This window comes from Euleptes europaea, chromosome 11, assembly GCF_029931775.1.
Source record: "Euleptes europaea isolate rEulEur1 chromosome 11, rEulEur1.hap1, whole genome shotgun sequence".
Lineage (NCBI taxonomy): Eukaryota > Metazoa > Chordata > Lepidosauria > Squamata > Sphaerodactylidae > Euleptes > Euleptes europaea.
Window position 1 is genome coordinate 38,582,798 of NC_079322.1, and position 243,629 is coordinate 38,826,426.

The window sequence follows — 243,629 nt, forward strand, 5'->3', positions numbered from 1 at the left end:
TGGTCATGCTGTTAGCATCCAGAGCTGCTTGGGGCCTCATGGGTGTGGCCACAGCAGTGGGAGGGCAGTTTTTGCCACTATGGGGCCGCCTAAGGGCGGCACCACCTTTTTTCTTGGTGCAGTTTTGTGCCTCTGTCGGGGCATTCCTGAGCTGAAAGGCATCAGGGAGTGCTGTAAGTTACAATGATCCAAGGAACATGCCACTTTTTTTGTAGCACACTCTCTATGTGAATTGACTTTCAAGAGTCTTCAGACGCTACAGTGAGTCCAAAATATATTGGGTAGATTACAAACTGGCACTTGCTATGTAAAAGTGTTTTACTGTCTTTGCAATCCTATAGAGCCAGCGTGGGTAGTGATTAAGAACGGTGGTTTGGAGCAGTGGAGTCTGATCTGGAGAACCGGGTTTGATTCCCCACTCCTCCACATGAGTGGCGGAGGCTAATCTGGTGAACTGGATTTGTTTCCCCACTCCTACACATGAAGCCAGCTGGGTGACCTTGGGCAAGTCATTCTCTCTCAGCCTCACCTACCTCACAGGGTGTCTGTTGTGGGGAGGGGAAGGGAAGGTGATTGTAAGCCGGTTTGATTCTGCCTTAAGTGGCAGAGTAAGTCGGCATATAAAAACCAACTCTTCTTCTTCTTCTTCTTCTTCTTCTTCTTCTTCTTCTTCTTCTTCTTCTTCTAGTACAAAGTATCATCAAAGCAGTAAATAGTGTGGGTTCAAGCTGTTTTTTTAACAACACTTCCTTTTTATTTATTTTAGATTATTACAATGCCACCTCTCCAGGGAACCTGCTTGAGGCAGCTTACAGAATAAAACATAATAAATATAATAAAACATAAAACATTAAAAGTTCTTGATTAAAATCTAGCATTACAAACATATCAAGAACACAATAGCAGAGATCATAAAAGTAGAGATCATTGAGCAGCTCAAAAGAACCCTTCTCAGACTAAAAGCGGACTAAAAGAAGGAGGAGGAGGAGAGTTGGTTTTTATATGCCAACTTTCTCTCCCACTTAAGAAAGAATCAAACCAGCTTACAATCACCTTCCGTTTCCCTCCCCACAACTGGCACCCTGTGAGGTAGATGGAGCTGAGAGAGTGTGACTAGCCCAAGGTCACCCAGCTGGCTTCATGTGTAGGAGTGGGGAAACAAATCCAGTTCACCAGATTAGCCTCCGCCACTCTGTGGAGGAGAGAGGAATCAAACTCGGTTCTTCAGATCCGAGTCCACTGCTCCAAACTTCCACTCTTAACCACTACACCACGCTACAAGATGGCTTTCCTTTTAGATCATCTTTTTAGATTACATGCATGCCCTCTGCTTTGTGTCCCTTTGTCATCAAAATACAGCAAGTTAGGATGTCTTCAGTGATGATATCATGTATGGGAAGTTCTGACTGTTGCAAAATAGAATTAGTTTTACTGCTGATTTTTTAATTGATGTATAAAGACAGGTTTGTTTAAGGAAGGCCTCTAGCCTTGCCTGATATTAAATTGCTTTTTGCCCTTCTCCTATGGTCCAGTACGTGTTGAGTGTAATTGACTGCTGTGGTTTAATTGGTTAATAGTTTGAATTAACTAGATATACATGCACACTTAAATTGGTTAGCAGTTTTAGAAAATTCATGAAGCAATTTAAAAAACATTTTAAACTTAGCAAAATAAAACAGCATAAATAGGGGATGGGTCCTACCTCTATCCTTCTATTCTGATGAGCAGAATTTGAAGCTTTTCTCCAGCCTAAGAAACAATACTCCAACTTAAGTAGCTCTTCCATTTGAAGGCTGGAAGGAGGCTGTTTGGAGGGTGGTTGGATCCACACCAGAGTTCATGAGCTTGATTTGAGTCCAGCAGCACCTTAGACACCAATAGGATGCTCAGTGTTTATTGTTCATGCTTCATAGAGAACATAAAATTGTGAAGACAGACAAGAAGGGATGTTCTATAGTTAAAGAAATCATTGGGGGGAAGTAATGCTTTCAGTGAAAGACAAAATACATTTTTTTCAAATCTTTTGTCAAAGTTCCCATTGACTGGTTCTTGTAGGTCTCTGGCTAATAAAAAAGGCCAGTGTCATTACTTCCATCTCTCAAAACACTGGCTAACCAACGGAGTAAAGCAATCCAGTTCATTTTTTTAAATTAAACTAAGATTAATTTCCGTTTGTTTAAGCTTTATTTGTGATTTCTGCTTTATGGCAAACAATCCAGCTACCTAGTTAACCACTCAGGGTGTATAGTCTAGTTTCATATAACATCCAGTATTCAGGAAGTGAGGGCAGTCTACTTACGGTTAAATTCTAAGAACAATCTCCTGGGAGTAAGTCTCGTTGAATAGACCTGAGTGGGATCCTGAGTAGAACTGCTTCGGATTTCTCTCTTATTCAGTTTAGCTTGACATACCTCTCCATTGTCGTAATAGTTCTGTCATACGTCAATTTGAAACACTGGCAAGTAAGGATTTTTAATAATTTGTAGGCATTTTGACATGTATCCTAGTGTGTATCCTAGTGGTTATGGCCAATCTAAAATAGAAGACATAATATACTTTTAAAGTAGGCAACTGTTGTGCATCTAGTTTTATGCTAAGAATCATTACAAAGTTGCTGCTATCTTTATTAATAAGTTGTGTCTGTTGCTCCCTTATATATTTTGTGTTGAAGATGGCAGAAGTCAAAATTTACATATAAATAAAGTACTAAACACTAGTCCTGGATTGTTCTGTACTTATGAGGCAAAAATTGACTTCTGCCAGTTAGTTACACACAAAAAACTAAGAACAAAAAAGTCTTGTCTGGACAGTATTTTAAAACTTCACCTTGGCTGCTTAGTAGCCATTTAAGAATAGTAGTAATAGTAGTTTATTGTATAAGACCATAGGCCATTACAATCTAAAAACAATATAACAGCCATTTAAGAATAAGAGTGGTAGTACAAACAAAGAAGCAGATTACAATACTTTTCTAAAAAACAAAAGAGGTAAAAAAATCAATCAAGAAGATTTATGACTATCACTTGTTTACATCTCTTGTATTTTTTAATAAAACAGGCTTAAAAGATTAGTCACAAGGTGCTACAAGATTTATATAAAATATAAAACCAGATGTTGTTCTAGTATACTACTTAGACTCACGTTAAGTGAAAAAAATTAAATTTCTGTCTTGTCTTTGTTGTACACATACAACAGCAAAGCAAAGCTTCCATGAAAATTAGTACAAAGAGCAAATTCCATACCCGCATTAGTGGTTTAGAGAATTGTTGGTGTCTGAATTGGAGATACATTATGTGTGTGTGCTTGTCCTGCATCATGGATTCCCAGATCCATTTGCTCCTTGGAAATCGATGCACAAGCTGTGGACACGCTTCTTAAAGTTTCCTCAATGGGATCTCAAGAGTCCCCAATAGCTTGTTCAAGCCAAAAATGCACAACGCCTGGTGATTTTCTGCTACTACAGAATTTTTGTCCCAATAAAATCAAATGTCCTTAAATAATAATGGTGATATATTGCAGAGAGAAGCAGATAATGGTTTTAAGGGAAATTAAGAGGATATAAAAGAATGTAACAAATACTACATACAGTATCTTTTTGCAGATCGCTGAATGGCCATGCTTTGAATTTTATGTGGTGGTTTATCAAGGCAAACAGAATTCAACAGAAGTTGGAAGAGGAATGGGTGACACAAGTGTAATAAGGCCCAAATGTAAGCAAATGGAGCTACACCCATGTATATAAAACGGTTCATTTTTAAAAGAGGGTAATTTTTTTGGGGGGGTGAGGACTAAAGGGTTAATCCAAAGGCTTCACTTGGTGTAGCTGGAATCTGAAGGGCGATGGCACCACTTAGAATTTCTGTAATGGACTCCAGGGATATTTTATTTTGCAAAATGTTTAATGCGAAGTTTCATCGTGGTGTACAATCTACAACATAACAATTAAAAGAACAATAAAATGAAAAAACATGATTTACTTTGCTTCTGCATTTCCTTTGAACATTATTGATGTAACAGAACAAAAGACTAAAAACTGTAATGCCAACTGAAAACAGACTTCCACCCATTCTGAGAACCTCTGCAAAGGTAGGCCCTACTGAATTTCTTGAGAAAGGCATTCAAGAACACTGGATGGATCACTGAAAAGTTAGAATTTGAAACAGGGTTTCTTAACTGATTTTAGGATTTGAGGCTATTCATATGGGAGTAGACACTCTTTGAGAGATCAGAAGGCCAGGACATTATAGGCTTAGACTATAATTCTTAGACGCATGTAGAGGATTAAGCCTCACCTAGAGACTTAGAGAAGATGAAAGAAGAAATAGAGCTGGGTGTTGTTTGCAAATAGATTGCATGACAACCCATAATTTTGATCCTTTTGTCCCATGGCTTAAGGTAGTTAAGAAGCCTAGATGGTAGAGGTGATTTCTGTGGAATCACAGAATAATTCCCATGTACATTAACAGAACCCTCCCGAAACAACAGATGTCATATTATATGTTATTATAAAATAACAGAATCACTGCAAAGCCATGCCCGCAGTCCCCAATTCTTAATATCACCGTATGAAAAGCTGCTGAAAGAACTAAAAAAAGTAATTCTCAGTACTGGTTCTAGGCTAACCAAAGCAGGCTTCATCGTGAAAGCCCAACTGAAAAAGATCAAAATAATGACTTCCATAAAAGAACATTTGGATGTGGCCGGATCCTGTTTGACACTTTGCCCAGGGATAGTTGGAAACTGCCTATATTCACACACATAATTAATGAGCCATAAGGAGAATAAGGAGTTGAGAGAAGGGGAGATAAACTTGGTGTAGTTGGGGATTGTAGATTTAGAGCTCATTCCTGAGCCTTGCAGCGACCAGGGACAGAGAGGCTGAGGCACCGCCGCAGCGCCTCCAAAGAGGTTTCCAAGATGCTGCAAGGATTAAAAAAAACCTTTTAAAATTCAAAAATGGGGGGAGAAGCCCCATTGAAAAATTCAGACCAGACTGGGAACCACTGCCTCATGCATAAGCCAAACATTTTCTGTGCAGCTATACACATGATAGGATTTTTTTTCTTCCTTATCTCACTGGAATATGCTCACCTGCCTCAAGTGTTCCTAGTGAGCTCTATCATCCCAGAGTCTATTTCCTTCAAGAACACATGTCACTGTGTTCGTCCATGATCTTTATTCTTTGGGCTTTGGGGGTGTTTTTCTCTCCCTCTCCCAGAGAGCATTTCTGATTGCCTATGAACCTTTAAGCAACTGGTTCCCTTGACCTTTCAAGTAGAGATGCAAGATTTAATGCTTCCGCTCCCATGGCACAAGAAACAGCGCCAGATAGGGCTCTTGGTTAAAGGAGAAGTTGGTTGTGGCCTTTCTTAAGAGGTTGATTCAGAGCTGAGGTTCTTAGAGGGTGGGAATGTTAGCTCTGGGGTATTTAATAAAACATTATTAAATATTGAAACATGGTGAAAGTATTGAAACATGGTGAAAGAAAGGGAGGTGTTCTTTCTGTCAAAATTTCAGGCTGCTCTAGACTTGAATAAAAAAGGAAAAAGCAGATAATAGGTAGTCAGTAATATTCACTTGTCAGTTAATATGGGAAAGTGAATGATATGGCTGTCGGGTTCTGAGCAGATCCTTGAAGAATAGCCCTGGAACAGAATGTTGTATTTCCTCAGTCAGTAAGGTAATGTTGATGGAGCTTGAGTAAGGCACAGCCCTCTGGCTCACCAACTAATCCACAGTGCTTTTGTATTAGACCATGGGCAAGAAGTTATTTTGATGTAGACTTTTCCCATTTAGCTGCAATGTCAAAAGTTTGAAACCTACGCAAAAGCTGCTAGCCATATGCCTTCTGTTTGTTCTAGGAGATTCATATTGTCTTTCCTGCCTGACATTTTAATTCACTACAGAGTTTGTACCCTTAGTGTTAAGTGCTGGAAAGATACAAAAGAATGTAAACCAGCAAATATTGTTTTAAATCTCCTGTGATGATTGTTCTTAGGTCTGCACTGTAGCTAGACAGACAACTATTTAATAGACAACATTTGAATAATACAAATGTGCGGTTGGTAAAAATGGATTAAGGTTTCAGGGTGGTACCAATGGGTGATATTTAATATTGAATGACATGTATTAAGACAAATGCTTTTATATATAATTTATTGGGCATTGTAAATGCATTTATCGTGTGAGATACAGACCCCCTGATGCAAAATGAAGTATTCTGAAAAGGTTTGGAGTAAATAAATAATAAAACCACTTTGATACACTATCTAACAATATTAAATATTAAGACTTTCACATGATTGATTTTAATACTTAATTAACTTATTTAAAGTCCAATACAACTCTCTTTTGTGTTAAAGCTCAGACTCGATAGTACTATAAAGTCCAGGTTTTTACTAAACAGAATGAAAATTACCTGCATTTTATGATCACTAGATTTTCTAGTTACTAGTGACAAGTCATTTAGTGACATGGGCTTGTGCACTTCATTTTGGAATCCTGCTGATCAACTTCAGAGCGTTAGGCTGTGCTTTTTTTCTATTTGCATCATTCCATTTTAATGATCTATAATCTGATACAGTTTATGAAAGAAAACATGCTTGCTTTGCGCTATCTAAAATGTGTCAAATTGTGCAAATTTTTTATATCTAAAAGAAACACTTCCTCGGTGACAGATGGTTGGTAGTGAATTATGAAAGAAGCTTGGTAGGTGAATTAAGAGAGAAATGCAGTCCTTGATTACTTTTCCTGCTGTATGCTATGGTAAGTGAGATAGTGATGGCTGCCATATTCGTGTGGATGGCATTAGTGGCAGGGGATTGTTGACAAGGCTTTGCACTAGCAGATTTTAAAAAGCTATGAAATGTAGAATGGTGGGGAGCATTTGTGGAGTGCATCTTGCTGTTTGCCCAGCATACGAGTTTCTTTCATTAGAGCCAAGCACATTTAAAGAGTATTCACATGGGTGACGTTGTCTTTGCAAACATACTTTGAAGGGGGGGTTGCAGGTGCTGATTGTTCTAGATTTTTTTTCTTCAACATCCTTTTACATAGGTGATTTTCCTCTTTCTGCCATCTATTGTAGGTTTTTCTGTCCTATTCTGAGAGTGGATTTGCCACTCTCTAGATGCACATTTCCCCCATCTGAATTCTCAGAACTCTGCATGGGGCTTATTTTGGAGTTTTGACATATTTGGATGGGGAAAATGTGCATCTAGAGAGGGGCAAAACCAAGGCAAAACCTCCCATGCATAAATGGCCATTGTCATCACCCACCTGCAGGATGAGTTCAGCTGAGCAGAGCAGTTCAGTTGAGCAGAGCTGCCTCAGGGGGGACATTTACAGGAATAGAGAAGAAATTGACAGTTTGTTTTAAAAAGAAATATGTAAATGTTTGAAGAGTTTGCCTGAGAGAAATATAGTAGCTAAGTTTCAAATGTCTGACTGGGAAGTAATTCTCTGACTTGTAGTAGGGGGGCATTTTCTAGCAGGAAACCATTAAAGTGCAGGTATTTCATATGCCAGTATTGTTACTTTTTAAAATCTGACTTACTTGCTGAACTGCAGAGGAAAACATGGAACTTACTGATGCTTTTAAAAAATCCTATAATGTAACGTTCTTCTCAGGGGTTTTAATTAAACCTTCACCTGTGCTTCCCCCTACACAGTGACCTGCCTCAGGGATATGTTGACGCCCACCATCTCCCTTCCATGGGCTACCAGGAAACCCTGCACCTCACTCTTTGTCAGGAATGGGATGGATGCTGTTTCAGCCTGTTGTTATTTAGGAAAGCATAAGCCATAGGAGGCTTTTTTTGCTTCTCTTTCAGCAGGGCATGACACTTAAAATAAGAAGTATTTTTAATCATTGAAACTGTCAGAGAATACTTGCAAAGAATGGGAATGGGGGGAGAGGCTGCATGTTCAATTTTGACAAATTCAGTCTGCTTTGTGTATGTGGACTTGCAAACCACATTTGATTTCTTGTGGTCTTGATCCCACTCTAAATACACACACCAATTATTCATATTTGCATTTCTATGGAAGTTATAAACCTTTAAAAAAAACAGAATTCCTGTGAACTTTAAAGTGGTATGTGTGTGATCACTTAAATGTTCTTTTATTATTATGTAAGCCTCCATACACTGACCGTGACCTGGGTGGCCCAGGTTAGCCTGATCTAATCAGATCTCAGAAGCTAAGCAGGGCTGATCCTGGCTAGTACTTGGATGGGAGATCACCAAGGAATGCCAGGGTTGTTGTGCAGAGGAAGGCAATGGCAAACCCCCTCTGTTAGTCTCTTGCCTTGAAAATCCTGCTGCGTTGCCATAACGTGCCATCAATTCACAGTCAGCTGTGAATTGATGGCACATTAAACACACACACCATACACTGAGTGGGAATACTGAAACAGTGCTGGCATTGCATGGAGGATAGAACCCTTATCTGGAAACTGGGTTCCAGTTGTGTTATTACTTTAGCTTGGTTACTACCTCTCCTTCTCACATTGCCAGGGCAATATGAGATGTTCAAAGAGCCCATGTTGTTGCTCCTGTCCACACCGGTTTCCCATGTTACCCCCGTTGCATGGAAAGCAGTAGCACTGCTCTTCACGCAGATTGCCAAGGAAAAATAAGAATACAGTCTAAGGTGCCTTTATTTTTGCACTCATGATAAAGTGGTAAATCCTTTTAGGGCAAGAAAGATGAAACAACAAGAGAGAGATGAATAGTGGTTTCAGAAGCGCGTATCAGTAGTCTCTACATATTGTTAAAAATATTTGGTAATGATTTTGCTAAATTGCATTTATGCAACTAGAACAATATCTTGTAGAGTATTATAAACCTGCAATTCTGTAAAGAATAAATCTTTCTTTAAGAAATGTCCCATGAGCCATCGTAATGATTTAATTTTATTTGCTGTTGTTTAAAAATTAAAGGCTGAAACCATCAAAAGGATTGCTTGGTATTCAGAGTGGTTAGGTTAATAGGTATTGTTCATTGATTGTTTTTAACAGCAGAGTTCATACAGAACAGCTGATATAAAAACAGCTCTCTATTGGCTGGCCTTTGTAATCTTTGCGTTGCTACTTGGATAGAAATTTGATCTTGTCCCTTTCTTTTGCATGTATTCTATAGCAGTGCCTTTTAGAAGACTTTGGCAGTGTCTTTAACCTCTTGATTGGGATCCTAGAAGTAACGGTTACTAATGTTAACTTATAAACAGTGGCTGTAAAGTGGCTGAATATTAATGTACTCCATATAGTAAATTAAGCTACCATATAAGGAAAAGTGGCAGTCTCCTTTATATGGTGACAGGCTACTAGAAAAACATAGTTCACAGAAAAAACAACAATTATAAGTGTTTAGTATGATGATTTTGGAATACAGCAACATTTTCCTGTACAAACAGCAACATTTTGTGAAAAAATAAGGATGTCTTAGATCATCTTAGAGTGTCAGCACCATCACCAGTGGTTTGAAGCAAAAAGTAACTTAAATGTAACCATTAAAATTTATCTTTCATCCAGGAATTCTAAATATAGAGAAAAGCAATGGTTCAGTGGTAGAGCACCTGCTTTGCATGCAGAAGTTCCCACATTCAGTCCTTATCTCCAGTTAAAAGGATCAGGTAGTGTATGATGTGAAAAACCTCTGCCTGCAAAGCCTCCTGACAGTCAAATCCTCCTGAACTTGATAGACTAATGGTCTGATTCACTATTGGGCAGTTTGGGCGATCCATTAGAAAAGGCCAATCCAGGATCTCCAGACAAACAATTGTATAGAACTCGATTCTGCTTTCTTGGGGAGGGAGACAGTTCAAGCCAACTGAAGAGATGACACACAGCTGGAGAATGGAAAACCAGATGAGCAAGAAAGATTGGAGAAAGCAGCCCCTAGAATTCTGTACAACAATCTATCTCTCTAGAGTTTAGGATGTGAGTTTTATTTGTTTCTTTAATTCATTTATACCCAGACTTTCTCCCCAGTGGGGACCCACAGCAGCTTACATCATTCTTCTCCATTTTTTCCTCACAACAACCCTGTGAGGTAGGTTAGGCTGAGAGATTGTGACTGGCCCAAGGTCACCCAGCAAGCTTTCATGGCACAAGTAGATATTCGAACCAGTGTCTCCCAGATACTAGTCCAACAGTCTTAACCACCACACCACAGTGGCTCTCTACAAGAACAGTTAGATATGATTATGTCGTGCATTCCATCAGAATACTTCTGGTACCTTTGCCAGCGTTTCTAAGCATTGGCACATGGTAGTGATGGCAGCATGCTTGGAGCTCAGATATGTCTGATGTAGCCTTCATCAAGTGGCATGCTTATTTAAGCTGGGTACATGGATTACACCTTTCCCTCTCATCCAAGATATACACAGTTCTCTTGTAACTGCTTTTTTGAGTTGCAAGAGATATTAATAACTACCCTGAGTACATCTGAATAGCATAGACTTGGTCTCCAATAATCATCTGCTTCTCTGGCACCCCATTGGTCACCTTAGCATGGTTGGAGAAAAATGTTCCTAAAATTGTTAGCCACCAGAGAGAGATCCAAAACATAGCCATGTTGTCTTTCCTGCTAGACACTCTGACAGACAGGTCCATGAACATTCTGTTAGAGTCTACCAGAGCTTGCAGTGCTGTACTATAGCAGAATTTTACGTTATAGTACTCTTTGCCGGGGACGCTGCTAAGGTGCTAGAATCCTTAAAAAAAATTAAAGTTTTTTTTCAATACACAAACAATACATACAAGATAAAACATAAACAATCATATCCATAGAATTTATGTGGAGCTTTTTAAATTTACGTTTTAATAGTTCACTTCTTTTTGAGTTAGATTATCTTCTCAATATATCTTCATATCTAATAACATATTTGTTGTAAAACATGTATTACCTCAGTCTTTCTTCTTCTATTTTGATTTAATTTTATTCTTAATTTTCAACTATATAATAAAAAAAGACATTCCATTTTGCCTAAAATTGGTCTATTGTGTAGACAGGATGTTAGTTTGGCTATAGTCGCATATTCAGTTAATGTATTCATCCATTCAAATCTGGGTACTTTTCTGCTTTCCATTTTGCTGCATTTGTTACTCTTTGCCATGATGCTGCGGAGGTGCTAGAATCTTGACATGCATACTGCTGATGTATTAAACTGCAGGCACCTGACATCAGTTGTTCCTCATGGACCAGTTTTGTAACAAAGTGCAAGAAAAGTTTGTTGATGACAAGAATAAACTTCAGAAGAACAAGGCAGCAGTGAACATTGTCAAAGTTGCAGAAGAAAATATAGATAAAACTTAAATGTTAAGGGACACTCTTCACTATGCAGTAAATATAGTGGGTAAAGTTTCTATCATAAATTGCTAAACAGGAAGGGAACAACCATCGAGAAGAGGCGGTAGAAGGTCCACGGTGATATCAACTTCCGGAATACTTCCTGATTGACCCGACCTAGAGCGGCCGGCAAAACTCGCTGGTATTCCAAACTTTAAAAAGCTGTTTTAAAGTGAAATAGGGGTCTTTTTAAAGCGAAAAAATTATTAAGCTGATCATTGAAACATTTTCTATCAACAACTAATCAGAGGGTCCTGATTGAGGACATGTATTTTACCAGCCTTATTTCAATGTAAATGTCTGCATCTCGACCCCGTTCTGGCTCATTACATAGCCCTGCCTATACAAAACTGAAAGAAGCGACACAAACCTTAACCATGGAAAAGAAATTGCAAGACATGTTAGCCAAGCAAACAGAGGCAACAACTAAACAGTTTGAACAGATGTCTACACAAATGACACAGCTGACTGCTATGATGACAAATCTTGGCCAAGCATCTCAAGCTATTAACCAAAAGCTAGATGTGGTTACAGAAGACCTTAAAGTTGTAAAGACCCAAATGAATACTATGAAGACGGACATGCAAGCAATGGATTCATCAGTAAAGAAAGTGATGGAAGAACACAAGGATACAAAGAAAAAATTAGCAAGCCAAGAGAAGCAGATTGAAACAATACAAACTAATCAGACAGCTGTTAAAGATCAGATAGCAATGATGGAGATGAGAGTTAGAGAAACCAACCTTCGTCTGCGCAATTTTCCAGATATGATGGGAGACAACAAAGAAACTGTAGTCCCAAATCTGGCTTATTTATTTCAAATAGAAGAACAAGAATTGAACCAAGCCATCAACAGAGTTTACAGAATACCATTACCTGCTAGAATGAAAAGATCTAAACCAAGAGATCTCATGATTGTTTTTTATGACACTAGGATCAAGGACAGGATCATGAAGATCCACTATGACAGTCCGGTTTCAGCAGGAGATATTCCTCTAATATTATTAAAGGACATACCAAGACATTTACTCTCACAGAGGAATAATTACAAAGAATTTGTGTCTGTTTTGAAAGCTAATGGTATCAAATATCGTTGGATTATGCCACAAGGCTTGGCTTTCACCTACAAAGAAATGAAAATGACAATCTTATCTCCATCGGATGTGGGAAAATTTCTGAGGAAATACAAGACAGAGCTTAAAGGACTAACCCTGGAACAAAAGGAAGAGGAAGAAGAAGAAGAAGAAGAAGAACCACAGGGAGCAGAAGGAGGCACTGTGTTATAGACTGAATATTTTGCTTCAATAATTACTACATCATGGCAAAAGTAATTTCTTGGAATGTGAATGGTTTGAATGAAAAAACCAAACGGGCTAGAATTTTTAAATATCTACAGAAATACAAATACTCCCTAATTTGTCTGCAAGAGACTCATATAGTAACAAAACACAAAAAATACCTGGATAGGCAAATGCTTGGACAAGCATTTGTTGCATCGGCTAAAACAAAAACAAAGGGAGTTGTGATATATGCTCATTCTAGCCTTAGTCCTGAACTACTGTACAAAGACAATGAAGGCAGAATTGTAATTATCAAGACCAAAATATTGGGGCAAAAGACGATTGTAGTAGGAATATATGCACCTAACGAAGGAAAAGCTAAATTTTATGGACAACTACATGAACTGATTTCTCAGTATGCAAAGGATCAAATTCTTTTGATGGGCAATTTCAATGGTGTTACTCTCCCAATTTTGGATAAAAAATCAAAAGCAAAAGACGAAAACGAAGGATGTTTACCTAAAACTTTCTTCACCATGGCTTCAGAATTGGAAATACAAGACATCTGGAGAATAATGAATACAACGGCTAAAGAATATACTTTTTATTCAGCGAGACACGACTCACACTCCAGAATAGATATGATATGGGCTAGTAAATCTATTTTCACGCAACTACGTAAAATCCAAATTGTACCAAGAACTTTTTCTGATCATAATCCAGTTACATTTGAATGGAACAATAAACAAGCATTTAGATGGCGACTAAATGATAAACTTTTAAAGGATAACAAGATTCAAAAAGAACTACAGGACTTAATTAAAGATTTCTTTGAAATTAACCTTAATGGGGAAACTTCGCTGAATACAGTTTGGGATGCATTTAAAGCTGTTCTAAGAGGATTTATGATACAGAAACACACGGCCTGGAAGAAAACTCAACTACAGTTTACCAATAATATACTTTGGGATCTACAAAATTTGGAGCAAAAACTGGTTATGGCCTTACATGAAGAAGAGAAAAATGACATACAAATGAAGATTTCTGTATCTAAACACCAACTAAATTTGATAATAATGGAGGAAATGAACAAAAATTTAAAATCCGCTAAACAAAAATACTTTGAACATGCTAATAAACCTGGAAAAATTTTGGCGACCCAACTGAAAGACTCATTTCAAAAGAAGATTATAACAAAAATTCAATCCGTTAAAGGACCAGTTTATACAACTACAGATATACAAAAAGAATTTGTTTCATTCTATACTAAGTTATATCAGAAAGAAAATATCTCAAAAAAGAAAATAGACAAGTTTTTAAATTCAATACAGATGAATGTCCTTTCAAAGCCCCAACAAGAATGGATAGATGCACCAATTACAAAGGATGAAATACAAGAAGCAATAATGAAACAAAAAACGGACAAGACACCAGGACCAGATGGAATTACTGCACTATTTTATAAAACATTTAGTGACAATTTAGTGAACTTTTTTGTATTACTTTGTAATACAATTTTGGATAAGGGAGCATCCCCAGAGACTTGGTCACATGCATTTATATCGTTGATACCTAAGGAAGGAAGAGATCCAGAAAAAACTTCAAATTATAGACCTATCTCGCTGTTAAATGTGGATTATAAGATTTATGCTTCGGTCTTATCGAATAGGATAAAGCATTTTATTAAGGACCTTATACATGAAGACCAAGCAGGTTTTGTTCCAGGAAGGCAAATTAAAGATAATATAAGAGTTTTATTAGATTCATTGGAATATTATGACCAGAATATTCAACAAACGGCGGCCTTTGTATTTTTGGATGCAGAGAAAGCCTTTGATATGGTCTCATGGGACTTTATGAAAAAGATATTGGAAAAATTAAATTTTGGAGACCGTTTCTTGAGAGGTATATCGGCCATATATACATCCCAACAGGCAAAAATTCTGGTGAATGAATCGATGTCCGACAACTGCGCAATCAAGAAAGGAACCAGACAAGGATGTTCTCTGTCTCCATTATTATTTTTGTTGGTGTTGGAATCACTATGCTGTAAGCTAAGGAGTATGGAGGACATTCGCGGATTAAAAATTAAAAAACATGAATTCAAATTGAGAGCATTCGCGGATGATCTTCTGTTAATCTTGGAGAATCCAACACAATCAATGAAGATACTGTTGGAAACTTTGGACGATTTTGGAAATGTATCGGGATTTAAAGTTAATCAAGAAAAAACAAAGACAATATTTAAGAATTTATCAGAAACAGAACAACAGGAATTTATATCATACACAGGTTGGGAGAAGGCTAATAAGATCAAATATTTGGGAATCTGGATCTCTGCAAAGAATAAAGACTTGATAACCAATAACTATCATAAACTATGAGACAAAATAAAAACTGATATGATCATTTGGTCAAATAAAAAATTGTCACTTTTGGGACGTATATCAACAATCCAAATGAACATTTTACCAAGGATGCTTTTCTTATTCCAAAATTTGCCTATAATATCACATGTTAAATACTTTGATACCTGGAGGAAAGACGTATTAAATTTCATCTGGCAAGGGAAAAAACCGAGGATTGCTTATAAACATCTGGTGGACTCTAAAGTTAGAGGAGGTTTAGCACTACCTAACTTTCAACTTTACGCTGGAGCGGCCGCTTTAGTATGGCTAAAGGACTGAATGAACTTATCCAATTCGCGTTTGTTAGATCTTGAAGGTTTTAACAATATAAGTGGATGGCATGGCTATTTATGGTATGGTAAAATTAAGATACAAGCATCATTTCGTAACCATATAATCAGGTCCTCCTTATTTCATATATGGATGAGATATAAACATATTCTTGAACCAGTAACACCGATGTGGATATCACCTCAAGAAATGTTGACATTACGCCCACTTAGATTGGACAAATTTATCACCTACCAAGAGTTAATTAACTGGGAAGGAAAGAAAAGCTCACTAAAAGACTTTCAGTTACTTAAAGACGATTTACAATGGCTTCAATATCATCAAATTAAATCAGTATTTACACAAGATATGAAGAATGGATTCTCTAAAGAAAAATCATCTTTTCACAGGATGCTATTAGATAATAATACTCAACTGATTTCTAAAATGTATAATCTTCTTTTAACAATTTATTGTGAGCAGGAAATAATCAAACCAACAATGATTAATTGGGCTCAAACTGTGGGACATGATATTGCCCTAAACAAATGGGAAAGACTATGGGCGAAAGACCTGAAAGGAATAAATGCGCAGTCAATTCGAGAAAATATCTATAAAATGATGTATAGATGGCATTTAACGCCTAAGAAGATTGCAAAGATCTACAAAGTGACATCCCCTAAATGTTGGAAATGTAATAAAGAAGTTGGTTCTTTTTATCATATGTGGTGGACTTGTGACAAAGCTAAGGATTTTTGGGATATGATTTATAACGAATTAAGACTAATAGTACAAAAAAACATACCCAAAACACCAGAAATGATGCTATTAAGTATGATACCTGATGATTTGTTAAAACACAGGACTTTTTTGATTTACGCGACTACAGCTGCAAGACTGCTTTATGCAGCAAAATGGAAAGGGGCAGACACTCCTGGGAAAAAAGACTGGACTATGAAAATGTTTGAACTGGTGGAAATGGCAAAACTTACAGCTATTTTAAATCAAAAAGACAATGTTCAATTTATGGGGGAATGGGAGGCGTGGATGAAATATTGTGAATATGAACTAGAACTGGGGAAAATGGAAGAATACCTTTTAATCTGATCTAGATGACATTGTTAACATAAAGAAACGTAATCAATTATATTGATAGTATAATGTGATTGAAACCTAATTGAGATATAAGAATAATTAAGATCAGACCATATCACGATGGGATAGAATACTTTATTAAGAGGCGGACGGAGGTGATGGGGAAGTCAATAAATTTTCCTTTATTTTTTATTTTTATTTAGCACTTAAACAATTATAACAACATTACCTATGATTTAGTTTTTAATACTACGTATATTGTTGTTTGTTAACATGGAAAATTTATATTATAAAAACCAATAAAAAAATTTCAAAAAAAATAAATAAATTGCTAAACAGGCAACTACACGCATATTTAGAATTCAGAGGACATGCTTTATGTTAACCATTATTATTATGTTAACCATTATTATTCAATTTTATTATTCAATTTTATGAAATCTTTGCTACCTTAGTACAATGTAGAACTAGTAGTTATGATTAATCATTTGTTTTTTTTACTTTTTCTTCCAGGTAATTTTCACTGACTGAACTTTACAAGAGCCAATATGTATTATTCCACCATTGAAACAAAACATCCTTTGCAGACAGAAGAACAAGAAATTGGCATTGACCCCTTGCAGAGTTTTGTGAACAAGCCTGAAGATGGTGAGTTTCACTCGGTTACTGATGTACTTAATTTTCTTTCCCCAAAGCTGCTGAACAGGATGCGTTTTTAAGAATATTTCAGTGTAAAGCACTTTGCTAGTAATGAAAACCATGACACATCAACTTAAAATTGCATACCAAAACAGTAGCCAAATGTTTAATTCACTTTCATCCTTTTTTAAACCGTAAGGCAAACAATAATTTCACCATCACAATACTGAAATTCAATATAGCCCTTACTAAACAATGTGCAAAGATAATTTCTTAGCCAGCTTTGCACTGTTTGCTTGTTTTCCTATTATTTTATGTGGTTTTGATGATGCCTTTATAATGCACTGGGTAGCTGCTTTCTACTAAATGAAAATGCAGCATTTTATTTTGGGTGGTGTTAATAAAATTCTATCAGCCTTTTGTTTTTACTTACAGTTTTTAAATGAGTTTAGATTGGCATCTGTATCTTTAAAAGCTGTATTATTAGGTCTTTTAATATCAATCTTCAATACCCAGGCCACACCATGGTCTGTGATACTATCTAGCATGTTTGTAGATACACTACTGAGGCCATGGATATTCTGGTGAAATTTCCCAGAAGGCAGTATTTAGAATGCAACGAAGAGGAACTACCTGGAATGATGCAAGTGTATACATGTGTTAGTTGTCTTCTTCCTGTGATCATTGAGTACATAGTTAACTAGAGGAAAGTAACAAGATGCTTGAAATCTTATCCTTGTCATTTAAGACCATTTTGCAAATACTTCACAACACACTGTGACACCTTTACTACTTGTAATCTTTTGGTCCATGAATTCACGTGTCAGAAATGTGACTTAATTAATTTTGTGGTATGTTTCCAGAGTGCCTTTTTTGAATAAAAAATTCTGTATGAGTATACATGTATTGACCACACATCATACAGTAGTAACAAAACATGTTGTTTGCTGATAGAGTTGCTTGATATATCATTGATAGGTATATTTATATAACGCCAGTGATCACTGAGAAAGCAGTTTTATATTCACTGGTATCTAAACATTTGTAAAATATGCAACATTTCTAATAGTGGCCAAATCATGCTGTAATTAGCTCATTTCTTCCAAGGAAAGGTTTCTGCATAGAGGGCACAAAAAAACAATGAAATCTTGATATTACGGTATTTGAGTTATCCAAAATCAACAACCTTCAGAATTCTCTCTCTCCTTCCCGGAGTGTCTGTCACATATAAATTTTGTTCCCAACTACCCAGATATGTGACGATTCATATGTTTTACATCCCAAGAACATACCATTTGTTTTTTTTTGGGGGGGGGGTTTAAGTTGGAAGTACTACGCACCCACTATCTTTACGATATATTTGTATTTCGATATGACATCCTGTTTTCATGCCATCGTTAATCAGAAATTAAAAGCTTATTGTTCTGAACTCAAAAACTGATATCTGCACATTTCATTCCTTTGTGATAATTTTTTATCTCTCTGAGAAACATTTTTAATTAGTGCACCCTTTTTTTTGCCCAGGAGCAATTAGTTGCCTAGCCCTTTTTGTAACCTGAACCTTAACGTTGCTTCGACATATAAAGTTATTAGGATCGAATTGATGTTTAAAAGTGCCATTAATTCATTTACCCCAAATGTTCATTAACAATGTAAATGTATGCTGATGTTCTACGAGACAAGGAAGTGACTAATGACTCTTCGCACTAACAACACTTAAAATGAATAGAAACTTAAGATAGCTAATCTTGAAGTAATCAAGACCCTCATTCAGCTTGGCATCTCTGTATGCTCTAAAACAGCTGTCAACTGTTAAAAATATATACACAACACACAGATACGCACATGCAAAGATAGAGATATGTAAATACATGGTTCCCCAAAGTCATAAAGGTTACCAACCATAGTACATTTTTTACGTTCTATATGTAAATATTTTATATAAAGCATCCATTTCATCTTCATAGCTTTTTTACAGTGAAACACAGACTGCATTTTAATTTGGTACCATATGTATACAAGATTCATCATCTCTCAGCTTTATGCTATTATTTAAAATAAGATATGCTCTGAATATTGGGGGTGGGGTGCACTTAAGCATGTAATTTTCCTAGCCCAAACGCTACAACTCAGGAATTCAACATGAGGAAGCAGCAACTGCTCTGTGACAAAGAGATCATCAGATTGCTAGAACCATTTAATCTGCTGTGTGGAGACCTTCTCTGTTAGTGCTGTTAAGGGCCAATTAGTATTCATGTACCTATGCACATAACTTGCCCCCCCCCAAAAAAAAATCCCTTTGCCTTTTGGTCCACTAAACAGCATCTTTGATTTAAATATGGAACCTACATTTAAATGTCAACTCCAATAAGGATAATGTAAACATCATGCATATAGGTGATTGTTTCAGTTCCTTTCCAGCAGAGGGACCTGGCTTCTTCTAAACATAGGTAGCAGTGTGAAGGTGAACATGAGAACACTAGTAGTCAGTTATGGATGGGATTGAGCAATCATGGAGTTTGCAGCCCTTCATTTCTTCCAAAGGAGCAGATTTATAGATTAACGCAAGGCATAAATGTCTGCATAATTTGGTACTACGTGCTAGAACCCATGCAGAGAAATTCTAGCCCATCTTGCCTAATACTGGGTCTTAGTAACTGTGGTGAAAATAATGCTGATGCTAATCTTTACCATAGTACCAGTGCAATCCAGGATCAAGAGGTCTCAGGGTAGAAATTCTGAAGTGTTTTCAAGTATGACCTTTTAACGAGATTTGTGATACAATCCTAAATCGAGTTAAGCCATTTAAAGCCCATTGAAGTCAATGGATTTAGAAGGACGGAACTCTATTTAGGACTGTACGGCTAAATATAGATTATATATGTATGTATAGTTGTGTGTGTGTTATCCAGAGGGTTATTGTATGATGTATATGTGCATGAGTATAAAAATAATTGTGCCTTTGACTAGCTTGTTAAGTAGTGTTCTTCTGTTAATCATTTTCACACACACTCCATCCAAAAAGAATAAGGTATTTCATTGCTTACATATTGATTGTGATTATGTGTAATCCATGCCATTTATAAGTAATGGTTACATGGTAAAGCTTGCACCTGTGAGATCTGTACTTCAATCCCTATTTGAACTGTGAAGTTTCCTGAGTGACCTAGAGCCAATCCCTCCAATCTCACATATTTCACAGGGTTAATATATTGGGGGGGGGGGAACAATCCCACCTATATATGCCACTCTGAGCTCCCGGGAAGGATGATGGAGTATAAATGTGAGAAGCATACTGACCCCACAGTCTAAATTTCAAAACAAAAGTATTGTTGGAAAGTATTGTTCATTTAGGGTTCTTCTTCGTGTGCATGATCCTCAAACCGCTTTAGTACACCAGATATAAATCTGAAATAAATGAATGTGTTGCTCAGGTATCAGAGTCAACTATGGAGCTATATACTAAGCAAAACTATCATTCATGCTAGTGATTTGATGTTCAAGATAAGATAAGAAATATGTGTTTTAGAGTAAAAGGCTGATGTATGATAAAGATGTGAGCAGAACATTCACCACTGAAACCTATCCAGCCTGCCATATTTTATCCTCTCTAAATAGAAGCAAAGCTTTCTTCTGCTTCTTCCAACACCAGATGCTTACTTAGCAAGCTTTTAATAGTCATTTATTAATAATAGCTTCTGTGTAGTTTGCTTTTACTTAAACAGCTAAAGATCTGTAGTGACAAAGGCCACTGGTATATCACTTCTCTACTTACATCTTGTAATAATTGTGCCTGTCACTTTCTTCTTAAAATAGTGTTCTCCTGACTTGTAATCACTTTAATATTTTCTCATGCTGTATGGGAGGAGGGGTAGACAATTAACTACAATGAGCAGCATTGATTTAGGAATTAATATGATTGCTTAAATAATATATTTAAATACATTTCAGCCACTTTAATCAGATCATACCACCTATGTTGGGTCATATCTTGAGACAACTTGGACTGGAAGTTGATCCTGCATTTGAACTCAGTTGAAGTACCAAAGTACCTGTTTAGAATATTCTGCTTTTGATGAGCAATTCTAGGACCTGACAGTCAACTTCTGGTCACTTTTTAAAGCATCCACTTATAACAGTAGAATGACTGGTTAAAAGAGCTCACAGTAGACTTTAACTATTGATCTACAGTTGCATGAAAAAATACCCATTGTTATAGCTTTTTTAACTGCCTCATAACTTGTTCTTTCACCTCAACAGTCAAATGGTGGTATCACAAGCTTTGTGGTCTTTCAGTCCTTTCTTGAAACTCTCTATATATGGATATGTAAAGTTTCACACATGAAGAAGAGTACACTGAATATGTGATTTGCTGATGATAATTGTAGATTTTTATTGAGTAAAGACACTTAACCTGTAAAATTTAGCAGTGAAGATTTATAAATATAGTGTTTGCCATCACTTGTTGGTTAATATCATCTGCAATATAACTGCCTTGTATACATTCTAACAACTAGTTTTACACAGGACCTGTGACACATGGCTGGCGTCCTACCAACCCCCAATTCTGAGGCCTGAGATGAACCAATGTGGAGAACACAACAACTACTAGTTTTACTGACCAGTTGATGTCCATTTCCCCCACCCCCAAACTTTCAGGGTTTATTGAAATTCCAAATAAGTTGCATTATTTCTGTCTTTACTATCTTAGGAATGGGACTCTATTCTGGGTGTTTCATTTTTCCAGTTCAAAATAGATCCTGAAATCTAACCATTTTAAAAATGTTGGACTAAAGCTTGGCAATGCAGATGAAATTTGTGCATGTGTGTTATGGGATTTGTGTACTTGCACATTGTTTTCTTTTTTGTTTTCTTTTTTGTTGTCATAGCTCCTAGTAGTAAATTGGCAATGCACTTAAACTAAAGAGTGGTTTTGGTGATTCAACACTTAGGGGCCAGCTGATGAAAAACTAAAGCAAAAGCTCCAGATGCACGTGGATGTTTGAACCTTTCTGGATTTGCAGCTCTTAATTATCATTCAAATGTTAAGTTGCAATCCAAATGCCAAAATTTAGGCTCTGGACCAGTTGGCTTAATTTCGCCCTAAACTTCCATCCTCCTGTATTTTTCCTGCCATTGTCCTTAGTATCGCTGTTTTGATCAGAAAAAGACATGACATGGAGGAATTTTTAAATGCCATCATATGTACCTGATGATTTCTTGCCATTTTAAACAAGGTGTACATTATTATGGACAAGCTGGCCTTTTTAACAAAGAAAAATACGCTCATGTTTATACTGCTACTTCTGCAGTCAAAACAGCTGATACTTTAATGAACACCATACTGAGGGCCATGCAGGACATAAGGCAAATTAAGGAGGTTACAAACTGCACATCTTCTATTTAGATATAGGAGATCTTCCCAGCCTGAACAATTAGTTGTACTAATCAGACAAGCCAACAGTTAGAAACAGAAGGAGACCATTTGTATCAATTTGAGCGACATAGCTGTTAATGAAGTGAAATAGCCACACTGAATAGTTTTCACCTTTACTTTGGATTATATTCTTCTAATGGATTCTTTCATCACCCTAAAAAGAAATACACATGTTTAACAAAGCTCACTAACTGGTTTTTTTTTTTTTACAAATTGAGATTAAAGGAATATTGTGCTGTGAACCTTGGTTTTTTTTTTTTTTTTAAGAGGAAAATGTTTAATGGACAAACAATATTGAATCTTGGTAACCTTGAACAGCTTTGTTTAAATGTTGACTGTAGATTTTCTTTTCTGAGCCATCTTTATAAATTGTGTGTGTGAGTGTGTGTGTGTGTGTGTGTGTGTGTGTGTGTGTGTGTGTAAAGTGCCATCAAGTTGCAGCCGATTTATGGCGACCCCTTTTTGGGGTTTTCATGGCAAGAGACTAACAGAGGTGGTTTGCCACTGCCTTCCTCTTCACAGCAACCCTGGTATTCCTTGGTGGTCTCCCATCCAAATACTAACCAGGGCTGACCCTGCTTAGCTTTTGAGATCTGACGAGATCAGGCTAGCCTGGGCCATCCAGGTCAGGGCCTTTATAAACTACAGCAATATAATTCTGAAGACTGGAATACATACTGTACATTACTGATGGCAAAGAAACTCCAGGATGAAAAATACATTGTTTTTGTGTGTGTTACAACCTTTTTGATCAAATGCACAACAAATACATTGTTAGTTATTGTAACTTCCCATTTACAGTTATTGATAACAAACATCTTCATTTAATTTATACACCTGTATAATGAATTCTGATTATTTTATTCATGTTGTTACTTCTTCCTGCATTGTGAGACAAAATCCTGCTTCCATTACTGACTTGCAAAATTTCCACTGAAAGCAATAAAATAGGCATTAAAGCCAAAGCATTTTCTGTAATTGAAGCGGTACTTGAGCCAAATATGACTAATCATATTGGGTATTCCAAGATTTGGGAAATGTTTTTCAATATGGACAGAAAATTATCCAAGTGAACTGTTTGTTTTCATCTTCAGCTCCAAGATGGCAGGAGAAGTATATGTGCACACATATGCACATTTTACCAGAAGTTTAAAATAATAAACTGTACTTCAAATAAAGTTCATCCCCACTATTCATTGATATGCATTTCATTTTAACTTTGAATTGATTGTCGGATCTGTTCGTATCTCTGAAGCAGTAATCATAAAGCAGTATTGTCTGAAAATATAGTGCAAATGACACAGAAGAATGTGTAGCAGATGAGATTTAGATTTACTTTGTGATGGCCTCTAATATGTCTTATTGTTGTTGGTACAATATATAATTTTTGTTTTGAAGTGTGATCTGTTTATAAATACAAATGCCATAATTTCAATTTTCATTCTCACATACTTAAACATAAACCTTTAGATAGTGTACATGTGCCCTTTTGCCTTTGTTCTTGTAACTTCATTAGAATTTGTTATTGCTATTTAATGAATTAAAAGATAAGGGTGAGTTCTTGGATAGATGAATTACAATATCAATGACATAAAGTAAGTTTTGTACATCTGAAGCTGAGACCATTGGATGCAATTATGATGTAGTTATTTGTAAATAAATCCCTGGTCCAACAGCACCACTTGGTCCCAAGGACAGTATTTCTACTGCATAGTGACCACTTTAAATTAATCCTTGTAATGGCTTGTTCCACAGGACAAACCATTAGAGGATAGTTACTCATCTTTGGACCTTCATGGTTGGATATAGTCCACTTATTCCTCATCATTTCATAAATTCCAAAAAACTTAAACTTAAGATTGGGAAGAAGGGGCAGGGTTTCCTCTGATTTCTCCCTCCCACTATAGACCTCAAATTTATCCCATCCTGCTGTTGATGGTTCTGCGGTTATGGGAACAAGATGGGGGGGGGTGCTCATTGGACTACCACAGGAAGCAGAAATTGGCAGAAATTACACCCCCTCTTCTGAAAACTTAAATGCCCTTAAGTCTTCAGAAATGCATGCTTTGCTATTGGCCGTTAGCTTTGATCCACACTGTCAAAGGAACTCAAAAACACAATAAAATGTGGGGGGAAATGCCTCGATACAGTTGATATGATGGAAGGGAGCAATTTATAATGGCAGTAGATCGGTTTGCACTCATTTTATTTCACTTTTATCACAGTAATTCTTACATCAACATGGCAATGTAGGTCAGTATTATCATCCTCTGAGAGTTTGCTTTAAAATCATCAGGTATGTTCATGTTCATCATTGCAACATGATTTGAACTTGGATTTTCCCAGCATACAGCTTATTTTTAGCCACTTTACTACACTAACTTGCCAGCTTCTAGCCATGGTAATTAAAGGAAACTTTCACATTCATATTCAGTAAACCTGTGAATACTATTGCTAGGCAGGGCATGTCCAAGAAGCCTCGGCCTCTGTGTTGTGTTAGTCGTCCATCCAGGGCCATTTGTTGTCCACTGTGAAATTAGATGCTGGACTAGATGGACTTCTGGTCTGATCCAGCAGGGCAGTTCTTGTATTTTTACAAGTGTTGTAGCAGTTGGAAATGCCTAGTGTGGTTCTTCACTTTGTTTGTTTTTTTCCTTTTGAAGAGCAGATTCTTGTATCATATCCTGTCATAGATGCTTGAGGCCCTCTAGCTGACTGTGAAGTAGACAAAAGGGTGAGATACAAGAAAGAGGTAGGCTTCTTCATTCTAAGGGGATGCCCCAGGCATACAGAAAAATACTTTAATTTCTTCTGACCATGGAAAATGCTGGAGAATCTCTGTCTCTGAAGTGGTTCATGGGAGGTTCCATGAAAGGCAGGGAGAGAAAGGACACTGTTTTTTGCATTTATGCCTTCAAGAGCCAGTGGGGTATAGAGGTTAAAGTGTTGAACTAGAACTAAGGAAAGCTAGGCTCAAATCCCTTCTTGCCATGAAACTTACTGAGTGATAATTGTTCAGTCATTCTGTCTTCAGTCTAACCTTGTGAGGATAAAATGGAGGCAAAAGAGCCATGTGTGCTTCTTCCAAGGAAGCAGAGCATGTTAAAATATAGTAAACATAATAAGAAATCTTTTCCGTCCTATGCTGATACTGTAGGTTTGGACCTGGCATCTTCTGAACTGTCACTACAGAGCAGATGGGATAGGGGTCTGGGGGTGATAAAAAAGTAGTATCCCTTTTATTGTAACCCCCCATGCCTGCTCAGGCGTGTTTTATGGTTCTAATGTTCTTGTTGGAGACTGAATGGAGTCCACAACAAAAGCATGCCTACCTAGTGGCTGGGGGACACATAACACTTTTTAATGGGTTCCCACCTATCTAATTTTAAAACAATAGTTTGCAAAGTAGTGTGGGGCTGCTGTTTGAGAAATCATGTCTAAGTCCCTTAGAGATGTGGTCCCAAGGACTTCAGTTCCCCTTACTTCAACCCTGTTGTTGTAAAATGCTAGGTCAATTAGGAATATAATCTCCATACTCCCTGCTTTAGTGACTGAAGAGGACATTGACCTGGTATGCATGATTGAGATCTGGCTAGATGATCAGGCTAATGTTGTTCTGCCTCGGTTATCTCCACCTGGGTTTCTAGTCCTTTACCAACCTCAAACTGGAAGACGGGGAAGAAGATACAGCCATAATATTTTGGGAAACTTTCTTCTTCATTAGATTCCAGGTGCAGAATATTGTTGGCTTTAATTGTGTGTACCTAGTGTTGGGATCCAGGGATAGGTTTGGCTATCCTTTTGCTTCACTCAACAGAAGAGTATTGCGGAGGTTGTCTCTGATGTGGTTTTCAGAGTCCTCAGGATACTGGGTGACTCCATGCGAAGGCTGCCTTGTTTGGTCAGGTTCAGGACTTCATGACAACCCTGGGCCTTTTTTAGATTGTTTTGAGTTTGATGCAGGAAAAGTGACACATGCTAGAGTTAACTTTCTGTACTTGAGCAATTTTGGGGTGGTCTAGAAGGGCCAAAGAATATGTCTGTGCCATAGACCTGCACAGTGGGTTTTAAAAGAGTGCATGTTTTGTGCTGGTTGATTTAATCTAATTCTAATTGTGTTGTTTTTAAGAATTATTTTTATCATCTTTATTAATATTAATAGAAATCTTGTATTGTGGTAGCATATATAGCTGTCTCTGTAAAATAGGGATTCTGCTACTATAGTAATTGTTGAAATTAGTAGAATGGTACTGGAACAAAAACATAAAAAGTATTAAATAATAACAGTTCTCAATAATTAACAAACACATTCCAGCAAAGTAAAACAGAGCTTCAGACAGCCCAAAACAAACATTGTACAGCCTACTAGGCACACAAAATGGCCAGTAAGAACCAGTGAGGGAGTTAATGGATCACTTAGGAAAAGCCCTTGAAACAAAGTCCGCTTACAAGATCTATGGACTCTGAACAAGGAGGCAGCTTTATGGACTTTCTCAAGTATGCCATTCCATAGAGTGGGAGCCACTGAGGAAAAAGCCATTTCTCTAACTGAGGCTAATTGCACTTCCCGCATAACTGTTGGGCTGAGTAGAGTCTGTGATCAGGCAGATCTGGATGGAGCAGGAATGGTCAGTCAAGCCAAGTATAAAGAACATATATGTAGTACTGATAACCATAGGGTAAGTTGATTTTACCCCAGGAGAGTGCTTTGTGCTTTCTTATGCACAGTTGTATGGTTTAGTGGTTCCTAACCTTTTTTTGACCAGGGACCACTAGGACTTTTTTGTTCGATGCAGGGACCCCAAGGTTTAAAATAAAAATTCTGATAATTTGAAAATAAACTTTAATCATAACTGTTAGTTAAACATTAAACTTAGAATAATATTTGAATATATATTTTTATAATAGAGAACTTTTAATTGAAAATATTAATTTATTATGGGTTTATAACTTTGTTTCGCGGACCTTAATTTAGTTCTCGCGGACCCCCAGGGTTGGGAACCAGTGGTTTAAACCATAAAACCCAGGACAGTTGATCTTATTATTCATGAAAACTTTTACTGAAATACATTTTGTTAATCTTGAAAGTGCCATTGGACTCCTGTTCTGTTTTGCATCTACAGAACACAGCTACTGATCTGGAATCTTTATTTGACTTTGGAAGTTTCTTCCGATAGTAACAAAGGACTTCTAAATGAAACCATAGCAGAATTATTCAGAGGGACCCTAGAGAATCACTATTGCAATTTTGTTTTGTTCTGTTTATCACATATTATGAACTTGTTATGCAGTAGTCTGTAGCCTAATGATAGGCAGTGTTCTGACTGACAGGGAAGGCTCCATTGCACCAACACAAACTTTTACAGTGTTGAAATGAATGGCAAAAACTCCTTGGTGGATTTGTTTGATTGTGCACTATATGGAGCAGTAGGAGAAATACGGATGCAACTAGGTATGATGATAGTATGAACTATGAAAGGTAAAGCAAGGGTGCAGTTATTGGTTAGGAATGGAAAGGAAGCTGATTCAACCCTTCTGATATCCATGCCCCCCACAAATTCCCCCTCCTGCTGCTTTTCTCCCAAAGAGCTTACATTCTATTTGAAAGTCTAGCTGGAGAGAGGGATTTTTAGCAACATTCAGTAGCACCCTGTCCTTTCTCCACACGAAATGCCCTCGTTCAGTATCAGTTTGGTGACCTGCACTCTAAAGTATTGGTCTTCCATTGTCTCATGCAATTATACCTTATGTACTCTCAGTATTCATCAAGCAGATTTAAAAAAATTACAATATGTTCTAAATAAAATACAGCATTAGTATGATAGCAGAAAATATTTCATTTATACATTGTCAGTGTTAGACTTAATAGATCATTGTGTAAAGAACATGCTAATGTTTTCAATCTTAGAAGAGCTACACACTGAGCCTTAGAAATTCAGAGGTGGCTCTGTGGCTCAACACACTTAATTTTCTTCTCTCTTCCATTAAGATAACATCTGTTCTGGCCACCAGTCAGCAAATCAAATTTGATGAGAATTCATCTGAGCACAAGGTAGAAATGCCTGCTAATGGACAGATTTATGATTCTTTCCCCTTCTTAACAAAGCTCTTAAATTTTTGAATTAAAAAGTAAACAAAAATAACTGTAGTATCCCGATAACATAATTGAAAGGACAGTCTTATTGGTGTTTTTTGCCTTAATCTTTCATTTAAAAATGATGAAATATGAAATAGAAAAGTAGTAAAATAATAAAAATCTAGTTTTATCTATGGTGTGTTTGGTTTTATTCACAGTCAATTGAAATGTTGATTTCCCTCATTCAGATATGTTTAATTACATAGAACTAGTGAGTATTATATTTTATATCTTGAGATACTTCATTCCAAAAGTATAATCTTGTTTTAACTTTTCCCTAACCTTCCTCTCTAATAAAGTAAGGAAACAAACTTATTAATGATTGTAAGGTTCAGTTAGTAGTTCAGAAATGGAAAAGATTAGTCCATTCTTTGCACAGCTACGAATAGTTGAGGTAATGGTAACACTAGTTCACTTTGTACATACAAACATGTTTGTGAGTGTGTAAAATATTCTGTATATACTTGTCAGGTCTTTGCTAGAATGCTTTTATACTGTAACCTACCCCCATTAGCAACCTAATGTCAGCTCAGGTGTCTATCGCTAGCGTCCCATAAACAGACACGCTCAGGCAGGTGAACCTAAGCAATGCTAATTTTTTAGGAGCAAAAAGACAGATTTAGAGAAGTTGACTGCCTCTCCCGCAGGAGAGGTTGCTAATGGAGTCTGTGCAGGTAGGTTACAGTATAAAAGCATTCTAGGCAAGAAAGTAAAACAAAGTGAAACCACAGTGCAGTAACGGTTCCCAGAGAATCGCAGACATAACATCAGTGATAAACCGTACACAGGATTTGCAGCATGAGAACAAAACCTTGACTAGCAGCCAGAACCTGGCCTTGACAGGAAGCCAGCCTCTGGCCTGCAATTGCCAAACTCCTATTCCAAAGGTAGCAAAGACCTGACATTACTCTTGCCCCAGTCCAGTGGGGCTGCATACATTATTCTAGTTGCTGAATCAAAAACCTGTGGGCAGTAGTGAACAGATGTTCAGCATTGTCAACTTTGGCCAGTGCTGGTCACCTCTTTGCAGTGGTAGAATATGGTAGGGCTTGGTCCATCCCACAAATGATTATACTGTTGAAATGTACAACAGTGTTGAATGGGGTTCTGGGCCTTGTTATCTTTGGATCAAACCTGTGCCAGTAAATCATTTTGTGGTAGAAATTTGATTATGCAAAGTGTTTACTTGTGTTCATTTGTTCATTGAAACCTACAACTTCCAGTCTCTGACACACAGACATTTACAATTCACAGTGGGTAGCCGTGTTAGTCTGTCTGCAGTAGTAGAAAAGGGCAAGAGTCCAGTATCACCTTAAAGACTAACAAAAATCTTTTCTGGTAGGGTATGAGCTTTCGTGAGCCACAGCTCCCTTCTTCAGATACGAGTAATCTTTCCTTTGATGTTGGCCAGTTCCTTACCTAGGGATGTCCTGTCCGCATCTTTCCTGTTCATTTGTTGTTCCTGCAGTGCTGCTGCACCAGCAGCCAAACAGAAGGACACCATGAGCCGTGTGTTAATGCAGGATAAGAATAGACACAATGCCAGCATGATAAACTTCTATAATTTGTGTACATCAAAGACATTTTCATTTTCAAGTTTAATAACTTTAAGTAAAATTATAATCCAAATGTTCTGTCTTTTTGCAAATCTGCACTTAAATGTCATAATGACGCCACTTCTTAAAAAGTTGTATAGTCCTACTATGGGAATATTTTAGGGTAGAAGTTTTAATTGCCTGATGTAGCAGCAAGAGACTTCTTCAACAGCAGTCTTGAGATTTTAAATGATAGACCTTTATGCATACTGGTAAGAAACAGTTCCCTAAGCTATGCAAAATGTGGTAGTAGTCTACAGTGGTATACTCTTGATTATGATTTCAGACTGAAACTGGTGGGTCACATTTTGGAGAACTCTCCCATATGAAAAGTTCCCCATGTGGGGGAGAGAGCTCTTCTAAACCTTTTCTCACTAGTTTTCTGTGCGCCAAGAGTGTTTTGTGAAGTGGGTCCTTCAGCAATTCAACCCCGTCAACCACCACCTACAATCTGAAATGGCGCAGTCAAGAATTTGGCCTAATGTCAGCCTAGTCTGCACTTTAGCAGGATGAGGTGGTAGAGTGCCCTATATCACTTCTGATTTACGGTGCTGGAACTCAGAGCTGAACTAGATGAGACATCATTCCCAAGTCTCATTCCCAAGTCTCAATTCCCATGTTGCTGGAGTAATTTAGAAATCTACTCTTGTTGAATGATTTGCAGACTGTTGCCTAGATTGGCATTTCAAGTGTGTGGAGGGCAGAACTACCTGTGTGCTTAAACTGTAACCCAGAACAAGGTACTGGAGGTTTTTTTAAAAAAAAAATGCATTGTGTATATTGAGATGTTCACAAAGCATCACAATTAAGGATTTTTAAATTATTAAATCAGTTTTCTGAGCATATAGATGGCTTAAGGTAAAATCAACATATTAACCAACAGATTTAAGTTTGGTAGCCTTTACCTTCAGACTGAAAGAGGAAGTATACCAAAGCTAAGATGGTTAACGAACAGAACTGCAGGTTCATTTGATCTTCCATTTTAATGATTTTTTCTTCTGCATAAGTTATGCTCTAATAAAAATTAAAGAGCAAGTTGCATTTGGAAGATCAGGTCATCGTAATTCATTGACATTAGGCCACATAACTGAATAATGTCTTACTTCAGTGAAATACATCAAATGAGATCAACAATTATGACTCATAAACATGCCTCGCAGGCATAAAACAGCAGGGAATTAGCATGTGAGGCTGATAAATATGCATGTAAATAAGCTCCCAAAGGAATAACATGGGTTTGATTGATAGGTTTAGAATTGGAACATATGTAAACCCCTTTATTCCTCATTCTGGTGTAGCTAAGTAAAGATGCACTTTACTTGTTAAAAAAGTTTCAATAACTTTGTAAATCTTTACTTCACATCTGTGTGTGTATGATTGTCACTTGTAAGATAAATGGAACTGTCTGCTGGGCGGAAGGCTAGAGCATGTATAAAAGGATTGTTTCTACATGTTTAAATTATGAGTGAACATATTTTGCCCTTGTGACGATATATTTTATTGTATCTCTGTGTGTAGCACTGTGTATGAGTCCTTTAACACTTCCTTCAAAACCTTTCAATTGTTGTTGTAGTATTCGATTAATCGTGTATAAATGTTTTGTGGCAGTTTTCTGAGGATTTTAAATTGTAAATGATGTGATTTTAACTGTTATTGGAATTTATTGTGAGCCACTCTCAGCCTGACTTGGTCAGGAAAGGGCGGGATTAGGGCTGTTGATTCGGTTCGGCCCGAACTGAAAATCAGCCGAATTTCCCTTGATTCGGTGGTTTTTAGTTCGGGACGAACCGAACTAAAAAATGGCGGGCAACCGGGGGGGCCGAATTCAGCGAGTTCGGGAGTTCACGAATAAATCCGGCAAATTCGGCCGTCAGTAAGCAGCATAACCTTCAGTAAGCAGCATTCTCCTCCCCCGGCCAATCGGTGGCCAAGCTGGGTCTTCTTCTAGCCAATCAGTCAGTATTGAGTACTGGAGGAATCAGCTGATGTGCGGCCCGGCCGGTGAGAGAGAGAGAGAGAGAGAGGGAAATCTTTGTGTGTGTGTGCGGGGGTTCTTGTGCACATTCGCTCCTTTCCGTGGCTGCAGGGGGCTCATTTTTTGGGGTACAAACCCCAAACTTTCAGGGGATATTCAGACAAGCCTTCTTAAGAGACCACCCAAGTTTTGTAAACATTGGGTCAGGGGGTCCCGAGATATGGGCTCCCCCCTTTTTCTTTCCATGGCTGCAGGGGGCGCATTTTTGGGTGTGCCGACCCCAAACTTTCAGCGGAGCATCAGACAAGGCTTCTTAAGAGACCCCCAAGTTTTGTAAACATTGGGTCAGGGGGTCCCGAGATATGGGCTCCACCCCTTTTTCCTCTCCCCCTTTTCCATTTCCGTGGCTGCAGGGGGCGCTTTTTTGGGGGTGCAGCCCCCAAACTTTTATCATAGCTTCAGACAATCCTTCTTAAGAAACCACCCAGGTTTTGTAAAGATGGGTTCAGTGGGGGCAGAAATATCGGCTCCCCCCCTTTTCTCTTTCCGTGGCTGCAGGGGGCGCATTTTTGGGTGTGCCGATCCCAAACTTTCAGCGGAGCTTCAGACAAGGCTTCATAAGAGACCACCCAAGTTTTGTAAACATTGGGTCAGGGCCCCCCGAGATATGGGCTTTCCCCTTTTCCCTATTGGGATGAATGGATCACCCTCGAGAGATGCATACATATGGATCTCATATTGGATACAAATGGAATCATATTGGATTACCCAGCCTCCCAGCCGCTCCTGATGGAACAGAAGACAACCACAGTAAGACCCCTTTGGGGGCTTTAATCTGTAATTTTTCTTTTCTCTGTGTGTGTGTGTGGGGGGGGGGAAAGCAGAGTCTGTGTGTGTGTGGGGAGGGAGCAGTTTCTGTGGGTGGGGAAGCCAAAGGGGGCTTTTGCCGGTTCTGCCTGGGGTGTGTGTTCCCCCTCCAGTCTCTCTCTCCCTGGTTTGAGGGGGGGCCTTCATTTTTATGTCTTCAGGTTTTCCCTCATTCATAAGATCAGTTAGGTTATTTTGATGCTTGCTCAAAACTGGTTTTCAAATGGTGACTTAAAGAATGCATCTGCCTGGTCCCAAGTCCAATGCAAAAGGAGAAATTCCACCCCCTCCTGCTCATTATGCATAGCTAGCTGCCTCTGTCCCTTTCCATGGTTTGCAAACTCCCAGGTGTCAGGTGTTGCTTTGCACTGTTGCAAAGGTGCTTGTGTTGCTTTGCACTGTTGCATTGCGTGCTTGTGTTGCTTTGCAGTTGTATTGTGTTGCTTTGCACTGTTGCATTGCGTGCTTGTGTTGCTTTGCAGTTGTATTGTTTTGCAAAATTCTTCACACCTGCCCCGCCCTTTGCATGTTTGCAAAGGTGTTGCTTTGCAGTTGTATTGCTCTGCAAAGTTCTTAGCACCTGCCCCGCCCTTGCTCTCATCAGCTGTTTGTCGGGGCTGGGAGCTTTGTGCATGGGTGGCAAGCTCTGCCCAGAGATGCACATTAAGGGTGGGGGGGACCCCTTTCGCGGCCCATATCTCAGCCCCCCCTGACCCAATCTTTACAAAACTTGAGGGGTCTGGCAAGAAGGGTCCTTTGAAGCTCCTCTGAAAGTTTGGGACCTCTACCCCCAAAAATGCCCCCCCAGAGCCGCGGAAAGGCGCGGTTGTGTTTTTAATGGCTTTATTCGGCCGAATTTTTTTCCCGAACTTTGAATTCCCGCCGAATTGCACGGACCCAAAGCGGGGGAGTTCGGACTTCGGCATATCCTGAATCTAAACGGGCCGAAGTCAGCCGAATCCGAACTATACCGATTTTTTTTTAATTCAACAGCCCTAGGCGGGATAGAAGTTTAATTAATTAATTAAGGGCTCTAGATGGTACACAAATTAGCAGTGGCTAGCAAATTAGTGATAGGAAAATTTCATAGGTACACGCTCAGTGACACAGCCCCCAAGTCATATAACTTGAAATCATATGATAGTGATGGTGTTTTGGTAAGAGTGATAGTCAGAGTTATGAGGGCCATTGATGTTTTCTGTAAATATCTGTCTTTAAAATGTTAAGAGCTAATAGTGAAAAATGTGTCATGTAAGTGTAGTCCATCCTTTCAGAGGTAGACTTGTCCTAAGATCACTGTCTATGGAAATGATCTAACATCTTCCCCTCTGCCTTTTTTCTCCTACTATATTTCCACTTCCTTTGCACTTGTTTTTTTACATATTCAGTTGCCTTGACAGAAGAGGAAGTGCAATGTTCTTAAAAGGGATTTTTGCCTTCTAAACGTACAGTATGCCTTGAACAGTGCTAAGACATTAATAGTGCAGTCTTATGGAAGTGTTACTCCATTCTTAGGATTGCACTGATAATTTTTATTTAATAAAAAAAGCTTCATATTCTCCCTGATGAATCCTTTTTTACACTGTTTACTAAACTGCAGTATTTAAGACTCTAATAAATGCTTTATAACTTAATGTATTTAATGAAAATAAGATTAAGATGTTTTATATCACATATGTAAAGAAAGAAGCCTTATTTTTCAGTCTAAATTTTATTCACATTTTTTACGTGCATCACGTATGACCCTTTGTCACAATTGTGTGGAAATCTTTGTTTAGCTTACAAGTGTCCAAATTTGCCTCTTTCCCCCTAAAATACTTGATTTACCCATTGACTCCTTTGGCGTACCTTACGCTAAACAGATAATTTGTAATTTATATCTCTCACACAGTTCCCAGTTGGATTTCTCATGCACTGAAAAGTCAGAAGCCTGACATTACTGTTCAAAGTTAAGTGCTTGGGGTTAATGAACAGCATTAAATTTTATGAGGCCATGTCCACTAGATGTTAAAAGAAGCTTAAGGGAACTTTCTCACAGATAGAAATTAACACTGGCGTGAAAGAATGCCCGAGGGAGCACAGTTCTAAGTAAAATACAGTTTGGTGGCATATAGATTTGCTATTATTAGTATAAATATTTTTGATAGGAAATTGCTTTTCTCCCTGTAAAATAAATTGCTATTTAGATGTATAGGTACCATTTAAAATATAGACACAGTAAACCAAATAAACCCGTGTAAGTAAATATTTGCATTCTGTCAGGGCTTATGGTATTGAATAGGCATATTTTAATTTATTTATAGCAGGTTATATTTAGGCCATATATGCAAGAAGAATTGCACAGATTTCATTTGGTCCTTGTTTATGTCTTATATTTTAAATGCTTTAATGTTTTTGTGTTTGCTGCCTTGTGGACCCTTATTGGGTAAAAAAGTGGCATAAAATGTTTTAAATAAATAAAATAATTGGGGCCCATACATACAGCTGTGAACACATGAAGCTCCCTTATACTGAATCAGACCCTTGGTACATCAAAGACAGTATTGCCTATTCAGACCAGCAGCGGCTCTCCAGGGTCTCAGGCAGGGGTCTTTCACATCACCTACTTGGCTGGGGATTGAACCTGGGACCTTCTGCATGCCAGGCAGATGCTCTGCTACTGAGCTACAGCCCCTTTGCTTATCCAAAAGGCCACTTCAAGTCTGTTAAGTGATAATATCTAAACCATATTCTTAAGAGTAAATCAGTTTTGTACAATTTTTGTACAATGAGGAAAGGTTTTGTACAATGAGGAAAGGTTGAAGGAGCTGGGTATGTTTAGCCTGAAGAGGAGAAGACTGAGAGGGGATATGATAACCATCTTCCAGTACTTGAAGGGCTGTCATATAGAGGATGGTGCCAAGTTGTTTTTTATTGCCCCAGAAGGTCAGACCAGAACCAACAGGTCAAAATTAAATCAAAAGAGTTTCCGTCTAGACATTAGGAAGAATTTTCTAATAGCGGTTCCTCAGTGGAACAGGCTTCCTTGGGAGGTGGTAAGCTCTCCTTCCCTGGAGGTTTTTAAGCAGAGGCTAGATGGCCATCTGTCAGCAATGCTGATTATATTACCTTAGGCAGATGATGAGAGGGAGGGCATCTTGGCCATCTTCTGGGCATCGAGTAGAGGTCACTGAGGGTGTGGAGGGGAGGTAGTTATGAATTTCCTGCGTTGTGCAGTGGGTTGGACCAGATGATCCTGGTGGTCCCTTCCAACTCTATGATTCTATTAGAGAAAGGGAGAGGCAAACAGTTCTAAGTTCCCTGCCTCAAGGTGGCTTATAAACATAAAACAATAACCTTTTACAAATTGTGAATCAAACAATTACTACCACTAGGGGAAATTAATCACAAAACCACCTGCGCGTTTAGTTCCAAAGCTTTCTTAATGTGAGAATCAATAAACAGTTCCAGTAAAGGCAATAGTTCCATAATGATGGTGCCATCACTAAAAAAGGCAGGCTCCTGTTAGTTGATGATCTAGCTTATCTCCATGAAGTAATCTACCGCATGGGTTTATTTGATGAGTCTAAACAAACCAATGATTCACAAAGAAATGCCCTATATGTTACCCATGATTTACACTCTTTACAGTGTGACTGGTTAAAACCAGTCTCGTTAATTGTGCCCAGAAGATAAACATAAACAAGATCTTTCAAAGCTGAATAGATGTGCCCCTTGCAGCCACATTCTGGACTAGTTGGAGTTTCCAAACAGTCTTAAAGTGTATTACATGAAGTGTATTACAGTAATTTTACGTTGGGGCTAAGCAATCTGGCAGTTACTGTACTCTAATACGGGGCTCATCTGGCTGTATGGCAGCGGCCAAGTTTATTACTAAGAAAGAGGCAGCATTGATACGACAGCCAAAGCTGACGAAGGGTGCCCCTAGCTACAGACCTTAAGTTAAATTCAGACTAAATATTCCAGTGGCAGCATGGAACTCCTGTCTTCCCCCTCCCAGTGCTGCTCCTGGAGGATGAGGGACCCTGAGTGATTATATGAGAGGGATCTGCAGTTACTTTTTCCTTCACAATATGGGTGGTCTAGGTGCAAATGCAGAATCCACCACCACCTCGCATTTTCATGAGACAGAGTCAGCAGCTGACAAGGCAGTAGTGGTACCTGGAGGAGGTTTCTCTTTGTGAGGAGGAAGAAACAGCAGCCACAAAGAGGATTCAGGGGCTGCCTCAGTCTCCGTGCTTCAGCAGCCACTGCCTCAGCACTTCCTCACCTCAGCCACTAAGAGGATTTTGATACTAGACAGAGGGTGATATGTTTTTTACGACATTTACTGGTCACTGCCAGGTGTAAGGTGATGTGTTTGTTATGATATTTACTGGTCATGACATGTGGGGTGGCCATGTGGCAGTGGTTCCAATGCTATTTTGATGTTCCAGTCCACCCTGAACTTAATTGCAGTGACTCCAAATAAGTGAAACATTTTGTAATATCATGTTTTCCTTTGGCAATCTGGCTATCGGAACCCAGATTTCAGGTAGATATTTTAGAATTCCCATGTGAATATGCAATAATGTGTGTCTGTAATTAAGAGGTCAAGAGCATTATACGCAAAAAAAAAAAGTTGAAATGTTGTGTGAAATTTGCCTATTCTTGTTTCATGGTTTTAGAATTCTGGCATTTCCCGATAATTTTCCTCTTTTTTCTTGTTTCTTAGATGATTTAAAATGAATTGTGTGGAAACTGTAAAATAATAGGACAACAGATGTGCAGGGAGACAAAGAGGCTTTGCCTATGTAGAGTAGGCCATGCATCAACAGCTGGCATGTTGGGGGAGCTGCTGAGGATCATGGAACAGAAAAGATCTGCTGTTGACCTGAGACAACTCAGACTGAAGTCTGGTGTCCAGTTTAGCCACAACTAAATAAAAATATCCCCAAACCCAGCTTGAGCTGCACTCACATATGTGCCTGGTTCCTCCCTCTTGTATAGAGTGCAATGAAAGAATTGTGCTTTAGACCGGCTATCTGAAGCATAGGAATGAGGGCTCATTGCTTTAACTGGAGTTAGTTTTCCCAGAATAAGCTGGGATTCTCAGCTAGGGTTTAATTATGGCTAAGGTTCTGGATAAATGGAAGGAAAACGAATCCTGGTTAAGCACTATACCCAGATGTATATGTCGTGGGTAACAGAGTTCATCTTTGTGGAGAAATACCTTCTTACTTTGGATTTTTGGCTTGACAAAAACCCCACATTTAGATTTAAAGATTTTTGTTTCTCCTAGCAGAAGACAGGCCAGAGGAAAGAAGTCCTCTGCTCCCAAGCATCACCCAAGTATCAGCCATAAAAGCTTTGGAAATGCTAATGGCCTCCTGTCCAGAGACAATGAAATGGCCAGCTTCACCTTAGCTTGAAACTGACACCTAAAAGCTGACACTGAGGCTTGGGAGTATGAGAGGCAAAATTGCATCTTCTTGAAGACCTCGGGAAAGGATCATTTGACCCACAGGGGGTGGGTCCCTTGCCACGGAGGGAGAGGGGTTCCTTTTGGCTGATTCCATCTGTAGGAAAGAGCTCTCACACCTGAGCTTCATTTTCATGTCCACCATTGCCACATGGATATGACAAAGGACTGGCTGCTCCAACGGAGACTCTAAGGAAGTGGGAAACCTTTAGCAAACTGACAAGCAGGAAAGGGCTGGACAGAGGTGAGCCAACTGCCAGTCTGCCAAGTTATGCAGTGCTACACTGCAGCCCACCTGCTGAACAAAAGACAGGTAAAAGTGCTTGTGAGGCGGAGTTTCATGGAGGAAGGAAGGAATGGTAGGTCCACGTAGGTATTTCCTCAGCTCCACCATAGCTGGAATTCGACCTGTTTGGGGGGTGGACACTCCACTGTGAGCACTGGTGTCAGTCTACAGGTCTATTGAAAGGTCTTTTCAGACTTTCCAGTTCTAGGACTTTGAAGAAACTGCCCATGCACTTTCAAGTTTATTTTCTTGTGACCTTGAGAATTAGAAAGATTCTCTTTTTAAAGATCTGAAAGCTGTGTGCCTTGGGAAATTAAAGACATCTTTGTTAAGCGCTAACTTGCTGTGTAGTTGTCTTCTAGAGACGTTGCATGTGAAGCTACTTAGAAGAGCATTTTTTCAGATACTCCTGCTTGCTTTCATTTATCAATGTCAGATCAAAGAAAAATAATCCTCAGAAAATTATCAATCTGTAGGTAATTCTAGACCTTAGTGAATATGTCACAGTGATACCCGCTGAATGTTTACAGAAACTTGTGTAGGCTTGCCCTTGTAGTATGTGTGCTGCTGTAGCCATGCAAAGTCTAAGAAGCTTTTCCGTTTGAGATTTTTTTCCTGTCAAACAAGCTGTCATTCTACACTTCTATGTGTCAATTTCACTTTCCCACTTAGCAGTTCATCTAGCTTCAGCTGCTACAAATTTAGGCTGCTCTCCAGAGGGGCTTGTGCACCCATATTCTTTCAGTTTCCCTTGTATCAGCTGCTCTTCGGTGCTTTAACTGCCTCCACCACCACCAGAGGAGTCAAAACATGTTTATTAATTAAACTTTTGCATGTGTTTACAAAAGTTGGTTTCATTTTAGGTATGACCAAGTATTAGATGCCCTGGCCTGGATGGCCCAGGCTAGCCTGATCTCATCAGATCTCAGAAGCTAAGCAGGGTCAGCCCTGGTTAGTATTTGGATGGGAGACCACCAAGGAATACCAAGGTTGCTATGCAGAGGAAGGCACTGGCAAACCACCTCGGTTAGTCTCTTGCCATGAAAACCCCAAAAGGGGTCGCCATAAGTCGGCTGTGACTTGAAGGCACTTTACACACACACACACAAGTATTAGATGAGATATTCACAACATGTTTTAAATTGCATTTTGATTTTACTGGTATTGTGATAATAAATCTTGCACCTCAGCATACCACAAATCTTTTTTTAAAGGATCCTAACTTGTATGTAACATTTAATGATTTGTTTTAGGGATTACTTCCTTTCTTTAGAAATTTGCAAATCTCTGCGCTTGTCGTAGTCCCCTAGCACACACACCCAAACAGTTTCAAACCACAAAGGGGCAAGTCCAATGGTACTCCAAAAATCCAAGTCCAAAGGTTCAAGCCGAAGTCCAAACAGAGCAAACAGTTCACAGCAAGGTCAGGAGTAGATAGACGTGTTGCTTCCACACAGCTAGGCCCTTTCTAGCTGCTTAATCAACAACATGCCACTCAGGCAGCCTGTAATGCCATGCACCTGCCAGCCACCTCAGACCTGCTCCAGCAAACACTCATCCCCGCTGTCAGAGCTGGGTTGGTACTGAGCTGCCAATATAGCACTTCGCCTTCGATCCTGTAAGGTCCTACGTGTTCACCTCCTGCGCCGTTCCTGAGGCTCTGGTGACAAGGGGGGTGAGCAGGCAGGCAGCTGGCTTTCTGCAGCTGGCTCATAGCTGGAGGGCTGAGGAGCTGCTACACTGGTTCTTGGCTGCGGGTTTGGGTTTGGCCCCACAGGGGCTGCTTTTTTCTGTGCCACCTCAGCTGCTGGCTGTATATAGCAGCCAGGGCTGCTGGCTGACTCTTCATCAGAGGAGTCATTGGTGTCCCCTGGACCCAGCTGGGCCATGATAGCACTCTGTTTTTGTGCACTGAACCTCAGTCTAAGTTTTCTCCTCTCCGCTGGGTGACCTTGGGCTAGTCTCTTAGAATGCTCTCAGCCTCACCTACCTCACAAGGTGCCTTTTGTGGGGGGGGGGAGCGATTGCAAGCTGCTTTGAGACTCCTTATGGTAGAGAAAAGCAGAGTATAAAAACCAGCTCTTCTTCATGGTGGAAAAGCATGCCCCCTTTGGAATCCATTTGCTTTTCCTGAGCATTCCCTTGAAAATATTACAAAAAATCCTTGAATCTTTCAAGTTTTCATTTTTAAGAAAGTTCAGTGGAAGCAATCCCACTGAAGGGAAAGACATTTCTCCACAATTAGAAAAGCACAAAGAAATGCTCAATACATAAAGATAGGTCTTTAACTGGAAATTATTCAACTGAGTACAGAAGTCTCATTTCCTAGTGGTGGACAATTCATGGGATTTGTCATTTCTTCTGCCTATCCAGTCAATTCATTGATGTTTATTAGAGTACAGAAGAGTTCAGGTTCTCCCAGTACATGCACACACTCTCCACCCCTGCTCACGTTCTTTTCCCAAATTTTATTTGGCCATAATTGTAGTAATGGGCTGCCTCATGATGAAGAGGGCTGGGTTTGATGACAGATATCTCCATAAGGCTTAAGAATGGAACCACAGTGACATCTGGGATGCCATGATCCTGGGGAATATTGGTTGTTTATGCATGGACGTTTTACCTGAGGCTTGTTGCTCACTTACCTGAGGCTTGTTGCTCACCTACACTTTCCTGTTGCAAATCTATTTGTAATTGGCTATAGTGCTTACTGTGAGAGAAAGGTCTCTCTCCCCCCCCCCCACGGAAACCCAACTGCTGTGTTAAAAAGCATTTTTTTAAAAAACAGAGCTCTCTAAAAGGAACAGGAGGGGAAGGGGAAGAAATCCAAGCCTCGTTTTTAAAATCCTTTCTTCTGCTCAGAAAGAACTCCAAGGAAGCTGGAATCCCCGCCCCTTGACCCACTGCTTTGTAATTGGCTGTAGTGCTTTATGTGAGAGAAAAGTCACTCCCACAAGCTTCTGTGTCCCGCACTTTGCCTTATGCATGGGGATTTCACCTGGGCTGATCTCAGAAGAGATCAAAGGATCAGGTTAATAGAGGAATGGGGAGTCTTGGGATTCACAAGGGCTGGTCACGAGGTCATCTCTAATGGACAGAAAACTCACACATAACTCCAAGAACAACCAAGACAGACTGGGGCGAATGTGAGTGAAAATACCCATGCATAAATGACCATAATTTCTCAGGGCCGTAGTAAAGACTAGAAAGGCAGTATTTTGTGGAAATCCTAATGGCCTAGGAACTGTGGTGGCAGCTTTCTTGAGTGTAATAGAAGCAGCTGTCCTGTCCATACCACCCTGCCACATCATAGAGTGGGAAAGAGAAAGGCAATTGCAGTAGCAGGAAGCCTAGAATCATTCCCATTATTAGCCAGGTCCAAACTTGGTAGAGTCTTCAGAAGCAGCTCATAATAGGCTGAGGAAATCTGAAATGGAGAAATTAGCATCTGACCCCCCTTTTTCTCCAAAATTTGCTGCATTCAGTACATAGAATTCCCTTGATTGTGGCCTTGGCACTTTGCAATATCTAATTTCAGTGCTTTCTTCCCCTAAGACTAATTATATTTAATATTAAGATGTATTGCTGAGAGGGCATATTGAAAAATTGCCTTAAATCTTAATACTTAGCCTTTGATTACCATGTATGTTTATTTCATGAAAAATGTCAACCTTTGCATCGTCTCATAAGCCAATGACCTAGAGGTAACAATTATTAACTGCTATATACTTTTCTGATTAGCAAACCAAATAAAAAGATTTCAGTTTAAACAGCAGCAAAATCTTTACTTGCAAGATTGTTTCAAGATTGGTCTGTTATGTGATCACATAACAGGATTTTCTAAAACACCATAAATCTTGAATATATTTTTCCTTTTTTTTAACTTTGGGAAACTTCGGTAACTCCTTTCGAGTGTAATGTACTTTCAATTTTTGTAGCCTAATAATTATTTTATAAATATCAGAAGTGCAGTGCACTTAATTCTTTAGCTGAAGGCATTATATTCAGTTTCTGTACAGTGCTTCAAGCTTGCTCCATTTAATCATTTTAAAAGCTTAGCTGGTGTAAATTGAATTTAACACTGTAGTTGCAAGGGTGTTATGTAAAAAGTCCAAAAAGAGTGCTTATGGCTCGGGCTTGTATTGATCTTAAACTCTCTAGCACCCTCTGTTGTAATATTTAGGCAACATCAGGTATATTTATCTTTAAGTAGTGGATTGCTATCAAATTTATCAAAGCATGTTAAGCACTGATCCTTCAGATATGTGTTTTGTATTTTGCATAATTTATCAAAACTTAAATTGAGTTAATTATTATAAGTTTTTTTTAAAAAAAATCTTGCATTTTTATTTATTTTTTTGCCATGAAGTCTTACTCTTATATTAGGGCTTCTGTCAAATTAAGATCTTTTGGTTTGCTGTAGTTTTCTTTTTTAAAAAGAGATAAATTCTGTTTTGCGTGGAGATACTCAAAACATTGTAGATTTCATCTGTGGTGTATTGAAGTACACATTGTAAGCCTGGCAAGCGTCAGACTGTAGTGCTTCAAAATAGAAGGAACTTGAAATCGTCCATGCTAAAATTAAGAATTTATAACTGTATGGAACAGATGTTTTCATAAACATTTGCTATAATTAATTTCAACTAGGGGATTGGCGGAACAAAGCAGTTGCTCCCTCCTCTAAACTTTAATGCCTTTTCCCCACACAGCAATCTCAGAATTTTTTTAATATTGTTAATGAAATAAATTGACTTCTCTGTTTGTATTTCACAGAGAGAAAGAGAAGCTTAATTTGTATTATATTCTTGCCTTTGACACAACAGTAAAATGTAAAATTCAGTAAACGGAGAAATTAGGAATCTTCAATAAGGTTTTTTTACTTTGAAAACTCTGTTTGTCAAGGGCTTCTTAACTACAACAGTATTCCCTGCTTGGCTTGTGAATTATAGTTTCAATCCTAGTATAATGTAGAGTTAAATTTGACATACTGCAATTTGTGTGGCCTTATTGTATGTTTACATTTTGTGTATGTAGAATTGATATATATTTTCAATATTTGTGTGTGAAAAAATTATTTAGACTAAAATTTATCTGTGTTCCTATAATTTTTGCTGGTTTCTGGAGTAAAACAATAATTTATTTTTTAATAATATAGCTCTCTTTCTGTGTATAGTTAATTAAATGTATATTCTGCCTTATGCGCCTAAGGTTTGTTGCAAGAGCTAGGATTCAAGAATAGTATATTTTAGTAACCCATTGGACTTCTGCATCACCCTACACAGAGGGAAAGTACCCACTGAACAGAATTTGCTGCACCATCTTGGGTGCCAATTTATTTTCCTTGCTATTTCTGCACTTTATATAAAAATACTGCTTAATTGATAGAGCAGTTTTTAAAAAGTTTTAAAATAAGCACAGCCTAATTGTTCTACACCTGAAAGCTCCAGCGCAGCTGCAAGAAATTTTGAGCAAACCAGTATTCTTGACTGATCTGTCATCTTCAAAGTGTGCAAAGAAAAATAGGTAGCTGTCATTAAAATTACATTTCAGCTTTCAATAACCATTTAATGAGTAGTGTAATTATATAAGTATGGTACCTCAAGTACTTCACTCAATAATTAAAAATAATCTCATCTTTAAAGTGAAAGCTCTAATTATTATTTGACTTAACCAGGACCACTGTTATGATCTCCAGTGGCATCTCAGAGTGTTTTGAAGGTATAAATTAAAACTGAATAAATCATTAAATTATTAAGCTTTAAATATGCGAAAATAGAAGTATGTGATATTTAAAAGTGATGCTATCTCAATTCATAACTTTATAATGCAAGCAAATTCTTCTGCATATCCTTTCCTAAGATCACAAATTATGCACTTTTTAAATAATATATCTTCATATGTGATTATTACCAAACATCAACCGGGAAAATATAATTTAATGCAGTTCTAGTTTCATAGCAGTAATATGTCTTTTTATTTTTGGTTTGTGGAAGATGGAAGTATGAAACAGAACATGTTTATCCTTCTATGCAAAATCTGTTTTTCAGTCTGAACAACTATCTACCGCTGTATAGGGTTAAAAAATAATTCTACATTACCTTGTGTGGTGAAATGTACTGTGTGCATCGCTTTTACTCTGCAGTGATTTTTGTGATTGCAGTACCCCCAAGCAACTTCCACTGCAATTGGCAAAATCATTACAAAGTGAATATATCCACTGTCATCATATATAGTACATTTATGCATACAGTCCTGTTTCAGAGGGCTGGGATTGCATAGGAAAAAGAAGAGTCTTTTTATTGTGTTAATTACAGAGCAGCAATTTCCTACCCAGATCTACTTGGCTTCTGAGTTAGAAAACCAGAGTGTTGGTTCTCCTATGTAATAGTTGCCAATCTAATCACTACTCAGTGGGACAATACCATATATCCTTTGTATTTCATAAGCCTGGCATGAGTATTATGATACCAAATTCTATTTCTGGATCAGATTTCACCATTCATGTATGTGAGTACAGGCCATTGTACTCTTGGCACAAAATTATAATTTGTTTTCTTATTAGGTGGAGGTAGGGTTCAATACTGTAGCATTCTTTACAGTGCAGAGATGAAACAACATTTCAACCTTGTTCCTGTGGTTTGAGTAGTAAAAAAAGAATGCCCCAATTAAAAACCTTGTCTTTATGATCTTAGAGATTTTTGGCGAACTCATGTGTACAGATCTTAGTGATCCAAAACTAGGTGTAACAACTGACTTCACTGGAACACTTTGTGCTTGAGAAGATAGGCAGTGAAAGAAAAGTTCTCTGTGTGTTGTCTGTAGCTTGTTTATGCATGCAAATTACCACAATTCTACATTCTTCAAATGATGGGCATACATGTGTAAACATGCCCACAGAAGCATCATAGGGGAATAAACTACTTTGCACAATTCAGATTTAGAATTCTACTACTAGCATCAACTTTGTTTATCATAATAAGATACTATAATAAAGAACATCAAATAAGATTAAGAATAAATCTTTCCAGTTGGGCCCAATCCAGAGAACCAAAAGAACACTAAAAGGTTACCTTTGTGCATAAAATTTCCCAGTGCCTAGTGCCCAAATTTAGCAACATATAGGTTGTTAAAGTATATGGATACAATGTTTCTACACTGTTGGATGCAGTTATTCCCCTGTCCCTTCAGTAGATTTTTTCACACTGAGTAAGATGAACTTTGCAGTGAAATATACTTCCATACCCACATTACGTTCAGTGGATCAAGATAATTGTGTATGACCTGCCATGGCATAGTGTAAAGTCTAATATTTTATATCCTTCATTCTTACTAATCCCAACCAACATGTGGTCTTGTTTGTCCTCCTAGGGGTGTCAAATGAAAATGGAAGTATTCATCATGGTTCAGATTCTGATGGAACTTTTCTTTCCTATAGGTGAGTGTTTGTGGCTGGATGGCTTTTCTTACATTTACATTGTTAGAGTAGGAATATGCTGATTTTTTAAAAAAGAGTACTCTCCAGTTTAATTTCATATTGGTTGTTTTGTGAAATGTTTGCAAAAAGTGAATGAAAAGTACTCTCACAACAGCTCATGTTTTGAATCCACAGAAACAGATCCTGAAGATATACCCCAGTGTGTTACAAAATCGTACCGACCTTTTGATAAGGAAGTGTTTTGTCTGAACTTATGAGAAGTCTTAATGGCAAAAACTCCGACTCATAATGATATGAAACCAAGGCTGCCAATATCTGATTTTAACATATGCATATAGTAAACATTATTCCACCTAAATTTATTGTCGAATATAATCCAGGTCAGGAAATACAGAGCTTAATAGAGTTTTTTTAGTATTGCTTTAGTACATTTTTGAGACTTTTCATACTGGAAGACAGCTAAAAACAAAACTAACTTCTCCCTGTGTAGTCTGATAATGTACAAAATAGGTAGAAACTTACTTGTACATTCTGTCTAAAAAAATGTTGAGAGAGATATGGGAGAGTATGCATTCGGGATGGAACAACAATGACAGAAGAAAAATATAACTGATAATGCTGTTATTGCTACTTGCAGTGTTACTGGGAAATGGTTTGAAGTCTGTGATGGCATTTGCCAGTGGAAAGGTCCTATGAGGAGATTATCCTGTTGAGCAACTCTTTAGCTTTTCAATCAAATATCGATCATCCTTATTATAACGGTCCATTTCATTTGCTCATGCTTTTTCTGCTGCTTCCATCCCTGCAACTGCCATGTGGTGTAACGTTATCAGCACTTCCATCTTAATGGACCATTGGGATTGGTGGGAAAACCACTAACTATGTGGCTACAACCAATTACAAATGTTCAGTTTCTATGGGACAGGTGGATGGGTAGGCTGTCACGATGCTTCTAGAATAGATGGCAAGAGCATCTGCTTCCATGTCATGTTATGTATGAAATGTCCCCTGTAAGAGCATGTGAGTAAATAGCTAGAAATCATATTGCATAAGGGAGAGTGCCTGCCTGTAAAAAGAAAAAATTATATATGTAGGTGCATAAGTGATATATGTATTAAAGGTAAGAAATGTGACCAGGGTGTGAACAACTAAAAGAGTTTATTTTTAAAAAAACAAATTTGGGACACTTAGTTGCCTCTGAATGTGTAGGTTTTGTCACCATGGCTAGTAGCTGATGATGGGTTTATCCTTCATGAGTCTGGCTAAACCACTTTTAAAGCCATCTATGCTTGTAGCCATTACTACATCCACTGGCAGTGAACTGTGCAATATAATTGTGTGTTGAGTGAAGAAGTATGTCTTTATGTCCATGCTGACTCTGTTGCCCATCAACCATTGGTTGCCCCCAAGTGTTAGTGTTATGGCACAGGGAGAAAAACGTTTGCTCTATCCACTTTCTCCAGTCCATATGTAATTTTATAAGCCTTTATCGTCCCCCCTTATTCGTCTTTTTTTTAAGCTGAAAAGCCACAAACGCTTGAGCCTTTCCTCTTTTCCAGCTCTGCATTTTTTTAAAAAAATTTTAGAATGATGGCTACAACTGAACACAATCTTCAAAATTCCATACAATAGAATTACTATACTAACAATTCTGATTTCATTCTCATTCCTAATAATCCCCAGCATGGAATTTGCCTCTTTAGCCACTGCCACACAATTAGTTGATATCCTTATCAAGCTATCCACTGGCCTTGGCAGTTCAAACCCCATCGGTGTATATTTACGATTAGGATTTATCATTCCAGTGCATATCACCTTCCACTCATGTACCCTGAACTTAATTTGCCACTTACGCAATGTAGGGATATTCTCCTTCAGCGCTTCACGATCTGCCTTGGTTTTCCCAAGTAATTTGGTATTCCCTGCAATCCTGGCTGTACATTTCATACAATAGTTGATCACATAGCATTTGATCTATATTATTCATATCAAATTGGACTTTATTATTGAAGGAGTCATTAAATACAGACTTGACATTGTGTTCTCTGCTAATTTTCATGAAGTCAAGTGTTATAGCCCTAGGAGTTTGTGTGAGAGTATCATAGTTACAAGATTATTCCATAGTAATTGTGCTTTTAAAATTACAGGTAGAGAATAACTGTGCTAAAATAACATTAAGCCATTATTTTAAAATCAAGTCATTCCTTTAGTGCAGTGCCACAGCATTAATGTATTGTTACAATTAGAAAGAAAGTGAAAATGATGTAGCTAGGTCATACAGTATATTAAAGGGGTGGGGGGAGATCTCTGGCTTTTAATAGTTGGCAGACCTGACACTGCTATTAAGTAGTATTACAGCATTTAAGGTGTGAAATGAATATTTTATGCTCAGTAACAAGTAACTCCAAACATATAATGAGGCTAGCTGTAAATTTTCCTGCTCCAATTGAGAAGTTTGGTTGCAAAAAGGTAGACAAGATAGTTATGAAAAATAAACTAAAAGCATTATAATTTTTAATCAAAATATGCTTAGTTAATTATCCATTACAATGTTAACACAGCCATCTTGGAAAATATACATATTATCCCACCCCTCCCCCACTACAGCAGGGCTCGGGGCAGGTAACAAGGCAAATATACATTTAAAAATAGAAACAGTTAAAATAGATTAAAATCCATAAGATAATACAAATAATAAAGATGGCGCCCTGAGCTCCCAGCAGAGCTGACTTCCAAAAATAATAGACCCTCCACAGAGTAAGTGGGGAGGGGGAACGGGGGGAGCATATAGAAGGGAGGGCTTTGCCCAGTGAGTGGTAGATGTAAGAGAGCAGCTGAAAGCCCTCAACCATGTGCCTGGTGGAACACCTCTGTCTTCCAGGCCCTGTGGAACTTGACTAGATCCAACAGGGCCCTGGTCTCCTCAGACAGAGAGTTCCACCAGTCAGGGCCCATGACCAAAATGGCCCTGGCCCTGGTCCAGGACAATTGGACTGCTCTCAGACCAAGGACTTCCAGTAGATTTTGAGAACTAGAGCGAAGCATCCTTTGGAGGGGAAAGGTAGTCCCCCGAGTGTGAGGGTGTGGGAGAGGTGGTCCTGCGAGTATGAGGGTCCCAGACCATTAAGTGCATTAATGGTTAAAACCATCACCTTGAACCTGATCCAGAAGCATATCAGCAGCCAGTTCAAATGGGATGTGTGCCTATGGAATTGTGCACAAAGTTACAGATTTGATTTGGGAATATAACAGTTACTGTTGTTTTTAGCATCCCAACATTTCTAACTGAAATGGCTTCCTTACCATTGTTGGAGTAGGGCATGATCTAAATATCAGTATATGCAAGTGCTTCTCTCTGCATACGCAAGTGCTTTCCTTCCCATGGTACAAAGATAAGATGTTCATATAGGCATCTGAGATCCAATTTCAGAAGAAACTGATCACTAAGAGTTTTATTTAACCCGCAGAGCCTGGAGAAGTATCTGCAGGTACAGTATTCTACATTCAGACTTTTGTGTGTCCATTTATTTATTTTCTTAGTTACAAAAGTATGCCACCTTTCTGCCTTTATAAGGACGACCAAGGTGTCTAACAAATTAAAACTTACATAACAAAAGCACATTTTAAAACCATTAAAATCAACCCCCCGAACACTCATTAAAACTCTTTAAAAGCAGAGTTAAGATATACATGAAACGTAAAAACAGCAATTACAACATTGATTAGGGAGGAGGTATCACTGAGGGGATGCGAAACGAAACAAAAATGTCTTCACCTACGTTGCTGGCTCAGGGCTGGGGGATGGGCGTGACTCGTCTCCTGACTCAGGACTGAGGGGAGGCCGTGCTTCCTTGCCCAGCTCTGTCTGAGCTTCAGTCCCTTGCTGGCTGCCTTCTGTAGGCTCTGGGCTGGCTACACAGGGCCCCTCTTCCTCTGATGAGTCCTCACTGCCATCCAGTCCTGACTGACCCAGTCTAAACCCAAGCAGGTAGTGAACTGTCCATGACAGAACCATCATCAGTTCCTCTGTCTTCAAATCACATTCCTCCTGCTCAGAACAAAATACCAGACTAAGAGTGTGACCTGCACACTGTATAGGACCAGAGGGCACAACTGGGAGAGGTTAGCCCCCACCCCCAGCCAAGTCTCAGTGATACGTGCCAGGTCAGCACTCTCATCCCATTTAGCAGCAGTATTTTATACCTGGCAGGTTGTTTATGTGGTTATCAACATCATTTCAGATTGAAGAAGAGCCAGAAGGAGTAACAGCATGCAGTTGTCTGCTGTTTCTTCCCCATACCTAGTCTGCTCTTCTCCCATCACCATATCTTCCCCAACCCCACACACTATGAATATCTCACCCCATTATGCCCCCCAAGTAAATCTATCCCTCCCAGAAGGCAAAGGAACAAAAAGGAAAGTCACACCCACACTTAATATGCAGACCAACCTCTCACCTCTTGGAAAACATAACACAAATGCAAATCCAGACCCACCTCCCACCTGGATTTGAGTAGAACACATCCAAGATACCCAACTCTCACCTGGTAAAAAACAAAACAAAAGGTGTGTTAGAAAAAAATACAATGAGAGCTGGGAGATGCAGAAAAATGATCAAGCTCCACCCTGTCTACCACGCCAACTAACTCTGGGATATGTTTCAAGCCACAGGCACCAGGAAAGAGACAGGACACCAGTGTGCTTCCAAAACAGTGCTGCAGCTTTATGCTGCAAGGAATAGTACTCGGAAAGCAAGCTGTAAACAATTACAAAATAAGATCTTTTAAAATACGGGTCATTCGGTCCCACAGATGTGTATGACATGCTTTTTGGTGGTGTAAAATAAGATCTTAAATGAGAATTGGTCCTTAGTGTTTAAGGATGCAAATCGTAAATGGCTATCAGAAACCCAAGGAAGGGGCTCTGTGCCTGATTGCTCCCACTCAAGGGGCCCTGCTTCTATGACAACCTTACTTACCAATTCTCCTTCTGCACTCACATTCTCACTGTCTACTATACATTTTGGCTGGTTTGCCCTGATTAGGCCAGCAGTCAACAATATGGTCACTGACACCTTGTGCCTTCTCACTGCCCTGTTTCTGGACCTCTTCCTACTTTATCCCTTTTCAAGTTGCCTTGTTTGCTTTGTTCTCCTTTGCCCTGTTCATGTTCATTCCTTCTCTAACCTTTCTTTTCATCCAATAAAAGCTCTATGATGCATCGACCTTGAGCAGTGGATAGTTGTTATTAATCACTTATCACCCAATACAATAGACAAAAGAGTTAAAAAATTTTTTTTGCAACTGCTGGAATCCTTTTGGATCCCCATCAACAAGTAGATATGTAACTAGGTCATAAGAATATACATCAGAATGAACTGGCAAACATGGTGAAATATAACACCTTGTGAGATTAGCATACTCCAGAAGGATATATGCAGTCATGTCGAACTTACCTAAGAAACAGGGGTAGATTCATTCTGAATAAGGTAAATGTATGAACCTACCCCTCATAACTGCTGAGTGGGCATTTAGTCTGGCCAGAATGAATGGTCTTAAAAGCCTTTGGGAAGTCAACAGATGGGTATAGGAGGGGAAGAGATTTCAGAGGGGAAATACCAAAAAATTGGGATGAACAGGTGCAACATGCTTCAGAGGCAGTAATCAATTAATTTTACACAATTTCTCACCAAAGCAAATGCTGCATGAAGGTCCAGGTCCTGGACAGTAGCCAGGTAAACACCAAGAGCCAGTAGTTTCTCAGAGATAGTCTTAAACCATATTGACCTGTAAGAGTGTTTTGGAGCGGTGGAGTCTGATCTGGAGAACCGGGTTTGATTCCCCACTCTTCCACATGAGCGGCGGAGGCTAATCTGGTGAACTGGATTTGTTTCCCCACCCCTACACATGAAACAACTGGGAGACCTTGGGCTAGTCACTCCTCTTCGAGCTCTCTCAGCCCCACTTACTTCACAGGGTGTCTGTTGTGGGGAAGGGAGGAGAAGCTGATTGTGAGCCGGTTTGATTCTCCCTTAAGTGGTAGAGAAAGTTGGCATATAAAAACCAACTTTTCTTCTTCTTCTTCTTCTTCTTCTTAATTGAAACTTCCTATAAAAATATTCATGGGGGACTGGGACAGGCAAAAATCCACACACACACACTGTTTACAATTAAATATGTTTAAATGGTACATTTCTCACATGCTCATATCTGTAGAAACAAAAATACTTCCCTCCTGCAACCATTTTGTAGTGTTTCCTACTCCCCTTTTTCCAAATACCCCTGCAGGGTCAACAGAGTTGGCTGCTTTGAAACTTCTTTGTTTATAGTTCTTGTGGTGCTGATGTTAATGGTGTCCTCCTAAATTTGTGCAAAGATAAATAGTGCATTCAGCAGTGCATACAAAGCATTCTTCCCCTCCCCATTCACCCTCTCTCCCTCTGTCTCACTGCTCCCTCCATTTTGATCTTTCAGTCCCAACCCTGCCATCCTGTAAAACACTCCCCACTTCCTTTCCTGTGAGAGATTGGCTAAGTCACTAGGGTGGCCTGTATGGACAACATAAAATAAAATTTGAAAAATTTGCAGCAGTATCAACAATAATTCAGTACAGTTTACATCCTATTGCATGAACTCTCCTGGTTTGGTGTATGTTGTCCTGTTAATGTTCCTGAGCTATAAGTAATTCATTTTTATGAACTTTCACAAATGCCACCTTGTGTTACATGTATGTGGTATTTAGAAGTGTTCTTGCTGATATTTTAAAATTCTCACTAGGTTGCTGTGAGACTAGATTCTTGGCTTGTGATCTTATATTCTATTTGATTTACCATTGCCACTGACATTTTCTGACTCTCTACTAAGTGTTGCTGTAGGTTTGTTTGTTTGAGATTTCTGGGATCTTTGAATACAAAATAGTTGATAATTTGGGAAGAATCTGATGAAATGTATTTTGCTGCGGACACTGGAGAGGGTAATGCTTTTGGCCCACAAATTATGGACTGCAATGTAGATACACGAGAAAGTAGAAATATTGTCTTCCTCTCCTTCCCAAGGGCAGCTGACCTTCTTCTCGCCAAAGAGGTGAACCTCTTGCCAGCACATATGACTACAGACTATTACATTAATCTGTTTAGCCGCAGTACCAGCTGCTTGCATGTTTTTAATTATCTTATTAGAAGATATAACAGTGACCTATGAAATAAAAGTGAAGGTGAGCATTTTTAACTTTTTGTTTCACTGTTCTTTCTCCACTATGACCTCACTATGGTTTTTTGGGGATTGTGAATGAAGTTAGGCCTTCATTTTGCTGTAGGGCATTTAATTTTTGAGAACAAATTTAAGGCTCAGTTATAATTTATATATGATGCTTAAAAGTATATTTTTAAAGGGATAAACTTCTTTTACTGAACTGAGATTCCCAGTCGTTACTTCATATAGTATAAAGGTCCGATCCATGCTTTACTTAATTCGGTGGTTCCAAAGTATTTTTCTTCCAATCTTGACAGATTTACATGTGCCCATACTATCCATATACGTTGTATCCATATGCATTGTAGAACTAGGCAAGATACAAGTTCCTACTTTCACTAAGTTAAGTCTGATTAGTAGTTGTATGCTTTAGCCTCCGTCTTGCCATCATCAGACAAGAAGCCACTAGCCATATATATGATTTTGGATAGTGTGGTCTTCCATCTGCCATCAAGCCTGGGAGCTTTTAGGGGTGGGCACAGTGACCTCACAGTGGCTCTTGCTGTTTCACCAAGCAGCAGCAGTTATAATTTATATATGATGTTTAGAGGTATGTTTTAAAAGTGATAAACTTCTTTTACCGAACTGAGATTCCCAGCCGTTACTTTGTATAGTATAAAGGTCAGCTCCATGTTTTACTTAATTCAGTGGTTCCAAAGTATTTTTCTTCAGATGTTGACAGATTTACATCTGCCCATACTATCCTTCAGTATCTGTCTGGGATCAAGAGCATCCTTCTGGCGATCTCTATGTATTAGAATTGCAACTTACTAGAATTTCCAGGACTGTAGGCTTCTCCCAGAACTGTAGGCTTCTCTCCCATTCCTTAGTGAGACTCTCTTGTTCCCCCTGAGGTATATGAATTTCTTGGAGTTTGGCAATGTTGTCTGTTAAGATTTACAGTATTTGTTTGAGCTTATTGAGGCTCCCTGACATTCCATGATATGACTGTTAGCTTAGGGATAGTTCAAAAATATGGGCTCTGTAGCAGATGCAACTATAAACATCAGTAAGCAGAAATATACCCCACCAGCCCTATTTAGGGGCATTCCAAGCCCCACCTGCTGCCTCAGAGTTTTGGGGAGGAGTGGGGAGAGAGGATGAGAAAGGGAGGAAGGAGAAAACAGTGACTAGAAACAGAAGAAAAGCAGAGCACTCAAGAGAAAGAAGCCAAGAACATCATAGGAGTTAAGGCAAACCCACCCAGTCATGCCAGAAGCTCCAGTTCCTGTCAGCAGGCCCAACTGATGTCACGGACTAGAGAAAAAACACTAAAGAGAAGTTAGGAGATGAGTAGTACACCATGTGAGTAAGTCCAACAGCTTCCCCCACCAGCTAACTTTTGGCACTATGGCCCCTTCTGCCTTTGAGAGGGAACCAGACTGTACTGGACATGGGAGCATGATCTGTCCATCTGGGGGGCTTCCTCTTGCTTCAGAGTGCTGCAGATCAGTGTTTTGGCCAGGTTGTCTTTCTCTATCAAAGCCAGCAGGGGGCGGATCCCTGCTGCTATCACCAAAATGCACAGGTAGACAGTTTCATGCATGCAGACTTGATGAAGAATTGCCATGTTGGGCTCATTCAGCTGGATGAATAGGGGAATTAACCAGCAAAGTGGTTGCTTGATTTTGGGCTTCCCATTCTGAGATTTTTGGCCAGCTGTGTAAAAGGTTATTGCACTTCACTGTGGACCTAAGGCTGTCACTTATTACCAAGGCCAAGATGGAATTTTTTGCTACCTTTTCTGTTTGGCTTTAGAGACACAGGCATACTTGCCTTCCTGACAGCAAGCTCCTTGAGGTCAGCTTTATTGTTAAAGCTTGCTCCAGAGCTTGCTTTGGAGGCAGCAACGCAGTCTTTTAAGAGGTAGGAGAATGGGGGGCCTATGATCCTCAAATGGATAGGAAAGTCCTTTCAGATGCGTCAGAGGCTAAAAGTAAGGCTTGCGTATACAACTGAAAAGGGAAGCGGGCCCCGGTGAATTGGCGGGATTTTCAGTGTATGTTGCTCTCATCCTGTTGGGTAGCCTAATCAGTTTACTGTGCTGTATTATGCCTTTTGTTTCACTGTTATTGCCATACTGTTTATATCTTGGTACACTAACAGTAAAATTGTGATATTTCATTCATCTCATATTGATGTACAACTCTCCTTTCTCCCCCTTCATCCTAGTAGTGGCAAAAATACATCTAACACATGTAGATAGTATGTCCCAGTTCACCAGATTAGAGTCGGCCGCTCATGTGGAGGAGTAGGGAATCAAACCCGGATCTCCAGATTAGAGTCCACTGCTCCTAACCACTACACCACACTGGCTCTTTCTCTTTGGATTCAGCACAAGTTTGAAACACATGCATACAGTCTGCAGCCCTATCCCATACATATAATCTCATGAATCATGAAAGGAAATTTCTAAAATGACATAAACTGACCATATCATGGTAATGAGCTTGCAGCCTGGGACAGACCCCCCCTTGGGTTTCCAGGCATCTGTACCGTATACCCACCCACCTGCACAAGTGGTGATTGACCCCTGATAGAAATACTAAGGCCTGCTGTCGGCCCTATAGAATAAGGTTATTGCCTGCTGAGAAGAGTAGGAACATGGATTCCATATTGGAGTGAAGTAAGCACTGGAGATCTCTGAAACATCATGGAGGATGAATATCTATGTAAATGTTCCTGGGTTCAGTCACTGGCATTTTGGATTAGAATATCTCAAGTAGTAGGGTACTAGGAAAGAACCTTCATTGGTTGTTGCCCATTGTTAGAGGCATTGCTTGTTTAATGTCTACCATCTCCATATTTATTAAATTATTGCAGTATTTTTTTTTTATTAAATCGACAGGTTTTGTCTACAATTTTAAATTATCTGCAGGTGCATTGATGAATATTTCTGTTGTATGAAACACCTGTTGGAGAAAACTAGAAAAAAATATTCACAGAGAGAAAATTCAACAACTGGGTGTTTGTTTAATAACTCTATTGTGTTCTGATATAGATTATAAACAGATGTTGTTCATAGAATCAAAGAATCATAGAGTTGGAAGGTACCACCAGGGTCATCTAGTCCAACCCCCTGCACAGTGCAGGAAATTCACAACTACCTCCCTCATGTTCTATGTATGCTGCATGGCTCGGTGTCCTTTTTGGTAAAGGGCCATTGTTCTCTTATGGCAGCAGAAGTGATGGACAGAGAGAGAAAATGATGTATGGTATACAATTTATTTCCTGGCAGGCATTGCCTTTTTCCACTGCCTTCTGTGATAGACCTTAAAACCTGCATGAGTGAGTTTATCTTAGTATTGTTTGCTATGATTAGCAGCAATTCTTAAAGATTTTAGGCAGCAAAAAAACCCTGAGATACTTGAACAGGAAATGCTACAGATTAAAACTAGGACCTTCTACATTTATGACTGAGCTGTGGCTTCTCCCTAAACATCTGAAGTTGCCTTATACTGAGTCAGACCACTGACAAAGCAGGTAACTGGCAGCAGCTATCCAAAGCCTCAAGCAGAGAGATCTTACCCATCCCTCATACCAGTGGTCATTTTCACTGGAGATCTCTGGGAATGATAATAGAGAATGCAGATCTATGAGTGATAAGAAGTAGAGTATGTATAAGTTCCTGGATTCAGTCACTGGCATTTTGAGTTAGACTATCTCAAATAGCAGCGGTTGGAAAAGACCCTTCAAAGCATGAGAGCCACTGCCAGTCAGAGAAGAAGAAGAAGAGTTAGTTTTTATATGCCGGCTTTCTCTACCACTTAAGGAAGAATCAAGGTGGCTTACCATCACCTTCCCTTCCTCTCCCCACAACAGACACCCTGTGAGGTAGTTGGGGCTGAGAGAGTGTGACTAGCCCAGCTGGCCTCATGTGTAGGGAAGCAATTCTAGTTCACAAGATTAGCCTCCGCCGCTCATGTGGAGGAGTGGGGAATCAAACCCGGTTCTCCAGATCAGAGTCCACCGCTCCAAACCACCGCTGTTAACCACTACACCACTCTGGCTCTCTAAGACAATACTGAATTTAATGGACCAGTTGCCTGACTCAGAATGTTGAAAGCATATGTTATACCACTGGAATATGACCCTTCCAGGGGCAACAGCAGTGAATCACTAGGGAAGAGGTGCACCACGGGAAGCGATCCCTGCTAGTATTTATCTTGACCTTGTTACTAGGACTAGCCATTGTGGAAGGGAGTTCATCCCTCTATTCATGCAGGGAAATGAGAGCTGTTCTTGCATAGGAGTCTCTGGGAGCAACAATGGCAAAAAGGGATGGAGAAGGAAAGACAACATCTGCCCCCTGAAATCCTTATTCCCTCAACTGGAAGCATCATTATCTAAATAATGTTTCATGACATTTGTACTTAAATTTTTAAACCCTTTCATATATTGTGAAAAACTCTACCACTCCTTTAGTAGCCTTGAAAAAATATGTGCTTTTGGTTAAGATCTTTGCCACGGTCTTTGGATGTTTTAACGAAGCCTCTCATCATACGCATGCTAGAAGTTCCTCATTGGTTCGCTGTGGCAACCAAGGAGAACTAACCGAGCCCTTTGAACTGGTCAAGGGAGTTAGACAAGGTTGCCTCCTTGCTCCTCTCTTGTTTAATCAAACCTGAATGATATGGCAACCAATTTCTCAAGAGTTTTGCCACCCCCCAAAGCTTGCGAGTCATCCCACCCCAATTCTACTCTATGCTGACGATGCAGTTCTCCTGTCCTGCACAAGAATTGGTTTGAAAAGGTCTTTGCAAACTTTTTCTGAGTACTGCTCTAGGGAAGGTCTTAAAATAAACCATCATAAATCTAAGATTATGATCTTCACTAAGAGGAGAAAAATGCCTCTTTTTCGCTGGGTATTAGATGGCTTTGAGGTTGACCAAGTCAAGGAGTTTGTTTACCTTGGCATTCTGTTTTCCCATAACCTAAATTGGAATGCCCATCAAAAAGCAGTGTCCAACAAAATTAAACCTGGGGTTGGTGCTATTGTCAACTTTTTTCACACCAAAGGTGGCAAATATATTCCAGGGGCTATTCAGGTTTCTAACCTGAAAATTACCCCAATTATCCTTTTTGGTGTTGCCATCTGAATAACAGTCATCAATGAATCTATAGATCGTCCACTGCTTCAGTTCTTACGAAAACTCCTAAATGCTCCTCAATGTGTTGCTGGCGTTACTCTTCGTTCCAAGTTTGGCCAAATGTCACTTGAAGCTAGGGCGTGGTTGGCCGCCTTTAAACTACACCTTAAACTGTGCTTTAGCACTGAGGGGTTCCTAGCTTCTCTGAAGCATGACCCTTTTAAATCCTCATGGCAAAAAATTTTAGACGAGAAACTGTCGTTGTTGGGCTTCTCGCAGGATATGTTATTACATCTTGGGAAAACTGAAGCTTTTACCAAAATTAAAAAGCGCATGAAAGAGCTCAATTATAACAGCACTACTTTTCGTGCTCGTCGCGTCTGTTCACCCCAGTTCTTCGGAATACCCCCTCCACGTGGTCTGCCTGCCTATACATATTATCTGACAACTCCTCGTCTGTGTAGAGCTTTTTGCTTGGCTAGATTGAATGCTAACCCTTCTATGGTAATGCAGGGCAGAATTCTGAATATACCATAGACAGGATCTGCCCTTGCTCTTCTGGCTCTATTGACTCATTAGCCCATGCTCTTTTGGAATGCCGCTTTTACGAGGAACTTCGATCGCACTATATTTCCCCCCTTTTAATATACAAATCCAATGCCTCTGTGACTGACATAATGCCTTTTTTACTAAGCGATAGGGACCCCAAGGCTACATTGTCAGTGGCAAGATTTGTTTCAATCCTTATATCCCTCCAACACTAGATATATGCTGCTCAAGATCAATTGATCAAGGAGCTTCTAAGGGATAAAAGGAAGAAGTTCCTCATTACCAAAGTGGCTGTGAATTAAAATATTTATTAAAAGCTCTTTGTTACAGCAGGTGTAAGTAATGAAGTAAACTTGCAGCATTGAGATTCATTTAAACTCGAAGTTCAAATCATGGTACCAGGCTTCTGCTGGTGTTGAATTGCACAATGTTGGATCTTAATCACCTGATTAGAGAGAGAAACTGGCCCATACGGTTCTGAGCAACTGAAAAGCAAGAACATCTACTGAAAAACCATGAGCAAGTTGTTAGCCAAGTTTAGCAGTTTAGGGGTCTACAGATTGCTGTTCTCAACATACAGTAGGATTTTCACTGAAAGAATCCTGTAGAACCCAACAATGCTAGAATTCTTTGTTCTTTTCCAAACTTTAAGGGGAGCGGAAGCTCTGTGGTTAATACATTTCAACATATTTATAGTTCATCTAACAGAACTCTTCACATGCCTTAGTTCAAACAAATGTTAATAATTTATGTGACCTATGAAATTTATCTTTTCTCCCCCATTCCCCCCCCCACTCGCTCGCTCGCTCCCCTTCACCATCTCCACACTACTGCCTTTTCAGGATGATAAAGAAACTTTTTATTTCTAAAAGTACATACAGACGTTTTGAAGTTAGCAGCGTTTGTCGGCTCTGCCAGGTTGATGCACACTATAAATTGGTTTTAGCTGCTGTAAAGCAAGCGGTGACTTTTGCTACTGCCATTGGAGTACAAACCAAAGCTTGGCAAGGGTGACAGAACCATCTGGGTACCTTTCTGTTGCAGGGGTATGCTAGGCTCTGCCAGTCAGATTATGGGCATCAATATTTTAAAAGTCATTTAAATTCCTCTACACATACTTGTGAAAGATCGAAGAGCCAGGCAAACTTTGTTCCCTGTACTTTTTCTGCAATCAGTTGAATTTGATGAAAATTGCAAATAATTTGCATTTTGGGGAAAAAAAACACATCTGTTATGTTTATATCTTGCCCTTCCTCCATTGAGCTCAGGACAGAGTGCATGGTTCTCCTTTATTTTATCCTCTCCACAGCCCTTTGAGGTAGGTCAGGCTGAGAGAGTGCAACTGGCCCAAGGTCTCCTAGTCTGACTCTCTAGTGCATCACACTGGCTTATCTTCCAAATCACTATATTTAAACATGCAGTTTGAATCGTGTCGTGAAATAAGCAGTTGCAGCTCATCCCCCATCCAGACATTAATTGCAGCCAACAATAAACATCCAGGATTTAATCTTGAATGGAAGACTAACATGATCTGTTTCCCTGAGATGGGTGGGGTGGGGTTGGTGGAGCGAGGACTGATTGCTTCCAACTTTGCCCAACGTGTTTGTCAATGAATCATTAGCCGAGGCTGAATTGTGGTTGCAGTCTGTTTCTTCCATCACCCTTTGTCAATCAGATTTCCAATTTCTAGTGTATGTAGTGGGCATTGGGAGCACAGGGCAGATTAAGGATTCTGTTGGTGAAATTCTCAACCCACTATCTACCAGAGTCCCTGCCTGAACAGAAAACAAACAAGCAGATAACTAGAGCACAAGTAAAGGAGAATTCATCTGACTGGCGGGGGCTACTGATCATGCCTGTAACATGTGGAGGAGGTTTGTACATCTTCGCTTCATTGCATCTGCACAAGGCCTTCTAGCTGAGCTGTTCAGGGTTGTTGAGAAAGCTCTATGGCTGTGTTGGCGAACGTATGGCACGCGTGCCGCAAGCGGCATGCCGAGCCCTCTCTGTGGGCATGCGGAGCCGTCACATCTGCCTAGGGCTGTGCCGTGTTGCCGTGATGCGGTGCTCCTTCTCCCCAAGCCCATGCTCCCCAAGCCTGCGCTGGCGCCCTCCCTCTCCTTGCACCGGGGCAAGCCCCTCCCTCTCTCAGCTGAGCTGGGCCGCTGTTTGTCAGCCGCAGCTCAGCTGTTTGTCGGGCCCCGCCTGTCTTCAGTTTGGACGGGGAGGCTGTGGCCGAGCACCTTGGCATGTCCCCCCTCTCAGCTGAGCTGCGGGGCAGCCCGTCTTCAGTTTGGGGCCCTCGCCCGTCTTCAGTTTCTTCCATTCTGCTTTCCTAGGTAGGTATTACCACATTGATTGCTCTGCCTTTTTTCTTTTTATCCCTGCTTACTCTGTCAGCTTCTCATCATCCTTTACCATCCAACTGACTCTCTTCACCCCATTCCAACTGCCTTTTCAAACATCAACATTGTTTTTTTCCCCCTTACAGAATGTTAAGCGCCGTGCTGACTCACCTATATATCTAATTCTGAACTTGGTCCCAGGGTGCAGCTGTTTTAAAAAGGCCCTTTACAGAGACAACAAGTACTAACTTCTCAGCTGAACCCTCCCCTCCACACCAGGTACAATTATTTCCTAGCAAGGAAAGAAGACAGAAAAAGATTTGCCTACCAGGAACAATAGCCACCCAGTTGGGGAGGACATTTTTAATCGGGAAAATGAAGAAAGTTAATATCCTCCCAGCCCAGTGTGGTCTGTCCCTATGGCTGCATTTTAGGGTGAAAAAACCATGTGGAGATCTAGTAATGGATCTTCAACCTAATGTGTGGTTTGGCCTTTAGTCCTCTTGGTTTCAGTCTGAGAGCTAAATAGAAGAAAATACTTTTCTCCCCTTGAAATCTATGGAATTCAGAAGTACTTGAGGAGCTGGGGGTGGGGGACATGGTTCAACGGTAGAACACCTGCTTTGCAGCGAGTAGACAGTACTGACCTTGATAGACAAAGGTCCATGAAGCTTCAGGTGTCCCATGTGGCTGGTACTACAGTGGCTTTGTTCTCAGACGTGGGCCATATCTTTGACCCTCCTGTCATGCCAGGATGTATCTCTGTCTGTCTACCTAACTTCCCCCAAGCCTCATTTCTAGAAGAAATTTCCAACTCTTTCTAGAACAAATCATCTAACAGCTGCCAGTTTTCAAATTTCACTGTGCATAGCAAAACATGGTAAGCCCCTCTCTGATGGGGATATTATCAAAACAGCCATGTTGTCTGGGAGTAATTCCCTTTTTCATGATTTCCCAAACAAGGATAAAATTATTCAACGCATCTCTGAGATGCCACTTAGCAGAAATACTGTTAAAGATCGAGTCCAGCGCATGGCAGTTGGGGAGGACATTTTAATTGGGAAAATGAAGAAAGTTAATACCCTCCCAGCCCAGTGTGGTGACATCAAGAGATAAGAGCTGGTGAAACGGGTGTCTTTGCCTAAAAGAACACAAGGGATAGATATCTACAATGCTGTGATGGAGGCTTTTTTGTCACAAGACATAAGACCAGAAAAAGTGGTTTCAATTACTAGTGATGGGGCACCTTCTATGGTGGGGGCAACATCTGGTTTCATACAATTTGTTAAAGAAACAAAACATCAAGTCATTCAGTTCCATTGCATTATATATCAAGAAGCTCTTTGTGCCAGGGATAGCAGCAAAAAAATTGATGATGTCCTCAAAGATGTCACAAAAATGGAGAATTACATCATGGCTCGTGCTCTGAATTGTCGACAGTTTCAAGCACTTCTTGAGGAGGTTCAGGCACAATATAATTGTCTACTTATGTACAATAATGTCCGGTGGCTGAGCAGAGGACGAGTCCTAGAGAGATTTGTAGCCTGCTTGGATGAAATTAGGCTGTTTATGAATGAAAAAGGGCAGGAATATCCACAGCTCACTGATATGGCCTGGCTTACCAACCTCATGTTTTTTACAGATTTTACACAACACTTCAATGTACTGAACAAACAACTACAAGGCGTAGGGAAAACAGCAGAAAGGATGTTTTGTGATATCAAAACATTTGAGAGAAAACTACAGATTTTTGAAAGAGACCTTGAAAGTGGGCAGCTGAAATATTTTCCAAAACTAAAAATGCATTTAGAAAATTCTACAACATTTGCAGACAATCCTACAAGCCATCAGGAAATCTACAAGGAATTTTCTAGTATTGTAGCAGCTGCACAGGTGAATTTTAGCAACAGATTTTCACAGTTCCGTAAGATGGAGACAACCCTGTGTTTTCTTACTTCTCCAGATAAAGCCACATTTGAAGAACTTGATCTTTCCTGCCTACACTGGTTAGATTTAGAAAATCTGGAAATGGAGCTAATAGAATTTCAAGAAAGCTCTATCTGGAAAAATAAATTATATGACCTGCGTGAAACACTTGAGAAGATAGAAGGGATGACAAAGGATAGCGCAGTTAGTTCTGAAAATGAAATCCTTAAAATGTGGAATTCTCTGCCAAATAATTTTAAGTCAATGAAAGCACTTGGGATTGCTTTCCTTACTTCGTTTGGATCATCTTATGCTTGTGAGCAGCTGTTTTCAGCTTTGAATTATATTAAATCTGACACCAGAAACAGACTAACAGATGACCTGAGTGCTGCATGTGTTGCTCTCAAACTTACAAAGTATGAGCCAAGGGTGGACAAATTATCAGCATGCACACAACAGCAAAAATCACATTGTTCAAAAGCATGCCAAATGCAAACTTTTACCTTTCAATAAAAAGTTGTTTGTATCATTGAAAGCTCTGTTATTGTGTTTTTCTTTTAAGGCAAAAGATGTTAACTTATGAGTTGTTTTTTCTAAACTAAAACCTCAGTATTCAGGTTAAATTGCCGCATTGGCACTCGGCGATAAATAAGTGGGTTTTGGGTTGCAGTTTGGGCACTCGGTCTCTAAAAGGTTCGCCATCACTGCTCTATGGCAATCCTCACGACATAACCCCACAGTAGCCCATCATAAGCATGATTTATCTAGCTTTAGGTTTCAGATGAAGTTCCTGTTTTTAATTAAATTAATTTATATGTGCTTCCTTTTATTGTTGTACACTGCCTCGCGACCAGTTTAGCTGCAAAGTGGTTTATAAACTATTTAAATAAATAACTTCTTGTTGCTTGATGTATACCTATAAACATCTGTACATCAAGTTCCCACCATTATTAATCAACCACTTATTACTATTATCAAGAAAAAGTTATGAAATGCTTGCACTGGTTGCCATATTCATTTTAATTGTGCTGGATAAATTTATGCTTGCTAGTTGATTACTTTTACTAATATGAGCAACAGATATGTTCCCCCTTCACACAAAAAAAGAACCCTCTACTGAACTGTTCATAACTAGTGATTATTTGGATGTTATAAAATATTTTTTCTCTAAGATGGAAAAAAAGGATAAAAAAATTATACAGAAAGCAGAAAGACTGTGTACAGTTCTTAATTGCCTTTTCGAGACTCAGTTCCCTCATTACCTGTGATTTAAGCTAAAAATGAAGTAATTATAGATAACAGTGTTTATCTGGTTGATCTTGGCACCTGCAGTCCTAATGCTGAAGCGTTTCCTGTTTTCTGAGGCCAGGCTTTAGCGTCTGTGGTTGGCATTACTAATCTGTGCCTCTTATATTCCTGCTGAATTTTCTGTATGAGTTGCGAACATCATGCTGTGCAAAAGCATTTTTTTCTAGAAAGTGGACTATATGGATTATAGTGGAAATGATTGGAAGGTGTGCCGTTTCCCTCGTCATATTATATGCTGTACGAACACAGGATAATTTTGTAGTGTGTGCTGATTAATTTATTAGTGCCGCTTTTCTTCCCAACGGGACCCAAACTCACGCAGAGAAAAATGTGTGTGTGTGTTTGTAAAGTGCCGTCAAGTCACAACAAGCCTACAGCAACCCCAGAAAGGGGCTTTCAAGGCAAGAGAGAAGGATTTGCAATTGCCTTCCTCCACAGAGTCTTCCTTGGAGGTCTCCTTTCCAAGTACCAACCTGCATAGTTTCCAAGATCTGCCAAGATCGGGCTGTGCCATGCTGCCTTCCTTCCCCAGACTACAATATAACAACCAATGCAGACAAACAATACAGTTTAAACAGAGAAAACAACCACCTCCTGGGCTAGTTCTGCTCCAGAGGCCCCAAGCCATAAGCCAGAGACCCAAGAGCCCTTTGGTTCTTGTCCTTGGCTCACACCCAAGGTTTCATATATCTGGCCATGCCCAGTTTACGTACCTGCAAGAAGAGAACAAACATGGCTAAGATCTTACTCAGCTGCTGTTAGTAAGCTAGCAGGATCTTTCCCACTTCCTTTCCTATTGTATATGTAACATAACATAGCATGACATACAACAGGAAAGGAATGGGAAAGATCCTGCTCGCTTGCTAGCAGCAACCGAGTAAGGTCTTGGCTGAGATTTCCCCCCGCCCCCCGCACATCTCATTTTATGTTTTTTTGTTGTAATTGCCTGATCAAACGCAGAATTGTTCAAGGGCAAAGCCCAGCATCACTTAACCCAATGAGGAGTAGGCAAATATGCTGAAAATAAACAGAATCAAATTAGTGCATTCAGCTTGCTCCAGCTACCCTTAAGTGCTTCATTCATATTTCACCAAAAGTACTTTTGGGGTATCTAAAGCCTTGTATTCATGGAGGCAGTAAACCTGTGGCTGGGCTGTCTTCCTTCAGACTTTTGGATTCAATATTCATCTGCGGGCTTCTATGCAGTCCCACATTGGGGGGACTGCGCAGGTGCAGGCCAGCCACAGATAAGATTTGTCAGCTTCTAGCAAAATCTAAAAAGAGAGTGCTCCCCCTCCCCTCGGGGCATGCAGCCTTCCCGCCCAGTGGTCACATGACCCAGGGGGAGGGAGAACTCTTCCCTCCAGTTCTCTTTCTGCCGCCACGGAGAGAGAACGTTTTAGCTTCTGCTGCAGCAATGGAGTCCAAAAAGGCTCCTCTATTCAAGAAATGTGCCACTTGTGGTACAAAAATGGCCAAAACAGACACTCATAAAGAGTGCCTGTTGTGTTTGGGAGAAGGCCATATTTCTGCGTCCTGCAAGAGTTGTGCCAAACTCACCGCGAAGGGGCCGTTCGATTCGCCTTCTCTCCCATCTCTGCAACGAGTCTCTCTGCCCGGATCCGGCGGTAGGCCCTTCAACCTCATCACAAGGTCAGTCGGTTGAACCCGGGTCCTCGTCCAAAACGTCGAAAATCTCCAAACGGTCAGCGGGAGGGACTTCCAAGTGGGTAAACCTTCCTCGGTAGTCGTCCAACCCACTAAATTTATCGCGCCGCTGGCGCAAGATGGCCGCGGTCGGGGCTCCTCTCGTCGCTCTTCTCACTCTAGATCTCTACGCCGCAAGTTGCCTTCACGGTCCCCGAGGTCGAGTCGACGTTGCTCCCAATCCACCTCACCTCGCCGCCAAACTCAGACCAAGTCTCTGCATCCACTGTCTTCCCTCGCCGCCAACGTTTCTGGGCACCAGCCCATTACCATTGAGGACTCCTCATCCCCTGGCTACCCCCTTGGCTCCGACTCTGAGCAGGGCCCAGGAGGTTAAAGTCTTTATGGAGCAACACCTCATCAAGCTCTACAAGGACGTGCCTATGGTGGTCAACGAATCGGTGGCGCGGCCCAATACCGATACCGGCTATGTGTCAGGAGCGGCTCAGCCGCAACCCACTATCACTACGGAAACTCAGTCGGCCGCTGAAAAGAGCCCCGCAGTTTTGCCTCAGGGATCGCTGAACATCGAGCCCGGCCAAGCACCTCGGCCCCGATCCCGTACTCCAACACCATCCCAGTCTTGGCGGCATCGTTCGATTCCTCGTCTGAGTTGATCTCCTCATCGGAGCCGATCAGCCCGTCGGAACCGCTCAACCCGTCGGAGTCGATCCGTATCTCAACGACCTTGAGTGGCTGACCCTCGAAGCTCATCCGTTCGTTGGAGTCGATCTGATTCCCATCGACGCCGATCTGACTCCCGCCGGAGCCGGTCCACTCGTTAATGCCGGTCCGTCTCTTGTCGGAGTCGATCCTGACATCAGAGCCGATCTGCTTCACGTCGGAGCCAATCGGCCCGTCGAAGTTGTTCCGCCTCCACATGTAGGTCGACAAGTCGTGGTCGCTCTCCAGTCTCCCATCGACACCGAGATTTTCCTCGGAGCCGATCTTCCTCTCGACATCGAGACAGCCGTCGACGCCGAGGGACTCCCATCAATGCCGACATGTCTACAGGGACAATCGTGGCTCTTCCAGACACAGTTCACGACACCTCCAGTCTCACCATCCTGATGATCCTCATCACCTCCTGTCTCGCCATCCTGATGTTAGCATCCCAGATTGCCCAAGGCAAGCGTCTCATCGTGGACTTTCCGTATCCAGATCTCCTATGTCGAAAGACATTGCACATTCGGAGTATGACACTAAGGTGTCTCTGGACTCGGATGAAGAGTCACACACGTCACAACCCTCCCCGGAGGACACTGTGGGGGACTCTAAACCTATATCCCCTGCGGGAGACATCCGCATGTATGCGGAACAACTGATCCGCATGGCGAAAGCCCTTAATATTGATTTTAGGCCAGATGATGCTGGCCCCTTAGATTCCGTGATGGATAGACTCCACTGCCCGGATGCGGGTCCAGTGGCACTTCCTATGATAAAGAGTATTCTTGAAGTGGTTCATGCCAATTGGGCCAAACCTTGTTCCATTCCCTCTTCCTCCAAGAGATTGGAAAATTTATACAAGATCTGCAGGGAAGGCGGGGAGTTTTTGTACCAACACCCTCCGCCTAATTCAGTGGTGGTGGAGGCGCTCCCTGGTAAATATAGGTCGGGAGCACATTCCTCACCGCAGGATAGAGAAGGAAGAAAATTAGATACCCTTGCTAGAAAGATCTACTCTTCTAGCGCGGTGGGGTTACGCATCTCCAATTTCCTAGCGATTATGGCTAGGTATCAGTACTCCCTGTGGGATAGAGTTTCCCCACAGATCTCCATCCTTCCTGATGACCAGAGGCCCTCAGCTAGGGCCATCCAGAATGAAGGCATGTCTCTTGCTAGACAACAACTCACAGCAACGCGCCATGTGGCGGATTCATCTAGTAAGTCCATAGCCTCCGCCATCGTAATTCACCGGCATGCATGGCTCCGCCAATCCGCACTTCCCTATGACACTCAAGCACGCATAGAAGACCTTCCCTTTGAAGGCACATCCCTGTTCAGTGTCCAAACGGATAAATTCCTCGACCGTCTAAAGAAAAATAAGACTAATGCACGGTCGTTGGGAATTGCACCTCAGGCATCTGAGCCGAAACAAAGGTATTTTGGCCGCCAGACCCCTCAATCTTCCCGCCCCTACAGATTCCAGGGGGCCTTTCACCAATCTAACTTCCACCCCTCTTTCCCACATCCACAACAGGACAGGAAATTCCAGCCTAAGCCTAGAGGCCGCAAAGGGCCCAGGGTGTCCCCTGGTGGTTTCAATAAGCCTAAACAGGCATGACTAGAGGTTCCAGCATATTTCTTAGACCGGTTGTCTGCCTTTTACAATGCCTGGGTTGCTGTTACAAATGATGTTTGGGTGTTGAAAATAATAAAGGTTGGATATTTCATCGAATTCGATGCTCTACCCCCTTATCGAGCCCCAGGCCGCTCTACATCACCGGCCCCTGAGCCACTTTTACAGGCGGTTGACACCCTCCTTTCCAAAGGGGCCATTTCTGAAGTCCTTCCCGCTGACCAAGATTGCGGGTTTTACTCTCGTTTTTTTCTTGTAGACAAGAAGGGGGGGGAAGCGTCCTATACTGGACCTCCAAGAGCTGAATGAGTTTGTTAAGACCAGAAAGTTTTGCATGCTTTCACTACCAGAAGTGCTTCCCCTTCTTGACAAACATATGTGGTTCGTGGTGTTAGATCTCCGCAATGCTTATTTTCACATCGCGATCCATGCTGACTGCAGGCAGTATTTGAGGTTTGAGTGCAATGGCAGATGTTATCAGTACAATGTCTTACCCTTCGGGTTGTCTACAGCCCCTAGGACGTTCACTAAATGCCTTGTGGTTGTTGTAGCTCACCTTGCACTTCAGGGTTGTGTAATCTTCTCCTACCTCGATGACTGGCTGGTGGTAGGAACTTCACAATCAGGGCTATTTGCTCAGCTTGATGTAATCCTAGAGACCTTCAACAATTTAGGCCTCCTAGTCAACTTCTCTAAATCTAGGCTCGTCCCCTCCCAGATACAAGAATTCATTGGGGCCCGTTTGGATGCCACAACAACCAGAGCTTTTCTCCCTACACAAAGGGCCCGTGCAATTAAGTCTATGGTCCTTCGGTTCACCAGGAATAGGTTCCAGACCACCCTTAAGGTTCAGAAATTGCTGGGCCTTATTGCCTCCACCACGGCTGTGGTAGAGTTTGCGCATCTACGTATGCGCCCACTTCAGGGTTGGTTCCTCCGGACGTTTAGACTTAACATCGACTCACAACACAAACGTTTTTCCATCCCAAGATATGTTATATGCTCTCTGCAATGGTGGTCTACCGACTCCAACCTCCTTGCAGGCCTTCCCTTCCACCTTCCCTCCCCAGAGTTGCATCTTTTCACCGATGCATCCCTATCGGGATGGGGAGCTCACTGTGATCACCTCAGGACTCAGGGCATTTGGTCTACATCAGAATCCAGACTACACATAAACCTGCTTAAGCTTCGTGCTATACGCCTTGCTCTGTCTTCCTTTACAGGATATCTGGAAGGGCATCACGTTCAGATTGCTACAGACAGTTCCACCGGTCAGCATTATCTGAACAAACAAGGAGGCGTACGGTCCGTTTCGCTCTGCAGGGAATCCACCAGCATCTGGGAATGGGCCATAGCACATCAAGTGACACTTGTAGCGATACACATCGCAGGCACAAGCAACACTCTGGCAGTCGCCCTGAGTCGTCATCCCAATCAAGCACACGAGCTCACTCTGAGCACGCACTGCCTCCAACACCTATTCCATCTATGGGGTCGCCCACAGATAGATCTGTTCACCACACATCTCAACTCTGTGTGTCCACAGTTCTACTCAAGGGCGGGGGAGTCCAGGCTCCCTGGGCGATGCCTTCCAGTCGACATGGAATGGGGCTCTGTTTTATCTGTTTCCACCTTTCCCTCTACTTCAGAGAGTAGTGGCCTGTCGTGAGTCAGCCTGAGAATTACTCTTCAGAAGAAGAGGCGGCAGAACAAGCCCTCACTCCCTCTGAAGAGATAACACCAGAACAGCAAGACGGGGCCTCTGAGCCAGAAGACCGGCCGGCTGAAACAAGAGACCAGGGAAGAGAAAGCCTTTCACCTTCAGGGTCTCCTCCACCAGTGGAGAGAAGAAGAGTAAAAGGTAGAATGGCATTGCAGCAAAGGAGAAAGTTGGCCCGGCTTTTGGACAAAAGACGTAAGTTGGCGCAGGAGGAATCAAAGTCTGAAGCCGACAGTTGAGCTGAAACACCTGGAGAGTCACGAAGGCAATATAAACAAGACTGACCGTTAAGTGCCTCGTGGGAGCAAATGTTATTGCATGCTGCCTGTCTCTTATCTTGAGAATCTTCGTTTGGAGTCCGGTTTGCCGTCTGTTGAACTTGGAAGAAAGCCGTTGCCTGCAGCCAAGACCTTCAAGGCAAGGAGCTTGTGTCTGTTTGTGACCCTGTTCCTGTATTGTGAGTATACTGCTCCTGTCCTTATTAAGGAACTGCCGGGCCCTCCCGGCAAGAGTAAAATACGCGTCAGGCTCTGCTTCCTTCAGCACTGATACGTTGCTGTGTGGAAAGCAGAGACTCAGACCTGTCTGTACGCAACATGGCCAAGCTCAGTCACGACCACACCAATGCCATAGTGATCACATCCTTCTGGCCCAGGAGGTCGTGGTTTGCGGTGCTCATGTCCCTTGCCCACGGGGAATTCATCCACCTACCCAAGGACCCTACCCATTACCCCCCGGACATCCATTTGGCAGCCTGGAGGATTCGACCCTAGGGCAGTGGTCTGATAGAGTAGCCAGAGTTCTATTACACTCCCTAAAGTCTTCTACCCACAGTTTGTACAATGCAAAATGGAAACGGTTTTCTAGTTGGGCGACAGCTAAATCACTTGCTCCTGTTACATGCCCGTTGTCCTCTATTTTGGATTATTTGATGTCCCTCAAAGATGGTGGTTTATCAAATTCCTCCACTAAAGTTCATTTAGCCGCCATTTCAGCTTTTCAGTTTTTTCTCACTCGTTATCCAAAAAGTTCCTTAAAGGCCTTACCAACTTATACCCTCCGGTTTCACCTCCAGTTCCACAATGGAGCCTGTTGTTGGTACTCTCACAACTCATGAAGCCACCATTTGAGCTGCTGGCTACATGCGAGCTTTCCCTACTGTCGTTTAAATCAGCCTTCCTAGTCGCCATTACCTCGGCAAGGAGGGTTAGCTACCTTTCAGCGCTGTCACATTCCCTCCATATACTAAGTTTCATTCCAATAGGGTAGTGTTAAAGCCAAAACTTTCATTTTTACCCAAAGTTGTCTCAGCCTTTCACCTTGGCCAAGACATAGTCCTCCCGGTATTTTTCCCTAACCCGTCCTCGAGTGCAGACAGTGCCCTACACTCCCTAGATGTTCACAGAGCTCTCCTTTTCTATCTAAAGCAAACATGCAGTTTCAGAAAGAACTATAATTTATTCATCTGCTTTGGTGGTCATCATAAAGGTTGTCGAGCCTCTCCACAGACCCTCTCCAGATGGATCACATCAGCCATCAGGTTGGCTTACGAACTTGCAGGTCAAGACTGTCCTGACATGATTAGGGCGCATTCGACCAGAGCGTATGCGGCATCCATCGCATTTTCCTCTAAGGTTGATCTTCACGACATCTGTAAAGCTGCTACTTGGTCCACACCATCCATGTTCATGAAACACTACGCCGTGAATGTGGAATCCGCTAGAGAAGCAGCGGTGGGACGTGCCGTTTTGCAATCGCTGTTTCGGTGATTGTCCCACACCCACCTCCTGGTAAGCGAGCTCGCTATTCTCCCAATGTGGGACTGCATAGAAGCCACACAGATGAAAAACAGAGTTTCACTTACCTGTAACTGTTGTTCATCTGGTGGATCTTCTATGCAGTAACACATCCCTCCCTCCTTCCCCGCTGTGGGACCTCTCCGCTTCATGTGGTTGTTGGTTCCGTGGCGGCAGGTTGGAGAACTGGAGGGAAGAGTGCTCCCTCCCCCTGGGTCATGTGACCGCTGGGCGGGAAGGCTGCATGCCCCGAGGGGAGGGGGAGCACTCTCTTTTTAGATTTTGCTAGAAGCTGACAAATCTTATCCGTGGCTGGCCTGTGCCTGCGCAGTCCCCCCAATGTGTTACTGCATAGAAGATCCACCAGATGAACAACAGTTACAGGTAAGTGAAACTCTGTTTTTCCTTCATACAAAAAGGGAAGTGAATTCTAGTGTTCTACTAGTATGTTTGTGTGCAGGGAGTTACTTTGTATGGAAGGGCATATAGTTACATGACTCTCTACTTTCAGTCTGAAATTGCTGTATCCCAGACATGGCGTACCTCTTCAGGGAGAATGGAAACCTATATGATAGCTCTTTCCAACAAACTGCCTCTTTTATTCTCTGTGCTGTGTCGTGCTCAGAACGGAACTTATAGACAGCCAGAAATCTGTTTCCAGAGAGAAGAAATTGTATTAGAAAACTGCCTCCCATTTTATCCCAGGAATTGGCTTGAGAGGTAAAGAAAGGAGTCAGACAGTTTTTGTGAGAAGCCAGAAAAAGAGGAGACAGTGAATTCCAGGGGAGACAGAAGTGGTATTAGATGTTGCTCATCCAAACCAATGGCCAAAATATTGGATATTTTATAGGGTTGGCAATATCTGATTGCACACCCATACCGTCAGGACTGGAAACAGCTGCTCCATCTGCAGCCTTCTAGACTTGCCTCTCACTTGAAAGCAGTTTTTAAGTTTAAAGGGCCAAAGGGCCACCAACCAGTTGGGGGTAGGGGCCATTCTTTCCTCTTCCTCCCTCTCTCCATCCTTCTAAGGCCAGGTCTACTGCCTATTATTTTCAGCACCCCCAGCTGGTCAGTGGCTCTCTTGCTGTGTAAAAGTTAAGAAGCCATTATTTTGTATAGGCTGTAGACTTGGCCTCTGAACTCTGAAGGCTAGGTCTTCCCATAGAAAATATTGGGCCTTTAACATTTAAAGGGCCAAAGCACCATCAGCCAGCACTTGATCCTTTTAATTCTTTATGAGAAAGTCGGGAAGTGCATGAATATAGCTTTCATTAAATATTGGAAGTATTGTTGTGATAGTTTCAACAACTTTTTGGAACAACAGCAATACTCCCAGTATTTGATGAAAATGATAATCATGCCCTTTCTGACTTTCCAGTATGAAATTAAAATGATAATTTTGTGTGTACCTGCCCCTACTTAATGGTACAGCAATCATCAACCCTCTTCACATATACCTGGGCAGAAGGGATCATCCTTCCTATGCTTGTAGTAACCTCCTTGCTCTTTCTCACTTCCTGCCCATGTTCAAGGCCAGGCTAGACCAGAGATGTCCTGCCCATCCCGTACAGCTGCTTGAGATGGGCTCCTTTGGTGGTTTTTATGGCCAGTGAGACCTCTGACCATCCCTAGAAGCTGCATGTGTCATACAGGAGGAGGAACAGGACTGAGCCTGGAGGATCCAATTTGTTCATCTCCTCCAAGAAGCTCAGGCTAGTACACCTGGTTATCATCTTCTCTGTTTTCCCCACATAACAGTCCTGTAAATTTAGATTAAACTGAGCAAGGGTGACTGGCCCAAGGTTACCCAATGAATTTTATGGCAGAGTGTTGCAATTTAAACCTAGATCTTCCAGATACTAGCCTAGTATCACTACACCACAGTGGGTGTCTATCCTCAAATGTCATACAGATTGACACTATGTTAAGAATTTAGGAGACCTGAAGCTTATACTAAGTGATCATAAAAGTGAAAAGAAGTTAATTCAGTCTTGGTGTTGTTTGAGGAAATATTGCATCAGGGTTTTTTGTGTGTGGTGCTTTATCTCATGAACATATGAAGCCACCTTTCACTGAATCAGACCCTTGGTCTCTTGAGGTCAGTGATGTCTACTCCAAATGGCAGTGCCTCTCCAGGGTCTCAGGAAGAGGACTTTCACCTAATACTTTCCACTGGAAATCCTGGGGATTGAACCTGGGACCTTCTGCATGCCAAGTAGATTCTCTGTCACTGGACCACAGCCCCTCCCCTATCAACATGCAGCTCTGGTTGTTTATAGCTATTTTTCTACCGATGCTGAAGAGATGATTTATAACTTGATTTATTAACTAGTCTGCTGGTGTTGCATCATTGAAGTGATACCCAGAACATATGGAAGAACAAGCTCAAGGATTGTATATGGACTCTTGATTCTATGCCAGTAGAATTATTGTGTATTGTTACTTTGGATTTATTTCAGTCAGTGTATATATAGGTAGTTATAATGTTGGTACTTAATTAAATCTGAGTATTGTCCCTTAGCCACATGTTTTTGTATTTTGGGGTTTGACTGCAGTGTCGGTGTGGCGTAGCTAATATTTTTTCTTGAACCCCAGATATCCACATTTTGAATCAGTTGATCTTTTGAGAACTTTTCAAAGGCAGCCATACCTATAATATGTTCCAGTAATCCAGTGTGGAAGTTATGTAGGATATACTTTTTGTGAAAATTGTTTGAAGGACTGAATAGAAATCCCATATGGCATCATTAATCCCAAGTAATTTTTCCCCAAGGACAAAAGGATTCAATTTTCAGATTCAAAGTCAGAGTTACTCTGGAATATTCTCTCGACATTTGCCCCCCTACAGGGAACTGTAACTAATATCTAGAAGTCTCAGAAAATATGGGGCTTTATTGGGCCTATCTGTTCCTGTCTCCAGTTGTTGGATACGGAAGGGGAGTCAGGATTTAGCTCAAATGAAAGAACTTTCAGAAAGACATAACCTCTTAGCCATAATGAGCACACACAGGTCAAAGGAATATAGTTCAAACACATTTTCTATAATTACTATACAAATATTCTGTTTATGTCACATCTACCTACCTAATGAGAAGTGACATCTTGCCAGTGCTGTTTTTCTCCACAACGTATCGTTACTCCCACAAGCCGAGGAATCTCTCTCTTTAATCATGTAAATGCCTTTGTGAAGTTTCTTTTTCTTTAATCCTGAAATTATCTTTGACATGTCAGTGACTGAGGAAAGTCTTTGGGCTATTTCACTTTAGATTCTCAGATGGGTGGTAGTGTTCTAGAGATTCAGTTCAGTGGAAAATAGAGGAAATATCGTTTAATTCTTGTATTCAAATTCGCTAAATGGTTTGGGACAATTAATTTCCAATTGTTTCCCAGTAGAGTAGATTTACTTGTACATTAATGAAGCACAGGTGTTAGGCCCCTGGAGTTTCTGTGCCTAGGAGGCATATTTAGGTTGTTTATCTAGTCAGCCGTAGGTACTGCAAGGTACTCAAGCTTGCCTTTAACACTTTATACAGTGAGGGTTTTTTAAAATGTTTTTAAAAATTTGCGAGCACCTGTTAAAATTTCAAAACTGATCATGTAGAAAGGAGAGGCAGTAATAGTAAATAGCACTAAAAGTTAACGGAAGTCAGCTTCTATTATGCTTAACTGCCCAGCTTGATGTTATGAAGAAAAGAAGCTTCATTTAGGCAAATGTGTTATGTGAAGAAGTAATAGTCAACACCATGGTTCTTGGTTCCATGTTTTGGAATAAAGCATTCTTTTAAATAGGTACTGTTTTATCTATGGGTGAAGCCCAAATGTGCTTATATTAATATTCATTTTTCTTGTTTATTCACTGAACTGCAGTACCAACATTTTAGAGGAAATGGAATAGCCTCCACAGACATTATGAATTTCAGTAGCTGGCATAATTATAGTGATCTACATATTCATTAAATCCAGGGAAGAAATGTGTCCAAAAAGACAACCATGCGTTTAGAAATAGCACACTGCTAAATATATACATTTAAAACTTCCTTTCCTTTTGTTTACCCCAAATTACTTCATGTTATATTGCTTCTCAGTCAACTAAGTCTTTAATAATAATTTTAAAAGTTATCTTCTCTTGTTTGTTCTATGTAGTAAAGAATGGGAAGAATTATTTGTAAACAACAATTACTTGGCAACAATACGGCTGAAGGGGATTAATGGGCAGCTGAGAAGCAGCAGGTTCCGTAGCGTTTGCTGGAAGGTAAGAAGAAAACATTTATTTACAGCTTGTGGTAATATATCAACACATTACCTGATGCACTTGAAAATCACTTGATGTAAAGGACCATTGAGTTTTTCAAAGAGATTTTGTGTCAGTGTTCCTGTCTCCATTTTTATTATTCATAGGCCATTTCCTAATCTGAAGCACCATGTAGTTGAATTGCCAAGCATACTGAGGTAGTTCAAATAACTTTGACTTGGGAAGGGTCCATAGTCCGATGATTCAGTCAAATCAAGATGTTTTGGACTGAACAGTGCAACTAGCTACTAGGCATTGTTTAAAAGCCACCTACCCTCTTAAAGTAGTTTCTTTTAGTTTTGAAGAAAGCTACACAATAGCCCTGACTAGTTCCATGGTGTAGATTTTTTGAGAAATGCATCTGTTTAGAAAATTGATGGCACTTGCTTGCCTTTCTAACCAACCATTTGATTTGCAGCTATTTCTGGATGTTCTCCCTCCTGATAGAAGTCAATGGATCAGCAAAACAACAAAATTAAGAACACTATATAACAAGATTAAAGAAATAGTAAGCTGAGTTTAAAACAAATTTTTAATTCCCTTATTGCATATTTTGATGCGTCTGATGTGAGAGAGTCTAAAATGTAAGTTCTTGTTCCTATCTGCAGCATATTACAAATCCCAGGAAAGCTGGACAGCAAGACGTGATGATCAACAACCCACTTTCCCAGGATGAAGGGGTAATCAAAGCCTTTCTGTTATCTGCTGAGTATACAACAGACTTTTGGTATCTGTACTCCTTAATTAGGGTCAGAGCGCATAAACCTTTTTATGTGGCTGGTCCAAAGAAAATTAAATGAGGTGGTAGTATGGTGTTCACAGACACTGAAATTGCTATAACTTATGTTGTGCCATTGTGGATTGCAGTGAGGATGGGGGAATGGGGCAACTAGGGTGGGGCAGGGGGAGAGTTGGCAAATGACTTCTCACACCAGTCTAGTCAAGTTGTGTTCTATTTGAAATTTTTGCATGTGAAAACATCTTTATTAAGTGTTTGGTACTTAAATCCAGTATAAAAGATCCCATGACTAAACAGTGTGGTTTTCTTATCTAGGAGCAGAATCCATGTCCTACTTGTAGAATATTGATACTTGCTTTGCACAGAATTGTATGATAAAGGCTGTTGGCTAAGGTATAGCCAAAGTAAAATTAAGGAGATTCAGCAGGAGGCTAGGGAATCTACTGACCATTAGGAACATGGCAGCAAGGGACTGTTTTAAAGCTACTGTGAACCACCAGAAACTGTTTTCTTATGGCAGCTATTATGTTTTTATCACGTATGTCACAAATACGGTTTTGTTCAAAATTCTACCACCAGAGGAGCCCTTAACGCTTTTGTGTCTACTGTATTATTACAGTGTAAAGTCCTTTCTCATTTTAATTTATTCTCACTGGTGCTTCTGGGAGATGCTTATCTATTGCCATGTTAGATCTTTAACATTTTAACCATATAGAATAATCATAGAAAGTAACTTTATGAAACAAAACCATACATCAAATAGCATCATATATTTAGTCAGAAGCAGTAAGATAGCCTTTGGAGTGTGAAGGTGTAGTTTTACAGTATCCTGAACCCAGATTTTCTGAGACCCCAGTCATTGATATAGGGACTGGCTGCTCACCCAAAGCATCTGGTTGCTAGATAAACAATACTAAGCAAGGGGATGATTAATCTCTGTGGATTCTCTTTGCTATCTGCTCACTCAGTAGTTGCTTGGGACAGTGATAATTTCTATACTATTTATGCCTGTTGTCATACTGTCCAATTAAGTTCCTCCTCTTAATTCCCAATACATATACCAAGTTTTATGCAGGCATTAGATACATGTTTTCCACTTGCTTTGATGTGGTTTGGGGTTTTTTGTACACACACTATTCAGTTTCACCTTTAAGTCCACTATTCAAGTAGCCAAGTGAAAACAAAACTATTGAACTTGATACTCCGTCTCTAAACTCACAAAAGGCGTTGAAGATGCTCTTCTCCAGAAGTGGAGCATGCTGTGCATTCAGTCGCTCTCAGCTGATGATGTCTTGATGAGCAAGAGATCAGAGCTGGGACTTTGTTTCATTCTCTCAGAGAGTTGCCACCTGTTCTTATTCATTTAAAATAAATGTTAGTCATCAGCTCTTTTATTTAAACATTTCTGCAGTTTTAAAAAACAGCTGAATATACCATGATTAATTCTTCCAGTGAATATCAAGTGGAACCAATAATGTTGATATATTGCCTGTTGAACTAGCATCTCTTATTATTTTTAAAACTGCATACTCTGCTTAGGGGGCAATATTTGGATGATCAAGTTGACCACATGCTAAGAAACATTTTGGGAGGATTCTTTCTTCCTGTTACTTTCTGGTGAACTAAGCTATTTTATTTAAACTTTTCATGAATACTGATCAGGGCCTCTTGCAAATGTTTGCAGCTGTGGCATTGTAAAAATATCTCAGGAATGGCTGTTGGCCTTAATTGGACAATATAGCTATACAGCAGTTCTGTAAATGTTTTGTTTTAGAGTTAACACACAGGCTGCAATTAGATGTTGCGGGAGACGTATGCACATCTCCCATTCTCTCATCCCTGGTAATGGCTGTGCATGAAAATGTTAGATGTGACGTCACCTTCCTATCACATTTACTCCCCACCCCCAAATTATAGCCAATGAAGTAAACTGATAGCAAAGTGATTTCACATCACATGCTTTGTAGTACAAAATATTACCAGCAGGGAGAGGAGGAAGGAGGTGTGGACTGCTTTTTTGGATAGCAACAACACATCTCCTATAAAGTCTAGTTCCAGCCTTACACAGGTGGGCAACTGGTTCCACACTTGAGCACATTAGAAATATTTGGCGTTACAGCGTCAAAATTTGCCTGCATTTATGCTACAAACATTGTAACATTTATGTTACAAACGGAGAAAGCATAAAGACTGATAGAGTTCAACCTTGGAGTAATGAGCTGGAATTAACCCTCAGCAATAGATTTAAAAATTGGATTAGAAACTATACCAAAAGTACCATTCCAGTAATTTGCATTTGCACAATTGAGATTTCAGATCCCTCAAGTACAGAAAGCTTAGAATCGCAGGCCAGGAAGAACAGAGATTAGGAATATACATGGTGCAATCCAAAATGCACTCTTCTGAAAGTAAGCACCATTGAATAGACCTGAGTAGGGTTCTGAGGAGACTTGCTTAGGATTGCTCTCACAAGGTCCATGAAACAGAGGAAAACCAGGTATGTAGTTTATGATACAACATATCATGTACTTATTATCTAAAATAAATATGTTTAGTGTTTGTCTCTGTGCTAGATAAACATTTTGAAAATTAGAACCTGTCCCACCACTGTGATTCCAATGGCACGGTACTAATTTTCTCAGAGTCTGATTTCTTATTCCATTTACTATTAACTTATGAAGTTTGATCAAAAGTGCAAAAATTCACAAGCTATGATCTTCACTTAGACTGCCTAGTTCCAACTTGATAAATACAGCATGTTTAAAATTTGTACAATATGTATATAAGCCATCGCCATTCTCTTTTCAGAGTCTCTGGAACAAGTTTTTTCAGGACAAAGAACTTCGGGGAATGATTGAACAAGATGTGACCAGAACGTATGTAGTGCTGTTAAACAATTGTATTGTGCACTAGCAATTGCACTATCTAGACAGTCAACCTTTCTCTCACAGGTCACACCCCTCTGATCAGTGTCTTTACATTGTTGCCGCATGTGTCACCAAATGTGTGTGGGTGCTCTGTGCTGTCAAATTCTAACATGGCAACCCTGTGGATTAATTACCTCCAAAATGTCCTAACGCTGGCAGCCTTGCTCAGGTCTTGCAAACTGAAGGCTGTGGCTTCCTTTATTGAGTCAATGCATCTCATGTTGGGTCTTCCTCTTTTCCTGCTGCCTTCAACTTTTCCTAGCAATGTTGTCTTTTCTACTAAGTCATCTCATAATGTGTCCAAAGTATGATTAACCTCAGTTTAATCGTTTTAGCTTCTGGTCACCAAATGCCAGCTCACAAATTAGTTGACACAAGTTGGTGTTGGTTTTGTGATCTTTAGTGGCCAGATTCAGCCTATACAGTTGAACGTTTATTTACTTTAAAATTTCTAAACCACTTTTTGATGGAATCAGGTCTTTAAGGTGAATTACAGTTAATTCTTGCAGGGTGGAATATGAGCACACAGCATGCCCAGCAGGATTGTAGGTGGTTTAAGAAAAAGAGGGAAAGAATATACCACAGTCTAGATTAGTAAGGGATGTCTTAAACGTGTCTTGTTTTAAGCCTCAAAGAAATATTTAATTTAAGATATGTATTTAAGATACCTTGGAGCCATTGAATTGAGTTTGTTGTTGATTACTATTATGAGATTTTACATTACAGTTTCTGAAAGACAGTTTCCGTGTGGAGGGGGAAAAGGAATGAGAAACTGACATCTTGTGACTAAATTATGTTTATAATACAAGATTGAACAGATGATTTTCTGTAATTCTTAACACTTAATCAATAAAAAGTGATGTGTAATTAGTGAGAATTGTCATTCATCTAGAGGAATTTAGCATTCTATTTTTGTGTATAACTTTCCTACTGTCAGAGATGCATTTTTAAGATGTTCCTTGGTACTGTAGTGAGTATTCTTCCATCTTTTTAGCCCTTAGGTCATTCCTGTTAACGAACTTACCAAAGCTAGAACTCAATTCTGGAAAGTATTTTGGAAGAGTTAGAACACTGCATCAAGTAACTCCAATTAAACTCGGTTACTTGATATACAACATGTTACGACCCTGTATGTAGCATATCTTTATGTTGAAATTTGGGATGCAAATTTGATTCTCCTGGATTTTAAAATGCAGAGTTCAGTATTTCCATTTCCATTTATAGAGTAGATGGGTGGCAAAACCCAAAACAATGCATAGGAAAGATGGATATCTCCTGTTGCTTCATTTTTTATGCCAATGCCCTAAATATATTTTCAAATACATTTATGCTGTTAGATTTATAATTAAAATCTGAGTGTGCTTCCATGTAAATTCTTACAGATGGCATTTTTTTAAAAAAATGGGAACAGATCAGGATGTTTAAAATTATAAAAATATCTAAGTTCTAAAGGGGGAATTAAAGTTGGAGATACTGCTAGTTATGGAGCCATAGTAAAAAGAACATAGGCTTCAAACAGCTTTCACTTTGTCAAAGGCAATAAAGAATTTGCAAGGTATGTGATCCTCTTTAAAATAATGCTAGTTGAGGGAAACTGTTCATATGCAAGCTCTAAAATAGTTGTCTGTTTTCAGTTGACAAAGTTATCCTTCCAATTTGGTCACAAGTCACATTTATTGCCGTTTTCAGTTTCTCCCTTTCCACTGGTCACCATGGCATGCCTACAGGAAAAAAAAACAGTTAACAAATTTGCAACGCTGCATATCAGTTTGTGTGTGAGAGAGAGAGTGACAGTGTGGGAAGCTGTTTCTGTTCCTTCTGCCTCTCGGATAACCTGTTCTAAAAAGCAAATACAATTGATTTCGGTTGCACTTGTGTGTGTGTGTAAAGTGCCATCAAATTGCAGCTGACTTATGGCAACCCCAGCAAGGGACTTTCAAGGCGATTGAGAAGCAGAGGTGGTTTGCTGTTGTCTTCCTTGATAGTCTCCCTTCCAAGTTCTGACCCTGAGGTCTTCCAAGTTCTGACCTTGAGAGCTTCTGAGATCTGACAAGATCAGGCTTTACTATGCTGCCTTCCCTCCCAATCAGTCGCTTACTTCCATATAAATGTGAGTAGGATTTCTCGTAGGATCCTAGTCTTAGACAAATTCTTGGGAAGCTGGGAGAGTAACCTAACACTGCTACACGCTCCATTTGAGCTCATGCAAGTCACAAAAAGATACAACTATCTCTTGTGTTGAAAAAAATGTTTCTGTAATTGTATGTGGGAAATAAGCCTTAGAAGATACTGTTAGTACTTTATTTAAAATATAAATATAATATTTCTCAGGGTCCCAATATACAAAGGAAAAAGAGAGAATAAATTGAAAAGATCTAAAGTAGTAACTGGTCAGGCTGCTAAAAGAAACCTATTTATGTATCATCAGTCAAGAAAGTAAAATGTGAGTTTTGTGGTCTATATCAATGACATTTTTCTTCTTCAGGTTTCCTGAAATGCAATATTTCCAGCAAGAGAATGTGAGAAAGATTCTTACAGATGTTCTCTTCTGTTATGCTCGGGAAAATGAGCAGTTACTTTATAAACAGGTAATGAAACTACTGTACAGGTGGTATCCATTGCCTCAGTATTTTGGAGGGTTTTTTTCCCTACACGGCTTGACAATTGATTGAACAATAACGTAGGTTTTATTATCTCCAAAGTTGTGTGCTAAAGCTTAGGCAATCAAAGAACTGCTTGTTAGCTGTGTGGTAAAGAAAGCAAGCCATTCATGCACATATGCTTCCCACACAAGGTAAGACATTCCCTCAAATTGTTTTCTTCAGTGCCACTTGATCTTATTTTCTAACTTCTTAAAAGTTTTTAAAAAGTTTTTTATTGTAATTTAACTAATGAAAGCATTTTGTGCTCTATTTCATAAACTGCAAATATATGCACCTATTGTACAAATATTTATCTTGTGTGAAAAGTGTGTATTCCCCTAGATGTTAGAGGTACTCAAACAAAGTAAAACATATATTAATGGCACTTTATCTACATATGCAACAAGAAAAATGGTGCTAGCAGTTTAAAATATTTTTACCAGTTTATATGCCATTAGGATTTCAAGGAAGATTTTTCTCTAATTCTCTACTTACTTTCTATTGCTAGAAAAAGAGAAGTTGCTTTTCAACTCTCTCTGTGTGTGCTATACCAACAGAGTTACAAAAGAATATAGATGATATTTTTAAGAGACGGTCTTCCATTGCTGACTGTAGAAAAGCTTTCAAACTTGATGAGCTTTCTGAAAGAATTTTGTCAGTCTTTGTTGTGGGGGAGTTCACATTTGCTGAGCACTCAAGTGTGTGGCTGTCCTTGACGAGAGCCAGGGCCTTTTCAGCCCTGGCTCCGGCCTGGTAGAATGCTCTGACCAATCATATCAGGGCCCTGCGGGACTTTAAAGAGTTCCGCAGGGCCTGTAAGACAGAGCTATTCTGCCAGGCCGCAGATACAACTTCTGCTGGGCTCCCTATTACCCCCACCCTTTTCGGTACTTTATGTTAGAATCCATTTGAGGACATGGCCTGCCTGTCTATTCGGTCAAATCGGTAGAAATTGGTGCACTATCTTGAGATTTGCCTAGTTTTCGTTGAAATGTTATTATTATTTTAATTTTTTATGGTTGATGTATATTTTTAATGATGTGACCCACCCTGAGCCCGGCCTCGGCCGGGGAGGGCGGGAAAGAAATCAAATAAACAAATAAATAAATATCTGCTTCATAATAGTAAATAAATATATTTTAGTGTTGGTATAAAGATCAGCCTCACTTAGTTGGCATTGAAGAGGGAAGATTTGTTTCTAGAACATGCTATGGCAGCTATTCTACTTACTTACTAAAAACATTTATATCCTGCCCTTTCATTATAAATATGATCCTTTGGGGGAGTTACAACTAATTTTCAAAAAGAACATTAAACATAGCCCAAACTTTAAAAATGGCCACCAGCCAGAAGCCAAAAAAAGATTTTTTAAAAAAATGATAGGTAGCCTCCCATTTTTCATTTTACTAGCATGCTCTAAACATATTGCTCCGCCTGAAAATCAGACCATTGATACAATTTGACTGTATAGGTAGCAAAAATCTTCCTAAGGAGAGCCATATTTAGCATGTGATGGAATAGTAATAAATATGGGGCCATGCAAACTTCCCTAGGGAGAGTGTGTGGTGCTGCTCTACAGAAGAGTCCGCTATCTCTTGTAGCTTTCCAGAATACTTCAGTGATGGGGGCACATTGTGAAAGACCTCTGATGGTTACTCCAGTGCCTGGGCAGGTCTATATTCCTTGCATGCATCGTCAGTGATTTCAAGCAACAAGCCCATCCTAGTTTTATTCTGCTGCCTGAGCACACTGTGCTTTTGTGAGTATTTGAAAAGTGTATTAAAAGATGCTAAGTTAGATAGTATTTTACCATTTTTATGATCTGTCATATATTGTCTGCGCCCTACTTATCGGGGTCTAATCAACTTGTCCTACATGTTCCAGTGAAGATACTTGAAATGGGTTATTTCTTATAGGGAGTAAAACAAACCCCCTTCACCCGTTATTTTCAGGGGATGTAACTCAGTTGCATGTAAACAGAAAATGATTGATTTTAAAAAAGACTCACACTTTGGGTAATTTGTTTGACAAGAATTCCTCTCTTAACTGTCCCCTGCTTATGCTGAAAGTCTTAGAACTTTACAAAGGAAATAATACCTTCCTTCACAAGGATGGAGTATTTAGTTGAATCAATTTAAAAAAAAAGTTGAGTTTCCTCACAAGCTGTTAAAGCTATTATTTTGTACTAGGTGACACCCCGTTTAACATAGACCATATTGTTAATAGTTATGGGATTTTATTGAATTAATGAGACTGTTATCATGTAGTAGAATGTCTTGCTGAGTTAATTGAAACCGGAGAGATTATATAAATGGTATTAATGAACTTTGCCTGGTGCCTCTGCTTTAATAAAGACTGCTTGGTGGGCTAAATGAACATAGGCAGATAAAAGAACAGGTTCAATTTTGTGAGCCTACAGGCTGTTAACAAAGAAAACTTTTTCACCTCTGTTTTCCAATAGTGTCAATTACACACTGCAGTAATTTTAGAAAACTGTTGATCTGGGACTGAAAGGGCTGAAGAAACGCTAGATATTTCACGACCTATATTGTATTTAATAACTAACATTACTAACTGCAATAGCAAACGTTTATGAAGTGCTGCTGATGGGGCTCTTATATATTTTGCTATTATTTTGTTCATTGTCTTTATTCTCCTATCTTGTTTTTGATAAGCCAGTGCAGTATAGTGGTTAAGAGTGTTGGACTTGTATCTGGAAGACACAGGTTCAAATCCCTACTCATGCCATGGAAGCTCACTGGGTGACCTTGGGCCAGTTGCACTCTCATCCTAACCTACCTCACAGGGTTGCTGTGAGGACAAAATGGATGAGAGGAGAACGTAAGCTGCTTTGGGTTCCCACTGGGGAGGAAGGCAGGGTGTAAATTAATTAAATAAAAAAATAAAAATAAGCTAACAGAATTAATTTTATAGTATTTTAGTGTCACTAAGAAATTCCTTGTGACAAGTGGAATGTTGTTCCAATCATTCTCAGATATATTCTTCCTAGTTTATATAACTTGTAACAGTATCCTGAAAAAAAGCCTCAGCGATACAGCAGTCTTCTTTACATGGTTACATAAGAATGCCCAGTTTAGTGTAGTACTTCTCTTCACAGCCAAGATTTTCTGCAGAACTAATAATGAATTATTTCCCACTGCACAACACGATTTCCACTGAAGCAAATCACCTAGCTTGAAGTATAGCTCAAAAATGTTGCCCCTGCCCCCCTCCTAGTAGTGGTTTTGGAAAGGCTGTTTGCTAGTGGTCTTCAGAAGAGAGGGAAATAGGGCCAACACACTGCTGGTGCTGACATATTACAGAACAATGCTGGGGACATCCTGTGTAAGGCATGCAGCACAGCTATCAGCCTCTTTCTTGTACAATGGTTAATTTAATTATTTTGTTAACCGTGAATTGGTTCGTATATAAGATCAGTTCAAAAATTATGTTCTCCACATGGAAAACTATTGCATAGAACTTCCACTTGGTAATACTCCACTTAATAATAAGAGTTTGAGAGTTCCTTTCCTCATGGTTCAACCTATCTTCATGGTGAGTCTTCAGTTCCGCATGGTTCTGGCCATTATATATGAAGCAGTTCTTGGGAAATACTTTTAAAGGCTTAGAAATATTATACATCTCCAGTTGTTAAAACTTTACATATGGCATTATTAATGTAGATAAAACAATGAACAATGTCAGAACACTTTTATGCAATATTGTATTTGAATAGCAGACGGTCTGTATGTTTTGTGAACAACAAATGTGTTTGTATACTGTCCTTTTAGTAGTACCATTGTCTATGCTGCAGCTTTCTGTTTGAAAGATCTTTTATTATCCTTATACTCTAAGAAATCACGTTAAAATTAAATTCATGAGACCTGCTTGCAAATCACGTTAAGATTAAATTCAGGAGGCCTGGTTGTATCTCAGAGCAAAATTTAACTGACAGCTCCTTTTTCCAAACCAAACAATTTCTACTTTGCCTGTGCAGTTTAACAATTAATTACACCAGGGATTTATAACAAAACAGGAGAAACTGAATCATTTATTCACACTCATATAAACACAAATCCATTCAATTTTTGTTTTGCATTTGTGCCTTCACTGTCATTCCTTGGCTCCCTTGGCCCCAATATCTTCTGTTCCATGTTTAACATTATTTTTCACACCTATACTTCCAATTCAAAATTAATATTATCTAGAACATTATTCACCTACCATATATTGTGGACATTCAGTAGTTGACAGTATAGTAGCTGAATATTATAGGACATGAGAGTTCACTCAGTCAACCTCTACTGGTGGTATGCACCTACTGTTCACCACAGATATGTATGCCAGCCCCCCTATGATTCACACTCTCAAGCAATCAGGATTCGAATTCACAGACTTTTCTTTTGTATATAAGTCAAGGTGGACAGTAGCATTTATGTCAGTTAAAGATTCTCCTATTTATGAAGCCACAGTTTCCCTCGCTTCTGTCCCAGTTATTTATTGGCAATGGAGACCTGGCAGATTCTCTGCCCACTCAGAAAGAATAACCTTTGCTGAAGAATTTAGATTTCAGATATATGCATTCATTTAAAGGGCAGGCATTGCCAAGAATGACAGAGGAGTTTCTATACTTGCACTGAACCTTAGGGTAAATATGCAGCTCTGATCTTACAGACAATCCATTCTTGCCCATAATTTGCAACTGGATCGTGGCAGGATCATTCATGCTTATAATGTAGCATCACGTGTCCTCTTTATTGGTGCAAGAAATAAGTATAATTTGCCAGAATTCCCCAAATGCAGCAAAATTTCTATGATTGAACCATTTATTTCTAAAACAACTTACATAACAAAATAGCAGTGTGGGATTTTGAGTGAATAGCAAATCAAAGCTGGAAGTCTTCCAATATACCTGATAGTTTGACCTAATCAGTAGTGAACAGTAACCCAGCAGTTTCTGCCGAGTCCAAGCTTTTTTTATTAACAACACAAGGATTCTCAAGAGGATTATAGGAGTTAGATAGCCAATAGTTATTGATTTTCCTTTGGATGACTTATCCTACATACTCAGCTTATCTGTTTGTAAGCAGAGTCTTTCCAATATGACCTCAAGACATTGTTTTACAACTGAAACTGCAAGTATAGGCATGAGCAATATTCAGGGAAACTTTAAACAACTTTTTTATAGTCAAGAGGAAACATTTCATAGTGCAAACCAATGACAACATTTAAATGGCAAGAAATTGACCTACGTTGTTGCCACCCTTTCTATATTCTGGCCAGAGATCAAGGTGAGCATATGCAAGTATGAGCACCAAAAGCAAAAAGTGATCTGGATAGTAGTCATAAAAGATCAAAATGTTTTCAAAATAACTTAGTAACATTCGGTGAAAATAGAATGGAAACAGTAGGTTGCATCCCAATCCTTGCTTGCATAAATGAAAGGCACTTATGTTCGGACAAGTAGGAGTTTGTGATTTTTGTGGATTCACCATTCCAGCCGTAGCCACGTTTCACTCACCTTTCCTGAATGTTCCTTGACCCCAAGGAGGGTCTTTTTTTGGGGGTGCAGCAAAACAGTGAAAGACAACCCTGTTCCATGAGCAAAATTCTACTTGTGGCTCCTCCCAGTACGTTTGTGTGTAGCTATGATCCCTAGTGTGGTGCCCACAGGTACCATGGTGCTTACAGATGTTTGCAGGTGCCCACGTGCTTCTTCCCCAAAACACCTCTTCAAAGCAAAAGCCAATCCTGACTTTCTTCTACCTCGCTACTTCAGCAGAGCCCAGGAGGCATCACCTTTGGGCCTGCAGAGAGCACCAAATTGGAGGCAGCTGTCCTCATCATAAGAAGATGCTTGGTTTGAAACCTTCCAACATTACTAAAATTGTCCCCATGGCAGCCATTTCCTGTTTGGCCCCACCTCCATGGTAGCCATTTTGTGGTGGCAGATACCATTTGTCAGAATTCCAAAAGTGCCCATAGGCTCAACAAGGTTGAGGAAAACTGGTGTATAGAGTAGTGACAGACCTCTGGTTTAGTTATTTCAGTATTTTTGCTTTCTTTCAAGTAATATAGATGTATATACTACAATACTGTGTCACAACAACTGGTACAAAATATATGTATCTGATATATTGATATGCCACCTCTGTAAGGTTAAATCAGTAATATAGCAGCATAAAACTTAACACCACTGCCCAAGATTAGCAGTACAATCTTGTGCGGAGTTCTTCCAATCTACCTCTTGAAATCAGTACACTTGGGACCAAATTATACAATACAACGTCCCTGAGTCCACCACAAGGACATGGCACGATTTTAAAAGTTTTTTAAAAATGCACAGCAACATCTAGTTTGGCACTTAGACTGGAATAACTGCATAGAATTGCATTGCAAAAGACCAAAATTACTAAAACCAGCAATGCAGTAGAATAGCAATATAAAACAAGATAGAAGCAACATAAACAAAACCACAGAAAACTAAGGATATGCATTTGGATTTTTCCTTATTGTTCTAACATGCATCTCTTTTATTAGTAAAAATTTCTTAGCACCTTCCATAACGTAGTGCAGACTTTGTTTAGCTTCTGGCCCAGCGTATGCCAGATAATACAATCAAATGTGCTAAGAATGTAGATATCAAATTCCCACTTTTGGTCAATTGTTTTGGGGGTTAGATGTGTTGCCTTTCAGGTCTGCATTCTAGGATGTAAATGGATTTTTCCTTGTCAGCTATTCTAATTATCCTTTTTATCCTTTTTTTTAAAGCATGAAATAACTTTTTTAAACTCCTTAGTTGTCCATTACACAGGTAACTTATAGCTGCAATTTTTAAGTAAAACAATTCTTTGTATAGATCTTGATGAAGCTGCTGAGCATTGAATTGTGATCTATTGACAGCTTTCTATTTGTAAAATGAGATGAATTTCTTGTCTGTACTTTATAGGACAGTAAACACTTGGTTTTACTATAATTTACAGTAAAACCATTGGATGTTAATCATTTTTATGCTACAGTGATATTTACTGGCTCATTAGGTGCAGAGCTGGAACATTCCTGACACATGAAATAAAATGTTGGGTTTTTTCCCCCTAATTGTAGGGCATGCACGAACTCTTAGCCCCTATTGTATTCATTCTTCATTGTGACCACCAAGCTTTTCTACATGCGAATGAAGCTGCACGGCCAAGGTAAGCTGCCTTATTTCTCGGTATGTGAGTGTATTGATCCTGACATGATTTATGCTGCAACTGACTAATGTAGTTTGCAGTTTAGTGATAGTTGTCAAAAGTCATGATGTTGCAAGGATGATGTGACAGCAAGTAAACAGTTACGCATGTTAGTATTGGAATATTAGACCCTGTTCAAATGTTAGAAATAAACGAGTAGACCACGCCACATTTCCCTTAAACCTTTCAGCATCCATCCTGGTCACTTCCATCTTCACATTCAGGCATAGTAGTAATAAACACTGAGGGCCCATGTTATGTTGGCAGATACTGACTAGTATGTACAAGCATAGATCTTCATTTCTCACAAATGACGATTACATAAATATTCCAATAAATAATTAGGTGGTGAATGGCATTTAAATGTTTTCATTGTTCTGCCTTGCTACTAAAATATTTAGTTTTTCTTGCCTGTAACATCAGTTTTGTGTTGGTCAGCATATGTTGTAGCAATCTTGCTGTGGTCAATCTTGGCATCTAGTAGCATTTAAAATTCCATTGCCCTTTTTACAACATGGATTCTCTTGACAGTCCACAGTACGGAACTTTCTTTACGGGAATGGAACGTGGTTTCATTTTCTATCCAGTTCTAGTCTAGGAAGGTTATTCCACTTCTGCTTGTGGGCCACTTTTTCTGAATTAAAGCATACTGTATTGGAAGGATGCTACCCATGGTCGATGTCAGGAAGAGTACACATCTGCACTGATTTCTGCATGGTTGAGTGATTGTTAATATCAGCCTTGACAGTGCTAATAACCAATTGGTGATGGCCATAATCACCCTTCCCAACTCCCATAGGATAGATAATCCACTGCAGTGGATGGATAATCCACTGTCATAGAAAGCCATAATAGGAGGTGGCTAAGCAACCCCTTCCATAAACTGGAGGCACTTCCATGTAGGCTAGGGCCTGGAGATCTCCTGGAATTGAAGATGCTTTCCAGGCTACAGGGACCAGTTCCCCTGGAGGAAATGGCTGCTTTGGAAGGTGGACTCCATGATTATTTTATCCTGGAAGTCCCTCTCCTCCCCAAACCACGCCAGGAGCCACTCCCATATCTACAGGAATTTTCCAACCCAGAACTGGTAACCCTAACATAAACCCAAGGTGTGGCGTATTATGTACCAGGGCTTCATGCTCCCCCAACCTCTAGAAGTAGCTTTTTGGAGAGCATAGAGCAAAGTGAAGAAATCATTTTGTGTGCTGTGTTCCATATACAGCTGTTTGGGGTATCGAACAATGTAAAGAGCATATATTAAGAAGAAAGTGTCATATTGCTCAGAGTAACTGTATTGTGCAGAATATCCCTCTTCTCTACTATATCTGTAGCCAGATAAGAAAATGGATAAGAGGTATTGTCACTGATTAATTGCTGCTAAAATATGATAAAAATAGATTCTATTAAAATAAATTACTGTTTTGATATTCTGTATTTGACCAGTAACCATACTTTTTTTTGTTTTCAACAAACAGTGATAGATTGTAGAGTGATCAATTATTGTGGATCAAGGATATTCAAATAATACATTGTGGCATTCAGTAATTTGTTATTTGGAATAATTAGATGGTTACTTCATTGTAGTGCAGACAAGGCAGCTAATTTGTTTTTGATCTTTAGAGAGAGTAAGGACTTCATTTTTCTTCCGTGGAGTTACTCTTTTTAATTATAAAGCTTAGTTTTACTTACTTGTGGTTTTGATATAACTTTGCTTAAAAATGTACCAGAAGTAAACTTTCTGATATGGATTTTATATTTAACAGTGAAGAAATGAAAGTTCTCTTGAACCCCGAATACCTAGAGCATGATGCCTAGTAAGTTTCAATAATTTAGTTTTCTTCCTACAATACACATCTTTTGCCATTGTTGTTCTTGGCATAATCATGCTTAGCAAACAACTTTATTTCTCTTCAGTGCCATGTTTATCCATCTTATGAAAACAGCAGGACACTGGTTTTCAACCTATGAGCATGATGGTCAAAAGGTAAATACTGATTTAAGAGTCATTGAAGGTTTTAGTGCTTCTAAGTAATCAAATACGGTTATTAAAAGTTTATTGGATTGGAATGGATGCTGGAATTAACATTTCTAAGGAAAGTTTTAGAAGAGTATTTGAAGTGTATTTTCTTGAACTATTTCACAATTTGACGAAATTGACATGTGTGGATAGAAAAGCTTTTCCATTGTAACCATTTTATTTTATAGTGTAGCATTAGCAGTTGGCTATTTTGGGCTTTTTCGCATTCCCTTTTCTCCTCGCTTTAAGTTCCTGTTTCTTCGGTGTGTGTTTTTTAAGTTCTGCACATGTTTTGCTCCCTCTAGTGGTCTATTTGATATCAAACCCGTTTTTAAGAAGAGTAAAAAACTGCTACATAAATCAGCAGGGAAATAAGCTAGATGGGCAGTGCAATACTAAGTGGCGGTAGTCGCAGCAGGCCTGGGGACAGTGCAGCCATGCTGCCTCCTGAGCAGCTTGCTGGCCAACACCACAAGTCAAAAAAGTAATTTTCTGAAAACCCCATGAAACTGCTGCATTCTGTTCATGGAGCTGCACCACCACAATTTTGCGTCTGCAAAAAGGGGAATTCCCGGGACGAAAGGGCTCAGGGAGATGACAAAAGTTAGCCCCGCCCCAGGAATGCCCCCTTTGGCACTGGCACGAGCCCTTATACTGAACAAACACTTCTGCGGTGGCTGCACCTGTGCCTCGTGCTGCCGCACAGCTCCCCAAAACCAGTATAAATGCCCATTTGGATGACACAAGTGGAATTTACACTGCCCCAGGGATTATGCCGCCTCCAAACCCCTTTCAGCCCTCCCTTCAGGATTGCATTGTTAATCTTCTGCTATTCGAATCGACTGCTAGAGGGAGTAAAACACGTGTGGAACTTTAAAAATATCAAAGAAATAGAAATTCAAGACGAGAAAAAAGAGAATGCCGAAAAGCCCTCTGCCGCGCTAGTTCAGTGGCCATGTGATTATCTGTAGCCAAAACAATAGCGAACTAGCTTATTAGAGATCCTGTAAAAGTAGTTAAATGATAACAAAAATGGACTGTAAGATCCTGCTGCTCAGAGTAGCCACTGTGATAGAATGGTTAGCATGTCAGATTAGGACTGGGTTCAAGTCTCCACTGAGCTATGAGTTTCACTCAGTGACCTTCATCCAGTCACGCACTCTCAACCTAGCCTACTTCACAAGGCTTTTGTAGGGATAAAATTGTAGGAGGGGATGTACATCACCCTGAGCTATTTGAAGAAAAGGCAGGATAAATATGAGGTTTATTTATTTATTTATTTATTTGGAAATTGTTTATCTTGTCTCACCTTTCTCCCCATAGGGACTTGTAGGCTAGGTAAATAGAGACTCCCATCCCTTAACTGAGAAGTTGGATTTTGTAGCACCTTATAACATCTGCAAAGTGGAGGGATTGCTTCTTCTTTGTATTGAAGTATTTTTCAATGTCTGCTGAGTATTTAATTCTAAAAGAATACCTACAACCAAGATGTACCATACTCTGAAACCATCACTAAATTTGCAGACACTTCCTTAGTGTCTATAAGAAAACTCAGCTGCTAGACACATTCCAGTATTTATATTTCAGCAATTAGTAAGTAAACGTTGTTACTCCTAGTGGGTTTGAGTATTAGAATGTTATCTATTAACCTTTTTAATTATACATTTGTCATGTGTCTAGATATTTCCATTTTTTCTCCAGGAGAAAGACACAATGATGACACCTATTCCATTTGCAAGACCACAAGATTTAGGTCCATCAATTGCTATTGTAGCAAAAGTAAACCAGATTCAAGATCATTTGCTGAAGAAACATGATACTGAGCTCTACATGCATTTGAACAGGCTAGAGATTGCTCCACAGATTTATGGACTGTAAGTGTTTGGCTTAATTGAATTATTAAGTACCATAAATTTAAGCAATTAAATGAGAGGTATGATTTTGAAGATAAAGCCTTCCCATCATTGTGTGCGTACATTTGTCATATTACCGTCCCTTTAGCTCATAAACTGTTACATGCTTCTGGGAGCTGCTTCTGTTATGATGTGAGTCATGCATACCTTCCTCAGATGGAGATTTCTAAACGTGTTCTGGAACTAATGTCTCTGTCAGAGAGGACCATGAAACTCATTTTAGCAAAATTATTTGCACACCTACTTCCCTGTTTTCTTTACATAAACCTGCTCTTACAGTGGTTTTGTAACTGTGGTAATGGACATGTCATTTCCAGTATGCCTAGAGTGGAAAGTATTATTAGGAAACCATAAAAGTGATGGCTGCTTAACAACAATCTCTTACTTTTTGCACATGTTATTAACTTGGAGGTTGTGTGCGAAGCAGGAATGATCACATTCTTCCCCACAACTGGGGAGAATGCATTGGTTTTAAGTGTATTATTTTTTTAGATGTCTTTCTTCAGTTATTTCTTAGCAAATAATTGGTAGTGTGTAGAGAAGAAATTCTAACATCAGCCAGCTGTTTTCTTTTGAAGCATACAAATTCACCTTGCTCACTGCCTGTCCCCCGGCAAAGAAGTACAGATGGCTGCATTAACTATTAGGTAGTGTTCATATTCAAAATTTTGCAAATAAAGCACCCTAACAAATATAAATGAACATAGATTGCATCCCTTATGTGTGGTTAATGGCTAGTAATGTTTATCTTGTTTAGAATAAAATAATGTATTTTTCTCACAAATATCAAAGTTTTATAGTGTTATGTGAAAGTGAAATACAGTACTGCGAATACTATCAGCATTGTGCTCTGGCTTGTGAGAGCCAGTGTGGTGTAGTGTTTAAGAGCAGTGGTTAGGAGTGGTGGACTCTAATCTAGAGAACTGGGTTTGATTCCCCACTCCTCCACATGAGCGGCAGATGCTAATCTGGTGAACCAGGTTGGTTTCCCCACTCCTACACATGAAGCCAGCTAGGTGACTTTGGGCTAGTCTTAGTCTCTTAAAGCTCTCTGAGCCCCTCCTAATTCACAGGGTGTCTGTTGTGGGGAAGGGAAGGGAAGGGAAGGTGATTGTAAGCCAGCTTGATTCTTCCTTAAGTGGTAGAGAAAGTCAGCATACAAAAACAAACTCTTCTTCTTGTCTTTACAGAGACTAATTTTGGTAAGAATAAGGTAGAGAAGAGACATGGTAGAATGACAGTCTTTAGTAAACAAAATACTGGCATTGTTTCAGAAGATGCTACATGTACATTATTAGAACCAAAATCAGATTTACCAGAAGTTACACTAAAGCAAGAAGTAAATAGTACTTTAACAAGTTTTCAAACAGGCATGTACAGACTGGATGTTGTTTGTAGCAGAACTATAATGCAAAGTTTGATGTTCCCAAGATATAGTGATGACAAATTTCAAATAGGAGTTGGATCGAAAGGTTCTGTCACATTAATGTTGAGTCTTCATCCAGTGCAAAGTGGATTTCTCTGGTGCAAGAGTCATGTTCCACCAGTGGAAGTCTCCTTGTGCTGGAGGTAGGTTCCACCACTAGTGAAACAGGACCCTGAACGGATTCTTCTGATTCATATGTAGCTACTTACATAATTGATTTGCCATTGATTTGCCCCTAGATACTACAATTGATCATAACAATTATTACATGTGTGGGTTACATCTGCTCAGTTGGTCTTGTGACTAGCAAAGGGAATAGATCTGTTGCTGACACTGGTATAACAAGCCAGCTCTCTCCTTTCATGTGCTTTCTCTGCAGCCCTTCATGCTCTCACAGCCCTGTATTTACTCCCTTTGGAGCACTGCAAAAAAGTATTATACGAATGCTGTATTGCATTCCTCTCTCATTTCTTGAGGCCATCGCAGTAGCAACTGGGGAAGATAGAACTTGAGAATGCATGTTGGACAGCAGACGAATTATCATTGTCAGTTTTTGATAACGGACTGTTAAGAGAGAGATATACCCACATGTTCTTTCCTGTCTTAAAATACTTTGGTTGTGATCATAAAAATGAAAGTAGAGAGCATTTACTAGTTATACGATCATTAAGTGGCTATGAGGAGGTGACATTGCTCAATAAGAAGACGGTTGGTCATGTCTGGGATGAAGTTGGTCCATGAACCACTAGTTGTTGTCCGGTAGCATATTCAGAAAATTGATACATGAAAAATAATAGATTCTGAATACTAAACTAATCCTTCCTATTTGGAACTTAATATGCAGATTCACGCACAGTTGATTAAAATCTGTCAGTGTACTGTAACGTAAACAGAACTTCATTTGGATTTTAATTTTGTGGGATAATTTATCAATAATATAGCAAAACAATGTATCAATGATATATCACTTTGATACGACATTTTGGAGGACTTTCACTCATAGGGTCGCCATGAGTCGGAAGTGACTTGACGGCACTTAACACACACACATATAGCAAAACAGTTAAAATGTACCCATCGTAATAGGGTAATAAATAAATTGCCTAGGTTTTTTCCATTTGTAATACCTCGCTCTATGGTATGATTTGAAGAGAAAGTACAATATAAAATGTCAGCATATTGTAATTATTTTTGCCTCAAGTGCTGCAGACATCTTTTTGGAATAATGATTTCCAGTAGAGAGTAGGTTAAGGTCCTTGTGGGTTCCTTAATATTGCTAATATACAGGCTGCTTCTGTTTTATTCAACATAAGGAAAATGTTTGTGAATCAACTGGGATGTTTACTTTGAAAAGGTAAAAGATGAAGAACATATTGGGAAGGTTTCATACTTGTACATTTTATAGTAATGGAAGAGAAAGTTGTGGAATCATAGCACCAGAATCAGAAGATTGATAAAATCATAGACCAAAACACAATGATCATTTACTATCATGCGTCTTGTGAAACAATATCCAGTATCAGACTCTTGATAGTTGATACATCTTACCTATAAATGCCATTAAACGTCGCCAGTTTAAAGATCAGAAAGAGCTTTTGCTACCTCTTCATTCTCAGAATTTGAGACAAAATGCTAAGCCCAAAACTCTTGTGTTTGGATGGCATCTGGCCATCCACAGACTATACAGAGGTTTCTACATGCTCAGGGTAGTCCCCATGCAGAAAAATGTGACTTATAGTGCAATCCTATACAGATATAGAGAAGCGGCAAAGAACATTTCTAAATAAATAATGTAGAGTTACTCCAGCATAAGTCCATTGACTTAGACCAGTGGTTCCCAACCTTTTTTTGACCAGGGACCACTAGGACTTTTTTGTTCGATGCAGGGACCCCAAGGTTCAAAATAAAAATTCCGAGAATTTGAAAAGAAACTTTAATCATAACTGTTAAACATTAAACTTAGAATAATATTGGAATATATTTTTTATAATAGAGAACTTTTAATTGTAAATCAATGTGATTTTTGAGCTTGCATCCTTTTTACAAGCTGGGCAATTCTGGGGCTAATACTGTTGCTCAGAGCTACACGAATATCATCACTTGCTTCCAATCGATTTCTTGTTGTGTTCTTAATTATAAGCAAAACAGTAAACCCTTGTTCGCATAAATAAGTTGTGGAGAAGAGCATAAGATATCGCAAGGCGAATCCCCAAACTGTAGGATATGAAATTGCTTTTTTACACCAGAACTCTTCAAGAGAAACTGATTCAAACGCATCCTTACAGTGCCTATCATTTTGGAATTCAATGAGCTCTTCCTGGATTTCTTCTGCAACCTCTTCAACAGCAATACCAAAAGGATTGTGAATCAGCTTTTGGGTATCTTTTGATTCTGTCTGGTTATATTCTGGGAAGTAACGGTGGAATTCATCGACCAGCATTTGCAGATGACTTCTGATGTTGTCTTGTATATTTGCGGTGATCATGTCATCTTTACTATCATCGACCAGCGCTTTTAATGTCACAAACGCAGAATAATTGTTTTCGCCTATCCATAATTGAAGTTTGCAAATAAAGGCACGCAGTTTATCTTCAAACATAAAAATGTTTCCCACACCTGCTAAATTTATGTTTCCAGAACCTTGCAACTGTAAGTTTAGTTTATTCAAATGTGAGAAAATATCCACAAAATAAGCTAAATGCATCTGACTTTTCGAATCAGAAAACAGCTCTAGTAAATCTTTAATTTTCTTCTCAGCTAGAAACAGCTCAACCTCTTTTCTTAGTTCAGATAACCTTCCCAGCATATTGCCTTTTGATAGCCAATGAACTTCGGTGTGGAAAAGAAGTCTCATGATCGGAGTCTATTTCAGTGCACAGTTTTTTAAAAAGGCGTGTATTTAAGGCGCTGGTTTTAATAACATTGACCATTTTTATGGCCATTTCCATGGTATTAACAAGGCTTTTAGGAAGAGTCTTGGAAGCTAACGCCTGACGTTGTATGATACAATGAGTTGTTATTGCTGAAGGATTCTTCTGTTTTATTAATGTTGCTAGACCAGAGCGTGATCCTAACATGGCTGGAGCGCCATCCGTACAGAAGCTGGCGAGCTTTTCCCACATAATGCTATGTTTCTCAGAATACTCCGCTATTATATTCATGACGTCGATACCTTTTGACGTCGTTTCCAGTTTCCACGAAATCAATAATTCCTCTTTGATAGTGTTGTCGTCATCTAAAAAGCGGACAAATACGAGCAACTGACTGCAATTAGAAACGTCTGTCGATTCATCACACTGCAAAGCGAAACATGGCGAATTTTTTATTTTCGAAACAAGCTGCTCCTCAATGTCATTTGACATAATTTCAATTCAAGCTTTTACCGTGTTGTTCAATAGAGGTATTTCTTGTATTTTCTTTTTGGCTTCCATCCCTAAAACCTCTTTGACAGCTATCATCAAACAAGGTTTGACGAGTGTTTCTCCTATTGTGTGTGGTTGTGTGAGGCTCGCTTGCACCCTCCCCCGGCCTCCCTGCCCCCACATGTTCCTTACTTGTCACGTGCCGCTCCCGCGAGTCACCACCGCACACCGCCGCGCTCTGCGCTTGTGAGCCGCCGCCATGCAGCCCGCATAAATATTAATTTATTATGGGTTTGTAACTTTGTTTCGCGGACCCCTGGTTTAGTTCTTGTGGACCCCTGGTTGGGAACCAGTGCCCTAGATTAAATGTTAATTTATCTGACCCTTATATCTAATACATTATTGTACAAAGTAATTATTGCAAACCACTTTGCGCCTTGTACTGTGAGTAACATTTGTACAATTAACTTTAGGGCAGGTGTTGTGTACAGTTTTTAAAAATATTTTAAAGAAGAGCCTTTAGATGAATCTGATTGTGGTATTTTTATTATGTGGCTAAATAATGCAAAGGTTTTTTTGTTTCTTTAAAATTGTATTGATTAAAAAAACTATCAAAATATGTACAAAAGTTAAACAGGAGGAGGTATATGCAAAATTGGTGAGTTCTGCCATGGATTCATTCTTCTCATTGTCATTTGTGTGCTTCCTGCTGATCCACCCCCATTGCTCTGTCCATGACGTGAAATGTATGCCAACAGTCGTCAGAAAGAAGGCCAGGAGCCAAATCTATTTATTTATAAAATATATTTATATACTGCCTCTCAACCCAGGGTTCCCAAGATGGCCTACAGTTCCAGATGGCTTTTCTCTGCAGGATTCTTGCTTTTCCCAAGAGGGCCACAGTGGTTGAACTCTGATTCTGCTGGGAGCTGATACGATGTAAGGTGGCTTACAGGAGTTGACAGAAATGCCTATCAAGAAATGTTGCCAGTGGCAAAATTATTGTTTCCTGATTGGTGAACAGTTATCTTTGGAACCATGCAAAGGCAAAATTCCTTTGCAAGCAAGGTCCCATATAATCAACAGAGACTGCACAGCTGGGGGTGGGGTAGTGGTTTCTTGACAAGGAGGCTCATCTCAGCTAGTTAGTCTGTAGCATTGTGGTTCCAATTGATACTAAAGGTACAGCAGTTTTATTTATTTGTTTTTTTAATCCCACCCTTTCCCATCTGGAATTCGGCTCAGGGAGGCTAATAACAGTTTAAATATACAATTATAATAAATACTCTATATAAATATAGGTTAACATTTAAAATCCTACCATATATAAAAGACAGCGCCCCCACAAACAATATCAGCAATGGGGAGAGCAATCAGGGAGGAAGCGGAGAGAGAGGAAAGAATGGAACCGTGGCCTCAACCGTAGGCCCGGTGGAATATCTCGTTCTTACACACCCTGTAATAGCATCAAATCATTAAAAATCTTCTGAACAAGATCTAACGTCCAATATTTTTTTCCAAAAATGGCCAGCCAGATTATTCTTGGAAGTTTACAAGCCAGAACATGCAAGCAACAGCTTTCCTCTGGTGTTTTGTCCCAAATATTTGATATTCAGGCATACGCAGCCTCTGAATATGGATGCTTAACTGAGCTAGCATGGCTAATATTTATTTAATAAATGAATCCAAGCAACTACGGTATAGTACTTATACTGTTTATTTCTTGTGGCTATCCAAATCATGTAATGTACATTGTAGAATCTGTAAATATTCTAAATTCTGTTTCTTGAGTTTTTGTGTGTGTGGAAGGGGTGTTGTGTCAATAGAAAAGTAGTAATTAAATTGACTGCTTTAGCTTCGATATGGGTTAAGAATTTGTTCAGTAGTTTTCTGTCTTGTAAGTGTGGTTTCAAAAGAGACTGGTACATAAATGAGATAAGAGAACAGTTGAAAAATGGGACATATCCATTTGAGTTCTATTCTCTTGCCACTTAATTATATGCTGATATGTGAATGAGAAGAACTGAGTAGCTGTGCAGGTGGGATGCAAATCTGTCATGTTATTTCTGGATGCAAGTGATATGCTTCCATCCTTTAGTGCTAAATATAACATAGAAGATCAGTTCAGACAGCGCATCAAGCCATGGTTTGAGCTAACCGTAACAGAACAAAAACTATGGTTTTAGTTTCAAAACATACGACTGGAAAATTAGTTTAGAGATGCTTTTCTAACTTTCATTTTCTGTCCTCTAATATGCATCTTCATAAAGTTCATAGGTATGCTTCTATCCCCTGTGGTGCTTCATATTCTTGAGATAGTGATGGCTCTAAGATCTGAAATTGAAAGTACTGATCAGGACTTGTGCCAGATAAGTCTGTCATAGAAATATACTCAAAAGATTTTATATGGTTTCTTTTCTATAGTTTGAATTGATGCTGCAATTGCAAACAACTCTGAGGTAATCATAGCAATAGTAGTTATCAGAAGATTGGGTCCTGCCACCAAACCAACCAAGTATAATCACAGATGACTGCTACCATGAAAGCAAAAAAAAAGAAAAAAAAGAAAAAATGCTTGGTGGTGGTGGTTGTTTTAAGCAACAAAGCAGTTGTACATGAAAGGAGTTTATGTACATGAGATCTGTGGACCTATATTGAACAATAAGGCAAATAAGGCAATGATTTCCTTGAAACATGATGCTTTATTGTGTCCAGAGTGGGGACAAGCCTAAAGGGGATGGAGAGAAGAAAAATACAGACACAGGACTGAGAAAAAATTAGGCCATAACTTTAATGATTACAGGTTCCTCGGACTTGGATAAATCTGGGCTTTAACTTTAGACTGGTGTCACTGAAAAGAGTATATTTGCTATTAACTGGCATTTTTTTCATGTCTTTATGTACTATTTTATACAGGATGAATACTGTGCTCAATTATTGCGCTTGAATATTCTAAAAAAACATAGATTCTTGGATTGAATGGATTGGTTCAGATGTAACTTCCAACTGTAGTTGATGCTACATGAACAAGCCCTGTACCCCTACACTCAATCTTTCCCTTCCCTTCTTTCCTCCCCTCACGTAGCTGGATTCCATTAGTGACTTCCAGTTTAGCACAAACCACAGTTTGCTGTTACATTTGAACCAGCAAACTGTGTTTGCCCTTCCCCGCCAATTGTGACTTGGAAATCAGTTTAAAATAGTGGTTTGTGAATGTGCTTTCTAGAAGCTCAGACCATTATTTGCCAGTTTGGGTGTAATGACAAACTATTATTTCCACCACATCACAGATCTCTAATTGAGTACATTTGTGTGCATCTGAATTAGCTCGGTGTCTTTTTCATTGTTGATGAAGTTGTGTTAATGCCACAGAAGCAAGTATAAAAGAATAAGCTTAATTTCTGACTTTAATTCTTTCAAACCACAGGAAGGGTTAGGCTATTTTACTTATGTGCAAAAGAGAATTGTTCAAGAGGGCATTTTTAAAGGATTAAATCCTGAATATAATGGAACAGCTCAGGAGGTAGCTTCTATAAGAAAGTAGTATTGTAGTTTATCATAGTATTTATTGTATATATCACCTTCCTTGCTACTACAATGTCTTCTCCCTTTCTAACCCCTTTCATCATTATGCTGTGTCGTATTTCGGATGGTTTTGTTGCCTTAGACATTTTGTTGTATTGTTGTATTATTTTCCAGTTCTGTAATTCTAGTCATACTGCATTGTTTATTGGAGGTTTTTTCTGTGTGACTGAATTGATATTGTATAATCACCTTGAATCTTGGTGAGAAAGGCAAACCATAAGTTAAGTTGTTGTTAATAATAATAATTTTTGAAAGGCTTCAACAACATATCTGTATGTGGCTGTCTAGTCAGTGATCAACATTTAGTATGCTTAGTAGTTAGGAAAGTTTAAGCCAGGTACAATTTTGTTTGGGAAGAGGTGCCTGTGACCTTACCCAACCTATCTGTATATGTTAATTGTCCTATCTGGAAAAATCAGTTATAGATTCTCTTCTTTTAACTCGGTCTAAACAACCATCAATAGGAAACCTATCTATAGGAGATAATTCTGGTGAATGGGAATATATTCTGCACAGAGCAATAAGAGTCCACTGAAGTTGCAGACATGTAATTTGGCCCTGAAAATCCTTAGAGGTAGCCAGTCGATGGATGGGCTAGGCTAGCCTGATCCTGTCGGATCTCAGAAACTAAGCATAGAATCATAGAATCATAGAGTTGGATGGGACCACCAGGGTCATCTAGTCCAACCCCCTGCACAATGCAGGAATTTCACAACTACCTCCCCCACATACACCCAGCGACCCCTACCAGGTAAGCCCTGGTTAATACTTGGATGGGAGACCTCCAAGGCAGCTACACATGAGCAGGAAATGACAATTCACCTCTTTGTCTCTTGCCTTGAAAATCCTAAAGGGTCACCATAAGTTGACTGCAACTGGATGGAACTTTCCACCACCAGTCAAAGTCATGCCATGGGAAATGGGTCTTCACCCACCCTGCTCATTGTCATCAAAAATACTCCCACTCCCTGCTTTAATCCCTGATAAGGGGGAAAGGTATCTGTATTTTGTCTGGTTATTTGTGCTATTGATGCTTAAAGCAAGCAAAGGGAGGTGTTTTTATCCAGAGAACAGTGCAGAGGTTGGAAGAGTTAAACCCCTTTCCTACAGCTACAGCTCCATATCATTTCCATTCCCACCTTGCAGTTGCTTTTAAAGGCCAAACCATGGAACTGCGCTCTCACATTTAATTTGGCCCTAAGAATGAATAAAGGAAGATCTGGAGGAAATTAATAAAATAATTATAGGTATAATATAATGACATTATTGTACCCCATGCAATTGTTTCACCCCGTACATTAACATTATTGCACTCCATGAGTGAATAGATGCAAGGGAAATAAATGAATATGATTGGGAGAGTGTACTGTAGTGACTTTAATGCTCTGAAGGGAGAAAGAATCATTTCAACCTTCCAAGTGTGGTTTTAAGAGTGTAATCAAGTTCTCATTCATACACGCAAACCAGGGCTATTCTTCTCCATGTGGTCCTCCCATGTATGGGATTAAAAAGAGAAACATAAATGTGATTTAGGTTGTATGAAAGCAATTTTTCCTGGCATGTTCATGAAAATGGGTACTGCAGGTTGCGCAGCGTGCAGCTCAGTTCACACAAAGTTCTCTTCACAATCTCAAAAATTAATTGCTTCTTTGTTTCCTGCACCATCCCTTCAATTTTTGAGGGAGGGAGAGGGTGTGCCACACATGCACGTTCACACTGGAGCCAGGGGCTGGTGGCCCCAAGGGCAGAAAGCAACGCACCAGGCGGGGGGCGCAACGGCTGCCCCTACAGAAAAAAAGTGAGAGAGAGCAGTGGCCAGTAGGAGCTGAGGCCACAGGCGGGCAGCTGCACCCAGGCTGCTGCATGGCAGCGTGCCTTCTCCCCATGCCCGCACACTTCCTCTCCTTGCACCCAGGACATTGCCCCACCAGAACCCCCCAAGATCCGGCCTTGGATGATAATACTGTTTCTGCAGCTCTAATCAATTGTAACCACAACTGTTTTTAAGGAGTCACTTCCGGGAAGGAGCTTTTGCTGCTAAGCTTCAAAAAGTGTCAAGATTTTTGTAATGATGCTTTGAGTTGAGTATACTGAAGAGCTGGTTTCCACGAATCCATTGCATTGCTCTGATGCCAGGAACCTTCCATTGAGCTTCTTGCACCAAGGGAAGGCACCTTGCATTGGAAGAAAGTTAGCGGAAGAGAGTCATGGGATCTAACGCAGACAGCCTTGTGCATGGGTATTAACCATCCATGTATCAGGTTTGCCTTGAGAGCTGATTTTCTAAACTACTGCCATCCTCCTTCAACTTTTTCAGAAGACGAGAACATGGAAGCTTGTATTCAAATGACAGTTGCTTCTTAGCACTGTATAGCATTCTGAGACTGAGCTTTCTGGTAGAATCACTTGAGCACAATCTGGAATAGGGGAGCAAAAGATGCTTGAAGAGTTGACACTTGGCAGCGTTGGGCTAGAGGATGCTTTTTCCTGTGCTGTGCCCTGTGGCCTTTTTCTGAGAAGTTAAGACTGTCTTCTAACAAACTCTGCTTAAGAGAGGGGAAAATCTTATTGAGGAAATTGGACAGATTATTAGATAATAGGTATATCAATAGCTACTACCCATAGTGACAAAAAAGAACCTCCATAGATAAAGGCAACAAGCCTCTGAGTATCAGTTCTAAGAGCAGCATCAAGGGAAGACCTTGGCCTCCAAGCCTTATTTGTTGGCCCACCATGGCAACTGGTCAGCCACTAAGTGAAACAAGGTGGTGGACTAGATGGGCCACTGGTCTGGTCCAGCAGGGCTCTAAGTTTTTATGGAGTTCTAATGGATGCAATAACTGATATCTAGAAATCAGTTTCCCATTAATCTACTGCCTCTAGACAATGTAGTAAATTTATTGTTGATAAAGTATCTATGATAAGACAGTCATGCTAGGAAAAGTGGAGGGCAGCAGGAAAAGAGGAAGACCCAACAAGAGATGGATTGACTCAATAAAGGAAGCCACAGCCTTCAGTTTGCAAAATCTGAGCAAGGCTGTCAAAGACAGGACATTTTGGAGGACTTTCATTCATAGGGTCGCCATGGGTCGGAAGCGACTTGACGGCACTTAACATGCACACAAAAGTATCTATGATTGTGTATGTTAACATCTTCAAGGAAATGTTTCCTGCAAATAAGGGTTTTGGAGGCTTTTAATAGTCTCCCAGCAGAAATACTGCAAGCTTGTCATTCACCTAATTTAAGAATACAAAACAGTGAAAAGTACAGTGGAGTGATATCCTTTTAATAATATGAATGATATTAAAATGACAGTTAATAAAGAAATATTGTATAAATACACTTACTGCTATTTAAACTTGTTTTATAGAATAAATATTAAAGATAATTTTAATGTTTATTAACTGAAAAATGTATTCCAGTCCTTTTATAGATCTAAGACTGGAGATCTGTACGATTGTCGTCAGTTCATGTTTCGAATGTATTGTTGGGTTTGAATAATCACACGTCAGTGTAAACAAAGAGCATATGTAATGGAGAAAAAACCCTGCTCTGTGAAAGCAGTATCGTAAATTGTGCTACTATTTAGAATGGTTGAGTCACACAATGGTTTTCATTAATCTTGTGGGGAGGAAAATCCCTTTTCCACATCTGTCAGAATGATAGAAACTTTAATGAGAAGCCTGTTTTAGTCAAACTGAGCTAAAATATTCAAACCTTCAGTATTTTTCTGTTAGAGCAAGATTTTCATAAGATTAGTAGCACACAAAACAGAAGACATAAATAAGTCGGAATAACAGCTCCTGTATTCAGTTCAAACCTGCAAGACGGTCTGGGATGGAGGTTGCAATGAATGGATTTTATGTGTGGAATTATTCTGTTGGCAAATTTAAGGCCTGCTGTAAAGATTTGCCAAACTTCATGAATTATTTGGGTAAATTTGGGGGAAATTAAGACTCAGACTAATGAATAGCTAACACATGTTGACAGTGTTTGGTTATAGTGGCAGTATGTATGGAGAGTTTATAGTTGAAACACCAACTCATTGCCTGTTAAATCACCATAAGCCATGCTTTTGTCTTGCATGGTTGAAGTCTTCAAACCAGCAAAAAACATTTCATTGTTGAAAACAACATATGAAAAGGATCCACAGACTTGCCATCAAGTCACAGCTGACTTATAGTGACCCCATAGAATTTTCAAGACAAGAGATGTTCGGAGGTGGTTGGCCATTGCCTGCCTCTGTGTAGGCTGAGAGTGTTCTGAGAGAATTGTGACTGGCCCAAGGTCACCCAGCAGGCTTCATGTGGAGGAGTAGGGAATCGAACCTAGTTCTCCAGATTAGAGTCCACCTCTCTTAACCGCTACACCATGCTGGCTCTCACCTGCTAAATAAGTGTTTTCTTCTCATGTAGTAATTCCACTCAGGACCCCCTTGAGCCCAGTATCTAGCTAAGATTTCAAATTATAGCCTTAGAGCAGCGTTTTCTGCTCTACACTTTGAAACCATGCCAACGGCTGTTTTAGTTGGGTGGTACAAACAAATCCCCAAGGATCAGCGCTTATGTAACTGCAATACCCGTGTACAGGAGGATTTATTCCATTACTTACTCCATTGCCCACTCTATGCACAGCCCAGGACTAAGTTTCTGGATGGGCTACTAGTGGGTACAAACTTCCACTCAGAAATGGAGAAAATCATATTCTTGCTGTCTGACTCCAATGAGTATATTTCTCATAGAACATCATTGTTTGCTCTGGCAGCAAGGAAAATAAGAGCTAAGATAGTTAGCTCTAGAGCAGAATCCCACAAATGATGTTGTTTTTGGTGCTTCGTATCCATGTTAACCCTACTAGATTTTATTTTCTTGTCCATGTCTTTTTTAAATATTGTATTACTTTGTGGATGATGTTTTGTGAAGGCCTATGGCCACATACAAATAAATTTCTCACTCACTCAGGACCCCCGGCAGTTTCACTCAGTCACAACCTCACTTTGTAATTCCGGTTAGTCAAGTTCACGGGTTAGTGGGAGTCTTTGGATCCAGTCCCATGTATCAGTACAATACCTTGGCACTACAATCTCTGAGTCCAGTTCTTTTTCATATTAGTTTATGATTCACGTGTGAGGCCAACCCATGAAGGAAAATCTCTGTGTTGGATGTGCTTTTGGCCCTGCCCATATCAGAGGAGCTGCTTGTGCAGTTAACAAAGCAACAAAAGTTACAAGGACAGAAAAACATAACAGTTCATCAACAAAGATGAACAATACAGACTCTGTAACAGCCATAATCATTGGGCATTCCAACTTCATATATGATTAGTGTAGTTAAAGCTATATCTTAGAGACTTCAGTATTTTGATAAAAAAATCTGTCTGCCTAAGCTTTACATATAGAACATCCTATGAATATCTAAAAATACATTCAAATGACAATGGAATGCCATAAGACATAATGCCCATTTTTCACCATTCAGCAATGTGTGGAATCATTATGATGATCTTCCACATGTGAAAGTCTGTATGTATACTGCACTGCTAAAGGTGTGTTTTTGTGCCTATGATGAGCTTCCGAGTGGAGCTTCAGAACTGTGATACACAGCCTTGCCTGTGACATCACCAAGCAGCTGTGTTGCATTATACTTAAAATAGCATTAAACCTTTACATTTTAAATGAATATTTTTCTTTGCCGTGATCTAGACTGCATAATAAGCATCTGCGGGCTATGCAATTAATGTCACTTGTGAGGAAGGACCTTCATGATGCACTAGGGCTTCAGCACTCTTAAATTATGATTCCTTTACTGCACTCATGGGATAAATTCCATGTCCCCCAGATGCTTATTATGTATCTTCTATGTCCCTTAATTCCTATTAGCTGGATTAGCAGTTGTTGTGATGTTAAAGTTTATGGTAATTTAACTGGGATTGTTCTCGCAGATCAATAAATAAACTTTGCAAAACTTAACCGTCTGTATTATCTTTCAGTTTTGATGCCTACCATGTGCCGCTAATTTAACGGTATGTGAGAAAATATTTACTTATATGTGTTAGAGCTATACAATGTAAAAATATGCAGTTCATCAGAACAACAATTGAAATCTGCGGTGACAAAATACTTCCTGCTAGCAGTTGAAACACTGCCATATAAAGAATATCAACAATTTGTTAAAATTGCCATTATTGTACCCAGTAGTAAACATCCTTAATATATTAACTTATGTATATCCCACACATTAAAAGCAAAAACATTGTCTCTAGAAATATGAAATGCAATCCATTTATATCATTTTCTCTTTAGCAAGAAAAACTTTCAGATAGATAAGCATGAGTTAAAACAAGAGGGGTACATACATACAGTCACGTGAATGTCTAGATCTGTAGATAATATATTTGTATATATGTATATGCTCATGAATTAGTCACCTTTTGAACTTTCCTTAAATTGTCTTTTAAATGCATTTTAGTGGCAGTCATACCACTGTATAAAGAACCAAATTAATTGCCATTCATAAAATTATCATGCAGAGTTGTTTAAAAACTTCTGATTGTTACCAATTCTGATTTATGTATCTGTTACATAATGTTAGGAAAAGCCAGAAATGTGGCCCTTTCGTTTGAGTTCTTACTGGCTCATCTGTTATTTATTCGGTCTCAACTGAATGGCCTATGCAGGTTAAATATAATTTTGAACTTGGTGTGGAAAAGTTATACATTTATGTAACTGCTCACTAGATTTGAAGGAGAAAAACATAAATTTGGTTAATATCTTTAATACAAATAACATTAACAATAATCCCTGGTGGACAGTTTTATATATCCGAAGTGTGTTTGTTAGTTTGAATGTGATCCTGTGTTATCAATTTATCAAATTTTATGGCTGTTCTGCTAACTAGCAATATTATTTGAGAAAGAACATTTATATGTAATAACTGTTGAATCACAATTTGTTGTTTCATGCATAAATCCCTTATAATGATCTGTTTTGGTAATCTTCGGTATTCATATGTGAGCCTCAAAATCCAATTTGATTATTTTTCTTAGGTTATTGTTTTAGTCCTTGATTCCATCAAATTGTGGTGAGAGTACAAAAATTGGAACTGCAGAAACAGCAGAAATTTGACCAGAATAGAAATGTGGGGAAAGGAGGCTTTTGCCTGAAAATCCACATTGGTAATTTCCTTGTATATTATATCAAGGGAAATAATCACAATTTAACTATGGTTTATTTAAAAGATGTACAGTGGAAAAAAGCAGCATAGTTGTAAAGAAACAATTAAGCCTGCATGGCATGGGGAAGGCAAAATGGTATCCCATGGAAAAGTAAACTGAAGGGGGAAAAGTAGGGAGAGGTCACTATTTAATTGCCTTTGGCATTAAAGTCTTTTTATATGCAAGCTTGTAACACTTCCCATTTCCTGTATCTGGGTGTACTTACATATAATGAGGCTGCATATAATTTCTGTATGAAGCTCTATGTAATTTCAAGGAATTTGAATCAATGCTAGACCCTTCAATCTGAAAATACCAGGACTACAAAGACTATTTTTGTATGAAAAAAAGGAAACTACCCTAGAGAATGTAAAGAAAATGAACTTGTATTTTTGGTATCAAGGTGAATGAAACAGGGAAGTGGCAAATTGGTGTATATCCATTTATGCTTTGTAAAAGGCAGTTAATATGACACTTCCTTTAAATTACAAATGCTTCATTTTACGCACATCTGCAAGATGCAGTGCTTTTTCTTAATGGATCTTTTAGTAACCTTCCACTATAGTACATAAATAAACACACTCCTGCCCACTTAGTGACTTTTTCCAATGATGACTGCCGAACATCTCATCTGAGCTGCTTAGGAAGAGATTTTAATACTGTAATTTTTACAGGACGAATTTGAACTTAGGCCATGATGCTACCATGGATCTTCTACCTGAAACTCTGCCCACATTTCTGACAATCACTTTGAAAACCCATCCAATTATATTGCTTCCAGGCAGTTTCCTAGGCAACAACCATACAGTTTGAGTAACGAGGACTATACACATCACAAGAAACAAAAACAAATGGCAGTATTCCCAGTTTTCCAATACATTTTAATTGTAAATTGTTACTGAACAGTGTTTTAAAATTATGTATTTAATACCCTAAAAAATATAGCATAGGTATTTGACATTGCCATTTGGTGCAAACAAGGACGTCAGATTCGTTATCCTATCTGATTGTAATAGTTTGAATCTCTGTGTTTAGCTTAACATACAGTATACAATGACCTGTAATACATGTATCACTTCTAAATACATTAGATCTGAATGTATTTTATATCTAGCCCAGGGCCAAGAAAAGGCAAAGGGGGGTCCTTTTGCCAGCTCCAAGCCGGCAGTGCATGTCCTGGGGGGAGGAGGTAGGGGCTAGCAGCCAGGACCATCTACAGGCTCTTCTGGGGGCAGGGCGGGGCCAGCAAAGGGGCTTGGATGGCCTGCATTCAAGGGTAACGCAGGTCCACCCCTCCCCTATTTCAGCAGGCCGCATAAGTGCCTCTGCTTCACTCAGCCTCCTGCTCTCTTCACCTCCTGCAGCCTCTCCTCGCCTCTGCATAATATGTAGTTTACCACTTGAGAGGAAAACCATGCAACTGTCATCAGTTGTGTAGTTTCCCTCCCAAGTGTAAACAAAGTTCCTCATGACAACATTACAAAACATCTTGGCTTTTCGTAAAGGCCCAATGAGTTTGGATTAATTAAACATACCAATCCATATCAAATATAAAGCAAAGCCTTTATCCCAAATTCATCATCTCACTTCTCAAAACTTCAAGACCTTTTTATTCAGGCTTAGTACTATAGGAAAATTGGATTTTTTGCGGCATAGAGCATTTTGTAATCACTGTCCTGCAATTTACTCTCTTGCTACCTTGTGACATATGGAGAGCCAGTGTGCTGTAGCGGTTAGACTGTCAGACTAGGATTTGGGAGACCCAGGTTCGAATCCCCACTCTGTCATGGAGTCACCAGGGGATCTTGGGCCAGTCAGCCAAACCTACTTCACAGCATTATTGTGAGGGTAAAATGGAGGAGAGGAAAACTATGTAAGCCGCTTCAGTTTCCCATGGGGGGGGGGAAAGTAGGGTATAAATGGAAAAAATAAAATAAACATGAACAGTTGTACAAATGACAACATAAAAATTATCAGTATTAAACCAGCAGAACATGACATTCAGCAACCTAAAATGATACCCATAAAACAGTCCTCAAAATAGAAGCAGACAGTAAAAACAGTTTAAAAGCTGTAAATCCTCTCATTTAAAAGCCTAGGAAAAAAGTTTTGGCCTGGCACCTGAAAGACAATAGAGGAGAAGAAGAGTTGGTTTTTATATGCTGACTTCCTCTACCTTTTAAGGAGATTCAAACCATCTTACAATCTCCTTCCCTTCCTCTCCCCACAACAGACAGATTGTGAGGTAGGTGGGGCTAAGAGAGTTCTGAGAGATCTGTGACTAGCTCAAGATCACCCAGCTGGCTTCATATGTAGGAGTGGGGAAACCAACTGAGTTCACCAGATTAGAGTCCACCGGCTCATGTGGAGGAGTGGGGAATCAAACCTGGTTCTCCAGATTAGAGTCCACTGCTCTTAACCACCACACCACTCTGGCTCTCCAGACATCAGGCAAGCTTCAAGTTGTGACTCTGACACCAGTTTGTTATAAAAATAGTGTTGTAAAAATGAGCTGGGAGAAATGGCTTGGGGGGCCCTCCTCCAACTTTGGGAAAGGAGAAGAGAGCCTATCTGCCATTGCCTCTCCTTCTCTCCTTCACCTTTGTAACTCCATTAATTCCCTGGGGTTGAGTTCACTCCCAACTGTTCACTCCCAACTAGGGTTGTGCATATTGATACACCCAAACCGACAATAATCCTGAAATTAGCCTTTTCTGCAATATGCAGGTTTTAGGTAGACCAAATATTAAAACTTGGGAATCTGCCCAAAGCTGAATAGGGGATTCCTGAAAAAGCCGAATAATTATTCGACTTTTCGGGTTCGGCTGTTCGCCTTTGCTCAGACGCACAGCTCTGTGCTTTCTCTCATTTTTCTATCTTTGGCTGGTTTTTGTTAGGGCCCCATAGTCAGTGGGTCACTCTGGATCAAGCATAAGGGTTATTTAAAAGACAGGGTTCACCCAGTCCCATCCAGAGGGATATACCTTCCAACTAAAAGAACTAGCTTCGACTGCTGCTCACACCACCAGGCTTCTGAAGGAAACTTCTTCACCCGCCTGGATGAGCTATCACCTTCAGAGCAGCCCCCATGGTTGAGGCTTCGGCTGGCTCCAATATCACAACCTCCCCCCCCCCCCAGAAAACCTGCTTTCAAAAAGAAGGTTGCCCCAAGTAATGGCTTGGTTTCCCCACATCGTGACCATCTCTTGAAATCAGATTTTTGATTACTATAATGAAGGACTGTTCACAGGATGTCATTTACCACCAAAAGAAATGTTTTCCATGCCTTGTTTTTCTTGCCTTTAAGCCTTTTTCCTCAGTTTGGAAGCTAATTTGCATGGACATCGTGCTATGCGCCCCAAATACGAAGGGAGCCCCCAGGCACCAGACTGCCAATCGGCTCTTTCCGCCAGTCCTCGGCAACTCTGAACTTCTGAACCTGAAAACTGATGGACACCTCAGCTCAGCAATGCCTGGAGGATGGGGACAATCCCTTTGCTGGCCCATGAACCCCCTGTCCCAAAGTTCACCAAACTTAGGTGACCGTCTCTTGAGAGTCCCTTGCAGTCACGCTGCAAATTTGGTGACTACCTCCAAAAAAACCCCCACAGGAGATTCGGAAAAAATCCCCATAGACTATAATGGGCCCGGATTTTTTCTGTAAACCTGGAAATAAAGCCAAATTACCCCTTCACCAGTATGGGTATTCAGCTTATTCCAGGTTTACCAAAAAATAGAGCCCAATAAACCCGAACCCACAATTTACCAGGTTTGTTTTGGGGTTTTTTGCATAACCCTACTCTCAACAGCTAGCAGTGTGGGAGGCAATGGTCATAGTCTTCTTTTCACTACTGATGGCAGAGTGAGTTAAAAGTAGAGTGAATGAAAGTGTAGAGTGAGTTAAACAGTAGCCCTTCCCCTTCAAAAAGTTTGCATCACTGCTTTAGATCACGGACTTGTATCCTTTGTTGCATATCCATACTAAACTGACATTTGTAAGACTGATTTTAATGCATACCCTTTGCTAACATGATGTGCCCAGGGTAAGCTACGTTTTATTACACCTTGGATCCCTGTGTTCATACATTGCAGAGGTTGACAGGTTTTTTTCACTGTAAGATTAGCACAGCAACCCATCACAGGCCATTATATGGATAGGATGGTATTTATATGGATGACATTAAATGGATGGCAATGGGAAGGAAAGAAAAAATAAGAGGCCATTCATTGATATGAAAAATATAGCCCACTTGGATAAGTAAGGGGTATGTTTCTATTTTTTAATATCTGATCGCATGAATAATGCAGGGTGTTACTTATATGACTATAGAGTGGCCATTTGGATTTTGGGAACAGAAGAGAGAAAACCGCATGGATTTGGAATGATAAATAAAATTCGCATTCACTGAATTCATTCATGTGTGCTAAATTCACAAACATAGAGATTTTGTTTTTAAAGAGGGAAATGATGATCCGAGGGATAGGTAACAGAATAGCAAAAATATTTAGTCAAACTGGTTTCTGTGAGTTTTGTCATCTTTTTTTCTGCCTCCTATTTTCTCCAGTTGTAAAAATTACAGTGATTACACATCATAAAGCCTATCTGTAATAAAACGCATCAGCTGGCCAAGGTTTTCATCGCTCACTCAATAATCCATTAATACAGCAATGCTGCCCAGGCATCTTTATAATACCAACTCGGAGGTAATTTTAATCAGCTAGACCAGCTGGTATTTAACAGCAGCTGCTGGAGACGCCACAAATATACTCAATAGCTGACATCTTTATTTGCAGTTTTTCAAGGGGAGAAGAGATCCCCCTATGGTTACTTAGATTAAGGTTTTTTTTTAAGCGTTGAACATACAAATGTTACCTGACTTAGCACAAAAAGGGTTAAAGCAAAAAAAATGAGGGTGGGGATGATTTGGGGATTTTTAAAGAGCTTTATTTAAAAAACTGGCTTTGATGAAGGTGTAAACCCTTTCCTGATCTGTTAACATTAATAAAAAGACTTCAGTAGAGCATAATGTGCACAGCAGAACCTAATTTTTGTCATCTTTCTCCAACGTAGACACTTTTCTGGCTTCACAATACGAACATGTAATAAATTGTGCTCTAGCAAACAAAAAATACGCCAGTGCAATGTATGTTGCCCTTTTGACTGCCATGTCGCGCTTGTATTTTGCCCTGATGGTGCCCAAAAGCTGCTTATAACCATATGCAGCATTTTGTTTCATTTTATTTTGTACATGCCGTCTTTTGTTTAAGCCTAGGTATAAATTCCACACATTGTGCAGTCTGCAGCTATAAACCCTGATCGACATTTCACATTGGGGTATGTGTGTAGGGGGGAACAAGCAGAGGCAACATGAAGTTAACAGTCACAAACACATAAATAAAAATTTAATTATACTTGGGGGAGCTTGGCTTCCAAAGCTCACAAATCCATAATGAAGCTTGCTGGCGGTAAAGGCCTGATCTGTTTGTTAAATTCCATTTGCCCAGCTTAACTTATACCTCTTCCTTCATACAAAACTTGAGTTGTCTCAGCTGCTTGCAAAAAAAAATGACTGATTTAAATCTAGCGAAAAAGTATTTCCCAATGTTAGATACAGAGGATGCACCTCTTTTCAAGGAAAATAGTCTGATTTGCTAAGTGGGGAAAGCAAAATATGTAAGCAGACTTTGAGAAGGATCCACTTATTAATCGAGGTGCTGCATGATAGGCATTTTTCTGTGGGTACTGATGGTACTTTTTAAAAATATTGTTCTCTGAATTTCTGTCTGCACTTGTGTATGTTTTACAAATGGATGCTCATCTGTGTTATGATGAGATCATAGAAGTGTGGCAGGAAAAATTTAAATGGAGTTTCCACACTTGGAATATAGTTGTGTTAGTAATAAAGTTGGGGAGGTGCAAATCTATAACAGATCCATATATAATTAGTCCATATCTTTCAATGGACTGGGGCAGACTATTTCTCAGTTGCTTTTTCATCATCACTACCGTAGAGGGATAGAGGCATTTGTGTGAAAGCTAGAACATTTGGCACTGTTCTCATTTATGAACGCTGGTTACTCCATCACCAAAAGAACAAAGAAAATGGAGTAATGAGTGAATGTGACTGGGATGATATTTAATATTAAATCTGATGACAGAAAGGACTACTGAGATTGCAGTATAACTAGAAAAAATTACTTAGCAAGCATCTTTTTTGCTATTTGCAGGGATAAGCTGTTTAAGTTTGTATAGAGTGTTTGACAACAGACAGTTTGATATATTGCTAGGCACAGCAGTAGGTTGGACTTGAGTGGTATTAGCTCTCAGTGTTTTGATTAATGGTAATTGTTGTGATGAAAAGGCATGTTTTATGTACAACTCATAGTTCTGGAAAATAGAAGTCAACTTACAAGATCTGTAATTACAATTCTGAGTTAGCATATAAAAAGAGCATGGAGAATATACAGAAGAGGCACATTGGGGTTTTTGTATGTGGAATTGCTGGGTATTGTGTTACATTTATGCACTGCTCTTCAGGTCAGAAAACCGTGTGATACTGTCTTTTTTAGCGTCAAGATGAGAATATGTATTGTGTTTCTAAATTCCAAGGTGCAGCATAATTCTGTAGGAGCATAAAAAACCCAACTTTACCATGATTCAACAAGTAAAAAACTTGAGGTGTCTAAAATAATTAAATGGAAGGAAAAATTATTTTAAACAGAGGGAGGCTTTCTTTAAAAATACTTCCCTGTGTTCTGTTGTTAGGTTTATTTGTTGCTTTTGTAGTTTGAAAAATATTTTATTTATTTTTGTTTCTGCTTTTATTAAATAACAGAGTGTTTATTATTATGATAGAAGAAAACAGTAATTGCTTTAGATGTAAGCAATTTCAACTTTACTGGCTCTCAAACATTTGTTGTTACTACACTTTGTGTGGACCATGGCAATTGGAATCCTCTGTTAGCTTGGGTATTTAAATCCTAGCGAAAGCTTCAGCAATGTACATATATTGCATACGCCAATGGGCATATTTACCTGAAGCCCTGCTGGTCTCCTTTTCTTGAATACTTTTACATTTCAGATGTAGTCAATATTTTCTAAGGCACATTGACGGGATCAAATTTCTTTTGAACCCTTAGAATTCAGAATTTACCACAAAAAGAATATACCACTTTGTAAGTCCAATATTTGTTCTAGAATAGGAAATGGTAATGTTTTCCTGTATCTGAAATACATAGGGGTGTGAAAATGTACCTGAATTGTTCCCCAGACTATATTTTAAAAGCTGTAATATCAAAATTACTAAAGACAACTCGATATCTAATTGTGTTTCCAATGTTTGAAGTCTGCAACAAGACCTCTAAAGGGAAAAAAAGCCCATGTTGGTAACAGCAGGATATGAGTCTTATTATTAGTGTTTTCCTAAAAATATTAGCACACAATTCGTGTATAGCTTTTTTATCATCTATGGTCTATTATATATTTTTGTGGGAAGTAAAATCTGCAAGGCAGGTAGTGTTACAAAATAATTATTTCAAAGAGTAAATGGTCTCATTTCAGACTGGAGCTAGTTTGGAACACTGTGTTAGATTTCAGGTGGCATATTTCTCAACAAAATACAAATTAATAAAACCGATCTTTAATGTATACCTCAGTCCACGATCTGAAAATAAATCTTTTTTGTTCCAAGTATCATTGCAGTTTGTAGTCATGTGTCACTGTGGCATCTTTTATTGAAAGGAACTTTATTTAAGTAGCATAAACTTGTTGGATGGGCTTCAATTAAATGATGATTTGTTAATGCAAATGTGTAGCGAATGACTGGTAGTACATCTGTCTCTTCATCCATAGGCCATTACTGTGGAGCATTAGCACATGATTGTAAAAAACTGGAAATCATTATATGCAGGTAGTACATATTCAATCAATTCTGACCTTATGTCTCCGATGAAATAAAAAAATTCTAAGTAATGTAAATTATATTTAATTTGTGGGGGGGGAGGAAAGGAGAATCTTGGAATATCTGTGATTCAAGCTGTTATATGATGTGAGGTGACTGCAATTTGGATATGACTGTCATTGGTGTCTCCAATGGGAAACATTAATCCTCTGTTACTCCTCCCACATGCTCTTCCAATCCAAATAATAATGTTTTGGTTTATGTTAGCAAAAAATATTGCCCTTTTTCTTTTCACATGTTAAATATTTTAACCTGAATCAGAGAGTAGGGTGAGGGCATGATAATTGTGACCAGCATTAGTTAGTTAAGCAGGCAGTGACAATTAATACAAAAAAATCATACAATTAGCTTCAGTTCCATAAGTATCTAATGAGCCATTTGTCAGTCTTTTGGTGAAATAAACTACTCTATCTTAATTCTCCACTCTTGCAGCAAATAAATAGAAATTATGAAACACCCGGGCACCAATAAAATATAATTTATTTCATAGGGCATGACAGAACTCTTTACATCTTTAAAATGAACATGTTATTTACAAACGACTTGTGATACTAATATATAAAAAAGGATTTCAGCGCTAACTGCTTTCGTTAGGCGGTAGATATTTTTTCCTGATTTGTTTAATCATTTAAATGTGTAATTACTCCTAAAGGCATGCGAGCTAAAATGACTATTCCTGACGTGATTAACTCATAAAGTCACAATGAACCTCACAAGAGAACCCGGGAAATGCCAGGGATCAGCATTCTGCAGCTGAAGGCATTAAGAAATTTCTGGAAAGGACAAAGTAATTATTTTCATTATGGAACATTTCTCAGCTTGCTATTTCTTTCTGTCCTCTTTAGCCTTGTCAACATGAAACTCATAAACCAGCTAAGAAGGAAAGGAAATGGTTCTCTTCCTCAAGAGGCAGTTGTTAAGAAGATAAGCAAGAACCAGCTTCAAGGGTTTAGTAAGGCATAGGCATTACCCCTTATACACTTTTGCACAAAGGGAGAGTTTGGGTTTCCCATGTTGTGCCAGTGGTTCTCAATTTTCTCCCCAGGCAATACCAAAAAAAGCTACTGCCTGTGATCCTGGCAGTCCTTGAACTTTCACAAGAAGACAACCCCTGAACTTCCCTTGAGGCCCCCAGCGCTTCAGAATTGGCTCTTATCAAAGCTAATCCAAGGAAAGGCCTTTCCTTCCATTTAAAAAAAAATTGTCATTACATTAATGTAAGATGAGAGCACCATACAATTCAGGCCTGGTCAGATGCCCATGAAGTTTAGGCCTTCCTAAGAACTCTTGACTTTGACAGAACAATAAGACTTCCAGTCTGTCTCAGTCAAGCTATGCCATAAAGATTCTGCCTCTGGTCCTTGGAGTCAGCAGTCATGCCTATGATAATCTAGTAGGTGCCACCTGAAGGCATCTTTGGGCTTCATCTTTGGAGTACAAATGGTAGTGAAGTTGTTTACAGTTCATATAGCAATTGCCTGGCTAGTCTTAAACCCAATAGTAAGGAAACAATGGATGTTTCTGCATTCTGGTGGTTCAGAAGAGTACCCATGCCCAGCACATTACCAGCTTGTTACTAATTCCAAAAGAGCATGCATAGTTAAGCAATTGGAAGTGGGCCACAGCACTGCATGCTTTTGGAACAGAAACATAACCCACTGTTAAGGGTTATATCAGCTTAGTTACAATTAAATTATAGTTCTCACTTAATCAAGATTTTTAAATGGGTTTGAAGCTGTTTCAAATCTGAGTAAAAGGAGACTCTTAGCATGAGTCATAGCTACATTGACACTAATACTTTAACTGCAGTTAAGGTGGAAGAAATTTGCTGCAGGAGGATGGGAAGTGGAAGCATGATTCCATGGTTTGTTCAGATTGCCTAACTATAGCTCAGCAGCTAGTATCATTCTACCTACCCATCTACTCCAGTCATCTTCAGATGTCCTGTTTCAGGTGCCCTCGCCATCTGAGGCTAGATGGGTGGAAGCCCAAGGAAGGGCCCTCACAAATGGCACTGAAACTTTGGAACTCCCTCTACAGGGAGATTTGTCTGTCTCCCTCTATTGTAGTCTTCCACCAGCGAGTGGGTTTTTTTCCCTACCCCGAGTTACTCTTATTGCCTCTCCTCCTTGTTTGTGTTGTTATGTGTGTTTGTGTATCTATATGTTTTTATCGAGCTGATTAAATATTTTATGTATACCTTATTTTTAATGCTTTTTTATGTTTTGATGTTTGCTGCCTTGGGGACTTTGTTTGGGTGGAAAGGTGACATAGAAATCTTTTAAATAAATGAATAAAACTAATACTGTGAGAACCAGCTCTAGTTGAAGTATTAAGCTTGGTCGGGCAGCTCCAGTATGTTGCAGAGGTATAAGAAGCAATCACATCCAAATTGTGATCCAAGAACATTGTCTGCTATGGATATGTCTTGGAAGGTCTTCCAGGGTTTACTGTAAGTGCTTCTCTCAGCACTCAAGTTATCTGGCATCTCCTATTCATTGGTAACCTTCAAAGCCAAGAAAGCCAAGTATTCTTTACACTTGTACCCATGTTGGTATAATAAAATTATTCTAATTTATATTATTTTATTGTATGCTTATTTGGGAACTCCATAGTTGAAAGCTGGCATATATTCTAAGTAATATTGATAATTTTAAGCTTGAACAGTCAGATTGCTACATCCAGAACCAGAGCAGGAAGGTTAACTTCCATGTACCTGGTTTCTGCTTTTTTTCTTGTGATGGTTGAGCTCCCCCTTTATCTCAGTTTGAATGATAAAACCACACACACCCAAATTAAAATAACTTTCCCCCAAGCCCCGTCTTACATTTGTGTTCTTCAGCACTCCTTGTAATACCAGCAGGTGCATGATGTGACCTGAAGAGCCCTCCTACTTTTCTCTTTCTTCCAAACATACTTGATGACAGCAATGATGGGAAGCCTTATGATGAACACATGCAGCAATGCATGCTATCATAAGTATGTGCAACAGTGTTCTAGTATCAGGATCCATGAGCAGCAGCATCCTTCAAGGATCCTAATCTTTCTACTTGTATATCAGCAGTTATGGGAACTAAGTTCTTGGTGTTGTGGCACCAAGGGCCAGTGCAAGCGCCTGAATAAGGAGGTTTGCATGGACCAATGGAGGTCTCTATATAAGTGAGCTTAGATGGGAACGGAAGGGGAATGGCTATAGTGGCAGGTAAGCCCATTATAAATTACGGCCCAAACCTCAGGTTTTTTTTTTAGATCAGTTCATAATAGTTCTGGAGGGGAAACACTTTGGTTTGCACTATCCCTGCCTTTCTCTTTTTGTTTTAAACATTTTATTGCCCTCCTTCTGTATAAATTTGAATAAGAACTAAGATAGTGTTTTGTTTATACAGGACATACAATATATATACACAAGGAAGTGTTGCTCCATCAGAGAGAGACTCCTCACTTAGTGAAAGGGAGTTGTTGGATCCAACCCATAGTTCCCTATTTTATTTGGAATAAATATTACCAGTTCTTTTTACTGTTTAAGACAGACCATCTTCATATGACAAAGAGGATGATCCTGTGCATTTTAAATGGTACTTGCATTTCAGTAAATGTTTATAGCACTGAAAGTAATAATCCTCATTACATTTATCATACAGTATCATAAAATTATTTGCAAATGCTGTAAAATGAGCCTGTTTGCATACAGTTTCATATTTCAAAACAATGCCTGAATTATAGTTTTTCCCATTATTTTTTGCTGAAACTTTCCCAAAGTTTATCTGAAATAAGTCTGAGTCCAAAGTGATCCAAACACACTTTTGGGTAGACTGAAATAAATAAGTAAGTAAGTAAGTAAGTAAGTAAGTAAGTAAGTAAAGAATGTTGGAGAACAACGAAGTACCTGAAAACCATGTATTCTTTCTATCTATAGAAGATATTTCAACAAATGAATACATCTGAGATAGCCTACCTATGATTTCTGGGCTCAGTCTGTTCTGTACAGAAACTGACCTTGTGAATGGTGCTGCTAGTAAATACTGAATGGTTATAGAATAAATGTGCTCAGGCATAGTCAGGGTATCACAACAAAACTGGAACAGATGTAACCTTAAAGTGTGCATCATCTGTATTTCTTACAGCATTTTCTTTTTCTTATCAGTTAAACTATTCATTAACTTCTCACCATATTTTGATAAAATTTGATAGAACTTCTTAGAACAAAATAAAATTGTTTCAGGGGATATCTGGGCATGGACCATCCCTGGCAAAATATTTTTTGTCTGACACAATGAAACCATTTCTCCATGACTATAAGGCAACATAAATCTGTATTAGTCAAAGCTAACCCCTCTGCATATTACTTTTCTGTAGGATAGTAGATTATTTTCGTATTCTTCATAAAATTATCTGTCTCTGTCTTTTCTTTTGTATCTTTTGTAAGATACACTAAGGAAAATAAATCCATAAGGGCTGACATAAAAGCAGTAGGTTAAGTATTGTAATTGATTCACAGTTAGGAATTATGTATCTTATTAATTACTGCTTCATAATTAACTTTATACAATTGTCTATTTTAGGGTTGTATTTGTGTGTGTATAGAGAGAGAAAGACAGACCTTTAAAAACTTTACTAATAAAGTTTCATTCTCCAAATATCTGTCAATTTCCAAGCTTTAACAAATTCAGTTTGACTTGCTGTTTCCGACTTGAAGACCACAGAAATTGGGTACCTGAAGGGAACCCAGAGTGGTCAAGGGCTGTTCCTGTAAACCTTGAACCGACCCCATATACCAAAGGCAGAGCTCAGAGGTAAAGGGGAAAGAGCCAATGGCACATACTTTGCTCCCCTAAGATATACATGCTTGTAAGTCCCCTGTCACCAAGCATTACAGGCATACTCACTTTCATGTCGAAACACAGATCAGTCTAACACAATCTCAGCTCCACCCATATTGCAACACAAAATACAAACACAAAAAGTGCATAATAGAGATGATCCAATATGGCCCTTTTCATTTTTAAAAAAATTCCAAATGTTATCATTATAATTGCCCTGACCTGGATAGCCCAGGCTAGCCCGATCTTGCCAGATCTCAGAATCTAAGCAGGATTGGCCCTGGTTAGTATTTGGATGGGACACCATCAAGGAATTCCAAGGTTGCTATCCAAAGGCAGGCAATGGCTAAGCACCTCTGTTAGTCTCTTGCCTTGAAAACCTTACGAGGTTGTCATAAGTCTCCTGTGACTTGACTACACTTTACACATACACATTGAAATTGGTTTGGGTTTCCACAGTTACACTGACAGTTCATTGGGGAGGTGCACAATTTATATGTTGATGTAATATGTATAATTGATGCAATGAAGAACATTGAAAAATACATAAATGTTGAAGGGAACACTTCTTTATTGAGAAAGAAACTGGTGCAGAAATCAAGATTCATGGAGAAAAAATCAAAATAGGGATATTCAAACCTTGACATTTGGTCTTATTCCTAGTGTGCAGCCTAGCCAAAATGTAACATACATAACATCTTAGTTATGGATTAAGAATTTTATGAAACATGAAACTTTTATAGATACTGAGGTCCAGCATCTATTATAAGGAAAGCAAATCCCTGTCAGAGAATCTAAAATCCATCTGAACCAGAACATTTAAGGAAGCAAACCAAATTAGCTCCAGTCTACACATCATCACAGTATGCACCATTGAAAGGAATATAGCATTCAGAACAGTAGTTCTAAAACTTTTGCAACCTGGAACCCTAATTTCTGGTGAACCCCCCACACCTTCCCCTCTTCTTTCACTGGAACCCCTCCCTTCAAAAGTGTGTGGCACCTGTACATGCTTCTTGACATCCATAGTCTTCTAGTGTTCTCAAAAGAGAAGCATGCCAGCTATGCTATAACATGTTTGTGTTGTCTGTACATGGCCTACAAGGTCAGATCTCAGAGGGTAGCTGATTCTATAAGGTCACAACTCAAAATGCCCCAACCCAAGTTTTAATCAGTTCCACTTCTTGATTGGAAGGAACTTTGCACTGGAGACAGCAAGAAACTTCGTTGTTGGTTATAGCCAATACCATCCAAACAGGGATGGGGCCTGGACAAAACATATAGCTCTGCTCATAGTAATATAGGAGCATCACACCAAACCTGAACTTCTGGAATTCAATTGAAAACAATAATTGGTTACTATTGTGCATGGAAGCAGAATGGTATCTTCTATCTGTATGGTGAAATCCTTTGCATTGGAAAACAGTGTAAAAACCAATTCAGTTTTATAAATGAAGAAACTATGACGACTATATTAAGACCATACCTCCTTGGTACCACTCAGACAATTGGAGTTCCCAAATCTGAGCTATTGGGACCCCTCAGTTAATCATTGTTTTGGTGGATTCAAGCAGGGAGGATGATTAGAAGTGTTGTTGTAGTCTTTCGTTTTGGTGTATCTAGCCCCCTCAAGTATCTCTGGCTGCGTTCTGCATGTTGGTTGTGTGTGTTTGTATCTCTTATTCAGGAGTTGCAGTGTGTGTGCCGTATGCCATCAAGTCACTTCCAACTTGTGGCAACCCTATGAAATAATGACCTTCAAAACATCCTGTCATTAACAGCCTTGCTCAAGTCTTGCAAACTGAAGAACATGGCTTCCTTTGGTTCGTGTAGGTTATCTGGTCTGTGTGACCGTGGTCTTCATATTTTCTTTCCTGATGTTTCACCAGCAGCTTTGGCAGGCATCTTCAGAGGAGTAACACTGAAGGACAGTGTCTCCCAGTGTCAAAGTGTGTTGGAGAGACACTGTCCTTCAGTGTTACTCCTCTGAAGATGCCTGCCACAGCTGCTGGCGAAACATCAGGAAAGAAAATACCAAGACCACGGTCACACAGCCTGGATAACTACAAGAACCGATGAACTCTGACCATGAAAGCCTTCAACAATATTATGGCTTCCTTTATTGAGTCAATCCATCTCATGTTGGGTCTTCCTCTTTTCCTACTATCTTTAGCTTTTCCTAGCATTATTGGTATTTTCTAGTGACTCTTGTACTTTGGTCATATTGTGAGAAGACAATAGCCTCAGTTTAGCCATTTAGCTTCAAGAGAGAACTCAGGCTTGATTTGATCTGGTGTAAAGATTTGATCTAGAACCCACTTACTTGTCTTTTTGGTATTCCATGGTTTCTGTAAAACTCTCCTCTGACAACACATTTCAAATGAATCAGTTTTTTCCTTGTTAGTTTTCTTCATTATCCAACTGCACATTCATACAATGTAATGGGGAATACCATAGTATGAATTATCTTTATCTTGGTCTCCAGTGACACTTCCTGTCCTGTAACATGGTGGGGGGGGGGGAGTGCCATCAAGTCACAGTCGACTTATGGTGACCACGTAGGGTTTTCAAGGTAAGAGATGTTCAGAGGTGGTTTGATATTGCCTGCCTCTGCATGGCTGAGAGAGTTCTGAGAGAACTGTGACTGGCCCAAGCTCACCCAGCAGGCTTCATGTGGAGTTTTGTAACATACAAAACAACTTATCAAAATATTTTCCATTCCTAAATGTTGGGGTAAAAGAGCATTTGAATGTGTGCCACTCTTTTTGGGGTCAGCATTTGCAAATATTCAGAGCATTTCAGAAACTCACTTGCAAAACTTATGATAAATGCTGAAGACAACCAGAAGCTGTAAAATAATAGTGATTAGGAAAGAATATAGAAGCAAACTGGAGCTGTTAGTGATCAGAGAAGATGAATCTGGTAGTGCAGCTCCTGAAGAAAACCTACCAAGGTGCAGTGAATTCAGTTAAACATTTGGTATTAGATGAGGTACATGGCTTTTAGGTGTAGTTACCTTCAAAACACTACAGTTACCTGTTAATGGGGTTTCTTTCTTCTTTTCCCTCCCTTGAGGACAAGCTAGTTGTAAGGTAGCATTTGGGGAAGAAAGAGGCCACTGCAGCTAGAATCACTTGAAGCTAAATGGTGGGCCGTTCACCAAGATGTTTGGTCTTTCCTACCCTGAATGAAGACATAAATCAGCATTGCCTAGTTAAAGGTAGTTTTTGTAGAGCAAGGGTTCCCCAACATGTTGCCTGTGGGATCCGTGGCAACTGCTGACACCTTTTCTGACTCCCACCAAGTGCTTTTAGAAAGTGGCTGGGGTCCAGTGGAAGTTTTACCCAACAAGACTTCTAATAGGCCTTTGGAGATTTGATTGGCTATGCAGATTTTTAAAATGTTGCTTTGGCAACAGCTGCCACCACTGCACGAGGATAAGAACATAAGAACATAAGAAAGATCCTACTGGATCAGACCAAGGCCCATCAAGTCCAGCTGTCTTTCACACAGTAGCCAACTAGGTGCCTCTAGGAAACCCACAAACAAGACGACTGCAGCAGCAGCATCCTGCCAGTGTTCCACAGCACCCAATATAATAGGCATGCTCCTCTGATACTAGAGAGAATAGGTATGCAGCATGACTAGTATCCATTTTAACTAATAGCCATGAATACCCCTTTCCTCCATGAATATGTCTACTCCCCTCTTAAAGCCTTCCAAGTTAGCAGCCATCACCACATCCTGGGGCAGGGAGTTCCACAATGTAACTATGCGTTGTGTGAAAAAATACTTCCTTTTATCTGTTTTGAATCTCTCACCCTCCAGCTTCAACAGATGACCTCGCGTTCTAGTATTATGGGAGAGGGAGAAAAACTTTTCCCTGTCCACTCTCTCCAAATCATGCATAATTTTATGGACCTCTATCATATCACCCCTTAGCCGCCTTCTTTCCAAGCTAAACAGCCCTAACACAGATCTTCACTGAGTGACTGAAGGTAATTTGCAGCTAATAGTCATGTTGTGGCTGTGCTTACTATGCGGTGTCACAATTCCAAATGTGCCTGCAGACACAATGTCATAGTAGATTCCCCCCTTTAACCCTTATCAGATCTGTCTTCCTGAGAGCAACTAAAGCCTACTCTCATGATGCTTCTGAAACTTAGTGCACCAAGGGGGTAAGTCACATGAGGATTACCTCATGTGACTTACTTACATAGGTCATTCCAGCACATGCCTGCATCAAAAATGTGCTTGGAGAGAGAGAGAGATTACTGTGCTTTGTACGGGAAAATCAGGTAAAAAACATTTGCCAATTGTGTCAGTCAGAATTACATTGATGATAGCTAAGGGTCCCAGGAGCTTGTAAGTATACATTTCACGTGTAGTGTAACAAATACCACAGAGTTATATAAAATCGTAACAGAACATTTCAGAATGTCTAAATAATGGAAGGTACATATTGTCTGAATAACCATTCAGAATATTCAATTCAAGTCACTTGACACAAATTTTCCTGGTCAAATTGTTTTTTGAAAGAAGTCTGCCATGACAAGCAGTTTAGTAAGTACCTTTGCAAAAAGAGCCTGACTTGATGGGTCGTCGCATAAGCTACTTGACATTTGTCCCCAGTCAGACCGGATGCCACATGAAAAATTTACTCTGGAAAGGGCTCCCAGGAATAAACAGTTCTCTAGTGCTGCTCACAAGGGAATCAGCAAGGTGAGCGGAACTTCAACTTGTCACGGATGCACTGTTCTGACAAACATAAGTAGATGCTAATGGCTGGATCGTGACAGAATAAAGTCCCACAACCATATGGCTAATTGCCACAACAATATCTTCAGTGTTATTAATCAAGTTTTCATAGTGTGCCATGATAATTGGAATAATTAGAAGCAGCATAGGCATTGCTCGCCTCTCTCCCTCTCTCAAACACACACATACACTGTCACACACACACAACAGACAGTGATGTGGGAGAACCACTGCCCTGCTGCATTATTTAGTGCATGTTTTCTAGCAAATATGGTAGTTAATTAATGAATTACCTCTTTATCATCAGAGCCTTTGATTGCCAGCAGAGCTTCTGTAGGAATGTATAGGCATCTGAATAACACCATCCTTTTTTCTTCCTGAAAATGCTAAATTCGAAACTGTGCCCCACTAATGTCTGCTAGTTACAGGCAATATACTTCAGAAAAGTTGGAAGTGTTTACAGTGTGTACATGAGTTTCCAAAACATAATTTTTATGTAAAATAAAATAACTTCATAGTATAATCCTTCTTTCCCTTATTTTACAAATGCAGTATAAACAACTGCACCGGCATAAAGTTCTGTTGCTAAATTAGCAAACGGCAATACTGTAATTGAATTCAAATGGTAATCTGTAGAAAATGTTTTAAGTCTTTAATTTCCTCCTGAAAGCATTGAAAATCCTTATACCAAATCTATTTTTAGAGTTCCCAATACAACATATCAAAAAGGGTCTGGACTGGGATATTTCAAAAACCCCAAAATTATGCTCCACCTCTGAACTAAGAATGTAAATAAAGAAAGAATAGCACTTTTGCTTAGCTGAGCAGCTAAATCATCCACTGTGCATTTTCAACTGGACTAGTTGTTTACTGGGCTCTTTGGAACTGTGCAAACATTGAGAAACACCAGTATTTCCTGGGTACGTGCATAAACAATTAGTCAACTGGTCGGTATAACTGGAAGATTGATGATAATGACTCTCTTTGTGAATGTATGGAGGCATTTAGCCAAACTAATGGATTGAAATGGACTGCTGTCTATGGCCTTTGAAGGGCAGCTTAATTTAGTTTTAGAGCTTACAATAGACATAAGATGAAATATTATGATGATATAAATCTTTCCTATTTCTGCTTTTTTGAAAAGTTGGCTCTTCTTGGGTTGAGAACTTGTAGCAAAAAAATATTTCGCAATGTTCTACACTTCATTACAAATTGGCCCCAGCAACTAAAGTCGTAACCTGGTGTGATTGAAGTTCATCGGTTGTTCATTTATTGAGGCCTATTGAAAACTGGAATTAGTGCTTTGATAAAATAGTTCTGCTAGACTGAAAATACATCACCTCTGAGAGGATTCTGTTGGGCTTTGAGGTTCTAAAGAATCATTTTAATTAGATTTTTCCTGCTGATAGCACTTCCTGGTTCACATTTTCTGAGGTTCAACTGGTATTCAGGAATTTTGTCACACAGTTTTAGCACACTCAATACAGCCATTAGGGACTTCACAGGCAGTTCTATGTTGGTTTCTTCTGTTGTGTAAGATTAATTACAGGGCAGGCCATGGCAAAATGCTGGCCTTTCTAGAATGTGCTGTCCTATGGAGGGGAAAGGAGCTTGGTGGAGGAGCAAAGGAAAGGACTAACCTTGCCTCTCTGCTTACTTCTTTCTATGGTTTCTGTTGATGTTAAGCTAAAAGAGGACTTTTTCAGGCTTTACATGTACATTGAGGGGAGGAAAGTTGAGCATCATAAGTCAACCTGAAAGAGCAAAAACCTAAATATAAGTCCGAGGTATTGAATTTTCTTAATTTATTAATTTAAATTGAAATGTATTTTAAGTGCCAGGTGCCCAAGTGCTTTTATTCAAGCTGTAAGTTTAAGGGTAACCACAGGCTGACATTCCATCCAAAACAGATTATATCTGTCTAATGGAGCATTATCTGACAAGCCAGTTTTTACACTTCACAAACATAAAATCACAACCTTGTTAGTGGCAGTAATAATGTTTCATCAGCTATAGGTTCTGTAACATAAGTGGCCTCTGAACAGTTGCAGGAATGACAATAATGTCAAAGTGGAAATGTGCCCTTCTTAATTTCTTCTCAGTTGTAGCATCAGAGAAGAGCTTGGGGGGGGGGGAGTGGCAGGGCCTGCAATGAATGTTGTACTGAAGTATATCATCCAAATGTATTCACTTACTCTGTAAAATGTTCTATGCTTTCCTTGGGAACTTTAATTCATGTTTTCTAGCAATTTCTGAAATTATGTTAAATTCTTATACTATAAATTCAAGAGCCCTAAAATGTAAATAATAATAATAATAATTTTGGAGTTTGGGAAGCTAATTCTTAAAATATAATTATGCAAAATATATAAATTTGCAAAATGCAGAGATACGTCATCTTACCACTTCTGTCCACTTAACATTTAGGCTCTGTGTACACCCAGTTTGTTATGATCATTCAGTCCAAAATTTCTTCTGTAAAAGGATGAGGGCAATGGTGTAGGTAGGCATCTAGGAGCAGTGGGCACCTAGATGCTCACTGGTGTCTTCCCCCCCCCCCCCATTTTCCTTATTTGCTGTCATGGGGATTGTGGAGACTAGCTCTACAAAGTGATGGGAGAAGAAAGATCACACCAAGGATAGTTGTGCATTGGGGCAAGCATCTATATTGTCATAGGGCAGTCAAGCACTTGGGGATTGGTTTTTATGGACACTTCTTTATGCACAGATAATGCTGGTGTATACGAGAGGAGAAGAGATGCTTATGCATTGATAATAGAGATAGAGAAGTGAACAGTGTGTTTATTGGAGACAAGATTGAGAGATGTGTATTCAGCAAGAAAACTTACTCATTGCACGGGAAATGTGTACTTAGTTGCTGAAGTGTGGCAGGGTATACAGTGTGGCGGGGGGAAAAGATAATGTGACAAGACTTGAAAGAGAGCAAGGTGAGCTTTGTGTGCATGTGTAAGGAGAAGCCAGATGGGGAGACAGGGTTCAGAGTCAGATGGGGATGGGAGTAAAGTTCCTATAGGGAAAGAGTACTTAATACTCATGGGGTATATATTAGAGGCCAAATATTCGGCGACTGCTTCAGTCGAGTTGGGGCACTTATCAGCTAATAAGAGTTGGGTAGTCCTCTTCGCTGGGCCAGGAAAATTCATAATAATTGGGTCTATGAAACGATTTCTTAGACTAGAAAAAAAGGGGCAGAGCAGTAAAATATGAGTTATGGAATCAGGTTCGAGAAGACAGAATTTGCATCATCTATCTCTAAATGAGATATTATGGAATCTCCCGGAGAGAACTGCCGAGGGGAAGACATTCAGTCTGGCGAGCATAAAAGCCCGCCGTTGGAGGGGATTGGTGATGTTTTGAATGTAGGGAGCTCCTCCGGGGATATAGGTCGACAATCCGTGAAAACAGGGGGAACATATTGGAGCCTGCATTTATAATCTGTTCCTCAGTGTCTCTAATTCTTTGCCGGATGGTAAAGAGAATTTGAGACTCACCACAATTATTTAGAGAGTCTAAACTAATTCCTAAGGAATTAATTTTCAGCCGAATGTGCTGGTACCATAGGGAGACATAGAGATCTCTTAGCATGTCGTACAATAAGGTGAATGGGTCAGATCGGAAGTGGATACGAAGCCACAGCTTAACGGTGGCAATCCAAGCTCTTGTGGACAGAAGATGAAGGCCAAGCTCTTTGCAAAGAGTGTAGAGTGTATTATACTGAACTCGATAAGTACTGTATTACTCTAATCTGCTTCTTTTATGCCATTAAAGGTTTTGATATTGATATTGATTGTTATTAGAGGCACAAGATGAGGATGTGGACAGTTCTCTGGTTTCAGTCATTTGAGATGTGGTTGGAGGTACTAGAAGAAATGACTCCTTGTCTGGCATCACACAAACTAAGTGATCAAGGGCAGGTCCCATTGCAAGTGGTAGTGGAAGTATATGCCAATGCCATGATTTTTGTTTTGATTGTACCTTCTGCAAAGCAGAAATTTTAGAGCATTGAGGATTGCATTCTTGAAAGGGAGGAGGAGGCTTGGGAAGAAATGTCTATTAAAACTTAAAGCTAAAAGATGGCTGGCATCATTTAAAAGGAAGGAGAGGTCATATATTTGTAGTGGAGAAAGCATTTGCAGATTCAAGTATATAATAAGACCAATTAGCACTGATGGAGAAGGATTAAGAGGCTGAGGAGCACTAGAGAAATGAAAAGGTGTATATCGTACCTATGTATCTTATAAATTTTATACAGAGGTTTCTTGCCTTGTGGCATTTTTTTTCCACTGTTTCCTGTTAGCCTTTACACTGGGACTATCCTTACATAACACAGGATGTGAAATTTACAAATGAAACAGGAAATGTGGAAGTCTTATGCTCCGCTGAACTCAGTTTTCTTGGAACTGTGCAAAGAGAATAGGGAAATGAAGTGGCATGGGTGGAAGGTATTTAATAGCAGGTTCAGAATTTGGGGGTTCTTTTACATACAACTTTGCTCCTGTATGCTAAGGTCAAGGCAATGGCCAGAAGTTCTGGTTGTCTGCTTCATTTCACTTGCCAGCTGTGGAGGACAAGGACCTACCTGCAGTCACTATTAATGCTGTGTATTTTGTGTGCCCTTGAAAATGGTTTTGCATCCAGTACAAACTGCCTCCTTTTGAGGGTAGAGCATCAGCTACCCATGGTTGGATTGGTTTAAATTGTTCCTTATGGATCAGGCTCAAAGGGCTGCCATTGGAAACCTGCTGCTAGCAGTGTGGAACTTGTTCTGTGGGGTTCCACAAGGCTCGCAGTCCTATTCCCTGTGCTATTTTAATGGCTTTTTTATACTGTGGTTTCTAATTCTAAACCCGCCTGTAGCAGGACTCTGAAGAGGTGGCATAGAAATGTTCTAGATAAATACATAAACTAAATCCCAATGTAAAACCCTTAGGAGAAATCATTCTTAGTTTTGGATCTGGGTATCATCAATATGCCAATGACACCCAGCTCTGTTTCTCTCTGTCCAAATCTCCTGGTGATGCGGTCGAGGTCTTGAGCCATTGCCTGGCTGCTGTGGTCAAATTGCCAGGAGTGAATAAACTGAAACAATCCCAACAAGATGGAGGCAATACTGGCTGGGAGGGGAGAGGTCTGGAAAGACATTGTGCTTCTCACCTTCAGTGGGGTGTCTGATCCTTGCTGACTTGGTTAAATAGTTCTAAGCCTTGGTACTTAACCTCCCTATTTTGCCTACCCTGGTAGTGAATAAAAGTTGTTTTTATATCCTTTTCCCCTGGTGTCTTATATGTGCAAACTGAATTTAGAAAGCTACTTGGGTTCCGTCGAGGGTTGAGGTAGAGACCACTCTGGTAAAACTATGCAGCATGCTCCCTCTTCTTAAATGGCATTTAAAACCCAGACCTTAACAGCACAATATACCAGATAGTGCAGAAAGTGGATTACAAAGGTAGAATACAGTGCAATAAAAGGAAGATGTTATATAAAATAAACATTCCAGTAGACTTCTCAATATTACAGTAGTGAGTAGGAAAGGCTGGGGAAAACAGCAAAAAAAAAAAAAAGTCCTATTCAGTCCTATCAGCAGACAGCTAATCCCGTGCATTGCGATAAACAGAGGGGGGCTGCCACTGCCTCCTTAAATCAGTACATGATCATTTTAAGAAGGCATGCCCACAGCATTTCCCCAGTGGTTTGGTCCAAGAGTACTCCCAAGCATCACCCAAATCCTGAAGACTTCTACTCCCTGCTTCCTCAAAGGAGGATAAGCAAAACTAGTTCTATCTATATATGCTGGCAGGGGGGTGACAGTGTCAAATATAGAGGTCACATCCATGTCTACCACACTTTCTCCTGCTGTAAAATTCCCATGTATGATAATACAATTTGATATCCTTCATGGAATGATTGATTAATTTAATAGGTAGTGGTTTATATAGCATGCCAAACAATAACAGAGTAACTAAAATTATACATTTATATATTGTCAAATGATGAGTATGCAAGTTTCAAATTTCACAGAATTCTTCATGAACAGAAAGGGAGTAAGACATATATGTTGATATTATCAATCATTGTTACCAAACTAGACTAATATGTGTGTTCTACATCCATAATATTGAATTGTTTTATTTTAATTATATCTTGTTCTCTCCATCAAAGATACTTGAGGCAGTTTGCAGGCAATTAAAACGATACAAACAACGAATAAATACCAGAATAAAACAATCCCTTATTCAAATAATATAATAATAACAGTAAATATCTTAGCAAAACAGTAGCAATAACAACAGCAACAAATATCCTGGGTAGATAAATTCATCTTTAGTGGTGCTGAATATCTGCCGGGAGGGTGTTCCATAATCAAAATACCACCATAGAAAAAGGCCTATGTTATAAGACCACCCACTTTATTTCAGTTAGTGGTGGCACACAGAGAAAGGCTTCAGCTGATGACCACAGTAATTGAGCAGGTTTATCCAGGAACAGGCGGTCGATCAAATTCATCTTTTTGGTGACAAATAATATTAAGATGCCTGGTTAACATCTGTCAGTCCATCTAAGATTTTCTGCAAATGACCTCTCCTCCATCACTGCTACATTTCTCAGTTCATCGGATTCGGGGGGGAAATGCAAGATACGTTTTTTATGCAATAGTCTCTCTATGTTGGTATGATAGTTTTAAGGTTTATAGTACTGGTAGAGAAACTGACCTTTAAGCTCACAGTGGTCTGTGCTTTGATTATATCCAAATTAGTTTACTGTATTGTGCTTTATGTGGGGCTGCCTTTGAAAATGGTCCAGAAACTTTTGCTGGTCAAGAGATTAGTCCAGGCATTCTTCTGGGTCCTGACGACTCATCAAGCCTCTCCTATCTTTTTGTTGGAACCCTGGAAAAGCAGTCAATTCTTGGTCTCTGGCTTTCCTGCCAGCTTACTTCATACCACCTCAGGACCCATTTTGGGATATAAATATTGGTTCTTTGGCCACTCATAGTGTGTGTGTGTGTCTTGGACCCGTGCATGTACCCCCCCCCCACTTGCATGTGAGCAAGGGATTTCAGCCTCAAAATGCCTTGCAAATAAGCTTCACCAAGCCACCAAATATTCAGAGCTTATATAATTAAGGGTCAACTGATGAAACCTTCTCAACATCTGTAAAAGTTTGGCTGGATGTCTGTACACAGATGCAGTGATGATGAAGAAGGACTCTTTGCCAAGATCACTGCCCCAGAGTAGGCATGAAGATGTGCTGTCACCTGTTTTGGTTGGACATGCCCGAAGTCTTCCTCCACTTCTGCTCCAACAGTTGGCCAACTCATTTTATTGTCTTCAGTTCACCTGAAAAAAGTTCTAAGAGAAGAAATAAGGTAGCTGGGAGTTATCATTCCACAGGATGACAACGTACAACTAAGAAGCTATAAGGTTGACAGTACTTTCTCCTTCTCCAACACAGAAACCAAAAAATATAAAGATATGAAGTTGTTTTGAGTCAGACTACTCATCCATCTAACCCTGTATTCTCTACTCTGACTAGCAGAAGCTCTTCAGCTAGTCTCAATAGTTCAACAATAAAAACAATTATTTTTTAAAGTTTAAATGTGGTAAAAATATGTATCTCCTATAGTTCAAAGTTTCCAGAGCGTTAGTTTCTCTCTGTTGTGGGTCATTATTAAACCCCATGTTTGTGAGTAGTAATTATAGATTGTTTAGAGATTATGGTTTAATTACACAGAAAGCATGTGCAGAACATAGGGTTATGCATTTTAGCAAAGAGTTTGTAGTACCTTTTATACTGTTTATTATTACTTTAAAATTCCCTTCTGTACTTTTGGTTGGTTTCAATTGCTGTGTTGGTGTGGTAAAATATGAATTATTGTGTTACCGCATGTGATAAAAGGATACATCCTTGTGAGCATTGTAGTCTGCAGGTGTAGCAGATGTGAAGCAGAAATTAACAGGACAGAGCTATAATTAAACTATAGACAGCCATCTGAAAAGAAAGGGACTCTTCTTGTCCAATGGTATCATTAAGTGAAACTTAGATTGTCTCTAAATATTTGAAAGAGCAATAAAAGTGTGTTAATTAGTTAGAAAACACTCCAACATAGACCTTAATTCCTTAAAGCATCCCTTTTTATGAAGGCAAAGCTCGCTGAACTCAAGCCAGATGGTAACATAGTTCAGAGACAATAGGGTCCTTGGTTTATGGATGCTAAAAGGAGAATGTTGCTGGAAAAGAACAGATAGCAGTTAGTATATATCCATTTACAATTGTGTGAATTGCTTACACCCATTGCGACAGAGAGGTTCAGATCATTAATGGTAGCATTATGGTTACTAAAGCAGTCCAGTTCTTCAGCTTTTCGCATCTGTGAAACAGAATACCTCTAGGGACTAAAACGTAATATTCCCAGGAGAAAATCTAAAAGCAGGAGGGAAAGGAATGACTTTGGTTTGAGGAGAATAAACTTACATCTACAGCGATTAAAGCTGCATAATGAAATGGTAAAGAAGCAAAGGAGATTCCTCATAAAAGACTAATAACAAATCCTATTATATGTTTTTTTTCCTCCTTAAAGAGTATTAGTTTTATCCATCCTCCTGAATTATATTAGGTAGTGATGAGCTAAGTTAGCTCAAACGCTTGCAGCGAAGCTGAGCTCCGACTCCTAACCTGTTTGTGAAATGTGAAAGGTGGGTAGGTTTGAGGGTGGGAGCAACTGCTACTAAAAGCAATGTTTGTGTCACTGAACGGTAATCATTTGCTGTCAGCTAGTCACTGAGGGGTAATTTTCCACAGATGGGTAAAATACCTTGCTCAGAATGTTATCAGAATTAACCATGCAAGATAAGCGTTGCTTGAGTTTCCCTGCATCTTTGTTGTAAGACTTCTCTTTTTCACTGTGATTTTCATAAAGGTGTTTCTGTATTTCCATGTTTAACATGCCAATAACAGGATAAGGTAATCTTGAAAAAAGTCACTTCCTTCATCTTACATATTGAGGGGTTTATCCAGAATGAAATAATAATTTAAATCCTTAAAGTAAAAATTGTCGACTAGTTTGAGTTAATGTACCCACTAGTTTGTATTCGTACAAAGTAATGCTCAGTGCAGATGTAGAAGTTGTTTAAAGGTAGAAGAAAAGCATACCCCCTAAAGGCTATTTATTCCACTGAACTGTATTATGGCTTTTGAACATTAGATCGGTTCCATTTGTGGAACATTAGATCGGTTATCAAAGCCATTTCTTTAGATTCGTAGTGTTTAGATTTCTTTAGATTCATATTACGAAGGAAAGGATTTTTAAACTGGCGTAAAACTTTTCCAATAAAGCACGCCTGCTTTAACATCATTTGAAACCTGAAGCTTAACACAGGCTTTAACACATTTCCTCCTATAACCAAGTTAAGATATAATATAGCACTTGCGCAAATTCTGTATATTAGTAAAAAATCTAATTACTTTAATGCTTCTTATATTTTCCAGTAAGTGTGTTCTGAATTCCTGCTCCATATGATGCACCTTTTGATCAGTTCTGTTACATTTCTTTTCAGGCGATGGGTAAGACTTCTCTTTGGACGAGAATTTTCCCTTCAGGACCTTCTTGTTATCTGGGATGCTTTGTTTGCTGACAGTATCACCCTGGATTTAGTTGACTACGTTTTCCTTGCTATGTTGCTATATATTAGAGATGCCTGTGAGTATCTGATGTTACTGTTAACAAATGCATATAACTTATTTTTCTTTTTAAAAAATAGTCATTAAATTTCTAATTGGTTTTATTTATTTATTCATTTATTGAAATCATTTCCATGCCACCTTTCCACCAATTCAGGGTCCCAAAGGGTTGTGATCATTCAAACAACAGGTTAAAACATTTGAGATATTAAAGAGCATTTAAAATACAAGGGTATATAAAATATTTTTTTTAAAAAATAAAACATATAAGATAAATGCAAAATAGATAAACACACAAAACCACACAAACAGGGAGGAAAAGCTAATAAGAGTTAGTGAGGAAACACCAAACAAAACAAAAAGTCTTCATCCAGACTAATCTCCCTGCGAACGGAGTTCCAAAGTTTTGGTGCCATGACGAAGAAGGTCCTTTCATGTCTAGTCTCAGATGGCGGGGGCACATGTGCAGGGCCTCTAAAGATGACCAGAATGGTCAGGTGGGCACATATGAGAATAAGCGAACCTTCAGGTATGCTGGCCTCAAACCCTGTATGGCTTTCAAGGCCAAACCAGTACCTTGAACTGGACCCAGAAATAAATCACAAGCCAATATAGATGTAACAATACTGGAATGATATGGTCGTATGACTCACTCCAGTCAGCATTTTGGCCAAAGCATTCTGTACAAACTGTAGCTTCTGTACAGTCTTCAAGGGCAACCCCACACATTGCAGCAACCTAATCTAGCTGTCATCAGGGTATGCACCACAGTGCAAGATCTTTCCTGCCCGTGAAGAGCCATAGCTGGCTCATCAGCCAAAGCTGGTGAAAAGTGTCCCTGGCCACCACTGCCATCCAAGAAGGGGGCTGGGTCCAGGAGCACCCCCAAGCTACAAAGCTGCTCCTTTAGGGTTAGAGCTACATGTCATTTGCATTTTGGTGGCAGCCCAAATCTCTGGATGACCTCTCTGAACAGCTTTATTTAGATGTTTAAAAGCATGGGGGACAAGATGGAACCTTCAAGAACCACAGAGGCCAAGAGGCCCAGCAGTAGTCCCTAAGCATCACACTCTAAAACCTACCTTTGAGGTAGGACCAAAACCATTGCAAAACGGTACCTGTCAGTCCCAACTCTGAAAGGTAGTCTAGAAGGATACTGTGATAAATGGTATTGAAAGTTGCGAAGAGGTCCAGGAGAATTAACAGAATCATTCTTGCTATCCCCACCATGGAGTAGGCTTTAAATGAACTCTAACTTGTGCCTTGCTGGATTCATCACAAATCTTTATCCTCTGTTGCTCTAGCCATCTCCTGTGTCTTTTCATCATCTGCAGCCCTTCAGTAAACCAATGGGTTGCCCAAGCTCTTAGACCTGAGAAAGGGCATCTAGAAGCAATTGTGTGAACTGCCTGGGTCACTTCCTCATTCCAAAGTTCAATCAGTGCATTGACAGGAACGTCAAAAGATTTGTTTTCCTGAAAATTAGTTGGCAACAAGTTATTTGATATATAGATTAAAAGCTACAGCTATATTTTGTTTTTTGGATACTCTTACTCCTACAATGCCTCTTTTGATACACTGAATTATAAATTGAATTTCATAAAGCAAAGTCGGCAAGATAAGTATAGAGCTCCACCTTCTGTCAGAGAGGGTGTATTGAGTTGCTAAACATTGATTACTGAAATATGTTATGCATTTTTAAAATGTTAAAATGAAAGCCATTTATGAAAACAGTTTATTTTCTATGAATTGTCAAACATGAGCATTAAAACTACTTTCGGCACTTATTAGATGCCCATTGCTATTTAATCATATATCTCAATGGGAATATTCAGTACAGGCTTTGATTTTATATATCCATATAATGTATTGGGCTGAGATATGCCGTAAAGAAAAGTCTTGATTAAGTGAATGGAAACTTGAGGGAAGTTGGGGAGATAAAAGGCAAATTAAAGTCATTCATAGATGAAAGCACCAATGTGCCATAATTAGTTGAGACAAAAATTGAAAAGCACAAACAGGTAAATGAAACAAATATAGTTATCAGTAGTTAGTACTTCCAGTATTTAGGGTATATTTAAAGATTGCTTAGGATATTTTAAACTCTTGTGACATTCTATCTTTACAAGTCTATAAATGGATATAATGCCAATTAGTGTGCTTTGGCTGAATTGCAGAATACATGTGTCTCCAGCACACCTGTGGATACCATTTTAGAGCCAAATCATGCATATAATTATTCACACTCAATTTTTGATAGTATCAGTTGCCTTAAATGCTTGTTTTTCCAATGCTCAAAAATCTTCAGGTTGGCTCAAAAAACTCATTTGGATAAAAATCCACAAGACCATTTAAAAATGGGCTTTTTCCAGTTGTTCTATCAGGTTTCTAGAGCACATTGAATAAATATGAAGACATTTTTTCTATGATAACAGAGTAGAAACTTATTAAAGTGCCCCTAATTGGTTGCCAGTCTTAGGCAGTTCTGTACAACAGCTGCAGAGTACAGGCTCTGTTGTTACAGTCTCTTTAACTAGGTAAATACTGCACAATGTGCATCCCTTGCGTTATGGTAAGATGCTGTTTTAGAATTTGTAATCCTTGCCCCTATTTGCATCTTAATAATTACTGCAACTGTGAAAAGTTTCTCAAATCACACAGGTCTCTAGTTTCGTGGTGGAGGTGCTTAATGTGGGCCAGAAGGGGGCACTACTTTGCCTCTATGTGACTATGGGTATCTGTCTACCAGCAAGAATGACATCATTTTATATCATGGCTTGAATAAATATTTTCAGTAAAATCATAGAAAGTTTTGGGGGTTTTGCCATCAAGTCATATCTGACTTATGGTGACCCCTGGTGGCAAGAGATGTTCAAGGCAAGAGATGTTCAGAGGTGGTTTGCCATTGCCTGCCTCCGCTCCACGACCCTGGTATTCCTTGGAGGTCTCCCATCCAATTTCTAGCCAGAGTCAACCTTGCTTAGCTTCTGAGAGCTGACGAGATCGGACTAGCCTGGACTATCCAGATCAGGGCTAGAAAGTTATCTGTCAAGATAATCCAAATCTTTTAAAAACATTATTTTATTATATTCTGGACTTAAGCATGCCCCCCCTTTTAGGATTTTTTACCCTCCTTTTCCAAGTTCAGGACAACTCATAGGAATAAACAAACATTTTACCAAAATATATATGTGTGTGTGTGCTGTAATTGATACGAAATCAATGCATCTGGTATTTTCCCAGCCCCAACAAGGACAAAATAAAAACAGTTTTAAAAAACTAAATAAAAGTGCTGTGGTCTCACATGAGATAATTTGATAGGACAGACTGTAAATATATTCACTTTGCCTCTATGTTATTTAATTTGAGAAATACTTCCTCTTGCGGAGGGTTGCAGCTGCCATGAGCATTTGGAATTCACCCTCTTCTGCTATTCTCATGTGAATGAATAATGGTCAAAATGAGGATTACCTTACCAAATATGCAATTTGAAAGAGATCAGAATTTCATTCAAAGTTTCAGTCACTTGCAAATCCTTGAGTGGAAATGCTTTAATTTCCATATCTTACCTTGATTTCTAACTTCATCCACCATGAGAGATGATAGTATACAAATTCCAGTTCTTGCACTATATAAAGATTTTATGAGGTAGCTCTCTGAGGAGGTCAGCATCTTGATGTAGTTTACCAACATACTCCAAGAAAACAAGAATAACTTGCCTCTTTCCTGTTGCCTATGCACAAAACAATCGGCCTTTGAATCTGCCTTTGAATTGACAGTGGTGCATTTTGTGATGGAGCACTACAGTATCAGCCTAAGCAATTCAAGACCTTATTTGGTCTGCTTCTTTTTCTTAGTCTGTCTCTTCTTTCATTTTCCAAAGAGTTCCATTTCTGTAGGATTGCCCCTATAAAATCAAAAGACATACTGGTCCATTAGTAGGCTTCAGTATCCGAAACTTTGCTGAACATCAGCAGGTTCCAGCCATTTCCAGCTAAGCAAGTTGAGTACCTGCCTTTCACTTCATAAGTGGACTGGATTGCTCTGCTACCAGCATTTTTCATGGAAGTATGAAATTGTACGACATTCTAAAATTGTCTAAATGTGGAAGTTTCAAATATATAATGGTATGTTTATGCTTACCAATTTCTAAAATGTCTCTTAAAATGGTATGTTAAGGTTACATGAGGTGTGCAGGTAATGTTGAATTAACTAAATCTATTAATTAACTAAGGGAGGGAAGATGGCATGGTATAGCCTGATCTTGTCAGATCTCTGAAGCTGAGCAGTATTTGAAAGGGAGACCACCAAGGAAGACTGTGCAGAGGAAGGCAATGGCAAACCACCGTTGCTTCTCGCTTGGTTTGAAAGCCCCTGCTGGGGTTTCCTCTAGTAGGCCCTGTATGCCTGGTTCAGACTCCAGCCTATCCTAGTCTGAGACTGAGGCACGTCTGGCACCAAGAGACCTGATTATTCTTGTTCAGGTATCACTCTTTTCCTATCATTTCCCTCCACATACACCTGAGCTCCCCAGGACTGTTTATATAATTTCCAGTTTCAGCAGTGGACAGGAATGCCACTTTAGATTTTCCTGCAGCTCAGCCATTTCAGCTACATGGAACCAACCACTAGCATTACCCTCACAGCTTCGTTATGTGAATGGAATTAAGTTTAGGCCAGTGGCCATCAACCCCTCTTAAAAAGGGGGCCAAATCATTTAAGAAGTTGAATAAGTAAGGAGCTAAAATGCATCCTTGTTTAACCCCTTTATTGATGGTAATTTTGGGGGATAACTTGCCTAGCGGGGAAGACTTAACTTGACAGCTCATGGAGGTGTATAGCCTTCTGATGAGAAATAGTAATCTATCAGTATTCATTCCAATTAATTTATCCCATAATAGATCTCTTGATATGGAATCAAAGATACCCTTTAGATCCAAGAAGACTAAATATAGCTTAGATATGGTTTTCCTAGAGTATTTGTTAACTAGGTGTGAAAGAACAATGCTGTGGTCTAATGTAGTTTCCCCCTGGCAAAAGCCTACTTATTCTGGGCCTAATATCCCATTTTTTGCTATCCAAGCTAGATGTTTGCCCAGTAGGTGTTTGGCATATAGCTTCCCTACTATGGATAAAAGATTTATTGGTCTAAAGTTGGATGGAGTTGTATGGTCTCCTTTTTTATGAATAGGTACCAAAATTGCACTTGTCCATGCCTCTGAATGGAATATATGGTGGAATTTTAAACAATTAGAAACATAAGAAGAACCTCTTAACAGTCACATGTAACCAGATATATAGATATTTGAAATGTACTACTAACAGAAGCTCAGTCCCAGGCAACAAATGTGCATGCTTCCCACCCTCATACTTCTATGAGAAAACAAATATCATTGTCCTGTGAAAATTCAGTGGGGAAAACAGTAGCTCAAAGCATTCTGAATTTTCATAATTCATATGATGCATGTGTTATTTAAAGGGAGTTTTAGTGGATCAGTACATAACAGTTGACAGGCAATAAACTATGACAAGGTAGATTGGCTGCTGTTAATATGTATAATTTTATCATAAGGGATAGGAGTAAGCTGGATAATGGGACACATAAGACTGCCCTATCACAAGAGAAGCCCTGACCTGGATGGCCAAGGCTAGCCTGATCTCGTCAGATCTCAGAAGCTAAGCAGGGTCAGCCCTGGTTAGTATTTGGATGGGAGACCACCAAGGAAGTCCAGGGTTGCTATACAGAGGAAGGCACTGGCAAACCACCTCTGTTAGTCTCTTGCCATGAAAACCCCCAAAAAGGGGTCGCCATAAGTCGGCTGCGACTTGACGGCACTTTACACACACACATCACAAGAGAAAGGCAAAAGTATATTCTGCCGAAATTGTTCCATTCAAGAAAGTGGTTTGTTCAGGGAGAAAGTATCTCAGTAGCTAGGTCTGGAACTCTGCATGACATCAAACCAATCTGGGGGAATGGAACCAGCAGTCCCAACACCAATTCCCTTATGTAATAGGTAAAGTAACTATGGCTTAAAAATTGGTAAAATATAATTTCCTAAGATGCAGGTACACAGTAATCAGACCAGAGTCCCAGTCTGGTGCTACAGTTCATCTTTAGTAGATCACTATGTTCTATTCCAAGGTTTGTTGAATGAGACTTTGTGTCGTGAATCCACATGGCAAGAAAATAGATGAGCAGTAAGGCTATCTAAGTCATAGATAGTATAAAAGAGAGTATAAAAGAGAGGGAAGAAGCAATCCCAGCACACAGAGAAGCTATATTGTCAATACACATATTATGTGTAGAATAGGGATTGTAAATTATGTCCTTGCATGTCCCTAGAATCTAGAGGTGGTAAGGAACTAAAATTAGTTAATTTGGCATTGATATTTTTTAATATTGATTTTCTACCATGACCACCATTATATATATATATATATATAGAGAGAGAGAGAGAGAGAGAGAGAGAGAGAGAGAGAGAGAGAGAGAAACCAGTTCTTCAAATATGCAGAACTAGCTTTAAAAAAACTACACTTCTGCCTAGCATTTGCTAGTACACTTGCAAGAACTCCTCTATTTCTGTTTATCAACTTTATTCTGATAGTACAACATATGAAGTATCAACCAATTTGAATTCGTGAAGGTTCCCTTTTTTCAGCCTTGAAGATGAGATAGAAGTAGAACAAAGCAGTATATAAAGGTGTGCCTGTCTTCATCTTATGCTTATGAAGAAAATTACTATCACATCACCACCACTGACAACAAAAAAACCCAGCTTTCATAAAGGTAGAGACTACATGCTTTTCTGTTCTCTAGGGAAGGGAATTTCCAGAAGCCATAAAACCACTCAACAAAAAACATCTCTGAAGGTTTAATATTATCAGTATTTTTTCATCCTGAGGAAAGCTTAACATCTGGCAGTCTTCTCTCTTTTGCTTTCTTTTCAGGTATTGATGAAAGAACGGTTCCTTCTATGCTTGCTTAGTTTTTACAGTATAGGCAGTAGTTCATGTTTTGTTCTCTTAGGAGAAATAGATTTTTATTTGCATTTGCTACCCTTATACAATACCCCTTGAAAGGCTGTAAGATGGAGAAAAATACCTCTCTTTATAACAAGATCAAAAGACATTTTGCAATTGCCAAATCGGGCACACACAAAAAATGATTTTCTATCTGGAATAGGTGATAGCACAATTATTTATTCCAAATAATACCAGGACTACTGTCTTTCAGAATATGTTGTACGTCTAGAGAGAAGGATACCTCCCTCGTAGATAAAGGATAAGTTGCTTGTGCAATAATTTGTCAAAGCTGATTTTTTGTGGACCTGGCTTTACATAAAACGAGAGTAAGACCAGATTGTGCCACTTGAAACATCTTAATTCTGTACTGCTGAGTAGCTGAGACTACTGGTCTTCACCTTTGTTATCATCGCTAGTTTTGATCTTTGTGAAATATTATGCATGCGTGTACAATACATTTACTATAGTGACAGAAAATGGCACCACCAAAGAAAATGATTGCTTTGCAGATCCCACAGGTACATCCCTACAGTGGTCTGCCATGAGACTTCCAGTCTCCAAGGCCCACCACAAAAAGAATAGTTCCAGGAGAAAGTTGGCAGGAGAAAATTCAGTTTGCCCTGCCAACCTATTAAATCAGCCTGCTATTTTTACGGATTGGGCAGCTTATCTAATTATACACACTGATCTGCCACTGTAGTTTCTCCCACTTCTGTATCAAAGGGCTTTACTCATCCTTGGTTTATTCACCTGCATTTATCTTGGGGGGGGGGGGGATGACGACGACACTATTGTGGGTTGTGTAATACCAGGGCATTTAATGCATGCAAGAGGATCGCTTCTCTCCCATGATCTGTAGAATCACAACCTGTGATTTTTTTTTTCAGTTTGTGGAAGAGAGGTTGCAGTCTTGCATAAGTTCTAGCATTATACTGCCCTCGTGAGTAGACAACTCAGGTGAGCAGTTTATTGCCTTCAGTTGTGGGCATATTGTCAGAATGGAGATCCATTCGGCAGTGTTAAGGAGAGCATTTCGACAAAGCAGGGTTCAGTCATTGTACAGGATGTCTTTTTTGCAAATGAACTACAAAATCTGAAGAACAGGAAATTTTCAGTCTATATCATCGTTAGAGGATCTAGGAAATAGCATTATCACATAAGTCTGTTTCCTTTCTGAAAAATAGTTTGCAGGTTTGAGCATCTGTAATGCACATAGTATAGACTCTTTAAAATCCCTAGTAACTATAGACTTTAAATCTGCCTTCTTAATAAAACATTAGCTTTTTAACAATACCTTGAACATAATTAGGGATGATTAAGAAATTTTATTAGGATGGATTTTGCAATTGCATCTTAGTTCCTTCGCCCCTCAGACTGCCCTTTGGCTCAAACCTGATCAAGAGAGGGGATCAGCAGACCAAGAGAGGTTTGCACTTGTTTGGGGAAGAGAGTTACTTATTTTTCCCCTAATGTCCATGGAGACTACGAACACCAGAGTGTTTTTTTAAGTCCCTCAAATGCACATTTCTGTGACCCTGAGGTTCAGGGATCCCAGAAGAAAACACATCCTTGTGTTGCTATAGAAACAAAAAAGATAATCCCTTCATAACTAGTTCTTTGTATGCTGAAAGCATTTTTTAATTTTTAATTTTTTGGCACACTAATGACTAGTTTTGAAGGGGTTCTCTTATCTTTTCGTCTCTGAGACAAAAGAGCACAATTGTACTTTTCTGACACACAGAAACAAAACAAAATAGATACCCCTTCAAAATTATCACTTTGCTTGCTGAAAAAAACCTTATTTTAATATTTTTTTATTTTTTTTTAGTGTTTTAGCACACAGAAGGCATTTTTGTTGTCCCAAAATATGCTTGGGACAATAAGAAGGAGTATCCTTTTACTTTCCAAGTTCTGCTCTTTGAAATTCCAAGAAATTCAACTGATTAGATCAGTGTAATAGAACCCTGGTAGGTAAAGATCAACTGAATCCAAGCTGAGACCAATCTGAGGTTCATGCCTTTACTTTAAAATTAAATTCAACATTTTCATAAATTACATAGAAAGCATTGTTCTTTAGAGTGTATTCTTTGATATGATAAAAGAACAGGGTTTAAACCAAATAATAGACTTCTTCCATGAGTGGAATGGAGGAACACTTTTATGATCCAAACCATTAGAAAATAATCTTATTTACTGGTCCAGTAGTTTTGCTTGCATTTTCCAACTGAATTGTTTTGTGCAAACTTTCAATTTTTCTTTGCATTGAATTTTTATCCACGGATAGAAGAGTTTTATTATTGCTGCTTCACAACAAAACAAGCATTCTGTAACTTTCTTTATATATATGTTTCAGTCTTCATCACTATATCCACTCCATTAGAAAATAAAAGAATCCCCTTTTAGGTTGTTGCCATTTCTGTTTATCTAGAAAAAATGTTTTAGAACCAATTTTAATATTGTGAATATTATTTGATTGGTTCTATATAATACTGTTCATGGGCAAAGAATTTTTGATTCTGCACATTTGCCGATGACAATAGACTATTTTTTCATTAATTGAGTAACTGATCATTGATCTTGTGGCACAGGAGTGGCATTGTTTCAGTATGATGTATTTTTATCGGTAACATTTTAAACTGAAATACTGATATTTATCCTTCCTTAATTGAATCAGATGTGCTCTCTTACAATGCAATCCTAAAAACACTTTCCAGGAAGTAATCACTGTTTAATGGAACTCATTAGGATTCTGAATAGACCTGGTTAGGGTTGCTCTCTCAGAGTTATGTTTTTTTTTAATCATATAATCTTCAACTTTATTTCCAAGAGAGGAGACAAATAAGAAACTCTAAAATCTGGCATGAATTGAACAGTAAAACACTTGTGTGGAGGAAATGCATAAAACGTTATTTCACAAAATCCATTTAGTGTGTACCAACTACTTTCAGCTCTTTTATTTACTTCAAGAAAGTCTAAAGTATTTCTGTTGTAACTGTCTCTTAGTGAGTTATATTTGATTTGATTGGTTCTATATAATGTGTGGTCCATCTATTATATTCAGTTGAAAGAACTGTTGTCGGCGCCCATTGTATTGTGTTCATTATGCTCACTTCAAGGAGAAGGGGGAGGGAGAAGCAGGTATCTGAACGTGCGCAAGAAAAACAAAAGGAAAGAAAAAGAAACAGGCAGAGCAGATAAAAAATGAGTAGGATAAGTGAGTGCTTTACAAATGAAAGCAGATGTATAAAATTACAAGCTGTCGGATCAGCAACGGAAATGAAGATGATAAAGTGGCTCCCTACACAGATTATAATTATTCATTTTGCCCAGTCCTGCATCTTTTCCTCATAAACCTCTGTGGGGAGAGATGGGAAGGTACCGAAGGAGATGAGGTTGATTCACGTGAAGGCGGGCGGGGGTGGGAGTCAGTCTAGTAAGTGTCTGAGGCCATAAAACAGTCAATATGTTTGGGGTTCATTTAATCAATGGTTTTTTGTGTGTGTGCTCCAAAAGACATATCTCACTGAGGCTTTTAATTAATAAAAAGATTTTATTTCTAAGACCGAAGTTCTCAGAACAGTTGAAGTTGTTTGTTCTAAAATGTATTTACAATTAGTATCAGTGTAGGCAGTTTCTGTAGGATGAACAGAATAAGAATAATTAATCGGCACTGCTTTGACAGCTCCAGCAGATGGATTGCTAGAATTTAGATGGTGCTAAAGAAATGAAGTAGTTTACATAGGCCTGCCTGAAAAGATGTATTTAATTTCACTCACAATTAGGTTCACTTCTTCCCCCTCAAAAGGACAGTCATACACGAGATTGAGGTTAGAGAATAAAAATGTAATGAACTTTAAGACTGAACAGGATCAATTTTCTCATGTCTGGGGCTCCCTTTTTCTATTTTTAGAAAAATAGATTTGTAAAAACTATTAACATACAAGGGAAACGGAGCAAGAAGGACAGAGCAAACTTAGGCTGTTCCTAAACCATCTCAGGATAAGTATTGAATGAAATGTACAGATCAAGACTAAGTAAAGTCAGTTTTTCAAACTAGTTAAAGCAAGCAAGAGGGTTGAAAAAGTAATATCTAGTAATAATTGTTTTAGGGACAAATTAGGGTGCTTTCATTAATGTGTGATTAATATCTCCATTGCATGATTAGAAAAGCTCAGTAATGTTTTCTGTTGTTTTTAGTGATATCAAGTAATTATCAGACCTGTTTGGGACTTCTGATGCATTATCCACCCATTGGAGATGTACACTCACTCATCTTGAGAGCTCTTTTTCTCAGAGATCCCAAGGTAAGGCATACTAAATGTTATCAGGTGCTCTGAAAACAAACATGAAGGCAAAACAGACATTTGTCTGTGATGGGCTTGTCAGGCTTCCATGCTCTCCTGACTCCTTCCCCCTCTCACGCAAACACAATCCAGTTCGCCCAGGTACCCACATTAATGTATCATGGCAAAACTGGAGCTTGATTCAAAGTTTCCCACATGCAGAAGCCTTCAGTTTCCTTCTGTATGTTGAAGTTGGGAAGAAATAACAGGAAAGAACAAATGGAGTGAACATAGCATCAAGCCATGTGGGTGTGCTCATCATGGATCAACATGTTGGTGGTGAAATAAGAATACCTCCTTCCCTGGAGGTTTTTAAGCAGAGGCTAGATGGTCATCTGTCAGCAATGCTGATTCTATGACCTTAGGCAGGTCATGAGAGGGAGGGCATCTTGGCCATCTTCTGGGCATGGAGTAGAGAGTCACTGGGGGTGTGGGGGGGAGGTAGTTGTGAATTTCCTGCATTGTGCAGGAGGTTGGACTAGATGACCCTGGTGGTCCCTTCCAACTCTATGATTCTATAACGTAGCTGTTACATTCCACAATGATGCATAAGGAAAAGTTAATAATAATGGGGAAAATTTTAATGTGTACAAAAGAGTGCTAGTATTTAAATTTCTAAAAGAAGAGATAGCAGAACTCAAACTCGCCTATTAGTTGGTCTAAATCAGTGGCCATCCTCTACAGGTGGTAGTGGTAGCTGTGGACTACTCAGAGTCTTTCTAGATGCTGCAGTCTTCACAGACAGATACATAGCCTTTGCTAACTATTCATATGACATCATCTCTGCTTTTAGTGCCATTACTAGCAAGTTTATTGGATTTGATGGGAGAAGGCAATATTGAGGCTAGCAAGCAAAGCTAACCTCCAGAGGTTTGCATGGATGTTGCCAGTGTGACATCATCCCTTTGAATGTCACTAATTTCTCTTTCTCCCACCTGTGCTGTTTTGAATATCCATGAAACAATTAAAAGTTTTACCTTTTTTCTCTTTTAAAATGTTTTCAGCATTGCTCCAGGACTTAAAAAAAAAATACAGTGAACTCAGGGAAACTACCTAAGCTACATCTCCCCAAGGCAGCAAGAAAAGTCCCTTCATTGTGTTGGGACAGGTATATAGCCGTAGATGGTTAGTGTTAGTCAATGGAAGCAGTGTGGTCAAAAACATAAGAACATAAAAAGAGCCCTGTCGTATCACACTATTCATTTAGTCCAGCATCCTATTTCACACTGGAGATAAGCAGATACCCTAGAAGAGTCTTCTATGACTTCATTACTGAAGTTGCCATCTCTAAGGGCAAAAACGCATGGTCGCTTTATCCTCCTTTAATCCCTGTTTCCGCCAGGATTCAGCTAGGATCGAATGCATGCGTTTCACCTAATGTGCGTTCGATCCTGGCTAAAACAGGGATTAAAGGAGGATAAAGCGACCATGCATTTTCAACCTATGATTACCACTGTGAGAAACCACCAGCCATTTGGAAGCATTCTCTGCTCATGCTTAGGTGCACAATGTTTTAGTAACTCACGGATTCCTAAGACTGAGGTAACATTCACATGCTTAGGGTTGATGAGATTATGAATAGCATTTTAATAGCCTGAAATCACTGGAAGTTCACAGTAGCATTTTGCAGGCTCTCTTTCTGTTTGGAAAATAGAGTGCTAGTGATCTATGGTTTCTTCATAGAATCTTTATATGCAAATGTACACGTTAGTTGGATAGTAGAAGCTTCAACAGCACAAATAGGCAGGCGTTACAAAATTCAGTGCAACAAGAGTTCCAAAATAACAGTACCCCCTGCGACCCGAGAAATGCATTTGCTGGCCAACACTGATGTTTGAGTTCTTCTTGTCACCATACCTACACTGAGGTAGCCTACGCTCCTTCCACCCACAAGTGAGTGTAAATTGACCATCCACTTGTCTAAGACAATCTGCTACACTGACTGCCCATTAATTAGCATCCAGCCCAAGGGAGGCTCTGAATAATAAATCAGCTTGACTTTTTAACAATATGTTTACAGAACTGCAGATTAAGCAGTTGGGGGCAGCGTGAGAATGGTTACCTTTACAGTACCTCCGTATTTGACAGGCAACATAAATTTTTCAAATTGAAAAGAAAAAGAAAATGCTGTAGTACCTAAAAGATTTATGCATGCCAGTCATAAAATTAGAATATAGGAGTTTACATTCTCTATTATGAAAAGTTAAGTACAGTTTGGGCCAGCAACCAACTAGAACTGGCTTTAGATGTTATACACTTATGAATTACCTGGCAATCAACTAGTAGTGAATCAAGAATCAATACAGCCCGAATATTTATTCCCATGTGTTATGCATTACAAGTAGAACGTGAAGATTGTAAGCTCTATTCTTCATTGGTGAGTAATGTCTGCAAAAACAACAACAACACAGTAGTTTCTTACTTAAGAAAAAAAACACCTTTCCTTAGTTTTAATATTAGTTTTACATGTAACTGCTTGCACAAAGAGCACCTCATTCTTCTTGTGCACAAAAGTCTCCTTTTCAATGAGAAGTAAAATCTATCATCTCCCTCAAACTGAAAGTGTTTTGGTCTCTTAAAAGAACTGTGAATTCTGCACACACATGAACAAAATCAGCAAAAGGTTGAGATGATGGGTTTAAAAAACAAGATATATTCTCATTCTGTCGTTCAAGCAAGTATCTGACCAGCGTTAACAGCAAGGAAGGCAAGCCTTCCCATGGCATCATGCCCTTGCTTTAAACAAAAGCAAGAGGACCTCTCCTTCTAAAATAGTTCGTTTCCTCCCCCCCCCCTCAAAAATAGATGTGGTATGCTATAAACAGAAACGCTTGAAATCAAAGAAACAACATACTAGAAAATAAGTAAATCTAAGGAAAACACTCATGGATATATAAAATGTATGATAAAGCTTGTTATTATAACTAAACCAAATCTGTATTTCTAACAAGTTAATTTAGTATATTCACAACAATCACAAATCACAAAATCACACAAGGTTGGAAGAGACCACAAGGGCCATCCAGTCCAACCCCCTGCCATGCAGGATCCCGCAATCAAAGCGCTCCCGACAGATGTCCATCCAACCTCTGCTTAACAAAATCACACCTTTGGAAGAGAAATCTTTTCATCATTATCTCAGGAATGTATACAGATTAGACATCTCAGCTTCCACACACCCCTTGCCGCATCCGAGTTCTGTTGCATTGTCTGATGCTGTTTGATTGCATTGATTTACACTATGTAATCCACCTTGAGCCTCAGCAAAAAAGATGGGCTATAAAAAGTAAATAAAAAATAAATAAATCACCAGAGACAACATCTCCAGTACGTAGAAAGGTCTACACTGTATTATGTGTTGTGCAGACTGGGACTGTTTTAATTTTCCATGTCAACTTGGAAACCACGTCAACAGGTTTACTATGCACAGGTTAACTGTGACCACCCCGCCACCTCTGTCATTAACAATTCTCTAAATGTCTGTTCCTCTGCTATTGATCACAGATTTCCTTTCTTCATTTAAAAAATAATAATGAGCAAGTCAAAATAAAGAGTGCACATTTGCACGACTGTTTATGTTTCACTGGAATAATTTGTAAAATATTTTCCTTTTAGGACTATCCTTTAAACGTACTAGAGATTTTTTTTAAATGTAGAATTGTAAAAAACAAAATGACCATGTGAATGGGCTAGATGGGAGTCTACCTGGGAAACATAGGTGAGCTTCTCTGAGGTCTTCAAAGGGCAGATTATTAAGAGATGCTGGGTGCAATAAGATAAGGTGCAGTAAACATATACTGCTGCAATCCTGTGCACACGTATCTGTGAGTAAGCCCTACTGAACATAGTGGAACGTTAGAATTTAGTTTTTTCTGCCACCATACGTTTTCCCTAAAGAAAATGCCAAATTCTGCAAAAATTAAAATAACAGATTAAAAATAAAACACTTAACTTTATACATTTTCTTTAAAGCCATCATTTATGTAGAAGAGCAGTGAAAGGAGTGGTTTCATCTAAATTTGCGAGGCCTGCTAATAGCCTTAAGCTGGAGCAAGTATTGTGACCAGGAGGAGAGGTGGTGAAGAAGCAGGGGTGTTGTGCCAAGCGTCGGCTCAGCCAGGTGGCTCCCACACTGCTTTCAGCAGCCCACCCCCATTTGGCCAGCTGTAAGCTGGGGAGGGCAGCAGACCTGACGGTCGGGCTCCAGTGTGGTTCACACTGCATGTTTGAAAGAAGGGGGCTGGCAGCAGGCTGGGCCTCCACGTGCATTTTTCTCAAAGAAAATGTCAAATTTTGTAAAAATTAAAGTAACAGATTTGTAATAAAACGCCCAACTTTATCAATTTTATTCAGAGTAAGCATAATTCTGAGAATTACTTTAGAAACTACTCAACAAATGCTTATAATGATATTTACAAGTTTAAGACGATTGATTTTTTTTTGATATGACGATATTTAAGATGGTGTAAAGCTCGGTAGATGAAATAGGTTTGATCTTTTCCCCTTTATCCCTTTTTCTATTTTTGTATCCCTTTATAAAAATAATAATAATAAAAAAGAGTAAGCATAATTCTATGTTTTCATGCAGTTAGAACAGCTGTGAAATGTCTGATTTGCTCTAAAGTTGCTATTTTGTGATTTAATCTTGAGAATCTGAGTGAAGCTTCTTTTGCTTGGCTCTCTTTTTGATCCTCTAAAATATGTTTGGAAAATATTCTTTTCACTTTGCAACGTCCCAGAAGTGCTGTCAGTAAAGGACAAACTGAAAGAGCCCTCGTAGGTTTCTTAAAACAAGGCTGGCCTCTGTGCCTTTAACATCAAATGGGATCGGAGGATTATACAGTGTATTCAGCCAGAAAGGTAGTTTCTCCAGATTTTCATTTGCTTCATAGAAATATATGCGTAATGACATTCCATCCAGTTGTACTTCTTCAGGATGAAAATGTTCCACTGAAAATTGTCTTGATATGAAGAGGACAGTGTGTGGTACACAAAGATGTATATTGTAAGAAATGAAAACCCTCCCCCCTCCAAAAAAAAAGCACCTAGCATAGGTGTTTGGTATCCCTTTAATATCCCCCAGTTGTCTAATTTTTTTCCTGCATCACCACCAATGAGAAGTGCTGTTAATTTTCAAAGCAGACGCTTTCAGATGGAAAATAGATACATAGGGGATGGCAATCGCAAAAATATAAAGCGATTAAAAAACAGTTCTAACCAGAGTTGTTCAAATAAAGAAAAATTAAAAACTCAATTAGAAACAAAAGTCATAGAAAATGTGAACATATTGTGTTCCTTAAATAACCAGATGTTCTTTTCTTCCTGAAGGCAGTCAAGCCTAGGAATAAAAGGTTTTAAACTATTGTTTTAAGTTAACTGTGAATTTTGCAAATCTGTTTTACCCTATAGCAAATAAAATTCTAATACAGCAACATAAGCAAAGTAATTTTCATCTTTGGGTGTTCTTGTGTGTATGTGGCTGTGCTAACCTTATCACGATGACTTATTATGAAGCTAAACTGTTATATAGAACATTACCATTTTAGATGATGTACAAAAACTTGCCAACTCTCTTTTGTTTGAGAGCTTACAGTATTTGTCCCAAGTATTTTTGCAAAAAAAAAAAAAAAACTTTAACGAATCTTTTAGTAGTCACGGTATTATTACTGCAGAAGAAAGCAATGATCTATAAAGATTTCAATACTAATTTTGTATACTCAGAAACAGTGCATGAAATTAACATTGTAAGAAAGTTTCAGCTTCTTCCAATTACTCTAAAACAATTACAGTTTTAAAGACACTGGGATAGACTTTGGGATAGACTTTGAGATTAACAAGGGCTGTAATGTTCTTGTTTGCTCCAAACATGCACACTCTGGACTGTATCCTACCCACTACTCTGGTAAAAGGGGACAGGGTCTTTATGACCACCCAAAAGACTATGTCAAGAATTTTGGGACCTGTGTGGGCAAAAGCCACATGGGATGGTATATACAGTGAGGAGGGAAATTAGAAAAGAGGAAGAGCTAATAGGCCCAATCCTGAATCTTTCAGTGCTTCCCCTCCCAAAAAAAATCCTTTATGGTAGCATCTAAAGCAGTTAAAGTGGATGCAGCTAGAAATCAGAATCAACAAACCCCCATGTGCATGTGAAAGGTCCTTTGGCATCTACTGGGGTACTTTGGCTACCACCTCAATGTTGAAACTAGGAAAACTTTTCTTAAGGTTAAGCAATTGCAAATATTGCATCCGTAATGGTTATGACTATGGGACAGAATTAAGTTTGCATAATTCAATTACTGCGTGTGTGTGTTAAGTGCCGTCAAGTCGCTTCCGACTCATGGCGACCCTATGAATGAAAGTCCTCCAAAATGTCCTATCCTTGACAGCCTTGCTCAGATCTTGCAAACTGAGGGCTGTGGCTTCTTTTATTGAGTCAGTCCATCTCTTGTTGGGTCTTCCTCTTTTCCTGCTGCCCTCAACTTTTCCTAGCATGACTGTCTTTTCCAATTCAGTTACTAAGCTAGGATAAAAAAATATTTGATTTTGTATATGCAGCCTTTTACTCCCAATCCACTGGGTTAGTTTCTATCAGTGTTAAGAAAATGTTGCTTTGCTTTTGAGTCAGTTCAGTATTTAATTTTTGCTTGTGGTATGACTTTGGCAGAGAAGCTGTGGAAAAAGATGTAGATGTTTGCATAGAAACAAAGACAAATCTTAGCCATTATTATAAAGTGGAATGTTTAGCAGAAATATCAGAATTCAACTGCAAGACTAGGTTCCTTGGAATCCCTATCAAATGGCTGGACCCCGTCTAAAATAGTGGATATAAGTGACAGTATGCATTTAGAGAAAAATAAGGGGAACGTGGTGTTTGTAAATAGGTAGCAATCAAGTAATAGGAGTGTAATTTTCTTAACTGTACATCTATATACTAAAAATAAATAGGAAAAACTATATATGGTTTTATCAGATTAGTCATAATAAAAGAAGCAATGGATTCTCTTTGAAGGTGTTAACTGTATAGTCAAAATAATGGTTGGGGCATGTTTGGAAAGTGGTCTTATGAATGTAAAAGGTTTAGTAGTTCACATTGAACTGATTGTTCCAGTGGGTTTTCTTTCCATTCACAGTGTTTGTATTGCTTTCCAACTAGCAAAGCTTCCAACATAGAGAAAACTGTTTACGTTGTCCCTAGACCGCAACAACTATAGAATTCTACCTTACTGAATGAAAAATATCCCACTACAGAAATAGGTCAGGGTTTTAGGAATATTGTGAATGTTGCCTTGTTAGATAAAGTGGGGATAATGTGCTATCTCCACAACAAATATTTGCTTTGTTATATCTGTCATATTTCAGTCCTTCAATCATAATTATATATGTTGAAGGTTGTTACTTTTTTAAGTATAGTTTCTTTCTGTTAAATCGATCAGTTTGTAAAAACATGTCATGTGGCACTATCTAACGGAAAGCTTTACCAGGTTGTACTGGTGTATAAACTGTTTCTTCACCTATCACATCATCAAATTCAGGTTATCTGGCTTCAGTTACGTTCTGTTAAACTATATATTTTCTGTTGTTTGAAGCTGTCCCAACCGGCTATCCTAAAACTACAGCATATGTTTGCTTAACCCTCCAATCCTTTGGCTTTGGAGCCTTAAACAATTCCTCTAGAGATTTAGCTATATAGCTTAGGAAACAGCTTAGTAAAATGCTTCTATGGTGATGGGTGTTCCCAGTGGCACTGAAAATCACTAAAAATAAGTATCATTTTTCATCATGGACTCACACTGGTTATGTCGTTTCAGTTCTGGTTCTTCTTTTGAACATTATTTATATATTCAGATTGGAGGAATATAAAAAAATGGAAAGCAGAGAAAAAACTAAGTATTTTTGTGCATATTTCCCAACATTATCTTTTCCCTTCTTCCTCCAACAGAAGAACAATAATATAGCTGTACTACATTTGTCTAATAAGGAGGTTTTATTGGTATCTCCCTTTATTTCTTCCAAAATATACAGACAGTCTTACTGGTAAGAGACCTCTTGCTATAAAAGAAAAAATCTCCGAGGGGCTTATATTCCCTACTTCTGACCTTGCCCTTTTATACATGGTCTGTTTCCACTGGATCTGCTGCTTTTTAACCGCATTATTTGCAGTTGAATTCTCAAAACAGTATGCCTAGGGACTTTTTGCCCCAAAGAAATTCCAGGCGTACTTTGTGATCAATTATGCATCCCCAGAGAAAATGCAAAGTTTCTGAACTATGTGTGTGTGTGTCCCCCCCCCCCCGAAAACTCTGCTTGGTAACTGGCTGTAGTGTATTTTTTAAAAATGCATCACCAGCCCCCTGCCAGCTCCACAGCAGTATTCTTTCATTTGATCTAAAGTGAGTGGCCATTTTACAGCCAAAGCCGAGAAGGGTATGAACAACCCCCCCCCCAACCAATTTTTTTCTGTGTAACTGAATGCAGGGGTCATAAGAATATAATGGGCTTATGGTTGAGGCCAGCGACGGTTCTCATTATAATTACTGGCCTCCCTAGTCCTTTCCCCCCCCCTTTACCTGCTGCTGAGCACCACCCCTTCAACACCACCTTAGGGTGTGGTTTTATTCCTCTGGAATTTGGCGCCATTGAGGGGCATTCTTGGGCTATTTTAAATTATTTTAAACTATTTTAATGGGTTATTGTTTTATTGTGTTTTTAGACCGTGTAAGCCGCTCTGAGCCCGACCTTTGGGTTGGGGAGAGCGGGGTAGAAATGTAATAAATAAATAAAAACACTCGCACGGTCATTTGTGACATCGTTCCATCAGTAGTCTTGCACTCGCAAACAAACAAATAAATTTTTCATGCCTATAAGAGGACACGTATAAAGGGAGGATGGCAGCCTGGCTCTGTTCCATCCTGTCAATAACTCAAACTGACCCACACTCACTGTGAAACTGACCAAATAAGCAACCTCATGGTATTCCAGCATTATTCTCTCCCTAGTACTCTTGATAATGGCTTCCAGGGGAGGGGTTCGATGAGGGGAACAGACGCATGTGAGGGAGAATGGGCGAGGGGGGGACACTCAAAGTGACAAGTATGCACAGGACCAACTTTTGATTTGGGATCGAGGCAGACTTTAAACTCGGGGGTAAAACAGCATCCTGAAAATGCAAGGAAAATGTAAGGGGAGAGTGAGGTGACTTCTTAAGGATGGGAAATACATGAAAAATGAAAACGAAGCCCTGAAGTATTCAGTGCTTGATGGCAATGGAAACAACCCGTGCATAAAAGGCCCTTGACCAATCTCATGTAGCCAAGTGATAAGCAGTTATTCTTGCCTGCCACTAGCAAAATTAAATATGCATTCTTCTACTAAGCCCATTGTTGTCGTAACAGAGACTGAAGTGAAATCCACAAATATAAATATGTATAAATTCCAGAAGGGTGGCTGTCTTGATCTGTTGTAACTAAAAAAAAAAAAGGAGTTTTGTGGGATCTTAAAGATTTAAAATGTGTCTTGTGGCATAAGTTTTTATAAGTTAGGGCCAGGGATTCTTAATCACCCAGTTCAGTTCGTAGTCTGTTTGCACAATCGCATTCCTCAGAATTGAACATTTGATAAACTGCCAAGTGTCTGAACAATTCAAACATGTTCAGTTGGCTGTGGGGGGGGGGGATTCAGATTCACAGTCACATGCTGCTTTGCCCTAACTGCCCCTCTGCTACCACTGCCCATCTCTTTTTGCCACATTATTTAAATAAAAACTTTTTTTATAGTTAACAACTTACTGATAAGATAGAGTAATTATTGAACTCACTTGGAGTTCAGTAATGGCTGGCAAACTGTCTGATTCTTGATCAGTTCATCCATGAAACTCTCTCCAATGCCAGCGTGGTGTCGTGGTTAAGAGCAGTGGTTTGGAGCAATGGAGTCTGATCTGGAGAACCGGGTTTGATTCCCCACTCCTCCACATGAGCCAACTGGGTGACCTTGGGCAAGTTACAAGGCTGTTAGAGCTCTCTCAGTCCCACTTACCTCACAGGGGAAGGGAAGGTGATTGTAAGCTGGTTTGAGTCTCCTTTAAGTGGTAGAGAAAGTCGGCATATAAAAACCACCTCTTCTTCTTCTTTTTAACATCTACATACGTCCCTCTCCCAGGTAGTTAGGCGTTTCAGGCTGGGTTGCCGTCAGTATGCAGATGACACCCAGCTATACCTGTTGATGGATGAACAGACACTGTCCCATAACATCTGGGCAGGTATCTGGAAGCTGTGGTGGGATGGTTGAAACAGCCACCTGAAATTGAACCCATCAAAGACGAAGGTCCTGTGGCTAAACCGGGGAGGCACAGATCAGGGAATTCAGCTCCCCACTCTTGACAAGGTACAGCTGGTATCAGCTCCCTCTGTCAGGAGTTTGGGGGTGACACTGGATGTGTGCCTTTTATTGGAGACCTAGGTCACAAATACAGCTAGGATGGAATTTTTCCATCTCCGCCAAGCCCGACAGCTGTCCTTTTACCTGTCCCGCATTGACCTGGCCACAGTGATCCATGCAACGGTCACCTCCGGATCAGACTACTGTAACTCGCTCTATGCAGGGCTACCCTTAAGTTGTTCCAGAAACTTCAATCGGTCCAGAATGCAGCAGCGCAGGTCCTTGCAGGGACCCCATTAACAATGCATATACAACCAGTGCTCCACCAGTTTCACTGGTTTTAGATTGAATTCCAGATCAAATTAAGTGTTTTGGTACTTACTTTTAAAGCCCTAAATGGTCTGGGACCACCTCTATGGGACCACCTCTCCTGATACACCCCCCAGAGAGCATTATGCTTGTCTGAAAACAACTTGCTGGTAGTCCCTGGTCCCAGAGCCATCCAGCTGTCCTTGGCCAGGGCTTTTTCGGCTCTGGCCCCAGCCTGGTTGAACTCTCTGTCTAATGAGATCTGCACCCTGCAGGACTTAGCTCAGTTCCACAGGCAGCAATGGTTTTGTGGATCAGCTGGCCTTCCTCCCCTCCCCTCCCCTTCCTGCTCCTTCTCCTTTTCCTCCTTTCTCCCTTCCTTTTCCTTTTAACCCCTTTTTTCTGTCCCCTCCTGCCCACTCCTTCTTTGGGCCTGTGGGCCTCTCCGTGGCTGTTGACCTTCCTGATGTGATATTTGTCATCTTTAGGCCAACCTCCTCAGTTGAGCACAGCTTATCTATACAAGCCAGTTACGCAGTTTAGGGTGTCTTCTGTGTTTTTACAATAGGCTCACAGTTGTAAAGTTATAAGTTATGTGTTTTAATGTTAATATTGCATTGTATTTATTGTTGGAAGCTGCCCAGAGCCCAGCTGTGCTGGGGAGGGCGGGGTATAAATCTAATAAATAAATAAATTTAAGTCAATTTTTTAGCAAAAACAGTCCAGCCATGGGACTTGCATGTAAATAAGCAGTTTGATCCTATTAAGGTCAAACAGCACATCAAAATTATCAGCATCCTAGGCAAGACCTCACTGTGTCAGATGCATAAGGTTTTCCAGGCAGCATATTCACTATGATCTTTGCAGTCCTTTCAGAGATCACCTTTCATGTTTCAATATCTCCCACCAAGGATTGTGTTGCTGATAAAAGTAGTTACTGAAACAGCAGGTAATAGTTATAAATGAAAGAGGAGGGCGCTTAATTAAATTTGACAGACCTGAGTGTAATTATGAAAGGACCTCTTGACTATTATGTGGTCAAGTGATGATTATATGGGCTAATACTTTCAAAATTACTATAATTTTATGCATTAGAATAATTCTACGCATTAGAATGATATAGTTGTCGGAAAACAAATTGAAATGTATTCCATTTCTCACTGTATTAAATTACTAAATTATATGTGACCACAGGAATGAAGGTACTATGCATTCTATAGGAACCATTTCAGACATTACATATTTTGAATGTATAGCTAAGATGTTGTAAGATCTAAATTCTCCACAGATGACTGTGTGGTGATAATCAACATGAGGCTGAGAAGAGTGAAATTTCTTCCAGTGGCCCCACTCCAAGTTCCACATGCAGTAAGGTCTCTGCACAGAGCATACATGCATACAAGTTGCACATGCTTAGACATATTTTGTGTGATCTGTACCCTTCATTTTTGTAAGACACACAAAATGTATACACTGTAGGTTCAATGAAAAGAACCAATCAACACATAAAGATGATGGGAGAACCAGCAAGATAACTTCATCTTCCATCTCTTTTTGTTATCTGCACAGATCTCTCTGCAAATGCAAGGTATGAATGCATTTAATGTGTATCATACAGCTGCAGTAATCAGGTATTGGTTGTCAATACCATATTTTATATACTTGTCAATGCCAGAGTTGTTTTTATATGTCAGATGAGACCCATATTCCCCATCCAAACATATCTTATCTCCCATTTTGGACTCCTGAGTGAAGATAGTAGTTCCTGAACTTTCAACTTCAGTTCTTTCCAGCTGGGATCTGTTCCCCATATAATTCCCATCTGCTGGACAACTGAACCCCATAAACACAGATCCTAGGAATCCACATTATTTAATTTCTCAGTCTTCTGTATGTTTATAATGAAATTCTGGTAGCAGAGAGCTTATACTAGGTGCTTTTAAAATTCTAATTAACAATTTATTTCTCTCACGTTCATAGTTGGTATGTTTTGCTACCTGTATGTATTCCATGTAGGACATAGATAGAATGTACCGTACCTATTTGGCTTTTTGTGGAGCGCTAAGTCTATAGCCATTTAACTTAAAATGTATATTATTAATTTGCTATCTTTAGAGGGAAAGTAGTTTAGTTTTCTGTCCCATATGTGGCTAATCATTTAGACTTAACGGTTCCATCTAGTGTATTACATAGAAGAAAAAAAGGCTGCATATGCCATCTAGTGGCTGTATTGATTTAGTCAGGAAAATTATAGTCATTTTACCTCATTACCTGACTAGTAACCTGGAACTGAGTCATAATGTACTCCAGTATGTTAATGCATTAGACAAATAATATGAAATTTCAGCCTACAAATGTCTATTTTGTTGATACAGAAATCACATGTGGTCAGTTTTAATCTAATGTAAAACCAGTGTTTAATTACTTGAGTTTCAAAATATATTTTTTCTTTTTTCCCTAGATTTATCAGCCATTAGCTATTCATCTGCCATTTCACACTTTTTAAAAAGGGGGAAATTAAGATTAATTTCTTCTTGACATTTTAAGGAGCAAAGTCGCCACATCTCTCACGCAATTCACCAATCTACTTGATAGCAGATAACGCCGTGTCTACTTCTCAGAAAGTGTCATAAGTTGTTTTATTGAGGGAGTGATGTTTTGTACAATATTATTTTGAGAACATGAAAAAACAATGTGGGCTAGGGAGTCTACTTGATCTGGACAAAATGGGCATTTGTGTTCTTCCCAATAATTTTATTGTATCTCCCTTGCGTCTCGGCTGAGTCTACGGCATTACACCTTGCCAATAAAACAGCTCATCTAAATGTATGGATTTCTAACCAGCGGAAAGTATGGAAAGGAAAAAGTACCGTTAAAGGGTATCTGGAAGAAGAGAGGTGAACATTTATTATTTGTGTCCTTAAACACTAAGGACCAGTCCTCATTTAAGATCTTATTTTGTAACCATTTACAGCTTGCTTTCCAAAAACTATTCCTTGCAGCTTTCTATTGCTCTATTGGGAAGGGAAATCTTTTGTCTAACCTACTAGTCCAGGTAATCATAGAGATATCTGAGATTAACAACTGAAACATAACAGGAGATGCTGATGGCTCAAAGAAGGAGTACCGAAATGGAATGACGGATTGATATATAATAGATGATAGGTTTGGGAGCCCCAGTTCTAACCTTAGTGCAGAGGAGGAGATACATTGTGGCATACCCAGCAAGTTTCTAAAACAATTAACTTGAAGAATATCAAAATGTTCTATATGGCCAGCATATCTAACAATCAAATGTATGATTGCTCTATGTAGGGTCATAATAGCCGGTACAATTGCCCTCCTTTGCAAAAATATAATTTTTTAAGGAAGATAAAGGATGAGTTTAACTTTTGCATTAACATATGGATATGCAAGTCCCAAGAAAGATTGTGCTTAAACATGACCCCAAGGTACTTAACATTTCTTACGATCTCTATGGCAATTCTTTCTCTGCAGAGAAATCCAAGACCTGTGACCTACCAATTCCGGCAAAATTTAGATTATTACAAAGCGTGTGGAGCAGACTTGATGAGTAAAACTCGGTAAGTCCTTTTCATCTTTTATAGAACAAAAACATTGCTTGGTGAACAACTGTACAAAAATAATTATATTAAAAGGTATTACTGACTCTGAATAGGTCACAGAATAAATGTATGACATTAAATGTAATGATAGTCATGAACAGAGTTTGCAGTATGACATCAAAATCATCTTAAGTAATGTCTTCCTCATTAACATGGGTTACAGTCTTAAAAAACGTAGGTCCAACACTAAATATATGCTGCTCAAGATCAATTGATCAAGGAGCTTCTAAGGGATAAAAGGAAAGGAAAAGAAAGGAAAGGAAACATGTAGACGTGAGGGCCAAGCTGTGCCTCTATCCTAAGCAAATTGGATTCAGTTCAGATCTCCATCGATCTCTGATGTATGCGTGGAATTGCGGGCTCTACCCTGTTCTCTCCATGTCTGAGAGTTGCTAGTATAAGAAACAGTCTTCACAAGGAGCATTTCCTGACACTGAAAAAAATGGGTGAGCTCCTGCTCATTCAGAGTCCTGCCTCTATTTTCAGAAAGATGCATCAATATTTTTACAAGCTACCCATCTAGAAAATGCTGTCATTTGTGTCTCTTTTCTTTAATGCTCACAGTTCTACCAATATTATACTGTAATGATATATTGTGTGCATAAAGTGCCATCAAGTCACAGCCAGCTTATGGTGACCTCCATAGGGTTTTCAAGTGATTAAACAGAGGTGGTTCACCATTGCCTTCCTGCGCAAAGTCTTCCTTGGCAGTCTCCCATCCAAGTACTGACCCTTCTGAGCATCCAAGCTCTGACAAGATTGGGCTACACTATACCATTCCACATCCCTGTAATGATATATTACGCTAAAATATTATGAGAAATGTTCAGCAGAATGGTTCCCATTCCTCCTTGTGGGCTACCAAAGGACCAAAATAGAAGGTTATAGAGGCACTCTGCTAACTACTAAGGCATATTTGATGGACCCACTTAGCCACTAACTTACATGAGAACACTCACTGGGAGACACTGAGATACATGCTTCATGTGGTGCTTGTATGTTATCTTCATTTTCTGAGCGGGATGTTCCTGGGCAATATCAACATTAGTGGCCATGAATGCCTACATGCAAAGTCATCCAATTACATTGCTACTATCCTCAGCTGCAGCTGCATGTAGATCAGTATCCTGTTCTGAAGTTACGTGATACTCTGACATTGCCCAGGAATGGGCAAACACTTGCCTCTGCTTGTGTGGGAGAAAGCCAGTGAGTGACACAGAATTAGTTTATTGTATATTATATTCTCCAAAGATACAGCATACAGAGAGTTTGCCTATTTCAATTGTTGACCCCTTATTCAAAACTACTTACCAACAGCAGTCAGTGTCCTAGTCCCAGAGAAGTCAAATGCTGAGAAAAATTTCCCAGGGGTGTTCATGAAAGTTCTGCACACTCCATGCAGAGGCTGCTATAGGTTATATATGGTTTAGCTTGCAACCACAAGATGGGTTGTAAGTAGTGGTTGTCTTCCAGGGGCAGTGTGGGGGGAAACTGCTGTGTTGCCTGAAACCAGATGGCTATTGGAGACCTTGTGTTGTCCCAACACAACCGGTCTGTGTTGGGACCGGTGCTTTTCAACCTGTTCATCAATGACCTGGAGTTGGGTTTAAACAGTGAAGTAGCCAAGTTTGCTGATGACACCAAATTATTTAGGGTGGTTAAAACAAAATCGGACTGTGAAGAGCTCCAGAAGGATCTCTTCATACTGGAAGAATGGGCATTAAAATGGCAAATGAGATTCAATGTGAGTAAGTGTAAAGTGATGCATATGGGGGGGGGGGGAAATCCCAACTTCACATATACACTGATGGGATCTGTGCTGGCAGCAACACACCAAGAAAGGGAACTTGGGGTGGTAGTGGATAGCTCAATGAAGATGTCAACCCAGTGTGCGGCTGCTGTAAAAAAGGCAAATTCCATGCTGGCCATAATTAAACGAGGAATAGAGAATAAAACTGCTGATATCATACTGCCCTTGTACAAATCTATGGTGAGGCCACACTTGGAATACTGTGTACAGTTCTGGTCACCACACCTAAAAAAGGATATTACAGAGCTTGAGAAGGTGCAGAAAAGAGCAACCAAAATGATTAGGGGACTAGAGCAACTGTCCTATGGGGAGTGGCTAAGACGCTTGGGGCTGTTTAGCTTGGAAAGAAGGCGGCTGAGGGGAGACATGATAGAGGTCTATAAAATTATGCATGGTTTGGAGAGTGTGGACAGGGAGAAGTTTTTCTCCCTCTCCCATAATACTAGAACACGGGGTCATCTGCTAAAGCTGGAGGGTGATTCAAAACAGATAAAAGGAAGTATTTTTTCACACAACGCATAGTTAAATTGTGGAACTCCCTGCCCCAGGATGTGGTGATGGCTGCCAGCTTGGAGGGCTTTAAGAGGGGAGTGGACATATTCATGGAGGAGAGGGGTATTCATGGTTATTAGTTAGAATGGATACTAGTCATGCTGCATACCTATTCTCTCTAGTACCAGAGGAGCATGCCTATTATTTTGGGTGTGGTGGAACACAGGCAGGATGGTGCTGCTGCACTCTGTGGCTTTTTAGAGGCACCTGGTTGGCCACTGTGTGAACAGACTGCTGGACTTGATGGGCCTTGGTCTGATCCAGCAGGGCCTTTCTTACGTTCTTATGTTCTTATGCGTTTCCAAAAGAGTATGGCCAATGTATACAGTACTGAAGACTTTGGGGAATAATTCAGTAAGAAGTGGGGCAAAAAAGCTACACGTTTCCACACTATGACAGGTGCCAGCAGCTATCCTGATTTGACCTTCCTGAAACATACTTGTGCAAGTGCAAGTAGCTACAAGGCTGCTTGAAGCACAGGTGGTGAATTTCCAGATGAGGGAAGAAGGTTTGCAAGGTAGAATAATGGCCTTTAAGTAGCACTTGGGGACGACGGGAAGACTTTGAGGTTTAATGTGGCAGTGGCAGCTGCTAAGAGAGATTTGGAAGCACACAGCGATGGATTGCATTTGCCCCACTGGTTGTGACTTCAGTCATTTCAAATTGTTCCAAGCAAGTTACTAGGAAATCCACTATATCCTGTGCGGAGATATGGAAGACAAAGAGAAGCTAACAAAGCAGTGCATCTTTCATTCATATGGTTCAAATTTAAATTACTGGATAGGTTCGCAAAAAAATTGTGCCTATTTCATTTAAAACATATAAATATGCTGTATTTATAGCAATTTTGCTTTCTCAGTGGCTACATAATGAGAAGAAATGTCTTTACACAAAGCATTTTCATCTTAGCTAAAGACTGCAGAGACTGAATCATTGCACAGCTTCCTTTAAAAATATACCATTGCTATCCAAGGTCAATGATGCTTATTGTGATGAAACAAAATTGTTTTTTTCCAGAGACTGGATTCACATCTCCTTGACATTCATGTTTTTAAACTAATACCTTCTTTTTAAATGTATCTCTTAACGACTCTGTAACATAATCAATCCTCATTTTCCTGATGGTTGTTATGCATTTTTCCCCTTGTATCTCAGTGGTTAAAACATAGATATTGATCTTTGTTTAATGGTTGTAATCATTTCATGCATCCATATATCAAAACATTCAAAGGTAGCAGAAAGATATGCAGCGCTTAATTTGTCAAAGTATCTCCTCCAAATCGGGTTCCACGTCCTAGTACTCGCTAGTTACAACTGTAAATTAGGAATGGTCATTCTATCTGATGAGGGGGAGTGTGTGTCCACTGCTAGCTCTGGCAGAACAGCTGTTTTCCTCATCCTTGGTTTATCCATCTCTGGAAAGCTACTGTCTGCTTTGCTCGTAATGCAGACCTGTGTACAAGTTCTTGATGTGGCCTCCGCCAAGAGATAGTACCTTGTCCTTGCCCCTATGGGTAGAGAAAGACTTTGTCCTCAAGTGAATGATAGTTAGTTGCTTCTGTTGAAGAAGATGGATCCATCCCAAATACATCTCCCAACTGTAGCCAGTGTACCTTCTCCTCTGCTAGACAATGGCTATAATTGAATACTATGGAACAAACAGGGAACCTGCAATGGAGGAAGAGCCTTAAATGTATGAAAAGTATAGAAGGCCCAGCATCTCCATCTTTGGCAGCCTCCATGTATATATTCATACATACATACACACATACATACATATATAAATATCCCCTTCTAACCCCTCTCATCCTCTCTTCAAATCATTTGTGTGTGTGTGAAGTGCCGTCAAGTTGCAGCCAACTTATGGCGACCCCTTTTTGGGGTTTGCATGGCAAGAGACTAACAGAGGTAGTTTGCCAGTGCCTTCCTCTGCACAGCAACCCTAGTATTCCTTGGTGGTCCCCCATCCAAAAACTAACCAGGGCTGACCCTGCTTAGCTTCTGAGATCTGACGAGATCAGGCTAGCCTGGGCCATCCAGGTCAAATCATTTAGAGTCTCCCAAAGGTACAGAAAAGAGCCAGCATGGTGTAGTGGTTAAAACGGTAGACTCTAATCTGGAGTCAGTTCCCCACTCCTCCTCATGAAGCCTGCTGGGTGACCATGGGCCAGTCACAGTTCTCTCTGAAATCTCTCAGCGCACACTAACGTCAGGCAATAGCAAACCACCTCCGAACATCTCTTGCCTTGAAAACCCTACAGGGTCACCATAAGTCAGCTGGGACTTGACAGCACTTTCCAGTACCAAAGGTTCAGAAATTTCTGAACCTAGCCAGGACCTGGATAGGAATCCTCCTAGGAACCCTATAAATGCCACCCAGGTTCCATGATGGAAGGAAGGCATGATTTAAATTGCATAAATATAAGTAAGATTCCATGGAATGTTTGAGCTTTATTATGTTCCTGGAAAGCTAAATATTCATTCAACCATTCCTCAGCAGATTGGTGACCCAGCAGATGGACGAGAGGTAGATCCTTCCAATCCACTCAGCTAAGTGCAGAACTTTCCAATGGCAGAAGAGTCCTTTCCTTAATGCACAGAGCTGATTGGAATGGTAAGATCCAACCCATTGTTGTTAGTTTTCTCAGCCAAAGCATGCTCTCAAGGCAACTTACAAAACATAGGATATTATTTACAATTAGAATGTACTTATGTGTGTGTGTAAAGTGCCGTCAAGTCGCAGCCAACTTATGGCAACTCCTTTTGGGGTTTTCATGGCAAGAGACTAACAGAGGTGGTTTGCCAGTGCCTTCCTCTGCACAGCAACCCTGGTATTCCTTGGTAGTCTCCCATTCAAATACTAACCAGGGCTGACCCTGCTTAGCTTCTGAGATCTGACAAGATCAGGCTAGCTTGGGCCATCCAGGTCAGGGCAGAATGTACTTATACAACACTAATAAAAATGCAAACTGAAAAAAATGCAACCCTCACCGTCACAATATCTTAATTCCATCGGCTCACCCAGTTAAACCTTTTTACACTTAGAAGCGCCTAAGTAGTTTTCGGATTGGTTTTAGAATTGTAGGGCTATTTTAAAATGCTGTTTCAAATGGTTTTATTGATTGAATGGGTTATTATTCCCCTGTAAGCCGCTGTGAGCCCAGTCTCGGCCAGGGAGAGCGGGGTATTAAATTGAAGCAATCAATCAATCAATCAATCAATAAAATGTCCAGGTAAATAAGTAAATCTTCCCCTGAAGCTGAAAGCTAAAATGCTGCACACTGGAGAACAGACAGTGCATGCATACAAATCTACATAAGCCGAAAAAGAACAAAGTTGATAGTTAAAGGAGTCCTCCTAAGCAGAATGGGCAGGCTCTGTGCTGTCACAGAGTGTTTGTACCAGGCAGTAGACTATGGAAAGAATGCCAGACGTTATCCTTGAAGCTTGTTCTATGTGAGCGCTATGGTCAGGAGACAATCCACTGGACCCAATTCTCGTGGAGGTCCATTGGAGATTTGGGAAATGTACCTGGGAAACATTGCTTGGTCCTATTCTGTTGCCTCGTGATTTTGTGATTGTTTTAATACAACTACTACTGCTATTCTGAAAGGTTTCTTTTTTGTAATGTGTAAATTGCCAATGGCAGTGATGGTTTTACTGTGGTATTTTTGTTCTGCTTTGTTTTACAGTGTCGGTACTAAGGTTGCACCACTAAACATAAATAAAGTTTCCAATAGCTTATTAAATTTTGGCCGGAAGCTGATTTCCCCAGCCTTGGTTTCAGGTAGCACTACAGTGCCAGTTGCAGGTAGCAGCGGCAGCTTTTCTTCTCCTTCTGCAGTGACTATTAGGACCTCGGTGGACCTCCCGCAGCAACAGCAGCAGCAAAGACTGATGAAATCTGAAAGTATGCCAGTTCAACTAAGCAAAGGTAAAGATGCAGAGTTACTCGTTTCTGAAAGTGAATTCTTCCCTAAACAAAGGGAGAAGGTCTTTGTCCAGATCTTTGGGGTTGTGATTTAAAAATTAAGAGTGAACTTGATTCTTTCTTCTTGCCCCAGGCCACATGCACCTGTCTCCTGAACCTCATTACCTCTCTGGTTATCATTCCACTCTCAAACCTCTGCCTGTAGCCTCATGATCTTAACTCCGGTAGTGTTCCTCTTTCTTTTCCCCATCCCCTTCTGCTTCATTCCTTTGACTGCTGCCTTTTGCCTCCTTCCCTTCCTCTCTGGTAGTGCAATCCCGTGCAGAGTTACTCCAGTCTAAGTCCATTGATTTCAGTGGACATTAGACTGGAGTAGCTCTTCAAAAAATTGTACAGTAGGTCCTCCTTGCCCCTACTTCTCGGGAGGTAGTGGAAAGTGCACGTAGACTAAAATAGCATGGAAGGCACAGCCTATATCTAGGGTCATATTTTCCTCCTTCCTGCCCTCCCCCCCCCCCCCAGTATACAGTGCAGCTTGCTTGAATGCCAGCATGTGCAAGAAAACATTTGCCTGATGCATTATGCTGGCCAATGGCCGTAACAATAAATTACAAATCTGCCTGATGCATAGCAGGCACAGCAAGAGAGAGAAGAAAAGAATAAGAAACAAAGCTGGTGCTTATACAGAAACATATTGGTCATGCTAAAACTTAACTGGATGCTGCATTGTCCACTCTGCATTCCCCCCCCCCTCCAGCATTGTAGGGGCTGTGGTTCAGTGGAAGAGCTTCTCCTTCGCATGCAGAAGGTCCCAGATTCAATTCCCAGCATCTCCAGTTAGAAGAACCAAGCAACAGATGATGTGGAAGGCCTCAGACCCTAGAGAACCACTGTCTGTCTGAGTAGACAGCGCTGAACTTGATGGACCAATGGTCTGATTTAGTATAAGGCCACTTCATGTGTGTAGGGTGCAAGTTGGGTGTTATGAGAAATCATGATGGAAGGGAGCAGGATAAATGATTTGGAATTCTTGCACACAAAATCTCCAGGATTTTGTCGAAGGCTTTCATGGTCAGAGTTCATTGGTTCTTGTAGGTTATCCGGGCTGTGTAACCGTGGTCTTGGTATTTTCTTTCCTGACGTTTCGCAAGCAGCTGTGGCAGGCATCTTCAGAGGAGTAACACTGAAGGACAATGTCTCCCAGTGTCAAAGTGTGTTGGAGAGACACTGTCCTTCAGTGTTACTCCTCTGAAGATGCCTGCCACAGCTGCTGGCGAAACGTCAGGAAAGAAAATACCAAGACCACGGTTACACAGCCCGGATAACCTACAAGAACCAATCTCCAGGATTCTTTAAGCCATCGTGATTTTATTAGTTTTAATGGGAAATTATATGCATTATTGTCTTTTAAATCGATTGCATATGTTCATTATATTGATGTAAACCACTCCAAGCCCGACTTGTCAGGGAGGAGCGGGATATAAATTTAGTAATAACGTTCAATCAATCAATCAATAATCGGCTCGATTTTGCCATCATAGGGAAAGGAGGGCAGGTAGAAAATGATTAGGAAATTCTCCAATTGACAAATCTCTTCCAGAAGCTCTTCAGGTCTTTAGGAGGCCATTTCTCCATCTGCTTCTTGGGTTTTTTTAATCTTTTAATTGACTTTTATTGCTCTCAACATTCCATGCATCTTGAAGTATGTTCAGTCCTCATTAGGCAGATTGTGTGAAAGGGTGTGTGTCTTTCTTTCCATTAATTTTCAAAATCATATTTTTCTGCATACGTCACCATTGATAATGTTTTAGCATAGAGCAAAGCTGCTCTATTTTTGACCACAAATGAAAAATGTGATGCATGTTATACAGTCATTTGGGATTGATAAATTTTGTATTAAATTGTGTCTCTTTATAGCTTCTGCTGATAAGATTCGCTAAATCAAATCACTTTATAGCTTGTAGCACTCCTCAGGTAGTTAGTTCAGTGAAGCCCCAATAGTTCCTACTATCAGCCAGAGGAATGGGAACATATCTGATCTCTGTTAGGTTCTCCACTGTTAGCTAAGATTCCACAGACCTTACAGAAAAGATAGCTGCTTCCTTTACTTGCTGAGAGGTGAGGTTGTCATGGAAGAACTACCAATTCCAGAAAAGGTGGTATAGACCAAAGCTTCTTAAACGGTGGATCACGTAACTGAATGTGGGGGTCGTGAAAAATTTAGCAACAGTAAATGGTAAAATTATATGTATACCAAAGAATTGTTTTAAAATAAAAAATTTTATGAGTTATTATTAGTAAATGTTTGGTTTGTATACCTATTTTATATACCTATACATCTGGGGTCGCATAAACATTTCTCAGGCAAAAAGGGGTTGCAAGTGGAAAAAGTTTAAGAAGCCCTGGTATAGACTATGTTGCAATTAGGACAGGGAGCTGAACCTGGCGTAGAAGGCATTATCTCAGATATGCTGCTATTGTTTCTGATGCATAGAACTGTATTCATGATCAACTACATAAGCTCAGATACTACGCCAGGTGAGTAGAGCTACACTGCTTAAATGGCAGTTTTCCTCCTCCAGCTTCAGTCTTCTGTGACCTCTGAAATGGTGGTCACATAGGGCATTAGACCACCTGAAACACCATGAGCATCAAAGTAGGGGTCTGCAATGAGAGGGGAACCAGCAAAATCCCCTTTTCCCAGAAGTGGGAGTACCTAATACAAGCAGAAAGGGAAGTTAGGACCCAAGCCATAGTTATGGCTAAATTGTTGAAGTTGCTAGGGTTTTTTGAAAGAATGTTGCTTTCTTTACTATGTGTTTTAATTAAAATTTAAATTCTGTATTAATATAATAAAGGTAGTTAAGAAAATACTGCTACTTGCTAAAACTTTTATAACAAAAATTTAGCTTTTCATCGCAGTGTTGAAGTTTTTGCCACCAAGCATGTCTTAATGCTCCTGGGCTGCTACACCTCTGTTGCACAAGTTTTTAAAAGAGCATAGATTCACTATGATACTTTATAAACTGGGATCCAGCCTTACTATAGTTAAAAAAAACTATGCATAGTCTTTGCTTTGGGTAGCTCTAATAGCATCATTTAGCCCTGATCTGAATGGCCCAGGCTAGCCCAATCCTGTCAGAGCTCGAAACCTCAGCAGAGTCAGCATTTGGATGGGAGACCACCAAGGAAGTCCTGGGTCGCTACACAGAGGCAGGCAATGGGAAATCACCTCTGAACTTACTCTTGCCTTGAAAACCCCGTGCGGTCATCATAAGTCAGCAGTTACTTGACAGCACTTTCCACCACCAACAGTGTCATTGGCCATATAAAAGTGCAACCTTCGAAAATCAGACCACTAAACTAAAGTAGTATGAACTGTTCTGAGAATGGATGCACAAATGGATTTATAAGATTTGTAAAGAACCTCTGAAGTGTTGCTATTAATAGTGATGTTGCCAGAGTTCAATAATGATGTTACTAAAGTTCCCAACCACAGATTGGAGGTTCATAACATTTCCCTGCAATCAGAGATGAACTTTGCAACCCAAAGAGTTATTTTCTGGTTTGAGGTATGATCTCAGCTGGGAAAGTATTGCAAGTGCAGTGAGCCCTAGGAAACGGCAGTGGCATGGTCTCTTGCTGGAAAAATGCAGTCCACAAAGTGCCCTGGGATGCATTAGGTGGTCTAGGAAAGGGAAAAGGAAGCAACACAGAGGTCAGGTGGTGTAATGGGCTCCAAAATTCAAAACTGAGTTTAAACAACTATTAGAAATTTTATTTTGTTTCCCAATCAACTCCAAGCAAAGCTGTTAGACTTCACCCATCGCTAGCCATTAGTGGACATTCTACAACTAATTGGTCCATATATGATGGACCATATCATTTTAATGGCGTTCAGACTCCCTAACATCACACGATCATATATACACAGACAATGGTAGTGTGCCCCATCATCTTTTCCCTCTACTCCTCTTAGGATATATTTGTCTGTCAGTCCACCAAATCTTCTGAAGGAGGAGGAGGAGGAGGAATTGGTTTTTATATGCCGACTTTCTCTACCACTTAAGGAAGAATCAATCACCTTCCCTTCCCATCCCTACAACAGACACCCTGTGAGGTAGGTGAGGCTGAGAGATCTCTAAGAGAGCTGTGATTAGCCCAAGGTCACCCAGCTGGCTTCATGTGTAGGAGTGGGGAAACCAACCCCATTCACCAGATTAGAATCCACCACTACAAACCACCTCTCTTAACCACTACACCATGCTGTCTCTCTTAAGTAGCCTTCAGTGGTAGCTGTGACAAGCCTTTCTGCCAAGTGAAGGGACCCACACACCCTCTTGTGATTTTGGGGAAACAGGTTTGTTTTAAAGCTGGTTATGGCTTCAGAGTGTGGTTTGCATTCCCTTTAATGCTTATAGGTACGAACAGGATTTTACTGACTAACCACTAGGTTGGATCCTTTCTCACACACATGCATTTAATGTGTCATGAGAATTAATGTATGTATAAAGAAAGATCAACTGTACATGGATTGTACATGCATTCACTGTAATTTGTGAACAGGACTAAAGACATAAACCCCCCTCAATTCCCTATTTATATAAGTTTCCCACAAGTCGGGTAGTCCCTTATATTGGTCCAATCAGAACTTAGGGTACAAATTCAAAATTCCTTCTCAGAGGACTTTTTAACAATCAACTGAAGTAAAAATGAAAGGCATGTTGTAACCAGCACCAAAATTAGAATGGTTTTTGAACACACGTGCTATGTGCATAAGTCCGAGATGAGAGAGTAGTTAGACGAATCTTTGATTCAGCTCTTTGCTCTACTATGAAAGCTTTCTGGGTGACCTTGGGCCAGTCATACATTCTCAGTTTAACCTAACTCACAGGGTTGTAGTGAGAATAAAATGGAGGAAAGGAGAACAATTTAAACTACTTCAGGTCCCTATTAGGAAGAAAGCAGGTTATAAATGAAATAAATAAAGAATAAAGGTTCCACCCCCTTGAGAGGTTCAAAGACAGTGACAGGAAGACAGGAAGGTGGTATCTGTATGTTGATTTTCTCTCTTCCTCCCCCATTCAGGCAGTGTAAATGCCATTTCCCTGCCAGGAAATGCAGCTCGGTGTTTTCTTATCAACTTAAACTTGGAATATTCCACTTTTTCATAAAAGCAGGTGAATTCAGTCACAGTAACAGGGTTGTAGTCCCTTTTCCAACACTTAGAAGGTTAGCAATTCCTGTTCATTAAACCCTAGCAAATGTTTATGAAAATGCACAACAAAACAGATAGAAGGAAATCCACTCCATGATAGGAAAGCAGCTAGTAAAAATATTTTGTCAATATGGTTATTAACCCAAATGATACATTGCAGGGGGGTAATAAATAAGTAAATCAATTATTAATAATTTACACTTCCCTCATTTTTAAGTTTACATGTTCTTGCTGTTAAGGAATACGTGTAAACAAAAGCAACTTAAATTAGGAATTTTACAGTACAATTTCAAAAGATTCCATCGCTAACTGGTCTCTAACATTACAAAATCCTAGTCCAATCAAGTATCAAGGAACATTTTTGTCCCTATTATTATGGAAACACTCATTATAAAGAGGAAATTAATTATTGTTGTTCTCTTACCAAACATGTACTTCACTGATTTCAAGAAATCTTTAAAATCTCATGTTCTAAGTGTGTTTCAGAGTGTCGCCCAAAACTGGAAGCAATTAGTATCCTAAAAAAGAATGAAAAATATGCTAAAGAAACCAGGCTTCCGTGTTTCACAGTTCTCAAAAGGGGTTCATTTCTCTTTATGTTTAGAAATTGTGTGTTTGAAGGAACATCTCTCTCTTTTTACCTTTTTTGTTTATAAATAATCGGATCATTTGTTCTGTTATGGTAAAGATTTTTTTTTAACTTTATTTACTAGGAGATGTAGTTACAGGCAGTGATGCCCAAGGGTCGGTTCCTGTCCAGAACCTAAGTGCTGTCCAAGCCACAGTTGCTACAGCAACTCATGGTATGTTTCTGCCTGTAACATCACTGGGGATCCCAAATGTGCACTGATTTCATCTGTGGTGTTGTTCATGTCCTCTGTTTGCCATATATCATAACACCACTGAGTGGCACTGTTGTCTAAAAAAGAATAAATTTCCTCTCACTTCATTCCAGTAGGGGACACACTCAATGTGGCTTTGATACATTCTGCACCAGTTTCCCCAAAACCTGGATTACATTTTTATATATATATATATATATATATATATATATATATATATATATATATATATATATATATATATATATATATATATATATATATATTTAATTCAGCTCAACAGCAAAACCAAACTTTATTCAGCAAATCATTCTTTCATCAAATTTTCCTGCAAGTGTTCTGCCTTTCTCTTCTAACACAACTGCACTTCCACATTTGATCAAGTTTTCACTTGCTTGCATGTCTCCATTTTTTAAGTGTACTTTCAGTTGCCTTCCCTGGCTTGGGTGAGGGGGGGATGCAATTCCAGGATACTGAGGCTGAAACCTGACTTTGATTTGGTCACACATCAGCTGCAAGAGAGCTCATTTCCCAAGTGCACAGGGCCCTGGTTTGGATCAGGAGGGATCACAGTGCAGGGGGGAAGGGGATTCACCCTGATGCCTCTTTCCTGATCTATAGTGGCTCCATGGGGGGGTGCATGTGCAGTCCCTAAATGGGGCAAATAGGAGCCCCCAGAGGTATTTCAGATTAGAAAATGGCACAGGAGGAAAGACTGAAGCACCTTTTCCCACACACACCATGCCCCCCCCCGTTCCAAAGTGAGACCCTAATGCTTGGGAAATGAGCTGACATGTGACTGTGTCAAAGTCAGATTGGAGGAACCCAGACACTTTAAAAATAACACAATAAAATTGTAACACGTAACGGGCATAAAACTATTTTTGAGAGTCTAGGGATTCAGCTGCTGGACCGATGGTGTAGGGTGCTGCAGGTATGAGAACAAAGGGGCTGTGGAATACCACAACTAGTCTGACTAGGCTCAGAGAAATTGCCTACACTGACTAAATGTAAGCATCACTCTTTTATATGCTCTTGATAAATCCTCCTCTTAGGCAAGTGAGTAGCAGTATCCCAACACTGTCAACTGTCCTACAGGCTATGTAACGTGGTTTATGCGTGGGTACTTTCACTCTCGTTTGCCCCCAGTCTGTCTCAGTTGTTTCTTGGAGTTATGCATGAGTTTTCTGTCCATTAGAGATGACCTCGCAGCCAACCCTCACAAATCCCAGGACTTCTCGTTCCTCTATTAACCCAATTCTTTGATATCTCCTGAGATCATCCCGGGTGAAATAATCATGCATAAGGCAAAGCAGGTAAAATAATCATGCATAAGGCAAAAAACACAAAAGCCTGGGGGAGCGATGTTTCCCTCAAAGAAAGCACTACAGCCAATTACAAAGCAGCGTCTCAAGGGACGGGGATTCAAATGCTTCCTGCTTCCTCTGAGTTCTTCCTGAGTAGAAGAAAGGATTTAAAAACCGAGGGTTGGGTTTCTTCCGTTCCCCTCCCGTTTCTTTTAGAGAGCTCTGGGGGGTTTTTTTTACAATAATTTTTTATTTTTTTAATTTGACATGTTAACATATAAAGCAATATCCAATGTTAATAATACAAAAAAAACCACACACACACACACTTAAAATTTCTAAATTAACAATAAGTTGACTTCCCCCTCACCCTCTTCCTTCTAAAATAAATTGTGTAAACTTTTGCTAATGGAACTAATCCCTTAACTATTTTAATTAACATACTCTTATCCTATCTATCATCATTAAATCAATGCTTAATATAAAATTAATAAAAAGTGTAAATAAGGGATTAGATCAGAAATTATTTTTAAAATGGTCATATTAATAACAATTAAGATGCTCAGTAAAAAATAGAAACAAATAGGAACCAATAAAAAGTATTTTCATATGGTTAAAAATAAAATTTAAAAAAGTTATTAATTTCCCCTGCACCTCCCTCCTTTTCATTAAAAATCATTTGTTTTGCTGGTTTTCCTTTCACCCTAGCATTCATTTCAAACCTATTAATTCCAGTAAATCATAATCATATAGTGTTATCCATTCAGGCCAGTCCTTTTAACCAGTCATTTTGATCATATCCACAAAAGGAACCAAACTCTTCTAATTTCAAAAATCTTATAATTCTGGTAAATCTATATCAAATATTATTATATTTCCATTTAAACCAATCCTTTTAGCCAGTTCCTTTTAATCATATCAGCAAGAGAGACCAAGTTCTTTTAAATAAATCCCTTTGCCTGGAATTTCCAGCATTTTCTTCTTTTGCCCATTAACAGTAAGCATCAAAGATCTTCTTTGGAGGTTGTTAGTAAAATCCTTTCTACAAATAGATGGTCTTCATAGGGAATCCACGTTGTAGTCTGTTCCATCCCAAATTCAAAAAAGAGAATCCTGTCAACTCCAATTTTCCTACTCATTAAGTCCTCCAAGCAGACATTGAAAAGTTCATCAAGCAGGTTAAAAAAGCAGGAATCAAAGCCACCCACATTCAGATCTCTTGTTGACAGCTGGATTATTGTGCGTTGGTTATTGAAGTTTCCCAGTTCCTCTGTTCTTCAACTATCTTGTCATCTAGAGGGACTTCTTCAAGGTCTTCAAGGTCTTCCTCATCCTTTTTTTTTGAGTCATTGACTGGGTAAAAGTATTCATCATATTCATCAGCCATTCCATCTGTTTTGACATCTGCTCTTGTTGCTTTAACAACTGTTTGTGCTGTCTGGCAGACATCTCATTTTGCTGAGCAAACATATCTTGGATTTTTTTTCCATAATTGCTTGCGAGGGTTCAACAGGTTGAAAATATTTTGTTGTTTTGTTTCAGCAATTTTGGTGGGTCTTTTAAGATTGAACCTAATTTTTAACAATTTTGGCAGGTCCTAAAAAGGTGTTTTTCCAGGGTGTGGGTAGATTAATAGTTCTGCTGAGCCTAATCGCTAGTTTCTTTCCATAAAAAAACTTCAAGAAACAAGTAAAAAGTGAGTTTTTAAAATTGAAATACCAGCGAGTTTCTTATAGATGCTCTAGATCGTCAAGGATCAGGAAGTAGGAAGTTAGCCGAAAACAGTACAGCCGCGGACCTTCCATCGTCCCTTGTTTGTAGTTTTCAGAGGCAAACCTTTTAGTTGGTTCACCAAGGGACTTCGCTTCCGGTCCTGCATGCTTCTGTACTTCCCTTCTCCCCATTGTCGGCAGGCTTGCTGCAGTATTCCTAGAGGTCTTCCGGTGCTGATGAATTTTAGAAATGTGGTAGGAGGACTTTCCCAATCCGGAAAAGGTAGCATAACCAAGGGGAGGGAGAGTTTGTTTCTCCTTTCCCCTCAAACGTCACAAAGTCCGATTGGCGCTTGCCACGTCCATCAGAGACCCCTCAAACGTCACGGAGCTGGATTGGTAGTTGCCACATCAATCAAATAGTTCGCTTGTTTAGTCTACCCACAGATCAACTTGATAACGTCCTTGCCACTTAATCTGATGTCTTATCTTGGTGAAAAAGTACTTAGTCGATGGGGGGGGGGAGAGAGAATTATTATCCCAGTTATTTTTGCCAGCCAGTTCGAACTTCTAGTCCCGGTAAGATCAAAAGAATTCTTGTTACTCCCTTAGATTTCGGAGGGTGAGGTTTTTCTTCTTTAAAGTAGTTAATAAGATGGTTATGGGTAATGGAGGTCCAAGCCTAATGCCAAAGAAACGCTTGCGGCTATGCAATCTCCCGTCAATGCCTAGCGGGACACCATCCACACCTCCGGGGGACTTAAAAAAGTCCCGGAGGTGGGACTTAAGTCCCACCTCCGGGGGACTTAAAAGAGTATGGGAGTCACACCGCTTTCTTCGGGCTGCAGAGGAATTCCTGGATCCCGGTCCACTATTTAGGACCGGGTTGGTGTGCTAAAAAGCACTCCAATTCAAGACATTTCTTGGATTCCCTTGGGAGCTCTCCCAGGGACATGTACTTGGGACCAGCTCGTTACTGGAAGTCCTCTGGGGGGGGGGGTTAAATGCTTTTTTTCACAGCACTTGGGTTTCTGGGGAAGGGGGAACTTTTCTCTCTCAGCAAGCACTATAGCCAATTACAAAGCAGCATTTCAAAGAGCAGGGACTCCAGTGCTTCTTGATTTGAGCTTGGAGACTGCTGGTGCATCGATTCCCAACAGGACAGTGTGGGTCCAGCAAGCAACAAACAAACCTCAGGTAAAACTCCAATGAATAAACGACCTAAGAGAATGTAAAGGAATTCTGCCTAAATTTTAGCTCAGTTGGTCAGGGAGATTTCATAATTTTCGTTAGACAAGCATAGCTTCCTTGCTTTCAAGATTGGACACATTGTTACTACTAAATAACACAATATTATTGGTTATTTAGCATTTTAAATATACAGCAATCATTCAGCACCTCTGTTCTTTTAACATTTGACTCGTCCTTGGTTAAGACAGCAGCAGGGTTTTGTTTCAGTAAAATCATACAGCAGAACCAGTTGCACAGACTGTACCATTTGTCCACAAATCATGGTTTCCAGTAGAAATATGGATTCTGCAAAGGCTCACTTTGGACAGAACAGCAAACTATAGAACTTACAGGGGTACCCAGTGTGGTGCCCATGGGTACCATGGTACCTGCCAACACCTTTTCTGGCACCCACCAAGTGTTTTTAGAAAGTGAGTGGGGTCAGATAGGGCACGTTTGCTCAGCAAGGCTTCTGATTGATTATTGGAGATTTTATTGGCTGTGCAGATTTTTTAAAATGTTGCTTTGGCATCCGCTGCCACCCAGCACAAGGATCTACACTGTACTACTGAAGTTAAGCTGTGGCAATCATTTTGTGGCTGGCCTTCTGTGGCAGCCATTTTTTGCTGTGCCCACCATGCCATGCCAGAATTCCAGATGTGCCTGCAGGCTCAAAAAGGTTGGGGACCCCTAAACTGAGAAGTGCAGGAGAGAACTGAAGTGTGTGTGTGGGGGGGTAGGAGCAGTATCCACCTAGAGCAGGGGTGGGGAATGTCAGGCCCGGGGCCTGTTTAAGGCCCGCAAAATCATTTTGTCTGGCCCTTCGTGGGTCCTGGCAGATCTCTAGCTCAGAAGGATCTAAGACTGGCGATTCGCTCCCTCCCGCGGACTGGAATAGCCTCTATTCAAGGCGGATGTGAGTTTGTTTTGCTGAGAAAATGAACCTTTTTTCCCCCTTGCAGAAGAATAATTAACTATGGAGCTGCTAGGACCGCCCAAGAAACTGTGTTAACCCTTTCCTACCCGGTCCATGGAGAAACATATTCCCTCTGTACTACAAGAGGACTGGGGGCGGAAGTGGCGACAATGGAGGGGTTAAAGGAGGCAGGGCCAGAATGTGCAGGGGGCGGCGTGTTAGCAGAAATGCCCTTTAAATGGGGAAATTAGCGAGCAATCGGTAACCTTAATATTTATAAAGCGGGAGCAACCTTTGTATACCAGAGCCAGTATTTCTGTGACCAAATGACAACAGAGACAAGGAATCTGAATTAAGAGAGTTTATGTCATTTCAATCATTCAGTGGTGCAACACAAACATACGCAGAATCTAAGAAATAAAGGTGGTAGAATACAGACAGATGCCTATTTGGCAGGGATCGTTGGTGGGGTAATATTTACCGTTCTTGAAGAGGAGGTGTCCAAGTTCACGTAGACTAAGATAGCAGAAAATAAGAGTAAAGGTGGGGGCAAGGGGTTCCCGTAGACTTGGCCAGCAAGGCGGGAGGGAGCGTGGTCAGTCTGCGCAAAAACCAGACCAACAGAGTAATGGCGAGTATGCCAGAAAATACCTAAAGTAACATTATGGGCTTGGGGCACCCCAGGTATACTGTTTTTCTGGGGGCGGGGTGAAGGGATTTACCCCTCCTAGGTTCCCAGATGACAAAAGGTGACAAAAGGATTAATCTTCGGCTGCCGGGGTGGGGTAGTGAGAATTTGGGAATCTATTCTGATTCCAATGGCTTTTGCAACCCGGGAGGAACCGGGAGATCTCTGCTGAAGTGATTAATGTTCTCAAACAAAAGGCGCGATCTCCGCTAACGTCTGGCGATCGCTGCTGCATAGCTGGAGGAACGACTCATCACTGATATCAGGATTACTGCTGATTGCCCATTAAGCTGCTGATGTTGCAATGGTAGAGGGGGGTGTTGGAACTGACTACGTGACTGTCTGCTTTCCATGACATGGCTGCGGCTGGAACAGAGTTTGCGCAGGAACATGGAGTGTCTCAGGTTCACTGGAGGTTGCCCTCGCTTCTGCTTCCTAGCTGCCGGCTGCATGGAGCACACAGGAGCGGCCGTGTCAGTTTCAACGGAGCGCGCAGCGGCCGTCCCAGTAGCGTGTGGGGCAGGCGCACGGCTAGAACAGTAGTCATGTGCCTGCATATCGGGTTGCCATGTCCAGTCCGGGAGTTAGGCGGCCTGTATGCTTACAGGTGAGTTCTTAGCCAGCGTGTCCTCATTTCATCCCTGCAGGCGGAGGTAGCAGGAGCCGGCTGTAGAATCCGGCCCTAACCATGCGGAGCAGGAGCAACTCCAGCGTGTGGCTGGACGGCTACACCCAGCTGGTGTAACAGACAATCCTGTGCCACCAGGTGGGCGAGTGCACCTCCGGTTGGATGCCTTCCTGCTTGCCTGTCCCGGGGGGGTCATCTGGGGTGGCTGGACGGCTACACCCAGCTGGTGTAACAGACAATCCTGTGCCACCAGGTGGGCGAGTGCACCTCCGGTTGGATGCCTTCCTGCTTGCCTGTCCCGGGGGGGTCATCTGGGGCAGCTGCCTGCTTGGGGCTTGGTCGGCTAATTTTTAAGTAGATAATTTTGTATGGCCCGCAAATGATGTTATAAATATCCAAATGGCCCTTGGCAGAAAAAAGGTTCCCCACCCCTGACCTAGAGGATCTTTTATGTAATGCCAAACCATTAGCAACATGTGTGAACCAACCTCTTCTCTCTTTTCTCTCTGACTATCTTTGATAAATACTGAGCAAAAGCTGCCTTGGAACTTATTTTATAGATAAGCAGATTGGCCATTGGTTTTGAGAGCATAAATATTGTAAAAAGTGTAATTTGTGCAGGGTATTAAAACATATCTTATAGAGCCCAGGCCTCCAAGTACGGAATGTTCGAGCTTCCTATGTACAAATCATGCAGTTCCCACAGCTGAACCTTTTAAGACAGGTTTTCTGATCTGGCAGGGCAAACAGTGCAACAAATCTTGTCATCGCTTATTTATTTCCAAGTGAAGCAGCCAGGTGATCTGGCTCACAGGAATCCTGTGAACCAGTGGCTTCAGGAATTTTAAGAAAACCTCTGGATATAAAGAACTGGACATAGTAGACAGCATTCTTCACCTCATTTGACCTACAAGCACACAAACATAATATGAAATATATCATGCAAGTCGTTTGTCCTTATTGTCTGAAACCTTAGCTGAGGAAAGGTGAAATAATTTCCATCTCTCTTTTATCAGTCTTTTTGTTGCCGGATGACCTATTATTGAGCCTGCTTGTGATGGACCAGTTTTCATAATTATGAAATTAACTTTGCATTACCAAGAGCCCTTAAATAGATCTTTACTATCATTCTGCTGTTACATGCATAAATGAGATAATATTGTTCTATCCATATGTTGAATTTTGAGCCAATAATCAAATACCTTCTGTAACATTTTTGCCCTCAGCACAAATCCCCAAACTGTAATCCTTTAAAAGGGGGATTAGACAAATTCATGAAAGATACATCCATCAGTGGTTATTAGCCATAATAGCGAGATGAAAATTCTGTGTTCAAAGGAAATAGAACAGGAGTCGAGATTTTCATTTTTTAAAATTTCATTGTGTGTGTGTGCGCACGCGCGCACCTCATACCATTTTTCTGGTGGGGTGCCTCAAACCCTTCCCTATTACCATCTGTAATAGAGACCAATCTTCCCATCTTCGCACACATACCTCCCTTCCTGCCATCTTTGCTTGCCTTGAATTTTCTGATAGTATTATTGTTTTGTCGTTTGTATTGTTCTTCCCTGAGTATTTTAAATCCAACTAAACTTTTCAGCCTCCCCAAAATGTGTGCTCATCAACACTGAGGCTGAAAACATCCTTACATTTCTAAGAATGATTTTAGTCAGACAAGAAGAGGTTGAGGTGGGTATAACAGGCAAAATCCATGCGATGGAGTGACTCCAAAGGCCTGCTTATCCAGGAGGACGTCGCTGGCACAGTTATTCTGTACAGCTATCCTCTAATGGTAGCCCCCCTATACACCATACCCTTTGCCATTCCTGAGGGTCCCCAACAATCAAAAATGGCTTCCGAGGAGTGTGCACAGGTCGACAGGAAAGAGGAAAAGCCTCATTCCCGGAGCAGAATTCCATTCATGGTTCTTAAGATCAGCATTCAGGATTAAACCTTTACATGAAAGGGCTGATGTAGAAGATTAAAGCTAAGTTCTAGTTCTCTAAGCAATCTCCAAGATATTTGTTTGTACTTTCTAAAACCAGAGGTAATTTCTTATAATTCTGTTGCCTGGGAGACTGCTTCTAGATGTTCTTTTTCTGAGATTAGGCGCTGCTAGAGATCTAAAGGTTAAATAACTTGATTAAAATTAGCATTTTGGAACAAAGACCTCAAGATTGAAACTTCAAATCTCTCTCTTGTTTTTGTTTCCCATATTTGGTCTGGTGCCAAAGTACGCTACCTCTCCCAGTAAAACATTGGAAATAGCAGCTATTTCCTGTGAAATTCTCTTTTCCCTCTCTATATGTTTTCTGTGTTTTTAACATTGTAAATTCACAAAAGAAACAAAAAAGATGGACTGTTTATTAAAGGTCTTTTCCATTAACCAGTATTGCAGATAAATTAGTTCATAGATATTGAACCAAAGACACTCTGCCAAGTTGCACTTTCTACTAACTAAGCATTCCCATATGGGAGTAAATTGACAAATGACCAAGACCCCTAGGCTAAACACTTACAAATCTCATTTTAAAACATTTGAAAAACTAAAAGTAGAAATAGCCAATTGCATAAGCTTGCAATTATACTCAGGAAGCAAATGTTAAGTCTGGCAAAGGTCAACATTTCTTGTATTATGCAGTTGAAGGGCTTTGTTCAGCAGCATGGCTAATTTTGCTGCAGTCAAATTAATGTGTGCACGTTTACAAATTATATGGACATTGCACAGCCAGTGGTCAGTCATTATCCCCTCTTTCCTCCAAAGAGCTCAGGGCAAGATACATGGGGTTTTTGTTCATGGTCTCTATGCAGGCTCACTGATGTGTTTGCAAAGCATCATTTGAAACTTTCTAGAGCAAAAAAGTCTTTTGGTGTCTGATTCCCCCCCCCCCCCATACAGCTCTGATTCACATGCCTCGGTTTTCTTCTAAACACTGCAGCAACAGCATGATTTGGGACTTCCTTTTCAGCCATGATGTAAACTGCCTTCCACCACTTTAAATAGCTTTCTGCGCCCCAGTGACTACCTCCCACTCCCTAAAGTCATGGTTCCATTGCCACTTTTCTTTTTTTTATAGTAATATTGTTTATTTAATGACACGTTACAACCAACCATCTCTAGTACAAAATCCATGTGTCGAAACATGTAGAAAAACATCTTTATAATATTATCCAAATTTCGATCTCCTTTGCTGTAGCCTCTTGAAGGTAGTAACGGAGTCGGGCTTCTTGTTGTCACGTATGCTAAAGCATCATGAGCAGCTCTTCCTTTAACAACAAGTTGAAGTTGTTGCTGATAAAATTAATGCTGACAATATCCAAGATGGCTTCAAACCCTCCTGGGCCATTTATGCATGGGAGGTTTTGTCTTGGATTTGCCACTCTCTTGATGCACATTTTCCCCACCTGAATTCTCAAAACTCAGCATGGGGGCTTATTGTTGAATTCTGAGAATTTGGATGGGGAAAATGAGCATCTAGAGAGCTGCAAATCCAAGGCAAAACCTCCCATGGCCTTGGACAAGGCTTTCAGAATAAAAACAGGGTTGCAATCTTGGCTGAGCTAGACAAGGAGAAGAGAAAGCTACTGATGCAAAACCAGTCTTCCACAAATCACCCTGGAGCCAGCATCTCGCTTACTAGATCCTCCCTTGACCAGCACAGCAGAAGGCTTCCTTACAGCATGCTCACGCACACTCTTCAGGATACTTCATCACCCAGGACTCTGCATTTGGAAATCTCATTCTTCCTGTATTGCCATGGCTTGATTTAGAGTGAGAACTTGATTTAGTGCCCTTAGAATGAAGGCTGTTAAGGTGCATCCAGCGCTGTTTTGCTTCCTAAGCCATCAGCAGTGATTTGTGAAAATAACCAAGGAATCAGAACTGGGCAAGCCTTTCTTTGCATTCTGCCTTTCCAAAGGCTTTGATTTGGGAGCCAAACTCCTAATATGTGGGGGGTGGGGACATTAAACTATTATGTGTTCTAAACTAATGTGTTTGTGTATAATCCAAATCTCTAAATTAAAGTACAAATCTGAAAATAATAATGCCCAAGGCTGCATTAATTCCTTTGGTTTAATACTATTCCAATATTTTATGAATAAGAGCCATTTTTGGTTGAATAGTTTCTGTGTGGAAAATCTCTTCTCTTTGCTTAAATGATGTAATCTTGTCCATCATCATAATATGCCAACATCTCCTGAGCCAAGACTCGACAGAGGAACTCCTCTTTTGATTCCAGTGCTTGGCCACTAACATCCTTGCTGCCGAGATCAAATTCCTTAAAAAAAATACCCATGTTTTCTCTCCAACTGCGGGAGCATCTGACCAAAGAAATGAGCATTGGATTACATTCCACCTTCACTCCTGTTATGTCACTCAGAATTCTACAAATCTTTTGCCAGAAACTAGAAAGTGCCAGGCAGCTCCACCATAAATAGATAAAAGATCCTTTGTCCATGGTACATCACTGTCATTGCTCAGTTGTATTATTAACCATCTTGTTAATTCTAACAGCGGTGTAGTATCACCTAAACTCTGATCTGGAGAACTGGGTTAGATTCCCCACTCCTCCACATGAGCGGCGGAGGCTAATCTGATCAACTGGATTTGTTTCCCCACTCCTATACACGAAGCCAGCTGGGTGACCTTAGGCTAGTCACACTCTCTCAGCCCCACCTACCTCACAGGATGTCTGTCGTGGGGAGGGTAAGGGAAGGTGATTGTAAGCCAGTTTGATTCTTCCTTAAGTGGTAGAGAAAGTCAGCATATAAAAACCAAGTCTTCTTCTTCTTCTAAACATAAGTTTTAACCCATTTTCTCTAGTGTTGATGTTTATTGGGGTACATAAATTCTCTCTATAATTTTTCCCCATTTTTCAATTGGTATCTCCTGCCTCAAGTCTGCTTCCCATTTATATCTATACATTGGATTTTTATACTCCAATTCAATTAAAATATTATAGAACTTTGCCAAGAGTCCTTTAGAAGGCCCTGAGTATGTCATAACTTTTTCAGAGACATTCAGGGATCTAAAAATATCTTCCCTTTGGGCTAACCCAGTGTGATGTAGTGAGAGCCAGCGTGGTGTAGGGGTTAAGAGCAGCGGACTCTAATCTGGAGAACCGTGTTTGATTCCTTGCTCCTCCACATGAGCAGTGGGACTCTAATCTGAAGAACCAGATTGGATTCCCTGCTGGGTGAACTTGGGCTAATCCCAGTTCTCTCAGAATTTTCTCAGCTTCACCTACCAACAAGGTGCCTGTAGTGGGTGGGGGGAGGTGATTGTAAGCCGCTTTGAGACTCCTTTCGGTAGAGAAAAGCGGGGTATAAAAACCAACTCTTCTCTTTCTAATAAAATTCTGAAAATAGCAACAATTGCAATCTTACCAACCGGTTATCACCTAACGTGCTTTTGATGTGTTCCCAAGTACAAAATTTCCCTTCTTTACATACGTCCAAAAGTCTCTTGTATCTTGCTTGTTCCCACTGCCACATCTCTGATACAGTGTGCCACCATGTTCTTTATCTGCACCATTGGTCACAGCATCCCCATCAGAGGCATTGGTGCACCCTGATCTCACTCCTCAGTCTTCAGGGATACAGACATAGTTCCACTCCACATCTTTAACCTTGTAGGCTAGGGACAAAATCAATAGCCTGTCACTTGATGGTGAAGGGTTATTTAGCACTGGAACAGACAATTGCTAGCTGTGGCTTACCTGATTGCATCAGTGTGCCCAAAGACAGCAACAGTTTTCTTACTCACCAAATGAGCAGTGTTCATCTGTTACTTTCAGATAATATGCCTCTAACTACAGCTCTTCCTGTCAGAACTCCAGATGTGCAATGCTCTTGCTAGCTACACAGGGTTTCCCTATGTCTTCTCTCCTTCTATCTCTCATATCAAAATACTAAACAAGGTGATACATGACAAGATGTATTGCATCCTGATCACCCCATCATGGATCGATCTCTAAGCTACTCCACCTAGCCAGGAGGATCTTACTATATTTCCAATCAGTCAAAGATCTTCTATCTCATGGCAGAATACTACACCCAACAGCTGCTATGCTCACCCTTTCAGCCTGGCAGATATCCATCTGAGAACTGTAATCCCATTTCCAAGGGCTTCTTTAGAATGTTAGGAAACAGTTTTTATATTGTTCCTGTTCCACCAAATTGAATCCTTTTTCAATTTTTGCTTGATCCCATGACTAGGACTCATTAAACTTTTCTAGGTTTTTGGTCCTGGAATATTTGCTGCACCTAAATTCATATAGCCTCTTCTCTTTCCTAGTCTGCCTGCTGGCAATAGCAGTATCGTTATCCACTGTTGATCACTTTTCTCAGTCTGTAACTAAACCAGTCCGCCAGTCTCCCTGTTTACTCCTGTCTGAAGTCTTCAGCTCAGTCTCTTACTCCTGATAAAATGTCTCTTTGAACTGCTAGCTGTGTGTGACCTTCTTCCCTTATCTATCAATGTAACCTTTATGGTACATATAACCTCAAGGAGATGAGCTAGCAAGCATTGTTTGCTTCTTTCAGACCCATGGTATTTTCCCACACTTTGAAACAAAGTCATGCTATGTTCTGACATCACTTTTCTACCCAAAGCAACTCCAGATTTCATCTTAACTTGAGATTAGTTTGACCTCAAGTCCATATCCAGTGATGCAGAACATCACCTAAATTCCCTTAAAGTCTGTAGAGTTTTAAAATATTGTCGGAAGGTACCATGGGTCTGAAAGAAGCAAACACTGATTTCTGCATTGAGCTGTTGTATTCTGGGTGGTACAGCCTTTGAATGTCTATAGTTTTCATGTTGTTTCATGTTGTTTTTAAGTCTTAACACCATAGCCTACTTGAGCATTAAATGACTGCCAATGGTGCTAAAATTAAAATAATTTCTCTCTCTCCCCTCCGCCCTTCACACACATACTTTGTCCTTTTTGCTCCTCACTATTTTACTCCATGCCTCAAAATCCTTAGCCTACCAAAACTGATCCTTCTTGAGCAGAGAAAAATCAAGATGATTATTTAAAAAGAATATATTGCTGTGCATGAATTGAGCCCAGAGTGTGGCTTTTCAGAGTACAGAATCTTGTGTTTTCTTAGACAGAATTTGTTTTGGGTGTTTGTTGTGGAGGCTCTTGCATGTAGAGGCCTGGCTCCGTGTGGATCTGTCTGACCCACAAGAGTACTTCCTTCCTTCCCATGTGTGTGGACAGATGTGCTTTGGTGTCATAAGATTTCGCTCTGTGTTGATCTGTTTGTGAAGGTCGCTGAGTGACACTTCAGATAAAGAGCACTTTGGTGGCAGCCTTTTCCACTGATTATTTTTTGCTGTCCTCTGTTCACTTTACAGGGCAGAGTTCAAAAAACATCAGCTCTTCTCCAAGCATTGAAAGTTTGACTGGAGGACGGGAATACGCAGGGTCTCCACCTTTGTCAACAACCAAGAAAGAGTCCTTTTTCAGCACTATTTCCCATTCCCGCTCTCAAAGTAGAAGTATGAGCAAAAAAGAGTCTGTAAGTATCTACCACTTGGCAGCTCTATATTTATCGCTCATCTCACATTTGCTGTGGTCCGTTTTTTCCATTCAAGTACTTGCATTACTTACACAGGTTCGTGTCGCTTGACAGAGCATCAGCACAGGAAAAACAGGTTCATAACTTTGGGAAACGGTTACTTCCTCGTTTCTCCAGCTCCTTGCGTTTCTTCACTGATTAGCAGAGCCATCGTAAGCAGAGTTACACCCTTCTAACCCCAGGGATGGCCTTGTAAGCCTCTGAATGTTCCTGGTTTTATTTTTATTTAGTCATTTTTTATACCATCCCTCCTCCAAAGAGCTTGAGGCAACATACGTGACTTGCTGCTCCTCTATTTTATTCACACACCAACTTTTATCCTGATTTAGCAAAAGAACTAGGTTAAGCCGAGAGAAAATGACAGGGCCCAAATCACCCATGAGTTCATGACAAGTGGAGTTTTAAGTCTAGATCTCCCCAGGTATAAAGTGACCCTAACCACTAAGCCGCACTTATTCATTTAAATGTGGACAGCCCCTCGCTCCGTCTGCCTTCTTCAGGGCTGGACCTGAATTTGATTCTTCAGTGTCCTGTGGGTTCACTGTACTGCCGTCATGTATTGGCAGCACAATCCTGTGTTCTGTTTTATGTACTGTGATGGAAAAGGGGTTTCTGCAGCACTGCAAGAGCAGCACCCTGTGTGAAGCAAGCAGGGCAGAATCTGCCAAGCTGTGCCTTACATGAACCGCCTAAAGATCTTCCTAATGCAGCTTTTTGCTGCTGCAGTATGGCACTGGCAGCAGGAGGCAAGACTATCCCGCCTGTCGTTAAGCGTGGCATTGCTTCTACCACTGCTATCTTCTCCCTGTCCTAAAATAGCCTTTTCCCAGTCCCAAAATAGCAGCAGGAGCCATTTGTGCTGCAGACCAGGCACTGAAGAGCTGAGCCAGCTCTGCAGCACAAATGGTTTCTGCTGCCCCAGGGTACAAAGCTAGGCAGATTGCCATCTCTGGAGCCACTGGACAAAATGTCCCTTGAACAATGCTGAGATCCTCTGACACCTGGTTTATCACCACCGCGCTGCAAAGCATAAAATCAGATGCTATAGCAGCAGTGGTGATGACTCATTTTTATGCAACATACAGGGCAACCCTAAGAACATTTTGCTGGAAGGAAGGAAGCCCCACTGAATTGACCTAAGTAGGATTCTGAGTAGACCTGCTCAGGGACTGTAGACCTGAATTTGGTGTGCAATGCTAAGAAATTCTACTTGGAAATAAGTCCCATTTTATTCAATGGGGCTTACTTGCAGGAAGAGTCTAATAACTTCCTGTCATCACTAAAAAACGAAGTCTTAGTGACATTAAAGAGAGCATGGTGCTTCATTAAGTTTCATTACATTTCTTTTCTTATGATCCTTTAAGGTTAATTTCTTTAATAGGCGTGTTGCTGTCTTAAAAAAAGGAATTAATCAATCTTTGATTTCTTGTATTAAATCTTGGTCTCTCACTGAAAAATTTATAAGCTGAAACCAAGTGAGTTGTGAAGCATATTTTGGTTTCTTTTATCCTGGTTTAGCAAAAGATGCACGTAGCATCAGGCCAGGCGGAAGGAAAACGTGTATGAAAACTGAAGTGTAGAGGGAAGCATGCACATGAGCCTGCTTTCTAAATTGCTCGAAGAGAGGATCTAGGGTCTTGAAAATTCCTGCTCTTAAGATGGTGAAATACGCCCATAGAAAATAATACATTGCAAGTTTCAACTCTTAAAATGGGTTAGAGCCCACCTAATATTTCTGTGAGTGGAAGGGGGTGATTTTTGCTCATTCCCCAATCCCAGCACAGACCTCTAGTTCCTTCTAGGTGTCCCAGTCTCCCAGAAAATGCATTTCATTTTTTTTTTTGCAGAAAAAAAGTTTATTAGCACACTATAATAGATACATAGGCATAGCACTATATTTTTACAAGAAATATTTCCCAAATACTTTGCAATTGCGACGCATCATATTCTTTCCTTAAATTTGTCAATTTGATTAGGAGAAACATTTCCTTACATTTCAGAACCCACTCATCAGCGGTAGGACTTAGATGTGATTTCCAATATCTTGCAAATACTAGTCTAACAGCTGTCAACAGATGTGCCATTAAATTCCGTTTCTTTCTTTGGAAAAACGGCTGTGTAGCTTAGTAGCATGACCTCAGCAGAAAAGGGAAAAATCTATATCAAAGCCTTTTTTTTTAAGATAAGCTATAAATAGAGGACCAATAAGTTCATGCTCTACAACACAAACCTATTTTTGCTCATTGACCAATCCCAGCACAGACCTCCAGTTCCTTCTAGGTGTCCCCAGTCTCCCAGGAACTGCATTTCAGAGGGCATTTGTGGCTGCAGTGGGAGGGAAGAAATCAGAATGTTGTGCTCTGCCAATGGAAATCCTTCCATTAGCAGTAATTTTCAGGAGGATTCAAGCAAATGTCTCTAACAGCGCATTTCTGAGCCTCGAGGGCCAAAAAACAGGGCATATAGGCCAAGGCCTTCCCTAATGCTGCCATAATGCTGCCTCCTAGTACTAGTATTAAGAGGTTTCCTGCCTCTGTAGATGAAGGTTCCCTTTACTCACCATGGGTAGTTGATATTGATGGATTCTCCTACATTAATCTGTCTAAACCCTTTTAAAGTCATCTGTACTTGTAGCTATCACTACATCCACTGGCAGTGAATTCCATAGATTAACTGCTCTGAGTAAAGAAGTATTTCCTTTTGTTTGTCCCAACAACTTCATTGGGTCTCCCTGAGTTCTAGTATTATTGGAGAAGAAGAAAAATCCACTTTCTCTACATAATTTTATAAACCAAAAGTTACATATGAGCTAACTGGTACTCTCAGTTTTATTTGGTTATGATCCATAATCTCATTTATGTAACTAGACTTTAAATAATATTTAATGTTATTAAACAATAACTATTAAATTACAGGAATGTTCTGTAATTTGGTAGTATCACTTATGCTTAGTTAGATTTTGTGACAATCCTGTAATACGTTTTCTGAGTAATTGATTTTAATATGGCCAGACCACACTTTATCTAGTTTAGTTTTCACCACAATTGAAAATAAATTTGAGGGGACAGGAGGAGGAGGAGGAGAGTGGTAGTGCATACAGTAATAGTTGCTTTATCATACATGTAATTCTGAACTTTAACCTTTGAAATTGGATGAAAAAATCCACACTAGGGGACCAAAGTATAGAAAGGGAAGATGTAGAACCCCCTCCTAAAAAAAAAAGAGGTGTGCACATCTACAGGCATCTCAATTTTGAAAAAAATACCAACCAAGATCTTCTGAGGTTAGCATTATGGGGCTGCTTAGCAACTATATGCAATAGGGGCTGAGGGGAAGGAAAAATGCAGCAGCGGTGGGAGGTTTGGATTGGAGAAGTAGTGATGGGAGGGAAGTAAGCAAGAGGAGAAGACCTCAGGGGATGGGATTTCTCCTCCCCATAAACAAAGTCTGCCTAGAAAATGTCGGGATGTGACATCACCCCATGGGTCAAGAATGACCCGGTGCTTGCACAGGGGACCTTTACCTTTAAAACTCCTTGGTAGTCCTCCCTCTTGTTTTGCCCTTTTTCTTAAATAAAACTAATCAAAAGAAAATACTAATAATATTAATCAAAATTATTTTGTGGGTCTCTTATTGCAACATTTTCAGATCACAGTTGTCCCACTGAAATATGTTGGAGAAAATACATCATGCAATTTGTCTTTCTTCCACAGTGGCAGCCCTAGATTTCCTAGAGTACATATCCACCATAAAAATATAACGTGAACTAGGTGGTATAGCCTGTAGTTATTAAAAGGGAGGAAAAGATGTGAATAACAGTTGAATAGTGATCTATAAGATCTGTGGTTTACATTAAAATGAAATGGTTGTGAATTATAATCAAGCAGGATGTCAAGAAGAAATTAATCTTCATTTTCACTTCTTTAAAGTGTGAAATGGTGGATGAATAACTAATAGCTGTTAAATCTAGGGAAAGGATTGAATTAAAGCAGGCAAAGAAGTTTTTATGAGTAACAAATGAAAGAGTACTTCTGTGATGGGTACCTTCCATGAAGCATAAGCAACCTTTGTGTCTAAGTGTCTGTGGTCAATGTGGTTGATGCCTTATCTAAGCCATTACCTATTCATAGTCCTTCTGAATATAGCCTTACACGGTTTGGGACCATCGTACCTGCGGGACCGCCTCTCCTGGTATGCCCCCCAGAGAGTTTTACGATCTGTGAACAGTAATTTACTGGTGGTCCCTGGCCCGAAGAATGTGCGGCTGTCCTCAACAAGGGCCAGGGCTTTTTTGACCCTAGCCTGGTGGAATAGTCTTCCTGGTAACATCAGGGCCCTGCGGGACCTTAAGGAGTTCCACAGCGCTGTAAAACGGAGCTATTCCACCAGGCTTATAACTGAGGACAGCCGCAAGAAGATCCATCTTTACTGGCCTCCCCATCCCGCCCCCATCTTGAAATCTGGGGGGCTGACCTGCTGACATTTGTTGCTGTGGCACCTAGGTTTAGTTCCGGCCATCTGAGTAGGGTTTTAATGGTTTTAATTATTATGGTTTTAAGGATATACTGGATTTATATATTGGATGTATTTATGTTTTAATTATTGTTATCCGCCCTGTGCCTGGCTTGCTGGTGATGAGGGTGGGTTATAAATTTGAAATAAATAAATAAAAATTAAAAATAAAAACATGTGGCTCTTTTCTCATGCAATGGCTGCTGACTGGGCTGGGTTGTCAGAGGAAATTCCTACATACTGAGCAGAGCACTGAGTAGCATATTCAGGTGGGAGTGAAGTGAATGAAGCTGGTGATTGGCTCACGCCCTAAATATTGATCAAATCTTCATCCAGTGCCTAATTGCAAGATGGCAAATAATTATTACTACTCTGCATAACTGAATTAATCAAAATCAAAGCCAAAATATGATCAAATTGATACAAAAGTACTTTTTGTTATGTAATTATAGAAGTCTTACTTCTCTAATGGTTTTCTTGCCTGATGATGCAAATAGGGCCTCAGTTTGAGTAAGGAGAACCACAAAATTTAAAGAAGGATTTCATGCAATGGAGGAAAAGATAGAGGTCTTACATTCATGAATGAAAGAATAGGAGCATGACGAGTGATGTCACTATGGAGATGGAAGCTGTAGAACTTGATGAATTCTAGATGCAGTATAGAAAGATGACATGTTCCCTCACCTAGGGCTTGAGGAGGAGATTAGTATGAGATCCAAGGCTCAGAATGTTAGACCAAATGGAGTGGTTGAACACAACAAGGAACTCTTCAGTACAAGAGCTGTGGAGGAAAAATTGATGGAATGGACAGGATAAGAGAAATGCACGTTTTCAAGTACATACCGCTATAGATGGAAACTATAGCTGCTCAGGCTAAAACAAAGGATAAAGATGATGTATGGCAAGATGGTAATTGAACTTACATAATAAATTTCTAATCAAAAGGCAAATTACAGTAAAGCAAGGGACAAAACAAGCTATGAAGATTCCCATAAATGGAACATTTTAAAAATGGTAATTAATCACATGTAATGGAGTGCCTTGATGAAAATTAATCCTGCTTGCAGCCCTACAATTTCAAGTTTCTAAGCCTTCCTCATAAGCAAACGTTTTTCCTAACATCTTAATGTCAGTGTTATTATTTGTAAACATTTGCCTACACATAATTACTATACTTATGTGTTACTCCTTAAGTTGTGATCATAGTAATCATAGTTCTCCAGAAACCCAGTTGTGAGTGTGTACAAATGTGTATTTTAAAGAGATATAATAACACAATGGGTCCTGAACATCTAAAATAGGAATAGTATGTGAGTAAAGTTTTGTAGTTTTGAAGGGGCTTGGTTTCATCTGAACACAAGAAGCTGCCATATACTGAGTCAGACCATTGGTCTATCAAGGGCAGTATTGTCTACTCTAACAGCCAGCAGTTGTCCACTGAGGCCATCCCCATCTGTGAATATGTGTGTGTGTGTGTATTGTTTCTAGCCCTTGGCCAACATGTAGTCAACAGAAGTAAATGGCCAACATGCAGTGTTAATCTACATAAATCTGAAAGATTTGCCCTAAAATATATTAAGTGGCATCCCAAATGAATTAAATGGGGCCAGTCTGAGACTTGTTGCATGTAAGTCACATATACGTTTGAGAAGGTGCAGGAAAGAGCAACCAAAATGATCGGGGGCCTAGAGCAACTACCTTTTGAGAAGCGGTTAAAAAACTTAGAGCTATTTAGCTTGGAAAGAAGGCAATTAAGGGGAGACCTGATAGAGGTCTATAAAATTATGCATGGTATGGAGAGAGTGGACAGGGTTTTCTCCCTCTCTCATAATACTAGAATGTGGGGTCATCTGCTGAAGCTGGAGGGTGAGAGATTCAAAACAGATAAAAGGAAGTATTTCTTCATACAATGCATAGTTAAATTGTGGAACTCCCTGCCCCAGGATGTGGTGATGGCTGCCAACTTGGAAGGCTTTAAGAGGGGAGTGGAGATGTTCATGGAGGAGAGGGATATTTATAGCTACTAGTAAAAATGGATACTAGTCATGATGCATACTTATTCTCTCCAGGATCAGAGGAGCATGCCTATTATATTAGGTGCTGTGGAACATTGGCAGGATAATACTGCTGCAGTTGTCTTGTTTGTGGGCTTCCTAGAGGCACCTGGTTGGTCATTGTATGAACAGACTGCTGGACTTGATGGACCTTGGTCTGATCCAGCATGGATACTTTCTCTTGCATTGGCCGAACATATAGTGACTTTGCAAGCACTATCAGAACAGTCAACAATGTAAGAAGAAAGATCCATGTAATGTGTTAACATTTGAGTACATGCAACAATATAAAGTAAGGAACACATTCCCTCAGTATGGCAAACACTCATAGGTTTGCTGCTGATTTCTGCAAAACTAATGAGTTGAGGCCCTGACCTGGATGACCCAGGCTAGCCTGATCTTGTCAGATCTCAGAAGCTAAGCAGGGTGAGCCCTGGTTAGTAATTAGATGGGAGATCACCAAGGAATACTAGAAATGTTGTGCAGAGGAAGGCAATGGCAAACCACCCCTGTTAGTCTCTTGCCTTGAAAACCCTTCAGGGTTGCCATTGGTCAGCTGTGACTTGATGACTCCTTACACATACAGTGACTTGAGACAGGACAGGAAAACATTTATGAACAAACCGTTACTTAGAAAACCAAAAAATGGCCCACAGACCAGAAACTCTCAAGCTGCATTCCAGTTCTGAAAAAGGTGTCTAAACAACAACTGAACTATCACAAGATGGGAAGCAGCTCCTGCTGTCCTGCAGTAACATCAGAAGGTGCACCACTGGGGAAAAATCTTTGTGACGGACAAACACCACGAGTAAATAGAATACTTTGGCACAGAAAACATTGAGGAACAGATTACAGGCTAGTAAGAGTGAGGAGAAAGCGATGCACTTTTCTGAAATATTTAGTAATTAATATTTAAACAGAACAAAGCCCCTTCTAATTAAGGAGTTGGTAGAACCTGAAAAGAGGAGAGCCTTTATTGTGGCCCGGTTACAAGTGTCTCCATCAGAAGTTATTCAAGGTAGATATGGTAGTATTCCATATGGTCAACGGTTTTGCCCCTGTTCTGCTGACTAGGTAGAAGACCTGCCATGTGTTCTTTTCCACTGTGCCCTATACACCACAATACGACCTAGATTGATCCAGTGCATACCACAGGTGCTGGTCTCAGAAGAAGCGTAAGATTCTTGCTGGCTGATGTAAATTTACCTATTACACAGAGAGTGGCCTCTTTTTTCATTATATCTCTTAAACTAAGGGAAAGTTTTAATAGGCCTGATACAGGTAATATAATGGCTTGATATGGTCCACAATATCCTGGTAAATGATTTTAATGGGGGGGGGGTCTTTATTGCTTTATCTCAATGTGTAGTAGTAGATGTTATTGTGATATTGGATCAATACATGCTGTGGGTTGAATTTTTTTAGGGTGTAGTTGGATTGTTAAGGTTTGTGACCACAACATGAATAAATTTGATCTCGATCTAGTAATTAAAATAAAATTGTACATTTCTGTTCCCCCACCCACAGTAGTTCCTATACTTTTTGGTTCAGGAAACTATATACAATGAATTGCTTATTTTTAGTAAAGAGGGTGTTACTGTAATAATTACTATGAGGTTTTTTTAAAAAAAAATCTATTATGTACTGCAGTAAGAATTGCTTGTTGTATGGGCTAGCCTGCTGCTGGCACCAAAAGTGTAAACATTTTTTAAACATCACTAGAAAATTGGTACGTTAAACTTTGTGTATAAGTTTGTTAGTGGCAGAGCCCACCAAATATAGAAACTAAATATTGCAGAAGAATGGAAACATGAGATGCTCTATTCTTACCCATAATAAGATTGTGTGAATGACGTGAGAGGAAAAATTAACTTTGTGCGGTCACCAGTCTACCATGCACTTGGCAGCTTATAATAATTTTGTGCTGTAATTGACATGAATAATGAGAAGGTGCACATGGTCTGCGTTTTGTACATAGCTAGGCCTTTTTATGCCCGTCCATTTTGGCATGTTACAATGGCGCTAAGTTAAACTAATATGACAACACTGTTTATTTTCAGAGAGCTTAATAGGAAATATGCTTCCCTAGTTACACAACTCTATTGCATTTGTGCCGTTAACATATTATTGCAGTAGGTGTTGGTTCATTTCATCTCATGCAGCAAAAGCTATCTATACTATTTTTGAACAAATGATATCAGTTTCAGATAACAATTTTAATTACTTCACCTCTATAATCCTTACCACTCTAGGCTAGTATTAATATCTGTACAAGCTGGAGAACCCTTGAGAAATTCCAGGAAGGAGAGGGCAATTTGGGAATCCCATCCCCAAATGTCAGCTTCTGGGATTTCCCTAAGTTCTCTATTTCCCTTCTGTCCTCCCCCTTTTCCCCTTTGATGGTCTTTCAAGTACTCTCAGGATTCTTTGCTCCTAGAAAATATGCAATACTCATCTTGCTGTTGGTGGGGGGTATTTATTTTTCTTTTGGTTGGTTTAGAAATGTATAGATTTCTGCATACTCGTGGAGTCCTCCAAGTATGTAGAATTCCTGCCATATCTGAGAATGGCCTGGTGTGAACCCCCAGGACACTCTGGTATTTAGCATGGTATGGAATAATTGTTAAATTACATGAGTAGTCTACAATAAATAAATAAATAAAATGAGTAGTCTACAATAAATAAAATACATCTCAACTTACATTGCTGACATAGAGTTATTTATTACTTTCTCTTAATCCAGTTCGCTTTTGGATTTGATTCAGGGGTTGCAGGTTTCTGAGTTTTCTAGAGTTGTAAATGTATGGGAGGTACTTTCTGCAAATGAACTTCCCAGAAGTGGTGATTTCTTCTTCTTTTTTTCTTCAATGCAGAGATCTTATAGTTGAAGTTGTACCTTCTTTAGTTGTTTCAAGAAGGTTTTGCCTTCTTGTGTTATTATGACTGCTAGCGAGTCTTTCTAGCTATGTAAGATATACAATGCTAGGTAGCACTGTTGTAGTTATTCTTCAGCTGTTTAGTTACATCGTTTCTGATGTACTATAGTTTTACTTTCAAGCCTAGCACCTTTTGGCCAAAGGACGCTGAATGCTTCTTTATCTAATACTACTGTTTCTCACCAGTTACAGAAGCTAATGATTTCCAAAAGCTTTCCATTACTTACTGTCAGTTCTTAGCTGAGAAACATTTTTCTGGATTCATGTCACATCCTCTGTTAATTACCTTGGCAAGTGGTTATAGTTCACAGATAAAATACAACCAGCACAAGGCACCTTTTGCTGTAACTACTACTCCCTGTTGATCTAGTTAATAGCAAATCCAAATTAGGGATCACTCCTATGTTGCAAATTTACTGAGTCATTGATAGAACAGTTGTATTAAATCTGTTATCCCTAACACCAGATTTGGAGGATGAAACAGGACCCTTAACAGTATTTTCTAAATAGTAGATCACCTTGCCACATTGAAAGCAGCTTCTGATACCCCTGAATCTTAAAAACAGCTTCTGTTATAGCACAAAGCAGCTTCTATTGGGAAATACCCAGTCTAACCCATATATATTCCTGGCATTTCCCTGGGCTAGGCCAAAGTCTAGAATCATCTTTCCATCTGCTTAATCGCATCTAAATCTAGAATTCTGTGCAAATCCTAATGAAAGTTGGTTGTTTTGTGCTTTTAAAAATCTGACCATTAAACTGTGTCTGTGTAGCACTATAAATATTCTGCTGTCCTATTTCCACACAAAGAATGCTGTGAGGTCATTGGAAAAGCATTAGAAGTATGAAGGGTAAGTTAGTAAGCTGACGTCTTAATAGCTAAGAAAGCTGTAGTTAATTTAATGCCACTAAATCATGAATACCAAATATAACACATTTTACAATCTAAGCCATCTGTACATTGTAACAAAGCACAGATGATAGATAATCTAGAAGAAATGAAGAATAGAGTAATAATTTCTGGAATAGACATTAAACATGTAAGTGACCTTACAATCTAATGTATGAAAGGAATACAGACACAGAAAGGGATCAAGATATTTTAGAGCCTGAGACAGAAGATCCAAATGGCATTCCCCCATCCCCTTACCAACCACCCCATGATTTAAAACAATCATAATAACAGATAATTTTCTACCCTTTATGAGTACCGTAAAGTCTGCCTCTTGACATAGGCAGCTTCGTAATGCCTTTCGGTAGGGCAACTGATGTATCTCATCAATTAAAGGGGCTCTGTAAACCCAGAAGTTGTATAGAGGATGTCCTGGTTGAATTATCCTGAAAAGTTGACACATAACTGTAAAGAATTCATATTTTGCAGGTACATCTATAAGAAGCTGGAGAAAATTGACAGTGCCATCTGAAACAGAGTTACACCTAAGTCCATTGAAGTCAATGGGCTTAGAAATGTGTAACTCTGTTTAGGATTGCCCTGTAATTGTCCAAAGACTATTGGTATAAAAAATCTTGGATGGGGTTGCTTTAAAGAATCTGATGGATCATTGTCAGCCACAATGAAGATGGGAGAAACTGTTTAAAGATTTGGTGGACGTTTTTGAGCTTTTCAAATGAAAACCATATCTACTCATCAGACGGAAAAGTAGTATTATAAATCCTTGTGCAATTTTTTGTCAGTGCTTTTATATTGTCATTAAGTAAGGCTTTTAAATATTTCCTTCTTAATTACAGGAAGAAGAACTAGATGCCCAAATTTCATTTCTCCAAGGACAACTGAATGAACTGGAGGCCATGTGCAAATACTGTGCAAAGATGATGAACACACATCTGGGTAAAAGGATTTCTAGATGTTAAAACACTGTAGGGCCAGATCCCTCCGACTCATTCCACTAACTTCCCCCTTGCTTTTTTTCTTTATTTTACAAAACTACTTCTTGACAAACAATGAAATATAAATTCAACTTTACATTTGTTTATATACAATGAGATTAAACAAGCAAATCTCTCTAAAAAACTACATAAAGGTCTCCAGTCCAATTTCATTCCATTTTTTTTATAGTTTTCGCTTGTTGTCATGCCATTAATTTTGTCATTTTTAAGACATCATAGATTTTTATCAGCCATTCTCTTTTAGTGAGCACAGAGTAGTTTTTACAGCGTCTCACACAACCGGTGTGTGCAGTTGTTATAAGGCTGCATCTTTCAACATCTTTGGCACAATTCTTATATAATTTAAAAGAAAGATTTCTGGTTTTAATGGGATTCTTCTCTTCCAAATTTCTTCTACCACATTTTGTATGATTTCCCTAAAACATTTTGCACTATAACAGGTCTACCACATGAGAATGAGATTTAATGTGTTTGCTATATAGAACCAACATTTTCCTGATATCTGCCTTTTCATTTTTGACAGTCTCCAGAGCAATGAATACCGATGATTTACATTTTAAAGCAAGTCTCCGTAATAGATAAGCTTAGTGAAAAAGATATAAAAGTCCAAATCCTCATCACTTAATGCATATCCTAAATCCTTATTCTATTAATCTTTATAATTCAAATCAACTGGGACATTTAATCCAGTCGTTACTTGACAGATTTTGGGCTTTCCCTTGAGTTATTACCAAGATTTCATATTCAGACAACACTTTCCTTATCCTCTTGAAACTACTAAATCCAAGGGGGGGAAACTGGTAGGCTGAAAATTTGGAATTGTCTCTGTAAAAAAACCCTAACAGTTTGGAATATACATTTTTTTTTCTGATCCAAAATTATTACTTATGAAAACTCTTGATTGCAAATGGTACCCAGTTGGGTTTTTTGCTATACACTAGGGGTTGGTAACTTTCCCTAGTTATTTTATTTGCCGAGTGCTTAAATGTTTATAATTAAATCTGTCCATATCTATGTAAAAAACAATCTTTGGCAAATCATCTAATTATATGATTGAATGTCAAAACATTGCTACAGGATTTAGCAATTCACATGAATTTATCAGTCCCCTGTTTTAGGTAACTAACAGCGCATTCCTGAAAGGAATGCCTGCGCTGCCTCCTAAGGAGGTTTCAGCACTGCCAAAAAAACCCATGCAACCCTATTGCACGGGAGATACGCCAGCAAAAAGCAAGTGATGTATCTCAACAAAAAAAGGGGGGCGTTCCTGAGCGCCGGCACCGGAACACCCCAGGAATGCCTCCCAGCTCACCTCCGAGTCCTGTGCCGGCGGCCAGAGGCCAGTGGGAGGCTGCGGCGGCTGCCAGACCCAGCGCTGCCGCCACGGCAGCCAGGGACCGATAGCCGGGCCTGCACGCTGGCACTGGGGCCACTAACACCGGCGTGTGCCTTCTGGGCGCCGTTGCTGTGGGCCCCAGCGCCTGCAGAGGCTTTCGTCGGCCTCCTAAGGACTTTGGTAAGTGCTGCCAGCACATTTCAGGAATGCACTGTTAATGGTTTTCTATCCTTTGTAGATGTTAAAGAATAGACATATTATCAAAATACTGTTAGAAAATGTTTGAAAATACTGTTGGGAATACGGTTTATTTTTCACTTTTAATTCTGAATGGATGTTGATTTTTCACTTTTGATTTTTCACTTTTAATACTGATTTTTTACTTTTAATACTGAATGGATGCTGAAACATTTTATCACTAAAAGCCCTCTGACCGTTTCACATTCAGAAAACCACTGACACTGAGAAGGCCTATGATGATCATTTGGTGTCAGAGCTTTTTATCAGCTCTTGGACTTCAGATCAATACTGTTTACACTGTATATTTTAATGGCTTTTTCATGCAAGTTTGTTCTTATGACCCTGGACAGATATTAGGAGAGGTGAACATAAATCATGGGACAATATTTTTGTGACCTACAACAGAATTTAGAAAATGCATTGTACATTGCAGAAAGTGTATAGTGCTCTTACCACCACGTGTTACTTTTCTGTCTTCTGGTTAGTCATTTTGTCACTGCTTCTCATAATGTGGGTAGGAGATGAGTTATAAAAATGATATATGGATACAAGTACTGAAGCCATTTGCAATTATAGAACTTTTTTTGGAACTAATACTGAAATAATGTTGAAATATACAGGCTATTTCTGTTAACCAAGATAAGTTACATGGGCTGTTGATCAATGATGTGCAATGTCTTTAAATCACATTTCCAATCTGGCACATTTCAAGATGCTTAAGCAGCTGTAATCTTGTTTACCGATCTCACATTCAGTAACTTTAGCATAATTAACTGAACGTCAGATTCATTTTTATCTGATATTCCACAATTAGGAAAGTAATTTGTTAAAAAAATATGTCCAATTTTTCATGTCTCTACATGATGACAAGATACTACTTCTACTCAAACATGCCAAATCGTAACCATGGGTTTGATCCAGAGGCTGCCAAAATTATAATTGTGTTTCCTGGAACGTGAAGGAGGAAAAGATGAGTTAGAGCAGTAATTTTTGTTTGTGTGTTTATACAAAAGCTTCCTCATTAAGTGTTCATCCACTTCTTTTGCTGCACCACACAATGACAACATAATTATATATTTGGGACCTGTTTCTATGTTACTATGGAAATGAATTCTGTGCCTTGAATAATATAAATACAGCATGTGCAAGAATGATACATTGATTCTTGTGGTGAAGATTGATAAATGGGGAAAGGCTTTAGCTTTTGCAGTTAGTAAATTATAATGGGTGGAAAGAACTTTGAGATCACATTTCTTCCATTAATGACAGAGAAATTTTACTAGCTCTTGTACTTTCAGAAGAGCATACCTTTTATAACTACTGAGTAAATCCAATAATTCAGAAGGTCTGTAGAGACTTTGATGTATTTAGTACTGAGCGGAAGGTTCTAGATCAAATTGTCATTTTCTAGAATGGTACCGTAGCATGGTATGCTTGTATCTACTTGGTAAACTGCTCCTCTGTGTCATCCTGCTAAATGGCAAGGAAGTTTTATGTTCACCAGCTTCCAGAGATTTCTGATTGTTTGCAAGTGTAGAAAAAAAAAATCCCTCCAACCCCTCTCCCTTTCCCTAACAGAGCCCCAAGGCATGGCAAATGGGTGCAGGGAAACTTTATTGAGGGGGCGCCTGTCTCCAAACAACTACCTTGTCTTGGCTGTTGACCAGCCTAGCTCCTCTCCACAGATGCTTGGCATGGTTCCTGTTGTGCAGTGGCTGCAGGCTTATCTGGCACCAACCACAGCAGCTCCCTCACATGCTGGAGGCATCCGCAACAGGCCCAGTCACTCAGCTTTGCAAATGACAATGGGTACAACATCTGTTTGGAAAAGCAGCAACAGCACATGAGGCATCAGCTGCAGGCCAAGGGCTACCTGCTGAACGCTTGCGTCGAGTGACGGTGCATCCTGTGGACTGGTGCTACCAGCCGGTAGCTACAATACATGGATGGTTAGCAGATTTAGGGGGAAAAACTTGATTTATAAAAATAGGTGGGGAAAAGACCCATTGATAAGTATTTCAGAGGATCTTTGGAGTAAATTTCACACCGTTATCAAAACAGCATCTGCCAATGTGGGGCAAGAGAGAATATATTTAAAATTATGTATAGGTGGTACCTTACTCCTGTGAGAGCAGCTAGATCTCACCTACGACTTCCAATAAATGCTGCTGATGTAACAGCAGCATAGGCACTGTCATACATATTTGGTGGCAGTGTCCACAAGCATGTAAATTCTGGACTGAGATTAATGAAATGGTAGGGTTTAGAATACCTCATGATCCCAAGATAGTGGTTCTTAGCATTTTTCCTGAAGGCATGCAGGAGAAAACAGAATGGTTACTTAAAAATCTCCTGATGGCAGCAAGGCAATTGCTTGCACCAGCCTGGAAGCAGGAAACATTGCCTGAATTAGATGCATGACCTCAAAAGATACGGCATATTGTTTAAATGGACAAAATGCCTCTGTATAAGAAAATGTGAGAAGGGGAAAGTGGGGCTCAGGAGAAATTAACTGAAAATTAGTATCCCTCTATTGCATTGGAATAAAAACAAAACTAAGAAACAGGTAAAAGAAACCATTCTGAAATAGATTTGATTAAGGACCTCCTAGGCACATCAGGATAATGAATATGATTATGGGTTGATTTAGAGTCAATTGGTGTCGTTACTTATTTTATTCCATTATCATTGTTTAGTTGCAACTGTCAAGTATACAATTAAAATTTATAATTGAATGTATCTGTCAATTTGTTTGTTTATACGTTGTGCTATGTCTCTTATTTGTAAGGGCAAAATGTAGGAGGAAAGGACCGTGTGCAACACTTAAACTCCTCAGAAGAAGAGCAGAATAAAAATATAATTGATTAATTGATTAATTAACCATTAATTTTCTCTATAGTAGGCAAATTGTGCGAGTTATTTGCCAACTCCTCATAGCTCTTCGGTCCTTTATATTTTTCCACAATTTTTCAATGTATTTCCCCCCCCTGGAATTTAACCCTCTTGCGTTTTGATTGAGAGAAATGTCAGTATACTCTACTGAACAGAGCAGGTTGCAAATTACAGCTTCTCCCTAGAAGTGCTTATCAAATTGTTGGTATTGTTCATTTTTACAGCCAGTGTGTCTGATTAAATTCTAACCTGTGTATGAAAAATCACTAGGAATATATCACCAACTGTTAGCCATTTATTTTGAAACAAAGGCATCTTTTGTCAGAGTAGACAAATTCTGAAGCAGATACATTAATTGCATATTTTGTGAAGTAGAATCATGGGTTTCATCTGCTTCTGGACAACACCAGGCATAACTCAAACAAACTATCTAGGACACAAAAACAGCAATTTGTTTGTCTTGCAAATAATGCATATGTCTCATATTCAGCTTCATGATATCCTTGTTCATTGTTCCAGCAAAGATGTTCCAAGCCTTTCTTCTGTTTTAATGCAGCTTATGCGATTTTTATTATTTTAAGATAGATATTACAGTTGATAACAACTACATCAGATAGGAAAAATGCTTCAAAGCAAAAATGTATACCAGATGGCCATTTTAGTCATATATGTAATACATGCCTTATTAATACAAATACAATCTCGAAATAGGGCAAAATGATAAAATGCTAACCCGCATTGCAGTATTTAAATGCCCATCTGCTGTTATTCCAGGTATTCTTGCATTCACTCATGATTATTTTACTCTGTTAATTCAGATGGCAATGAAATTTGATTGACAATGCGATAACTTGCACATATTCAGCCGCAATCTAAAATCCACTTGAATAAGAAAGCTGCTAGCTGTAATCAGAGTCTTTAGGTCACTTTAAACACATTCACCTGACATTGTGGTTAATGTCCCACCCCCTCCATATGTCAGTTACCAGTATATTTCTTTTACATGGTGGTTTGTTTAGACTTTCTCTTCTTTCCCACTGATTAGATTGTTTTGTTCCTTCCTTTTCTCTTATCAATAATGAGTTGTCCCTGCATCCTCTTTTATTTTTTTCCATGATTCACATGTTCTTGTTCCTTCCACATTCCCTGCTGGGAGGTATGTACCTCTTTTAAGCAGAGAATGGAAGGAAGCAGTCTTTCCACACTTCAGTGGACGTTCAGTATATAAATAATACACAATGGTAACTTACATGGATTCAGTCCCTCCTACACATCTTGTTCCATGAAGAATTCCCATAGGGAGAAGCAGAGATCTTTGAATATTTCAATCAGAATTTGAAAAATAAAAATTACCTATTGGAAAACATTAGCCAAATGAAAATAAACAGATCCTCCGATTAAGGTGAACAAGTAAAATTACTCTTAAAATCTGAGGCTGGAAAAGGAGAGAACTTCTAGATTATATACACACCACAAACCATGATTAAATTTTGGCTGTTGTGCCATAAAAGAATTTACAAACTCTAGACCCAACCATTGTATCAATCATCAGTGCATACCTGATCAGGGATTGAAAATGTGAATGGAGATTTCCAGTGAGCCAGAACATAGGAGTTCTTCTGCTGACCGGGTCTTGGGGAATTATCAGGTGTGACTGAGAACAGGAAAAAATGTGCCCATTCCAGGTCATTGCTGTGCTGTGACGTGTGGCTTGTCCTGGTACTAGAGTAGAAACCATGTTTTCTTTCCTGCTTCACCATCAAATCTCTATGTAGCATGGTATATGGAAATCTTGAACAACGACTGTGAAGATTTTTAGAGGGTTATCTCATTATTAGGTACATACAATAAAGGTTAAAAAGTATATGTTAGCCATCTGTGTTATTATGTGGCATTTATTCTGGTATGGGCATGTTATCCTGGTGATCTCTTATTAATTGTGTTTTGGTGTTGCAGGAAATATTCAGGAAGTCATACTGCAGGAGCACTTGGAGAAAGAAGATGAGATTCTAGTTTCCCTGGCCGCACTGAAGCAGGTATTGTGTTAGACAGAATGAAGATGTTTTGTTTGATACACATGTGTTACGAATTTCTATATTAATTGCTAATTATTATGCAGAAAGATTGCCATTTGGGTACCTCTCTCCCCATGCCAATGCTAAAAGCCATGGAAGCCGCTCAAGTATTGTCTCTGACTTGCTCTGTTTGGAAACCAGGAAAAAGTGTCCTGGACCTTGCTTCAGAGCTATACCACGGCAGCTAAAACATGATGTACAGTTGGGAAATGGCTCTGACATCCAAACTGAGTGAAACAAACTGTGGTTTCCTTTTCTTGCTTCCCAACCAAGTTTCTAATTCACAGCTTAATCCTGGTTTGCAGTGAAGAGAACGAACTACAGTTTGTTGTCTTGGACATCACAACAAAATTCAGTTAGCACTTCAGTTTCTGCACTGCACATGGGGGGAGGGGGAGCACAAGAGACCAAGGATTTCCTCGCTTGTTTTCATCACAGACAAACTGAGATCATTCTATGATGCCTGGATGCATAACTGAATGCATGAAGTGTATGTCAACTGAGAATCTCCTGTGTACCAGCTTCATGTGATAAAGATTACAGAAAGTATTAGTGGCTTACCCAATACACTGGGATCCCTTTCCGCTGGAAACATGCCACAGTATGATTACCTTGGACTTTTCCATTTGGTTTGATCTGATATCTAGACCAAAGATACTTACCTAGTAGCCAAGTGAGAGATGGGGAAGTTGATTTAATTTTAAATAATGTGTTCTGTTTGTAATCTATTAATCTTTGTCTTTTATATTATGTAACCTGGCATAAATCAAGGGTCAGGAATAAGGTAAAGCTTGTAAATAAGCAAATCTGCTATTACTTTTGGTGCCTTAACTCTCCCCTGTACAACAGGTGATAAAATAAAAATGTTCTCATTAGTAAGATAGAATACCAATATGGTGCAATCCTGTGGGATCTTAGGCATTGTTGCCTCTCCCTGAGATCTTGCAAGTCCTCCCCACAAGCCCCCTAATGTCTTGTATGGCGGCAAACCTTTCCTGCCCTACCTGCTATCACTGAAAGATGCATTGTGGGGGGACTCTTTTAATCACACATATTGATATGCAATATGCATTGCAGTTGTGCATTCAGTGGGAATATTAGTTAGAATCATAGAATCATAGAGTTGGAAGGGACCACCAGGGCCATCAAGTCCAACCCCCTGCACAATGCAGGAAATTCACAACTACCTCCCCCCTCCACACCCCTAGTGACCAGAAGATGGCCAAGATGCCCTCCCTCTCATCATCTGCCTAAGGTTACAGAATCAGCATTGCTGACAGATGGCCATCTAACCTCTTCTTAAAAACCTCCAGGGAAGGAGAGCTTACCATTTCCTGAGGAAGCCTGGATCTGCTGGATCTGGATCTGCTGTTTTGCAATTTGTTAGTACTGTGTAGGCTGGCCCCGGAAAAGGCTTTAATCACTACACTGTGACATACGTCAATGCTTTAATTACATCTGGGGGAACTGGCATACTTGTTTCTTTTAAATACATTCTATATATCTTGCCATCCTTGCTTGGATGTTTGGCGACAGTCTGATGTTTTAACTATGAAGCACAGTTATAACTTTTTTAAGATTCCTTGAGCAGTTTAGGCAATCGATGGGTAAGAAGGTTGTTTGCGCCTTTAAGTGGCAGATGTTAGATGCAGCTCAAGTATCTCTCCCCCTTCCCCTTCTGCCTCCTTGACAAATAGATCAAAGATATTCTGAAAGGTTCCCTGCGTTTCAATCAGAGCCAGCTGGAGGCCGAGGAGAATGAACAAATCACAATAGAAGATGATCACTACTGTTCCATCAATCAGAGCAAGGGGGCCGGCGATTCTGCAAAAGAGCTTTCTGTCACAAAGCGGTTCCTCCCTCCAGTGGAGCAGGTAAAGTGTACGTGCTTTTAGAAGGATGTGGGGGTACTTTCTGCATTTTTATAGCTCAGAAGATAACATTTCTGTCCTTTGTGTATTTCCTCGTGAGCAAGGCCATCTGAGTTCAAGGCAACATTCCTCAGAAAATATGGAACGAATTACAGCCTTAGAATTTTTTTCACTATTCAATATAGATTCAGTTTTTTTAAAAAAAAATCTAGCAATAGATAGAGCTTCAGCCTTCCTGTGTTGAATCTTTTGTGGGCTCTGTTCAGGTATTATTTTGTGAAACAATGGGTTCTGCTCACAGACAAAAGCACTCAAAGTGTGGTTTGCCTCAACAGATACTGGCTTGCCTACTTCTGTTCTGTTCAGCTGTCGGTAAACGGGAGTGCTCATGGGTGGTGCCAGAGACCAAACCAGGATTAAGCCAAACGTTTGGTGTTCATACATCATATAAAACCATAGTTCAGGTTTGGGCTTGATAGACCTTGGCTAACTATAGTTGGTGGAATGGCCTGTGTTCGGACAGTCACATGAACCAATTACAGCATGGTTTCACATTGTCTCAGAAGCCATAAAGTTTACATTTCTTTTTTTACATTTCTTATTCCTTGTTTAGCCCAGTTTATTCCTTACTAGCTAGCAGAATGGAATCCTATTCTAATTGCAAAAAATTCCACTCTTTTGAAATGTTTATCATGAGGTTGCTTCCTACTTTTCATGTCTACACAGTTTTTTTAGAAACATGAATGCTATGCAATGTTGTGAAAATCCAGTTGCATCTTTAAGACTTAACTGATTGAATATTCCAATAGAAAGGTCTTTCACGGTTGAAGACAAACTTTTTCTCTGTCCTCTAGAATGCAATAGCAATTGATGAGCTACATGGCACCGCTGTGTTGTGTTCAAGAGCCTAGTCTCTTTGACCCACTTCTCACTGTCAACCACTTGGGATTTCTCATGAAATCAGCCCCCATCTTATTTAAAATATTATGTAGGGTAATAACACTTTTTTCATCATTACAGCCAGTGAGGATCTTCAAACAGTTGTAAAATTTTCTCAGAATAGATGTGAATATATCTGCCAAGTACCAGCACTAGTATTTATACCAATTATCTTGGGTAACTCTCATTCATTGCAAAATTTAATAAAAGATCCTTTTAGATTATGCCTATGATGAAGAGGCAACTATATGTGACAGTATTTTTATATTTGCTTTGTATTAAAATTATAGATTTTTATCCATTTCCCCAGTTTCAGACATGGTTAGGTATCATATTCTAGGTCGTGCTAATGAAATATTCTGGAGTTTTCTTTTTGCCTAAGCATGAAACTTTTTAACCACCTAAGATAGGACCTTTCCCTATCTCAATATACTGGAGAGGCCTTAATAAGGACATTTTTTCCTGCTTCTCTGAGAGTAGTTTAAATGTTAAAGTTACCTTATGCTGATCATGCCCCAGAAAGCAAACCCATCAGCAAACATCAAAAGCTGAAGGACTGACTGATTCCTCGTCACTTCACCCTGCATACCTTTTTCTATAAAATTTGGGATTAGTGCGCATGGTGTACAATTTTATCTGGGATCTACTAGTTTTCCGCTCACAGCAATCCAGACATGGTATAGATGGAGACTGTAGTAACCATGTTCTTTCACAGAAAAAAAATCACCTTTTTATGAGGACCTACTAAAATATTAGAAAACAATCAGAAAGTGTTTGAGATCTCCAGAGCTCTTCATCAGGTTCAATATCAATATAAAAACAGGAGGGAAGGGGAGAGAAATAGATATTTCTGGATAAATGTTTCAGGGAAGAAGCCCAGAATATACAGTGGGTAGAGTCTTAAAATGGAATATAGGACATGTCACAGATTTAATTGAATTAACTGGCCATTCAGTCTTTGAGAAAATAAAAGCCAGTTGTTTTCCCAGAAATAATTAGAACACACATAGTTCCTGTAAGGAAGAGTAACGACGGAATATAAGAATATTCTTATAAGAATAAGAATGTCGATGAAACCACTTATGGAAGTGAGAGAGAGACCCAGCACTAAACCTAATGATGCCTCATCATCATTCATTGGTAAATCCTACCCCTGTAGATCTTCTCAGTTTTAGTAGCAATTCAGCTTAGAATGCGGATGTGCGTTCGGGTATTTCCAGTCTGAATATATATCTGAAAAATATCTTACTGGTATTTTCCAGGTAAATTTGGGTGTCCTGATGGTATCTGGGATTTTTTTGGATACCAGGAAATGGGTCCTGAAAACTTCTGGGAACATATGGGAGTAACCAGGAATATTGGGAGCCAGCATATTAAAACTCTGAGGACTGTTTTTTCTTTAATTTTGTTGTGTTTTTGTGCCAGTGTCAGGACTTTGTATCAGCCTCCCAGGTTACTTTGGCTTGGATTCTGTGCTTTGAAATTAGTTCTGCAGGTCTTGCAAGTTGCAATATTGTTCTCTTTTATGTTGGTGTGATTTGGGTTCTCTGGTGTGACACTGGGTTGGATTCTCTGATTTGATGTTTGTTGGGCTTGCTTGAGCATTCCTTGTTAAATCTATTTGGCTTGGATTCTCTGGTTTGGCATTTGTTATGTTAAGCTTGCCACATTGTCCTGCGTGTCTCCTGCGATTTTCTGGTTCTGCATTGGTTGTTTGCGCTTATCCATTCAGTTTACTTTGGGAGGCTTTTGGCCCGTGGTTGGTTTGCTAGCTCTTGAGTGTTTGGATACAGTTTGCCCTGGAGAAAGCTTGGAATTCCACCCAGATAGGAAGCTCATAGGCTTTTTCTTCTGTCTGCTCCTTCATTCCTCTTTGTGCACTGCAGTTCTTTCCTGTTTCACAGCAAGGAAGTCTGCCAGTACAACCAAATGGAAAACTGTGGTTTGTGTTTGTCCCCAGCTAGAACTGGGAACCACAGTTTGGTTGTAGCTTCCAGCTGTGACTTGGAGAGCAAGCACTAATCATACATTACTAGCTTGGATTTAAGAGCAAACAATGGTTTGCCATGAAGGAAAAGTAGGGCACAGCACCATACGAAAGCAGGAGAAAGGAGCTAACAACCCCAAGCCTTGTTCACATTGGCCAAACTACCATGTAGCATTAGCTGACCCATTATCTTTTCTTTCTACTAGACTAGTGAGCAGTGGAATATGGTGCTGCCCTAATATTTAGAATTTGCACAGGAAGCAGACGTAAGCAAAACATATTTCATACCTTCAGTCTTAAGTGCCCAAAGGAGGTAATTCTATCAGAGGCAGCTTTCCTAACCCACTACTATGATCATAGGGGTTCTGTTATGGCCAGATGTTGGGATAGATAGCTATGGAAAAGGAGGCTGTCGTGTCACACTGAAAATCACCTAAAGGGGGTCCTCATTAGACCATTAAATCCAGAGTCTAAAAGTGTATTACTGTGATTGAAAAAGGCTACACAGGATGGAATTTATATATGGACTGACCAAAATATTTTCTTTCTGCTGAAGGTAGTACAAAATCCCTCTGTGATTCTTCACCTCCTGTTCTCATTTGATTTAAAAAACAAAAAAACAAATTGAGATGGGATTTGAACTGCTTCTGTGCTCCCCATAGAACGCTTTCCATCTGTCCAGCTACCTCACACTTCACGGATGGTGAAAAAGAAACACACATTCGTAAAACTTTTGCAGGCCATTTAAAAGTATTTTTGTTTGTTTGTTACTGTACCGTAGGTGGTCAGAATAGGTTTCCTCCTAGTAGCAAATACTCATCAGGAAAAATGTTCTGAGAAACCATATGGCACTGGGTGTAAGGTTGTTAACTTTCAAAGCTACTGGAAGAATAATTCTGTCATTTTTCATTTATTCAATGGCAGCGGCAGATGGGAGAAAACATGCTTCATGTCACTATGAGTTTTCCTGAACAGAAATTGGCAGAGAAAGGAGTACGGAGATATTTCACCTCTGGAAATATCAGCATTAGAAATACCAGTATATTCCAAAGAAAATTTATATTTTGGTAGGGAGATGAGTTGAGAAAATAATTGCATAGAAACTTAGATTTCTTATTTTAACCTGTTATTTTTAAAATATGTTATTGACAATGCTACAGTTAGCATTAAGCCTGATGTTCTTCACGCATGACATATTTCTACATGTTGGGATGGGGAAGGTGCACCATCATATGTAACAAAGCATGCAAATATTCAGTTCACCAGCATCACAGATTTGAGGTGGAGGGGGAGTAGAAAAAATGTCCTTAACACTGTAATCCTAAGTAGATAATTCACAGTGGGTAGCCGTGTTAGTCTGTTTGCAGTAGTCAAAAAGGGCAAGAGTCCAGTAGCACCTTAAAGACTAACAAAAATATTTTCTGGTAGGGTATGAGCTTGCGTGAGCCACAGCTCACTTCTTCAGATACAGCTAATATGTGAATCCATCGGTCTTTAAGTAGAGGAACAGTATGTAAATGTGAATAGCAGGCTTGATGGGATTAGGTGTGATATGCAGAAGAGTCTGTGATGTCCAGGGGAGAGATGGGTGTGGAGAAATCAGCATAGGTAATCCTAAGTAGAGTTACACCTTTCTGAATCCATTAAAGTCAGTGGGCTTAGAAGGGTGCAGCTCTGTTTAGGATTGCACTGTAAGTATTGTATATGTTATAGAACAGTCTTAACATATATAAACCCTTTGTGATTTGCAAGAGAGTCCTTCTTTACAGAACTCCCAAAGCGGAAAATAAATGAGTATTCAGAACATCAAGCTACAACAGATGGAGATATTTTGCCTCTTTTTTTATTATTAAAGATAAGTGTCAGACCCAGTTTAGATCAGGGCTATGCAGGAAGGGGCAAGCATTTTGACTTCTCTACCTCTGCATGTTTTCAGTGGTCAGGGGAAAACAACCCTCCACTTTGTCTTATTAACCTTGGAAGAAGAAAAGACAGGTGTGGGTCTTTTTTTCCTTCTAAGGCTCCTTGGAGGGTGGAGAGGTAGTTTCAAGAGGTAAAACTGTAGGATCAGTAGGAACCACTTTCCCCTTCCCAATTTAACACCAGTTTGGTCAGCAGCCTTGCACGCCTATAGTGTACTTAAAAAAAAAAAAAGCTGGGGAGATCCAGTCGTAGATCGATCATTGTGTCTGCTGTGATCCACTGGCTTACTCTAAATCTTTCATGTTTTTGTTTCATAGGATGTTTTTGACACAAGCGGCAGCTCTGACAACAAGCACAGCGACGACTATATCCTTGTTTCCAAAGAAGAGGAAGGAAATATTAGTGGTGCTCTTGAGCATGTGCAGACTGTCCCACCATGCAAGGAAGCGACCACAAAGAGCGAGGCTGCGTGTTGCTCTTCTTTAGCCTTTTCAGACCCACTGATGGGTTCCATGTCCGCCTCTTCTAGCAACCTCAGCTCCAGCCCCGATGATGACAACAGCAACAACAGCAAGGATTCTGACTTTACTATCGTGAGCCCCCTGGAAATTTAAGTCAGCTCTTCAGAAAAAGGCTATGAAGGTGGTTATGAGCATTCTTCTCATCAGCTGATGGTACCACAGGACTTGGGGACTTTGAATCTAGGGTGACTGCAGATTCATAAAGCCTAAATTTTCAGTCAAAGCACAGATGTGGTAAAAGCTATTCATTTCATTATTTTACTAGAATTTTTTTTTTTTTTTAGTAGGCTGTCATGACTGCCTTTAAAACATACACATGTTAATATCGTACCTGGCTACAGGTATGTTTAAGTTTATTTTGTCAGGAGCATCCTGAAAAACTGAACTTGTAGTCCCTCATCACAAAGTACCACATAACACATGATCTGATGAGGTTGACAGATGAACATCTTGCCCAAATATAAAAGCAGATATTGCTAAGTTATTTCATCTCAGGAGGGAGGAAAATACTTCTTCTACAATAGGGCAGTTAGAAAGTAAGAGAAGTATGTTTTTAAAGAGATTCAGAGAAATATCCTGGCTATCAGACAAGCACTGAGGCAAAGTTGACCGCCCAAACATCTCTCTGGAAAATACTTACCTTGAATTTACAGATGGCAGAGGGGGAAAAAACACAGATCAATAGTAATATCTGATAAACTAAAAGCAACCTTGTAAGGTAATACAAATTAAATGCACATCAGACTCCTTGAAATACTTAAGGAGCCACTCAATGCAAATGGGGTTCCCAACCTTTCTACACATATCAGGTTTAATTATAGCCTTGAATGTAATAACTATTTCAGGGCTACCTGAATTCACTCCACCCTTGCTGAAAGAGTGCCTGTTGTGTTTTTGGATTTTGAATGCACACGATCTGCATCTCCACAGTATCCCCGCCAAGGGCAATACAGTTCCCGGTCCTTGTAATCTCAATGATGTGATGTTCCACTGAAGAGCCAGCTTCTCTCAGTACTGGAGCAGGCGAACATATTTCAGGAAGCTGCTTATCCTGAGAAGAGGCAGAATCCAAGGTGAATTAATATTCTGGTACCCAGCACTAATTCACAGTGAATGTCACTTAACAGAGTGGCGCTAATGTACCTTTCCGGCTCTTAGAATCTCTGTTCAAAATAGCCCTCACTCTCAATCTCCCCCCAGTGCTTATGAGAAAAAAAAACAGATGATAATTTCATTGAAGAGCAGCAATTCTGGGCTTTCACAAGGCTCATTCTCCCTTTGCATTAGGCTGTCTCTTCAGAGGCAGCGGCAGTGCTAAACTGGATAGCCAGCACCCTCCTAGATTACTCTGACTTCACTGGCCCCAAGGAAAGAATTTGGATCTGTTGAGAAGGAGATTAGTAGGCCCAAGTGTTTGCCCTGTCAGGAGCTTTCACCTCCATGGCATTGATGCCAAGTGGGAACTGCTTTTGGCTAGTAGGCTGGACTCAGTAGAGCTACAAGGGGAAATAGGCCCTCATAGCACATGGCATTTGCCTAGCCCTTCATTTTGGTATATAAGTACGCCCTGAGAAGATTTCTCTAGATCTAGTCAAGAGAAGGGGTCAATGGCTCAGTTATGTCCGCACCTAAAAAAGACCTAATTTTTCTGCCACTGCCACTCTCGGAAATGAAAGCCTCATACACATTGAATGTGTAACATATCAGGAAAGACTTTTTACCAAGGATTTGGCATGTCATTATCTCCAGACCACTTCACGAGAACAAAAAAAAACCACACCCCACAGTTATTAGTATTAATGCAGCCATTTTTTGAGCCACTGTTCTGTAGAAAAGATGCCCAGTAAAGGTTCGAGTAACAAGCCATGCTTGTGCTCCTTGTTGTTGTTGTTTTTACTGAGCACACACAGAAAAAACCTTAGCCGTTTAATGCAATTGCAGGGTAAGCGATAGGCCATGAAGATCTTAATGATGATTAATAGTGATTGCAACTGGCATTAAGGATACTTCTGCCTATCCATCTGCAGCGCAAGACATGCTGAAGCAAATTGCAGCCTGACCCCACAGCATCGAAGAGTCTTGTTTCAAACAGTTCTCCTGAGAATATGATTTTAGTTTCTTTGTGCACAGGACTGACTCCCACAGACCAGGTGGGATGGGGGAAGGGTGGATAAGCAGTGTAAAATCCATAACAGTACTTTGCCCTGAAGAAAGTGGAACGATGTGTTTGGTGAGCTGGCTCTCCCAGAAACTGAGTGGTTCTCTTAGAATTCAATTGGGGCTGAAATGCCATGGTTCTTTTTTGTTAGTTTTGAATCCATTAACGTCCTGGGCAAAAGACCAAAATAAGCAGATAATTGCTATTGCGTGATGGCAGACTCAAGACGACACATTCAGACACAGTTGAGTAATTCTTCACTCAAAGATGTCCCTGTGCCTTGCAAAAGTGGAAATAACACTGAGGTGTTGTGCATAGAGCTAAACCATGCTCCCAATTTATATTATGTGTAGAACAGTTGATTGACTATGGATTTGGATGTAAGAATTAAACATGTTGTGATTATGTAGGGTTTCTGTGCCGGCTTAAACCCTAACACTCCCTCTTTTTTGAACTTTCACAGTAAAACCACCTCAGGATTCTGCCTTATGATCTCTATGCGGGTCTATTTAATTTCCTTGAACCTTTAAGGATGGCGAGAGAGAGGATTACATGGCTTGTGATTAATTTCAATCTTTTAAACTGTTACTAAACTTGTTCCTTTCTGCCTAGATTTATTGCTACTAGGGCACAGAGACAACTGCCATTAGGAGCAGATTACTAATTAAAAGTGCAAGAAACAGTTCCTATTTCACATGGAGAAGAAAAGATAATTGAATATGTTTTATCTTTTTTTTAATGTTTGCCTTTTACTTTTTGCTGATTACTGATTTCAGGGATCATATTGTTTTTGTTGTCACAACACTCTCGGTGCCATGAAACAATGCAATTTCTATAGAAAAAGTAGAATTTTTTATTCATTAACATTGTATGTTTGAAATACAGCTGAATTTTTTTTCACCATTTGCTAAAATTTACTTCCTCAATGCCTGTAATTATCCCTGGTTTCAGAAAATAAATGGTGCTTTAAACTGATGGAGACAAATGAAACCTTAGTAAGTCTATTAGGGGAGTCTATTTTGGTAATATGTCCCAGTGTATTTCAGAATTTCAATTAAAGATAGGAGTCTGTGTTTGATAGTACTGGAAGTGTTTGGCTTTTGGATACATATAATAAAACACCATATTGCCCTCCACTAGGTTTATACCACGAGAGTAGTTTCTACTTTAAGATTCCAGTTTATTCTTGCTTCTTAAGGTAACCTCATATTGTTCATGGATAATGTTAATCTGAAAGAAAATAATACATGGAACAAACTGCTGATTAGTGCCAATGTATGGGACTTGTTCTACCTGTTAGAGGAGCATTCGATATATTTTTTTTTGCTTCTATAACATATATGACTGTTTCAAGTCTTTTGCATGTAATGTCGATAACGTTACTGCAGAATGCTGATGACCATGTATTGACAGTGTGCTCATTTAGCTCTGGAAATGTGTGTCTTTCCTCTAGAAGAATATCTGGCCTACTTTATTAAAGAAAGAACTAACATACAAACTGTTGGAGCTGCTCGTTGTGTTTTTTCTTTACCAAAAGAATCATCCTAGCTCCACTTAAGTTTTTAGAAGAGGCAGGAAAATAAACCTAAATCAAAAAAGAACCCTCGTCAAGAGAAGAAAGGTATTGTATGAAGTTAAAAGAGCCAGGAAGCAAGGGACAACCCCATCAACCTCACATATCTCGGAACATGGTTCCCATAATGCATTGTGTTAGAGTGAAACGTGTTAAGGGGCAACAAACAAGAAAAAAATCTGCTCATGGCTTATGCATGATAGAAAATGAAGACACGCTTCAAGCAACAACTGTACCAATTTTTCTACGCAAATTATTTCATATCATTTCCAAGATGAGAGCAATGACAGTACTTAAACCATTAGGTAGGCGAGAAGGGCCAGTTACTCTTTCCCTAGTAGAGTTCTTGAATTAATTTAATATAGTTAAACATAGTTATAACGTATTTATTTTTCATATTCATACTGAAGGGGGTCCCTAATTCCCTCTTGGACTTTGGTGCTCATGTACACAATATTGTGGCTCACAACCCATTCTGAAATGAATTTAAAACATATTCCAGTAAAATAAAATAAAATGCCCCCATTGCAATCAACAGAGCTGTGCCACCAAAAAAGGTGCCGCAGCAATGCCTCAGCACAAGGGGGCGTTCCCAAGGTGAAAGGGGTTAGGAAGCTGCTAAAGGCAGCTCTGCCCCCAGGAACGTGCTTACCCCCATGCTGGCATGGGTTTTCCCTTCCAAGAATTCCCTGCCGGCGTGGCTGCGCTGGCAGTGGGGGCTGGCGCAGCTCCTCGGCTCCCCAATGCCGGCGTGTTTGCTCCCAGGACATCATCGATGCCACTTTATTCCATGATAAGGTGGCATCTACACTGGTACAGGGTCACGCCAGCTCCTAAGGAGCTTCGCCCCTTCCCTTTCAGGATTGCAGCTTTAGGAGAGCAGAAGCAGGTGGTATACACTCACGCTCTGTCTTCCCCCTTTTCTTGGAATAGTTTAACTATTGGGTAGCATTATGTCTGCATCCATTCTGATCATGATTATGCATAACTTATAACCAGGCTTTGCAAAGCTATTGGGTTTCAAACTCTGGTCAAAAGAAGAAATCTGGTTAGTGCCTATAAGGACATAATATTACATTATGGATAAAGCAAACTATGGAAACTAAGGAAGAAATCAAGCACAAGATGGAGAACTTCTGACTAGAAACTGGATTGGATCCCACCAGCTTTTCCACTGGTGAAACAGGGAAGGAGAAGTCCACTTTGACCACCCAAAATGTTATCATGGGATTTGCATGGACAAAAGCCACTTGGGATGGAGGCTGTAGTAAGAAAGGAAACTGAGCGAAAAGGCTGGCTTTTAATGTACACTTAAGGATAAAGATGTGCTTCCAATTACGGTAGAATTAGTGTTGGTGAATATATGAACAGGAAGTGATTGTTGTAAAGGGCATGATCAAACTTCATATTACAAACTGTGTAAAGTAGAATTACATGTATGAGCTACCAGTTTGTCTTTGAACTGTCCATTAAGGAAAGTGACTTTTCAGCTGTGTTCGATACAATGTAGTATGAGCTATTGGTTTTATACTGCTTTCCCCCCTAAAATACAATAGGATCTGCTTAAATGTTGGCATAGCTACTATGGTCAGTTTTCTGGCTTGTGAACATCAAGTTTTTAACACTATTTTTGCTTTGCTTTTTCTGTGTGGGAGTCTCGAGAGTATACCTATGACAGTGATTAAACATGAAAGGTGTAATTTGGTAAGCCCAACCTGTATAAAAGTGCCTATCTCAGTGCAGGATAGTAATCATCTTGCCTACTGCTATACACTGTTCTCTAGAGGACAGGCATCAGGCTGTTAACTCTTTCATTGTAGTTGCAAACTAAAATTAGGACTAAGCCACACGTTACCTAGGAGAATCCATAATCTGTTTCTTCCATCCCCCTCCCATGGGAATAATTTTCAGTGCAAAAACAATGGGGGAAAGGCCTTCTGCCATTGCTCTAAAGGGACTGGCAGGCCATCTTACGCCCTCCAATTTCAGATCCAATCCTAGGTAATTTATGCATGGGAATTTTACCTGAGGTTCGTTGCTTGCTGGACCCACACTTTCCAGTTGGGTATCTCTGCACCAGCAGTCTCCAAACTCAAATCAATTCCCACCCCTTTAAATGCTGCTTTGTACTTGGCTTACTTTACAGTGCTTACTATGAGAGAAAATCCCCCCCCAAAAAAACCCATTTGCTGCATAAAAAAGCATTTTAAGAAGAAGAAAAAAAAACGGAGCAATCTGAAAGGAAGGGGGGAGATATCCAAGCCTTGGTTTTAAAAAAGTCTTTCTTTTACTCAGAAAGAGCTCCAAGGAAGCAGGAAGTATTTGAATCCCCACCTCTTTACACTCTGCTTTGTAATTGGCTGTGAGAGAAAGCAAGCTTCTGTGTCCAGTGCTTTACCTTCTGCATGGAGATTTCACCCAAGTGGAGCTCAGGGAAGAGGGAAGAGTCGGGTTAACAGAGGAATGGGAAGACCTGGACATTGCAAGGGCTGGCAGCTAAGTCATTTCTAATGGACGGAAAACTCATGCAGAACTCCAAGGAACAACCGAGTCAGATAGGGGGCGAATATGAGTCCAAGTACCCATGCATAAATGCTGATTGTCTGAACCTTTGTCACCACCTTTTTTAACCTGTGTGTGTGTTAAATGCCGTCAAGTCGCTTCCAACTCATATCAACCCTACGAATGAAAGTCCTCCAAAATGTCCTATCTTTGACAGCCCTGTTCAGATCCTGCAAATTGAAGGCCATGGCTTCCTTTATTGAGTCAATCCATCTCTTGTTGGGTCTTCCTCTTTTCCTGCTGCCCTCAACTTTTCCTAGCATGACTGTCTTTTCCAGTGACTCTTGTCGTCTCATGATGTGACCAAAATATGACAGCCTCAGTTTTGTCATTTTAGCTTCTAGGGTCAGTTCAGGCTTGATTTGATCTATAACCCATTGATATTTTTTTAGCAGTCCACGGAATCCGTAACACTCTCCTCCAACACCACATTTCAAAGGAATCTATTTTCTTCCTATCAGCTTTCTTCACTGTCCAGCTTTCACACCCATACATAGTAATAGGGAATACGATGGCATGAATTAATCTAGTCTTGGTGGCCAGTGACACATCCTTACACTTCAAAATCTTTTCTAGCTCCTTCATGGCTGCCCTTCCCAGTCTCAATCTCCTTCTGATTTCTTGGCTGCAGTCTCCCTTTTGGTTGATGGTGGAGCCAAGGAATAGAAAGTCTTGAACAATTTCAATTTCCTCATTGTCAACCTTAAAGTTGTGTAATTCTCCTGTAGTCGTTACTTTTGTTTTCTTGATGTTCAGCTGTAGTCCTGCTTTGGCACTTTCTCTTTTAACTTTTAGCAGTAGTCGTTTCAAATCTTCACTATTTTCTGCCAATAATGTAGTGTCATCAGCATATCTCAAATTATTAATGTTCCTCCCTCCAATTTTCACCCCACCTTCATCTAAATCTAATCCTGCTTTCCTGATTATATGTTCTGCATATAGATTGAAGAGATAGGGAGATAAAATACATCCTTGTCTGACACCTTTGCCAATTGGAAACCATTCAGTTTCTCCATATTCTGTTTTAACTGTGGCCTCTTGTCCAGAGTACAGGTTGCGCATTAAAACGATCAGATGTAGTGGCACACCCTTTAAAACCAGCCATAGCTTTTCATGATCCACACAGTCAAAAGCTTTGCTGTAATCTATGAAACACAAGCTGATTTTCTTCTGAAATTCTCTCGTATGCTCCAGTAACCAGCGTATATTTGCAATATGATCTCTCGTGCCTCTTCCTTTTCTGAAACCAGCTTGAACATCAGGCATTTCTTGTTCCATATATGGTAACAGCCTTTGCTGTAAGATTTTGAGCTTTACCTTCTTAACCTACAGAAATAAATTCAACCCAGTGAATAGTTGGTCCTGCACTGGGATGACCACGCTTTCTCTTGAAAAGTGATTGAGAAATGTTTTGAACCATTCACGGGCATTGCCAGACACTGCAGCAAGCAGAAGAGCCACCGAGTCACCCTGCAGACGTGGGTTTGCACCTGACATAGCAACACTTGAAAGCCGACAAGAGCTGAACCAGAAATATGTTGAGGATTAATGATGCTGATGAACAGCTAGCAGTTGCACAAGCAAGTGCTGCTGTGGGAAAGTTGTCACAATGCAGTTCCTCACCCTGTTTCACCCCCAGAGGGAAACAGCTTTGTCTGATGTACATGAACAATGACATCCATGTTCTTTCCAATCAGGGATTGTTTTATCAAGCTTCATAAGAATTGGCAGGGAAGGAAGAGTTAGCATTATGTTGTCAATAGTGTGTACACTTATTTTTAATAAAATGCAAAATACAGAATTATAGTAATAACATAATTGGACTGATCCAGTAATAAGGACGTATTCCCCCACCAATGCAAACATTTGGGCCCACATGGAGGCAGCATGAAGGGACAGTTCAGGGAAATGGGTTCATTCCCCATAACTCTATCCAGTATTCCTTCTGTGCATCACTCATGCTCTGACAAACTCAGCTTGCCTATAATTTTTAAGTTCCATTGAAGATTGAAAACAGAGGACAAGGGAAAATCCCAAATGTCCAGATATTTATGGTCAATAGAATTAAGCCAGCTTAGTCTCTAAGAGTGATGAGTTCATTTCTCCAATCCCATGAAAATTCCCATCTCTGATGTCAGAGGCTACTGCTACCAAGCAGAGATGTATAAAATATTGTCCCACCTCCATCAAGCTTCTGGTTACAGCTCTGAACTTCCACAACGAATAGGTGGTCTGGCCCAAACAAGATTGTCCTCTGTTCAAAAGCCTTCAGTTTAGCTTCACCACCCCGCTCCAAAGTTCAGGACTTTGGAAACTGCAGCAATGCCAGCCAGCAGAAGGTAAGTAAGGGAGGCGGGGGGAGGAAGCGTTTTTTTAAAAGGTGGCAGGGCCAAAACGGCCCTAAATAATGCCAAATTTATTTATTTATTCAGCATTATTCGGGGATCAGATTTTTGGCTTCCCTTTATTGCTGCCATTTGGGGGGGGTCAACCCCCCCCCCCCGAAAAATACCAAAAAGGTATTTTTCCAAGGGTTTTTTAGTTTGGCTTTAGCTGAAGGCACACCGCTAGTTATGAGGTATTTTTAGGGCTTCTCCCCTGCCACTTTATTACTGCGCTGGAAGAGTACCTTCTCAGTGGGCCAGTCTAGATGTTTTCAGGAGGTACTGAGGGTTGGCACCTGGTCACCAGGGTGTTTTCCAGGGAACCCTTGTTCTAAGGGAGTTTCCCAGCAAGGAAAGGCATTTGATATCTACTGCTGTTGAATACAGGTTGGCTCTATATTTTGTTGCCATGACAAGAAGAGAACAGGCAAGCTAGGGAGAGCATGAATAATTCAATTTCAGTCACTTTGGGAAATACAAAGATGGAAGGTACCTAAGCCATCACTAGGGATGGTTATTCTACAAGCTGCCTAGGTAGGCCTCTTTGTTACTGAGCTGCATTAAGATGGTCTTCTCAACAGTTACCTTTGAACTGCTCAACGTGGTTTGTTGTGACTCATTAGATAGATCTCAAAACAAAAGCCAAGCAATGCCTTCTGTTAAGACCAACCAAAACAGCACAACATAGTGTGCAAGCTTTCAAGTTTTCTAAAACTCTTCATCAGGCTGGATGTGGAGGAAACGAGCTCTTTCCATCTGTGATCTTAAGGTCTGTGTAGCTCATCCTCTTGACAAACCCTGGTAGAGGGAATCCACTAGCTAAGCAACGAAGACATAAATGTCATAAGCAGTCTCAAAGCATCAGGCCATTGTCTTGATTTTGTTTAGTTTTTTCCTCAATGTTTGGGCCACCAATGTTCTGACAGTAGCACATCTTGAATTGCCCATGAGACATTGCGTTGTTACAGTTCTTTGCACAAATTATTTGTTTTATTATGATCAGAATTAATTCTTCAGCATGCCCAGAACAAAGCACACCATGCCTCAAATCTACTTACTGACCCCCAAATGAACTTGTTTTTCTTTTTATTTTGAAATCCTCTTTTGAGAGTAGAAATCAGCCATGTCCCTAGACTAATCTCACTTCGCATGGCTGGCAACAATTTGTCCTTCTTGTTTTCCTCTCCCATTTTACCTTACAAATTTATTTGTACTATTCAGTGATGAGAACTGATTTGTTATGTTCCTTACTAGATCAGGCCAGTGGTCCATTTAGTCCATCATAACGTTCCACACAGTGGCCAACCAGTTGCCCTGGAGTGCTGAACAAACAGGGCATAGAAGTTGAGATCCTCCCCTGCTGCTACCTCTGAGCACTAATACTCCATTCTTTGCTGCCTTCAGCCATCATGGCTAGTACAGTCTAAACTCATGTTGCATTTTTTACGCTGCAGATATGAAGGCTCAGAGTGATGGGTGTTTTGCTGGATTTTTCAGCAACATGCTTTTTGACAACTTCACAGCAGTTTTACATGCATACTACTTTTAGTAGTCAGTCGCTGCTGTTCCTGCAGGGTGCTGGCGGAACAAGGTGCAAAAAAGAAAGAAAAAACAGCTTTTCCAGTCAATTTTAGTAAATAAATAGTTTCTTCGTTAAGCACAGAGGCATCTCGGATTATACTGGCCATTCCCATAACATAACAAAGATCTGGTACTAATTTCATCTGACAGACTGTGACTGCCAAACATGCTTGATTGACAGGCCAGGGGGAAAATTGCCCTCAGTGTTCAAAGTTGGGGGTTTTTTGCCTCTCTAACACTGCACTTCTGCTGCCTGACCATTCTTCTGTTTATGGTGCTGACTGGCTCCCTCTCCCATAATACCAGAATGCAGGGTCATCTCCTGAAGCTGGAGGGTGAGAGATTCAAAACAGATAAAAGGAAGTATTTCTTCACACAACGCATAGTTACATTGTGGAACTCCCTGCCCCAAAATGTGGTGATGGCTGCCAACTTGGAAGGCTTTAAGAGGGGAATGGAGATGTTCATGGAGGAAAGGGGTATTCACGGCTACTAGTTAAAATGGATACTAGTCATGATGCATACCTATTCTCTCCAGGATCAGAGGAGCATGCCTATTATCTTAGGTGCTGTGGAACACAGGCAGGGTGGTGCTGCTGCAGTCGTCTTGTTTGGGGGCTGCCTAGAGGCACCTGGTTGGCCACTGAGTGAACAGACTGCTGGACTTGATGGGCCTTGGTCTGATCCAGCAGGGCTTTTCTTATATTCTTATGTTCTTAATGTTTACTGATTGGTTATAAATTAGGAGATAAGCATTCAGACTTTGGAAAGGGAGGGCCAGTATTCAACAATTTGGAAATGCTAGGTTTAAACTAACACAAATATTTCACAATCTATTTGGGATTCTCTATCTTCTAAATATGTAAATTTTAAAAGTAGGGGTTTTTTTCTAACCTGACCTCTGCTGGTTGATCTTTTTGTTGTTTTTAATATTCTGTTGAAGAAATTGTATTTCTTGGATGCAGGTTGAACCCTAAAGGAGCTGAAAAATTAGTTTAATGCAGTGCTAAGATTAAGCCTGGTTCTCTAGTTCTAACAAAACAGTTTTATTGCATAGCTGCAAGTAGCCAAGAGATGTAACACTTACTACATTTATTTGTTTGTTTAGCAAATTTGTATGCCACCTCTCCAGATCTCTCAAGGGAGCTCACAACTCAGCCAAAACCAAGCAAGACAGCAGAAAAAAATAAGTACAACAAATCATGCAACAAAACAAGGAAAACCAGTAGAATACATAATTAAAAATCAGATAAATAAAACATGGCAATAAAAACAAGTGTTGCCTTCTGGGTTTTGCACATCACACAGTTGCCAGACGCTTTATGCAGACACTATGGGCAACACTGTTCTACAATTGTACCACAAGAAAAGTGGAGGGCAGGGCTGCAGTTGTTGTATTTTAAGCATGGCATTCTGTATTCTTCTTTCCCTGTTTGAAAAAGGGCTACTGGCTTTTTCTTCTGGTTTTTTTTCAGCACAGCAAGGGGTCATGTGCAATAATGAATTAATAACTTGACATGAAACAGAGAGTTTTAGCCCAGAAACAAAACATTCACATGTTGTCCTGACTTCAGCCAGTCTACAAATATAGCCAGAATTGCTGGTTATCTTCGTGGTTATCTTAGGTTAATGAAAACAAGCTGAGGTATTCATAAGCACACTGGCACTCTGAATTGGTAGAGTATTTATCTGCAGCACTTGCCTCTTTGTGGCAGGCATAATCACAGTCATTATCAAGTGTATTTCTAGACCTCAGAATGAGTTCTGTTGTTCGGGAACAAATATAGGCCAAGCCCACGCTCTTTCCTGGGTCTGAAATATTCACTAACATTAGGGCCAACAGAATTAGTAGTGCCACAGTCCATAGAGTAGTGTGACCCAAAGAAACCTGTGAAATTGTGCCCCCCTTTAGAAATGTATTTCCGTAGATCCATCTGTTTTGAGATTAAGAATGGTTATCTTGCCCTTTATGAGAGATTCAAGGCAACTACCCACCCACAGCAATGGACTTGTCAATAAAATAATTTGCACACATTTCTTGACCTGTTTTGTCTTCCAAGAAAATGTGCATAGTTGATAGATGCTAGGGCTCTCTTAATGACAAAGCTAGATGCTCTCTTGTCTCCCAAAAAACAGAATTTCAGACTTGCAATTAAATACTTGGCCCTGGAAACATACACTGGCCAATGCCCACTCATTCTGAGTGATAGCTTGACTTCTCTAATGCCTTCCAGAGTGTGGCTGTTGTACACTAATTGTTTCAAACTGACTGAAATCTTGTTGCAGGGTCCTTTTATGACAGCCATATTAAAAGGCTGTGCTGTCTTCATTTGGGCTGTAGCCTTTTGTTTTTAATTTTCTCCCCTCACCACCAACCACTACTATAAATCCTGAGACTTTTGGATTGTCTCTTGTTTTTTCTTTCCCACACTTAAGATGGTTGGGGGATCTGACAAAAACAACACGTTCTTTATATAACTGATGGCACAAGAGAGTCTGAATGAAATAAAAACTCAAAGCTGTTTTATTTGTCTCTGTTGGGGAGAAGTAAAGTCAGGTGGCAGGGAGGTTTTGAGAAATAAACTTGGCAGATTAAACAAAACAACAAGAATGTGGAAACTTAGGTTATAAACAGTAGATATTTTGTAATCAGGATGCATCTGATGTATTTCACAGACAGGTGTTGATACCTTTGATATATACTGAGATAAAAAACTCTTGGCAGTCACTGCTTAGTCTAACAGACTTAAACAGTTGAAATATTGTTTCAAGAAGCTTATGGAGTCAGGAACAAAAAACACCATTTCCCAGTTTTCATCCTAAAACTGGTTAGGGATCACCCCCTTTACTTAATAACTGTTTCCCATGGGGAAGGACACTCAAATCACTTCTCTCACACACAGGATCCTTCTTGATCCTAAACAACTGTGTTCCTTTCACTCCAGCTGCCAGCCTCAACTGTCACATCCAACAGTTTTAAACTGCCATTTTCTAATGATCTCTCTAAACTGCCACTTGTTAGAATTCTTGGGTGGGGGGTCTTTTCTTTTCAAACCTCCTGTCACTCAAGTTTCCATGACCGAGGCAACTTATCATTGTGCAGCTGTCCATCACACCTGCAAAGGGGAAACGCACTCCTGACACACACCTCCCATTGCTATCTGCTGAAGGTACTCTAATGAGCACCTTGCAGGCCTCTTTTGTTAACACAAAGAGATGAGAGAATCAATGAGGAGGATTTTCAGCAGGGTCTGAAAAAACACAGTCCCGCTTTTGAAAATACCATCCGTTCTTCCAGAAATGAGAGATTCGTTTTCTTCTTTAAGTAAAAAAGCACAATGGCGTTCAGTAGAATTCACCATGCCAGAGGAAACAGTCTCTGACCCCCGCCATACACATTTTACATGCAGTGTGTGTGTGGGGGGACACACATATTTTTCCTCTGTGAGTGAAAAAGCATTTTGGGAAAGATGACTGTAACCTAGAAAATGAAAATGTAAAAAGAGGTAAGCAGACTTCTCCCACCTGTCATACTTCCACAACAGTTTGCTGAAAACTGGTTTTTGGATGGGGAGAAAATTCAGAGGAAAGAATTACAGAATTCTGTATAATGTATAGATCTACAGTCTTAGTGCTGCTCTCCTGGGATCAGAACAAGGAGATGCAAGCAGCAGTTGGCTGACTTTGTCTATACTTGTTCAACACCGAACATGAGCTCTTGTTTGCTTTTATCAGTGGGACACCAACAGGAACACACAACGTTGATATATTTTAATAATGCCAATTATGTGGGGTTAGCATTTATGCTTCGTCATGGCAGGAACCATAATATGGGGTTGCCTTTTTCTGTTTGTTAAAAAGAGAGAAGAGCTACTTACCAGAGGAGGTAGACTTGGTTTTTATACCCCACTCTTTCTCTACCATAAAGAGTCTCAAAGTGACTTACAATTGCCTTCCTTCCCTGCCCCACCACCACCACAGGCACCTTGTGGGGTAGGTGGGGTTGAGAGAGTTCTGAGAGAACTGTGACTGGCCCAAGGTCACCCAGCAGGCTTCTTGCGGAGGAGTGGGGAGTCAAACCCAGTTCTCTAGATTTGAGTCCGCTGCTCTTAACCACTACACCATGCTGGCTCTAGTTCTAGAAAGCAGTAGCATCCCTCTCTAATGCATTTGGCACTCCACTGTCCTGAATAGTCAATCAAGGCAGAGTTCACTGGGTAAATTTCCTCTGGAGGCACCACATCAGAGACACTTAGGGTGTCCATATAGTCATCTGTTTACAGATATAGAGGATAAGCAGGTATTAAAGAGAGAATGCAGAAGCAACACAAAGCAGGAAGCATTAATCTCACACTACCACAAAATCCTAAGGCAGTTCTATGGCCAACAGTGCCATCCTAAACAGAGTTACACCCTTCTAAGTCAATTGATGACTCTGTAAATTTCCCCAGCCTTTGCTACTTAATCTCCCATAACCTGGTTTGCCAGACCTTAGCCAGAAAACCCATCTCACTCCCCTATTGGTCTTTCTCCAGTTCTGTCTTCCTGATGTTCTTAATTGCTTACTTATTGTGTACCACTTGGCATCTTTTCTAAGGAAATATGGTGCATATAAATAAAAACCTGGCAAGAAGGCTGCAACCTTTCTGATGAGATTTGGCCACCGCCATCAGTAGGGCTGCCAGGTCCCTCTTTGCCACTGGTGGAAGATTTTTGGAGTGGAGCCTGAGGAGGGCGGGGTTTAGGGAGGGGAGAGACTTCAATGCCATAGAGTTCAATTGCCAAAGCGGCCATTTTTCTCCAAATGATCTGATCTCTATTGGCTAGAGATCAGTTGAATTAGCAGGAGATCTCCTGCTACTACCTGGTAGTACATGGCTACCCACTGTGAATTACCTGGTAGTTGGCAACCCTAGCCATCAGCATTGATCGCATCTTCATGACCTCTTTCTTATTGGTGGTTTCTCAAACCAGATTAAGACTATCATACTACAGCAAGCATTCACTCATTGTTCTTCTATGAACTGTCTGTGTATTCCCACCAGTGGGCTCCATGGGTTCTTTTTCACAGTGTGTTTCATATATCTTAGGAATGCTGAGAAATTGTTTCCTGCTCTCAGCCTGAGGAAGAGGTTAGATTATATATCAGAAAAATACAGAAAAGTACTATATTGTCAACAGGTGGCACTTGAGTTAAACAAAATCCAACCTTGATAGCATTTCTACTGTAGTTACTATTAAATTCTTGTAACTTGATAGGTGTTTTGAACTGTCATATCTTGAGACATCTATTGTGTTGCTGAATGAAAGGATTTATGTGGTACATATGAAACTTATAAGTAGGTTTTCTTGGTATCTTTCATTATGAAATAAATGCTTCATTTCATTGTTACCTTTTAGGGTTTATGCTTCAAATGCGTGATAATCAGGGTATATGCTGTGATGCCTGGCAAGCTACACATACAAATTGTGTTGTACTGTACTTGGGACAAATCGATTGGCCCAATGCCACTATTACACAAAGTCAGCACCATTAGGCACACATAAATGTAATAATTCATTGGTTCTTGCCTGTCTACTTATAGTTCACAGTGTCCTAAAGCTAAATGGTGTCCCATTTAATTGTGATAAAATTCATGTCCAGTTGTAGTTTTTTCTTGTTGTTTTGTGGGTTTTTTTTACTGTATTATTCTGGTTTGGGGTGAGGATTTGGGTGGGGTGTTTTTGTTTTGGTAAGTAATATATTATGCCAAAGCTGGCTGGAAAATTGTCCTGAAAAACATTTCTTGTATTTGATAGTCAGACATGCCATCAACAAATACATTTAATTTCACTAACATATCTAAGGGTTTAAGCAGGAGGTTACATTCCTCTCCTAACCCCGAAAGGGCCATGAACACATGAAACTGCATTCTACTGAATCAGGCCCTTGGTCCATCAAAGTCAGTATTGTCTGCTCAGACCAGCAGCGGCTCTCCAGGGTCTCAGGCAGAGGTGTGTCACATCACCTACTTGCCTAGTGCCTTTAACTGGAGATGCCAGGGATTGAACCTGGGACCTCCTGCATGCAAAGCAGATACTCTACCACTGAGCCACAACCATGCTCTCCGTCTGCCAGGGAGGTGAACTTTCATTAAGTAAAACTTCCCTTGGTAGAGAAACATGATTTAAAAGGAAGCAATTAATAATGGGAAACATGCAAACCATTTAAAACAACTTCATTCAGGTATTAAGGATTAACATGTTAATTGGTTTAAAGGAGACTTGTAAGAAAATGCATGCCTCCCCTTTCCCCGCTATCCCAGTTCAACATTGCTTTCAGCAATTGGCAGATTAGAACACCGCCTGAACTTTGATTGATGTACTTTCCCTCAGAACTTGATTCACAGTTTAGTAAGCCTCCGAATGCAGAGGTTTGCATGCTTGCATGCAAAGTCTGGGTGCATGCAAGGACAACCCCATCCACCACAATGGAGAAGGCAGCACAATGTATACAAATGAATATATACACTGACTTGGATCCAGAGGACTGCAAGCACAGCAAAGTCCATGGATTAGAATGCTTCCGCTTTCTCCTTACACTTTGAGAAGCTACTTCTTTGGGTGGGGGTGTACTGGGAACCAGTGGGCATGTCTCCCCTAGTTGTGCAAGCTTGTATCAATTTAATGGTCACTTAGTTGTGGCTTTAGGGAGGGGAATGAGACATGAAACCAGTGTGCGTCCACAATCCCCCTGCACCCACAACCTTATTTCATGGTCAGCTGCAGCGATTGCAGTAGCAGTAAGTTCTTTGTGCTCTGCCTGCAATGCAAATTGGTACCTTTGAAAACAGGTTGCTTCCTCTGCGCGTTTCAGTGTAGCAACCCCAGACCCAACCATAAATGGAGGATGCTACCATTTCACCTTGTCCCTTTTCATTGCTGGGATTGCCAGCTTTGGTTTAGCTCTGGTTTTAATTGTTTTGATGATGTGCTTTTGTTGTTTTTAATGTTGTTAATTTTATCATGTATGTTTTGATTCGTTATATGCCCAGGTAGCCATTATGAGGGCAGAAAGGCTGGGAATAAATGTTGTAAAATAAAATAAATAGAACAAAACTAAGCTCTAAATGCAATGGCCCTTAGATAAGCTCCAAAGAAGCAATAAATAATAATAAAAACAGTGTCTACAAAGCCCATCAGATTCCCCAAAAAGAGTGATCTTGCATCCCCAAGGCACTTCAGCTAACACACAGCCTGTCTACTCCCCTCTCAGTCTCTTCCGGTGTCTGAAGCAACACTTTCTTTTCACATGGAAACCCATCTGTCCCTTCCCATTGGCTAGGAAAGGGGCTCAGCTTTTCCAATCCTGATGGGCACTTGGTCCAAACCAATTGCTGACACTGAAGCCCGTTGGAGAGATCTCGACAGTGGTTTAGAAACATTACTATCCCGCCCAAAAGGTGGACTATAAATGAAGTTAATACCAAATGATATTCCTGGAGGAGCCAGAGCCTATGGACTCTGGCTCCCCCAGGAATGTCATTTGGTATTGACTTCATTTATAGTCTACCTTTCATTCTGGGACACTAGGCCAATTTATATTCCCATAAGACTATGATGAAGAAGCAAAGCAAGGAGGATCATGTCATTTCATTTACAGGGCAAGAGATCATATTTTACTTACAGCTTACTTATTTTGTGGCTTGGTTCAGTCTGGTTGCTGAAATACAGAAGAGAAAATGTATTCCAAAAGCGGTCCTGCACAGTGTTCAGGCCAAAAAGAGTGCATTATGAAGCACGGTGACGCCTGATCGCAGTCGCCATGCTGTCATCCCTTGCAGAGAGGGAGAAAAATAAGCCCCTTTTCTCAATAATTGGTTGCTCTACTGTACTTATCCCCATTTTTCTTTCTGTCAAGCTTCATTTGCGCATTTATTCTGTGATTTAGATTGACACTTGCCCTCTGCCCCCACACACAATGTGTCTCATTACAGCCTGAAGTACATTATGGTCTTGCTTCGTACAGGAAGGAAAAGGTTGCCTGTTATTGCCCTGATGATGGTGACCTTTGATCCCTTCACAGATGCTGGTAATTGGCTGGATGGAACAGCTGGAACGGCCGTAACTTAACATCCATGTTCTTGCTTGTAATATAGATGGTGGCCAAGTGGTACGTTGTTATTGGTTTTGGATAACCAAAAGGCAGAGATTTGCCACAGATTGTATTATTTGAATGTGTGTAAGTTTGGGGAGGCACAGTGATAGAGCACATGCACAAGGGAGCCAGTGGGGTGTAGTGGTTAAGAATGGTGGTTTGGAGCAGTGGACTCTGATCTAGAGAACCAGGTTTGATTCCCTGCTCCTCCACATGAGCGGCCGATGCTAATCTGGTGAACTGGAGTGGTTTCCCCACTCCGAAACATGAAGCTAGCTGGGTGACCTTGTGCTAGTCACACTCTCTCAGCCCCACCTGGGTGGAGTGTCTGTTGTAGGGAGGGGAAGGTAAGGTGATTGTAAACCGGTTTAATTCTTCCTTAAGTGGGAAGAATTAAACCAACTCCTCCTCCTCCTTCCTACCTCCAATTAAAAGATCTAAGAAGGTAGCAGGTGTTGGGAAAGACCTTTCTCTGCCCAAGACTCTGGAGGGAAACTGCCATTCAGAAAGCCCAGCTTAATAGCAGAATGGTTCTGAATGCGTATCATAAGGCTGTGTCACATATTCCTATGCAAAAGGGGGCTGAAATAGGTGTGATGGCAGCCGTGGATCAAGTTCCTGCCTATTAAAGCATAATATATCAATCCTATTAACTGCATGGGTCATTCCATTCTTGGTGGGTAGGAATTGAGAAAGATCCTGCTGGTTACCAGCAGCTAAAGAATGTCTCACTGAATTTGTTCTCCTCTCTGCACGCAGGCCTGGGCATACCCAGAGGTGCAAGCTGAAGGGCAAGGGTCAAAGGACTCTTCCCCATTGACTCTTAGCCTGAGGGCCAGGCCTTGAGCTGGGCAGATCAGCCAGTGGAGAGACCTGCCTGACATTGGAAGCCTCCCTGCCCATTCTTGTTTGTTTATTTTGCTCTGTGTCTTGTTAGCCATTTTGGGCTCTTCCCTGGGAGAAGAGCAGGATATATGTGACATAACTAAATACACACCAGGTCTCTGTTCACTGGTGTGCTAAAGTGCCTTCCCCCCCATTATATTTCAACATGTGTATGTGCATATGAGGAGAGTATGCTACATGTGATCCTCCTAATACATGTGATTGCCATTTTCTCTGAAAGGGGCAATGTGCATATATTAATCCTCAATAGGTTCTGGTACATGTGTACTGAAACTAAAAATGTAGGTATGCTGATGCTTTAGGCAACATGATGATTGTGTACATTGGATTAAGTGTACTGCATTCTCCCTTGTATGCATGATCAAACATAACAACTGAAGAGGGCAAAAAGGCCAAGTCACACAGTAAGTACATTTACATGTGACAAGGTGTGAGCAGAATCCTTACACAGGCAAACTCTTTACCACTGGCTGCCATACATTGGACACATGTGCAAATATTTATAGCACATGCCCCCAGGTTCAGATACAAACACACAGAGAGAGAGACAAGTAGAGGGCCTGAGAGACTCACCAGGGGAATACCATCTCACCACCTATTGCCAAGCCTATTGCCAGGCACCACCATCCATCCATGAGTCCGACCACAGCAGCGGCAGTATTTACGAGCTGCTCCAAGCCGGAAGTGGCACCTGGAGTCCACTGCTGCTGTGGCTGGCCCAAAATGGCTCCCAGCTTCACCCACCACTGCCAGGCCCAGAGTGTCTCCCAGCTACACCCAACACCACCAGGCCCAGAGCAGCTCCGGGGTTCCCCTGTCACTGCCAGCCCAGAGCAGCTCCCAGCGTCCTCGGTGGCCAGGCCTGGAGCAGCTCCTGGCGACTGGTCCCAGAGCAACACCCCAAGTCCACTGCAGCCAGCTCTGGGGAATTAAGGTAAGTGGTGCATGCATATACACTTTTATTTTGGAGGTAATTAAAAAAACTCCATTTTTTCAGATTTCGGATTTTTCTGCAAGCCTGGGGGTCCCCCAAGTTTACAGGAACATCTATTTAGTTTTAGCGAGACCCCAAACTGCAGATTCCGATATCCGCAGATGGGGGGCACACATCATGTATGTGTGTATATTTATATAACTCACTCTGAACTGAAATGAGTGGGTAAGAAAAAGACAATTTACTTCATAATACTGCAGGTGGGATTTTTTGCTAGCTCTGTACTTGTCACTAGTCATAAGAAAGAATACCCTTCATGGCTTTCATATAATTCATTACCATTTCAGTATGAAAAAAGGCTTTCATTCCTCCCAAGCCTTTTATCCCCTAATTAGATTTTCCTGTTATTGATGCTCTCATAATAAAGGCTACGGCTGAATGGAATTTTATGTGGTTAGACGACATTTTAAAACTGCGCAGAAGCGGCACATGAAGTCGCTGCACGTAAAACGCTATTCGCTCCATGCAATTTCCCTGATAAACTCCCTGCACCATTAATCCCTCCTTGCCTGCACGTACATATGCGCTCCTCTCCTGAGCTGGTGTTGTGACGTCTATGGCATTTAAATGTCTGTGAAGCATCCTTTCCTTCCACTACATGTCCTCTTTAACACTGAAGCTAATTCTACACAGCCAAAGAATGGAGCGCTGGAGTGATCAGAGGGCACCTGCTGTGTTTCCAATTATGTCATCCCAAGCCAGGTTGAGCAGTTCAGTTGTAAAACGCAGGCATGCCTGGTGCTGTAAATCTCTGCGAGGCTGAGAGAAGGGTTGTCTGGTAAGCCAGAGATTTATTTACACATATGCAGGAGATACAATAATGAGTTGCCTCCACCTTGCTGACTGAGAAACCGTGTGATTTATTGGTGAAGTGTCAAGAGACTGGCCCTTTTTTATCACTCTCTTGTCAGTTCACAGCCAGCCAGCATGGTGCAGTGGTTAAGAGCAGTGGTTTGGAGCAGTGGGCTCTGATCTGGAGAACCGGGTTCGATTCCCCACTCCTCCACATGAGCGGCAGAGGCTAGTCTGGTGAACTGGATTCCCCACTCCTACACAAGAAGCCAGCTGGGTGACCTTGGGCAAGTCACACTCTCTCAGCCTCACCTACCTCACAGGGTGTCTGTTATGGGGAGGGGGAGGGAAGGTGATTGTAAGCCGGTTTGATTCTGCCTTAAGTGGTAGAGAAAGTCGGCATATAAAAACCAACTCCTCTTCTTCTTCAAACAATGGTTCTGATTGAGTCCTAGGTTTAAAAAAATCGTGGCCGTTTCCCTCTCCTCTGAGAAACCAAGGCTGAGCTAACTGTAGCTTCAGAGAAAGAGATAAAAGGATGTCACAGGTGCCCGGCAGACCACTAAGCCTAGCAGTTTCAAGGCCTCTAGGACTGGGCCTATGCATTCCATTTTGCTAAAGTAAGGACCTTGCTTAATTGGACCCCATACAGCTACAGAGTATTTGGTCTATTTGGCAAGTCACCCGATTGTTAAGTCACCTGCCTAGTAACACAAACGATTGATCAAGTTACATCATGGGCTATATATTTGATTGGTTAACTAGAATCAGGCCAACACGGGTCATTGGGCATAAAGATTCTTCAGTTTAGTTACTGCCCTTTGTCTGGATTGCCTTTAACTTTGAGATTCTTCTTGATTCTGGATGGGCCAGGTTAGCTGGAACACCTTTTTGACTTGCACTTTGAAATTCTATTAGACTCAGCCTTGTAAAGGTAACAACTGGTTTTAGAACCAAGGCCTGTAAAAGTGTTTAGGGTTAGGTTTTATTATTTTATCCTCACTGTTCGGTGCTCTTTTATTGTTGGGGTATGCATTCAGCAATGTCAAAGTGGGGGAAAAATGGCCCCTTTAAACTGTAGCTGGCAAATCCCGATCCTGAAAAACCTGAAAAAAATTAGGCTTTTCCGGGATCATTTTGGGATTGCCAGCTACAACCCCCTTTAAAAGGAAGAAAAGCCACTCTTGGTTGGTTACATTTTTAAAATGAGGAGATGCCATTCTTTAAAGTTCTATATATGATTTATGCCCCATCTGACAATATCGCAAGGCTTTTTCCAAATTATCATATGTTGTAACAGATATCTAGCATAGCAAGGCAGGGCACTCATTATTCCTCTCCTACCCACCCCCATGGGCCAACATACTCTTCAAGCAAATTCCCCAATGTAAACCCAGTAGAAAGAGAATCAGTTGTACTCACCTTTTTTGTCCACTGGTCTCCCTTGTCACCGCTGACAGTAAAGAAGAAAGTGAACAAAACAGAAGAAGAGGAGTTGGTTTTTATATGCCGACTTTCTCTACCACTTGAGGAAAAATCAGTCACCTTCCCTCACCTTTACAACACCCTGCGAGGTAGGTGGGGCTGAGGGAGCTCTAAGAGAGCTGTGACTAGCCCAAGGTCACCATTTGGGAAGGCTTCATGTGGAGGAGTGGGAAACAAATCCAGTTCACCGGATTAGCCTCTGCCGCTCATGTGGAGGAGTGGGTAATCAAACGCGATTCTCCAGATCAGAGTTCACTGCTCCAAACCACTGCTCTTAACCACTACGCCATGCTGGAGGGGCAGGAACATGGCTGTACAAGGCAGCATGTTTGTAGGTGCAGCCGGTCACGCACAGGTAAGAAAAGTTGAACTTCCTGCAGAATTCTTTTGCCACCCAACTGTTAACAGTACAGATACCCTGTCTTTGCATCTGGTCCCCCTACAGCACATACATGCACAAAATAAAACCTGGGAGCACCAACATAAGCTGGGAATGTCCATCATACTGCCAATGTCCTATCACTATCACTAAATAAATAATGCCTTGTGTAATACTGCCTGATGTAGCAACCTGTTCCCGCACAAGATGCTTCCTTGTTCAAAACGGCATCCCCAAAATGTCAGAGAAGTGTTCCTGGAGCAATTTGACAGCATTTTGCAGCAAGCTCTGTCTTCAGAAACAAGGGTTGCAAGCTGTCAAGTTTTTCATATGACAGCCCATTTTGGAGATTTAACAGGACGTGTTGCTGATTTGTTTCCTGTTCTGAGAAATGACAGACAAAAAAAAATATCTACTGCTTCGTCCACAGTTCATTAAACACATGCTTTATCCTTGCCCTGGTGAAAATCAGGGACACCCTCCCCGTTCCCACAAACGCACAGGAGATAAATATGAACAAAAGAGCAAGAGCAACTCCCACTGTTTGTTTTCCTTTAGCTTAAGTTGACAGGCTACAGCAGCATTTCTCAACCTTTTTACCCTTGTGGAACCCTTAAAATCATATTCTCAATCATGTCTCAGGGAACCCCTACATATGATTTATATATGATTTACATATGATTAGCCTATTCATCTATTACTTGCGGAACTCCTAGCAATTTCTCGTGGAACCCTAGGGTTCCAGGGAACCCTGGTTGAGAAACGCTGGTCTACAGACATCAATGGAAAACTTCTAACACTCAGTCCTTGGACCAGCAACTGAGGAACATGGTGGATGAATGGATAGGCGGGATGAAAACCCCTTGGAAGACATGTTGGAGCTTGTGTGACGGTGATTAAATCCCTTCTCAGTTCTCTTCCCACATCATGGCAGGTACAGGGTGGTAAGATGGAATGGGTGGGACAACACAGACTAAGCGTGACTAAAGGTTGTGTTGTTTGTTCTCTGGTCACTTGGTCTGAGGCCTATGACCTGATGTCAAGGACTGTATTTGCTGCCCCACTGCTGCTCATTGCTAACATCTTTAAAATATTTATACCCAGAGATGGGGTGGAGTCTGAGTGTGCTGTAGGCTTCTAAAGGCCCAATCCAACCCTCATTTCTACTGGTCTGATCCTAATTCAAGAGCACTGTTGGTGTCTCCATCTTTGCCACACTTGGAAACTGGAGTCGTTTCAAGAGGAAGAAGGCCTCACAGACTGAAGCCAAATTCAAAATGGCTGCCATGGTAGGTCTCCCCGGAAGTAACGAAGCAACATCTACCAACTTTGCACACACACCCACGTCCCCTTCCCAAACCTCCCACCAGTTGCCTGGCTTGGCCTGGCAATCCTATTCCACAGCTGAGCACAACAAAGAGGCCACAGTTTCTGCTGCCCCTGCTACTTATTCCAATAGATTCCAATAGCTTCTTTCTCTACTGCTACCAATCCACTTAGAAGAGATCCTTCAGTATACCAAAGGAATAGGGTTGGCAACTTCCAATAGTTGATCTCCAAGAATTACAACTTATCTCCAGACTACAAAGATCAGTTCTTCTGGATAGAATGGCAGCTTTGGAGGGTGGACTCTATGGCATTATGCCCTGGCTGAGGTCCCTCTGCTCCCCAAACCCTGCCCTCTCAAGGCTTCACCCCCAAATCTCCAGGAATTTCCCAATTCGGAGTTGGCAACCCTACATTAGAGCGTTGGAAGAAGGTCTCCTCACTGTCAGATCTAAAATTAAGTAACCAAAATGCAGAAAGCAGAATCTCCAGCCTAGAGGATGCTTCTACCTCCTCCACAGCCTCTGTTCAGCAGCTCCAGCTTCAGGTAAAACCCTTAAAATCTAAAATTCTAGATTTGGAAAGCAAAAATTATAATAATTTACAGTTGGTTGGGGTCAGAGAAAAACTGGAAGGGAAGGATATGGTGGCTTTTGATGAATCTACTTAAAAGGGTAGGGATGCCCAACTCCAGGTGGGACCTGGGGATCCCTTAGAATTACAGTAGGGATGTGCACTAGCAGCAAAATTCGGATTCTGAATTCAGATTCAGAATGACAGCCCTTCGAATTCAGCCAAAAGAGACTGATCCCTTGTCTTACCAATGTGCTGACTTGCCCAAATAGTGTGCCCAGTGATAGTGTTCTCTCAGGCAGGGGTAATTGTCAGTCCACACCGCTCGTGCCTGGAACCTGCATCTGTCGAAAAACTTACTTTCCTTAAGGTCAACCTACCACTGCTTGGCTTCCCTGAAGTGCCCTTTGAGTAAGAGAATCGCACACTCTACTCACAGTACAAGGTATGCCAAATGCCATGCTTCAGTCTGATGCCTCCTCCATCCTTCCAACTGCTATTGCAAGATTGTGCTCACTCACTCAACTGTGCTGCACCCATTGCTGTTGGCACAGTTCCCACTAACCCACCACAGGCTATCTGCTGCTCCAGTTTGCCTGCCAGGGCTGCCCAGGGTATTTGCCCACTCCCCAGGGCGACCTGTCCTCTGCTCCCTCATTGCTGGTAGCATTTCCTGCTGGCATTTCCACTGTTCAGGGTTCAGTATGCCCACTGCGGTCATTTCCTAATACCTAGGCACTGCTGCCTGGAAACAATGGTTGTTGGTGTGCACTTGCCACATTTTCTCAACTCTTTGTGTTTGGCACAGTCCTTGGGAAGGTGTCAGAGGGCAGAGGAAAATCTGTTTAAAATGTTTTGCCTGTTTGTGTTTTTTCCAAGGGGAAAATTGGCTTTAATGGAGTTCCAGAATACATAAATTCTGAATCTGTAAAGTTCCAAATCCGAACAGCTGTAATTCTGAATTTTGGTGCTAGTGCACATACCTATTCACTTTCTTCCTCTAGCGAGCAGCCGTCTAACCTTTTGCTTTCTATAGGAATAAATGGGACTCCGAGTATTAGGTATTTTTACAGATATTTGGAACTATCAAATTCAGATTTGGATTCATTTGGAACTATCCGAATATGGCATTATCCAATGAATTCCAAATATTTCTGAAGACGATGGCATTATCCAGTGGATTCCGAATATTTCTGAAGCCGAATGCTCATCCCTACTTTGGAATGCCCCCTCCATGCTTTCTCTACTTAAATCCTCATTCGTTCTCTCTAGACATACTATCATTATACACAACTTTTTAACAAGCCAAACAAAATTCATTCCTAGTGAAACTTTGAACTGAATACCCTAAGCCGCTTGTCCCAACGGCAAAATGTATTTCAATCCATTAAATCTGCTACCATTGATTTGTGTGTCAGGCTTATTTAAAAAAAACCTCTTTCAAGAGTACATTGGTATCCCACTAGTTTTAGCCACCTAGGCTGACAGTGATGCCTGTTGATGCTGCCAAACACCTAATCTAGTCCACATGCTCTGGGGGTGCCCCAAAATTGCACATTTCTGGCAAGATGTTATGCCTTTAATTAATCTTATGTTAGCTACCAAATGGTGCCTCACAGCGAATAATCTAATCCTAGGCTATGTACCATCTGTATGGACATTTCCCAAATATCACATGGTTGCCAAGTAAATGATCTTACAACACCGGAGATCTTGTATTCTTCTCTTTGTGGATGACTGGATCGATGATATGTTAGCTCTCTGTATAAGGGAGAGAATCGCACACAATAGAGAAGATCCTGAGACCTTAACTTCCATCTGGAAGATTTCTTGTATCTCTTCAAGCAGTGATGCCTCACTATCTCCATTCCTTGTGTCACTGGATCCATATTACTTCTTCTCACACCCTCAGCCTCCCCCCATTTAAGTCTTTACTCTTAGTAGTCTGTGTCAGTGTGCACTCTTATTTTCTTCCCATTGCTAGGCTAAGTTGGGGAAGAAGGTGGGTGGCAAGGTTACATGGAGTTTGTTATATTTAACTATCCTATGTGGAAAAACAATTAAAAAAAACTTAATGGGAAAATGTTTATACCTCAACTCTTTACAGAACTGTATCCGAGAATTTAGAACATACTAAAATGACAATAACCAGTTAAAGCCCTTAACACACCTACCACAAAAATCGACTCAATGCTTGCCCTCTGCCATTTTTGCTATTAATAGGCTTCATAGCTATCAGCTAACAGTTATGACTTTGATTTTTTCCCCTTCCCTGAATCAAGGAGCCCAGGCCTTAAAGAAAAAATGCAGGAAAAGAATGTCATGCTGCAATCTTCAAAACCAGTATGGGGGAGGTTACTGTGGTTTCCTTCAAGAATTTGCTTTCTTCATCTGCAGATCTATGTTCTTATTATTCCAGTGCAGTGAGCAGCGGAAGACAAAAGGAGGACTACAGCAAATAGGATTGCTCCATCAAAAGGAAACCACTGCATTACATGTTTCCTGTGCTTTGGTCTTGGCCAAGAAATTTCTGTTGGTGAAGAAAACAAAACAAGAGCAGGCATGGGTAGAAACCACCACAGCCTAGTGATTTATTCCAGTTGCATTTTGACAAATTTAAGTAGCACATGGTATGGAACTCTGGTACCTTGCAGTTGTTTGAAGAAGAGAGGAAAGAAGTTTGGCAGGTTTAGGTTTTACCCTCTACTGACACACACAAAAAACAGCTGGAATGATAAAGGTACAGAAGCTCTAAAGCAGGGTAACATGGAATAGAATCCTAATGGCTTTTAAACTGCCAAATAAAGAACTGGAATTGTGTTAAAGCTGCCCTGGGGTGAGGAACTGGAGCAATACTTGAACTAAAATAAGACAATGCCATATTCAGATGTATGCATATACAAAAGTGCTTGAGATGTTTGAAGGACGGTGATCTATAATGATAAACTTCAGATAAAATTGAGCAAAAATGTTTCCACCCAGTGGCTGTGAAAAATCAATTTCGATCTTGCTTTTTACCCTGAGGTTGATGTGCAAAAAGTTGGCTTTGATAAAAACAGTTGGTAGACCACAACCGTGGCACACCCATGATGTCACACTTGCCGGAAGATGGTTAACAACTCAATCCTGGGCATATCTACTCAGAAGTATGTCCTATTTTGCTCAAAGCATAGCAGTATGTAGGACTGTAGCCTCAGAAATTTGTATAGGCTCAAGTCAGGTTCTAGGTATTATGCAAGAATCAGATTATTTTTTTAAAAAAACGTTGGCACAATAAATGCAGACCGCAGTGGGCCAGGTATCACATCGCTTCTGAATTTCTTATAACTAACTTCTAGCAACCAGTTACTATGAAATAAAAGCTAAATATTACAATCTGCCAATCTCTAAAATATTAAAAACAACGATGTCTTATATCTCCCTTAACGTTTATTTAACAAATTATTTTTATAATGTTGTATATTGCTGTTACCTGCCTTGGGTCCTGAGATACTCAGGAGAAAGCAGGTATGCATGTGTGTAATATATACTAAATGAACAAACAAATAAAACTGTTGTGACTTATGTTAGAAGGCAAAGGAAAACAGTTGAGGTGTCATTGCAGGAAACTGAGAAGTATCATCATGCATCGACGAAGGGCCTTCCAAAAGTAAGATAAACCCTTCTGATGAGGGATCTGATAAATTGTTCTCCCTAGATTTTATCTGCTGAGTTGCCAGTAGACCCCATTTTGGATTATCTTGAAATCATTTCACATTTCCTTACTGGCAATCATCTTTCTCTTGCTTGAGTTGGCAAAACAGAATAAAGGTATAAAGTTTTGAAACCCTTAACAGCTTTAAATCAGCTTTAAAAAATCTTTTTAAAACACAGGGGGAAATCCCACTCTATTTAAGCATACTACTTTGCCTCCTTGGAATGTGATGTTAAAAAAAAACAAAAAATCAGTGGCCCTTCCTGCACCTGAGATACACATTAGTTTACTATTTCCTAGCTTTCCTGTAAAAGTACAGGCTTGGGTTCAGGTCACTGCTCAAGCATGTACATGACTGGACATGTATGAGAACTGTACTTTTTAAGGCAGAGAAAATGCTGGTTGTTTGTTTGTTTGTTTGGATTGGTTCCAGTATAATTTTGTTTCCTCTGCAGAAAGACATCTTGATAATGTCAAGAACATGACTGGACTAATTGTATAGGGACTGAAAGACAGCATGTTGGGTGTCCTTTCCTTTTGGAGGATGACCTCCATTATTTCCTAGTCTAAAACCCTTTTTAGACTGTGCTTGAATTTTGAATTATTAAAGTCGCAGACTGCATGCCCTGCAATCATTTATAGAAATTTTATCTCAGTAAGATGTTTTAAGCAAGTAGCATAATTGTAGTAATAAGATCTGCAGTGGTGCCTATTGTACTTTTATTGAACTATCTTTCTGGAAGGACAGGAAGGTTTTGTGAGATCTACAGAGTGATACAACTGGGCTCACTTGGTTGTTTAGTCTCTCAGGAAACCATCCTGTTGAGAAAAATAAGAAGTGTCAATTTCACTGAACAAAGAGACCACTTAAAATCACTAGACTCACTTCATTGGCTTCAAATTTATTGCACCTTTTTATGTCGTATCCCATTTTACTGTTATAGCACAAACATTAGGAGGCAGAACTTGGTTT

General features: G+C 39.9%; 1 protein-coding gene and 1 pseudogene across 1 annotated transcript; both read left to right on the top strand.

The window, feature by feature from the left end:
- Positions 1-16,923: 16,923 nt before the first annotated feature.
- Positions 16,924-214,210, top strand: TBC1D5 (TBC1 domain family member 5). Its single transcript, XM_056858020.1, has 22 exons — positions 16,924-17,052; positions 46,169-46,235; positions 76,372-76,480; positions 76,938-77,027; positions 77,128-77,199; positions 80,067-80,134; positions 82,671-82,773; positions 89,932-90,020; positions 91,823-91,873; positions 91,974-92,043; positions 93,778-93,950; positions 136,690-136,832; positions 148,037-148,143; positions 162,367-162,452; positions 168,549-168,790; positions 174,719-174,808; positions 188,695-188,858; positions 200,170-200,269; positions 206,753-206,832; positions 208,569-208,745; positions 212,950-212,960; positions 213,926-214,210. The coding sequence occupies exons 1-22, from the start codon at positions 16,953-16,955 to the stop codon at positions 214,203-214,205; spliced, it is 2,472 nt and encodes an 823-aa protein (XP_056713998.1). The 5' UTR covers positions 16,924-16,952; the 3' UTR covers positions 214,206-214,210.
- Positions 181,298-185,168, top strand: LOC130484749 (SOSS complex subunit C-like; annotated as a pseudogene).
- Positions 214,211-243,629: the final 29,419 nt, after the last annotated feature.

Bases quoted from the DNA above. Each gene is read 5' to 3' on its own strand.
- TBC1D5 (XM_056858020.1), top strand. From the start codon at position 16,953: ATGTATTATTCCACCATTGAAACAAAACATCCTTTGCAGACAGAAGAA. The intron at 46,236-76,371 runs GTGAGTGTTTGT...TGTTCTATGTAG, and splicing joins GGAACTTTTCTTTCCTATAG to TAAAGAATGGGAAGAATTAT. The intron at 200,270-206,752 runs GTAAAAGGATTT...TTGGTGTTGCAG, and splicing joins GATGATGAACACACATCTGG to GAAATATTCAGGAAGTCATA.